We start from the raw sequence: 243793 nt of genomic DNA on the forward strand, positions 1-243793 counted from the left end.
ATGTCAGTCAGACAGAAAGGATTGCTATTCCTGTAAGGCGTATCGACTGCAGTCTATTTCCCAGTTGTTGAGATAAGGCCCGCCCAGCCCGAATAGTTTGGCCTGTGGACAGAATCAGCTGATAGCACAAATGATCTGTCCATCAAATTCTAATACGCCAGTCAAGTCTCTATTAAAACAAAACCAATAAGCCAGACAGACTAAACCCCAGCTGGCTCAAGGACAGGGACGGACTCAGCCTTGCATAGTGTCTTTCCACCTTCCCTCCCTCCCTGCTCCTTTTTTCTTTGTTTTTCAGCATTTTTTATTATCATTCAGACTGGGGTTTCCCGTCTCACGAGGAACATAAAAAGCATAAAAATGATAATCAACAGAAACAAAGACAAGCATCAAACAGCCAGATGGGGACGCAAACAGCGAGTGAGGCCAAGTTAATTTAACACAATTTAAGATGTGCACAGCACAAAACTTGTCCTGGCATCTTCAGAATTGTTTTTAGAATTTGGGTGAATAGAATTTGAAGACTCAGGTTGGCTGTGATGTTGTGTTCTGGAGGATTCTGTTGTGTTCTCGTGCAGTTTATTTCTTGTCTGGCACGCCAAGTTTTCTAAAGAAAATCTCCATGGTGACTGAAATCTCTAGGTGATACTAAAATACCGTACACTAAAGGACGCACAAAGTCAAATACAGTCAAAGTACAATTTTATTAAAGAGGTCCAACTGCAAAAAAGGTAAAAATGTAGACTTTCACATATTTTGAAATAAAATAACCGAAAATATATCAGATTTTCAAAAATGTCCATATGAATTGAAATAAGTGAAAATACTGGACTTACTGAGGAGGACAATCTAGATAGTCTTATCTGTGAGTGGAAAAATAAACATTAAGTAACTTTGTAAATGAAAACGGATGAATGTGTGGGCATCCTCTTGTATTTACGTTTTTTTTTTTTTTTAAGTCTTTTCAAGGTCTGATCTTCACACTAAGTTTAAACACCCACAAAAAAAGTAAGATTTCTAAGGCATTGTTTTTATTTTATTCACTAACACTGTGAATGCTGTGAAGGCAAGCTTACAGAACTGTGATGCCTATATGCACACCCACACAACTGACACCACATTCAAGATCCTTTTTGTTGTAGTCACTATCCAGCTCACATATTATTCCATTCAGTTTAGTTCAATTCAGCTGTATTTATAGAGCGCCAAGTCCCCCCAAGGTTGCTTCATGGTACTTTATATTGTAAGGTAAAGACCCGACGATAATACAGAGAAAACCCCATCAATCAGACAACCTGCTTTGAACAAGTCTTGGCGACAGTGGGAAGGAAAAACTCCCTTTAAAAGCAAGAAACCTCTGACAGGACCAGGCAGCCATCTACCACCACCGGTTAGAGGTGGGGGAATAACTATCAGCTGGTGGTCTCACTTTATAAGAGACAGCCTGACTAGACCTCTATTCCATGTGGGAAGATCAATGTCCATCTCTGTGGTTCAGTGTTTGTTACTGGGCAAAAACCAGTTTGGACCAAGGAGATGGTGCCAGTATTTCAACCATGTTTGCTGGATAGATGCATATTAGACAGTTGCTTTGATTTAGTTAATTTGGTTAAACTGCTTGAACACACTGGTTGAAATGCATTAATGACATTTTGTCTTGGAGTTAGTTGTCTACTGCTCCAGTTCTTCCTGGCTAGACAAGAAGAGACTGGCTGCTGCTTGTTCTGCAGTGAATCTTTATAGAGCCTAAAATGTGACCTGTGTAAGTGACCGTAGTGTGCATTCAGCTTTTGCTGGTGCATTGTGTTGATTACCTTGTGGTTGTTTCCTGGTGTTTTATCTGTGTTGCCAGCCATGACAGAAACAGAGCAAAATGTTCACAGAGGCGAACATTTTTTTCCATTTTCGACAATTTTGCCTCAATCTCCCCCTGTGATTTTGCTGACACCTTATATTTGAGGCTATGTTTATTATTCTCTTACTGAATTATTCAAAAGCTTTGATCAAAAAGTAACAAGAAAAGAAAGCATGGGAGATAGCCACTGCAGCTAACCGGCCAATCACAGTAGCTGTAAGCTGTGTCAACGCGACGTGTACATTCTACGGAAGGTACAAGTATGGGCGTAAGATTTCAGAGGGGTTTTCAATTACAATGGTAGGTTTTAGCCTGGCGGGGCGAAGGAAACTGTCTCAGCTGAACTCTGGACACACACACACACACACACACACACACTGATATGCACACACTCATCCCCCCTCCCTTTCCAAACGCCTTCGATGCTTGTGCCCTACCAGGGAAGATGGCGGTCGACTGGACCAGCGCAGACATGCTGCAGGACCGGATGTGCTGTCTACACCGGCTCTCTCTTACCCTTTACCCGCCCCTGTTGCTTGTCTTGTGTTTCTATGGTGTATTGATAGTCATGTGCTTTGTGTGCTGAGGTGTTTTTTTTTCTGTTATCAAACTGTTCTCCCACTAGGAGCTCAGTCTGAGTGGAGGTTTTTTTTCTCCTCCTCTTACCTCATGTTATGTATTTTCGTTGTTTTTTTCCTATCAGCCTACCTCTCTGACATGTCTCCCCAATGTGATGTTTGTGTAAAGTTGGTCAGAAGGTTCCTTTGTAAGTATGCATGCGCCATTAGCGTGCTGCCTGCTGTAACCCTAATTTCCTTCGGGATTAATAAAGTATTCTGATTCGGATTCTGATTAACACAGAAGTATAAATATAACAAAGGGACCATCTACTAGGAAAGCATGTGGAGAATGGGGTTGTTTTTAACTGACCTTATTTATTGTTCCTGTTTATAATGGTTTGCTCTACTAGTATATAGGTTGAGTTTTTTCTCATTTGGTGAAGTCGCTTTTTTAAGTTCTTAGAATAGAAAAACAAACAAATCGCGAACACAAGGAAACAAAACCTTTAACAGAATGCAGGAATATACTGAAAACGAAAGGAAATCACAACTCAAAACTCTGAGTCAACAACCGAGGGGCCATGATAGCAATCATCGAGATGCAGTAAGAATGCCTCCATAGATTGCTGAACTTTTTGCGCCACATATTTTTCATGCATTATGTCGCTTTAAGTTGTATTTTCAACTGGGCAAAGCTGAAAGATGATTCTGGCAAACAGAATTTAAAAAAAGTTTTCTGAGAATTACCTGCTGTCCAAGAAACCCAAGAAACAAGTAGTTCTTTTGTTGTGTTTGGGTTTCCTTCACTATGTGATCATTTCATTGCTCTCTGGCAAAATCTGCATAGCTTGTTACTTTCCAGTGACTTACAATTTTCCCTGTTGGGTGAAGTGAAGGAGAAAAAAATGGTAAGGCACTACCCTGCACTTGACCCACAACCCCAGCCTTCCCTGCTTTCTTCACAGCCATTACATTAAGACTTTGAAAAGAACCTGTCCTGAAGTGCTGATTAGTGAAAATTGGAGACAATAAAAATGTGGTTAAATATGTGAAACGAGGGAGATGGGATAACTCCTAGAAAAAGGTGATAGTTTTTTTTAGATCACAAAGGAACCAAGTGTAACTCTTAAACCACAATGGGTAATACTCAAGAGCCTACTGTCAGAACAGGGTGTACATGAAAGGACTACCAGGAGCAACACTTTCCTATAAGAACTGAGCAACAAGCAATAAGGCTGCAGGAACAATGATTTGAGGGTCGATGAGCTCAAAATAGCACATTTTGGTTTATATAAAAAGCATGATCATTGGAGAAAGAGAACACTGCATTATCACATCTTATATCCTCTATCTGTGGAACATGATGGCAGCAGTCATAGTCTTGGCTCTTTTTGTACATCTGGGCCAGAATAGCATGTCGTTTTTGAAGCTCTAGGAACAGGTTGAACACAAGTTCTCCTACTAAAGAAAGACTAAAGAGAATTCTAAATTCTAAAACCTTTTGTCAAACTATATTTTTTCGCACAGTTAGGCGAAAATGTTGTTTGCAATGTGTTATTGTTAGAAAACAAGACGAATAACTCTCCATTGCACATTAATATGATGACATAGCCAACACAGAATCAGCTGAGCTAAGCGTAGATTAGGATGGAGGTAGGGAAACATCGCTATGTCCCAAGGTAACAAAATCCTCAGACTAGCACCTCTGTGACTCACTAATTAACACATTGTATTTCAGTTTATTCTGCACAAAAACTGGAGAGGGGAAAACAGCATACGACAAATATTTTCACTCCCCTTATTTTATCTGAGCATACATACCAGGACCCAATCTTTAAATGTATAGCTATAAATCAATGCCACTTTCACTGTCTGATGAATGTGAAGCTGGAACCTGGAGCATATAGTTTAGTAACTGAGTATTTATAGGAATATACTCCCTGTAGAAACAATTTGACGTCGTGACGTCGAGAAGAAACCAACAAAAGGTACCACATGTTAATTATAGAGCTTTAAGCCTGCAGTGCAGAAACTTTGTGCACCATTCTGGGAGTAACAACAATTACACAAACACTGTCGATGCATGCATCTGCCTCCATCCAATCAAAAAACAAACTAATCCAATGCCAATTTGTCACTTGATTGCTTTTTATTAAGGTTGTAATTCTTCCTCTGAAACCAAATTTCTTTGGTTTTAAATCTGGAACACACAGAAAGTTTCTTGGACACTGTTGTCGCTGGTGTGCTAGTCTGCTCCTAGTTTCTGCAGTCTACTTCATGTCCATCCCGAGGGCTGCTCCTCTCTTCAGCTCCGGCACACCAACTGGTTACCAGTTGATGTATAATATATCATTACAAGCACACCAAGAGCCTGGCATAATTCAAAATTCTGATAACTTTTTCTGTATTGGCAAGGGCTTTAATGGAAAAAGTATTCTAGTTCACAAACCACTGCAGGGTTTTTCCTGATTCTGGGTTAGGGTGACTAAGCTTGTAGGAATGATTGGTCTGCATATATGTTACTTTATTTAACAGCAGTCTGGTTGTTTTAGGTGATTTTCCGTTTAGGGGAACACCAAAATTTTTCTATGCAGAAAAAAATGTGTTCTTTAAAGAGCCCAGCTGTTAACCACTGCTAAATCTGATGAGCTAAATCAAGGCAAATCACGATCTATTCATTTGTGTTCATGGATGCAAGTTTTGGTACATACAGTGAAGCAAATGAAACACAATCTAACTGTAATATATATATATTTTTTCCATAATCACAAGATTTCTGACCCTCCTTGGTGCTGTGTGGCAGTACAAAGTATTTCAGCATCTATGTACACAAGAAAAGGATAATTAATGCCAATAAACAGGAATAAAAAGATCAAATTCCATCACTGTTTCAAACAGCCATGAAAGTTTCCTGTTTCCTTTTTCAGCTTAACCATCTAAACCTCATTTAACTGCCCCCTGAACCAATTTTGACTGCTTCTCATCCACATGGAAACAGAAGGTTAACATTAACGTTGCTTGTTTGTCCTCCTCTGCTGTGCGCAGGGCTCATTAGCTTCTCCTAAAGCTGCCTGCCCATAGTTGCCATGGAAGCTAGCGGGGACAGAGACAGAATGATGCGTACGGGAGCCACAGGTAAAACAAGCTGAGATGAAATCACAATATTTCAGTGTTAGTGCATACCTCAGTATGACTCTGTACTGCAGCCCTCACTTTGCTTCAGGAAAGGATGGATGTTGACTCTTAGTCACGCTCACAGATGGTGAAGACTGCTTTAAACGGGGAGGAGGAGGCAGGTGGAGAAGTCAGGCCTTGAGAGGTGAATAAATCTTTTATCGTCTCCACTCCCGTCACGTCATTTTGACTCAGCCAAAAAATAAAAAACTAAATAATGCACAGGAATCTACGGCCAACGCACTTTATTGCTAAATGAAACTTTTTCACTTCCATTCCAGCTTTTCCAAATCACTACATGCTTATCCCTGAGGTCATCAGGAATGTCAATAGCCTCAGCAGATAGGAATCTTTCATTAACCTTTCATTTCATCGCAGCCTTAAAGAATATTCAACAGAATGCAGAAGTCTGGCGTTCGAGACGTCCTTCAGCTGCAAGGCGGGATGGAAACAAATAATGGTATCGTGTTCCTTTAGCTGACTTTGAGTTCGAGACAGCATTAATGCTTTATTTAAAGGCAGCGCAGTCTGTTCGGTTGGACCTGCAGGTCCTCGGTGTGGGCAAACAGAGTCGATGAATCACGCTGTTGCAGAGAGTACAACAAAGTGGTGCATCTACTACTGATGTGCTGTAGCGCCCGTGTTTATTAGCAGGGCCAGAGCGAGACAAGAGATTTCACAAAATCAACACAACATCATAAAATGCCAATATGAGGTATATTTTATTCACTAGCACTGTGAATGCTACAGGACACGAGCTTCTGTTTTGTTACAGAGAAGAGAGGAAGAGTGGGAGTGCATTGGTATTCCCCAAAATGACTGTACGGATGAGATTTACAGTAACACGGAAAACATGCTGGCAGATGTGATTTGCTGCTTCAGACTCGGCTGATTTCCACTGAGTTTTGACCCAGACTCTGAAATAATCTTGGCGCAGTTTCTCCACGCGGGTCATGAAATATTCACTTCATATCAAATGAATAATATATCCAGTATTACTTTTTTACTCAAATGCTGCTCCGCTACTTTGACTCCCTCTCAGTCTATTGTCACAACAGGACGAGAAATGAAGCGCATCTAATAACGTACACCGCTGACACAAGAGTCACATAAGCAATAACTCTGTGCAGGGGTGGACGGCTCTTTTTCTTTATAAATAGTGCCGTCTCTTATAAATGATGCTGATTTATTCTGACGTGGCTGCGTGTATTCCTACCTTGTTCTGTGTGAAAGATACATCACCTATTTTGCTGTATTTGAATGTTTAAATCGTTTGAATTGTGTGTCTCAATTGGATACCCTTCATGAAGGACATACAATTGTTTGCCTCAAAACACCTTATTGACTCCCTTTGCTTTCCCTTCCCTCTAACACAACCTGCCAGTCATCTGTCAGTCACCCCAGCGAGCAGCATTTTATTCTCACCTCATTGCTTCGCTCGTTCAACAGTGGGATCCATGCAGGTGCCATTGATTTAGAGAGAGCGGTGGTAGGAGACTCACGGAAGGGAATTTGACCTTGGCTTTACCTGACAGAAAGAATTACCACAAATGTGGTGATGAGCCATCTCACAGTAGCAGTTTTGTTATCTCCAGGTGTAGCAGGTGCATAGTAAGGCTTGTGTGGTCAAAGGAAATTACCATTATGAGTGGATTGGTGTGCACAGCCATGTGAAAGAACACAGTTTTCACAGGATTGCACAGAGTGCAGCAAAAACAAGAAGTAAATGTTTAAAAAAAATCAGTCATTTGAACAGTTTCCATGTAACCTATAGAGATGATGTTGACAGCACTGGCATTGGCTACTGTTTAGCTTTACAACTAAGCTTTCATGTAAGATAGATACGGCCATGCAGTGTTGGTCAAGTTACTTGAAAAAAAGTAATTACTTACTAATTACTGACTACTTCTCCAAGAAAGTAATCCTGTTACTGTACTGATTACTTATTTTTGAAAGTAATTACTTACCTTAGTCCTTTGTTACTTAGTTACTTTTTTAAAAAAACGATACACAGGTTAGCAATAGACCCTTTTCAATAGATCTAATTCTATTTTTTCTGCATCATAATCCCGTTACTTTACTGATTACTTATTTTCAAAAGTAATTAATTACTTAGTTACTTAGTTACTTAGTTACTTTTTAAAAACACGATTTACAACCTGAATAGGTGATAAAGCGATAGATCTTTTAGCCCAATTCTACTTTTTCTGCATAACCCATCATACAAAATGTAATCAAATGAAAAAGTCTCTTTTTAAAACTTGTTTTATTAGTTTTAATCTTTTAACTTTATGCATCAAGCAAAATTTAATTATATGCAACATTCTCTGACTGGAAGAAATTTGTTCAATATTTAAACCTATTTTCTGCACATTCCAGCACATAAAATAATTTTTTTTGTGTGTGTTTACACTCAGTCTTTCACATAGATGCAAGTAAAACACAGCAGAAAATAAATAAAGTCAAAGACTAGCGGTCCTTTTGCTCTATTTTCACCTGTAAAGCAGGAGTGGGGTAGGCGGAGGTTTACCCTGGTGCAGGTGTGCCGCAGCGGTCAGTGGAAGAATCCGCGAGTTTCTCTGTGAGTTTCCCATTATGTCGTAGCTACTCGGTGCTTGCTTGGAAGTTTAGGGTTTTTTCGCTGTAAAAATAAGTTTTCTTCCCACGCACAACGGACACTAATGTTTTTGTCACTTTTTATGGAATCAAACTCAAAGTAAGGTCAGTACTTCCACGCTTTAAACGCTGCACGCTCATACTCTCTCCCGCACTCGATATGTTATCCATTGTTGATCTGCACACAGCTGTTGTCACAAACGTCGCACTTGTTTACGTCACTGTCATGAGACATTGTCGCAAAAAAATCACGGTTTTAGTAACACAGTAACGCAGCGTTCCTATGGGAAAGTAACAGTAATCTAATTACCGTCTTTGCAATAGTAATCCCTTACTTTACTCGTTACTTGAAAAAAGTAATCGGATTACAGTCCATCTCTGGTGAGGAATGACAAATGACTAAAGAAACCTAAACTGGGAAAACTAAATAACAAACCTGAGAACATACAAAACGGGATGCAGGGCAGAGCGACGCAGAGAGAGGAACAAAACACTCACCACTGAAGCACAAACATCTTGGACTGACTATCAAAGAGTAGAGCAAGCTATTGTGTTGTCCATAAAAACTGCATTTTCTAAAAAGGCACCAATTCAATTTCAATTCAGTCAGTCCAGTGCATTTCTATAGGACCAAATCACAGCAACCGCTGCCTTAAGGTGCTTAACAGAGTAGGGTGAAGACCCAGCAATGATACAGAGAAAAACAGCAGAAGAACAGTCAACGTCCAGTTTGATGATTCCTATTAGCATAGGTGAGGCATCACAGCCCAGTGTTATTAAGATATTTCACCCCCTGAAGTTATTAAGTGAAAACTGGCAGTGTTTAAAAAGGGTATAAGACTGTTTTTTGAAGCTGGAAGGCTGAACATTTGGGTCTGTTGGGACTAAATGACCATTAGAGGAACTGCAATGAGATCAACACAAAATTCCCCTTCTTTGCTATGACTGTTCATTGTTTTCATTGTTAGTTTTTGGTATTACCCTCAAATCCCTGGATATTTTTTTCTTTTGTGTGTGTGTGTGTGTGTGGGGGGGGGGCTCTTTTGGTTTACTTGTGTTTTTATTTTAAAGTTTAGTTCCTCGTGTGGTTTTCTATGCTTTTACTTCCCACCTTTGTTCTACGATAATCATTTATTCTGTTTCTGCCCTTTTCAGTGTCTAATTGAGTTTTGACAGAGTTATTGTTATTACTCTCCCTGGTGTGTACTTATAGTCTCTAATCCTCGTCACATTTCTGAGTTCTCGACTCTGTTTGCTTGTGGCTCACTACTTTCGGTTACTCTGGTTGTCTTTTGAATTTGGTTTAGCCTGCTGCGTTTCCTGCCGCCTCGCTGCAGCTCTTTCTATTAAAACGTGTGAAAATAAAAAGAAATATCCACCAGCTTTCAGTCCTGTGGTGTCAGCTCAAGAGCTTTTCCCTGTATTGTCACAGTTTAAAATTTTACAAGGTGACCAGATGAACATATTCTGTTAACAGCTGGGAGGGAGGAGCGCCTATTTCGAGCACCCTCCTTAAGATGTAGGTGGTAACCCTGTTCACACCTCTTTAATTTGGTCTCTGCTTCCCATTGCTGCAGAGGACAGATTTACTTGCTTACACTTCTCTCCATCTGTGAGACATCACACTCATATTTGTGACATCAGCAATGTGTTTTTGATGCTCCTGTTGTGCAGCGAAACTTTGTTATTCTTATTGCACCGTGTCTGCAGTCAAATATATAGAGCTATATTTATCCAAGCAGATAGATCCAGCAGGTCCAAAGAAAGCAAAAGTCTAAAGGTTGCTTGGAGAACAAAGCATTCAAAGTTTGTGTTTACATTATGTTTGTCAAAATCTATTTTTGGAATAATTAACCTCATTCATTCTTTCTGCATTCAAAGCAAATTATTAACAAAAAAAGGCAATAAAAAAGAGAAGAATGTGAACCCTGGGTGAAAGAAAGAAAAAATCCTCCTGCTCACGTTTTAATTTTCCATTCTTTCCCAGAGAGTTAATTTCCTTTGTTTTTATGAGCAGTTCTGAGTGTACAATAGTCCTGACATCTTGACAGTGCTGAGGTATGCAGAAAGAAAAGGTTAAGATGTTGGGGTTTGGGGGGGTGGGATCTGGTTACCCTGCCGAATATGAAATGCTATCAAATTACCATGCTTCACATGCCTTGAATTAGCATACATCAGATCAAACAGCCTGGGACTCCTCAGTGATTATGCATCCAGACACATGTTCAGTTTCAACCCTATTTTACTCCCAATTATCATATCATTATCATAGCATTGCTCCTTGGCTGCTGTGTAGTCGGTTTAGTCTACACTGCACTCTGAGGAGTGTTAGACATGGTTTTAACCTGTTTTTCACCTTTTTTTCTTCTTCTTTGGGTCACTTTGACCCCGGAGCATTCACAACTGCTCTGCTCACACAACTGAGAGGACACAAGGGCACAAGAGGACACGATGTGCAAAAACCTGCAAAACAATCAAAGCCTGGGCTACACCTGAAAAAAAGCGCTCCAAAATGAAAAGCATTTTGCGGTTAACAGCTTTAACAAACTGAAACCGGGGACTGAGTGGCCATAAAACTGCATCTCAGAATGAACTTGCTTCTTTTTGGCAAATTAAACAGAAAGGAGGTTGCGAATTATTTCCGATTAAGCTGCTGGGAGGAAAATGCTCGCACCGTCCTTGACTGTCAAAAGCCTCTCAATCTGTCAGAATAAGGCCACGGCATCTGTACCCACTTTGATGCACAGCATTAATAGAAGTGAACAAAGAGAGTCTGAAAGCACACCCTTGGAGGAGAAGAAAAGAATGGTTTAATAAAAAGACCGACAGGGGGAGGAAATGGTGGGCTGGTGAGAGCCGTGTTCCTTAGAGACGCTGATTAACATTTGATTGGTTGTCATACGGTTAACTCCTTCTGTGCTGTCGGGGTCCTGGGAGGAATTAAAATCTGTAATTGTTTAGAAAATAAGACAAGAAAAGGAAATATACCGATGGGAGTTATAACAAAGGGAGTAGAAAGTGGGAAAAGGAGGAGTGAGAACAAATACCAGTGAAGTATTATAACTCTTCGCAGGCTCTCTAGAGTCCTGCCAAGCTCTCAACCAGCCCTCATTGTCCCTGATTATACTACATGATGCAAGAGCTGCGCAGACCTGAGTAGATAGAGAAAGGGAGGCAGACTGAGCCAAGGAAGAGAACATTGAAAGAGACAGGACAGGAACGGCAGGGACAGGGAACAAGGTGACATGGGACAACACAGCAGAGGACAAGACAGTTATATAACCCATCCAGGACCCAAGGGGATCCTTTACTGTTGTAGGCACAGACATGCAGATGGGCACCGATACAGATAAAACAGCAAGAGAAGCGTTTTTCCTTAATGTAATGGTTTAGTTTGGCTTTCTCAACCTAGAGACATTCATCCGTCCAGTTTATGGTATCTGTACTGTATTAACTGAATTTCTGGCCTGTTAACAGAATATGTTCAGGTCCCACACAGTGATGCTGTTCAGAACCTGGAATTTTGACTCATCCAGAGCAAAATATCCAAGAAACACACTTCTTCTGGTGGCAAAAAGTAGATTTAGCTAATTAATATATCTAGTATGAGTGTGAATGGCTGGCCAGCTCTAGCAGAGTAACTGAAATGTGCAAAATACAGGTTCGTCTAGTGTGGACAGAAACAAGGGCCTGTGGAGAATCACAGCCAAGGTGTCCATTGGTTCATTGATATATTGAGCAAACTCCATAATGGCATCAATGAACATCAAGAGCTCTGGAGCATGTTCCCTATCACACACAGTGTAATCTGGAAACCCACTGGTCAGCAGTGTTGGGAAGGTTACTTTTAAAATGTATTCCACTACAGATTACAGATTACATGCCCCAAAATCTATTTTGTAACGTATTCCGTTATGTTATTCAATGAGAGTAACGTATTATCATGCTGTTTACAACTACATGAATGTACTATTGCTGTGATTTATTACTGTTACTGAAGGTCCGCGGCTCCAAACCGTAGTAAAGGGACCTCTGGCTAATACGTCGGGTTCCCTGTCGGGCTTGTAGCCGAAAACTAGCTTTACTTTGTTGTCTGGGTCAAGTTTGCTAGCGAGAGACGGAGAGAGGCGTTGAACGGCTGCTCCAACAGAACTTATTATTTCGGAGGAAAACACGAACACGGTGTACAGTCGAGTCTTAACAGCTTACTTACAACTGGGCTCGTCAGGCACTCTTCTTCGCTGCAGTGGTTATTATTATATTTACATGCTTCCAGCTCCCATTTCTGCTCGATGACAACTCGTACTTTTCCACTCTCCTTTTTCTCCCTCCTCTTGCTCACAGACACATAACGGTATGGCAGTCCATTCTCCCTGCAGCACAGACTACACTGCCTATGATGCTACATTCTTTAGAGCTATGCTTGTAGCATTCTGCCTATTAGCTTAGCACAACAACAACAACAAAAAGGCTTCTCTCACCCAGGAAACACACAGTTGCAGAGAGCGCGCATCACCCTGTAAACATGGCAACCATAACGCTGCCGCCTGGAACACCAGAACACAAACAAAAACAAAACAAACAAAACCCAAACAGTCCTGACCTGCGACAATATGAAACAGGGAAGTACCGCTGTGTAATCCATTTATTTCAACAAAGTAACTGTATTCTAAATACCACCTTTTTAAACAGTAGCTGTAACGGAATACAGTTACTCATATTTTGTATTTTAAATACGGTACATGTACTCCGTTACTCCCCAACACTGCTGGTCAGTCTGCTAGTTAGTCTCTCTATATAAAGAAAAGAAGTTTAGGGCTTCTGATGTAACCAGCAGTTATGTCAGTTATGTTCAGTCTGACAATGATTGTGAGTTTAAAACGTCAACAGTTTGCTCATCACATAGACTGCTTACATCCTTGCAACCACAGCTGTGATTGAGCTGTAGAAATTAGACTAAAAATTTTCAAATAAGCAAAGGAGCTTCAGGTATCCAAAGTTTTCCCACATTTCTAGAGGTTCTTCTTATTCCTGTGGACACATGTGTTTTACAGACTGGAAATATGGGAAGCAAGGCCGCGTACTAAATCAAAGTTTTGCACAGAACTCTTTCTCTCTTCCATATATATTTTTGTCCTGGTTCCCTCCCCTGACCCCCTATCGGTTACGACGGATCTCTGACCGTCCCTGAGTCTGGTTCTGCTCGTAGGTGGTTGTCTCCTTTTCGGTGTTTTCTCTCTATTATTTTAGGGTCTTTAGCTTACAATATAAAGCACCTTAAGGTGACAGCTGTTGTGATTTGGCGCTATATAAATTGAATTGATGTTTTGCTGCACAGCTAAACGTGTGCCTGAGGAAGACTGGGATCAGCTTTAGCTGCCACTTTGATGATGGACAGAGGATGAAAGCCAAAAACAAAGTGGAGGAGGTCACGGTATAAACAACCACAGACCATTATGAAATGTTTCTCCTTATTTTACAGCAACTTCTGCCTATAGGCATTTTTATAAAAGTGAGAAAATTAGATAAACCTGAGCCTGTGATAGACTGGTGACCTGTATCCGACCTCTCACCCTGTGACAGCTGGGATGGACCAGCTTGCTCCTGCTGCCTGCCTGAGCCTACCATCTTTGTAAAAGAACAAAAGGTTACATCTGTGGTCATGTTGGCTTAATTTGCTGCATCAGGATTGTCAAGTCCACTGCAGTGTGTGCGTGTGTGTGTGTGTGGTTTCAATAAGGAAAATGACCTACAAAAAGCAGGACATACAGCTAATACCTGCCTACTGTAGCTGTGACTACTACAAATGGAACTACTGTGTGTTTACGCACAGTTTTTATCAGCAGGAGAACATCACAACCAACAGAACAGATTAACAAGCTATAAACAGATTAGAAGACTAAACAACACTACTTCTATGAAAAACATAAATGAGCCTGTTTTTGAGCCAATTTAGGATTTAACCTTAAAATATCAATAGATGACATGACATTGTAAGAGGGATTTTTTTTGTTGTTTCTTCTGCTGTGTCATCCTCAGCTGTTGCCAAATAAGGGGAGAATCACCAGCGACTCACCAGGCCGAATAAAATCCATTACATAAGAGGCGCCCAGGGCAGGACTGTTCCAGAGCACAGACAGGTCACTTTAACCTTTCCCTGACTGGACACGAGCAGCTAGATTATGGAATTATTCATGGGGTTGGACTGTATGTTCTCTGTTTTGTAAAGGAAAACCTAATTAACCCATCCTAGAGTTTCACTGCCTCCATTTAGGGGAATAAAGTCACAGAACGTTGCTTGACTTGGAAAAAATAAGATCTTGCCTCCTAAAAACCCTCCATTAACGAATCCATCATGGGAATAAAAAGATTAGCCTCATTCAAAGATCTGGAAATGTGTGTGAGTGTGTGTGTTTAAGCCACTTATTAGGAGCTATTCTTGTCTGTGCCGACTATAGCGCCCAGGTGATTACACAAGCTTAAGGAGGTGAACTGCTGAGTGACCATAACATTGAGTGTGTGTAAGTGCATACGTGTCAGACTAACCTCACACTGTGACACTCAAACAGAGCAGAAGGTGAGATGACGTTCCTGTTATGAACTCCTTCTTCGTCATCTGTACATGCTCCGCGCAGTCTGACTCCACTGCCTTCAATCCGTGGCCCCCTCTGCCTCTGTCATACATGCATCATCGCACATATGTGCTGCATGCATATGTTCATGCGGCGGAAGGGAAGAGTGTGTGTGTGTGTGTTTAAAGGTCTGTTCTGCTTATAGAGTGTGAATATGGATTAATTAACACATACAGCAGGCATGTGCACACAAGCTCGTCAGTCAGTATGCAAATTAGCGCACAAACACATTGGCAAAGGTGGTATGGCAGCCATATTCACACACACGGTAATCATGGAGAATTCATAGTTAAATAAAAGCATGTGTATCATGTATTGAATGCACAGACCATATATAAGTGTTCGGATTTAGTGATCAGTCAGTTGTAGCAAGCTTGGTTTGTGAGCTGCAAATGTACATCCTGTGTCAGCACCAAGCAGTCAACTTTAGGCTTTAACATAATCCAAAATGGGAGCTATAACAAAATTTATTCTGGACAGATCTGCATGAAGGGGGATATTAAATGTAGACACGATATTTTATTATCGTGTATTTTCCTAGACTGTAAACATGCAATCATACAAATATCTTGGGACTTGTTGTGAAATCAGTTTTACCCCGGTTCTTTTATTCGTCGAGGCATCCAGAGACGGCACAGGAATTCAGTAGTTATTTCACAAAACCTTTATTCCTCTTTATTCATCTTCATTTAAGCATGAAGACGAGGCCGATGTCCCTCTGCAAAATATTCACCTCTTTGTTAGTTACAGCCAGCTTTATAGAAGCGACCCCATCATAAAACCCCCATGGTGTGCTGCAAACTCTGTGTGTCTGTGTGTGTATGCACGAGCACGTGAGTGCCTGTGTGTGCGCGTACCCGTATGCCTATGTGAGTGCACGTGAGTGACTGAGTGTATGCGCGTACCTGTGTGTATGTGTGAGTGCACGTGACTCCCTGCCGGTCATAAAAGTCCATCTCCCTTCCAGACCACAGTTATCCAGTTACAAATGTTGAGACCCCCACCCAGGTATCCACTCAGCATTAACTCCTCTTTGTCTTACTTTCACAGTTCAACTGGGGGAGGGTCTCCTACAATCTACTCCTAAGTTCATGACAAAGTCAGGCCTTTATTTATATCCAGGGCAGTGTCAGTGTCTCACAATTCTATATCATATCTAACACATTCCTAAACTCTAAAATAAGCTAAACATTGCTACAGACTATAATCAAGTCAGTTTGTAAAAAGGGTCGCCAGCACCTTTACTGCCTCGGGAAGCTTGCTCATTTCAACATTGACCAAAAAATTTTAACTTTGTTTTATTGTTCTTTTATTGAGTCTGTTTTATCCTTTTGTTTGGTGGCATGGTTCAGTCAGACCTCAGTCACAGAGAAAAACTCACTGAATCAGACAGTGAGACGGTCCAGTCGTCTGATAGGTGAGCCACAGTGTTGTTTAGCCTCCCTGTACTCTAAACAGGTACAGAGGATGGCTTTATCAGTCCTTAAAAATGGTTCCCCTCCTCTACCGGGTGAATTTCAGCTTCTTTCCTCAAGACGGAGGTTTCTATTTCCAAGATGCAGGACAAAGCGTTATAAAAACAGCTTTGTCCCTGTTGCTCGCACTGAATTAAATAAGAACTATTTTTGTTTTTGATTCGAAACATTAAATTACTATATATGTGCTACAGTGAGGTTTATATTTTTATTAGGTATGTGTGTTTTTCAAGGGATGCCAAATGCTATCATTTTTCTGTAAAGCAAATTTACCTTGCCTGTGGGTATAAATAAAGTTACCTTGAACCTTGATGTTTTTTAGGCTGTTTTTTCAGGTAAGCAAAAAAACAAAACAATATATCAAATAGATAATATGGACACTATCATCAAAATGCCCAAGTGGAGGATATACCTGCTGCGTTAGCTTAGGAAGTTCAACCTGCTTCAGGTGGTGTTGCTCCATTTCTACTCTGCAATAATCCATTCTGTTCTCTGCTTATTCATCAATGTATGGTTTGGATAACAAGACAAGAAAAGACTACAACGGACCATGAGAAACGCAGAAAAAATATCATCGGTGTCGACTTGCCCTTTGATTCAGGATTCGTACAAATCCAGTAACTAATTATCTATGTCTCATTTAGTCCATAATTTATATCTTTGCATATTTGCATCATAAATGTTCTATTCATGTTGTTTTTGTTTGTGTCATATTATCACTTTTGTTTGTCTACTTTGTTGGAGTAGACAGCTCCTGCTGGAGCCCAGTTCCTTTGCATGGTCTCCCCAATGTCTGCACTGGTTCTTTCCAAAGACATGTTAGTGGAGCGCAGTTAGTGCAGTTGTTACGGTAGCTAGACTTAGCAAAAGTACAGACATCCTGTACTTAAGTAGAAGTACAGATACTAGTGTTAAAATACACCAGTAAAAGTTGAAGTACTGATTTACTCAAGTGAAAAAAGCACTGGCACTGAAATGTACTCAAAGTCAGAAAGTAAAAGTAGCTCTATGGATGTGTCTACCAGCTATTTTTATGTGAAGCTAACTGAACCTTGTCCTATATTAATGTAATAATAAAATAGTATGACTAGATAGTACAAACTTTATTTTAGTCTGAATGTTAACATTAATAAAATGATTTAGCTTGAATCTGTTAAGCAGAACATCAGCAGAGAAAAAGAAGGAGCATTTTAAAAAACACTTTTCTGCTGCCATCATAGACGATGACTTTGCCTCTAAACAGGAAAATAAGCAGGGGAAAGGGAACCCTAAAATCAGCCGTAATGGCTCAGTGTGGAGCAAAGAATCACAAATCACAAGATTTTCTTAGTCACATTATTGTCTCCCCAAAAACACTTTAGTTGTACTTTGTGAGATTTTGAGTTTTTCCTACCTCTGCTGTGTTTTATTTAACATCCGACATGCTTTGTGTGCTTCTTCAGCATTTATTTATATGCTAGTGTTTTCCTAAGGTGCAGCCTGTTTGATAGCTCGGAGCCTCCAAAGGTAAATTATAGGTTAATTCAATTTCAATTCAATTTTATTTATATAGCGCCAAATCACAACAAAAGTCGCCTCAAGGCGCTTCATAGATACAGAGAAAAACCCAACAATCATATGACCCCCTATGAGCAAGCACTTTGGCAACAGTGGGAAGGAAAAACTCCCTTTTAACAGGAAGAAACCTCCGGCAGAACCAGGCTCAGGGAGGGGCGGCCATCTGCTGCGACCGGTTGGGGTGAGAGAAGGAAGACAGGATAAAAGACATGCTGTGGAAGAGAGACAGGGGTTAATAACAGATATGATTCAATACAGAGGTCTGTTAATACATAGTGAGCGAGAAGGGTGACTGGAAAGGAAAAACTCAATGCATCATGGGAATCCCCCGGCAGCCTACATCTATTGCAGCATAACTAAGGGAGGATTCAGGGTCACCTGGTCCAGCCCTAACTATATGCTTTAGCAAAAAGGAAAGTTTTAAGCCTAATCTTAAAAGTAGAGATAGTGTCTGTCTCCCGAATCCAAACTGGAAGCTGGTTCCACAGAAGAGGGGCCTGAAAACTGAAGGCTCTGCCTCCCATTCTACTTTTAAATACTCTAGGAACAACAAGTAGGCCTGCAGAGCGGGAGCGAAGTGCTCTAATAGGGTGATATGGTACTACAAGGTCATTAAGATAAGATGGGGCCTGATTATTTAAGACCTTGTATGTGAGGAGCAGGATTTTGAATTCAATTCTGGATTTAACAGGAAGCCAATGAAGGGAAGCCAAAACAGGAGAAATATGCTCTCTCTTTCTAGTCCCTGTCAGTACTCTTGCTGCAGCATTTTGGATTAACTGAAGGCTTTTCAGTGAGTTTTTTGGACATCCTGATAATAATAATAATTGGTAATAAACGTGAATGTTAAGGTGAATGCTTTCTGTCTCTCTGTGTTAGCCCTACAGTAGATTGAAACTGAGTTTGACAGTTCAATATTGCATAAACCTACTAAGGATCCTATATCTGACTATGTTGCCACACACTGTTGATTACTTTTCAGTTTCAGATTAAAGATACGGGCCTTTAATAAAATCTGCCGTTATCTTATTGCACGCATTACCTGGATTTGAGGCATTGTTGCGCTCATGCTGCTGAAATGTTGATGTTACATGAAAGCAAATTACATCAGCTGTAGCCCAAAGGTAAGAGAAATCTGTTCGGCCCGTTTAAGAGCTACAGGTTCGGTGCCTCGGTGTAAAACACCAGCCTTCATCTTTCTCCGGGGCAGCATGGAGCCTGCTAATGTGAAAAAGGATGGCAGTGAATTTGAAGCAGGCTGCTGGAAAGCAGTGCACATCCTCATTATCTCTCTCTGGAGAGTTGTCTATCAATGCTCTCAAATCTCATTTTCACAACAACAACACTGACATGCTGCTCCTTACAATTAGCACAACTCCCCCACCAAGGCCAGCACTGGGAATGCTAGTGAGACTAATGCTAAGATGAGGTAAACAGGGTTTCGCTTGATCAATAAAGATTAGCCTAGTTTTCAACAAACCAGAATGAAGCCATGGCCCAGACACGCCTTCACCCAGTTAGCGTGGACTTCTGCTATTCCAGGGAGCTCAATGATGTATTTCCAACACGGGATGACTTTTTCTCGCTATTCATGACATCACCGTCTAATCCATTTTCATCCTGCTCTATTCCTGTCAGGGCAACGACGTGCCGTATAGGATGACCTCTGTGTAAAGACTTGCCAGCGGTCCTTTTTTTAGACGCAGACCTCAACGTCCAGCACGTCATTGTGTTTGCTGGGATTTTCTGTGAACCACCAACTCAGGTCAAAGCTATTTCCAGTTGCTGCTTTCATCACCTGAGAATCTGATATTTTGTTGGAGGATTTATTTGTTTTTTTACATTATGATGAGAAACAGAGGCCAACAGATCAAAGATGGAGCTGCAGCAGCCAGCGGTGTCAGATTAAAGGATCACTTTTAATAAAAGGAATCGGGCTCTGAATAAATTTTATTTTGCGAGCGATGAATATTTATAATAAGATATTTGTGCAAAGCTCTGTTGTGCCTGTGTGTGTGTGTGTGTGTGTGTTATGGGAGAAAGGATTACAGTAGTCTCGACTCTAAAGAAGGCAGAGAGGCTGATATGAATGAGGTGTAGGAAAAAAACAATAAAACAAAAGGAACATCCGTAGAAAATCACCTGTGTTTAACACGAGGTCTTCATACTCTATTCGATCAGGAGCAGTAAAACCTACAAACCTGGGGAGATTTATTGCCTTAAATAAGCTCATGGACATGGATAAGAACGGCTGAAGACACACTTACCGTGGCTCTGCTCCGGCTTTTTCATTGTGTGAAAGCATGAGGAGGGAGAAAGTGGGTTACGGGGAAAGGAAGATGAAGGCAGAGGGTCTGAAAAATTTAATGCAAAGCTGTTAGGTCTTTGGGAAGAGATTAGTCCATATTCCCCGCACGCTCGCACATGAGCTCGGTTTAAGTCAAAGACATTGCATGAAAATTATTAAAAGGATGAATATATTATTGCACAAACACTTCACATCTTTTTGCCCCTTTTGCCTCAGGGTCCTATCTTTTGTTTTTAGCATACCAGCTTTGGTTTTTGTAATTTACTTTTATATGCTGGTTGTGTGGAGCATTTTCTAGTTTTCCCCTCATCCCAGCCCCTAAAGGGGCACACCAAAGATCTGGTTTCTCTTTTCATAAAGCTGAAAGACCCAGAAGGGGGAAGTTAGAAGAATATACCAGCCACGCGGTAGCTCTTTGAGGCTGCGCTGTGATTTTTGAGCTAAAAGCCAAAGTCGCATTAACATGGTCACAATGACAATGCCAGCATGATTACTTTAAGCAGGTAATGTTTGTGAGCGTCACCTTTCCAGTGTAGCAGCTTTTTGACCGTGCTGCCAGCTGACAATTCCCTAGTGTCAGCAGGGATAGCCAGGTTTGAATAAGCAGGTAAGAAAATGATTATGGTGTCAACGCATAACGGCAAAATAACTTCCTGTCAATTTATCACAAAGATAAAGGGTTTTCTCTGTTTTCTATCTTTTCTCACTCTTTCTCTCTCTCTCCTGAGAACCTGCAGCTCATCACCCTCATCTTAAAGATCGGTTGTTGCAGCGTTTCAATAATAATATATGATATATATCATTATGTGAAAAACAGAGAGGGTGAGAGACGCGACAGTCAGGTGGAGAGTGCGTCTGTCCTCTCAGTAAGTGAGTGAGACAGTAGACAGCCATGAGGAGGGCTGTGCGAGTGCATCGCAAATACACATAAATATGCCCGACACCCGTAAATGAAGCAGCATCTGGCTGCAGTTTAAAGACTTTTTGTCTCGGTCTCGTCTCAACTTTGTCTTGGTCTTGACTTGGTCTGTCTTGGGCTTGTCTTGGTCTTGATTTAGGCGATCTTGACTACAAGTCTACCAACTGCAAGTAGCTCAGGTGACCATGTGGAAGGCAACCTGGCTCTAAACAATCAGAATTACCGACACCTTTGCAGTCAGTCTGAGGCAGCCTGAGCTGATGACACAGTAGGGCTCGACTCGGCTGGTTGCCAATCGTTGCATTCTGGCAATGTCCCTATATAAAAGCAAGGTTGCCAAGCGTCTCTGTCATTTTGCAGTTAAATTGGCATCCTGCATCAACTATGTTAATATTTGTGGAAGAAATTTTTAATTTCATTTTAAAGTCTATGATGTTCTGGCTGGACTCTGAATGGAAGAAGTTAAGTTGAATTTCTATTTGTGAGTTTCTGTGAATGTAGAGAGTGACAGGGTTGCAGTTTTTGCTCTTTTATGACTGTTAACTGCTGCAATTGTTTTCCTTAGTGTGACTGTAGCTTTAGTTTTAGAAACATGTTGCCACTCTAAATGTAATGCTTTACAAATTTTGTGTTACACAGCTGTTTTCTAGAGCAGGGGTGTCAAACATAAGCACCAGCGACCAGAATCGGCCCGCCAAAGGCTCTGGAAAATTTGAAGGAGTACACCAGGAGCTACACCAAAGTAAATTTAATGACAGAAAGTTCCTGTTTTTTCATTTTTCACTATATGAATTTAGTTTCGTTTGGGGTTGTTTTTTTTTACAGTGGGTGCACAGAAAAAAAGCACATTTTCTTTCAGTTAAAAAACTAAGTTAAAAAACTTTATATGTTGTATTTATAGGGCAGTCTGTAATTAAACCAGAACGTTTTTTGTAATTTTACACATATATAATTAGGGATGGGTACCGGTATCCGGTGCCATGATGGCACTGGTTCTGACATAAATGGTAGTAACAGTAAAAGCAGCGCACATTTCGGTGCTTTATTTTTCCTGAGATGTGACACACTTTGAATTCTAGCCAATCATTTTACGTTTCCGAGGATAGTAGGCGGGTCCAGGTGCGTACGTTCTTTTAGAGCAGAGCTACAGACCACGTTATTACATTAATGCATGTAAGGTGAACTAGCAAACACCGTCATAGTTACATGAGACTGTCTTCTTGTTTGATGGCAGATAAAAAAGGCTAAAATGACCAAAGAAAAAGTGGAAAACAGTTAAACATGAGAGGTTTTTGGACAAAGTTTGTTTTTTCCATTGTTTAAGCACTGCTTCCAGCCAAGAGTGATACCATATATGCCCTATAGCTGCAGAAAAGGCTAACATTGTTATCTTTTTACAAAAAAACAGCTGAACATGAGAGGTTTTTGGACCAATTTTGTGTTCTCCATTCTTTAAGCACCGGTTTGAGCACCGTTTAAGCACCGGCACCGTTTCAAAAGTACCGGTTTGGTACTGGTATCGGATCAAACCTAAACGATACCCATCCCTATATATAATGTAGTTTCACCGGTCAGGCCCACTTAAGATCAAAACAGTATGTCGCCAACACTGTAAAATGAGTTTGACATACCAGTTCTAGAGGCTAACTATCAATCAACTTACCTTTATGCTTCAAAAGCAGGTGAATTCTCTTTTCTCCCTTGGAGTAAAATTTAATGAGCATGTTTTTGATGGGGGGGGGGGGGGGGGTTCTTTAAAATCTGCTTCACCCACAGGGACCTACCTTACACCACCTCATTGCTCACCTTTCTCTGCTCGTGCCCCCTCTGGAGACAAAGAGCTGATGTTGGAGGAAAGTCAGCAGTCGGCTGTAAATATGGCCAACTCACGACCGCGCACTTGAATGTAACCCCCTCCTCTCCGTCCCCACGCCCACCTACCTCGTTGTACTGTGAGACTCAAGAGACCGAAGCCCGAGCAACCAGGCAATTATAAATTTCCTCACCGTGTAATTTTGTCACACAGGTAGACCTGGCAGTCAGAGCTGCAGCGACGTGCACACACACAGTCACACACAAGCCTAATCTCTCATTTTAATGCACTGAGGTGACTGGTGTGCAGCAGCCATGTGAGGCAGCATCGAGGCCTACTTTCATCCTTGTCTAAAAGGATTGTTTCAGGCATGAATCATGACCGTGAACAGGTGTTGCTCCTTCTCTCTGCTGCTTTGCTAATTCACAGTCATCACTTTCTCCAGGCAGCACGGAAACGCTCTCAAAGCCACTGCCATACATTCAGGAAGCAGGAATAATTTATACCCATTTAACCATTTCCAATCTGCAGCCCTGCGTGTGTGTAACTTATTTACGAAACCGAGTGAATCCGCTCTCTGCAGAGTGTTTGGATTTGGGCCTAAAATGTGAAAATGGTGCAACTAACATGAAATAATCTTAAATATTCGATGACCCTTTCTTCAATGCCTTTTCTCAGGTCCAACTGAGTTTGGCTGTATTTCACCTCGGAGCTCACAGAGGTTCCTTCGCATCACAAATCTTAATTCCAGATTAACTTGTCCACCCGCTCAACACTACCATAACACACGAATTATGACTCTAAATGCGTCTGCTCCAAAAACACTGGTCTCCCAGCTGTGAGGCTGAGAGAAAGGCTACACCCAGCCCTGTGATGTGGTGTTATGTAACTCCCCGCCAGTGTCGCCAATGATGGTCTGACAGTCAGGACAAGCCAATAAGCTGCTTGCCCTACGAACACAAGTTAACTGGTCTAAATTCGACAGGCTTAGCTGATACGCTGACTGAAAGCAGTGTCTGGGGGCTGACTGGAGACTGTGTGTTTTACTCTGGGCGTAGGTTCACTCGGGCTTCAGCCACAGTGTAAGAGTGCACCGAGGGGGGTTGGATAACAGCAGGTGTGGAGGGCGATGTGCATCCGCCGTGAAGGTAACACGCAGCAGGATTTAGGTGTTTGTTGGCACCTGAGTCTGTTGGGCATCTCCGGTGATGCTATTATGTGACATGGTGACAGCAGCGGTGTTACCTCCCTAAGCTGCTGCATTTCTGAATGTCTTGGTTTGATTCCAGACTAAGCTCTTCTTGGTGTTGTCCTCCCAAAAAACATTGTATTTCTGCATCAATCTGCACTCTACACAGCTACTAAAAACAACTCAGTGCTCAAATAGGAATTAATGCTTTGATTGTATTTGCAAGGAACGAGATATTTAAAGAACAAATGTACTGCAGAGTGTGTCAGAAATCAGCAGGAGGGAGAACTAAGAGGTCCCACTAAAGAATAACTAAGTCCAGAAAATTTGAGAAAAAGACTGGTAATACCATGCTGGACCCCCTTTTCCTTTAGAAATGCCTTAGTTCTTTGTGGCATGGATTCAACAAGGTGCTGGACTCGTGCTTTCATGGTGTTTACGCCAAATTCTAACCCAATTCAATTTTTGGTGAGCCCACATGAACTGCAACCTCAATTTCCTGAGAGAAATGGCACCCGGTGTGGTTTTCTGCTGCTGTAGCCCATCTGCTTCAAGGTTCAATATGATGTGCCTCTTCTGCATACCATGATTGAAATGAGCTGTTATTTGTCTTTGATATTTGAGATCAAAGACAACACACAAACCCAGTACCATGACAATAATTTCCCCAAATTCTAGAAACCAATGTTATCTGTCAGATTTTTTATTTGAATAATTAAATTTTACATATTGCAGTCGACAAATCAACTTCAAATTAGTAACACTGAAAAAAGTATTAAAGCAATCAGTCTGGATCACTTGAAGACTTGTTACATGTTACTTAATATGGTTACATTTAAGTGAAAAGCCGACACCGGTTAAGGTGAATTGTGGTTATTAAGCAGTTCAAAATACAGAATCCGGTGAAGAGGAAGCAAACTGGATCGAACTGTCAGGAAACACACGGGTAATACAACATGTCGCAACAAGAACAAAGGGAATACTGGAGCTATATTTACACAAACACAGGCGGGGGAGGGGGCATCAGGGGAAGTGGAAACAGCCGAGGAACAAGACACAGGTGAACAGAATCAGGAAATCAGACATCAGTGGAAACGAGAACCAGACTGAAGACACAGGAGGCAGCTACTGCCTAAATAAGACATAACTAACAGAGACCAGACACACAGATACATCCAGTATCTTTTTAAAAAAGTGACTTCTTAGACAATAAAAATGTTTTTTGAAAGAAATGTGACTCTTAATCATTTAACCCTTACCTACTTGAGCCTAGCCTAGCAGTGGGATTGAGGAGAGGTTCATAATGAAAACAGAGCTGTATTGGAGTGCTAGATCGATTAGTTTTATGAAGTGTTTTGGTGTGGTTAATCATACCGTGCAATAGGGTGAAGCATCTGAAAAGTGAATCCGGATGTCGATGTCCAGTGACAAACAAACAAAACAAAATCTACTGTTTTAAATAAGTCTGTGGGGAAACGATTATTTGGTTCACTTGATCCCAGTGACCTTATGATTTACATTCAAGCGTTAGTGGAAAAAAAAACATGTTTGTTTTGTAAATTACTATTTAAACAAAGATGATAAAGTAGGTGATATTTTAAGCGTGGGATCATGAAACTAATGTGTTAGTGTCCCTCAGTTTGTCAGTCAGTTCCACCTCTTGCATGTCTCATTTCAAAACAGCTGAAGGCTTCACAGCAGGACTCCGCTTACCAGTCTGTGATATCACGATGGCTATGTTCATCCTTTATATATAGTCTATGCGGTTAGTACAACGCAGATGAAGCTAGAAGTGTGTCATTCAATCACTGTGTGAAGAGAAAAAAAGTAAAATGAAGAGGCAGAGAGTAAGAGTGGGAGATCGAGAGGAAGGATGGGGGACGATTATGATTCCTATCTCCATTCACTGCTATGGATTAAGTCAAGTGGAGGTAGTAGGTGGGTCCAGGCAGTGTGGGTTTGACTCATCTGCGAGGTGGCGTGTAATGTGTGGGCACCAAACACTCTGACTTTATCAAATAGCTCACGTAATTGTAGAAACCAGAGAAAGGGCCTTCAACCAGCTTTGAAAACAATGTGTGAGTGTGTTGTTACGAAACGAGGAGTGTGTATATGTGTGTGTGTTGTGTGTGAGCAGAATCAATGGGTGGTGATAGCTGCCACTGCTGTTTTATGATACCAGTGTCACATACTGTAATAGACCCCCAACTAGGCTTTGAATTAGACCAACGTGAGGATCCTACCCCGTCCCAAGAGGCACACAAGAGCTCCGCGGAGTTCACACTCTGCTTCACACTTACATTCTTTAGCCCACGACGGGATCAGACTACCGACAAGTGGCTGTGCTTGCAAATATGAACATATATACACACGGACGCACTGAGGAGGTATGCAGAAAAAAATGCATAAATGCAAAACAATCTTGCCGGGTAAGAACACACACCCGTCACAGACATTGATTAATGAGCTTTTGTTGTTGCTGTGTTGCTGTTTAACACAACATCTGCTGCCGCGGGGACTTCGGCACAAGACGAAAACAATATAGACTATTTGGCTCATTACACAGTGACCAGTCATATTAAAGCACACACGCTCATACACTTCTGCCCTTATTATGCTAGTGGCAACCTCAGTTTGTCCTCAAACCACCTCCCTTTCTACACACACACTGACACCTGAGCCCTGCCGTAACGCACACCCACCCCCTCCCCCAAATGATTGTACTGTAGTGTAGAATGACAACATCACTTTTTGGTTTTGACCTAAACTTTGGTTTCAGCTGAACTTATCTCAGCTCATTACAATCTTATAAAGAGCTAAAGGTTAAATACAGTGAATGCTAATCCTGGTGTCAGTGCACTTTCTTCTGGATTTTTGTTTATTTATTTGTTTTTTGGAAACAGCTCTGCTCTCTTCCTGTCTTTAAATTCCTTTCTCTTCACCTCTCTGGATGTACAGGGTGGACTGGCTCATAGTCAGCTGTGCGTGGGTGAAAGTTTGTCTGATGTGCATGTGCCCAGGTCACATGTGTTTGTGGAGTACGTTAGCGTACAGAGGAAGGGGTCACCCTGCTTGGAATTCATTTATGTGATGACCTCAGTGGGGGTCACATCAGAAGACCGGAGTCGAAGCCAAATGCTAAAACAAAGGCGGGGCGTGGCTGCGAGTTTTATGGCGCCTGGCATATGTGTGTGTGTGTGTCCACAGGGATGATAGACACACCCTGAGGACAGCAGAGGTTATGTGTAGCAGCTGACTACAGGAGAAATTATTCAAGAAACAAATTAACATTTCACTCGACCACTTGGGACGCTTCCTGTTAACCTCGCACAGCCGTCATAAAAATATTTTCCTCACAGTATATTGTTTCTGTGTTACATACTGTTATAATGCAGCTGCGTTTCATCCGGATTTTCTAAAATGCTTCATCTTCACTGCTCACAAAAAACAGTGATTGCTGTTTCCTGCCCTGCTGGCCGCACATTTACTGATATATCTTTGATTTCGGGGAGTGCTAAAAGCAGCCACGCAGTTATAAGAAAGACACTAGCAACTCCACCAATGACATATATAATGTATTATCGATTGTTCATGGCTGATGGTGTCCATCAGCAGCTGTACTATGAGACAGCTGTCACATAAATGGGAATGAAGATGGTCTCCCTATAGACCAGGAGTGTATTATTCAGCATAGGCTACGTTCACTCTGGTCTGAAGTGGGCAGGACCAGCAAAACTGTCCCTTTCTGGGAGCGTAAAGGTGTTTAACTGCATATTTAATCCCATTTAAAATCATAAAGAAGAAACGTAATTTCTACAGTACATGTCAGTTTAACTACATGATATAGAAATGCTGCTGTAGTAAATAAAACAAATCTTTCAGCTCACATAAATACAAAGTTCTGGTGACTCACTGTGATTCACATAAAATGTCCTTTTCTACAGTAGATAATGGAAAAAAAGGAACTTTTCTCTGTTTTAATTGTTATTGTTTATCTTTTACATAATCACTTTGCTGCATATATATAAATGGTCCTTATCAGCAGGAAAAGCTGTAAGACAGCTTCTAGAGAAGGGGTGTTAAAGGTCCCCAGACTGTATAAAGTTATGGCAGTACAACTTGGAGTGGTTGTATGTTGGGAGGGACAAAAAGCAGATCCATGGCTGAGGACTGCAGGGTCTGAGACTGGGTGTATGGGTGAAAGAAGTCAGACAGATGGGAGGGATTTGGGATTTGTAAGTGAGAAGAAGGATGTTGTAAGTAAATTAGTCATATGTAATGCTGGAGGGTCTAAACCTAACTAGAGAGACAGCGTAACACAAGTCAGGGTTCCAAGATCCACAGTTTTAGGATCCCCAGATCAAGCCCAAAGGCTGGGGAGCGAAATATAGGACGGGCGTGTCCTCCATGTATCGTCAGGGCCTGTGAACTCAGGAGCAAGTCAAAACCTAAATGCACGCACAGCACAAGAAAACAACAGCAGTGCTAGTGATCCATAACAGAAGGAAAAACGATGTGTTGAAGATGTAAGCAGGCCGTGGGATGTCATTATTTTCTTATTACTGAGCAAACATCTCTGCGCCATCAGCTGGAAGCAGATGAAAAATTAACTTATTGGACAGCATGTATTAAACCTGCACGTCGGACTGAATTGCTCATTAACTGAAGGTGCTGGAACATAATTCCAGATTGTTCTGGGGCACTTTAGCCCTTGCCTGGTAGTTTTTGTTTAGATTAAAATGGATCAAATAACATTTTTGTGGTTCGTTTAGCTTGTTGTAGCACACAGGACCGGGCGCACATGGCGTTGCAGTGATGTTTATTTGTACTGTCCGTGCACAGCTTTGCAGCTGCCTTATGTTGCTCACTGCATCATACACAGCACTCTCCGCCGGGCTGCTGAAACAGGCAAGGCGTAGTTAGTGTGATGGATAACAGCTGTGCCCACCAGCCTCCCCTGGCACTGTCCATTGAACCCACTGCTCCACCCCTCCCCTGCAGATGAGCCACAAACCACACCCCACCACAACTCTATAGCCACAGGTGAATATAACCATTATTATATACATACATAGCATCAATTCAAGTGCTGTAATAGGATACCACTATTACAACAAGGTAATTTATAATAAGTCAGTCAAGACAGTGGAAGCATGTACACAGCAACTCAGCCACACAGCGACAGACTGGGTGAAATTACAGAGCCCAGTCACCATGTGTTGAGGCACGTAACGCGGCTGGAAGCTTCATGGTATGGTTTTCATGGCCAAACAGCTCCTGTGTAATGTGTCAATGGCCCAGTACTTGACCCATATAGTCTAAATGTCACTATAATGTCAATCACAAGAAAGCCCAACAATAATCATACCCCACTTTATTGTCTATTTTTCTTTACGTGGTACCTTAATTTACTAAATGAACTCCATCCTCAGCTAAAGAAGACTCAAAACTTGTACTCAAGATGATAAACCCATGAGAGAAATGGTTACCAAAGTCATAGACCAGAAGACCAAAGGAAACTTCCGCTGCTGCAATTAAAAACTTTTCCATGGAAGCTTCAAAATGTTAAAAAAAAAAGACTTACTAACGCAAAATATTTATTTAATACATTGAAATATTAGAGTTAACTCTGCCAATCAGGAAGCTCCGAGGAACGTTATTTCCTTCTTACCCAGAATCAGATGTTGAAGACACATGTGACACATTCGTTGTTACCTTCTTTGTTACCTTCTTTGTTACCTTCTTTGTTGCCTTCTTTGTTGCCTTCTTTGTTGCCTTCTTTGTTGCCTTCTTGGCTCTCGCAGCAGGTTTCTTCTTGGTAGACAGGGTCCGCTCTCGGATCAGGTCTTCTCTTCCGATGTCCACCATGTGGTCCTCCCACGACTTTATCTCATTCTTGTAGCGAATCTTGTCATCCTCAGCGAGCTGCGTGTAGACCTGTTTCTGATGGCTGAAGAGATTCAAAGACTCAAAATCGCTTTGCGATCGCATCAATGAGTTCCCAAGGTTTAGCAAACGTGATCAAATGGGCACCAGGTTCTCCAGCTTTGACCATCTTCTATCATAAAGGTAGAAGGATCATCTTGAAGCTGATTCTGTCTGATACCCAGGTGTTTATGGCTAGTCTGTGCTTTTCATCACTTCCACTTTCCCACACTGTCAAGTTCATTGCTAACATCACTGCTCTAGTCCAAGCTAATCCAATTATCTTTCTGCCCACCAATCTTCAGGCCAATCAGCTTTCACTCCACAGTACTGTCACTGCTCGTCTGTCATTCTCCTTTGCAGACTCCCTCAAGCAGCCCATCTCCACCTCTTTCACATTCAGCCGTGATGGGCCATCAAAGTCCAATCACCAAATAACTTGGCTGAATTCTGTTTATCAATTAACCCATCCATCCATCCTAACAATCTCTCCTTATTGAACTTTTATCTTCTAGTTAACGATAACTGCATAAAAGGTATTGAATCATATAAAACTGTTGGACAGCTGATGCTTTCCACCTTCTGTCTCTGCGTAACAAAGAAATGGCGTTCCTTCACAGAGCTTCCTGTATGGAAGCGCTAGCTCAAAATATCGAGTTATTTTCTCAAAATTTCAAAAGATGGATCGAGACTTTCCAGACCTGCACAACTGGTCATCAATCAGAAATCATCTCTGAAGCCTTTTCACAGCAAAAATGTAAAAACTGTAACGTCACAGAAGGAGCACAGGTGCATTTGGGTTAGCCATTTCAAAGATCCTGGCGTGCCGTGCTCCGGCTAACTGGAACATTTAATTGGACTGTGCCCTCGCTGATGTCTTTACCTACAGCTGTGCTGCTTCAAGAGCCAAAGTGTCTGCTGTAAGAAAAGGTAAGCTCTATCAATTTAATGCAGCCACCCCTTTGCAAAACACACAGTTTATGATAAACAGAACCTTCAGAGCTTTTCCTCAACATCCTGAAAATTCACAGCCCGAGGCTAAAACGGCCTCTGGCAATGGTCATCATCGCGACGGTGTGAGAATCTCCACAGAAAGTCTTCCCATGCCGTGTTTGAACAGAGAGAACAGTTTTAGATGCTCCACTCATACGATAAACGGTGCACGGGGGTGGGGAGGGGTTCTCACACAAGTGGATTGTAAATCTGAACCATGAATATGATGCTCACTGAGTTGAGTAATCACACGCTGACAGCAGGTGATGAAACTGATTGATTTGCTCTTTTCAGAGTGTAATGAGCAACATTTAAACATTACAGTGGGATGACACTTATTCCCTCTCTGCACTGCTGCCATGCCCGGCGGATTGTTGTGTGCCACACACACAGGGAAATGAAAAGTCGCTCGCACACACATGCATCTTACACACACGCTGCTCGTATTTTCACCTCTAACATTTAACAGCAGGGGAGAAAGAGTGTGTGTGTGTGTGTGTTGGGGGGGGGGGGGGGGTGTTAGCTCAGATAATTAAACCAGAGGGAAATTCTATCTTCTCTCCTTCCCTCTCTTCTCTCTTGCTCTTTTGTCCACTTCTTATTCCTTGCTAACAAATCAACCTGGCCACAATTTCTTTTGAGAAAAGAAAAAAACCTTAATGTACACACAGAAGCAATTGGGACACAAAATGAGTGAAAAATGAAAGGTTCTCCATCCATTCAGTTCCATCTTTAATAGCATAATAATTCAATGAGTGACAGTGTCATGCAGCACACATCACTGGGTAACTTTATGGATTTCATTTGGTGTCTTTACAGCCCCATAATTGAACACATGCGCACACACACATGTGCACATTCAAGCAGACACTAGCAGCCCCTGAGTGTGGCTGCCGGTGCTCATGCCACTATGAGCAATAGCTCAATCTCTGTAGATTCTCAGTAGTCGTGTTCCTCTGCAGCCTTTGTTTGCTGCGTCTCATTACAATCTAAAACACAATGAGGCCTCGCTCACCTCCTCGACTTGACTCACACTCTGTATTTGTGTGCGTGTATTTGTGTGTCTGCGTGGAGTTAAGAGATGTTCGTAAAGCGGTATGGAGGAGCGTGGCTGTCCCGCTGTGTTTGGCAGTTCATATCTGAGCTCTGGAGGACTTTGGCATGAATCAGCCACGATGACAAAAGGCTTATTACCCCCAGCACAAGTACGCATTTTTAACATTTAGCATACAGCGCTGGCGCACGCTTCGCAAAGGCCATTGTCCAGGGAGAAGAGGGGCACAGGGTGGGTGATGGCAAATGGGAGGGGTGTTTCCATGGTGACCAGGGCGACAGAAGGAAGAGGGGATCCGCCTCCTGACCCTCGGTGAGAGGTGAATGTCTCTAAGCTGAGGCAAGACAGGCAGCGATCACAATAGCAGCGAGAAGAGTGAGGGAGAGGGCGATCAACAGCCATGTAAGCCCATCGTGGCCATGGGACGTGTAAGCTTCGTCGCTCAGTCCGAGGCACTTAGCATTAGCATCAGAAAGACATTATGCTAATAGCATCAAAGGCAGCAGCCTCCGCCTTTGTGTTTTCTGCACCAACTCAAGGGCACGGGAGGATTTTACATTTCAACTGCCTTCCCAGCCCTGAACACACAAAGCAAAAGAGAAAAATGTGACACATTACAGAAATGATGCAGCACAACCAAGCCTCTGCAGGCCTCAACAGTCAACAGGTACAAGGAGAAAGGGCTGCACAACAGATGCTAAATGTTCTACAGAAGAAGACGGATAAGTGTTTCGAATTAAGATGAAGAAATGGAAAATTTTAAAGTCTCTAAAATTTCAACTTGCACATGGTCACTTGATTCTTTTCTTTTTCAGCCATTCTGATTGGCTGTTTGGGATCATTGTCTTGTTTAATGATCCAGTTCTGGTTAAGGTTTAGTTGTTGGACAGATAGCCCCATATTTGACTCTAAAGTACTTTGCCACATATAGGAGTTCATGGTAACCTCAACGACTGCAAGGTTCCCAAGTCATCACCCTCCACCGCTGTGAGGTCTTTCCTCCTTGATTTGATTATGTAAACGGACACAAGAATGCTCCAAGCCTGCAAACAAAGCTTCAGTTTTTAGCAGTTTTTAGAGTTCCTCACACTTGCTGATAATGAGTTAACCGAGTGGATTTGATGAGCAATACATGGCTCCTCTTAATTTCTTTTGGATTGATTTTTGTTAAAACAAATAATGACAACGGTGTCATGTTCTGCAGTTCATTTAAAATTCTATTCATGTAATTTGAAGATCTGCTGAAGCTCAGATGAGTGTTTATTGTTTCCTGATAAGACAAAATTCTCTGCATCACTTTGTTTTTGTCTATTTATGATTCAGATACTTAAAAATGTGACGTCATCCAAACAATTTGCTTAGGTTAAACAATCTGGTATTCCACAATAAAGATGGATTTAAAAGCCAAAAAGCACATTTCCTGTGTTGATGACACTTTATAAGAGTTGATTAGTGATTGGTTGAAAAGTTGACTTAAACAAGATGACCATAAGTTCACCATTTTTATTTTTGTGGGGCCACTGCAAAACAACTGTCACCTCAGGGCGTTTTATTTTAAACCCTACCACCCAACAGTCCCACAACCCCTATGAGCAAAGACTTGGTGTGGTGATAGTGGGAAGGAAAAACTCCCTTTTAACAGGCTCAGCCTGGCTGCAGTACTGTGGCGGCTCCTACTTTCTTTCATTCTCCCACATTACTGATTGTTCTGTGTATTTTTGACGCTCCCCCTTGTAACATTAACATATAGTACATCTCCAAAGACAAGACACTACCATGTGGTACCTTAACTCTGTATGTGTTTCATCTGTGCAGCAGTTGGTTAACTGCAACAGTAAGCTAATAGTGAACTTCTTTGTAACTTGGTCCGCCCCCATCCATGTAATTTGACCAGACCTCTCATCCTCAGGACCTGTTTCCACAGATTAGATGTGACAATAATGGCTAGAAGTATTATAATAATAATAATAATGGATTGCATTTATATAGCGCTTTTCGGGAACCCTCAAAGCGCTTTACAATTCCACTATTCATTCACTCTCACATTCACACACTGGTGAAGGCAGCTACAGTTGTAGCCACAGCTGCCCTGGGGCAGACTGACAGAGGCGAGGCTGCCATATCGCACCATCAGCCGCCCTGGCCATCACCAGTAGGCGGTAGGCAACCTTCCGATTACAAAACAAACACCCAACTCTTGAGCCACGATCGCCCTACTCTACTAGGTAAGAGTGTAATAGATCAAGAAGTGTGTGTCACTGTTTCATACTAAATACTAATAATACTTTCAGTGAATAAAACTGTAGTGTGAATATTTTGGATGGACTGTTGTTCAAAGGGTACTAACACCACTAACACAGTGAAGAGCTCCGCATCAGTGACCTGCGCTAATCGAGATGACTGTACAACATCCACCTTTAATGGCCTTTAATGGCTTAAAAAAACATGAATTGGGTCAGTTTGGATTCATTTTAGATTTTCTCTCATTTACACAGTAATGAAATGAGAACGTTCTTCTTCTTATATCTTCACTGGGTTCCTTGGACTTACCTGTTGTTCTGAGTATTGGTTAATCCAGTTAGTGCTGTCAAACAAATCCAAGTTTTTCATGCTTACAGAGAGAAACTGCCAGTCGTAGTCAATCACGATCCCCTTGACCTATGATAGCCTTGACCTTGTCAAGTAAAGATAATGAAAGACTCTCAGCACCACTTACTCTCAGTGTATGTATATAGCTGAGCCTGTATAGTTTGACCCTGTGTGGATTATAGAAAATCTTAAATAAATTAAATCTTGTGCACCAAATTCTTCTTTTTTAAAGTCATTAAAGATGTATGTTGTACAATCACTCTTCAAATAGATTATTAAAGGCTCTAAATTACTATGATATTCATGCCCATGATGAGTGCATATAAGCCTCCGAACACAGCTGCAGACTTTAAGAAATTGTTGCTTTATCTTGTGATGGTCACCGACTCTGCGTCATTATTTAACACCTTACTTTGACCAATATTCAGGTTTATAAGGAACCAAATTAAGTATTTACAGACTGCAAAGGCCACAGAGAATGTGATATGCCAAACACCCTAACAATGCAATACTTGCAGGACTAAATCAAAGGCACGGGGCACTGACCGCTTAGCTTTTCGAAGGCAGTTTGTTGAGCATCCTATTTACACCATGAAATTGGAGGGCTGAGGGCTCTTCCAGGAGACAAAATAAAATAGCACAGGCTCTGGCAATTACACTATTTACTCCACCCAGAGTGCTACATGAGCAATGTCCTCAGTGTTAAAGTACCATTTCAGGCTGTGAGATGACACATGGTAACGGGGGAAGAGGAGCCACCTCCACATGAATCATTTCAATAAACCCCTGTCATATTCTTAAGACACACAGCTGCTCCTCTGCTAATTCAGAAAGTCAAGCCATCAAAAATACAAAAACTAATGTCCGCTGAAAAAGAGGGAAGACAATTTGCAGGAGAAGACCTTGATGCAAGAAAAGGGAGAAAAAGTCAATTCCAGTGAGTCATCCAACACACATCAGTATTTCACAGAGACATATTTACAGCACAATAATCTCTGCCTCTGCTTTTCCCCTTCTCTGGTTAGTCAAGCATCACGACACGCATACGCTCACACAGTGTCACCCAATGAAAGAGATGTCAAGGTGCACAGACACAAACACAAACTGGATTTTTTTAAAAACCATTTAATTTAGTTTCTCGTCTCTCCAAACTGCCTCGTTATTGGATTGAAAAGGTGCCCTTGACCGCAGCCTCTGCGGTGAGGATGTTCGTCATCTGTGCACACAGAGAGCGGGGCGAGAAAAAGAAAAGAAGAAGCCTGAAACAAAGAGCGGAGGAACACAGGCAGCTCAGTGATGATCAGCGTGCTTTGAGTGACACCGTTTGAACGTCATTAACCTGAGGTTGTTGCACTTGACAGATAGAGTTATGGCTTTTCTGTCTGCTCTAGTGACTTTGAGCATAAATAGAATTAATCAATAAACACTATATAATTAGTGCTCCGATTGCCTTTATGAATTCTTAATTTGATTTGATTTGATTTATTGATTTATTGATTAGCATTGAAATATCTCAGTGAATACAGAATAAAGATTACCACAAAGCAAGAAAGCACGAGACAAGGCTAATCAAAAGGTATTGGCTGAAGCATTTGCTTATTATGCTTTAACAAAAGATCTTTTAGCATGCAGCTCCTGTACACAGGGCTCAAAGCAAAGCATAAAGCAAAGCAAAGCAAAAACAAACAAACAAACAAACAAACAAACAAAGATAAGTAACTACATCAAAGCAAAACAATCAAGAGTTTCAGTATTATTACTTTTGCTCTTTTCATTCTTGATTTATATATTTTTCTAATACTCTATTTTTAAACATGTTTTTAAACAAGGAAAATGAACTCCACCTTTTTAAATCACGGTCAGAACTATTCCACAGGTTAACTCCATGCAAGGCCACCTGGGTTGGCTGGAAGTCTGTTTACTTAGCCTGGCAGGGCGAAGGACACCGTCTCAGCTGCAGTGAGGATGTTCGTCATTTTTCAAGTTATGGACACGCACACACATACATATATTGATACTGATAAGCACTCACCGACGCATCACCCTCCCTATCCAACGCCACCTCCAACGCTTACCTCACCTCTGATGTGGACATCGGGTCAGTTGGAGGTGCAGTCGAAAGATTGCAGCGGTCCCAGATCAGATGTACACACTGGAAGTCTTTCCCATGTTGCTGTCTGTGTTTATTGTGCTACGGTGTGTTGATATCTGTGCATTCCTGTATTATCCTTTTGTGTTACACATTTCAATGTTTTTTTTTTCCTCGCTACCTAGCCTGACCTGTCTCCCCAATGTGATGTTTGTGTATTTTATGTACGGTCGGCAAGGTCTGTCATCTCGGTTGTGGGCAAAAGACCTGCAACTGACAAATAAAGGCTATCTCTCTCTCTCTCCTCTAACAGAAACACATCTCTGCTTTATGTTTGTCCTTATCTTGTTTTTTTTTAAAGATATCTGTTCCCCTTAAGTCACATTGACTCTCTCTGACTTTAAACAGCTTCTGAGTACTGCGGCAAAGCAAGTTATTTTGTGCTTTATAATTATCTGTGCCATTTTATATTCAACTAAATCATAAAATTTCAGGGTATTCAGATTAATAAACAAAATGTTAGTTGGTTCTATATAGTTTGATTGATTTATAATTCTTATAGCTCTTTTTTGTAACTTGAAAATAGGAAGAGTATTTGTTTTATATGCATTAGCCCACATCTCCAGACAGTAAGTCATATATGGAAGCAACAGAGAACAATAAAGTGTGTATAATGATTTCTTGTTCAGGACATGCTTTGTTTTGTAGAGAATATCCTTTTTTTTTTTTTTGACATTTTTGTTTTCACATGGTTTATATGAGACTTCCAACTCAGCTTATCATCAATCATCACTCCAAGAAATTAATTTTTGTACACTCTTTCAATTTCAATTCCATTAACCCTCATTTTAGGTACATTTTTCATTTGTCTAGTGCCAAAAATAATCAATTTTGTTTTCTTTATATTTAACGATAACTTATTTATATCAAACCAGTTTTTTAATATATTTAATTCCTTTTCCACTGCAGTCAGAAGCTGATCTAGGTTTTTACCTGAGCAATACAGAGTGGTGTCATCAGCAAACAATACACATTTTAACAGTTTGGAAACACTACATATGACATTTATATATAATATGAATAATTTAGGACCCAGCACAGAGCCCCGAGGAACACCATAAGTTACCAACTGCTTAGATTTTACATTATTGATTTCGACATATTGACATCTGTCATCCAGGTAACTTTTCATCCACTTGTCTGCTATCCCTCTCATGCCATATCTCTCTAGCTTATTCATTAATATAGAATGATCAATTGTATCAAACGCCTTTTTTAAGTCTATAAAAACACCAACAGTATATTCCTTATTATCTATTGCAGTAGATATCCCTTCTACAAATTCCATCACTGCCATTGAACTGGACCTTTTCGCTCTAAAGCCATATTGGTTATCACTTAGGAGATTATGCTTCTCGATATATTTATCAAGTCTATTAACAAATATCTTGATGCATTCTCAATCATCCAGGAAAATAAATCTCCAAAAGTTGATTCTGTTCATCTGGACGTAGCGTTTTCTGGGAGAAAGAGGTTGTTTGGTTTCCCCGATGTATAAATCCTGGCAATCCTCCTGGCACTTAACAGCATACACTATGTTACTCTGTTTGTGTCGGGGCACCCGATCCTTGGGGTGGACCAATTTTTGGCGCAGCGTGTTTTGGGGTTTAACAGCCACAGAGACCCGGTGTTTAGAAAAAATGCGTCTCAACTGTTCCGATACTCCTGACACATATGGGATCACTACAGGTTTTCGCTTGGGCAGCGGTTGTCCTTCTTTCACCATCTTACAATGCTGTGATTGCAGCCATTCCCCAACTCTCTGTGAATGGTACTCATGGCCATTGATCAGTGGTCTTTGATCAGTGGGTTTTGGTCAGTGGTTGTTGATCAATGGTCATGAGAATTTGCATAATTATGATTAAGGAACTGACCTCACAGCCCATTGTTCCTTCAGTGGGCTGGTTTCAGTCATTATGCAAATGTACTGTTTATAAGATTGAAACCTGCAGTCAGCTGAGACTGAAGAAAACACTTGGATGAGTGACGAAACGTTTCTCCCAGAATACGCTACGTCCAGATGAACAGTATTAACAAATAACTTTTCTAAAATTTTGGGAGCAGTGATATTGGCCTGTAATTGGTAAACTGACATCTCTCTGTTTTTATGGATTGGAATAACTTTTGCTATTTTCATTTGTGAGGGAAACACACCAGTTCGAAAGGACAGATTACAAATGTGTGCGAAAGGTTGCACTATATATTCTATAATACTTTTAACTAATATCATGTCAATACCAAAACAGTCAGTGGACTTTTTATTTTTAAATGTTTTCACAATGTTGATTATTTATCTATGAGTTAAACCACCAAACATGGAGGACACAATCTGAGTAATACGTTTATTTAGGTCGTTATTATTTCTTGACTCTGGAATTTCTTTTGCTAAATTAAAGCCAACATTTACAAAGAAATCATTAAATTCATTTGCAATGTCTTTAGTTTTATCAAGCACAATATCTTTGTCTTTTTTTGAAATAGTCTGGATAATTCTTATTTTTTGAGCCCTTTTTGATTATACTATTTAATATCCTCCATGTTTCTTGTGTGTCACGTCTGCTTTGCTCCAATAATGTGTTAATATTCTTTCTTACTTGTTCTTATAATATTTACTAATCTATTTTTATATAACTTGTACTTTATTTCAGCATCTTTTGTCCTCTGTTTTATGAATCTCTTATATAGATTATTTTTCTTTTTCCATGCATCTTCTATCCCCTTTGTGGCTTCTTTGATCTGTGATGCTTTCTAGTGATTTTCATTAAAGGACAATGTTTTTCATATAGCGAAATTACAGTTGATAGGAATACATCATATGCACTATTTGAATCTTCATTTGCAAAAACCTCATTCCAAATGTGTTCCTTTAAGTCCACCTGGAGAGCAGCAACGGCTCTTGTTGTTCTAAGTCGTATCATATCAAATATTTGATTCTTTTGTTTAGTTTTGATCCCAGTCACCCTACTATTTCATAGTAAATTTTATTTGTGAATATATTATCTATCAATGTAGCTGTATCAATTGTTATTCTACTTGGTTTTATAATTACAGGGAAAAGGGAGTTACTATACATCTGTTGTTTTCTGATGTCCATTTGGGTTACTGAGAGAAAGCCTGGGGGATAAGCCAGGTTTGGGCCAAATTTCATTTTGTCTTATCTTAAAGAAATGCAGTTTATGAATAAGGTCTCTGTTATGAGGAAGCAGTGCATGATGTGCAGGAGTGACAGGAGTGTGTGACTCGTATTTCACCACAAGTGGTTACTGGTGCAAAGGGCTTACACAGCCTTTTCCTAATCAAGTAGTTATTGGTGCTAAAACCTCAGGAGAGAATGAAAGCCGAACTGAAAAGCAAGTGAAAATGAAACAAAGCAGCAGGTTGGGGGGAAAGTGAAAGCAAACAGAAGTGACCCAGCCAGGACCATCTGACAAAACTGCATTATGTGACATCCGGGGATGAGAAGGTGTTGCCTCGTTAGGATAGACTGGGTCCTAGGACTTGCTTACAGCATATCTCATAATATGAGAACAAGCTGTGATCATGTGGTGAGAAATATTCATTATTGGGAAGAAGACTGTGAACTGTGGGGAGGGACACGTTTCAGCTGTTTGGGTCTTTGGCTGCTCGCTGATTCAAGTGGACTGTGTTTTGAATCTGGGCCTGTTTGGATAAACTCAGTGGATCTGCTTTTAGATGAAACATCAGTAACACTTTATAATACGACCCCGGGTGTAATTCCCTTATAATCAAATCAAATTTCACTGATTTTATTTTAAATTAAAATTTAACTATATTTACCTACAAAAGTACAGTAGTAGTACAGTAGAATAAGGAGGTAACACTTCAGGTTTTTACAAGAAACAAAAATAAAATTATGCTATAAGTACATTTAAGTAAATTTACTTACTAAATGGGTACTATAAAGTAGTAACGAATACCATTAAAGTAACGAATGTTAAATAATGATGTAAATGTGCGAGATTCATCCACTCTATATTGCAGCATACTTACCAGGTAAGATGGGGAAATATTGTTTGTTTTTTCTGCAAAAATAGAAGAAATCAAGAATTTGTGTCTCCTTTCCTGTTAAATATCTTAAGTTATGCAAAACGTACTACTTATGCATGTATAGTTACTTAGACATTACTTAAAATTTTAACTAAAATTAGTGATATGGCTGAGAGCGACCGACCCGCGGCATTTTGCTGCATGTCTTCCCCTTTCTCTCTCTGCCCCTGCTTTCCTGTCCTCTCTCCACTGTATCTATCAAATAAAGTTGACAAAGGTCAAAAAGGTATTAAAAAAAAAAAGCATGTGTAGGTGAATGTAATTATACTTAAATTGCAAATAAAATGCCTTAAAATTCCATTTAATTACATGGGAATTAAGCCCTTAGCCACATTTTTTCTTTTATTTAAATGTAAAAAGTAAAAAAATAAAAGACCTGTAATAACAGTTTCTAACCTTGGACACATCCATATCAATTATAAGTGGATCTGTTTAACAACACAGTTTACTGTGTTATCATCCGTCTACTGTTGTGTTAATACTGGCTAAACAAGGCATAAAGTGACTAATGCTTTCCTTTGTATTCTCGTCGTATGTTACTGTTTTTACATTATCCTCAGCAAACACGTGTGACATTTCTTCCTGTTAAAAGGGAGTTTTTCCTTCCTACTGTTGCCAAGTGTTATATCACAGAGTTGTTGTGCTTTGGTGTTATATAAATAAAGCTGAACGGAACTGAATTAACAATGATTATTTGCGATGAGAAAATTGCATTTTGCATAGTCATTCTTACAGTAAATACAACAATCTTAAGCTGAGAAACCAAACAGAAATGGGTTCTCAGCATAACAATACTGTCTGCCCTGAAAAAGTGGAGGCTGAGTCCTCAGTAAATGAGACACGTGTTGAGAAATCTGCAGGGATGGCTGGCGAAGAAAGAGGGCTGGCAGTATTACCCTGCAGCATATATCACAAACCAATAACCGAGCTCATTTCCCTCCTTCAGCCTCAGAGTATTGGCCTCCAGGGGCACAAGGGCGTGAAGCTGTGGTTAAGCCCCAGCAGGAGGAGGCGTGTCGGGCTGCGACCTGCCGCATGACACACCCCGTCTGTTTCTACAGCATGTCTACGTGAGTCAGACACTCCTATCCAGGCTGTGTAGTTGCATAAGATGCTCTGGAAGTGATACTTGATATGACTCCAAAGACGTCACTGATACTTTAACAGGTGCACACACGTGTCCCACTGACATAATTGCTCACATTTTAGTACTTTATTGCAGTCCCAGGATTTTAAGTCAAATTCCACACAGCTGATTGATTACAGATTAATGAGAAAATTTCACTTAAAAAAAAAAATGTATTCATGACACTTAAATTTATCAATAAAGATGACTTTATTTCAAAGATAAAAACATAATTTGCTCCAACATTTTCTGAAAAAATTATAACCCAAAATGTCTCGAACTAACAAAACAGACAAAAGACGAAAAATCCAAAAGGATCATTTATTTACAAATGTTATTATACAAAGTTACAAATACAGAGCAGACTCATTTCTGACCATCCAAGTGATCAGGCATAGAATTACCTTGCATTTGCATTCCGTTATCACGGCCAGTAGAAACCTGAGCTTAATACAAATCATCATGAACTGTGTGTGGTACAAAGAGATGTTGAACAATGTTTAGGATGCTTGTAAAACATAGAGAGTTGGAGTATAAATAGACTGTATGTACATCTGATGGGATAAATTCCCTAAAGCAGAGTCAGGCAGGAGGTTTGGAAGTGTGTTTATTTTTCCTGGAAAAATATTAGGCTTGAGAATAAATGTGTACCTTTGCAGCAACTGATTCTTTTCCCCTTGCCTTTGATTTGTAACGTGAAGTTTAAATGTAAGGAAAGGACGGGGAATGGCTGAATCAAGGTGCCGAGCAAAAATTACACCCTCTCCTTCGAGATCGGTGACAGCATCACATCATACATAAAGTAACAATTAGCATTCATGCGGGCAGCCACATCCTGCATGGCAAATCTTCACTCCGGCTTTTCATCTCAACAGTCACAGGTCGGAGGTCGGAGGAGGGGGTTGGCATGGTACAGTAGTCACTAGGAGGGGGCATCTTCTCCATGTATAGCCTTATACTTGGCCATCTCCTCTGGAAAAACTTTGCTGAGCTCGGAAACCAAAAGACTCTTGAACTTCTGTAATAAAACAGAAATATGACAGTGGAAGTTGCTTTAGTGTTGATGTATAAATACTTTATGTATAAAGAATAACTAGTGAGTTACGATCCAACAAGTACTGTCCAAAGTAAATCTGTCTCGTGTGTTTTTATGTGAACAAATAACTGGGACAGAGTTTTTACTGAAGCAGAAAAAAAAAACCTTTTAAGCACTTTGTCCAAGGATACTATTTTATCACGATCAACAAGGCTGCCTTAACAGACAGCAGTATAACAAGTACAGGGTTGTTTGTACAATGAAATGGGACCTTTATCTTTAAAACACTCTAAACACACTTGTTTAATCAGTGAAACGTGCTGATGGCTCTGCTTATTCTTGAAAAGTCATTGGCCGAGAAATCTCACTGCCCCTGGAACTATCTCTTACCGTCAAAGTGTCTATCTTCCCTTTGACCTGCTCGTTCCTCGCCAAGGCTCTCTCCAGACACTCCTTTGTGTACAGCTGAGGGTTCCGACCTTGGTCAATGTATCTGCAAATACAAATACAATATATCAGCCTTCTTTGATAAAACTCCAGGAACTTGCCAAATAAATGTGATAAATTTTTAATGACGCAATGAGATGTTTTTGTTTTTGTTTATGTATTTACTTTAGTAATCAAAAATTCCTCGTTATTAGAGCGGCATTAAAACAAATGCATAGAACTTAAACGCTATAAGGACAAAGGTACTGGCCCACCTACACATTACACCTACAGGAGCTTTTATGACATCTCATTCTAAATCCACAGGTATTAATATGGAGGTGGTGCCCCTTTGCAGCTATGGATGCTTCCATTCCTCTGGGAAGGCTTCCATCAGGATTTTGGAGTGTGTCAGATTTGGATATTAGATGAGAGGGCCTGGCTTTGTGCACTGGGGCACAGACATGCTGGAACAGAAAAGGGACTTCTCCAAAAAAAATTCACAAAGCTGGAAATGGAGAATTGTCCACAATATGCTGGTAAACTGAAGCACTTTGATTTCCTGTCACTTGAGCTAAGGGGTGCAGGCCGATCCAAGAAAAACAACCACACAATCTTATCCCTCCTCCACTACACTTTACAATTGGCACGAAATAATCAGGCTGGTTATTGTTTTTCCGGCATTGCCCAAAATCAGGATGCCTATACGACTGCAAGAAAGAAGCATGATTTGTTCCACAGAACATGTTTCCACTGCTACAGTGGAGTCCAGTGGCTAAGTGCTGTACACCACTTCACCTGATGTTTGTTATTGTGTTTGCTGAGTAAGGCCTGCATGCACCTGCTTGACCACGGAGATGTTTAATCTATCTATTGAGAATGACAAATTTGTTCACAAATGTTTGTAAAGGCAGATTGCACAGCTGGGTGCTTGAATTTATACACCTGTGGCAATGGGTCTGAAAAGATAATTAATTTAAAGATTATGCCGAATGTAAAAGGGGATCTCATCAATAACGAATTACTCATATGAAGCATGTAAGGCAAACAAAAATACAACCAACGGATTACATTTTAAAAATCAAGGACTTTTTAAATAGGGTTTGGCCCAGTTCCAAAAACGGCGATATTAAAGCTCGGTGGTCGGCACCTAGTATGCACTGCACCGTAAGTAAAATAAACATAACAAAAATACAGATATTTAAGTAACAGAAGGTGACATACACAATAGTATAGGCACACATTGTACTTACTCAAAGACCTCCAGGGGTACGTTGATCTCATGAAGCTGCTGACGGCACTTCTCGATGTCCTGGAGCCCAGATATCATGAAATTTCTGCAGAGAAAAACGACCGGACACGTAAACACGGGGCTTATTTGCGAAATCTTAGCGGTGGAAGCAGCAAAGTGAAACATATCTCACAGTTTTTGGTTGAGTCCTGCCTGGCTGCTAGGCTGAAAGTCGCTCACGATGATTCCCAGCTGTCGAATATTCTCGATAAACTTCTCCAGGTGTTCTTCGAGGTTATCGAACTTTTCCGCCATTGTATTAATCGTTACCGAACCACCAAAACGTCACATAAAATGCCTCCGCTTAAATTACTGTCTTTATTAGATAATCTCTGTTTACTGTTAGCTACAACTCTACAACATCCTCAACGCTGAAGTGCTTTACGGCTGTATTTCAGCCAATCGCTGCGGCTATTGCTCCGTTACCTAGGTAACAACCAATGGCAGACTGTCGTTTAAAGACGCTCAAAGCGTCAAAGTGTCGCGAGACTAGCTTCTTTGTCGAGGAAAACCAGATGAATTATCTTAGTGGAGTTTAAACAGTTTATACACTACTAGGTAAACACAACATTTACTCGGTGCATGTAGTGCTGTGTATTTTGTGATGTTTAATGTCCTCTGTTCATACTGTACCTTCCCAGCTCAGTTTATACTGAAATTGCTGTAAATTTTCTCAAATAATCAGGTGTACTTTTGCTGTGTCATATCATTCTGGTACTGAAAGTAACAAAAAAGATGCACCTTTTTTAAAACAACAATAGCTGACCTAAAGTACTTTATATTCAGGCAAACATATCAAAATCCCAGGTATCCAAAAATACAAGGTAAATAAATAATAATAATCAAATCAATCTACATATATAAGACTTAGTATTCACAGCACAGGCTGGAAAAAGCATTTTAGCTCACTACTTTAATAACAGAGAACCGTCTTTAGGAACAACAAACTCTTAAAACATTTCCTGTTACTGCATAGGAGAGTTCCTTAATGGTAAGAAGGACTCACACTCAATTTTGTGCATTCTATTCCACTGTAAAATAGCCTGACACAGCAGTTAGCAGTGCTGCTTCACAGCAAGCCTTTCCTGGAGTCAGCTGGGGCCTTTCTGTGTGGAGTTTTCTGTCCCTGTGAATGCATGTGTTCCCCTGGGTACTCCAGCTTGCTTCCAAAAACATGCTTGTTAGTGATTCGAACTTTGCTGTAGGTGTGAATAGTTATCTGTGTCTTTGTGTTAGCCCCATAATAAGCATTTAAAAAATGGCTATTACTTCTTGCAGATCTTCCTGAGGTGGCAAAGCAGTTCAAATCACAATGCTACCTCTGCTATGCGTCACAGTGGTGATGAGGTTTTGGGGTAGTTGTTTTTTTTCCATGCAAACAAAGGGCTGTGCATTTTTTTCCAAACAAATAAAAACAAACTTTTGTCTCATCTGTAAACAGAATATTGTCACAGAAATTCTGTGGTTTGAGCCGATTTTCCAGTAGCAGTCTTTTAATGTCTTCATTTATGATGCACCTATAAAATTCATACTTCTGACTCCTCACAGTGATCCCAGTAGTGGAACTAACAAAATAGACAGGAGGCCGAGCTGGGGATAATAGGGGATAATTTTCTTTAGAAAACTGACATGGTTTTGTCATGTGCAGAGGAAGGATTGTGGATATACTGGAGAAAACATGTTGAATATGGAGCTGCCAGGCAACAGGAAAAGAGGAAAACCACAGAGGAGGTTCATGGATTCAGTGAAGGAGCACATGCAGAGGGGTGGTGTGACAAAAAAAAAGATGCTTGGGATGAGGAGAGATGGAGCCACATGATCCTCTGTGGTGACACCTAAAGGGAGCAGCCAAAAGAAGAAGAAGACAGTGATCCCAACACCATTAACACCATTGAAAACAGCTCTGTTCTGTTTCACTGTAATAGTCTTTAATTTCATTTTACACCTGAGCTTCTCAAAAAAGCTCATCTCATCTTTCTAACTGGAACACCTGAGTTCAAGTTGCCTTTGGAGAAATCATTAGCACAGAGGTTCACTATTTTTTTCCAGAATCAGCTGTCACTGATCACTCAGGCTGTTTGTCTAAAATTAACCCTTACATAAAGATCTGACCACATTCAACAGATCGATGCAGAATCTGTGGTCCTAAAACTTTTGCGAAAGAACAAGAATCTTCTTGACCTCACTATGACCTCATGATCCAGATATTCCACACACACACACAAAAAGAAGACAGCGAAAGAAAGCTGTTTAAAAACTCTCGTCTTCTCTGATTACACTCAGAAATAATGCTGAGCTCCGCTTAGGGCAACTTTACCCAGAGTAAAAATACACTGGCGCTGACTTAGCTGGGGACAAAAGGCATCCATAAAGTGAAAGTAAAGGCCAGTGACGCAGGCGTTACACCATCCCGGCATCTTCTTCTCCTTAACCTCTCCTCTCTCAGAACACCAAGTTAGCCAGAATAAACCAGGAAGTAATCGATTTTCCATCAAAATAGAAGCAATGTTGTGATAACAAATACGGCGCATTGCATAACAGTGGCTAAATTTGGAATATAATAATAAAAATGTGAATATTTAGTAACTTGAAAACTGTCCTCAAACCCGACCCTATATTTTTGTAATGGATTGCCACACACACACACACGCACGCACGCACACACACATACACACCTTATTCCCTTGCTTTTGAATTCACCATGAAAAGCAGATAAGCTGGACTATAAGAAATCGAGGTTGTTCGTCGGATTTCTTGTGTTGCACCTGGCACTCGTCAGCTGGAACACGGTGCCTTTACCCCTTCATACATGATCACGCACGGTTTGCTTCAAGCTGGGCTTTTATTTTGAAATGTAACGTCGCCGGTGCAGAGCAGACCGGCTGAAGAAGGATTACCGGGGGCTGGCTCGTCCTCGGCTGCATTAAAGCCGAAGCTACCGCAGCTGCACACACACATACACACACACACATCAAAGGCTCTCCTTCTCCTCCTCGCTGCAGCTCTCACAGACAGCGGATCAGCTGGATGGTATAACCCTATCTCCTTTTTTTTGGTATTTTTGTTTCTTCCGTTTTTTTACGCACACAGAGCGGGACATTAAACGGAAATTTCAGCAGACCACGGTAAGAACAGGCTGAATTTGTGTGTGTGTGTGTGTGTGTGCAGTGTCGGGTTTGTCTGTGGGCAGGAGTACACATAAAGGAAAATTCGTTTTATTATGCACAGTGCGGGACTTCAAGTGTGCCCAGGTTCGGCTTCATGGAGACCTGTATCTGGTTGACATGGTAATTAGCCTGAGGGGTAACATATTCCACAGTGTTTATACCAGCTTGTGTGTCCTTATAGCGAAATGTTACGTCAACATATTTACATATATATATATGTGTGTGTGTTTGTGTGTGTTGATCCTCTCACAGTCGCTATTCTATATCATGTCCTGTCGGGATCCAGTGTGTCCATTACATCAGGTTATAGCAACCTTGAAATGCAATGGCGTGTTTTTTCTTTCTACCTCTGCTCTCTGCGGCTTTTTGATTTCCTCATACAGCCTCTTGTTTTTGACATGGTATTATGGATACTATGCAGCTTTCTCTTAAAATATCCCACACGATCACATCTGTGCTTCTGCGTAACGCATCGTCCTATCACCGAACAACTGCAGTCACAGACGTGATGTCCGTCCACTTGTGGGAAACATGACTGGATTCCTCTGGTCTGTGTGAGGAAAGCGGTTTTATTCGATTGTCCATCTGGACTCATTTGTTGTTTCTCTGTTTTTCTTTGCTTTTAGTCGAAGATGAAGCACTGAGGAGAGAACTGCACAGGCTCCCCCCGGTTGTGTTCATCCTGAGGCTGCAGTGAACGGAGGAGGGGGGATTGCGGTATAAGAAGGTTAATAATCGGCATCAATAAAGGTCGTCTCTTTTTGCCCGGAACACAATCGAAAGGGTGAATCTCGCCCCTGTGCGGGGGGATCGGTGGAGCAACGTGAGTGTGTAAAAAAAATTATGGCCACCCTACTGCGAAAGATCGGTCTGATCCGTCTGCACGACCGAGACACCGAGGACCCAAAGCACCACCAGGGCTCGTTAAAGGGGAGCAAAGGAAACCAGAAAAACAACACCAGCAAACACTGTCAGACCGCCAACGAGACCAACATCCTGAGCACTCCGGAGATTAAAGCGAGGAAGCTGGACCAGCACGGCAAGGACAAGCCGTCCGGCAAGGATAAGCAGGTCAAGGATGCGAAGGAAAAGCAGCAGACGGGAGGAGGTGGTGGCGGCGGTGGAGGAGGAGGAGGAGGAGGCGTAGGAGGAGGCGGCAGTAAAGCTACCAGTGCCTCCTCGATACCACCGCTGCCGCCTCATCGGCAACACTGCACCCAGGTCCGGACGCGACGGCTGATGAAGGAGCTGCAGGAGATCAGGAGGTTAGGAGACAACTTCATCACGGTGGAGCTGGTGGAGGACAACCTGTACGACTGGAACGTCAAGCTGCACCAGGTGGACAAGGACTCGGCGCTGTGGCAGGACATGAAGGAGACCAGCACAGAGTTCATACTGCTCAACGTCACCTTTCCCGATAATTTCCCCTTCTCGCCGCCGTTCATGCGGGTCCTGACGCCCCGGTTGGAGAACGGCTACGTGCTGGACGGCGGGGCCATATGCATGGAGCTGTTGACCCCCCGCGGATGGTCCAGTGCCTACACGGTGGAGGCCGTCATGAGACAGTTTGCTGCCAGCCTCGTAAAAGGACAGGTGAGGAGAAGCAGGGGCTGCTGGGTGAGGGTCCTTGTTTGGAATATCATCAACCATCTGTAGCAGATCTATTACTATTACGCTGATGCTGATGTTTCGTGCGTAATTGTGGCACTTTTACGCTCAGGTGCAGCAGCTTTTAGACTTAGAGAGAGTTTAAAATCTGTGTTCTTGGCCATTCTTTGTTTTCTAACGTAAAACAGCCTCCGCTTAAGCTTCTCGAGGCATGTTTGTCACAAAGATTGCTGAATTAGCACATTTCTCTTTTAATTGCGTCGTGGAACTACACCCCACGGAACTACAATATAATTCTATTTAAAAAATAGTGTTCATTCTCTACATCCGGCCTATTTATAGCATGTTCTGTCATTTTCTGTCAATGCATGGCTGTGATGTCTTAGATCCTCACACCCCTCCTCTCTGCTGTGAGCAAACCCCTCATCGTCAATATTATTCATCTTTATGTGACTTTCCTGCGGCCATTTCACGCAGTCTCTCCTTTATGCATCAGCTCTCCGTCTGCAGTTGCGCCGTGCTCTCCCTTTTTCCTTTTCCTTTTTTTATCACCTCCGTGATAGCACCCTTTGACAACAAAGAACCGCTCCCGTGCGATGGAAAAGTCTCTTTGCATGCTCTAACGCGGTCTAACTCAACTCTGCAGTCCTGTTAGGCTTTTCTAATCTATCGTTCGCGATGGTGGGCAGGAAGATAAGTGGATGAACAAAACAGAGGCGGCAGGTTGCCTGCCTAGTAGACCTGAGTGACTTAGAGTGTCTGGATTATGTAATCCTGTCAAATCTGAGGGTTTTTTTAACATCCTCAGTGCACCGCAGCAGCAGCAGCTCTTCAATTCCAGCGGAAATGGCTGCTTCACTAAACGCATCTGCCTGCTCTAACCGTTCAGTTTGAGTAGGTATTCTGTTCTCCGCCCAGATAAGATTCGGTTTTTTCTTTAATGCGTTTCAGCTCTTTCATCTGTACGCTCTACCCCCCCCCCCCCCCCTTCTCGCTGACTCGGGCTCTTTTGGAATCAGCAGTGGGACATTGCTGATGTATTAAACCTTATGTAAACTGTCACTGCATTGGCCAGCCCTAACCCCCTTTTTTTGCCTTTGATGACATAACAAAACGTCATTCCTGAGTCATTTGTGGTCATTTAGAATCTGTCATGAAGAGAGGTCCTGAGGTCAAAAATAGGCCTGTAGTGTGTGTGTGTGTGTGTGTGTGTGTGTGTGTACATCTTGATTTACTGCTTGATGAGAGGAAGTTGCAGCTCTGCAGTGTCTCCTAATTATGGTGCAGCGTCTTCCTTATCCGGCTTGCTAATGGAAACAATATTGATTAATTATTCCTGTGTGTGTGTGTGTGTGTGTGTGTGTGTGTGTGTGTGTGTGTGTGTGTGTGTGTGGCTCTTCTCCTCTTTTGTACATCTCCACAGGCACTCGTATGTACCCCGTCCTAGTTTTCAGAGAGGTGTAATGGTCTCTTACTCATGACAGACAGAACAAACGCACGCGTGTCTATAAATAACTAAACACACAGGATATATTTATTTGTCCTTGGCCACCGGTTCCCTGTAACAACAGTGATGAGGCCAGTTTAGAAGCTTCCTCCCTATTTTTAGTGTTAGAGGATACACAAATGACACGGCGCTGAGCTGAGAGTCAACAGAGATACATGTGTCTCCACCTGCAGACGTGAGGAAGCACAGACACACACGCACCATCACACCAGCTGGGATGGGGGGAAATCGAGCTTAATATAGGTGTTTTTGTAATGACATCCAATTGTGTAAATGATATGTTGCTGTTTGTGTATTAGAGTTCGGGCAGTATACCGATGGTACTATAATCCATCCTCTTGCAAGTTCTCAAAGCAGACGTGCCTTTACTCTTACTTTGCAAGCAAATCTACAGTTCCACCAAATTTTCTCTTTCTCTGGGTCACTGTGCAAAATGTAAAGAAAAACCAAATGCACACACAAAAATAAAAAGAGAAATTTGACTTTGTTTTTTTTTAAAAAATATGCCTTTTTTTAAAGCAAGCAGTGACTTTTGAAAAAGTTGTTGCATCGTGTCTTCTTTTAAAGCTGTGTAAGTGTCTTGTTTTCCCATTCTTAGTTAAAGTGAAGATTTCAGCTCCTCTGCAGTTCATGGCCTCCTTATTTTTTTGTTGTATAATAAGCCTTGTCCTTTCAGCTGCTCCTTTATTTCCCAAGTGGTCCCTACAGCGGATGGATTTGCATGTTTGATTTAACACAGTTTTTATGGCAAATGCATTTCCCGATGAAACCCTGCCATTTATCAAGACTTGGGACTGGGGCGAGTACACTAACCTGTGACCTCTTGGGTGTTTCCTCCCATTATTTAAAAAGGGGGCCTTTTACGTGGAAGGCAAATGTGTTAACCAACTACACCTACAGGTGTGGATTGGAGGCATGTTTAACCTTTCCTGAAAAATGATGTAATCTGGATAACAACACATATGCTCCAACACCTGATTTTGTTCCATTGTCTATCCAGGTATACTTTTACTGCACTGGCAGTGTGTTTGGGCCATTGTCATGCTGAAAACTGAAGTCACTGCCAATCAGATGAAAGCCTGGCCACTGCAAGCCAAATCAAAATCTCATTTGACTTTTCCACATTCATAATTCCACCAATTTTGACAAGATTCCCAACACACACTGACTGAAATGCAGCCCCCAAACCACAACAGAGCCTCCACAATGGTTTACACATGGCTGTAGACTCATTGTTGTACATCTCTCCTGACCTCTGTACATGTTGATGATGATTTGAACCAACATAGGACCTGCTCTCACTGATTTTCAGAACTGTTTTTGTGTATCATTTTAAAAACCTCAAGACAGCCTAAACCTTCCACTTGGATCATTTCTGACCAGGATTCAGTGAAGAGCAGATGGATGAATTGAATCCTCATGTCCTGTGTCAGGTCTTTGCTGGATTTTTTTCCAGTTTATAAGGACATGACTTTCAGATACAGTTCATCTGCTGTAGATAGTGTTTTAGGCCCGTCACTTCTTCTTTTGTCCTCTACTTACGCAGTTTTCACAAGTTTTTTTTAAGGACAATACAAACTTTGCCAAGTTTTCAGCTAATAGATCTTTGGGAATCACCTTGTTGGTACAAAAATAGCATTTTATGCCTCTCAATCTGTGCTACCATTGGTATTTTTTAATAGCATTAACTAAAAAATTGGTACAAATTGCTGTGTTTTTGCTAGCAGCAAAGTGCCTAAGGACACTATTTAAAACTGGTTCTAGACACTACGACGGTGCATTTATATCGGCCAGTGTTGGATGTCTTAACAAACAAAAAACAAACATTCCTCTGAAAATGGTCGGATATAAGAAGTGGACTGAAATAAGTGAAAAAGCAGCCAATGTTCAAAGAAAAGCTTTAAACGAACTTCAGAAATCCTAGAGAACTATTGCTCAACAGCTCTTTAAAAACGTATAAGAAATTCTGGCTCGTTGGAAACAAAATAAAAAGGAACAACGGGAACAAGGGGTGTCACAGCACTGGTCATACATACTGGATACATTTTTAAAAATTTAGAGAATTTCTTTGTTATTTTTCACCCTGTTTTTTCAATTGAATGAAGGATTTACCTTTACACACTTTCCATGCTCTTCAAAAGAGGATTGTGTATTATGCTGTCAAATTTAGTTTTAACCTGCATTATTTTAACTAAATCAGTCAAGGTTGGACAATTAATTAATTGGATTGAAGCATAATTGATAATTGATAAGAGTCTTCACTTGCAGACCTTGATTAAAGGACTATTCCAACAGTTTCACTGTTAATGTCATTTTACTAGAGATGTGGGAACCACAGGATTTTACAAAAAATATATAATTTATGAAAAAGAACTCTCCAAGCAAGAGATATTTTACTCCACTGTCCGTGTTTATTATTAGTCCTTTATTTATCCAGGTAAAAAATCTCATTGAGATTTAGGCTTAGACAACCCTCAGATAGCACAGGTGACATCACCAGGTTGTTTGTTTAGCCCTCTGGAATCTGAAAATGCTGTTTTCACAGAATCCGTCATCATCCACGTGAAGAGAAAGCGAAACTTTGTGTGTAAAATCAGGGGAATTCCCCTTTAAAACATCCCGTGTTCTTACACTGCTGCCTGCATTACGTAGTGTGGGATTCTGTGCAGATTGAGGAACCCAGCCTGGTGAAACTAGCAATCATTTACCCTTTACTGACCTCGCCATCAGTCCCACTGGGCTCCCCTTTGAGGATGATGTTGATGCCACTGATCCCCGTTTGTTTATCCCAACACTTTTTAGCACATGTCTGTGTTATGTAATCCCCCCCAGGCCTCAAAGCTGCTTCCCAACATCACTGGGGCCTTCCCTGGTCTGCCCATTGACTGATCTCTATTACGCGGCAGCCACTCTGCACAAGTGTGTCTCTCTCAATGAGCGAGTGCTTAGCTGAAATAGATAAACACTGACATGGCGCTGCATAGGCCCGGGGCACTCACCCAGACAGGCACACACCCATTTGATTGCCCACTGGTTCTCTCACGAGCAGACTTTTCTTTACTTCCTCTCTCCGTCCATCGTTGCCTGTGTCACACTGTGACTTTCTCCCAGATGACTGCAAGCACAATAGAGGTAATTGATACTCAATTTCCCTGTTTCATACTGGAGTCAAAAACCTTTAATACAGGCTTGTGCACCAGTGTACATTTCACAGTCTCCCATTCACACACTTCCTCTTTGCGCTTTGAGTATTTCGGGCTGGCGGCTGCAGGCTTTCTTTATTTCGTCTCGCGCAGACACACAAAAGCAGCTCATTTGCTCACAAATTCTTCCACATAACATCCAAACCAATCAGTTCACTTTGGGATAGCTTCTGCTCTGCCATCGATCTCCATGGTAATCTCACCTCTTTAACAATAGCCGGTTTCCTTTAACATATCCATCCGAGGAAGTAACCCGCCATTTTGATGTGGTGACAGCAACTATATGGCGGGACCATGGATAATGAGTCTGCATGTGATTTCAAAAGAGAATAACACCTCCCACCTCCCTGACAGAAGCCAACCGGAACATTATTTGTGCTTGTCAGCCTGGTTAATCTGTATTCAGGCCTCTGGCAGCAGAGGGAAGCTGAGCAGGTGAAACCCTGTCGGTTTGTTTTACATTTTAAAGGATGTGTTGATCCATTGTCTGAGAAAAGAAGAGAATGTCCTTTAAAGTGGGTTTTTTAGTAAAAGAGAAACAGAAACAAATCCCAAGGCAACATTGCGTATAATATCTCATCTGAGTGAGTCACCCGGTGAGTCATGCATTCAGTTCTTCAAAACAAGTGGAATGAAAAAAAAGATTCACCGTGATGGTAAAGTTTCTTCTACCAAAGCACTAATCAGCTTTAAAAATCACAATTGTCTTCAATGTTCAGATGAGATCAGCCGCATTCTCCTTGGTTCCAGCTGTCTGACTTCATTTCAAGTGTTTCAATATGAGATTAAATGACTTGTCATAATGGACATTTCTAATTGGGATCGATGTCAAGACTGATGAAAGTAATCGGACAAGGTTTTTTTAAACATGTCTGCTGGAGAGACAGAGTGACAAACGTAGAGGCAGAGTGAGTGTCGCTAAGCCTCGCAGTGAAATGAGGCCACTGTTGCTACATGAATGGAAACTCTAACCCTAATCTCCAGATCATTCAGCATTACCACCTCACACTTTAGCTATTCTTTATTGACCCAGAATAGCCGAGCAAGTATGCATGGCGCACGGTTACGGTTCACCAGATGTCAGGGGCGCTGAGAATTAATGTCCTAAATTCAGCATCTTGTTTAAGGACATGACCGTTTTCACAGGTTCCAAAGGTCCATTAGGTCCCCTTTAAATTTAAATGCTGGTGATGAGGCAGAAAAAGTAGCACGACCTGATATCTTTTGGCTCCTTGAGTAAGACGGTGCTACATGGGAACACGACGTCGAATGCAAGCTCCAAAAATGAATGCTTTTCTTTCTCGATGTTTTTTGCTAACACACAAGTTAAAAAAGGACCACAAGTACGAATTATGTAACTCATATTAACTGAAGCAACTCATAGAGGGTTTGTGTGTGTAGGTAAATTACTAAGAAGTGTTGGCATAGTATGGGTATAGCAAGAGTCCTGCTGGAGGTTTCTTCCTGTTAAAAGGGAGTTTTTCCTTCCCACTGTCGCCAAAATGCTTGCTCATAGGGGGTCATATGATTGTTGGGTTTTTTCTGTATCTATGAAGCGCCTTGAGGCGACTTTTGTTGTGATTTGGCGCTATAATAAAATTGAATTGAATTGAATTAACAAAAATGACTGTTAATTGCAAGTACTAACTTCTAACTTCTGGTAATTTATTGCTCAGACTGTCTTGTAGTTATTATATTCACATTTATAATATATTTTTATTGTTTATCTGTAGTGTAGTATGACTGGCAACGGGGTTGGGTGGGCAAGAAAATACAATTTCAAAAATCTATGCACGTCACATTTTCTTAAGCTGTCCACTGGGCTGGATTGGAGTGCTCTCCAGGCTGATTCTGCCTCCGGGCTTTATGTTTGACACCCCTGCTATTAATGTTTTGTACCAATTAAAAGGAAGATAATTGGTGAGTTTCTGAGGTCTTAAAGAAGCATGTTAGCATGTTTTAGCATTTGTGCTAAGCTAAACTAGCTAGCCACTAGCTGTTGCTTCACAAACTGTATGCAGAGAAGTATTAATCTTCTTTTTTTACTTTTGGAAAGAACTCAAACGAGCCCAATTCCCAAAACTATTCAATTAAGCAGCAGACTGAAAATGAATACTGAAAAAAAAAGATAACGGCCACTTTGTTCAGGCTCTCGGATGTCACGTTCCTACAACAATGACAACCGTCCTTAACTGCAGAAAACTGACTCCACAGAAGCGTAGTATACCTGACGGATTAATGTTCCGGCTATGGGTGTATAATTTTTCTGCACTGCACTGCAGCATGCAGAGGCACTTACCAAGTGAGGGAATTGTGTTAGTATTGGTTTCAGTGGAAAGCCTCGGTGCCTCCCTGCCAAGAACAATGCTACGGGTAAAGGGAAGTGGTGCAGTGTGTCATAGTGTGTAGAGTAGCCGGTATTTTCCTGTGAATAACCACAAAATTTAACTTACAGTTTGACCAGTGTACGTAGAGCCACTGTGCAGTCAAATTTGTGGCTCTCCCGTGTTTCTCAGGTGATTGTATTACATTAAAAAAAAAGCTAGTGACACTGGTATGAGTCACACCTTTGTCCAGGCTGTGGTGTCATGGCATTGAATGTCTCCCTATATATTTGTTTTTCAGCATTAAGTGAGTTGTTTCTTTTCCATTCATCCTCCTACACAGCTTTCTTCAGGGAAGACTTACTGTCAGTAACAGAAAAGACAGCTTTATCATTTCAGTTGACGCCTACTCTTCTTTCCTCCATATCCCCCCTTCCACACACACACACACACATACATTTATTATTAGCCGTGTGAAGGAGGAAGGGCCTCAGCAGCATGGTGCCTGGTGAAAATCCTTAAGTCAGATATCACAGTGCTTTTCATTATGCACAAGGCAGTTGGCTCTTTGTGTATATTTTCTGTCGTATATACACACATTTTCATCATTTAGTGCCATAGGTGCTTCTACTCCTCACTTATCTCCTCATTTCTCCGAGTACCAGAGGGTGTATTTTTACTTCTGATTGAACCTGACGTCTTAAAAGCTTTTTTTTTTGCACGCTTTTAAACATTGATCTGTTGTTGGTCAACTGCTTTCAGACTATCTGTCTTGTCAACATCCCTCCTGCGGCTGTGCATTCACCATCAGCTTCATCCATGTGCATGAGTGGGCTGCGTTTCTGTCTTTCTGTGTATGGTTTGGAAAGATTTCAAAAAACTGTTTTCATAAAACGTTTGACAAGATTGCTGACAATTATGAACCTTTTGATCTGACGTTGTATATCCAAAGTATTGATATGTGCTTCCTTTTGAAGTTTTTCAAAATTATATTCTGCTTTTTAAAAATCAAAATGAATGTGCACAGGCAAAAATTATACCATAAATCAAGGATTTCTTTCATCTGCAATGAATTGGACTTGCGATAATGCCACAAACAGCTGGAGGGAAATAAGCTGAAAGGTTTACGTCAGTTTTCACAGAGATTTTTGTTGATATTTCTAAAAGTCCTTTTTTTCCTATGTGTATTATTTATTAGATGTTGAGTTTAGTTTGCTGACATATTAAACTGTTGCATTCTGCTAATCGCGGCTTTTTAAAATTTTCTGTCATCATAAACTGAAACTCTTCTAGCTTTAAATCGTTTTTTTCTTTTAACTTTGTCAAAAAAAATATGTAAATGTCTATTATGTTACAACAATCTTCTGAATTTTATCGTCAATGTCATCAAGGCTGATTTTGTGGCACTACACATGGCTTGCGCATGCTTATTAAAAATGTAATGTAGAACTTTTGTCATAAAAAAAGAACATGAAAATATTTTATTTAAAAAAATAGCAGCATTCAAAATACATTGAAAGAAGAAAGCCTCTGTCTCCGTAAGTTTTATACTGCGGAAAAAAAATAGATTTGCCACCTAATGGCAAAGATCCTAGATTTAGATCATGGCTGACATCTAATCAATAGCTTTATAGCTCTGGATCTATCCAATTTAGTAAAAAGGAATTCATAATTTGGGTGTTTCCTCTAGACAGCGAGCCAGTCAAACAAATGTACTGCATGAAAGTAGTGTCTTTGGCAGAGGCTGCACTTTAGCCATCAGAAAGTGAATACGTGAGTGCAACCTTTGCCAGCAGCTTGTAAATTGATATCGCTATTTAAAAAAATCACCACACTGCCAAATTTATAATTTCTTTATATTTGAAGACACACCTTTTTAATAGTCTACATTTACGACAAAATAATATCAGAAGCACATCTTGGCAGGTACCAATAAATAGTTACTTTTTGGCATTGAGTGTGAAACGGGACACAAAATAACACGAACACGTTAAATACAGTGTGAGGCTGCAGCTTAGTTTAATATAAAATATCAAACAAAACAGCAGCAAGCCTGTTTCTGTTCACAATTATGGCTAAAATATGGCTCATATATCTTGTATATTAATGTTCTCATTCTGTGGCAGGAAATACTGCTGCTGGCATCACAGAGATACACAGTAGTTTTCTTTTAAAGAGCGCCAAAGGCAGAGTTACACGGAAGAGGATTAGGGCCATGGGGAAAAAAAAAAAAGTTGCCATGTCTTTTTTTCTTCTTTTCCAGAATTCTGAGAAAAAAGTCAGAATTCAGAATTTGACCTTTTTTTCTGAGATTAAACTCAGAATTCTGAGAAAAAAAGTCAGAATTCTGACTTTAATCTCAGAATTCTGACTTTAATCTCAGAATTCTGACTTTAATCTCAGAATTCTGGAAAAGAAAAAAAAGATGTGCCCACTTTTGGGGAAAAAAACAAAGTTGGCATGTTTTTTTTTCTTCTTTTCCAGAATTCTGAGAAAAAAGTCAGAATTCAGAATTTGACCTTTTTTTCCGATATTAAACTCAGAATTCTGAGAAAAAAGTCAGAATTCTGAGAAAAAAAAAGTCAGAATTCTGACTTTTTTCTCAGAATTAATCTCAGAATTCTGGAAAAGAAAAAAAAAAGATGTGCCCACTTTTCTTTTTTTTTCCCAGTGGCCCAAATCCTCTTCCGTTGAGTTACTTTAATTAGAGGAATGGTGAAGTCACAACTTTGCCTTCATTTATTGATTAAATTAGGTTTCACATGTTGGTAACATGTAGGCATAAAAAACTGCTTGATTAGATTTAGGAAAATGTTGTGATTTGGGTTCAAAATATGTAGTTGTTTTAATATCTGTTTTGTCCAATAAGTTATTTGAGTTTTTTGATATAAAAATGCGATAGACATGCATACCAACACTGTCAGTAAAACATATCAAATGTTTCCATAAATTGTTGAAAATCACATCTGTTGCTGTCTACATGTGTAACCGGTGTGATTCTGCGTTGAGTCTGATAAAAAAGGTAAAAAAAAGAAAGACCTCCAAGTAAATAATTTGCCCACTCCAGCTCCTCTCCCACAGGGGAATTGTAGAAAAGGGTGGCATTTATTTTTACATTAAACATAAAGTATGCATTTACACGTAACATATTTGACATAAGATAAAACAAAAACAACAACATGAAATCCGACATACCTGATAAAAAAGGTAAAAGAAAGAAAGACCTCCAAGTAAATAATTTGCCCACTCCAGCTCCTACGACCAAATACAAACAGTGGGGAAGAGGGTTAGCTCAACCCACCACAACTTCCAAGCTAGCAAGGAGTATATATTCATGCTAGCATTTATGGCGCCTAAAACACATTTATGATACACACATACTACACACTTGTAACATCTAACAAAAACAGGCTTAATAATGACAATAATTGAACTAAAATCGCAATCAGAAATATCCAGGTGGCTAAATATGCATTATATGTGTGTTTTAAAGTGTTGGAAAGAAATGACACCCACCTCTCCCACAGGGGAATTGTAGAAAAGGGGAGAGGCAAAAGGGGTACACTGTATTTATAGGATTGCACCAAAGAAGAAGAAGAAAAGAATGAGGAGGGGCTCTAACTGATAATGAACATAACTACAGGCTTGGAGGTCCTAAAAGTCAGGTATAAAAGGAACAGTTTGGGGGTTTAGAACACATTTTGGGTAATTATAACAATGTGATTTATGACCCTGTTACACATGGACTTGTTACGTTTGCACTGAACAACCATCTGTTCTATAGGAATATAGACAGAATACAATGAGTAACAGCTACTCAAGTCCCCTCGGTTGTGCTTATTGACAAAGACTCATTCAGACTGATGGCAACATGTTTGCTATCTCTGCATTTGAAAATCAGACAGCAATTATTTGCAAACCGTTGACAGTCTCTCAGAGGGTAATTGCAGTCACTCCAAGTCAACTGATTGCAGAATGGTTGTTTCCAATCAGATGACCTCTGCAATCGCCCGAGATCACAAGTGGTCATAAGTGTGCAACACCCTCAAGCTCTAGGCAACCATTTACTTGAAGCTGCAACTGATACCAAAATGTGAAAATGTTCAATAAAATCACCAGTAGCCACAGGTTTGCTATTTTTGGTTTTTGTTTGGTTTGTTTTTTTCAATAATGTTGCTTTCCTGTTTTACTTGTGTGACTGACCAATTAGCTCTAAACTAGGAGGTAATGTTTAAGCTAAGTGTGTCCAGTTTGGATGCTTTTTCGGTTAATTTTATTTAAATTTGGTGCATGACATGAGCCCTTGTTAGTAGTGTTCCCAGCATATTTTCATTTATTTATTAAAATGTCGATATTTGGTGTCTCAGTATACAAAATAGCCACACAAAATACTGTGTTATTATGCTATATCAAGTTTTTTTCCTCCAGCTCTAATACCAAGACAATTTAAAGTTTTGCTACACCACTATCATTGTGTCGCTCATTGAAATTAAATTACACAACACTAATGTCTGTGTCCATCATGCCTGAAACGACAAACGTCATGTGATCAGACTCCTCATTAGTCGGCTGTTTAATTGCTTCTGTATTTTACTAATCTTTTACACATGGAGCTAACCTTGTCCCCCCCCCCCCCCCCCACCTTTTCCTTTCCCCTTGTTTCTTTATCTGTCGCAGGGCCGTATATGTAGGAAAGCCGGAAAATCTAAGAAAGCTTTCAGCCGCAAGGAAGCCGAGGCTACCTTCAAATCCCTGGTGAAGACCCACGAGAAGTACGGCTGGGTGTCTCCGCCCGTCTCTGACGGCTGAATGCTCCGGCACCGTCCCTCCGACCCCCGCGCTAGCCGGACAAACTCAGCTAGCCTCGACACGCAAAACGACACACCACGCTAACTCAACAATCTCTCATTTTCACCTTTTGCTGTTTCACTCAAGATTTTATTTTATTTTTCTGGTTTTATGTGTTATTTAATTATTTTTGTTATTTTGGATTTTGATCACCATCTCCAGAAGAGCTGACATCCAGTCATCACCGTCACTCCACCTACACCTAGAAAACAACTTTTGCTTCACCTCCCTCTCACCCAGGGATTCTTTCCCCTGTTTAGGAAAGACCTGAGAGGGCAGTGTTTGCTTGCGAGTGTGTGGGTGGGTAGGTGGGTGTGTGTATGTGTATGTCGCTGCATTGGACATCCGCTGGGAGTGTGTGCACGTGCATCGGAGTGTGCTCTACTGTGGGTGGATTTTTTGTTCTTTTTTGAAATGCACACGCATGCATGTGCAGTGGGACAAATCGGACAGTGTGGACTTTTCCACCCATGTGAAAGACTACTGAATGAAGGAGACTCATCTCCCTCTCCTGTCCATGCAATCCCGCCCCCATTCTCCCCTCCCTTTTCCATCCCTCATTCCTTTCTTCTCTTGAACTGGCATTACGTCCCGCCATCTCTCTCTCTGTAGCTGTCGGGTCATTTACATATAAATGAAGCTGTTAATGTTTTATAGAAGGGCAGCGCACTGACGTTTAAACCCACTCATTCGCACCTTCATTTCCCCTTTCTTTTGACTGTGCCGTTGCTCACAGTTCAACGCAACATGAAGATTGTAATTTACATGGAGCTGTGCTCTCTTTCTCTCTCGCTCTCTCTATCTGTTTCTTTCTTTAGCTCGCTTTGTTTCCTTCTCTCCATCTCTTGTGGCTAAATTTAGAGCTCACTGTTGCGTAGATGGATATTGATTTTTAATGGAGAAAAAGAGTCACATGCTGCTTTATGCAGTAACTACTGTATGTATGATAAATAGAATGACACTCAGTCACCTCTCTCTCTCATGTTCTTGTTAGTGTGTGTGTGTGTGTGTGTGTGTGTGTGTAGGAGAGGAATGAAGACTATAATTCTCGCGATTTAGATACCAGATGGTACAGCTGAAGGCTAGGCCTCAGTGCGTGTGTATGTGTGCGCGTGTGAGTAAGGGAGACAACACTTAACAGAGAAAAATATGATTTACTGTGAATGACACTAAGACTTGAAGGGAGTGCTGGCTTTTTGCTAGATTACCTGCCTTCTTGTCCCGCCGTCGATGTCAGCTCCCGATTGTTATTAGCCTAAAACACGCGTGTAGCTGTGACCAAATATCTGCGCGCACACAGCCTCGTCTCTCTATTGGATGCACGCGATGGAGAAAAGGTCGGCAGAAAATACGCTTTGCCTCGCCCAGACGTTTTGCACAGCTCACACACTTGGAGCGTACACCTGCGGCCTTCGGCGGTAACACCTAGAAATGAAGACAGACGGGATGGCGTGCTGGGGTGGTGCTTTAAATTGAGTGCGCTTCCGGGCCGGATTGATGTCTGCTGAAAGCAAGAGACCGAAGGCAGGAGAACAGAGGGGTGGGAGGCAATCGCGAGAGCTTTGATCACCGCCGCCTGCTTCTTGGAAATGTCAGGTGGATTGAAAATGTCCGAAGACCGCCGTGATTACTTAAGAGGCATAGAGCTCCAACCTTTTTAAAAGGACTTAGTATATATCTGCTGTTAACTGTTCGGCTGCAACAGCATCGGTCTCAATCAGCCGAGGGGGCCCGCTAGCCGCAGACTAGCTATCTCTCCATTCTGTCCAGTGAGCTCTGTTTGTTTTGCTTGCCGCCAGTTAAATGTCAGAGGGAAGGCTGCTAATTGGTCTGACATTTCAGCAGAGCGTCATTAGAGGAGACCGCGAGCGCACATGGATGGACGATGTCAGAGCTCCCGCTCGGCTCTGACATTTTGTCACTTTCTTCTCCTGCCTTAATTTTTGGAGGGATGAGGGTTTGGCAAGGTGAAGGCAGGCAGGCAGGTGAGGGGTACTGGAGCCAGCTCCCAGCTCAGCGGTCCTCGACCGTGGGATTTTCAAAAATCGCAGAGCCAGCGTGCCGCATTCGGATCAGGTCATATCTCGTCCCGACGCTCCCTTCGAGTCGCGGTCGACAGCAAGTCTGGGTTTGAGTGCACGTGTGAGCACATATGTGTGTCACACTCCCATCATGAAAAAAATAAAAATAAAGAAACAGAAACATCACCATGTGGTATGTGATCATGTACGAAAGCGCGTTAGTCCTCTTTTGAATTTGGCTAGTCATTTCAGGGTCGGTCGTATAGTGATCTCTCGGCTTTGTCAGCAGAGAAAACTGTAAACTGAATTATTATGACAAAATATCTCAAACAGCTGAGTGTTTGCTGGTTTCAAGAGAATACTTTTGTGATATAGTTTAGATCGGTAGTTTGCAGACACTAACTGGGTGAACTGATTATGTTGTAATATATCTGCATGTGATGTGATTGGTAGCTAGCTACTGTATCTCTTTTTTTTTTTCAAGAAAAGTGAGAAAAATATGGGGAAAAAAAACAAAAAAATGCAAATGCTTCTCTTTTCTTGGTATATATTTTCTCTCTCTTTTTGGTTCTGTACTGTATGTATTTTTCTTTTCTTTCTAAGCGTCCTAAAAATGTCACATTGTGTTATATGAATGTTTGTGTTTTAATTTATTTGTGGTTTGCCAAAATGAAGATTTGAAGCATGTTGCAGGTACTGTCACAAGAAAACGAGAAGAAAAAAAACCCCTACTAAGAATGATAGCCTATGTATTTGTGTGATCAGAGATTTGGGGAGGGGGCTGGGGTGGAGGGCGGGTACAGGCAGCAAAGAAGGACAGAGGGCAGTGAAGCCTCGAGATTATAAAGGGAGTATTTTTGGGAGTGTGTCAAAGTGGAGTCAAGAAAGTGACATGGTGCTCCCTTGAATACTTTCTGGTGCCCTCCATGATGTCACTACTGTCCCTTTCCCCATTGATCCTGCTCTCTAAACAGCGATTTGGTTTGTGGGTAATGCAGTCAACACAAACATCTGAAGTCCCACGAGTCACAGATCGGCGCTCAGTGTGACCTCCCTATGCTTCAAATCAAACTTCTTAAGGGAATCTAACCTGTGATGAGTTACCCTGGGTCACTTCGTCCCACTTCTGACTTGAGTGTTTAGTCCAGACTGAGGTCTTACAAGTTCAAAAAGGTGAAAGGTCATTGCAAGACCAAACAGGAATGTGCAATAAAAGTTACAGCTTATTCAACCTCTGCTGATTTGTTGGTTTGTTTTTCGAGCTAATGTCACATCTGGGAGTTTTCTTAATGTCCCTGCTATGCTCTCAAACATCCTAAAGACACACTTCCATCTGCTGTGTCCTCAACCTGGCCCCTGCATTGGCCTACTTTCATTTACTGCAGCTGACATTCATGGTAAGGACAGACTGTAATCACCCATCCTTGTCTCCTCGGCTAGTTCCTAGACACAGTGTTCCCTCTGTATGGCCAAGTGTGGTTACCCAAATATGGCGGGTAGTGGACATCTGTAGATGGATGTGATAAAGACAGTGCAAAGTTTGTTTAAGGTGAGATGGTTAAATGATACACACTGTAGAAAAGAATAACATAAAAAAAATCCTTTTATTTATTTACTTTTTACACTGGATCTCATTCCTGATCATTAGCTGTGATAATGATCAGAAATTGCACTTCTGGGCTTATGACAGTAAGACCATAAAGCAGAAGTGTTAGCCAACTTCAAATTAACCGTAAAATCAGACCTAATTCGCTTATCATTACAATTTTGCTGCCTGGGTTTGACCTCTTGTACTCTACCTATCGTAGCTGTGCAGACACGTTTTCTTAGCAGTGATAAAATAATAGCATTCCTATCTTTGGTGTGTTCACATTTACTTTCACTTACAAAGAACGTAGAAAGCACAGCTAAGCACAGCAAAGATGTTAATTAAAAAGAGAGACTTAAAACTCCATGAAAAACAGCTGATCTATCGCAATAATCTATAACTAATACAGCACAACTAGTTCAAACAAACAGGAAAATTTACTCATTTTAGCTGATTTCAACTGTTTTTCAAAATATTTATTCCACAAATTTATATAAATATTCATGATGTATTTCAATTCAGATACTTATTTCAGTAGATTTTTTATGTACTACACCATGTATGGTGTATTTTGACTATGTAGAGCTTCAAATCAAACATAGCAAATTTTGCAATTGACCCTGTGCACGAGAAAATGTTAACTTCCTGGTTTGAGACCGGATGTGGGGTTGTACATTTCCAGTAGCTTTACTTTGCGGTCAATCGCTACTGCAAAGATATACTCCAAAATCATGTCCAAAACTCGAAAACGGAAAGATCGCGTTAAGTCACAAAGAGCAGAAGGTGGGAACACTCACCACTGTTGTGTCATAAAAAATCTAATGATCAATTTTGACGTTTAAAGAGTTTAGATGATCAGTTGTTTACATCACTCAACACAAGCAGAACTGCATCACTGCAGCAGAAGACACATCGTCCACATTCAGAAGCACATCTCTGTATAGTGACTGGTCTCATGATTTAAACAGGCAAATGTTCAGCATTCAAACAACAGGTGAACAATAGTCAAACCAGGTGTTTCCCCCATTATGTCGATATCAGCTAGTCAAGTACACACCTACACAGCATGTTAACAAACCGTGAAAAAAGCCACACAAAAAATGAATGATTGCTGGTAAGGGTTTCTACACATTAGTATTTACGAAGGGTATGTTGTGACTTACCTTAAAAATTACAGCGGTCCCTCGCTAATAACGCGGTTCACCTTTCACCTGGCTGTGAGATTTTTTCGTGCAAGTTTGCATGCTTATTTTTTTACATCACATTGTCCTGCGTCCTGATCGCTGCAGACGATCTCCTCCGTGACGTCTCTCCTGTACAATACAGAATCTCTGCATCGATCGCTAGCAGTGTGACTCTGAAGTGCTGTATGTCCACAATGTCCAAGACACGTTTTGCACCGTCAAAAAATAAAATTGGCTAATTGATTTCACCTATCACTGGTTATTTTTAGAACATAACACCAGCGATAAACGAGGGACAGCTGAGAAATATAACATTTGAATCCATTTTCTCTTTTGCCCTGAGGCGCAGGGGAAAATATCAACAAGTTGATGAACATTATTTACAGATATATTGGGTAAATGCCCAAGACATCTATAGAAGTGTAAATCGCCGCTTGATTCATTCATTTGCTTAACTTGTTTTGGACCGTAAACCAGGCGCGAATAGGACACCGGAAACAAAGCTCCCCACAGGAGTTTCCGCACCGGAAGTAGCATATGCTAACGTGCACATAGTCAATAACCGGAACTTTGACTGTCATGCTAGTTAGTTGATTTTCAGGAAAATTTGCAACTTGCCATGCCTTTAACTGCACATGATGCTCACTTTGTCCATAATGAAGATGATAATTTTAATACAAAAACACCCAACCCAGTGTAATGTGTGGTTGTACCTTCAATAACAGAAAAAAGGCTTGTCACTGTTAGCTTGCTAGATAGCTTCGGTACCAGATGCAACAGGAAGATGTTTCTTTCTGCTGCATCTGAAAATTGGTTGGCGGTCTCTCTATTTCCTCTACGTAGACAAGATAGTAACAGCTGAGGTTACCATTAAAAGTGCATAGCCTTTCACACTTGGCTTTTTTACTGCGTATTGTAGTAATCATACAGAGAGTAGCCATAGTCGTTAGCGTTTATACATTTAGAAATATTAGCTTAACTATGGAAGTATGTGAGTTCACACAGCCAACTAAACAAGGTGACTTTCTTTTGATGTAGCTGCACTAACTTTTCTCATGACAGACCAGAGAATGCACAGGTGTAAAATGTATGATTGTTGAATTCAAATTAGCTTTTTGAGTTTGAGGATTCTGGATTCTTATGATAGATATAAGTGGAATCAGTCATACCAGCCAGTTATTTATTCCATATTTAGCAGTGAGTCGAACAAAACTTTGTCATGTCATTAAGTTACGTGTGAGCTATTTACGTCAAATGACATGTGAAACAAATGCTGTGAACTAAACATAGCATTTGCAGAGGGATGATGAAATTAATGAAACATATGAAAATCAAAACAATTGTGATTTATGAAATGAAAAGACTGATATTTAATTTTCCTGAAACTATCTTTTTTCATGCGTATCTATATGTTTTTGTGTACAAGAAAAAGAACAGAGAGGTATCTGAGGAAATGAGAAGTAAGGTCAAGCTGAAGTATAAAAGGCCATTTCACGGATCTTAGTGAACCTGGATATATCCATAAAATTAAACTGACCCCAGACTGAGCAGGGTGAGAATTTGATTGGTGGAAAAAGAAAAAAACAAAAGATACAAAATAACTTCCAAGATCATGTTACAAATGCTTTCCCAATAAAAGTGGACAGCATAGAGGAAAAATGCACATTGACAAACAATGATGCTTCCAGAAACCACAATGCATTGTTGTGCATTGAACACGGTGCCCTGAATAACTGCAGAGCACACTAAAATTTGTAGATTATCAAGGTGATCTGTAGTGAAATACCCTAGATCTGTCTCAGCTGCAGGCCAATTCTCCGTCAACAGAATAATGACCTGAATTTATAAAAACGCAACATTAGATTTCAAATCCTGATTTGTCCTGATCCTGGGGCGATCGTGGCTCAAGAGTTAGGAGTTCGCCATGTAATTGGAAGGTTGCCGGTTTGAGCCCCGGCTCAGACAGTCTCGGTCGTTGTGTCCTTGGGCAAGACGCTTCACCTACTGCCTACTGGTGTTGGCCAGAAGGGCCGATGGCAGCCTCGCTTCTGTCAGTCTGCCCCAGGGCAGCTGTGGCTACAACTGTAGCTGCCTCCACCAGTGTGTGAATATGTGTGTGAATGGGTGGATGACTGGACTGTAAAGTGCTTTGGAGTCCCTAGGGGGACTAGTAAAAGCGCTGTACAAATACAGGCCATTTACTGATTTTAATCGTACCAAACGTGTATGAAAAAAACTGAAACGTTATTATTTTTTTCCTGTTTTTAGTTGAAGCTTAGAGGTTAGCTCCAAAACCAAATTAGACCCCATAGCTCCCTTTTTAAAATGCCCAAATTTACAATATTACAAAACATGTTTAGAAGCCTGACACAAGCAAGATTTCAGTTTTTATAATGTCTAATTTCACCCTTTGTAACAACTGCATATGGGTGCATTTCATTAAAACTCAGTATAGTGTGTCTGGATCTTGATAAGGCTTATATTTAGGGCCACTTTGATTGGCACCCTTGCCAAACAGCTGTCTGCCGGGTCTCACCTCAGCTCATTGAAGTCAGTAAAGTGGACCACTTGGTACCTTCTGAAGCATTTTAATGCAAGGTAATATTGCCTTCAGACCGTTCTAGACATTTTCAAAGAATTCTGGTAGTACTTTGATGCTAAACACTAATTAGCATAGATGTTTGTCTGTGTGATCTTCTCATCCAATCATGGCCATTCCTGGCTCCAAAACATCAACATAAATCCAGACATACAGGAAACCAACAATCCACTGCTTGACCTGCCAACACGGGTTTGCATTACACAACCCAAAGTGTCAAATTGTCACATGATGTGCAAGAGCACAAAAAATTAAATCACACCTGCTGATTTATGCAAATTGACAACTAAATGAGCACATATACGCCTTATACTCACACACTGCTATCATCATTACTGACATATACTGGTTAATTGATCCCTCAGCACTCTTGTTTTTGTCTGGTTGATATTTCCCCACTGCTCATTAGTCTGAGGGAAACACGGTGGAGCGCACAGATCAGAGAGAGCTCGCACAATATTGATGACACCATGCTGAGTACTCTGAGGACACAGAGGCGAGCAAAGGAGCTTAATTTTCTGATTAGTTAACACCGCAAACGTCCAAAATGTACGTGTATGTGTTTGAGCGCACTCCTGCTTGAGTGACAAAAACAAAAAGACAAAAACATTCATTATTCAGCCGCGAGACAAGAAGACTGAATTCCCTGAAGGTTACCTTGACACAGAAAACATTCAAAACAACCTCAGCCAAGCTCGGAGACAAAACAAAAAGGAGAAAGAGAGAGAGGGGCGGGGGGGTGTTTGTGTTATTTGTAAAGGCAGCGTGCAACAAGCTAAAGTAGCACCATGAAAATCTGGACGCTGCAGCTGTTTTCATGGTTTAACTCGTCTGAATGAGATTTTAATAGGAGGAAGGACACAGTGATAAGCTGTTTTATATGGGTGGTGTCACAGCTTTGTTTAGGCTTATGGGTGCAGTGTGTAGTACACAGTGTGCAGTGACGGTAACACCGCTGAAACAGTCCAGCCACTAGTTTGCCTTGCTTTTCTGTGGGAACATAAATCTTTATGATAAAGTGGGAGAAGAGAATATATCGCTGCAATAAGGATAGTGGAATATAGTTATGTTAGAAAAAAAATAGTTTGTTTCTCAGTATAAAGTAGTCTTTTATCTGTTTTATTTAAAGCTCTTTTACAGATTATAAAATATAAGAGTTTGACATCCTTCATGTATAAGTGTAACCTAAATATATACACGAAATCAATTTTCAGGCCAGTATGGGAATAGAAGTAGCAGCTATGCAAACTAAGCACAAAAAGTAAGGAAATTTGTGTTTGGTTGATGTTTTCTGCGTTGCAAAAATGCTTCTTGGAAATAAATCTTAAATAGAACTACAATTATGATCTGCTGTATCAGTTGAGGGTTATGAATTATATGACTAATTTGAGAGAAAGAAAAAAGAAAGAAGATTAAGATTAATCTGATAATCAAAGGAGCTTGCAACGAAAAGCATCTGGTTGCTTGAAGACGTTTCACCTCTCATCCAAGAAGCTGCCTTTCCTGGACTGCGCTGTGCGCATTGAAGAGAACGGCAACCTCAACATCGAAGTTTACCGGAAGCCCACACACACGGACCAGTACCTCCTCTTTGACTCTCATCACCCTCTGGAACACAAACTTGGAGTAATTAGGACCCTACACCACCGGGCAGAACATGTTCCCTTTAAGCCTGAAGGAAAAAGGAAGGAACACACACATGTAAAGGAAGCACTCAAAACGTGCGGCTATCCTAAATGGGCGTTCTTAAAGTCAGCAAAGAGGCACAGAAAAGAAGATCAGACACCAGCGAGGGAGGATAAGAAGGACAGATGCAACAACATTGTCATCCCCTATGTAGCCGGTGTATCAGAAAAACTCAGGAGAGTTTTCTCCAAGCATGACATCCCGGTGTACTTCAGACCCAGCAACACACTCAGTCAAAAACTGGTTCACCCGAAAGACAAAACGCCAAAACACAGACTTAACAATGTGGTGTATGCCGTACAATGCAGCAAGGAATGCCCAGACCTCTACATTGGAGAGACCAAACAGCCACTTCACAAGTGCATGGCACAACACAGAAGAGCCACCTCCACAGGACAAGACTCAGCTGTCCTTCTGCATCTAAAGGTCAAAGGTCACTCTTTCGAGGATGCCAATGTTCACATTTTGGACAGAGAGGACAGATGGTTTGAAAGAGGAGTGAAAGAAGCATCTATGTCCACTGTGAGCGACCATCTTTGAACAGAGGCGGTGGTTTACGACACCAACTCTCTGCCATCTATAATCCAGTTTTGAGTTCCCTCCCCAGACACCTTAACGCCCACTCACATCCTGGGCCATCTGACCTCAGGAATTCACATGATAAGGTGGGGCCAGGTTTCACAATGAACTCACCCAAAACCCTGGCTGATTGGGACCCACACCCAGTTTCACACCTTGGCTCAGGCGATTAGAGGATCATCAGGGGGTCCTTTTGTCCCTCTGTGGGGGGAAACTCCCACTAGGTTTAAATCTGGGACTCCCCACCATTTGACCTTAGAACTGAAGAAGCTTCTCGGATGAGAGGTGAAACGTCTTCAAGTAACTTAAAGAAGTCCAGACGCTTTTTTTTGCAAGCTCCTTTGACTACGATGACCTGGATGACTGAGAACCTTCACAGACATTAATCTGATAACTTTGCTCCCATTAGTACCAGTAGACACTCCTGATGGTGTAACTGAAGAGGCTGTGTATACTCAGTAAACTGCACTTTCCTCGACCTCACACGGTCCTGACTTAGCCATCCCATCTGGAACTCTATATTATGCTTGGGGTTAGCATCTTGCCCAAGAATATTTGGCATGCAGACTATATCAAACCACCAACCTTCCCATTAGCAGATGACCTGCTCTATCTTTTTAAGATACTGTTCACTGCTGTAGATAGTTTTTTTAGGCCTGCTACTCGTTCTTCTTCTTTAGTCCGTCTGGCTGTAGTTCAGGAGATATAACAGGTCATCTACTAAGTGCATGGTTGGTTGTGTGATCCCTGCCTCTCCAGTCTGCCTGCCAAAGTATCCTTAAGCAAGACAAACCTATGTTTGAACCCTATGTTGCTCTCAGATGTGTCCATGGGACTGTGAATGCTAGATAGAAAGCACATAGGTGTAGAAAAAATGTATTGTATGACTATGGGTGAATGAGGCATGTCAAGTGTATAAAGTGCTTTGAGTGCTTGAGTAGAAGAGCGTTACATAAGAACCAGTCCATTTACCATTTACTGTCCAATTTCCCCAAATTTTTAACAGACACACTGCACACCATATTTCAAGTTTTCAGCTAATAGATTTTTGGGAATCATCCTGCTGGCACAAGAATACCTGTTATGTTTTGCATTTTTCAAAGATTCAACTAAAGAAAAGGAAATGATTCAACAAACAAACAAAAATATTCCCCTGGAAATGATCAGGTACAAGGACTGGACTGAAAATGGGCGAAGAAGCAGCCCATGTCCAAAGAAATTCTTCAGACCTTCAAGTCTTCAAAAAGACCGGAAAACCATTGTTAAAGACTGTTTGGAAGTTGAATATAAAAAAATGAGGGTAGATTCAGGACTTTTGCAGAGTATTGGTCTGCAACTAACCTGATACCACATATTAAATTATTTAAATTACACTCATATGAAGTATCTGGATCATCTATTAAAAGTTTTTTACTCACCAATGTACTTTGATCAAAGCGTGTTTGCCTCTAACTTTAACAACTTGATGACTCGTGTACTATGGTTTTGTTTTTTGGTTCTTGATGATTTTCCAAGTTGTTCTGACTTGAGGGAAGCCAATATATTTATTTCAATTTTTTTTTTGACAAATACTCCTGTTAACAAACCATTAAAATTGTTGATTCTGTTCATCTGTTCAGGTTGATTCTGTTCATCTGGACGAAGCATTTTGTGGGAGAAACGTTTCGTCACTCATCCAAGTGACTTCTTCAGTCTCAGCTGACTGCAGGTTTCCCCAACATTATAAACAGTACATTTGCATAATGACTGAAACCAGCCCACTGAGGAACAATGGGCTGGGAGGTCACCTTCATCATAATTATGCAAATTCTCATGACCATTGATCAACAACCACCGATCAAAGACCACTAATCAATGGCCATGAGTACCATTCACAGAGAGTTGGGGGATGGCTGCAATCACAGCATTGTACGATGGTGACAGATGTACCCTTAGGCCCCCTCCTCGATTCAGGGACGGTCTTTCCCTTTTCACGTAAACCATTAAAACATCCCCCTTTGTATAATCTGTGAATCTCTCTGATCTATAATTAAAACAGGGATAAAAGCCGACTGATAGCACGCTTATCTCTTTATCCCAAGTGTGGCAGCAGCCTCACAAAGTGACGGGTTACAAAAGTCAAGAGGTGCACGACCTGCAGAGTTTGCAAAGTACCACACAGGGTTTATATAATGGCACTAAGCTCACACTTCAGCCTCTACCTGCACCAAGTCTCTGCCTCGGGCAAACTTTTATAGTATTTTTCCAAATTATTCAGTGGTGGAGTCAAGCTAAGAACTGGGTTAAAGGTCAACTTTAATTCATGGTCCAATAAAATAAACAGACATGAAAACATTTTTTCTTTAACTAGACACACTGATTTTAGACTGGTCCCTACTATAGATGGTATAAAAGATAGGCCTGGCTTCTGGGTCTGAGTAATGAAGCCCACACATTTGTTTTCATGCCCACTAGGGGGGCGATCGCTGCGGTTGCAAAAAGACTTCCAGTTATTTAGAAGTCTATGGGGACGGCCCTCATGCTTGACCTCTGTGAACACTTTTCTGATGAGTTTATGGACTCAGTCACTCATTTTGGGTTACGCTAAATAAAACACTAACTTTATTTTGTATATTTTGATTATTCAAAGTAACAGAAAAGAGGATTATCCAGGGCAAATGACATAATGACATGACATGATTTAAAAAGGGGGGGCTTGCAAACAAGAAAGGAAGTAAAACATCCCGATATAAGAGAAGATGGGATGGCTATGCTGTCCAACTACACCTACACTAATTCTTACAATCAGTCGCCGCAGTCCCTAAGGCTGATCCGATCTAGCTAAGCAGTGATCCAAGGGCACCCAGCCAGGAGTGTAGGGGTTTGGCTTCTCATCTCTATCTCAATTATATTAGCATCATTAGATGAAATATGATTTGTGCCTCTTCCACTTCCTCTGTTCCATCCTCAGACGCACAGTACTGAGTAAATTTCCCAGAATGTGAGAGAGAACACAAATACAAATACACCCTATTAGGCACATGGGCAGTACATCAAACTCTATCAGCGTGCACAAAAACACTAGCTGTTGAAGTAGTGATGGCATTATTGTCAAGAGGATCCAGAGAGGCAGGGAAGGGCCTGAAATTAGAAGAATGAAAAGAGAAGAAGAGGAGCAGAAATCTGCGGAGAGATGCCATCAAAAAGCCTGTTTTGAATTATAGATCGCCTCTGCCTCAACATACGTGAGTCAATCCATGATTTCAAAAAGTATGAACTATTGGAAGTGCATCAATGATTTACAGATCAAACATTATATATTATCTGTTGAACATGTTTCCCACAGGGTGTAATGAGATCTTGGGGAAAAAAAATCTGATTTTGGAAGATGAAGAAGGCGTCCTTCACAGCAGGAGGAAAAATAGCAGGAGGTACAGCAAGATTCAGTGATGCTCAGCTCTATCGATGAAGCTTTACAGTGCCGACACTCTGGAGATCGGATTTTATTTGATGCAGGCTGCACACATTATCCTTCCATGTCCAACACACTGGTGTTTCACTTGGTAATGTGGTGTTAAATAATGGATTTGTTTCCCCTGTCAGTGTATCAGATGTATGGATAGGATGGTATGTATGCACAGGGAAGGATTTGCTCATAGATCATGCATGCATTTTTGGATGTGTACAAATAACTGAGGCCATCAAAAATTGATTTTGTTCCATCTGGCAGATAAGTTAAAGAAGGATACTTGAAGCAGTCTGAAGAGTGGAAACTCTGTCTACATCCTTTATCACCACAGCACGTTGGAGCTCATTTATATCACTGTATGTCACTTATTAAGCTAGGTAACTGCTTTCTTTAAATTAGCAGTTAACATTAACACTTTTCTTTTATCATTAAAGTAGTGGATGCTCATAATAAACAAGCTCAGGTTTAAGTGCTGAGTGTGTGTAGACAGTTTTTGTACGCACTTTTGCACACACAAGCCCCACTCATTTGCTGTTCATGCTAATTTGTGTGTGAGGGGCAGCCAATCAGAAGAGAGCTGGCTTAAAGGGAGTTTTAAAAAAAAGACTTAGGTTGAACTGGGGTTGGGGGTAGGGCTGGGCTATATCATACCGTTCACGGTAATACCGGTGTAATTTTGGGCAACGATAGGAAAATGAAAAATCGCGATAGAATATGGGTAAAACACGCATGCGCACTGCCTGTGTTTACGTACGCACATGGCGGCGACGCAGAATGAGAAGAGCGAAAGCGGATCGTTAAATGAAAGGATGAACCAGAACTGGTTTGTTGAAATGCTGCAACTTCAGTGGTGTGGAACTGGTTTAGCTTTCGTCCGTCAGATACACAACAAAGCACTATTTTTGGTAGAGCATGCTAGCGGGCCGTCGTTATTACCGTGTTGTTTGGAAAATACGGCCCACTTAAAATCAATCCATTGATTTTTCTGAAAATTGACAGTTCCTCTTATAATCCCGTGTGTCTTATGTATGAATTCTGGTTGTGTTTACTGACCTCGAAACAATTTTATGTACATGGCGCTTGAAAATCTGTCAGATATTTTAGTACGACTTTGCTAAGCTACGAAGCCGCACCGCTTGATGGATTGTCGGAGCCGTACGTATCACCTCGCGGAGTGATACATACTGTGCTTCAACATAATATTACGGTATTGTGTGTGTATAACCTCTTTTTAAGTTTTGTGGATATTATACATCATAGGTGTCAAACTCTGGCCCGCGAAGCCATACCAAATTATTATTAGAGCTGGCCTACTGGTATTATACAGCTAATATATATATTGTTTAGTATTAAGCTTTGCTTGTTCCATATTCAGTTTTTCAGTAAAACTTGTTTGAGTCCATAAGAAAAGATTCATTCTTATATCTGGAGGAAGATTTTTTTTTTCAATAAATATTAACGTTAGCCCGCGACCTTGTTCCAGTTTTGAATTTTGGCCCACTGTGTATTTGAGTTTGACACCCCTGTTATACATGGTTATGCTGAGGATATGTCGACCAGTTTCCACTGGAAATGCCTTTTGGTTAAACTGTCAGCAAGGAATTTGCATTTGCGCTGTTAAACTTTTATATAACTTTAATGCACATAAAAAACAGCTGCTTGTTTAAGTGAAAATACATTGATGGGGTTTTTTGCACTAATAAAGTTGTGGAGTTGTAAAGTATTTTGTCTAGTGTCAATTATATCGTCAGTTATATCGTTATCACAAATTTTCAAATGTATATCGTGATAAATATTTTTGGTCATATCACCCTGCTCTAGTTAGGGGTGCTGCATCAAGAGCCATTACAAAATAAACAAGGATTTATTTTGAACTGTAAACCATACAAAACAACTAAAGTCCAAGATTAATAATATGGAGCTGTCCCCCTTAAACCATTTAAACCATTTTTCTTAAATCACTGTTATTCTGTACGCAAACCAGTGTGTATTAAAATTTGTAGTTTTTACATTTTAAAATATGAGAATACTTTCTTTGTGCATCGGTATGTTTTTTTTAAATAACTTTTTATTCCATTTTATCACAGTTAGCACTGTAATGTCACAAAAACAAGGCTCTGGGTTCCAGTCTGCTGAACCTTTCTGTGTGGAGTTTGGATGTTCAGTCCAAAGACATGCCTGTTATAAAAGTACAGGGCCACCTACACGTTACACCAACAGGAGCTGCTTAGCCATGGAAACCCATGAAGCTCCCACTGATGTTGATGGCAGTTTGTTGCTCTGCAGTTACTGAGACAGCAGAATGTTGGAGACTTTTACTCAATGTATGTCTCCGAACTCTGCAAATCTGCTGTAACATGGTGTGACACTTTATGTCTGAGGAGCTGTGGTTCCTAAACACCTGAATTCGGAGATTAAGAGGTGCAGCTCAATGCTCCACATAGTGTAGGTTAATTGGTGATACTAAACTGGTTGTGAGGTGTGAATGTACAACATGTTCTCACTTCCAAAGCGTAATATTTTACGCTAGGTGACAAATCATCAACATGTTACGCGTCCGGGCACCCAATACATCCCTAAATGACGAGTTTGGAAAAACGAGGAAACATGGGAATCGTTTGGAATCAATCTACACATGTCCGTTCATTTTACTTAAATCGCTTTGGAAAACACTATTTAACGTCTCCAAAAGTTAATTCTGCTCATCTGGACGTAGCGTTTTGTGGGAGAAATGTTTCGTCACTCATCCAAGTGACTTCTTCAGTCTCAGCTGACTGCAGGTTTCCCCAATCTTATAAACAGTACATTTGCATGGGTCACTGACCTCCCAGCCCATTGTTCCTTCAGTGGGCTGGTTTTGGTCATTATGCAAATGTACTTAATTAACTTTTGGAGATTTACTTTCCTGGATGATTGAGAATGCATCAAGACTATTTAATGTCATTAAAGTGCTGGTTAAGGTTGGGGATAAGGTTAGGGTTAGGGCTGGAATACATGGCTAGAACATGTATTACCGCGAGACCGTCATTCTAATGGATTTCACCCCTAACCCGGGGCGTAGCATAAGAACACGGAAGGTCACCTTTCGCCTTCCTCAGGAGCGCCGCGGGACGTAACAAATGGGATGTTACGCCTCAGGTTGGAATATAAGCATGAATGGTCAAGTCTCTGTGTGAGCATTGTGATGGCTTCACTTTTCCCCATGATAATGAAATGCAAAAGTTATGAAATGTAGCAGATTAATATTTTTGTATTTGCATGCAAAATCCTCACTCTGTAAATTCACAACATAACTTTTATTTATTAAAAAAAGTACACACACACACTCTTAGTCATGGCATAAATGTTGTCCAAACTGAGACCATCTGCACAGACTGACATTGACAAGTGCAGGAGACAGCCGATATCAGTGTCAATTGTTTTACATAATTATGGCCGAGTATGAGAAGGACATTAGCAGAGATTGGATTGTTCTGAACTGACATCTGAAAGACACTTTTAGTCATTGATTCAGCTATTTTTGGCTCTTTGAAGCAGAAAGTCTCGACTTCTTCATGTTGTGCTTGTTTGTTTGTTCTGAAATAATTCAATACTTTTTAATGGAGAAAAGGGTTTTCTACTGTAAAGCTTTCTAGCTGCATACTGGTCTGTTATTTTAAATGAATTCCAGCATGTCAGGTTTCTGACGAGTAATCTTTCATGAGGCATGGGAGCCCATTATTGTCCAGACAATAGACACACTTAAGTAGATTGGTGTAAATCATCATGTAATTTTGTAGTGTTCTACCTTTCCTACCTTTGATTACAGTTAAATATTATAATTTCACATGCATTTAACAGTAACAATTTGTACAATTTTATTAAATGAAATAGAACCTGAGGAGCACAAATTATACAGTTTTGTCCTGGTGAGCATTCTAAACAGTGTAAATGTTTCATGTTTAAATAACTAATTTAGTAGCTGAGGCTGGTTCACTGTGAGAGGCAAAGCATGTTGTGTACTAATCAGAAGGTCAGTATTTCGATCCACATCATGCCAAAGTGTTCTTGGGCAAGTTTGGAGAAAACCAAACACATCAGCTGTCAAGCGCAGCGGTGGTGGAGTGATGATTTCAGCTTGCTTTGTAGCTTGGATCCAGGTGGATCTTACAACTAGACATCGATCTCAAGCACAGCGGCAAATCTACAAAAGAAATACTGAAAAAGAATCGAGGTGCTACGACATAGCAGTCAACGTCAGATTGGAATGCTGTGAAAGGACAACTGTGCACAAACTAACGCCCACAAACCTCGACGAACTGAAGCAATGTCGTAAAGAAGAGTGGGCTAGAATTCCTCCACAATGATGTGAGAGACTGATACAAATGAAAACTCAAGATGAGCTGTGCATCATTGAATGTCTGTAAATAGAAAATCATTTCTATTGTTGAGTTCTTGCTGTTAAAGGTGATTCTGCAAGTTATTGAAACATAGTTTGTGCATCATCATTTTGACAGATACAGACTTAGTAAATGAATACCTTTTAAAGTATTTTTACGTATTATTTACAGTATTTTACTCTGAATACTGCATTTGCATTTCAGTGTAAGAGCAGCATATTCTGCAGTGCAGGGCTACAAGCTAGGATCTGGATTTGATGTTATCCATATGTAGAAATGTAAATAATGTAGTAATAACAAAGTCCAAGTTATGATTTTGGATGCTTCTCATACACGTTTCTCTTCCCTTGTTATATTTGGCCTTGGGTGACGAATTACACCCACATACTGTAAGCTTGGCAAAATCAGGACGTGCATAGTAGAGTATAAAAAGGGATCTGACAAGAATAGATTCCTGTAGAAACAGACACTAGAATCAGTCCTCTGCCTTCCTGTCTGTCTTTTTCAGTCACTCTCTGTTTAAACAAGTGCGTGTGTGTGTGTGTGTGTGTGTGTGTGTGTGTGTGTGTGTGTGTGTGTGTTAAACACAGATAGAGAGGGTAAAGCCTCTACTCCTCTCTTTCAAACTGCAGTTAGCTCTTATGTAAGCTCTGGCGCCGAGATGGAAGCTACAGCGAGCTTTGGCAGCTCCTCCCTCTCTTTCTGTGTAGCATCTCTGCCATACTTAGCAGACTAGGACTCACTATAAATATTTTATATGGCACAGTGCATGTGGGAAATATTTATTTTTAGCCTCTTTCAGCGTATTCACAAGAAGCCAGCTTTCTGTGGAGCCAGACGGCTTTTTGGTGTGGATTCGTTTGATTCTGCACGCGTACGTGTATTTGCATCAAGGTCGAGCCTTGATGAATTCAATCAATCCTGACTGCTTTCCACTGGCGGTGGCTACATTGATTCTCAATGATGTCTTTTAGGGCGGGATGTGCCTGTGTGAGCTTTAAAGGCCATAAAGTTTGCGTTTTAAGGAGCTGTGTTTCAACACTTCGGGGATTTAACACAGGATCATGCCTCTGTCTTCAAGAGGACAATCAGAAAGAAGGAGAAATGATAGCACACTGTGCATTTTGCACATGTCTGCAGTGAGCGGTGGGATGTTAAAATGCAAAGCACACTCTTCCCCTGCCACCAAGACATGCATGCATGAACATGAGCAGCAGACGGCAGTCAGACAGTCATAGAGGATGTAGCCTTTCGCTACATCTGAAAGACTGAAGTAATATTTAAAAATTAAGAAAAAGGATATTTTCATTAGTAGTCCAGACATTAGACTTATCCCTGGATCATTAAGCACATCACGGCTGCAATTTGTGTGTTTCTGAGCGTGATTTTTCAATTTAGACATAATCAGGAAACTTCTTTCAGATATGTGGCCACATTTCTGTGTGTGTGTGTGTGTGTGTGTGTGTGTGTAGGTGTGTGTGTGTGTGTGTGTGTGTGTACATTAAACACATTATACCTGATCAGCTTCGATTACAAGGCTACAGGTAGCTAGACTGGTCAAACCCTGATAAATAATTTGAAAGAGACATGATTGGATGGAAGATCCAACTGCACATTGATCAGTCTACTGAGCTGCTTTCCTCGCTCGTTTTATTAGGTCTCCAGTACCGTGCAGAATATAAAACAGACTCATTAAGACACATCGTGCTGGATAGATATGACAAGTGTTTGAACTGAAGAACACCCATCTGAAACGCTCTTTCAAACAGCAAAATGAGGAACAGAGCAACAAATGCTATGGCAACAACCTTGATGAATGTGTGTGTGTGTGTCTGTGTGTGTGTGTGTGTGTGTGTGTGTGTTACACTGCATTTTCTTTCCTCTCTGTCTGTTTCTCCTTAATTCTCTCCTCCTGCCTCTCCTTGCCCTCCTTTCCTCGTCTTCTTTCGTGACAGGAGGACAGCAGCCATCCTGACTGCTAATGAGGGATAGGGCTTTTGCTGTGACAGTGTCTAAGGGAGAAAAACACATACACACAGAGAGCGACTGTGTGTCTTTGTTTGTGTGCGTGCCTGTGTTGGGGTTTTGGAAGAGACTAAGGCCAGGAGCAGAAACAGAAAGAATGAAGAAGATAAAGGGAGGTGTGCTCTCCAGCTCTTCCCTCGATCTGTTTCCTCTCTGTTACTAGGCAACACCTGCAGGCATGCACTAAATAAAGCCTTGTACCCCCCTCCACTATTCACCCCCCTCCACCCCCATCCACCCACCACCCACCCCCCTGCCTCCAACTCTCACTCTGTCTCTCTCTTCATCAACCTCATCCATCTTGCCTTCTCTCATTTATCCCTTAACTCACCAGAACCTCTAACTTTCATCCCATCATCTCAGCGCCGATATATTTCAGCCCTTCTTGCACATTGCCCTTCTTTCTTATGTCATCCTCTTCCTCCTACATCACCTCCTGACTGTACTGGAGTTTGGGCTTTTTTCACCCTCTCACTCTCTCTCTGTCTTTGTCCTTTTTATTTCGACATTGAGCAGGAACAACAGTATTCCATGTTTCAAAGAAAATGAATAAATAAAAAAAGGTTAAGGACACAGATTGCAAGGGAATTATATGACTGGTGCTGGTGCTAGATTTTAAGAAATCCTCTTTCAGTGTTGAAATTAAGTTACTCATTCTTCAGCTGGTGGTTAATCAAGAAGAACAAAATAAGTCACTTTGTAAAAAATGCTTCTAAGATAAAGTTTGCATTTACTTATTAAGGATCATTAAGGACCTGTCCTGTCTTCCTTCTCTCACCCCAACCGGTCACAGCAGATGGCCCCGCCCCTCCCTGAGCCTGGTTCTGCTGGAGGTTTCTTCCTGTTAAAAGGGAGTTTTTCCTTCCCACTGTCGCCAAAGTGCTTGCTCATAGGGGGTCATATGATTGTTGGGTTTTTCTCTGTATGTATTATTGTAGGCTCTACCTTACAATATAAAGCGCCTAGATTCGACTGCTGTTGCTATATAAATAAAATTGAATTGATCAATTAAACAGTCAAGGATTAATGATCATTGTTGTTTTTCAAGAGCAATCTCACAATAATGGCAAAAAAAACCCAAACCCTGCAGTTCCTTCAATGCCCACTGGAGGCTGGCTTGAAAAGTGACTTGTTAAAATGGCCAATTTCACTGATAAAATAAACATGTTTACAGCCTTATGCAAAAATTAATTTTGGTCTCTATAGCTAGTGTCACACCATTGTAGCTATATACGAATGGATGATTTAGTCAATAGTCACCTTGTTGGATTTTGTTTAGTTTTAAAGCAGGGGGTGTGGCCCCTTTGATTGGCATGTGTGCTAGCACAGAAGGCTACAGGCAGCAGTTGCCTGCTAGGCCTCAACTCCACCACTGGCTACAAAACACTAGTGTTAAGGCTTCACAGGTGTCAAACTCCAGTCCTCGTGGGCCTGCATCCTGCTTGTTTTTGAGATATCCCTGCCCTACCTGCTACTGATTACTTGGATCAGGTGTGCTTTGCCAATAAGAAGCTACAAGGGCAGGTTAGTTGGTAAACAAGCAGGACAGCCTGGAGTCTGACACCTGTGAGATCAGTCCTTGCTATGTTGTAGCTAGCAGTAGCACCATGTGCACCAATTAAACATATTGGCTACATTTGCTAAGAAAAAACAGTTTAATTTAAGTTAATCTTTTATAAAATATATATATATATATTGTGAAAGGTTTGTCACTTGGTCATTTAGCAAAATATCACAGTTTAATAACCTGGGGTGTGCTGTAACATTATGAAATATTGGATCTTTTCACATCACTTTTCAATCACAAACATTCATATTTAATTTCTTTGAGTCTTCATTTTAAACGGTCTTGTTGGCATTCACTGGATATTGTATAAATCCTCCTGGTTATAAGTAGGCCACGTTTGAACATGGAAAAATGCAACTGGTGCCAGGTCGATCGGTTCTAATCAGTTCTGATAATAATAGACATGGAACCTCCATGAAGACTTAATGAAAATCCCACAGTCTGTGACTCAGATACGCACATTTAGATTGCCTCTGAGACGCTGCAGGAAGTGCTTCAGTGCACTTTTAAAGAAAAGCCATGAAATGCTTTATTGAATGGCCCGCACCAAAGAAAAACGATAGTGGCTGCGGTCGCAGAGAAGCCAACTATGAGGAAACGAGTGCTGAGGTGGGCTGATTTTGAATTAAAGCCTACAAGTTGATCATTTGTAACACAGTGGAGGCTTTTTCTTTTTTTTTCTTGAATGCATATTATTTGCATACAAAGTGCGTCCGACTCTGCAATACACTCCCTCCACTGACATCAACAGAAATGCTCTCGAGCTTTCTCTCTTTTAGCTATATATAGAGCTTTTCATGCATTCTTAAAGGATTAAGTGATGGCAAAAGGCTGTATGTGCCTCTTTTTGCAAAGTTAAGAGTAGAAAAGTTAAGCTGTACCTGTTAGGAAAGATTAATCTGAATGGAGGCGTTTCTGCTAATTTAATTCTGGAGGATCCCATGAGGATGCAGGGATTAAAAAGCATGCAGTTCACAGGTTCCCTGACCCTCACCTGCATTTTAATTCACTTTAACTCAGGGGTGGGCAGTTAATTTTACCAAGAGACCACACGAAAAACTGGGACTGTTGTGGAGGGCTGTGTCAATAAGCTTATAAAGAGATGTGCAGCCCTTCACACTAGTCCCAGTTTCTCATATGGTCCCCTTGGTAAAATTAACTGCCCACCCGTGTTCTAAGTTGAGATTATGAGCAGTTGTCTTTTGGCGATTTATCAGCAGAGACGGGATGACAGCTCTGGGGCTCTGGAGATGAAGCAGGCTCACTTCAGGGGGTACCGACAGGTAAAAATTAACCCCAAACTGTCATCTTGACGTACTACCCCACTTTTCTCGCTGTACTGCTGAGAAGGATAAATCTTGGCACCATGTATAAGATCAGTCAACCTGGCAGGCTTGGAAAAGATTTTGTAAGAAACGACCCCTGTTCGATTGACTCTTGGTTAGTTTTAGGAGAAGACTGTGCAAAGTGTAAAGTATACAACGTGGCGTCACTTATTGAATTTGGATAAGCATTCGGAAACTTTGACAACCACGGAAAAACATGAATAAATATATAAATAAAAACGTATGTAAAAGTATGTAAAAAGTGTAATATAATGTGCAGATAACATACGTATGATATCAACAACTTACACGTATTGTAACATGCATAATATAATGTAACATATGCATAACGTCAAACGCATACATGTAACACAACCTACTTAATATATCTAACATATATGTAAGGTAACGTACACGTAACATCAGCGACGTAGACGTGATTGTGCTGTTTGAGATCAGCTTCTAAACATAATTACATTTATATGTTTTAAGGATTTGAATGTTATAAAATAAAAAATAATCGATGTTAATAATCCTGGTACCCTAGTTTATATATGTTTCATACATACTGATCAACACGTTTTGGGGAACTTAGGGAACAGACATTTGATTTACATAACATTTGGTAATCATCAACAAACACAAAACATGATATAGAAAATGTTAAATGCAAAGTCAACAGATTTTTATTTTTATTTTCTCTCATCGATGAAACATTATAAACTACATAAACCAATATATAATTCATAAGAATATTTAAAGCCACAAACTAATGACATAACATGCATAATAATTATCGATTATTAGTGCATGTTATTATCAATATATACTGCTGAAAAAACACTTAAACAACACAATGTAACTCCAAGTGTTCCCTTTATTTTTTTGAGCAGTATATTTCTGATTATTATAACATGATATTTTCTAACATTTGATGTTTTTGTTGCTACTTTTAGGAGCCTTGTATAGTGTTAGAAACATTGTGTGTGGGCTCTATTTAGCTGCTGGTTCCAGTAATTGTGGGGAGGATTTAAGATTTCCTGCTACCCTGTGCAATGTGGATTTAGGTGAGATGAATTTAAGGCGATGCAGGGTTTAAACTGATATGGCAGCATTAATCGTGCCATATCAGAAATGTGCATACAAGGACATGCCTGCATGCATGTATGGGACAGAAACAGTGGATGAGGGAAGAAAAATATGAAAGGATTAAAACCTGTGAAAGCTGCAGCGTCATGCACTGAAGAACAGAGTGTGTATCAGAGATAGAAAGAAAATAGCACGGGACGGGCTCTGCCTCGTGTGCATGTGTGGAGTGGGAAGAGAGCCTGCTGTGAAATTGTTGTATTTTGAGTGTGCACGTGCACACATGGACACAGTCACACTCCGGCTTTGCACAATAGCACTATCAGGCAGAGCCAACAGCCATAACCAGAGATTTACCAGCGGATTTTAAAAGGGCGAGCAGTTGTGTGTGCATGTGTGTGTGAGTTTGTGAGCTGAGTGGGATTTGGTTAAGCCAAACATGAAACTATATTCCCTCAACACACCAGCCCTCCTCCTCCTCCACCTCCTCCTTCTCCTCCTCTCTGTCATTCTCTCTCCTTCTAAGTGTGTGTGTGTGTGTGTGTGTTTGCCTCCCTCAGTCCCTTTTAGTGTTGCATAACAGCTTGATTATATAATCCCAAACATATATGCATGGCCACAAGGCTGAGCGCTAGAGGGCACGAAGCATGCAAGAGCATCGAAATGAAGTGAGGGTGACATGCAGGAGGAGGTGGAGGAGGAAAGACAGAAAAGAAAGAGGTGAAGGAGGGACACTGTGAGCGTACTTCCCATCTGGATTAGATTCCGACACCATCCCACATTTACTCCTGTAAATCCCTTCATGTTGATGTAAGCTGTCACTACATGTTGGCAGAGGAGCCGCCATGTTTTAAATCATTCATTTCTTTAATTAGTACAAGGTGACATGCAAAGGATTGTGTAACGGCCAAATGATGCAATAACCTGTTACAGCATCCTTCAAAATAAAACCCTTCAATCATTGACCGTGTTCGTGGGACAGATATAGGATTTATTTGTCCAATACCGATATTTGTTGATTTAAAAATATGATATTTTGATAGATCAGTCGATATTTTATTATATCCCTCAGATGTAGTTTGATTAAATCATAACTAATTTTCTTTTTTTTATATTTTCATATATCAGCTGTTATAAATGATACCATTTATTGACTCATAACATCAGCTGGGCTCTAGTTTCAAGTGATTCATTTTTCAGTGTCGGGTGTAATGTTACTGTAATCACATTGCATTCAATTCAATTCAATTTTATTTATATAGCGCCAAATCACAACAAAAGTCGCCTCAAGGCGCTTCATAGATACAGAGAAAAACCCAACAATCATATGACCCCCTATGAGCAAGCACTTTGGCGACAGTGGGAAGGAAAAACTCCCTTTTAACAGGAAGAAACCTCCAGCAGAACCAGGCTCAGGGAGGGGCGGGGCCATCTGCTGCGACCGGTTGGGGTGAGAGAAGGAAGACAGGATAAAGACATGCTGTGGAAGAGAGACAGAGGTTAATAACAGATATGATTCAATGCAGAGAAGTCTATTAATACATGGCTACATTGCATTTTTTTCAGTTGCACAGTAATGTGTTAAATACATTACAGTTATGTTGTTACTTGTGTTACAAAGTTTCTTCGGTTATCTGTGCAGCTCAAATTTTTTTTTTTTTTTTTTTTTTTTTTGGGGGGGGGGGGGGGGGGGGGCTTATTTGGACATTTTACAGAGTGGCCATCTTTTGATCTGCTGAGCAACTGAGATGCAGGAGCGAATGTGGCGCAGTTGAAATCCTGTGTGAGCAGTTAGTGGGGTAGCATTCCTGACACATTCAGATACCATCAGATTATTAGAGAGGGGTGAGTAAGATGGCCCAGTATGCCCATGTGTCCTGGAGACAGGATCTATAGCAACACACATTATAATTTGAGGACTTGCGTTACTGGTAGAGTAGCCAAAAATTAGACTCAAGTAACAGTAGCACTACCTCAACTCAGTTTTACTCAAGCAAAAGTAAAAAGTAGCCAAGAAATTACTCGAATAGGAAAGTATTTAGTAAAAAATGCTACTTGAGTACTGAGTAACTGATCATAACGTCTGATTTAATGTTAAAAAATGAGATAATCAGACAGACAAAAACAAAGTTTAGCGCCAATTTTGGTATTTTAAAGACTGAAAAACAAAAACAAAACCATGATTACAAAATAATAAATCTAACCACATCATTATTAAACTAATATTTTGAGTACGTATACATTACCTACCAGTTCTACTCTACATCTCCAAATGGCACAACAGGTTCAGTGGCTAGAATAACATGAAAACAACAAACCTCATGTACAAACAAGAAGTCTCACTTTAAGATGAACTGTAGGTTTGTGTCTGTGTCTCATGCAGTTTTGGTTAAAACATGTTTTTTATTCATTCCCTGAAGTTACTCACACTGAGTAGAGTATCCAGAATTTTTTCTCAAGTAAGAGTAGCGATACTTTTTTCTAAAAGGTTAGTCGGGTGATTGTAACTGATTACATGTAATTAGTTACTACCCACCTCTGCTGGCCACTCACAGAAAGCCAAAGTTTAATATTCAAACTTCTTGTTACCTCTGATAAAAACTGAAACAGAACAATGTCTCTGTAGCTGCTACAACTTTTCACATCCGATGCACTGCTGGTGCAGTTTTTCCACCACTTATCCTGCTTTTTGTGTGGTTAAGAAATGACGAACATCATTAATAAAGGATGAAGGGTTTCTTTATTCCTATGAGGACATTTTACTAAACCTTTTAATCTGCACCACAGTGCAGGAAGGGTTCACAGATACCAACTATTCTAAACTAAAATGCTCCCTGAAAATACAAAAACTGTGGAGGACGAGAAACATCAGTCAGACAATTATTTCAAACCTGAAACCATCGACCTCTCTGACACAGAAACATGAGACAAAAGGGAGAGACTGGCAGAAAACAAGCACAGAACTCGAGTGTTGGGTTACATTAAAGTCATCGCACTGCTAGAAAATCTCAGTGAATCACACAAAAAAACAACAAAGCACAACAGCGCTCCAGTAAAATTGGCGTTCTCAGGGAAAACCAAGAGCAGCAGCTTAAACTGAGTTGACAGTATGAGAACATTTTAGAGTGTGAGCTTTTGGGAGGCCGGGAGTGTTTTTGCAAAGCTCCTCTGAGGGAGAAGATAATCAAAATGGAAAGACATGGTTAGTGTTATGAATAAGGTTTGAGACAAGAACTAAATGGAAATTTAACTGCAAAGTAAAAGGCAAATAGGGAACAGTGGGGAGCTACGGTAGGAGAGGAAGGAAAAGACGATATAAAGTTAATGTGTGTCCCTGAGCACAGCTGATGTTATTACCAGCATTATTAAGCTGGCAGTAAACGTCACAGCTAAAAGGCAAAAGGCATCACTCAAGCTGCCAAAACGCACACACAGGACTGAGAATCAGTAACGACTTTTGCCTCATCTTCAAACCTTTCGCTATCGCTCCGATTCAATTTATTCGTCACCACCTTTTCTCTAAACCTCCATCCACGCTCCCATCTCTCGTCATCCTCTCAAGGCTGTTATCATTTCCAAACTCTTTCCAATTTAACGTGCAATCCTGCCTCGGCCTGAAAAAAATTAAGCATTTTTCCTTCCCATCTTTCATCCTTGACTGATAGCATTTTAATGAATACAAACCTTTAACGCATTAAATTGAATGTCAGTACTTTAACCACACACACTGTTAATACTGTAGATCTGTGTCTGTGAAACTACCATAAGACATTTCATGTCCAACAGACTGTATATAAAGGATGGAAGTGCAACTAATGCGACACTTGCTGATTTCTACACTCTCCATTGTGAAGACAGTGTTAGCGATTTGGTTGCTGCAATTCTGGCTCTTTGGAAGCAGAAGTGACCATATTTAGATAAGGTGGTGATGTGCTCGATTTTCAGCTACCAAGCTAGCTAGCATTACTGGCTAACAATCCCAATGGTCGTGTCCAAATTCATGGGCTGCATCCTCCTGAGGCCGCATTTGTAGACCAATTACGTAACAGCGACGCGCCAAAGGCTGTCCAAATTCGTAGACTCCTCCGAATGCAGCCGACAAATGCGTCCTCCTTTTCCCCGAATTTGAAGGATGAGTCGGGTGTGTCCTTCGTGGCCCACCATATCCCAGAATTCATAGCGCGGCCCAGCCAAACTCCAGTTTCCAACAATGGCGGCCAAAATAATCTTTTTGGGTCACAAAATAAACTTTTAACATATTTTCAGGCGAGAAAGTAACTGTGTAAACATCAAATATCTGCTCGGTTTATCAAGATATCGCATATTTGCAAAAGTGCTTCGACGTTTTCGGAGACGTCCGCTACCCACCAGCTCGACAGCTAGCCGGGAGCTCGAGGGTTACTGATATGGCCGAGAACGCCACAACTCCCGGCACATCATTTTCAGATCACCGCGGACTTTCGCTGCTCGGGTTAAACGTAATATACAAGTCAACCTTAGACAACCTAAAAATGTTATTGTTGGGTTTTTTTCAGTGTTTTGTTTGTTCGTGAGTAAATTGGTTTGGCTGAGATTAAAGTTATTAGATTAGATTAGATAAAATAAAACTTTATTAATCCCCCGGGTGGGTTCCTCCTTGGTTTTCACACAGCTGAATAAACGTCAAACAGAAAACTGATTAAACAGAAGTGTGAGACAGTCGAGAATTTACGCCAGTGTCCTGTTATATTTTAGATAGCAAGGAGCAGACGGCTGAGTTTATTAAACTCCACCGAGACAGCGGTGACGCTAATCAGAAGGCTAGACCGTCCACTTTCCCCAGCCGTTTACTTCCGGCCTACCCGACCTTCTGAGGACCCGGCCCACGTAGACCGCGAAGGCCGGGTCCTCAGGAGGATGCAGCCGATGAATTTGGACACGACCAATATGTGTTATTGTCGGTGGCCATTTTGTTTATTATTATTATTCCTCCGCTAATTAGTTTCACACCAGTTACCATTCGTGCACTGCGTGCTTTTCTTCAGATTTGTGAAATTTTGTAGTTCCTGAAATATTCTACTGTTTCTGTCGGTAGGTTGACATTGACTTTGAATAGAGAAACCAGCCTCTCTCAATTTTCTGCTGTGGGGGGAAATTGGGCCGATGTTCTCCCACACTGCTTACCCTACAGAGACCGATGTCACACATCTTTTTTTCACTGTACTTTCTACTTTTTCTGTTATTTTTACTCAAATCTACAACCATTATTTTAGCCTCAAAATGTAGCTACAGTTGCCTTCTTTCACACAAACCCTTCCTCAGAAATATAATATAATAAAACTTTTTGAACAGAGCCATTTGTTTCAGAGGAATACCGTCCAGCGCTCCCATTCACTCCCTGTTTAATTTTTCCAACCAGTTTTGGAGAGAAAGAAAATAAACTCAGTTTTGAAGTTGCTCTCCTGACCTCAAATGAAGCACTAAAGACACACCAAAATCCACAGATGTGTAGAGCATCTTGTCAGGATGCTCACACCTTTTAAAACCCACCAGAATCACGTTCTGTTTGTAATAGGAGTGGAAAGCGCTTTTCTCATATACAAGTATTATTTGTGGATTGGTCGGCCTGTGTCTGGCCATAGTCCTGCTTCCTCCCCATAAGCGGCACACCTTCCACGGACTGATATGTGTTTTGTCAAGAACTCTGTGTCTCATAACAAACATAACAAACATTTCAAACAACTTATGACGAAGAGCATCTGCGACTGCATATATTGAAGCTTAAAGCAGATGAGCTACAGCAGCAGAAGAGCATACCGAATACCACCAGACCCAAATTTACTAAGCCTCGCCAAAATTGCACAACAGAAAGCTGGAAAACCATTTCCTGGTCTGATGAGTCTCAATTTCTGGTGCAACATTTGAAAGAATTTGGCGTAAACAACATGGTCCGACACGTGCAATCCTTTAGGACCACAATGTGCCAGATAACCAGTACAAGGCTAAACATGTCTATCACTGATGTTCGGTGATGTCTGTGGGGACTGTTTCGCTTTGGCTGCCAATCTCAGGAACGTGAGTGCGTCAGTGTTTAGTTCTTAACATCTAACACCAGCTCCTATCCCATACCTGTCCCCTTTTACCACTGCAAACACTGTTATTACATACCCACAGCTTTAGGAAGTGACATGAAAGCTGCTTTCCTGAAAGGTAATACCCAGCGCTCTGCACTTCAGAGGTCACGGATGAAAAAGGGAAGAACGGATTAAGGACAGTTTGGAGCAGAAAACAAGAAAAGCGGAGGAGTGCAGGATGCTCTCTGTGGTCCCTCTGTTCACCAGACAGAGGTAAGGGGGCTGGTTGTCATGCCAGCTGTTGTCATGGCAGCTGGACTGAGTAATAAACATAAGGAGGAAATGTCCAGCCAGCCAGTGAAGTGAAGGCGCCGTGGCAACCGCTGCCGGAAATGTGGTTTGATTTTGTGTTTGACCTTCGCTTTAAGAAGTGTACTTGTTGAAACTCAGCATTGTGATGCATCAGTGTTTAAATACTTTTCTCAAATAATATTGACACATCTACAGGAGGCTTTTTGGTCATGTCAATCACACACTTTTGGTTTTTTTTAACTTTAACTTTGGACCAGAGTGAAATCCCACCCCCGCCTAACTTTTAATCTTATATAACCTTTATATAGGGAGATTATTTTCTCCACTCCATAAAATAAATGAATGTGTGTAGCTATCACCAAGCTTGCCAGCATCAGATTTAATCTGGCACATCAGCCTCTAATCCAAATGTGGCTCCTTAAAACCGACAAGGTGGATGTGGCCATCTTTTATTTACAGTCTATGCCCAGCCTCTGTGCCCGCTGTTCTGCAACCATAGCTGGAAACTTGTTACTTCTTCATTTTTATGGTCTTTGATAGCTGGAAACCACAAGCATGTCACTGAAAGTAACTTACCTGCAAGAGTTTATTTAATATCCAACATTCACCATCTACTTCTAATCAATCCCTGCTCAAGCACCCTTGTATAGATCAGCAGAGCCGCATTAATCTTAAAGTGAAATCACTTGACTAGTGACACAGTGAATCTTTTAAGCATTTAATCAGCTTCGTACTTCTGCTTAATTACAGGTGTAAAAAATAAAACAGCAATTAATAGAAACCTGAATGTGAGCAATTGAATGAAATGGATCTGTTCCACTCATCGGTGGAATATATTTGTTAAAATGCAAAAAGAAAAAAAGTTTATAAAATAATATAAGCCATTTAACTAAAATGCTGACTCCTAGAGAGGCTCCAATAAATGAAAAATCCCACGGGAGTGCATCTCTGGGAGGGAATCCTTGTGCACTGGCAGTGTGGTGAGCAGAGGAACCCGTAGCGGTGCGTTACCCTCCTGTACCACGGCGTGTGGTTGTGGACCTGGTCAACAGCTCTTAAAGCTCCGATACGTCAGTCAGTCCTTTCTTACAATCGCCTTCACGCTCTCAGCTACTCGTCTCTTTGTCACCACAGTCGGTCTTTGATTCTGATGATCCATTTTCATTGCCGTTCTCCAAATCCACCTCTTTGTCTGCTGCTCTTTCCTCTTCCTGCTCTTCGTCCTTCTCTGCCGCATCCTCTGCTTCCTCCTTTCCGTCCTTTTCTCCATCACTCTGTTTCTGCCCGAGGCCCTGTTTGTCTCTGAAGACCTCCACACCTAACATTCGGAGGTAATGAAACCTCTCGTTGCGGGGGACGAATGCTCGGATGGACGTCTTTCCCCTCCAGCCACACAGCTGGATGGGACACTGAGGTTCCCCTGGGTTACTGAAAAATAAAGGACGATGGTGGGTCGCACAGTTTAACCAAACAAAAAACAGGCTGTCACTTCAAAATGCAAACATCAGAAACACTAAAAACATGCTACAAGCTTACTTTGGGTTTGGGATGTACTTCAGCACAATGCTTCCCATTCCTGTGGAGAGAAAACTAAAGTTTTACAGGAAGTAGAAAGTGATACAACCTACTGTGACGTTAAGTTATACGGCAGGAAAACGTACATAAAATATGACCACTGACGGGTGACATGAATAACACTGTGGGTGGGTGGGTGGGATATATTAGAGTGGAAGTGGGAATTTGTAAAAATATTTTTTGATGAGAATTACAGATTCCATTTTCACTTTCATTTGCCATAAATGTATATTTAAGGCAACTTAAAGACCAGTGTGCACCCTGGATATATTTTCCCCAAACACACACAGTTTGAGAGCATATCTATGTTTGACTGTACCAATTTTCTGGGCCTGTGCATGCGCTTCATCCTCCAGCTTGCTGAGGTAGGGGTTCTCCTGGGTCAGCAGCACTTTGATGTCCTCCACACTCACCCTGATGATCCTGGAGTGTATATATGGCTGCAGAGTGTAAATACCCTGGTAGGACACAAAGTACATGTGGCTGACAATCGGCACAAAGAAACTCTTTCCAGTTACACGCAGCATATAAAATGAATTCATTATCAACTCGTTTGAGTGTGAAATCGACCGTCTGGCTCACTTGTTATTCGGCTACAGCTCTGCGTTGGCCACAGTAAAGACAGCAGGAAGGATTTCTTGCATGTTTGAACATTAAATTAAATGTATTATAACCTCAAAGTATATTTAAGTTGATAAAATAATAGAACTATTAAGTTTTTGTGCATCGCGTCACTGATGAATGACTGATCAGTCTCCAAATCATTCAGCTTTTAGTCAAGATGACAGCCAAAGAACAAATGGAAACACAGAAATATATACAGGACTGAACTGTGTGACTGCCTGAAAACTGTGTGTGTGTGTGTGTGTGTGTGTGTGTGTGTGTGTGTGTGTGTGTGTGTGTGTGTGTGTGTGTGTGTGTGTGTGTTACCTCCTGAGCCAGTCTAAAGGCACAGCCAAACTCCTCCCCTTCACTATTGCGAGACCACACCTTCACCCCTGTGTTTATGACCTGAGAGACAAAAAACAAAGCGTAATGAACCACGTCCATATAAAAACACCACACTGAAATAAACAGAAAAAAGAGACAGGTTATTTAAATTCCAATCAGTGACTAATTATGTTTCTTGTAGCTTTCATGGTGATGCAATTGTAATTACACTGAACTCTCTTCCTCCAGGCAACGACTGTACAAGACATCGGCACACAGCCAGCCGGTCTCTGGTGTCCCAGCAGGTGTGGGAGCAACTGTGTCAGTGATTTGCATAGTAAAAACTTTATCACACACATGCTGTTCTTTTTATAAGGGAACTAAAGTCAATTTAATGAGACTACTGAGCTAAAGGTGATCCGCAAGGCTTCAATCATCAGGCCTAGAGACTGGTCGGCAACCCCTTGGCAACTGATTGACGAGTGGTTGCTGGAGGTTGCAAAGGTGCTGGTGCACCAAAAACCTCATAGTCACCTTTAGTTTGCATGGAAGACGCCAACTTGTATGCAAACACTCATGTTTTATTCTCAGAGCTGACGTGAAACGTGAACAAAATCAAACTGGAAACAGAAAATGTTCTAAAAATCTACTGGCAACCTCCTACCAACCAAAGCAATCACAGTGTGGTTTCCGGTGCACCGAATGCACTTTTCCCTAGTTCCGGTGGTTGCCATTTGCTAGGCTTGTTTCACCAAGGTGCAATCAGCGCTCAGGTTTTCCTGTGGTGCTGTTTACATGTCAGGATTATTTTGGTGTGAGCTGAACGTTATTGGAGATGCCTGCTGTAGAAATGTTTGCCTTCTCTTGAACATAATGGAGCCAGAGGCCTGTATAGTAAAGCGAGGCTGTGAAGGTGATTCACCTCTTAGCAGGATATATCACGACCGTAACTTTATGTTCCAGATAAGAGGGCTGCAAGTACAAAATAACCATCTACTCCCTAATCGGTCCTCTAGAAAATAGTCCCCTCATTCCTGGAAGACTCAGACGTCTGTGTACAGTGAGCCTAAAATGGTAAATGGACTGAATGGACTGATTCTTATATAGCGCTTTTCTACTCTCCCGGAGTACTCAAAGCGCTCTATACAACACGCCACATTCACCCAGTCACACCCATTCTCACAAGCACTATCTCTATACTGAGTGCTTTCTAACTACACTCACACACATTCATACTCCAATGGATGCATCGGAGAGCAACTTGGGGTTAGTATCTTGCCCAAGGATACTTGGCATGCAGACTGGAGGAGCCTGGGATCGAACCTCCAACCTTCCGATCAGTAGGTGACCTGCTCTACCTCCTGAGCTAGCTAAGCCTTAGTCTAAAGACCCGATGCCAACACAGGTCCTACTTACCAATTAGAAACATGTTCTGATGTTTATTTTTTAATTTCTCAGACCATTTAGCGCCCGCTGAAAGAATGAGGCTGAATTTCACCATTACAATGCACTGAGCATCTCATTAACTCAGTGAAACACACAGCTGTAATTTTAGTCAGATACTTTGTGTCTTAATGATGGTGCTCTGAAATCTTTACATACACTTTTTCTTTTGTTGCCAGATTTAAACAGATACTTTATAATCATGCTTTTCTAGTTTTACTGACCACTCAAAGCCTTAAGTATACAAACACTAATACATGCTTTGAAAATGAAATAGGCCTACAGATTATACATGTTTTTTGTATGTGTTTACCACACATACACAAATGGCCTGGTATTTATACAGTGCTTTTTTCTTTTCTTTTTTTAAATCTTCCATCACTACACTGTAGGGCTGCCACAAACGATTATTTTGACAGTCGACTAGTCGCAGATTATTTTTGCGATTAGTCGACTAATCAGATCATCATCCATTGGACGTAAAACGTACAGCTTATTGCACCAGCAGCATCTGCTCTTATATAACTATCATTAGCTTACAGCTTTAAGTGTTTAAGGTATGTGCTAACTAAAAATAAAGACAAGATGAGAGTTTATTAAATTTCAATGAAATTTGCAGATTGTTTCGGTGAAGTTTAATAAACTCCTTGCTATCTAAAATATAACAGGACACCGGAGTATATTCTCGAGCATCTCACACTTCTGATAATCAGCTGTCTGCTTGACGTTTATTCAGCTGTGTAAAAACTTTAATCTCAGCCAAACCGATTTACTCAGGAACAAATAAAATACTAAAAAAAAGCCAAACAATAACATTTTTAAGTTATCTAAGTGACTTATATATATTTAACCTGAGTAGTGAAAGATGGCGGTGGGTTTGAAAACGATTTGCCGGGAGTCCGGTGTTCTCACGGCTCTAGTTAGCCTAGCCCTCAGCTAGCTATCGAGCTAGTGGCTAACAGACGTCTCCGAAAACGTCGGAGCGCTTTTGAAAATATGTGGTGTCTTGATAAACTGAGCAGATATTTGAGGTTTACACAGCTACATTCTCGCCTGAAAATATGTTAAACGTTTATTTTGTGACCCAGAAAGAATAATAAGAGTAATATTAAAACTAACTAGCTGCCGCCATTGCTGGAAACTGAGCTGGGCTGCGCTATGAATTCTGGGACACAGCTTCTTCTTCTTCAAGGTTTAACGGCAGCTGGCATCCTTGTACATGCAGTGCTGCCATCTTCTGTTTCAGTCCGTCATTACACTCTTAAATCCTACTACTTATTCCTGCGTCTTTTGTGATCTTACAAAGCTTCAAACGACGCGTCGACTATTAAATCAGTCGTCGACGATTTTGATAGTCGACTAATCGTCGCAGCCCTACTACACTGTTGACCATATTCATCCATTTTTATCCATCACATACAGACCAACACACCTGGATATCTGAATGACAGCAATCTGGGTTTCAGCATCTTGTCCAACAACATCTAACCCGGCCTTCACGAGACAATCAACAGACACCCTCCGCATTTTTCACTGGTCATATACTGCACTACATGACAGGTTAGGTGAAGGCACTCCACACCACACACGTTTACTCCCACTATGTTAATGAGAAAGTAGACGTTTCTGCACACGATCGCTCCAGAACTGAGCAACTCGTAACGCATTTAAATGGATAAACAGGACAACAAACCAGAGGAAAAATATGAAAATTAAGATCTTGAGCTTTCCTGTTCCTTTAAGACAAAGTGACTAAAAATTGAGAAACAACAAACACCGGGGAGAACAAACAGCCCGAGTCCCCACATTGCCACCTGTGCAGGTCCTGCAGGGTGGAGGACCAGAGGGATTTGGGAAAGGAGAGGCTCCCATCTGTTTAAGCTGCTTCCCTCACACAGAGACAAACACACAAAGAAAGGAAAAATAACAACAACACAACCAACCAAACAGATGAATCAATGTAAAGCCCATAAATCAGCACTTAGGTAAACATAATGCTTCTTCCTCCAGAGGATCGATACTCGATACAATGTCTCCAGGACATAACTGATTATAGATTGGCTGTATCAATTTTCAAAAACACAGAAATGTTTCATCTTCATTATCAAACGTGTGCCTACCTTCATGCGTTCGCTGTTATTGAGCAGGACATTACGGAGCTCTTTGGACACCATGTACAGGTTCCTCTTCTTGCCCTCATGGGTCCGAGTCAGGACGTTGAGTTTGGGGAAGTCGGGAGACAGATCATAGAAAGACCTAGAGGAAAACAGGAAACAGGCATTTATGCTGCAGAAAAATGTTGAAAACACCTATTTTACATTGAAGACAAGGGTGCACTTACTGTATGGTGGTGAAGACAGGGTCATCATCACTTAAGAACACAAAGGGGTCTTCTTTATATCCAAACAGCCTCATCTTCTTTGAGGGTGGAGGCCTGAAAAAGGACAGATACAAAATGTTTACTTACATTTTAAAGGGCTTGTTTGTGGGTCCAAAACTGCTTTTTTTAAAATCTGTATTTATAACCAGTTAATAGTCATAAGTTTCCATTTATTAGTTCATGAGCTCAGTGCGACTCACCCACACATCCCCTCTGGTTTAGCACCGGCATCCTGACCCACAGAAGCTCCTTCGGGCGTCTCATCTGCCTCCTTGTCCACTTTTTCCTCTTGGCTGTTCCCCTCCACCTTCTCAGTGGGACCTTCAGGGGGGAGATGTGGAGTGTCTCCTGGTGACGGAGCCTCCTTGGAGCTGCCGGTTTGGGCAGCTGAGCTCGACAGCTTGGAGTCTTTCCTCAGCTGGAGATGGAAGAGGAGGAGAGTGAACGGACAAAGAAAAAACAGAGGAAGCTCCAGGTGTGGTTAATAACCCGACCAGGTGGGCGAGGTTAGGTGAGGCGAGGCACGTGGGGTGGGGGGCAGAAGGGGGGCATCGTGTGTGAGTGTTTAAGATGAAGTACCTTAGGATATCTTTTGTTCCAAGGCATCGGGGCTTTCTTCACCAGCACAGCCACAAAGAAACCTCCAGTGTTCTGGTGATGTGGCAGAATCCTCATACTGCCATAAAACACACACGCAGAGAAAAATTAATAAAAATAAATAAATAAATCACAGCTTGGGGTTTGATAGAGCCCCCTGCTGTGAAGACAGCCTTAATCAACATGTGACAACAGCTCCCTCTGCTGCCAATATCAAGTCATTGTGAGCACTGACGCTTAAACATGACATCATCCTCCGTAATGCGAGGGTGGCAGGTGCGCCTGCATCTACTGCACACTGGATGCGAGTTCAAAAAGCAGTTTACGGTGGTGAGAGGTGACGGTGTAGGATGCGCTCTACTGTACTCCCTGATTTCACAATTCTGTAAAATGAAATTCTGTATTTTAACGATTCTTGAAAGAAATCAGCCAAAACAAAGCAGGCTAACAAACGTTTTAAGATTGAACACTTTAATAAGCTATTTCACACTATTTTTAAGAGAACACCTTCGATTCTAAAACGCATTTGCATGGACCTGCATCTGTTTGTCTGGGACTGCTCACTTACCATCTCTCCAGATGAAAGCTTGCCAGTTTCTCTGGGTCTTTTTGCGGGAACATGGTAGGTCGGATCTGCGTATGACGACTACTCGGGACCTCGGACCAGACCGTGTACCACTGGCCTTCTTTAGTCATCAGCTACAAAGAAACAGAAATAGTCTGGATACAGATCTACAATTCAAAAGTAACGACTGGCATTAAAAAAAATAATTACCGTAATTGTCGGGCTATAAGCCGCTACTTTTTGCACAAGCTTTGAACCCTGCGGCTTTTAGTCAGGTGCGGCTTTTCTATGGATTGTCCATGATTTTTGTGATATGGTAAGACGATTTGTTTTGTTTGTTCCGCTGTTGTACGGCACTACGTTGCCTGGCGGAAGGGCATGTGATCAGACACACAGTATCGGGGTTCAAGAGTGGTATGTTGGTCACATGTCCATCCGCCAGGCAACGTAGTGCCGTACGAAGTAGCGCGAAAAACAAACTTCAAAGTAGCACTACGTGTTCAGCGGGAGGCGTGGATGACGAGCGGCGATAAACTTGCGAAAAGCAAGTTATGCCCAACTCCACCGGTGGAATCTGACAGCGTGGAAAAGTGTGAAAACATCCATGATCACCAATGGATTTCGAAGGGCTGGACTGCTGCATGATGGAGAGGAGGACACCGCCACGGCCCTTCAGAGGGTGTTTGACTCTGACACTGACAACTAGGATTTGTTTGGTTTTGAAAGTGACAACAAAGAAAAGAAGCTGAGAGTGGATGACGAAGCCATCCTGAGCCTGTTCGTATCCGACACTGGAGAAGAGGACTTTGGTGGTTTTAGTGCGCAGGAAGATGAGAAAGATGGTGGTGAATGACTGACTTTTCTTCTTGTTAAAGCCGTGTCACTGCACCTGAGCCTAAAAGGTAGTCCGAATCTATTTTTCTGGTCTGCTGTAGGTTATTGTTATGTTGTTGTGTCTCCAAACAGCCATGTCTTTGCTGACAATTCCCTTTGTGCATATTATCTTACATATGATAAGTCAACATTGAAACACCTGCGGCTTTTAGTCAGTTGCGGCTAATGTATGTACAAAACAGGATTTTCCCCTGATTTTAGCTTGTGCGGCTAATATTCAGGTGCGCTTTGTAGTCCGGGAAATACGGTAATTAAATAACATCCAGTACCTTCCAGGAAGTGACCCCAGGCATCCACTTCAGCCCCGGCAGGTCAGCTGAGCAGTCAGCCAGCTCCAACGCTCCTGGTAACATGAAGCAAGAGAGCAGCCAGTCTTTATAAGATATGACATTTACACATAACTTTCATAAAACACAAAGTGAAATATTTAGTCTGTTGAAAATTGACGAGCTGAGGTGTAGCTGCTGACATCTCCTTGGATGGAGATGATCTGACTATGAGTTGCTCTTACAGTAGCAACCACAGATGCCACCAGAACTGATATCTCGAACAGCCTCTTGTCAATAACAAGGTAAATATAGTCTAAATGATCTCCTGCTCTTAATCTAATTTTGTCAAACTCAAAGTAAACTTTCTCCTCTCTGCTATATACAGTACAGTATATACAGTACAGTATATACAGTACAGTATATACAGTACAGTATATAGAGAGCCGAGACGACAAGGCTTCAGCGCCATTCAGTGGAAAAGATCAATAAATGGAGAAACTAATCAGGAAGGCTGGCTCTGTGGTCGGCATGAAGCTGGACACTCTGGTGACAGTGGCAGAGAAAAGGACCTTAAAGAAACTGATGGACATTATGAACAATGCCGGGCATCCTCTGCACACGGTCGTAAACAATCAGAGGAGCCTGTTCAGCAACAGGCTGCTTCTCCCAAAGTCAAAAACCAACAGACTTAAAAACTCCTTTGTCCCACACGCCATCAAACTGTTTAACTCCTCACTGGAGGGGAGAGGGAGGAGAAACACGGGGACAGGGGAGGGTGGGAACAACTGAGCTGTAGGTGCTTTTCTACACTGTGCAATATTTGTTTTTTGTTTTTCTTTTGTCTTTTTTTTTCTTATATTCGACTGTGCAATAATCACTGTGCAATATACTCACTCAAATGAGCAATCCTATTTATCCATATTGTATATTCTGTATCTATATATGTGTATATATGGTGTATTTATGCTTATATCCTTACTCTCATTCCCCTTAATGTATCTGTAACATGCAACTTCTTTCGGTGCTTTGCTACTGGAAACTGAATTTCCCGGAGGAACCCACCCGAGGGATTAATAAAGTTTCATCTAATCTAATCTAATCTAAATATAGGAAGAGTAAGAATAAACATACACTTTAGGACTAAGATAAGGAGAGTAAATATACACTTTGAGGTAAAAAGGCTTAATAACAGTCTAAAATTTACAACTGAAATTTAAAGTGACCTTGAAGTGGTTTAAAATGACCAACATAGCAGCTTTACAGTTTACAGTATGAATAAATAAAAGAATTCCTCGGTCGGGAAACCAAACAAAACAACATCTACGCCGTAGAAAAACAAACAAACTGTATTTTGCTGGAGCGCTATCAGCCGCTGCCTGCTCATGGCACCGCCGGAAATACCATTTGACTTTAATTTACAAGATTCAGTTTAGAAAAGGAAATTAAAAAAAAAAAAAAAAAAAAAAAAAAAGGGGGGGCACACTGGATTTACAGAAATGAAAAATGTGCCACCTTAAACTTGGTCAAAATTGTCAATGCTTTCTAATATTTAAGGAAATCTTAGACATAACTTTGCAAGAGGGACTGTAGTCTAAATCTGACATCTGTATGTGAGCGGCTGACTTTCAGTGTCTAAACACAATTTACGATGAATATTTGTCAATTTTCTGTCACAAACCTAAGTACAAGTCATTGAGCTTCATTTACTAAAAGTGTGTAAACAAATGTCTGCATCCACCCAATTTATATCATCACCAATTTCTCTTCTTCACCTGGATGTAAACGTGTTTCCTCAGTATGCAAATTGTATGAAGATCCACAAGGTTGTTGTTTCATATCGATTCAGATTTTGTGCACGAACTCATTTTTTGTCCACAGTAAGAACGATTCCACACAAATATTAGTAAACGAGGCCATTGTTTTATTATCAAACCCTCCACAGCGAAGCAGAGTGTATGAAACAGCTAACACATTAATATGAATGCTGACCTCTTACTGTGTGACCCAGAACGTGTGTTTGTTACCTTCACTTTTCTCCAGCAGTGCCGCTATGACAGCCTCGTCCTCTATGGGGTTGAGTGAACAGGTGGAGTAGACCATCCTCCCTCCCACAGCCAGCTGTTCCACACCACGCACAGCGATACGCAGCTGGAGCCTGGTGAAAACACACGTGTGCGCTCTGTAATCCTGCCAACGTTTTAAATTAAGACCAAAAGCGACACGCTCCATTCCCTTGCTGTTTAGTCAATTTGCTGTACCACACGACTGCATTCCTGTGTTGTAGCTTAGGCGTGAGCGCGCGCTCTCCTCCACTCACCCGTGGAGATGCAGGCTGTTGCTGGTCGTCCACTTCTTCCACACGTCTATGTTCTTCCTCATGGTGCCATCCCCACTGCAGAGCACAGAGCAGCAACAGTCAGAACACCCACCTCGTCTTGGCCCGAGGCGACGAAACCTCCACGGAGCCTTTTTTCAACTTGTCATGAGGCAAATAAAATGTCTGCGAAGCACAAACTGTCTGCTTCTGTCTTCATTACTGCTTTTCCTCCCCCCCACGCCTCTCCCCTCCCTATGTTGTCTTTGGCAGAAGACTCCTGGCTTCAGCACTACGGCTGCCCAAACTCAGGCAGCATTTGCAAACCGAGGCAGTTCTGCTTTGGCCACAAAATGATGCTAAATTTCAAGAGATGAAAGATGTGGACAAATGTTTTGCCACCCTACTGAAACCTGAAGGTCGCAAAGACACTAACAGCAACGTATGAGGACGGTGCGTTTGATGGAGAGTGTGGTACGTCGTCTACATCTGCCTCATACAATCTGCTTTCCTGTCAAACACCCACACATGAATCAGAGCTTACTAATCATATTTTCACTGTTTTAGCAGCTTCGTAACCCCAACTCTCTGCATGAGCGATGCAGACATGTAAGCGGATACGTCTGCTGACCTGCAGGGCACATCACACAGGATGCGGTCATAGAAGAGGACGTCCTTCTTGCCATTGGAGTTGATCTCCAGGGTGGGAATGCAGGAGGCGTCGTGGTTCACCACCATGATACAGGGGCTGTTGAGCCGCTTGGCTTGGTGCACGAGCAAGTAGCACCGCTTATTGTCCACGTCATTTGCAATGACAAAGCCCTCTGAAAGGTGGAGATCAGGTTTGAACTTATATACACTATTAATGCAAGAGAATCTTGAGGGTTTTTTGCAATTTAAAGAAACAAAACATGGATTTCTTCCAGTTTTCCTACCTGGAAACGGCACATCCATGTCAGCATGAAGCATCTCGATCAGCTGGGCTGTCTTCGACCCTGGAGCTGCACACATGTCCAGGATCTGCATAGAAACGATCTTTTTAAACTTTTTTGTTACCAACACAGACTCCTGTGGGAGGACAATACGTTCACGGTCGCTGAAGGACATTTGGCAGAGTGTAGTCTCTGCTAATCAGTTGTTCCTGTCCTGTGTTTTCCCATCTGACTGGCTCCCTAGCAAAACTGCTTTTGTGGCAGAACTCAACACAGACTTCAGCTGCCTCGTCCCACAGAGTTGTCTTGCTTTTCTGCTGGTAACAGTCAGCCTTCTACTCTGGAGATCCTCTGTGAGCAAGAGGACCAATGTAACCAGAACCCGGAGTGGGTGGAGAACTGGTTCGTGTGCCGACACACTGAGCTAATCGAGACTGTGGAACAAGGACAGAACAGCTAGATCTGACTGAGGATGAGAAATAGCTAACTATATTGCTCAGTTATCGTAACACAAATTAACTGGGATATAAAATATTTGTCGGGTTTAAACTCTGTCCTTCATCTCAGGACTTCACACCTCTCAGCTCCCAGCCATCACACCCACCCCCGGCTTCTGTGGACTCCAACGTACACCCCCCTCCCCCAAAATCCACTCTTTCTATCTCAGCACTTCAAGTGAGGAACGAGCTTCGCATGATCAAGGTGTGGAAAGCTGCAGGTCCAGATGACATCAGCTCCAGGTTCCTGAGATGCTGCGCAGAAGAACTGTGTGGCATCCTAGGTTATCTGTTCAACCTGAGCCTGTCACTGGGGAAAGTACCACAGCTGTGGAAGACCTCCTGTGTGGTACCAAAGACCTCCCATCTCAAGGACCTCAGCAGCTACAGGCCGGTAGCCCTGACATCGCATCTGATGAAGACCCTCGAGAGGTTGGTTCTAAACCATCTGCGCCCTCTGGTGAGGTCTTCATTGGATCCGCTGCAGTTTGCTTACCAGCCTGGCATCGGGGTGGAGGACGCCATCATCTACCTCCTGCACCGAGCTCTGACTCACCTGGAGAAGCCTGGAAGCACTGTGAGGATCATGTTCTTTGATTTCTCCAGTGCTTTCAACACCATCCAGCCACGACTTCTGAGAGACAAGCTGGAGCTATCGGGAGTGGACCACCACATGTCCCAGTGGATACTGGACTACCTCACAGAACGCCCACAGTATGTGAGGTCACAGGGCTGTGTCGCTGGTCTGCAGTACGGGGGCCCCACAGGGAACTGTGCTGGCACTGTTCCTCTTCACCCTCTACACTGCAGACTTCTCCATCAACTCCCCACGCTGCCACCTACAGAAGTTCTCTGACGACTCTGCCATAGTCGGCCTCATCACAGGTGAGGACGACTCAGAGTACAGACAGTGGACTCTGGACTTTGTTGACTGGTGTCAGCAGAACCACCTGCTGAACGCCGGGAAAACGAAGGAGTTGGTGGTGGACTTCCGGAGACGCAGACCCACCACACTGACACCGGTGAAGATCCAGGGAGTGGACATTGAGATAGTGGACTCTTATAGGTACCTGGGTGTTCACCTGAATAATAAACTGGACTGGAGCCACAACACTGATGCTCTTTACAGGAAGGGTCAAAGCAGACTCTACCTGCTGAGGCGGCTGAGGTCATTTGAAGTCCAGGGAGCGCTTTTAAAGACCTTCTATGACTCTGTGGTGGCATCTGTCATTTTTTTACAGTGTTGTATGTTGGAGCAGCAGTTTATCGGCAGCTGAGAGGAAGAGGTTGGATAAACTCATCAGGAAGGCCAGCTCTGTTCTGGGATGCACCCTGGACCCAGTGCAGGTGGTGGGAGACAGAAGGACTCTGGCCAAAATAACATCTCTGATGGACAGAGTCTCCCACCCCATGCATGTAGATGTTGCTGAACTGCAGAGCTCCTTCAGTGAGAGACTGCTGCATCCTCGATGCATGAAGGAGCGTTTCTGCAGGTCCTTCCTCCCTGCAGCCGTCAGACTGTACAATCAGAACTGCTCCCAACAAACATAGATGTTTACATCTGCGCTGTAACTGCAATAAGTTAATTAACCGATTCGCACTACAACCTGCTTTGCCTCTTATCTGTAGTTATTTTTATTTAATTTAATAACTGTACAGTGCTCTCTGTATATAGTAACCACTGTCCTTAATGTAAATATGTAAGAAAAGTTGTGTATGTTTCTGTCCTGTGTACTGTTTGTTTGGATATGTGTCTTTTTGGCTGCTGTTACAACCAAATTTCCCCTTGTGGGACAATTAAAGGATTATTCTAAACTCATAAGGGCCTAAGATTTTATTTATGAAACCATGTTCATATGATTTATGCACACACCCCTCACCAGCACAGAGGGTAAATTTGCACACGAGTTTAAAACAGAGAAAAAGTTCAATTGCATTAAGTATAATAAAACTGCTTTTACCTTGTGATGGGGCTCAATCTTCAGAAGTAGAGGAGGGATCATGCTGACAGCTTCTTGTCGGCTGATGTTGCCCTGCGAGGACAAACAAAAGGAATGTCAGTCTCTCCACTTCTTCACCAACGTCCTGACATGTTTTGGGTTTTTTTTAACCCCCTTCCACTGGTAACACAAATGTGATCTTTGGGATTGTGACTGACTCACCGACTCGGTCTCGCTGACCAAAAACTGGTGGAACTTCTCCAGCAGGGGAGACTTCCTTATGATCTTCCTGCTCATGTTGGTGTGCCAGGCCTGCTCATCAGGGTACCTGAGGACAGTCCACAATCTGGTTTTAATTTGAATCGGTGCATCTTTTTAGTCTTGGGGAAAACATGATATATTACCAGCTGAGAGGCTGCGGAGCTTCGATCTTCTGACCATCGATTTCCAGCTCCTGAATATCCTTGAAATATTTTTCCTTCAGACAATGAAGGATCTCCTTGGCATGGCTGGAAAAGGAAATTAGTAGCATTTACATTAGGGATCTAATATTTCTCCTTATAAATGTAATTAATGATTAAGCATTTTCCCCTTGTAATTAAAAGTGGAATTTCCATGAAAAAGTTCAGAACAATCTAGAAGGGGCACATACGTTCCAATGACAACCTCCTACATGGCGTTAAGCATGAGCCCAAGTTGTAGATCTGTCCAGCTCACCTCTTGTATCCAGTGATGCGGATGGTTGCTGGCAGAGGTTCCCTCATTGCTTCCATGAACTGTTCAAACTCCCCCTCAGGTACCAGACCTAGCTCCTTATAGTAGTTCTCAAACAGCTTGTTCTCCTTGATAATGTCAGCATACCCAGCTCCCCAACCCTGGGACAAACAAATATGTTCATGCAAACTAACAGGAGACAAAATTGCTACACTGAATGTTGTTTGATAAAATCAAATTTAAACTTTACTTGCTTATAATTTTGAGTAACAGCCTGAACAACATAGCATACGATCTGTTACATTTAACTGTGGTGTCGTGCTGAATTTGGCCTATAGTACAACAAGCTGTTCACATATATAAAGATATGCAGATCTTTGTTCAAAAGGGGGAGAAAAAGGAAAATGGTGGTCACACATGGCTTTGAAAACAGCACGGTAACCAGCATCAGTTTATATCTGCTACTTTCAGTAAAGGTAACAGATATAAATTATCCCTGCAGTCGCTTCCTTTCTGCAGTTACTTTATTTAAACGTTCATGTGCGGCGTGGCTAAACACAAACACTAGCTAGTTTGTCTGGAGCAGGAGTTTTACTTACAGCGGTGTCTCTGTTGTCCCTGCCAGCATTCTGGTTTTTCTGCCGCTGTCTGCTTCTTTTCCCCATGTTGGAATAGCAGACAACTCTGGAGAAAAGTCTGCGGAACAACGTGGTGAGTGGACGCGAGCAAAACAGAGCTGTTGCTCAGCTAAAGTGTAAACGTGCAAGGCGCCTGATGATGGACAGGCTGTGTATCCACGGAACGTGCTGCTCTGACGCACGTGAATGAGGACCCCTTGAGGTGGCCGCAAAATCTGCCTGAAAGAAAGCAGAAACGCTTCAACGAGCCGGGTGCACTTTTCTGAAATATTATTTTTACAAAAATAAAGTTTAAATTGTTTACGTGAAACTTTGCAACCATAAAAATTGAATTATATAAAAGACATTGTTCTAATTTCTTGTTTACTATATTACTACATTCCAGCTTGAATGACGATGACCGAATTTGTATAAATGTATGTTTTTCTAAATTAATGCCATTAAAGTAAGTTATGCAAATTAAATAACTAATATTTATTGTCGAAACTACAAACTTCACTTTTTTACACATTATTTAAAAATTGTCCCAACTCGGTTTTGTTTGTTTTTTTTGTTTTTTTAATATAATCGTAATATGTGCCATTGTGGGATTTTATGCAAATAATTGTCTATGAAAATAACAAAGACTCCCTTAACATACACGTGTTCGTTATTTGGCCCTGAATGTTATATTAATCCTACTTCATCAAATTTCTGTTTTTAAAAATTAAATAAATAAATAAATAAATAAATAAATAAATAAATAAATAAATAAATAAATAATAATAATAATCAGTGATCCTACACGATCAGGAGTTGATCAACCAAACGGGCCCCTTAAAGGTCCTATATTATGAATCATCATACTGCCTAGTAACCACCCAACAACCCGTTAAATTGACCTATTTTAGCAATTATGCACTTTTTGCGCCTTAAAATGTTGCATCTTTTTTATTTCATCACAGCAATTTTATACACACAAAACACTAGTTAAACATATTATCTTCACGTTGCATGGCAACCAGCAAGCAAAGAGGTAAAATGATCTGTTTTTCTTTTCTTTTTTTTATCCACCAACAACCCCCTATGAAAGCATCCTATTCTTTTATTTCCATAACAATAACATGTAATTTATATGGAGAAACGCTGTATTAAACATAATATCATTGCCTAGCAACCACCTAGCAATGACCCATTTTTTGCATTAAGCCACCTACATCTTATGAAAGCATTGTTTCATTATAACTTCATGGCCGACAGCATGAAGCACTATACAAGCAGTTTGCCAAACATATATTAGGAATTCTTTTTGGCCTATAGGGGGCTGCATAATATACTTTAACCGCTGACATCTTATCATCTTAGATGTGCAGACACATAACAGACACAAATCTGTAACTATTATTGTTATGATATCGTTTGGTCCTTTGGCCTTTCTTCTCTCACACTTTCCATAATCTTCGCCTGCTGGTTGGTGAAGATGATGGCCATGTCCCCAAGTTTAACACTTCATGTTAATTTTAAAATGTAGTAAGTGTGTAAACATGAGTGAAAACACAGCCACTCTTTGTGAAAAATATTGATGAACTGAAAATGCTTGTATTCTATATGAAACATTCTTTGTCTCTTTTTGTGTGTTTATATGTTAACAGCAATGAAAAGTAAAAACAATGTTTTATATAACAGTATTAAAGTGACCGTACAAGTTGCTTTTTTCCACATTACTCCACATTATAGTTCAATTTTGAGAAAGAGTCATTAAGAAAGATAGACTAACCATTTGTCATTAAAACTGAACAGTAGTGGCAGCCTGGAAAGAAGAAAGCTATAAAACTGTAGCATAACCCTGGCTTGAAGTAAATAACACAACGTCACATTAACCCAGCAGAAAGTTATTACCCAAGAGATGGGTTAAATAGGAAACCTCATCTGAGAATTGCTGTGATTACAACAATAAACTGCAGCAACAATTTGCGTATGTTAAACCGAGAGATGTTTAGCTGAGTTTTGCACAACAGTCGATATAAATTTTAATGTATAAATTTGGCAAGTAGGGGATGAAGGTTAAATGACTTTTCCCCGATTGGACTTTTTATAAACATTTTCATACACCAACAGCCGGCTCTCCGGCTGCGTTATGACCTCGCGAGAGTTTAGTCTGTCGACTTTATGAACTCAGAAACCTATCACAGCAGGAGTCTCCACCGGATCCAATCTAACTTGCTGATGCAAAGACCGAGCGTTTTCATTGGCTGAAAGGATCGGTTGCGTAATCGTCCAAGAACTCTTAATTGGTCCGAATCGGTCGCGAGCGTATGCGCTGTGCAGGCTCTTGTCTGAGTTCTGGACTGCAAGCTAGGGAATAACCGGTATGTATAGTTAGCTAATTGTGAACGTTTTAGTTTTAAATATTAGCCCTCAGGTCGAAATGGATGCTCTCCTCTCCCTGCTCTTCTCCTCGGAGGAAGAGGAGCTGTACATATTGGACCGCATGGCTTACTTCATGTTTTTAATGGCAGCCTGCACTTTTATTACTTTGCTGTTTGAAAATGTTCCTTACGGGCGGTATGCTACAAGCAAGTATGGATTTCCAGTTAACGCCAGGTTCGCCTGGTTCGTCCAGGAGCTGCCAGCCTTACTGCTCCCTTTGTGTCTGCTACTCTGGACATCTTCTTCCAAGACGTCTTTACTACCTAATCAGCTCCTCATTGGCATGTATTTCATTCACTATGTCCAGAGGTAAGCAACCGTGGGCAGTCACGTTTATTTATTTATACAGTGTTATAAGCAGGCTTGCGCAAGGAGCATTGCTTAAGTACCCCTTCAACTGGGCAAAGAAACGCCTGATTGATTATGCAACTCAGATACAGGAGATGTCAAAATGTGCACAGATGAATACATTTCAGTATAAACATGCCATTACTCAAAATAATATGTTCTTGTTGTGTTTTTTCTTCTTCTTCTTCTGCAGAGCCTGCATTTATCCATTTTTAATCAGAGGAGGGAAACCGACACCGTTCGCTTCATTCGCTCTGGCCTTTGTGTTCTGCTGCTATAATGGCTTCATGCAGATCAGGTACCTGAGCCATTATGCTGAGTACCCAGCATACTGGGTTACACATCCATGCTTCCTCATTGGTAGGTGTCCTGTTCCCTGAGTGTTTGCAACAGGAATGTGAATTATTTTGTTGTGTGCAGAAGTTCAAATGTTGTACTGAGTGTAATTAGCATTTTATAAGTGTACATAGGGATGGGAATTGATAAGAATTGAGCTAATATCCATATCACTTATCAATTCCATCCCTTATTCATTCTCTTACCGATTCTCACTGGATCTTCCTTGAGAATCACCCCCATCGCTAAGCAGCATATCAAAGACATTAAATTCATGCAAATTAATTGCATGTTGTCTGGTCAAATGTTTGTCCATGTTGGAGGTATTTCCCCCTCTTTGTTGTGATCAGTGTTGGGGTCGTTACTCAAAAAAAGTAATTATCACACATATTACAAATAAAACATTTATTAAAAGTAATGCAGTACGTTGATTAATTACTCCCAGGATTCAGTAATTTGTCTGAAGCAGAATCAGAATACTTGATTAATCCCCAAGGAAAATTCTGTATTTATTTAAGTAAAAAGTAAAGGACATAGAAATGAATAAGAAAAAAAGTTAAACTAAAGAGAAAAGACAGGAGTAACTGTAACAGGCTGCATGCATGGTTGACGCATGTGCACTCAGGATGATTTGTTATCCTACTTGTTACATTACTTTCATGTTACTCTGTAAAATGACCCATGACACATTGTTTCATAATTAACAATATAAACCTGTAAGCTATAGTTTCACATACCAACAAAAACCCCTGTCCTAATGAGGACGTGTCTTTCTCTTGGTATTGCACAAAACAAAAATAAAAACCAACACAGCGACTTCAAAGCGATCTCCACTGTGATTTTACTGTACAAACAGAGACTGCAGCCTGACTGCTCATCAGTTTGTTACCGGTTGAAGTTCAAGGTCTGGTTGATGGGCTGGCGTCGGCATTCACTCAGCTTTCACTGTGGTTCTTGGCTAGCCAAGCATCCTGGATGTAGTTTCCACTTTACAATTGCACTCTCATCCTCTTGTGCAATTAAAAATAACCACGCTGTAGACTGCATCAGTTGGATTACATAGTATCAGTTTTAAGTAGGGGAAGGCCAGGCTCTGCTGATTGCATAGTCCTCTACATGCACTGTGCTGTGCTGAAAACTGTCCAGCAGTTTTCAAAAACCCATATAAAGCAACATATACACATGTGGCAGTATATCTGGGATAAGTCCAGCCATGTATCTATCCACCCATTTTCTGCTGTTTATCTGGGTCATGGAGGCAGCAGCCTAAGCAGACGAGCTAAGACCTCACTCACCCCTTCCTCCAGCTCATCTGGGAAGACTGGAGGCATTACTGAGCCAAAAAAAAAATCTGTGTTATCTAGTAGAATGGTTACGAGCTGTTCTGTTTCGGTATACACTGGAAGCCCAGATGTTCTAGTTTTACATGTTGAATGCCCATGTGGGCATTCTATGTGATCTGTGGGTATCAGGTGATTCGTCCACATGTATTTGAGTTTTTCTAAGTGAGTGAGAAAGATGTTATGTATAGTTTTTGATGTTTGTACACACATAAAGGTTTTTGAAAGGTAAAATGATCAGATTTGTCAGTGGGGTGGCTGCATGCCAAATAACCCCAGGTTCAGTCATCAACTCATCAACGAGACTCAGAGATACAAGATAACAAAGGTACAATTTGCCTACATCTTTCTGTCTGAGAACCACAGCCGGAGTGTGAGCTATTTTTGAAAAGTCAGGAAATGATAGATGTGGGTGAATATTTGGAGAGCTGTACCTCACAGATGACAGTGATTACACAGAGTTTAATACGTTCGCCAGTTTGTGCACATTGTCTAAAGCATCATGTATGTATATATGTATTTTATTTATAACAACAGTTTCTCAACGCAGTTTTTCTTTTCTTCTTTTAAAACCTTCCCTTTTGTCCTATTACAGCTGGGAAAATATCAAGTCTGTATGTGAGCCTAAGTTGGATTAGCAGGAAAATTTAAAATATGATATTTTAAGGTTGCTTTCGGAAGGAAACCAGGAGTATTAATCAAAATGTGGAAATGCTAAAAGAAAAAGAAACGCAAAGTTTTGCTCTCTGGCTTTTTGTCAGTACAGTCACTTGCTGAAACAGCTTTTGCTTTTGTCTCCAGGCTCGGTACTGTGGTTCGTCGGCTGGTTTATAAATGTACAATCTGACCACATCCTTAGGAACCTGAGAAAGCCCGGAGAGACTGGTTACAAGGTTCCCAAAGGTAAGAGATTCAGTCAGACTCTGACATTTTATTTAGACTTGGGATTTTAAACTCATTTTAATCTCCAGTGGGTCAAACCAGTGAAACTCTTTCTGTCAGCGTAAAGGAGTTTAGATACACATTTTGTCCCTGAGATAACTTCATAAGAAAAAGTGGTGTCGTTTCAAGGTTGTCTCAGTTCTTCTACCTGTTCTAGAAATGCTGCTGTGTTGAAGAAATAATCTGTCAGCACTACTCAAGCTCAGCTTAAGCTGTAAGACATAAATGTTTAAAATTACATAAAGTTTATCACCCAGACTGTCCTGTAATTGTACAGCAGAAAGTTTTGTTAATTCACAATAAAATAGCCTTTTAAAAATTGTGGACTTGTTGTTAAAAAACAACCAAAAAACTGTAGCGTCTGTGTTGAGGGGAAAAAAAATATGAAAATACAGTTCAAAATGTGTGCACTCCTTCATATTATCCAAAACTGTCCATTGGGCCTAATTGGAGTCTGTGCCGGGTTGATTCTGGGCCCCAGGCCTAATGTTTGACACCTTTGATTTAGACTATTTAATTTTCTGTTCAGATGAAATTCAACAGCAGGTGTCCAGTAATTAAGGATAAATCATTTCTGTAACTGTAGTCTTCTTTAGGTTTTTGCATACTCAACCTAAAGTAAGCAATGCAACATTTTTGTTAGTAATTTGATCATTAAACGATGAAAGAAAACAATATATAATGAAATCATTTCATTAGGTTTTCATTGTACTCTATAAAGTAAGCTATAAAGAATGGGGCAATGAACTGTACATTGATTGTGCTGGTAAACATTATTTATTTATTTATTTAAGAGCTTAACTCAGAACACTGTCACATCAAGTTTACCTTTTATACGTTGTGTATGCATGTAAAAACTGGCATATGCATACAGAATGTAGAGGGGAAACTGATCAAATCGATTACGTATTTGTGAAACGGCTAGTTTCAGGCAGAGGAGTAACTATTTATTATAAAATAAATAAGCATGGTTTCCAATAAAGTTATTCTAGCAAATTCCAAAAATAAAAGTATACAGGTCGAAATAAGCATAAAATACTTTCATGAAATTCTGAGACAGGGCCTTCTTCAATTTTAGGATACAGTCCTCCCTTGTAAACGATGCCGTTTTTACATTGTGGCGCTACTTATTCTTAGGTTTAGACTCTGAATGTTTTTGTTGCAGCACACGTGATGAGTGAGAAGGAAGTCACAAAACCTGCAATCACATAATGGCCCTCGACTCTGCGGTCTCTGCGTGCTAGATGCTAATTTTCCAGTGTGGTCTTATGATTATACAGATCACACGAAGCAGAATCACAGGTTGTCACTAGCTGTCTTTGCCTGCGCCTCTGTGAGCCCTTACATTACTGTATAAACAGCTCTTGCTGCACATCCTCTAATACGGTCCAACTTGTAGGACTTTTAGTGTGTTTGCTTTCACTGACACAAACATGGAAATCTTTTAAACCACAGAGTTGACAGTAATTGTTAGACAGTTAGCCAGGCGTACAGTGGAAGGTGTGCATTATGTGTGTAAATGTGAAACCCTCACTTATTCAGTATTCAGGCTGTGTACATAATTCATCTTTACGAAATGTTCATGTTATTTGAGACTAATGTGCTTTCAGATTGATGTATTTATAGTATTTGTTTACATTTTTAACATTGGAATGTTTTAAGCACAGAAGGGTCAGTTTACAACACTACATAAGCAAAACAAAAAAAATCACATTTCACACGGGATTTCTGAAACAAGCTGTTGGTGCTTTCACTTATTACTTTCAAGTCTCATTGAATATAACATGTTCATTTTGTAAACAACTGCCCCAGTTGGTTAGAAGGGAGGCTTAAATGCAGAGCATGCCTCAGGCTGGGTCAACCATGTGACTGAAAAGTCCCTAATGTAAGAACATATGATGACCTTTGGTTTCTCCGTCAGAGTTGCCTCTTGATCTGTGACAGACCAAGTTGCCAACAGCCAAAATATTCTGCACGGCTCTTCACTAACCACGATGAAGAGGCTGCATTCACTCTGGAGCCCGTCACCTCAATCAGCTCCTCAGTCCTGATTCAGCTACTCTGATCTGGATTTCACTCTTTACTTTTACAGCAGGGGTCGGCAACCTCTCTGATGACGAGTGCCATTTAAAATTTCCTCACAGGTTAGTGTGCCATATGATTGCATTAGCAATAAATTTAATAACGCTCTATATGAACAGTTACACACTATATAGAACCACTTTATAGAATTATATTTGTTCGCCGATGTTGGCAGCTGTCAGCGAATAGTTATCAGCTATTTTGAAACGGAGATACTTTTTATCCGTAACAGCAAATGAACTGTACAACAGAAAACACAAATGCTATCTATGGCCTCCTCACAACAATGATAAGAAAAATAAACTGGGCCAATATGGCATGTTTGTTAATACAGAGACACACATGTTAATGTGATCTCTGGTCTCCCACTCAGAGACACAGGTCTCAGAGTGTCCAGCATTCCGACCGGAGGACGCTCATGTGAGAGAAAATCTGCTCACACAGACATGTAGAGCCAAATACTGTCAATAAGGCCTCTGCAATGTTCTGAAGACAGTTAAACTTGTTAGGTAGTGACGTCCAGCAGGTGAAAATGCAGCTCCATGAACACGCACAGCTGTTGATTCCAGCTGCTTCGATGTTGCATTAACTGGCATTAACTCAGTTAATGTGAGACAAATCCAGCTGCTCATTAAAGATTTCTGGTTTGATCAGAAAATAAAACATTGGTCCAAACACCTGAAAGTCCCAAAAATGCAATGTGTCTCGAGTCTACGGATGTATCCGTGTATTTCCGTGGTGCTGATGCTGTGCTGAGCGGAAAGCTCCTGAAGCTTTTGAAGTGTCAGAATATGGAAAGTTAATAACGTCCCTCTCACCAGTAGGCTAAGTTATTTTTATCCAATTAAAAGTTGAATCTGGTTGTTAGGTTTGTTAGCTAAGATACCGTCATTAAGAAGCGGCACAACTAATGTGTCTATGCGAGCTAATCTGCGATGTGCACCGCTGGCGCGGCCATTTATTTTTTGATGCACCTTCTCAGATTAATTCACTGCGTGTCGTGCCCAGGGCTGGACAGGGACAAAAAATCGACCCGGGCATTTTGACTAGAGACCGGCCCCCCAGGTATTAAAGCCATAAAGCCTTTGAATGAAAACAAATGCTGTTGTGACAGTGATGTACAGTGTTGTTGGTATATGTATGATTTCTATACATTTTACGTCAGATAAAAACTTTGGTTGTAAGCTTCAGATAATTATTTAATAACAGCTAGACATTTTAAATGAGAATAAGAAAGTATTTCTTTGTGCCCCCCTCTCCCTGTTAATGCCCTACCTGGCCCCTGGCAAAACTTTGCTAGATCCGCCCCTGCACAGCTACCAGCTGTCAGCTACTTAGAAAAGGATCCTGGTGTTATTTCTCAGAAACAGTTCAGAACTTCCCTTCAACTCATTCATGTCCTAAAAGGTAAACCTGTTTCTCCATCACCTGTTCAGCTCTGATGATTCAGTAAGGACATCTCCTGGTTTCATCTTCATGTTTCCCTCTCACCACATATCCAAACCGACATCATGACCAGCAGCTTTTACAGCTGTGGCTCCAACAAACATCAGCTGATACTAGAAAGTAATATTAAATAAATTCTAACAACAGCTGATCAAGCTTAAACGTGCTGCTGTTGTTTAGTGCAACATCCGGCGGTTTCCTCTTTCTGGCGCATATTTTCTCTGAATGCGGGACGATTCCGTCTTTTTACGGGATGGTTGGCAACTCTACTAACTAACCTTATGAATAAAATAAAGTTCACTATCAGTAACATCATAGCACCCAGCTGTATAGAAACTCCATCATGCTAGCTAGTACACAGTACGAGTTATTGTAACTGACTGTAAAAAGTCAGCACAATGAAAATAAACTCTACCTAAACTTGGTTTATATCTGACCCAGATAGACTGCAGGTCATAACTTCTTACCTGAAGCTCAGTTCACCTGACACTCGGACTGGCGGCTGCCTCGGGTCTCTCCTCCTCCTGCCTCCCCTCTCCCTCATCCACCTGCTGGCCTCCACCACTTGTTAATTTTCCTGAATCTGTGGAAGCTCCGGGATGCCACCACCAAACAACTGAGTTATTTTTACACACCGACCAGCATCCGGCCAATCCACCACCTCTCATTGTTTATACCGTTCCAAAAACAAAAAAAAAATCATCGGCCCATCGAGCAAATGCCCGGTATGCCCGTCCAGCTATGGTGCCATCAGTTAACCCTGCCTAGGGTTGCCGACCCCTGTTCTACAGACTCGACTCTGTTTAGTTCAGCTATGGTTCCCTTGCTGCTCTACACAGGCAGCAACTCGTCTAATTCTCCACACATCTGTTATCCAACACCCTGGATCAGAATTCCATCCCAGATCCATTCAAACCCTGTGATAATTACTAATCCTTTTTCTAACGACAGTGCCTTATATATTTAGCTATCTAGCTAGATCTGGGTCATGCTATACAGCCTTCATGTTGTTAGGCAGTCAGGACTGCAGCATTTAACACTGAGGGTCAAAATGATGGTTGGTGGTTCTCGGTACAAATGGTCGATAAATGTTTTGTTTTTTTTGGGAGGGGAATGCAACACATCAACATTCTCTGATCTTTAAACCCATTTTAGGAAGAGTTCACTGTGCAGCCCACTCCAGCTTGTCTAAAACAGACCTAACAACTGAAACATGAGTGGATTTATGGTTTGGTTTTGTTTTTTTTAAGTGTGTGTGACCTTTTACTGCATTTAACTGGCTGAGCACTGTATAAGATGTGACATGTAAGGAGGGGGTTGGGTAAACGAGGCATGGGCTCACGTCCAAATTCCTTTTGCTAAACAGGCTGTACGGTGGGTACATGGACTGTTTTCTCTGAAAAATCCAAACCATAAGTTGGCTTCTACCTCTGTTAAATAAATCTGTAATCATAACGGGTTCACACAGTGAGCGGCTCCCCTGACTGGGAGCGTAGTCACAACAAAAGCACCTTGAGCCTGAACTTGCACGGAACCTGTTGAAACAATCCTTAAAGAAAATAAAGCAGAGAAGGCGAGGTGTGAGGAAGCTGTGAGCTTTGTTGCTCCAGATCAACCTACAGGCACGTCTGGAATCCCCTCAGCCAAGAATCTGCTATTTTCACATAAAGGGTAGCAGCACTGCTGAGCACATAGCCTGCAGTCACATACTGAGTGCTCAGCCATGTATGTGTGGTATGAAGCCAGCTCTGTGAATGCCCTTTGCATTTTGTAACTGCATGTTGCCTCCAAATAAGATTCACAGGCAGTGGAAATGTCACCACTTCTTCAGCTTAGTATCAAATCGTATTCTGCAAAAAGTCACTGGATTTTATTTCCCTCAACATTAAAATGTTTGGGTTAATTTTGCATTAGTGAGCACATCAAAGGAGAAACCCACCTGCTCTAATGTCGCCGTCTTCCACCCACAGGCGGCATGTTCGAGTACGTGTCTGGGGCCAACTTCTTGGGCGAGATAACAGAGTGGGCTGGCTTCACTCTGGCTGGTCACTCTGTTCACAGTGCAGCCTTCGCCATCTTTACCGCAGTGGTCCTCGCTAGCAGAGCTGTGGCCCACCACAAGTAAGAACAAAAACAGGCAGCATTCTCACACTCAGAGCAATTTTCCTGGAGTGTGCACACTGTACATTTTAAACTAAATTAGCACAGGAAAATTTCTTGTTCCTTTGTTCTGCAGATGGTACCTTGCCAAGTTTGAGGACTACCCTAAAAGCAGGAAGGTGTTGATTCCCTTTCTGTTCTAGAAAACTGGACACCTCGAAAGGTAATGTGTTCTCCTGCAACGGCGAAGAACATTCCCGTGATCATTTGCCTAATTTAGAAATTCTCTAATGTTGCAACAAACCTTGAACACAGCTTATTTTTTTTGCACTGAAAACAAGCTCACTCTAGGTGTGAAGAAGCACTAGTTAAAAGTCACCATCTCAGAAAGGTTTTTATCATTTCTGTTATGTTGGTAATAACATCACAAAGCACCAAGGAACATCAACAAACATGGACTGAATGTGCTGGAAGTGTTGCGTTTGCAGGAGAGGCGGCATTCAGCTCTCCTCCAGAGGAAATAAAGGTTGTGAATGGAGTAGCTCCATGGTAATATACGGGATTTATGACAGTCTACATCAGCAGTAAACAGCTTTAAGACTCTCCTCCTGCTCTGCATATTCTCCCAGTTGGAACATAAAGTTGGAAATGCAAAGCAGACATTTAAAATGGTCATTTTATCCTCAAGATTCCACATTTGTAAATCTTTTTAACGTCGATTCGCATCAACTAGACGAGTTCTGAATTATGTAGAACGTGTTTTCTACTGGATTTTGCTCTGGGTGTCATCTACTGACCTCGTCATCTCAAAGTCCTGAAAGAGAAGCAACTTTGTGAATGTAACTGCATATCTGGGCTTAAATAAGACTGGTCTGCAAAATTTGAATAGGAATGAATTATATATGAAACAAAAGTGGGAATCTGAATTATGTCAGAGGATGACTGGCGATCCGTTTGTCTCTCACAGCATAATTCTACCAGCTCTAGACGATGGAGAGAATATGGCTGGAAAAATGTGATTAGGTTCTTTATTACTCCTTATATCAAAAGCAAGCAGCTGAAAACACCCAACGATGCTGGAGATTATGTGGAGACTGGGACGCCAATCATTCTCATGTGTTTTGGAAGTGTAAAAATATCAAACCTTACTGGGAAAGCATTGCGGTAACAATGAAGAAAGTGCTGGGGTATGACGTGCCGTGTGAGGCACGAGTGATGTATTTTGGAATATGGGAAAATGTAAGAAAGGAGGACCATTACTTGTTTAAAATTATGTTGTTGTCAAGCAAAAAGATAATAACAAAAAACTGGCTGAAGAGTGACCCTAAAAAAAATAATTTTTTTTCTTCTTAATTCAAATAGCTGTTGGTTCTTGGTCCTTTGAGGCATAGGCGGACGGCCGGGCCCTGAGAGAATGGGGTCCTGCTACTACCCGCTCCAGGTTCAAATATGTTATGATTGTGAATGGAACTGGACCTGTCGGGGAGAGGACCAGACTTCGGGCCCTGTTTGGCAGCCTTCATATGGATGTAAGGGGCTGGGTGGATGGTGTTTTTGGGACGGGATTGATAAGACAGTACTTTGGGTATTCCCTGGCCCCCTCTCTATACATATGTGTATAATTATTCTTTGTTTTCTTCACCCCACAGATTAGGTGCGCTTTATTCCTTTTAGTTTGTTTCTTTTGTGTTCCTTTTTCGTATTTTTTGTTTGCATGTACTACAAAGTTGGAAAAATGTACAAAATAAAAAGTAAAAAAAAAAAAAAAAGACTGAGACTTGCATCAGGCCTGTCACCCACTCATGGACTGCGGGGACAGAATGGAGATCAAGCACAGGCATCAATAAGTCACCCATGCCTGAAATTAGAAAATAAGTTGCCCCAAAACATGCTCCATGCTGGGAGTTTCTCAGAGAGACGGTGAAGAAGTGGAGAAAAATATTGGCCAGGTGAAAGCAGGAGGACAACGCGTGCTGAATGAATAAAGCTGTGCGAGATGTGTTTTTGAAGGGACGGAGGAAAAACTGGAAGTAAAGACAGGAACAGGAAATATTGGACTTGTCTCTTTCGCTCCATTACGGTTTCATTTTTGTTACAGTGAGTCATAATCTTGTCAGTGTAAGTTAAGACTTTTCTTAAGTCATGTCATGGTTTGTTGGTACTCAGGTGCTCTTTTTAGGGTGGGTTTTAAAAATGACTTTTTATTCAAAAGAAGTGCCGTTATCTTTAAAGTTTGCTCACTCATTTCCTGATGAAGTCCTTTTCCTGTCACAGCTGAGGTCATGTCTTTAGGAATTTGAAAAAGGGATTTTTACACTTTGTCACCAATAAATACTTTGACTGCTGCATCTGAGTGTGATGATAAATGATGGCTGCTTTGCAGAGTGACGTCCTTCATGCCCCCACCTTCTCTCTCTTTTTTCCAAGGTAGTTTTTTTTCTAGTTGTGCATCCTCTGTCTGGGCTCCTTGTAATTGCATCACTATATTACACAGACACTATTTACAACTGAGCGTGCCATTTGCCTGTAATACCATTCATCTTCATGCACTGTGTAATGGCTTGTTGGTCCCAAACTTAGACACACAGGCTCTGGATACAAGTAATATTTAATATACGCATGCTATATAATTTAATGTAATGTGGAAAAGCAACAACTAAGCAGCATTAACAACCTTCAGCCTTTAAGACTGCTGCATGCTGTGGTAGAAAAGTAAAATAACAAGCCACTGCTGCATGTTCTGCCTGTCTTGCAAGCCATAGACTGTATATAAAGGATGGACACAGCTTTCCGATGTGAAAAGTACAGCCAGCCTGGAAATCTACTTTCAAGATTTATTGAAAACAATAAGATGTTCATTTTGTAAACTGTGGATCCAATAAGAGGGAAATAAGGATAAAGCATGACATGTTTATGACTGGATCAACCTTGTGATTGACGAGTCACTATTGTCGCCTCTGTCAGTGCGCCCCAGGGTGGCTGTGGCTACAATGTAGCTTGCCATCACCAGTGTGTGAATGGGTGGATGACTGAACGTGTAAAGCGCTATACAAATACAGGCCATTTATTGTATGAGTGGCCATTGGAAGCAACAGTGAAAATGACAAAGGGTTCAAAACAGTCAAGTCCAGCTGATAAGTTAGCGATCTTCTTCAAATATGGCCACTGCTGGCTATAAAAGGGGGAAAACCAACATGGCAACATGGAGTCCTAAGCCAGCTGGTAATGTGATAGCTGCTTTGGTTATTTATTTGTTTATTTATGGCTCCAGTCTTGCCTCCCATGGATAGGACTAGACTTTGTACAAAAAATTATCTTAAAAAGTCTGAAAATAAAGGAAACGTGAAGTCTTAGTCTTAGAGTTCGTGTAAAATTTCTGTATAACAGTGCAGGTGAACTTTATAATATATAAAGTTTCTGTTTTATGTCAAATTGTTTAACATTGTAACTTTAACAGAAACATCCAGTTTATTGTCATGCGTGAAGAAAAACAGCATACTTGGTGTTGCACTGATTTCTGCCCTGTCATAACTAGCAGTATGATATCTTGGTCCTCCTTTGTGTTTACTGAGGTCTTAAAATCCCTTGGTTATGATTTTGTAAATGGTGCAGGATCCCTCCTTTGCACCCAGAATGCAGGCGATGGACAACAGTTTGAAGATGTTCTCTTTACCTGTAGATGGTGCATATTAACACACTTACACCTCCTAGGTTTAAACTCTTTTAACCCCCCCATCTTGCATTCAGGTGGTACAGTTTGGACTGTAGGTTCAGACCACAGGCTGCATATAAAGTCGATGGCCCAGATTTGCAGTTTTGAACCTGCTCTGCGGTTAGATGATAATCAGTGGGTTCATTCTAGTGATGTCCTTGTTATTACTGTACCTAACTGCACAGTGGGGGCAACGCACCACAGGCAATATGCTCACATGGAGAAACAGTGTAATGGCTGCTGACATTGTAAGCGCAGCTTCCCACTAATGTGGGTTAAATATCTGGAACATACTGCAGCCTCATTACTATTCAAGCCACATGCAGCCTCAGACAACTGCCTGCTTCCTTAATATTATCTCCTATTACTGTTATGCCTGTGAGCATATTAGTGGCTTCTCCAGCTGCTCCTGTGTTGTTTCTGTGCGTGTGTTCGTGTGCATCTTTTAGGCGCCTGTCAGCTACGGTCCAGTTGTCACCAATGTTGTAATCCCATAAAAGCTGACAATGAGGCAAACCAGCCTTGAAACGACACGCACGCTGAGACATAGTCGGTGTCGGCGCTCGGCTCGAGCTGAGTCCGTGACATGAGAGATGAGAGGAATAACCTATTCAGTGTACTTTGTCAGTGCCCGTGTTTCATGCAGTGTAAAATGGAAAAGATAGGAAGAAGAGATTGGATTTCTGCAGGCGTACAGTGGGAGTAAGCATCTGTGCGTGTGCCCGAGTGTGTTTTATGGCGAGCTGCATATCCTAGCCGACACATAGTTTGCTCTAGAGGGATTTTCTTTGGCTATGTCACATGCTGCACGTGAGTAGCAGAGGTTGGGGGCAGGCATTATGCAAGATACTCTTTAAAAAGAAATACATACACATCCCAGAAGGTGCCACTCCTTCATCGTAGTGTTTAATGGCTTGGGAAATTGCTGTTACCGGTGGGGCCTGGGCAGTATTGAGATACTGGGATGATGAACACCACCTGCTGTGCTTCACTTCAAAATGAACATTTGGAATCCAGGTCCGCAGTGTGCATCTGAAATAATAAACGGGGGAAAAGGAGGCCCTTTGAAGCTTAGACGGGGGGGACCATGTTACTGTGTTGTTGTACTTAGATCGTATGAAAAGCCTCTATATCCTTATATACAGTCTGTGTTTGCACTGCAGTGTAGGCTTACTGCTGTGTGTATGTGAGCAGCATTTCAAGGGCCAGACTTTGTGGCCTCGAGCAACTGTTTGGGATGCCGACAGTCTCATGGCCCGATCTTCTTTTGAAGTAAATTATACTTTCCTTAAAAGTTACATAGTTCCAGTTTTTGTCTTTCAGAGGAAGCTGTGGATCCATAGCTAGATCACCCACGGAAAAAGTCAGGTATTCTGCAGGGCCAAATCTGTTAATGTCCCCAACTCTAGTCTAATGAGTATATAACATATAAATTGGGGAAATCTATATATCTGATTTCTCTTTAATGCGTGAATATTTCAAGACATGCATTCGTGTCCAGGACGTTAATAGTCAATCATTTGTGCAACAATAAGCTTCTGTCCGGCCTCGTGTTGATGGGGATCCCCTATGAACCCACCCATCCATTCCTCCACCCACTGGTGAAAGCGGGGAAGTTGAAACTGAGCGCACAAGGATCTGCGGACTGCCAGGCCCTGCTTTATTTAAAAAAATAAAAAATAAATAGAAAGACCCCAGGTCATTTTATTCATTATCGACGTTTACCGTGTACCTCATTTGTTTGTCCAGTGAATTATTTATCAAATGAAAATTCTAATATTTATTCCCTGCAAATCATCAGTCTCCCGACCGAGGAGCGATAAAGGAGTGGGCGGATTGGGGGTGGGGGGGCGCAGTCATCATTTAAGAAATCCCTGGTAGGACGCATGCGTGTGGATTTTGAAGAGCATACGCCATATTGAATTCCCGTAGGAATCAGCTAGCGAATTTTCCAGCTAGCGGTGTGAAAGGGGGCCACTTTATCAATGGTCCTAATTCGGTTTAATGTTCAAACGCGTCTGTTCTCGTAACCCCGGACAGCGTAACGATCTTTGAAAGGTCCGAGAAGCGGCGCAGGTTCATCACGGGCTCGGAAGTGTTAGTTAGGGACTTGTCGGGGGGGGGTTACCAGAGAAAGAAGTTGAATGGATCCGAGGGTAGCTTGGATTCAGCCCGAACAGAAAGGACCTGCGAACGCCTTATGGATGCACGTCTGGGAGACCTCTCAGGGAGTACGGACTCTCTCCGCTCAGCAGCAGCTCCACAATCAAAACCACAACCAGTGTGTGAGTTACGCGGTTTTAAAAAATGTGGCGACCGCCGTGGCTTCGAGCAAGAGCATCTGCAGCAGCAACGGTAACGTTACAGGAAGCCTGAGCAACGGCAGCAGCCATCGTAGCATCACGAACGGCGCTGCACACAGTAGTAGCGGTAACGGCAATGCGATTCCTCCGCTGGGGAGAGCACTGTCCAACAGGAACGTACACAACTCTTTAACCCCGTCGAACATCAGCGAGCCAGGTGAGGGGAAAACTGCGTCCCATAAAACGGGATCTGCCTCGTCGTCTTCGCAGGAATCCGGGACGGACAGTCCCCCCTCCAGCTGCTCACTCGAGAGGACTATGGATAGAAATGTTACGGGGAGCATTAATAATAACGTCGGGGGTGCCAACCTGCTCTTCAACTTAAGAGACAGCATGGACAATAATGTCAACCTTTACCATCACCGTCACCCGCAGGAGCACCAGGCTTTCAAGTTACAGCAGATTTGCGTGAACCAGCATCAGGTTCACCCCTCTGTACCTATTAATCAACCACACAGTCACCACCCGGGCCGAAGGAAAAGTGACAACAAGGCGAGCACTTATGGGATGAATTATTCGATTTCTAACTGCACTAATGGCAATTATGCGAGCACTTGCACGCCCTGGAAGACGAGGGAGTACAGCCCAGGGGTACTCGGGTGAGTGACTTAACCGCATCGCTGATTTGTGGTGAAATAAGCTGTAATAAGTTGACAAACGTCTCCTGACGCTGTCGTCTGTTTGGCAATATAAACAGTATAGTTATATATTATACTCTTGTTTTGCAATGCAGTTGGATTATGGCGGTACACTGAGTACTGGAGAGTAAGCTGGACATTTTTCTTCTTGCCGTTGGCTGATTAGCTAACCGTTATAGCTGCGTAAAGGCAGCCGCAGACGGCCAGAAAAAGACCGGAAGTGCCGTGATTTGGTATTCAGAAGGTTAAACTGGTCCGTTATCGAACACGATAATTCCAGCAAGCTGTCGAGCCCAACTATTAAGTAAAGCAATAAAATTTATTCTGAAGTGTTGAATAATGTGTTGGCGTGGAGCGAGTTTGAGTATATTTTCTTAATGGTTTATTTATTTAGAAGGTGCCGACCGGATACGCTGCTTTTAAATGTAGTCCGTTAGTTAGCCTAAACGAGGAGCCTAAAGCTAATTTACCCAACGGCTTCCTATGCAGGCTGGACTTAACGGGAAAAACTGTTTAAAAACAGAATTACAACCTTTTTATTCCTCCAGTGAAATGTAATTACACAGAACTAGAAATTAAATATGATAATCTGTTTACAACATTTCAAAATTCAACATTTTTTTGTTGACGAGGTTGAAACCAGCTCAATTTGAACGATATGGACAACTGCACTTAACCTGTTAGCAATCTGCTGTGGTGAATCCGAAAAGTAATCTGGCAATCTGACAGTGAGCGTGGGAGGTGAAACCTGCGAGATTAATTCTCAGTATTGACTGTTTTAAACATAATTCGATACAACTTGTGGGGGAAAGGACTAGTTATGTGCAAGGTACGTGCTTTAGTTCAGTTAATTTGGGTGCACTCCCTATTTGCAGGTTATTCTTTGTAGAGGTCTGCCAATATGACATAACATACAGGGTGGATCCCAGAGTACTGAAGTATGATTAAAATCAGTTTCCAGGAACTCGCTTTAGCAACAGATTAGCTATATTTTCTTAGTATTGAGTTCACCTAATATTTAATGTCTATAAATGGTAAATAAGGGTTGTTTAAATTTGCGATATCTGCATTGTTGGTGTAATAAAAACTAACTGAATAGCTTTTGATTTTCAAGTATAACTGAGCACTAACAGAAGCCCTCCTGAAACAAATGAGCGAAGAATTTCTGAATGTGTTGCAGGAATTTGTGATATTTGTAATGGCTGCTTGCACCCATCTGGGAATCTTCTGTAACAACGAAACAGTGTTTGTCACGAAAGCAGTTCCACATGCGTGATGCAGAGTTTCCCAATTGCAGTGAAATCTAAGCGAGCTGAGAAGTTTGAAGTTGTTAATGAATGTTTTCTTCTGAAACCACAGTGAATTTCATCTTGTAATTCGTGGTTCTACAAGTTTTCTGACACAAGTTTCAGCTTGTGTGCCGACTAGTGTTGCTTTGGTTTGCCTTCAGGGGTGCCCTTTAAAGTTCTGCACAGAGAGGGAGTTTCACTTCAAACTGGAACAGTGTGAACATAAAAATACTTGTATGTTGTGGTGGAGTAAACTTGTAAGCTTTGAGTGTTTACTGTAAGATTGCTTGTCAGGGATGGCTCTGGTTATAGCTATTATTCTAACTGTGGGCTGTGTGGAGTGTAATCGTTGGGCGGTTAGCATGGATACACGCTGGACTGACTGGTTTGCTGACAGTTTTCACCAAGGAGTGGGCCCATGGGGCTGAGTGCATTTTCTTCAGGGCTCTGGTAATTGATTGTGACAGTCCCTCCCTGTTCTGTATTTCACACTGGCATCGTGGCATGCATTCCTAGGGAAAAAAATGAATGGGTCAAACAGACTTCCTCTGTTCGAAGGCATTTAACTGGTCAGAAATCTGTACATTATATGTGCCCCGCTGTCAAACACAAAACCATATCAACAACGGCCCTGGGAGACTTCCAGGCCTACTCTGGCCCTCCAGTGTTTTACTTAAACCTTGGTCACATTCCACTCAAAACCTCAGGTGTGTGTTGTGCCGTTGTCTTTCCGCAAGCCAAATGTATTCAGTGAAGATGAGTATTCTGCAAAGCATAGCTCCTCTGCACGTTGACCACTTTAGTTCAGGCTTATTTTTGGCCTGGTGATTAAAATATGGGGCAGGGCTACAGATGGCCGAATCTAGGATGGTTAAATTGGTACTGATCTAAGAGACTTCTCATAAAGGCATAGAAAAACTTATGTTTTGTCTTTTTTTTTTTTTTTTTTTTTAAAAAAACCAAATATATCAAATTATTTCAGTTTGACTGTTACTGAAGCAGGCAGGTTTAGTAACGTGGTTTTACAAAGTTGCAATTCCAAAATATATTTATGCATTTTCAGACTTACAATTAGACCAGATTTCCTAATTGAGTTTTCCATTATCACAGTATTGGGAATCCTCCAGTCAAATCCAATATTTATCTCCATTTTCCCAAGAAATCTGTTTGATATGCTGAAATAACAGCTGTAGCTTCTTGATCAAAAGAGGGCACCAGTTCAAAATAAGGTTGTTTGAAGTTTGTTATTACTATGATCTGAAACAGGGATGCAATGATTCAGAAATAACAACAGATCAATAAAATAACAAAGTAACATCTACGCAGCTTTTTTTAAAAAAAATTTTTTTTAGTTTTTTTAATTAAAAGAAAGAATCTTAAAATTTTTGCGACACAGCCAATTACAGGTGGGTAGATCAGTCTAAATAACCCAACCCCAACACTGGTATTGGATTGATACTAGCGCAATAGGATTGATAGTTTGTATTCTCCGAGTTCAGCATGTAGCCCACTGAACTGTGTTAACGTTTTACTTTTGGGTGAAATGTAAGAAACCCCCTCAAAAATCTCAAACATCTATGAAAAATTAAAATGTTCAGTTTACAAATTATTGATAATTAATCTCATAAGTCATGACCCTGCGTTCTCCACTGCATAAGCCGTTTGATGCACTAAACGTATCAGTGTCTGCAATATGGCTGCATTTACTCTGTATTGGATCAATAACAAAATTTGCAGTATCGCACAGCACCACAGCTGACGCATATGGGCCAGCGACACTGGTTAATGGCATTTTATTTTCCAGTATGTTGATATCAGTCAACAGGGTCACTGCTAGCTAATGGATTCCTAATTTAAAGTGGGCCCATGCTAGTCTAACGTGGCGTCAGCGGTTTCAAATCAAATTTGCCTAGATGTCCAAAGAACATAATATGCAACTGTTAAATGTAACTCTTACTCCACTGGAATATTACCCATTTTAATCACTTTAACAATATAATATAAAACTTACTGTCTGAAAACACTTGGAGACCTAAAATTCTTTTCTCATTGTCTCACATATGTAATGCTTCAATGATAGAAATGTTAAACAAAGTTTGAGGTCAGTTTATGTACCTCTGTGACCTGAAAGCTTGGGCTCAGATGGTTTTAAACACACTATTTTTTTTTTTTCTACTCCTGGCTCTCTATGATGTCAGTGAGAGCAGATATCCCCAATATGGTCATCTCCCGCCCCTCCCACCTGCTGTTCAAACCTTCTGTTCACCCTTCAGACAGAGCATGAACTGGGGACCAGAGTAAGATGATTAAGGATTATATTGATGTGTGAAATGTGAAAAGCTAATTTGGAGTCTGAGAGTAAGAATACGAAGCTGGAACTGAGTATAAGTCCCCTTACATGGCAGCTTATTTGGGATAATGCGCTTTCTCAAATGACACTGTGGTGCAGAGAAGAAGCATTACTCGTGATCTGGTTTTACCGGGATGTTACAGAGTGATGCTTTTTTGGGGGTGGGGGCTGTCATCAATCACTTGTAGAGTTGAGGTTCATTAGCAACAGCTGATACAATCCGCCACCTGCCACATTTGTCATATTAAACACTGAACATGACGATCGGTACCTGCTAAAATGAGAAGCCACTTCCTGAAGGTTTTGAACCCTGTGACACTCTTGCAAGTCGAAGTTCATTTTCATTAGGGAAGCTTTCATTAGTGCTGTAACACTACCAGGCTGAGGTGCATATTCATTACACCTTGAGATCTGCTTGTGGCATCGATTATGTTTTAATAAGCTGTTGCAGTGTTTCTCAGTTTGCAGTGTCCATATAATCATGAGCTTTGTTAGTACATGTATACATCGGCAGTAGCAGTGACCACGTAGTTGGATTATTTTTAGTTCATTCTTGTACTTAACCCTTATTTGTCCTTTTGTCCAGACTCCACGAAGAGGTGATGGATTTCTACAAATACATATCTCCTCGGCCGGAGGAGGCAGCTATGAGGAAGGAGGTGGTGAACCGGATAGAGGTGGTCATCAAGGAGCTGTGGCCTACTGTTGATGTATGTTACGCATGCACACGCACACATGTTTGTTTGGATCAGCATAAATCAGAGACTTCACTGATATCCTGTCAGTGTTCCTAAATCATAGCTGAAACTATCAAATGTTTCAATTAGAGATGGACCGATCCGATATTACGTATCGGTATCGGTCCGATACTGACCCAAATTACTGGATCGGATATCGGCGAGAAATAAAAAATGTAATCCGATCCATTAAATATCAAAAAAGCTCCTCACAAAACTTGCTACACAGCGTAACTCGGCTCATAACCGTAGCACGTCGCCGCAGTGTGCATCACGTGATAGAGCGGCTGTGTGTATTTGTAGCCTAGCTAGCAAACCAGCATTTCATCTCCGAGGAAGTTTTCCCAGAGAGAAGTAAAGCAAGAGTGTAAGTTCATCTCTGAATGTCTGTAAACCATTCCCACGTTAAGCTTAACAACCGATATATGGAGCGACTGCCTCTCTCTCACTCTCTCTCTCTCTCTTTCCTGCTGCTACTTCAATCGTGAAACTGCTTAATGATCAGCTGATCGGCTTTTCTGTCGCGAGTCCGTCTCTCTTCTTAGTTTTTGGCCCACTTCTCACCAGAAAGAGGAAACCAGCGGCTGAACAACAGCAGCACTATTAAGCTTGATAAGCTGTTGTTAGAATTTATTTAATATTACTTTCTAGACCAGGATCTTTTTCTACGTAGCTGACGGCTGGTAACTGTGCAGGGGTGGATCTAGCAAAGTATAGCCAGGGGGGCCGATAGGGCATGAACAGGGAAAAGGGGGCACAAAGACATACTTTTCTTTCTTATTCTCATTTAAAATGTCTAGCTTTTAAAAATAATTGTCTGACTCTTACACCCAAAGTTTTAATCTGATGTAAAATATATAGAAGTCCATTACTGTATATAGTAACTGTTAAGTCTAATATACCCTAGTAAGCTATAGTACTTTTTCCTTTGGGAAGGTACCATCTGTGCAGTCTGCAATTCTGTTGAAGAAAGATGTTGAATCTATTTAATTATTCTTGAAAAATAATTTATTTTTGTGCATTTCCCCCCTGCATCAAATTAAATTTGATTACATCAATTAAGCATCATGAGGTGGAGGGTGGTTCCCTATTTTTTTTGCTGGGAGTTTGCAACCCTATTAGTTAGGTTGCTTAATATTTCTGCTAAGTACTCTTTAAAATACCAGAATAGGGAGGATGGTGCAGGTTTAAGTTTATTAGATTGATCAGTGTTGCTGAACTATGAAATATTTTCGGCGCAGTGTATTTTTTACATACAGGTATAACAGAATAGCTTTAGTGTTGTTATTTATTTAAACTTGAGTATGAAATTATACAAAATGCAGCAAGATATTAAAAAAAACGTTTTATTGATTAAAAAAACACACTATATCGGATTCATATCGGTATCGGCAGATATCCAAATTTATGATATCGGTATCGGTATCGGACATAAAAAAGTGGTATCGTGCCATCTCTAGTTTCAATACAGTACAGTGTCCCCCCCCCCTCTTTTTTTTTTTTTAAATAATTATTATTTTATTTTTTCTTTGTCTGTCTGGGAAAAAGACGCTACCTTTGATCTTTTGGGCCGTAGCTGTCAGTCTTTGAAACTAACCTGGATCCACAGCAGGTGGAGCACCAACTGTTTGTTATTTAACTGTGCACATCTATGCATACCAGCCTTGCTCTCACCACTCTCTCCTTTAACAGCTGTACATTTTAATTCAATGATTTTATTATTTAAAGGAACATGCTTAAATTTTGAAAATTCGACTAGTGCTTTTTAAAAACTATTTATTTTTGACTGAATAATTTCATTTGGCTACAACCCTTAAAAATGAGCTTAAATTAGGCACAAAAATTTCAAAAACTGTAAAGACAAAATGTATTAATATGACATTTGAAATATCACTGGACAAGAGATGACATCCGTTATTGCGATCAGGAAGTGTGATTGGGCGTGAGAGATTAGTCAGCTCGGATGTTTTTTGGCCAGGTTTAGTGACTTAATCACCTGGCAGCGTCACAGGACCGTAGGTGTGCCCGTCCAAGTTTCAGTCTGGCACATGTCACCCCTCCCCCTGTTAAACCGCAAGCTAACAAACAGACTCCTAGTTTTAATTTTCTAAATAACAGACAGACGTGAGATTGGCATCGATCTCTTACTCACACTTTTGACCAAACTGTTCCTCTTTAACTATGTGACAGACCCAACAAAAACTGACCTCATACTACCGCTGTTTTGTAGTTTCCTTAGAAGGAATGAGAACATAATTAACTAACTGGAAAGCAGTTATGAGACACTCTTTAAAACAGAAAAATTAGTGTTTGTACTCGCACTTGAGAGGTGTAGAAATGGTGATGGAGGATCTTGCAGCTGGTTGAGAAGAGTACAGCGAGGCGCGGTTGATGCACTGCCTCTCTCGTTGCTTAATCATGTAAAACACGCGCAGCAGTGATTTGTTGGCTGCCAGTCTTCACCAATTCTGCTGTGAGCCACATTGTCAGGTAAATGGATCAAGCCTCAGATTGTCCCAGCCTCCCTTTTCATTTCCATGTATTTACCCTGGCCTGTCGTGGTGCTTTTGCGTTGACGGAAAAGGAAATGACTCCGCTTCCTTTGGAGAGCATTCACTTGCAGCCCTCAAGCACAGCATTTTTGTTCTTTGCTATTGTGTACTTAATTTGGCAGCGTACTTAACTTGGCAGTGTTTACAGTCTCTGAAGTAGGGAGCCGGAAATGCCGAAGTCCTGGTCGTTTGCAAACATTTGAACTGGATATATACAGCACCACCGCTAGTCGAATTTTCAAAATTTAAGCATGTTCCTTTAAATAATAAAATCATTGAATTAAAATGTACAGCTGTTAAAGGAGAGAGTGGTGAGAGCAAGGCTGGTATGCATAGATGTGCACAGTTAAATAACAAACAGTTGGTGCTCCACCTGCTGTGGATCCAGGTTAGTTTCAATGAGCTAGAAGTGTAGTTGTTGCAAGTTGCCAAGCCCTTTATGGTTAGAATGTGATGTGAAGAGCTGTAACACGTCAGCTTGTATGCCATGAATGACAGTGATTTTGGTCATTTTCACACTTCTGTAACCATGTTTTACCAGGTCCAAATATATGGCAGCTTCAGCACAGGGCTGTACCTTCCAACAAGGTAAGAGCCGGATTTAAATGTATTCAGTTTTTAAATAGCCAACTTAATTTTGTTCCTGATTTGTTTTGCTGCGAGGTCATTTTAATTTTAGGACTAATTAATGTTTGTTTAAATTAGTTCATGTATGTTTTTTTTGCCCTTAGTGATATTGACCTGATGGTGACTGGGAAGTGGGAGCGCCCGCCACTGCAAGAGCTTGAACAAGCTCTTCGCAAGCATGAAGTTGCCGACCCTAACTCCATTAAAGTGCTGGACAAGGCTACAGTAAGTAGAGACAAGCAGGTCGTGCTTCTCCACTCTGTGCCTGTGTGCACCTATAGCATGTCATTGCATTTGGGCCATCACACTGGAGCACAGCTGATTTATTGGTGGGACAATACTATCGGCCAATATTGGCTATTTTCTGCATTCATAGCAGCCAGCAACTGATCCTTTATTGCAGCTGGTTGAGAAGAGTTTAATGAGTTATTGGCTGGTATTTATTTAAAAAAAACAAAACAAAGAAAAACTAACACTTGATGGTGAAAAATGCTTTCTAATATATTAGTCCAAACTATTAGTTAGATACCTGTTAGCTAGTCGAGCCGCACTGATTTATTGTTGGACCATAGGTTGGCGACTTGCAAATCGAACTGTATTGCCATTCACAATGGCTGCTAAATGAAAAGCGTGGTTTGTTGACACGATATCTGCAATTTCCTGGTTAGCAACAGAGTCCGGAGTAGCATAAAAGAGTATTTGAAGAAAATGGAAAACATAAATGAAACCCATAATAAACTTGATGGAAATCTGTTTGTTTTGTGGGCCTCAAAAAAAAAAAATCAGTTGTCAAATACGTCACATTGTTAAATCACCTGCTGTATCAGCTGAGCTCTACATGACATCTGTATCGTTATAGCTCAGTATTTTCTACAAAAGAAACTTGTGAAACGTTTCTACAGAAACAGACGGATTAATAAAGACAATTCAGAAAATTAACATAAATGTCAAAATTAAAAACTGCTTATTTCTCAATAAGGAACTAGATGATAAATTTCCACCCTGTGTATAAAATAGTAATTGATTGCTTTGGCCTAATGATAAGATGATAGTTCTTCACACTAACTAATAAATGCTTGTAGCTCCAGTAAAGAGAAATCAAGAGGAGAGCTGGAAGAAATCCAGGCAAACAAAATTTACCACCAAAAAGCTCTTGTGCACTTCCAGAGCCCAGAAGTATAAAGCTTTGACTTATTCCCTTTAATGTCCACTTTAACCTGTGAGACACCGTCAGTGTTGTCCATCTGTTTGCCTCACAGGTGACACATTTCCTGAGTTGTGGTCGACTTTCTGTCCATTTCTTTCTTGATTAATAGTCTGCTGTTTTTTGGAAACCACTGATGCGAATGCTGAAGTGCGTACTTTGTCTGCTCTTGTTCACCCAAAATGAAAACTTGCCATCATCTGTTCAGCCGAGGTCGGTCATACTTTACTTACCGACTCATTTCGGTTCCACAGCAACTTCCCTTCTTTGTGTCAAAGCCATCACTCTGCAGCTCGGGCTAATGTGTGCACCTACTTCGGAGGTGTTTATAGCTCCTATCCTGCAGGGATACATTTGAAAACAGCAACTCAGTGGCCCGCACAGTCATCGTGTGGGCTGTGCACACAACCAGGCAAGCGACCACAGGCTTCAGTGCCTTCTTGACAGACATGATAATAAGTAGTTAATGGCTGAGTTTTCATTTTTGGATTAGCTTTTATTTCTAAAAGCTTGTCATTTGGGACAGTTGTTCCTTTTTTTTCTCCTTCCCTTTTTCCTCTTTGTGTTCCAGGACACAGTGAGCATGTTTTTACAGAAAGACACGACTGTAGTGTTTGTTGATCCATGTAACTTCATCTTTCAGGTGCCAATCATCAAGCTGACCGACCAGAGGACTGATGTCAAGGTGGACATCAGCTTTAACGTAGAGACTGGAGTCAAGGCTGCAAGCTTCATTAAAGGCTACATGAAGGTGAGAGGTGCCCTCAGCGCTGGAGATTTTACATGGTTGGCATACAGACGGGGTATTACTTCATATATCTGTTTGTGTGTCAGAAAGATTACACACACAAAACTAAGCCGGTTTTCATAAAATTTGACGGAGAGCTGGACAAAGCATGAAGTTAGAACCCATGACATCACTGTTCCTAAAATTGCAAATTAGATCAACGGCTTTGGTTGAAGATGCATTTGTAATTTGCGGACAGAGCTGGGATTTTGAAGCAAAAACACATGAAAGTCACTGGAAACTGTTTGACCTTTCTTTGATGATCACCCCTCCATCTTAAAGCACTCTCACGGGGCTTCGCTGGCTGCTGGCTGTGGATGTTTCTCCTATTTTTGCAGTAGCACAAATAACTACCCCACTCACACACTGCACCAGTCTGCTGCCTGGTAGTGGGCGGTGGCTTTATGGAGCTAGGAGTGACCATGTTTGGTGTAGTGATGGACTGACAAGTTAGCTAAATGAATTAGCTCACAGCAAGGCATATTATTTGCTGTTTTTAACATGGGGACTTGCATTCCAGGCACAGAGGGGGAGACTTAGTTATTTCCTATAATTTGTTGTCTAAAGTCAAACTTCATGGCCATGTGTAGTTCTGGTACTGCTTTCTTTGTTGACTTAGACCAGAAGGCAACAGTGCACAGTAGGAGGAATACACTCAGATGGAGGAAGAGAGCAGGAAAAGGTCATGTTTTCATATTTGAATTAAAAAAAAAAATACTGGAGGAGTCACATAATTGCTGTCTTGCACTGAGGTGGAACTTGGAAATTGGAAATTCCCTCTTTGAATATAGCCTAGCCAGCAGTTTAAACCATTACTCTTTACTTCACTCCAATCTTGTACCGGCTCATCTCATGTCCAAAGTGAAGCTGGAACAGAACCAGCAACATCGCTCCGTCAAGCCCCCATTTAACTCCGTTAGTCTGTGTCCTGCTGAAGCTCTTGTTGCTAAATCTGCACAGCAGAGGTGAGTTTCACACAGAAATTCCTGCTCGAGTTGGATCCATGCCCACTTTAGTCACGGTTTTAGGAACTAATGCGAGAAAGGAATTCCAGGTGCCGCTGCTGCCGCGAGCTGTCAGATTTTGTTGGGGCTTTTGTTCGCTGCCGTGGTTGCATGTTGGAACGGCGATCGCTGGGAATGCACGTCACAGCGTGAAAGCCTGCTGTTGACAACCACAAACTACACCAACCCAGAGAGCTGATGTTGTGAACGTGTGGGCGTGACAGACTCGGTGCAGTCTTGTCATTGAAAGGTCACCTCAGAGTTGATTTTCACATGGTGGCCAGGTGCCTCAGTGCATCCCGCAGTCTTGTTCTTACTCCTTAAAAGGATATTTGAGAAGTTGACAGCGCTCTGCTGCTCCACTGGCACAGATACACACATTCTGCCAGGAGCTTGTCTTTTCAATTGGAAAATCAAAAAACAGGTCCCTCTGGATTATCACACGCACCTCATATTGATAGCTTTTTAGAAAGTTTGGCCCAATTGGCAGCTTGACAGTTGGAAGTCGGGGTTGTAACAATTCGTACATTGAACGACTTAAAGTTTTTGTATTTAGCTTCGTTGACTTGCTAAAAAAAAAAACATTTCTCTGTGTGCCTGCAGTGACCGTATAAGGATATCTGCTATTCTCAAATCAAATCACTTGGATCACTCAAATCATACAAAGCCAAGAACAAAAAAAAGGAAATAAAAAATTCCCATCCATCCATTCATTCGCTTCCGCTTATCCTTTTCAGGGTCGTGGGGGGCGCTGGAGCCTATCCCAGCTGTCATAGGGCGAGAGGCGGGTTGCACCCTGGACAGGTCGCCAGTCTGTCGCACGGCAACACACAGGGACAGACAACCATTCGCACTCACATTCACTCGCACATTCACACCTAGTGGCAATTTGGATTATCCAATTAACCTATCCCCACAAGCTGCATGTCTTTGGACGGTGGGAGGAAGCCGGAGTACCCGGAGAGAACCCACGCAAACACGGGGAGAACATGCAAACTCCACACAGAAAGACCCCGGCCTGATGTTGGAATTGAACTCAGGACCTTCTTGCTGTGCGGCAACAGTGCTAACCACCGTGCTGCCTGAAATAAAAAAAAAATTGACCATCCAAATTTTTAACAATATTTATGATGAATATAAGGAAAAGCATTATATAAGACGGTTCTTATTGAAAGTTGACTTATTGATTTGTTGGATTCATTTGGGCTTGTGTTCTAAGTGTTTTTTGGGGTGTGGTTTCTGAATCGAGTTAGTTTACAAGATTAAACTGCGTCACGTTCAAAGTTGTTCACCGTCGCTTTGGATCAAAGCACCAGCCTGTCCCTGAGTCATGAATTAGGCTGTTCTTTAGACAAAGATTCACACCCTTAGTGAGATAATGATTGACGTGCTATCAGCCGCATCATTTCATCTCTTTACTTATAATGTAGTCTAGTCTCGTTTCTGACTCACAGTTCTACATATATCTCATTAGACACCCTCTTTCTCCTGAGTGATTTATGTAGCTGGTGCCCGAGTCAATTTGTTTTTATCTGCGTTTACTCTTAAGATTCTGTGCTGCGCTCTGGTGTTTTCTTACATAATCTATAGTTTGAATCAGGCATTTTCATTCCACATCTGTACCTGCATTTTGCTTTCAGAAGTATCCAGTGCTGCCTTACCTGATCTTTGTGCTGAAGCAGTTTCTGCTGCAGAGGGATCTAAACGAAGTCTTCACCGGGGGCATCAGCTCCTACAGTCTCATCCTCATGGTCATCAGTTTCCTACAGGTACAGGGATGTCATGTCACAACAGTTGAAGCGGCTTATGTTGTAGTAGTGCTGCTTGATAATATCGTGTGCGTATGTATTTATAGTGGCAAAAGTAGTTTATTAGCTGTTGTAGGACAACTTAAAATTTGAGTCTTTATTAGTGAAGCAGTTGTCTCAAATACACCCTAATCCAGTCTCTTTCCTTTCTCTTCAGCTCCATCCTCGTATCGATCCCACCAACCCCAGTGAGAACCTGGGAGTGTTACTGATCGAGTTCTTTGAGTTGTACGGCCGTAATTTCAACTACTTGAAAACAGGGATTCGCATTAAAAACGGAGGCGCATACATAGCCAAAGAGGAGATTATGAAGGGCATGACAAATGGATACAGGCCATCCATGCTCTACATAGAGGACCCTCTACTTCCAGGTGTGTGTGAAATACCACCTGTCTCTAAACAAATAAGACTTTAAGCTACATTTTCAGGTTGGCATTTATGATCCAAAGAGAGGTCATCAGTGTGTCATACTATGTTTGATTTTAATTTTAAGTATCCTCTGGTGTTCGTCTTAAGACTGGCACAGCAGCTAAATATGTTTAAACCAATTACTGTAAAAGTTTAAACCTGGATTGATTTGTTTAAAACAATAAAATAATTTCTAAAGATGCTGTATATATGTAAAACGGACATGTGTATTAACTGGCCTTATGTTACTAAGCTGGATAGCTCACAGTGTTGGAGCTTACAGCTTATATCTGTGTTAGAAGGCAAGCTAGCATTAGCCAGAACAGAGCTAGCTTATAGTCTAATTATATTCTCCAAATGAAATGAAAGTCAGTCAAGAAAATACCCTGCTGATGTTATCCCAAGTTTGGCCTTGTCTTGAATCATCTACGCATTTGGCCAGGAGGTTTTTTTTTGTTTTGTTTTTGTTTGTTTTCTGGTTAGCATTGGCTAACAGTATACTACTTGCTAATTTAGACAATTCGCTAAATACCCACTAAAGCAGCTAGCTAGTGTGGACTCTTTGGGGAGAGTGCCATCTATTTTTGGTTTTGTCTTGTCAAGACACTTCACCCGTTGCCTACTGTTGGTGGTCAGAGGGCCCGGTGGCGCCAGTGTCCGGCAGCCTCGCCTCTGTCAGTGCGCCCCAGGGCGGCTGTGGCTACACTGTAGCTTGCCATCACCAGTGTGTGAATGGGTGGATGATTGTGTATAGTGTAAAGCGCTTTGGGGTCCTTAGGACCAAGTAAAGCGCTATACAAATACAGACCATTTACCATTTGTGTTGAGAGCTGATATTTGCTGGTTTTAGTGATTAGTGTTCTCCTTTGGCTAACGTTAGCTTATTGGGGTGCAGGGAAGCTGAAGAAAAGTGAGGCATTTAGTGTAGAGCCCAAATATCCCATTTTGCATTTCACTCACTGACGGTTTATTTTTTTCTAAAGCTTGTATTATACAAAATGCTGCATAGTGCACTTTAATCACATGTATTTTTATATAGCTCACTCCAATACTCCAATAGCATACAGTCATGCTTTGCACATTTTGCAATTAAGTAACAAGTAATCTAACAGCCACTAACAATTTTAGAAAATGTAAAACTTGGTTAAAACCGGTTAAATTGGTCTTTTTAAAATTTTTCCTCTTGTTTCCCCTCCACCTTGTAGGTAATGACGTGGGAAGGGGTTCCTACGGTGCCATGCAAGTCAAGGAGGTGTTTAATTATGCCTTCATTGTCCTGAGTCATGCTGTCTCCCCGCTTGCACAGTCATATCCCAACAAAGACTATGAAAGGTTAGAATCCAAGCTATTTAAAAGTAATACTGACACCTTAGATAAGAGTAGAGCTGTTTTATTTAAATGTTTCTATCTTGTCCCTGCAGCACATTGGGGAGGATAATCAGGTTGACCAAGGAAGTGATCGACTACAGGGAATGGATCGTTAAGAAGTGGGGGGGCAGAGATTTGGTGCGACCGGACAACAGAGGTACAAATCATCGGGTTACAAAACAAAATAGATGCAGTTTTGCCATTGATGCTAATCGATGCTATTAAATTGTCTCATTAAGCATCAGCTTTTTTTTTTTTAAAGCCTGATATATATTCTTACCATTAATCCTATTTCTTTAGTGTCGCCTCCCAAAAAGCCGGTGTCGGAGCAAGAGAACTGTGTGCTGGGAGGTGGTGTTGGGTCAGATGAGCAGCAAAGGGATTCGGTGTCACCCCACAGCGCGGACTCTCCCATGTCCATCTCCAGCCCCCAGCAGCACTCGTCCGCCTCATCAGTGTCCTCACTGTCTGGGTCTGATAACGTAAGAAACCCCATGCAGGACGAGTAACAATACACATGCTGCTTGTATTTCTGATGTAGTTCTTGAAAAATACCAAACAGTTTCTTCTGATTATGCACTTGACATCCAGCATAAAAGGATAATGTTGCCACACACATGACATAACTACATGCCTCTTATCCTTCTGATGGTAGTACAGCTTAATTTACTGTCATTTTATTCTAGTATTCAGATGGAAATCTAGTTTTTTAACAATGTCCTCTGCTTTGATCCATCAGGACTCTGATTCAGCGTTGCCATGTCCCCTCCCTCCACCAACCCTGCCAGCTTACCCGCCTTTCCCACCCCTTGGCCTAGCTTTAACTCCAGGCCTCAACATGAGCACCGGCAAACCTGGCATGGGAGGACACCATCTGCTCATGCCTCCAGGTTCCCAGGTAGGCATGCAGCCGTGGCTACAAGCAGCAGTGATTGCCTGAATTAGCCTGAATTTTACATGTAAAATGGGATTATATAGTGGTTAAAATTTGGACACTAAATGAAGCATATTAAGTCAGTAGGGTAGAGAACAAGACATAAAATGTGCAGGTTTTTGCAGATTTTTATTGCAGTATTCGATTAAAAAACGAAACTACTAGATTTCCAATTTAAATTCTGCCTCTCTTTCCCCAGGCTCGCGTCTCACTGCCCGGTGGTCTAGCAATGCACTCCATGCCTGGCAGACAGGTGTGTATAGACACCGGGCTCCCCCCCTTCTTCCACATGCACCCCCCAGCCCATGCTCATGCCCCTGCCCCTTCCAGCCCCCAGCCTCCGCCCAGTCCCCACTCCAGCCACACACATAAGGTAGGCGCTGGATGCCACAAACACACTCAAATGCACTACCGAGACAACCTTGTCTCCCACACAGGGTTTCCACTCTGTCATTTCATTTCATTTCTTGTCTCTCTTCAGCGTCTTCATCCTATGTCACATGTTTGTTATTTCTCATTTTATTCTCTCATTATTCTGTACAGGTTACATAAAAAATTCAATTGCTATTTGCGTTCCAATAACTAATGACATTGCTGCAGCTGTGATAGTGCTTAAAAACTGGTGACTTTCTTGTGCCCCGCCTTTATGCTAAACCAAGCTAGCTTTCACCCATATGCACCGCATTGGTCGCTGCTGTTTATTGTAATGATTGGTCAATGTGGCCGCTGCATTGCCCAGAGGGAGCCACGCCTCCTAATGCATGCACCATGAAGAGGTTTGGTTTTGATACAAATGCCAGACATCTATTTATGGAAATTAGACAAATGAAAAATAGTTTTCCATACCACATGCATAATATATCTAAAGGGGAATATGACAAAATCTGCAGCTGGCTTTTCGTGTGTTTTGGTGACGTTTAAAAAGTGGTGAGTGCTTTTAAAAAACTGACTGCAAAATGTAAAAACTGAAGAGTTTACTTAAGCATTGAAATGACTCGTCTGTCCAGTCCTGTGAGTCTTTATTGTTTGGAAACGTTCAATCAAACAAGAGCACAAATAATACTGTGCGCTTTTTTTTGTTCGTTTGTTTATTTTGTTTTGGGTGTTTGTTTTTTTTGTTGTTTTTTTTCCCCATATTTGTCACACTTAAATGTTTCAGATCATCAAAGACATTTTAATATTACACAAAGATAACTGGAGTAAAAACAAACAGTCCCTTTTTATTAAGGGGGAAAAACCTATCCAAACCTACCTAACATTATGTGGAAAATGAATTTAGTTTCACTTGCCACACTCAGGTCTGATTACTGCACGACCTGATGAATCAAGATATCACTTAAAACATATCCTGTGTAACAAAGTGAAGTAGGCTAAAAGATCTTAACAGGCAACATATCATCATGCTGTGACCTAAAGAAACTCAAAGGATGAAACGTGGAGTCGTTGCCATCTATTAGTTTGGGAAAGGTCACAAAGACATTTCCACAGCTTTGTGAATCCAGCCAATCAACTGTCCACAAATGAAGAGAACTTGAAACACTGATGAACTTTTCCAGAATTGGCTGGTCTGCCAAAAAATAGTCTAAGAGCCTCAAGAACTCATCTAGGATGTCTCAAAAGAACCCAGAACAACAAATACAGAACTGCTGGCCTTACTTGCCTCAGTAAGAGTTCCTTTGGGAAAACAAACGCTGCCAACTTAAAAAAAAAAAAAAAAGTTTGTCCCACATTTTTGAAAATATTCTGTGGACTGACGAGACAAAAGTTTAACTTTTTGTAATGTTTGAGCCAATCAAACACCAGCTGTGGAACTAACACAGACTGTTATAGAAAAGATCATCATTGCAACAGTCAAAACATGATGGTGCTGATGGTGTGATGGTCTGCGGCTGCTTTACAGCTTCAGGACCTGGATGACTTGTTTTAACTGAGCACCATGAACTCTAGAAAATCCAGAAAAATGTCCAACCATCAGTTTGTCTTCTGAAGCTTAAACACACTGGGGTTATAACCAGTAATTATTTTTTTAATGGTTTTGGAGTGGACTAGTCTAAGTCCAGACTTCAGTCTGATTGAGATGCTTTAGCATGTCCTTAAACAGGCCAGTCATGGTGGAAAACCCTCCAATATGTCTGAATTTAATCCTGGAAAGAAGAGTGGGCCAAATATTATGTTTCTGTCTAATATAAAAATGTATTTGATCTGAATCATGTGCATGTGACAAATATGCAAAACAAAAGAAACCAAGAAGGGGGCAAAGACTTCTTCACAGCAGTGGCAGCTTGTTCCTGCCTTCTAGCTCCAGCGTGCATTTATTTCTGTGTTGTTTTTGCTCATGTTTAAACACAGAGCAACCACAAAGACAAGTCCGCACACAAATGTGTTGGGATCACAGCTTTGATCCTTTTCCCTCCGTCTTCTCCTCGTCTCCATCTCTCTTCAGAACGGAGCCAAGTTCAACGGGAAGGGCTTCCACAACCCGCCACTGGTCAACAACGCTGTTCTGGCTAACCGTGGATACACGCAGCATCACCGCAACACTTGGCGACGCAGGAAGAGGGACAGCCTGCCGGTTAGCCTGAGCAGATAGAAACCTCTCCTCGCCGTTTCCTCCGTCTCCTCTCCGACTGCATGCCGTGGCTCTTCGTTCGTCTTGAAGGAGGATGGACAAGCAGACAAGAGGACCAGAGACCAGCAGTTTTTACTCCGAGGGCTCCTCAACATGGAACAGCAGCCCTCAGCTCTGCATCTTCCTCCTCTCTGTACCTTCCCTCCCCTTTTTCTTTTCTTTTCTTTTTTTTTTTTGCATGACTTTAATTCCAATTTTTTTCAGTATTGTGTCTTCCTTCTCTGCGTTCAGGTCGGTTTACTTTTTTTGGAACTTAGCGTTGACAGTATTGCTAAGCTCACTTGACCTCATCTCGACCCTTGCAGCCAAGCTGCCCACGGTTTCCTTTTTACAGTTAATACACTTAAAAACAAACGGTTTTTTTCTCCATTTTGTGCAATAATGTTATTTTTCTTTTTGAAACTAAAGTAAGAGCTTATTTAATTTCGTGTGTGTGTGTGTGTGTGTGTGTGTGTGTGTGTGTGTGTGTAAAGGCATTTTTATACTGTTATTTTATTTTTGTAGACTTTTAAATTTTGTTTACGAAACCTTTCCCCAGGCAGCATCTCTAAAGTGTGTGTGTGCGTGTGTGCGCATCTCTCCATCAGGTTGAGATGGACCCAGGTTGAAATGACCCCTCCCCCCTCTTCTTTTCTCCTCTCTTTAAATGTGGTCTGCTTAAGGGAAGCCGTATGAGAAAAGCATCATCTTGGCATTTCTGATCATTTCTCTTCACATGTTTTCTGAAAATGGGCGAGGTGGGCAACAAAAGGGAAAAAAAAATCCCTATGGAAGTTTTGTTCCTCGCTCCAGTTTTTCTAAGGCATGCTGAGGGGAAGTTGAGGGAATGAAACTCTGCCCTGGGATATCCTTGAAGCACAGGGAGAGGCTCAAGTTTTGTTGCCACCTGAGTATTGTGTGAATGCGCGTATCTGTTTGCGTCTCTTACGGGAATGTGTCGTTGTCTCATTTTGTCGTTTGGGGAGAGAAGGCTGGCAAAAGAAGGCTGGCCTGATAGCTTTGTCTGGGCCATATCTCTCTGCACCCGGAGGATTTTCAGCCTGTTTTGTTTAGGCTTTGTTAATTTTTTCTTTTAAAGTTGTTGTTGTTGTTGTTATTATTTTTTGTAGGAGCATTGGGGCCACGAAGGCAACAGCTTATCTGACTTGAATTAGAAGATCAAGAATGGCGGGCAGAAAGTCACTGAGCCGTGTCAGAGGGGGCGTGGCTGTGGAAAATCTGATCCCAGGGCTGAGGTCAGCTCTCGCCCGCAGCTGTAAATTAGCGCAGACCAACACTTTAGATGCTCAGCGATAAGGTTTCTCTCCTTTTTTTGTGGTCCTGGACAAAGGAGGAGGGAGCGAGGGTGGGGGGGGGGGGGTTTTCTTCCTGAACCAAGGACCCTGAGTGAAGGGAATTATATTTTGATTCCATTAAGGAATCTTGTGTGTATTCGATTGCCAGGTACTTCCGCTAATTGTTTGCAATGCCTTTCTTTGTGTTTACTCGGGGTGTGTATGTGTGTGTGTACCACGTTTCCTGCGAGCACACCGCGCCACACAAATACACACGCTCACAGAGGGGACTGTCGAAGGCTGTGACTCGCCCAGAAACACTACACACGCCGGTGTTATTACTATGCAAGTGGATTCTTCTAATTATTGTGTCAATTCTTGTATTTTATTTTTGGGGTTCTTTTTTCCCATTGACAAAAAAAGCAAAAAAAAAAATGTATCCAAAAAAAAAACCACTCACTGCTTGTTGGACTAGAGTGATGTTACTGACTGTCAGACTTCTCAAGCCAACACATGTAAACTCTAGCCCCCATCCCCTGACCCCCACCCGTGCCACAACTCCCTTGTGTTTGTATGAAGGCCATGATGTGTTTAAGACCCAGTATTTCTGCATCTTGTCAGTCAAATGTAAGGAACAAGGGGGATGTTAATGTCAGTGGTCGGGTCTGAGTCTGTGTAGTGTGTGACATAGTGAACTGTGTGTGAGAAAGACTCGTGACTCGCCACCACAGTTGAATTTTTCTTTTTCTTTGGTAATCGTACGCCCGACCGTTCACGAACGAGCGCCACCCACAGAGCGACTTGCTCTCTGCAGGTGCTCTTCGCAAAGGGCCAAAGTGTCCAACAATTTCTGACTTTTTCTTACTTGCACGCATTCACTGCTGTTGCACTGTTTTTTGTTGTTTGTTTTTTTTGTTGTTGTTTTGTTTTGAACCATGGCAGCTCGGATCTGTCGGTCAGAACTGCACAGCAGGTTTGCTGTTTTGGCCGATGGGTCACGGGGCAGAGCTGATTAAGAGCTAATCATAACCTCCAGCTTACAAATTCCTTTCATACTTAATAAATTTGACCAGAAAAATCAAAATCATTGACCAATAGAAAGGGTGAGAAGTTCTTGATGTCTTCTGGCGTATACACTCTCACCCTATTATTCCCTATTACATTTTTTTTTATACATAATTTTCCGTCTGTAGGGTAATAATCAGAATTGAACATTCAGCACCGACTTTCATGCAGTTGTAGGCCAATAGTAATTTGATAACAAGAGGAATGAAGTTACCCTTTCAAACTGAGATTCTTACAGCCGCGTTTTGCTTCTAGAGCTCAGAACCAGCAATGATTTGAGACAAAAAAAAATTAATTGGGGATGGAAAGCTGTTGGCTCGGTTAGAGTTGCCTGCAATCTTAACAGCAAAGACTGACGTGCAGTATCCAAGGAAGTCTGTATGGAATAAAGAATTGTGCATCTCAGCGGTCCGGTGTAGCCAACTCACCGTGTCTACTTTCCTTTGTTCCTTTTTCCTCACCAGAAGGTCAAAACAATTAGGTCAAAGCTTCAGTCGCGCTCTTCCACTTTGTCCTGACTTCTCCCGATGGTTTTAAAAGTGAGGCGGAAAAGGAAGCGAGGAGAGTTGGATACTTGGCTTGGACCGCTGAGATTTTGGCATACACATGTACATGTAGATGCAATGTAATATTAACACCCCCCTCTTCATTGCAATACAATGAGGGATTTTAAACTGGTGGCTGCTGTTCAGAGAAAGATGGCAGCCCCTCAGTGTCCTGGCTGATTCATGTGAGCAGTGACCCTCGAAATGGACACCAGTGGCCAGAGGGACCCACTGCCCAGCTTTTCTTTTTTTTTCTTTTTGTTCTTTTTGACATTTTTATGTAAATATTTTTTTTCTATTTTATTTTTTAATAAACATTTTAAAACTGCCAGTCTGTGTGTGGGTTTGTCTATTTGATTTAAGTGTGAGTGACGAGTCACACAAGCCTAGGCACCGGTTGGCAACCACCAGTTGCTAAGAAAACATGAATATTCCTCAATTTCTGCGAGTTTTCGAGTGGTTGCTGGGAGAAATTGGTTGAAAAGGTCACGCCTGGATTGAGTGGAAGATGTCTGCAAACACTAAATAATTGCAAAGTGGTAGTGAACCTGAAAAGTGCTACGTACACAGACTATAGTGACCATTTGCCTTCCGAGTAAAAGTTGCCCCTTTTGAAACTGGTTTCTGCTCTAAGGCATAATTTGATTTTGAAGTCAAAATAAAAGTTTCCTGTTTTGTACTTTAAGTTTCTCTCCCTCTTCGTTAGTGAGTATATGCAGACAGGTCATCATTTTCCATGCAAACTGCAAGCGCCTCAATTTGCTATTGACTAAAGCAGTCACAAGGTTTTTGGTGTAGCATCCTCTTTGTAACAGATTTCAGTGACAGCCAGCAACCAGTCTCCAACTGGTGGAGAAAGGGGATCTTTCCAGGACCTTCCCATGGTGTTCCTGACACATCTATTGACCTGTGCAACTGAGGCCTAAGGTGATGGTGTAAAGAGATTACTCCATGTTTCACAAGGTGGTAGGAGTTATTTACAAAGTAACCCATTTGTAGCACCGTGGGAAGTTGGAAAGCCAATTTCCCATAAACTTGTACAGGACCGGAGGTTTTTTAGCAACCATAGATCTCCATCTGGCGCCCTTTAGGTAGAATGCAGGTTTAACGTATTTCTGGATTAATTTCTTTAACCCAGAACATACAGTTAAGGCCAAAAGTTGATATACACCCCTCATGGGCATCAGAGTGAAAGTAATTTAGAGCTTTTAACAATTTCCGTGATCAGTTCTTTTTCCAGAGTGGAACAATTATACAGCATACATCTTTTCTCATTTTAAAAATTAAGACTTGGGTCCACAAATTTGACTTTATTTTGATTTTCTCTAATCCACACGAGGTCCCGGCTCAAACGCCGCAAAATAAATATGGAGACGAACACCAGAATTTCAACGCCAAGGTGTTTTATCTTAAATTACATAGCAAATGGGCTGAAATACCTGGTGCACCAAGGCAAAGACTAGCGAGCCTCTCTGAAAGCCTGTCTCAGGTGTGCCTTTACCCACACCTGACTAGGTGTGGTCAGTTAGCAACAGCTGAACACTCTTGCACTGCCGCTGCAGAGGGGCGTAACACCTCCACCCTTCAAAGGGTTCCGCTAGGACCCCTGAATGAATTGAAAGCCCCTCTGAAGCCTTCTGGTTCTTGATCCCCCCCAAACCTGAAAGTACAGTAAAAGCTAGCAGAAGCAGAGTGTGTCCAATTTGAAGGTAGTCGGCCTCCTTCATTATTTCATCCCCTTTGTTTGATGTACCTGTACCACTCGCAGCAAAACAGACCCAGAGCATGGTACTGCCACCACCATGCTTGACAGCTGATAGTGTTCTTCGATTCGAACTCCTCACCTTAGTCCTCCATGGATTCTGAGGCCAGATAGAACTTTTACTTGCATACAGTTATTTGATCTGATAATCTTACTCTGTAGTTGTTTAAAAATGTCTGAAACAGACCCTCTAAACCTGTTTAAATCTCTAATTCTCCTCCTTAGTTCCTCCCTAAGCTACTGTTCTCAGTATTAATCCAGTTAGAGCCGTCAGATCCTTTTCACAGAGGCAAAGAGAATTTACCATTTGTAGTAAGAAGTTAATAGTTCTGGCCTTTTCAAGTTCACAGTCATTGTCGAACCTTATTAAAAGATTTACATGAGTGTGTGTATTTATAAATGTGTATGTATAAATTTCACTTTGTGTGGATTAAAGAAAATCAAAATAAATTCAAACTTGTGCACCTAGTTCTTGTCTTTTTAAAGTTATAAAAGATCTATGCTGAGCAATCGTTCCACACTTCAACCAATCATTAAAAGCCCAAGTTACCGTGGCATTCATGCCCATGATGAGTGGGTTTAAACTTCTAACCACAGCTGTAAATTTGTGGTTCTGAGGGAGAAATGTCAGCTAGCTGCTGCTTGGGCTGAAGAAGTAGAGTGTTTTTAAAAGCCTCTGGTGCTCATACAACACTGATGAGACTGGGTCGGTTGACCTTACATGTGACCCTTTGTTGATATAAAAACAGATTAGTGCACCTTATCGTGTATCTCTTCACTTGCAGTTCCTTTCATCAACACTGGGTGGAGCACACTTACTGTTGTTTTTCAGAACTGGATTAAGCGAAGGTCTCTGAGGCATGGCTGCTTTGTGCCTCAGCTCCCAGGAGTCTTCAACATGCTTAAACCCCAAACCAAAGGAAGGAGTGTTGATGCCGTATTATCAGCTTTTGTCAGCTTCACAGGTCCTTCAATAGAAAAGTGTGTTTTTGCTCTGGATTAGGTGTCCTGTCTGTATCCACAGCAGTGCTCCCAGAAACAGAAAATAAGCCCAGGCAAATCTGAAATGCCTGCCGAGGAATGTTTATGACATTTTCCTTAACCTCCTCCATATGACCTCGATGTAGTAATAAAGCTGAACATAAGAGGACGCTTGAAAATAATTGACTTTTGAGCTCTGGTTGAAGAAGGTGAAAGGGGTCAAAATGTAGGAGCATTTCAATTGTAAAGAGAGGAGGTGAGACACTGGATTTAGTGTTCAAAAGCCGTGAACAGCACAGACGAGGCTCAACAGACAAAAAAAGAAGAGGAGAGGAGGTTAGGACAGAGCGCCCTTAAAACGACAAAGAAAGAATATGTCTATGCAGCCTAGAAAGGGCTGCATTCTCACAGGAAATAAACAGAAAACATTCAGAAATAACTCGGGTTGCTGGATGTGGTATGTTCATTGCCAGCCAGACAGAAGCCAAGGGTCTGTCCTCAGCCAGAGCTGAATTAAAACACTTTGAGTGGAAAAGCTTCTTTCATAGCTGAATGAACAAGTCTTTCACAAGTCAGTGATTAGCTGCTTCCACACTTAGCCTGATTTTTTTTTCCTTTTTGGACAGAAATAGCAGGATAGAGAGAGAGGCTGGAGCATAAATTCACGATAAAGTTTCTTTCCTGGCTGTAAAAAAGTGTTTATTTGTAGGAAAAAATACCATAAGTTTTTTTTATTTTTTAATTATCCTGTAGACTAAATCTTTTAGAATATTGCTCAAAACAAAGCATGTCTACATGTAGCCCACATCTTAACCTATGAGAGCTCAACGCTGCTATTATCAGTATTTATTACACTGGATCAAATGTTTTCCTCAAGTATAAGGAGCATTACAGCATCTTTACAGTTATCATGTTAATTTGAAGGCCCTAATTTTTGCACTTCTCTTTCCAGCTTTGTTAAAAGCAGCGTAATATGGCTGCTTTTCAACCCGACTGCACTATGACCTAGCACTGCTAGCAGAGGGTGAGCAATGCTAGCTCCGAGCACAGTTAGCTGCTAGCTTGTGTACATGTTGGAGCCATTAGCTGGTTACGAGTCAAGTATCTTTGTAGGACAATTTGGCTGGCATAAAACATCCATCTGTAAAAAGATGGATGTTGCTTCTGGGTCTGAAAAGTGCAGAAAGTGCAGAAGCTAGCCTGCTGAGTGTTAACCTGCTGCTAGCTTGATCTGTGGCCTCAGCGTACACTTTTCTGGCGGGTTCATGGTCTTACTTGCTATTCTCAAGTTTTGCTCAATCATTTTGTAAATCACAGTCCCCATTAGAGTCAAAGGTGATAGTAAAATGGGATATGCTTTATGAATGATAAGTTCAGACTGTATTTCTGAGTCGGAGCTATTTAACCTTTTTTACCTTTTTCAGATTACTCAGATCATTTTGGGCGGCCAAAATGCTCAGCTCAAGGTTTCAAAACACGATTGGGGAATGACGTGGTGGTCTGTCTTTTGTATACAGCCTATGTACACTGGTCACATGTCCATTTAAATTTCAAAAATCAGTCCATTCACATGAATCTAGGTCAGACTTTGTCCCCACTATTCATATCAGGAACATAACAACAGTGACTTCAGTTGGATTTTAATGGAATATCAGCAAGCTCTTGTTTATCTTACCTCCTCAGCTAACTTTCACTCCATGATTTCCCCCCCTGCAGTGGCTCTGTGGGACACTGTGGGAAGTGTCCACAGACTGAGGGACTGGTGGTCTAAAACTGGTGGTAGATGAGTGGTTTATCTGTTCTTTCTGTGTTAACCTGTTGATGAACTGGTCACCTATGCAGGGTGTAGGACACCTCTCGCCCTAGAATAGGGTCCAACCCTATTCAGAACCCTGATTTTTAAAAGAAGTTGAAGATATTTTATGTGTATATGTGATATTTTATTTTAATACTGGCTCCTAAATCCCTGGCTGGGAAGGCAAATTGAAACATAATTAGCGCAAATTGTACACAGCTTGATAACCTGTTAAATTATATCACATATGCAGTTGAATATGGGGGTTTTTTTTGTTTATTGGAGGCTTTCTGATTAACGTTGTGCTGTTTTGCATTGTGATGGTTTTCAAACATAAGAGTGAAGCTTACACACATTGTATTTACTGTTAACTGTTTCCTACAGAGAGATCCCCGCCTATAGCATTTAATGAAGCTTCTGTATTTAAAGACTCCTGGGAGTCTTTAAACTCCAAAATTACTCCACTTCTCTACATTCTCTACAGCGGGAAACTGAGCCAAACTGCATTTTAACAAGCCTCGTAAGAAACCCCAGAACAATAGCAATCAAATGCAATTAAAAGCCTGATTAGTTTAATATTTTGCCAATTCCCAGAAATGCCGTGCGCCTCTCAGGGAAAAAAAAGCCATTTTTGTCAAGGGGATCAAATGCAAAACAGACTGTACAGGGTGCTTTAAATTACCGTGTTTGATTGAGGAAAGACTTTGATTGAGAAAATTGCATACGTGTGTACTTAATGAAGCCCACGGTCGTCTATTCTCCCTCCCTCACTCCCCATCACTCTTCTTCCCCGCCACCTTCCTGACTTGATTGCTGCTTATCTAGGTCATCTCAGTGTGTTTTAATCACCGCTGGGTTGAGCTAGACCCAGTTAGGTGATGAAGCCCACTTTTTCTTTTCATCAAGGTGGGAAACTTGGTTTATTTCTAGCGCAACATCATTGTTTGTGCTGAGCTCAATCTGGGATGACATCCAGTTTTATCAATAATTCAACATCCATGGCCTAGATTGTTTTTTTGCCTTTGATACTTTCAGATGCTTTACAGGAGATACACGAGCGGATTCTGTTTTGAGCCCTTTATGAATATGTGCTTCAGTCCACATGACAGGATTGACCTCTATCACTGTTGATTTCCCATGTGTGACTCCATGCAAGAACAAGTCACATCTATGAATGCATGTGTGCTTTTGCTGCTCTGCTGGTCTGCTTACAGTAGTGCTGTTCTCCAATAAAATAATTAATTTATGGCAACTTATTTAGGGCTACATACTGAACTTATATAGACAGAAAAAAGTATTGATCCAATACTAATACCAACATGGGTATCTTTATTATGGATATTTGGATTGATCTGTCCACCTCTAGTTTACAGCTGTTACACACATATCCTCTTTGTTCTTCCTGAGGTCACACTGCTCTCAGTTTCTAGAAAGTGACGTGCTTCAGATTTCTCTCGGCAGGCACACTGTCTTCACGCATCCTAATTTTTCATTTGATTGTGAAAGATAAGCTAAAAAGGAAGACAGAGGATGTGGCTCCAAACCACAATAAGGCACGAGACACTGGATACAAAATTAGCCAGAGTATGGTCACATGTTGAGCCCGCCTTGGTTTTGGATCCCCAAGAACCCCCCCTCCCCAAAATAAATCTACCCTATCATTAATGCTGCACCGAGGAGAATCACTTGTTGGCTGAGGAGTGGTGTGTGCTCCATCACAGCCGCACAGCGTAAACACAGACAGCGCCACAGGGGGGAATGGAACGACAAACCACGGGAGTGCGAAACTGATCAGGAACAAAGTGCTGCTTTCAAAAAGCAGCATAAATTGATATTTAACAGTGACATCTGACATATGAGTAATAGAATGAGGGTTTTTTGTTTTTTTAACACTTTCTCTTTATTGATTTTCATCTTATTTTACATACAGAACTAAAGAGGGCAAGGGAAACAAACACATTCACATATGTTCACATATTCCAAAATACACAACGGTTTTTGTTCAACCAATAAAATTTATATTGACCAGGACTTAACCCCAGCAGTTTCTCTTTAAAAGAATATTTTTATTACTGTTTATTTATTTAAATAAATACAAGATAACAAAGATCAGGGTGTCTCACATTAAACATGGGAACAAACATATAAAACCTGTACAGTAAAAAGAATAAATGGGTTGTATGTACCAGTCACAATGTCTTAGCATCTTGTCACATTTTTGTTATATGTACATGGCAGGTAGGATAAGAGGAATCCGCTATGGATGTAACATGTAACACCTTTTTTTTTGGAATGGGGTCAAATTGTTCTTTAAAGGTTGATTAAATAGACAAATATTAAACATGCAAACCTACCATCTCTGAACAGCTGACAATGAGCCGACTAAACAACAGCAACAGCTGGTTATAAGCTAAGGTCATGCCAACTAATGTTAGGCTCAAATGTCCTAGAAATTCACATTCCCTTTGATAAACAGTTGTGAGAAACATCATGTGAGAGTTTATCACAAAGTATCTAAGTCCTACAACATTAGATCCACTTCAAAGAAAGTTTCACCAATGCTAGCAAACAGCAGCTAACAGCAGCTAATAGTAGCTAACAGAGGCTAACAGCAGGTAACTGTAGCTAACAGAGACAAACAGCAGCTAACAGAAGCTAATAGTAGCTAACAGAGGCTAACAGCAGGTAACTGTAGCTAACAGAGACAAACAGCAGCTAACAGTGGAGAACTGCACCTCACAGAGACGAACAGCAGCTAACAGAGGCTAATAGTAGCTAACAGAGGCTAACAGCAGCTAACTGCACCCCACAGAGACGAACAGCAGCTAACAGAGGCTAATAGTAGCTAACAGAGGCTAACAGCAGCTAACTGCACCTCACAGAGACGAACAGCAGCTAATAGAGGCTAACAGTGCTTACTGACAGTTCAGCTTATCCTCAACAACTCACCGCAGTATCGCTGTCACCAGTCAGATGTGAGATTCTATGAATTATTGACCTGTATTGAATCCTTTTCCAGAGTAAACACAGTTGGATGCTTGTCACCTGGTACTGACATCTGAGGTAAGAAGTGGACTGACAGCCTTCCACAGACAGGGAGAAACTTCAGACCCAGTCCAAACAGTAGTAGAAACACGCTGGCTGTCTACAACTATCATGGGCACGCGCTACATTTAATTTTTTTGATCTCTCTTGGATGACTAAGACATGCTGATCCTACGTCAGCCATCATAGCTAGGATTATGCACTTGAATTGGAAGGGGTAAAAAAACAGAGCTCAGTGGATTGCAATTTTCAATCTACTGACAAATACAGGTGATTTAGCATCATGTTTTAGCAAATTGAGCCACTGATTTATTGATAATTAATCATTTATTGATAATTTATTTATTCTATTTATCCCTTTTGTATACTCTGTATTTATATATGTGTATATATGGTATATTTCTGCTCACATTCTGTAACTTCTATCGGTGCTGTGCTATTGGAAACTGAATTTCCCGGAGTTTTATCTAATCTAGTCTAATCTAAGTAGAGGCGATGGTCTGGTCCTCACACATGCCAACATGGTCCAAAGTTCCCAAAGAAACTTCACAAGTCAATTGTTTGTCAGGTGTTGTGTTATGACCCTGTTCCCATGCAACTTAAAAAAGATCATCTTTAATGCTATCTCTTTTGTCACCATTTAACGCCAATTGCGTTAAACAAGGCCTTCGGACTTTAACGCGAGCCTCTCGGTGAGACTACTAGACGTACACGCTCATCTCATAGTGGCAATATCTCCCACAGCACATGAAGGCAGCCGAGCCCTTTCGTCCTTTCTCCATCTGCTTGTGTTGCCTCGTCTTCTGTCCTGCCGCTGTGCCTTTGTCTGTATGTGGGAGGGTGTTGATGCAGAATTAGTGCGTTAAGGCCACTCTTCCTCAGTGTGCTCTCATTCTGTCAATGCCTTTGACGCTTGATGAGTGCGTGTATGTGTGCATGCCTATGTTTGTGTGGAGTGGGTAGCAGGTGGTGAGCACAGCCACACCTGTTGTTAATGTGATGGGGAATAAAACCTTATATAGAAGACTCCATTTATAGCACAACAAACACACATGTGGATCATGATTGGGAAGCAGTTTTATGACACAGGAAAATCAAGGATCATAGTAACGTCTGTGAGGTGGCTTACACTCATAACTGCTCTGTGCGTGTGTGTGTGTGTGTGTGTGCATGTGTGCTTGACTTCATGTGTGCTGTTGTTTCCTTACATTTCTCCTCTTCCTGTCACACTTCACAGTTTAGTTCCTCTGTGTGCTCTTGGTGGCCGGGAAAATAAATGCGAATCCCTTATTTGAGTAACTTGCTTAAGGGCACACATGGAAAAGAAAAAAGCAAAAAACACAAAGTTCAAGTTTGATAAAAGAAAATAACACACAGTTCAAGCTGTCTCTCACTTGCACAACTGCACACGCACTCCCAAACTGTCATGGGGGTTGCGTGCGCATCAGCGTGCGTGAAGCTCAGCTCAGCTCATTAATCTTGTCTTTGTTGTGCCAAGGAAGACCTAATTAGATTACATTACACAGCTTATTATAAGGGAGCTGAACAGGAAGTCTATCATATGTTGCAATATGGCATGTGCACGCACAACACACACACACACACGGGGATAAAACAGATATGTAGCAGAGCAGAGAACAACTACTTCACACGTTTTCCAAATCCTTCTGTTTCCACCAGACGGGAGAGTTCATGTGACAATGAAACACAGATTCACACCAATTTCTCCAGAGTCAAAAAGGACTTCAGGACAGAAACAGTCAGAGGAGGCAGGATGAGCAACGCTGAACGGCTGCAAATGCATCACACTTCATGTCATAGAGATATTGGCTTGTCAGGGGAAATCTGGGTTATTGCAGTGCTTGAGTGCTGGAGACTCTTACTAAAATAAATATTTGGGTTTGTACCGCTGCAGAAGAAGGCCCGATCTTCTGCAGCCGCAGTAGCGCTCTGTTTTCGGGAGGTTACTGACACAGAGAGCCTGATCCGCTTCATCCGGTCATTCGCCGGAGCACCTGACCTTAATAAAGTCAATTTGCCCAATTCTGTCATTTCTCAGACCTGGGGTTGAAGTTGAACTGCGGTGCACATTTTGGAGTTGGACTTCTCTTCTTTATCTTGTACTGATGCTATAAGTGTTCTTGAGTTGAATCTTCATGCTTTGACTGAATTTGCTAATCCAGCCATCTTCAAATGCCGATATTGTCAAAAGTATTCTTCATTATTCTTAATCCAGAGGGTTAAAGCAGTGGTGTCCAAACCCAGGCCTCGAGGGCCGCTGTCCTGCAGGTTTTAGATGTGTCCTTGATCCATCACAGCTGATTCAAATGGCTAAATTACCTCCTCGACATGTCTTGAAGTTCTCCGGAGGCCTGGTAATGAACTAATTTTTTGATTCAGGTGTGTTGAAACAGGGTGAGATCTAAAACCTGCAGGACACGAGGCCTGGAGTTGGCCAAGCCTGGTTTAAGGTGATGTCAACCCACCTTTTCAGCTATAACAGCTTAACTCCTCTGGGAAGTTTTCCACAAGGTTTAGGAGTTTGTTTACCATACCATCATTTATTTATATAGCACTTTTAAAACAACAAATGGCCGACCAAAGTGCTGTACAGCAGAAATATCAAAAGTACAATAAGAATAACAAATACCATAAATAAATAACAGTGTCAGTTACCCACTGAGAACAAGGCCAGCGAATAAAAATGAGTTTTTAACCTGGATTTAAAGACCACCACTGAAGTAGGTTGCCTACTGTGAAGAGGAAGATCATTCCAAAGCTTCGGGCCACAAAAGAGACTGTTCGGTCTCCTCTAAGTTTCAGATTTAGGGTCTGAGAGCAGCAGCTGCTCAGATGACCCGAGTGAACGAGGGGGCACATAGGGTTTCAGCAGATCGGACAAACATTCAGGCACCAGACCATTTAAGGATTTAAAAACCAGTAAAAGGATTTTAAAATAGAGCCTAAATCAATTGGAAGCCAGTGTGGGAGGCCAGAATCTCCTTACACTGATTGTGGGAATCACAATAATAAACAACGCAGCACTTTAATCATGGTTAATCAAAAATACCTCACAGCTCTGCATGCACTAAAAGAATCAGTTTATCTCTGATCTCTGCGATCCGTTGTATGTGGTACTGGCTATTTGACAGTCAGACAACTGCAGTCTCTTCTTCAGAGCTCTGTCAGCTTTGCCTGACTTATCTGTGTGAACAAGCTGGATATTTGAGGCTTATGTGCAGAAGGACATGTTAGCTCGGGTATCATTGTCGCTGTCATTACCATCAATGCCAAAGTGGATAGCAATTTTCTATAAATTTCCCCCATGTTGCTTTCTCCAGAGTGATTGATTTCCTCGCTCCACACCCCCTGCTGAAAATTGCTATAAAAATATGTCTTTCCTTTTTCTTTCTTTTTCTTCCTGCAGCGCTGAAGACGTCCTGCATCATCCTCTGCTTTGTTTGAGACGATGCTATCGATGCTACAGGCTCTGCAGACTCCCGGACCAAGAAGCTACAAAGAGTCTCCAGAATCATTCGTGTGCTTGTTTTTTTTTTCTGTTCCAGATTTCAAAGACTTTGTTAATCAGATTTAGAGAGAGCAACACTTCTCATAGTCACATAGCTGCATTTCAGGATTTTCAAAGTGCTTCCACCGGGTGAAACTGATTTTTGGGGTAATCTGAATAGCATGAACCTGTTTGTTAATCATTCATTTCGTACATGTACTGACCAAGTGTGCCATCAGTCAAAACAGGACAACAAACACTGTAGGGAGATTCCAAAAGCATCTTGAGAATATAAAAATATCTCTTAGGTCCCATTCTGGTGCCCTTCGTTTTGAAATCTCAAAATCTTCTGCAGCGCATCCAAGTCTTTAATCACAGCTCTGATTATCAGAAAAGCCTGAGATGAAGCATTTCCTCCTTTTTTTGATCTCCAGACAATTTTCTTGTTGAGGCTGATTTTCCATCAGTAGCTTGATTATCAAACAGCTTTTTGCTGCTATAGTGATGAAGTATAAGACAAATTCAGGATCAAAAATAGATCTGAAAACATAGAACTTTCTTGTAACACACTTGCAGTGCCTTCAAGATCCACCAGGGGGCTTCAGCTCACACACTGGGAGTTGCTGATCTATGTAAATAGGACTACATTTACCTATGTACTGTAAATTGGACTAATGGCTTAAGAGTAATGATTTGTCTTTTTCACCAACATCTGAGGACTGATTGTTATGCAGTGCAACACTGGGGCCATTTCAGTGGTGGGCATAATATACAGGCAGCATCTGCCAATCACTGATGAATGTCCTGTAGCCCCTCCCATAGAGGACAGGTGTGTGTGTGAAGTAGGTTTCAGATCAGGCAGCAGCACTGCATCAGTAGAAGTAGGGCACTGCTGATTAAAGTGAACTGTGCTGTATATTAAAGATGTTTTGAACGTGGGACAGCTGAGTTGCATTTGGAACAAAGTGATAGTTTTGTGTTCACATTAATAAACACATTTAAAAACTGTTTATATTTCATTTCAGTCTTTATTAATTGTTGAGTGCACCACAGGACGTTTGTCCTTACATTGCATTGAAGCTGGTAGCGCGTCCAGAGGGGAGGCATGGTGTGGCACTGCACCCAACACGCCCCACCCAATAATTTATATCAAATGATACAAATCCAGTTCCAAAAAAGTTCAAATGTAAATTGAATGCAGTGATTTACTACGGAGCCCCGCAGGGGACATGGGAGAAAAAAAAATTAAGACGGACTTTTGCAAGATCTCGCAAAACAAACTCGGGATCTTGCAAAACAAACTCGGGATCTTGCAAAACTTTTGCGAGATCTCGCAAAACTTTTAGCCGCATTCTTCAGAGGCCGCCAGCTCGAAGCCGACCGGGAGGTCGAGGCACGATGTGCCGGGAAAGCGGTGTTCCTCCTGGCTGTCTCGACCTCCCGTTAGCTTCGAGCTAGTGGGTGTCAGATCTCCGAAAACGTCGGAGCACTTTTGCAAATATGTGATGTCTTGTAAACTGAGCCGGTATCTGACGTTTACACACAACTACATTCACGCCTCAAAATATCTTAAAAGTGTATTTTGTGACCCAGAGGGAGTAATATTACAACTAAGTAGCTGCCGCCACTGTTGGAATTCAAACTTTTGCGAGATCCCAAGTTAGTTTTGCGAGATCTCGCAAAAGTCCGTCTTAATTTTTTTTTCTCCCATGTCCCCTGCGGGGTTCCGTAATTTACAAACTTCATAAACTCATACTTTATTCACAATGCAATATATAAAAACATATCATATGTTTAAACTGAGACACTTGGCTCATTTTCTATTTATGCCAGCAATATGTCTCAGAAAAGCTGGAACAGGGGAACAAAACACTGAAAAAGTAAGCAGTACTAAACAAGAAATATGATTGCAGCTAATTAGATTAACTAATTAGCAACAAGTCAGTAGCATGACTCGGTATAAAAAGAGCAACTTAGAGAGTTTCTCAGAAGTAAAGATGGGCAAGGGCTTGAGAATCTGTAAAATATGGCATCAAATTTTGGAAGAATTTCACAATAATTTTCCCCAGAGTCAAACTGCAAAGACTTTGAACACCTCATCACCTACATTGGATGGCAAAGTTCCTAAATATACTGCTTTTCTCCTCTACTCAAGCTTAAACCATCCACTCATGCAAGCACTTTGTTCTACATCTAAGAGCTATCAAACATTCACATGCAGATAAATGCATCAGTGGCAACGCTTCGCCATGCAGACTGGAGCAGCGGGGACTAACCTTCCAGTTAGTAGATGACCCGTTCTACCTTCCGATGCACAGCCATCCCATCGGTACATAATTTAATCAAACCGAGAATCTGGAGAAATCTGTGCACAACGGACAAGCTGAAAATGAATAATACATGCCGATGATTTTCATGCCCTCAGACTGCACTGCATTGAAAAGAAGCACGGCTCTGTCTTGGAAATCCCTGCATAGGCTCAGAATCCAGAAATCACCGTCTGTGAACACAGTTCAACAATAAATGCAGGTTAAAGCTCCATCAAATCAAATCAAAGTTACCTTGCATATACTGATAGACAGCCTATCAGCTCAGTCTAGCCAAGCTGCGTTCAGGACTGTGCAGCCTGTTCAGGTTGAATAAGTTGTTACCAGGTTTCCACTGGGTGGGTTTATAGTGGATGATTTATTTGTTTCTTTTGGGTTTCTTTTTTCCTTCTGTTACTTTTGCTTTTTTTATGATTTCTAAAAATAGCCCTGAGTTCTGTTGGGCTATTTTTAGAAATAAAATGCTGGGCTCGTGTTATTATCAGAATCTGCTTACACATGCTCTTTCTGTCTCTCTGGAAGCTGTGGGTTTGACACATTGAAAAAAACGGCATTTTTCTCACCTCGCGGAGCATCGCATGAGGCTCGGAGAAGAGAGTAAGAGAGAGGAGAGGAGAGGAGAGGAGAGGAGAGGAGAGGAGAATATTGGGATTTTGGCTCGTCACATCTCAATTTTACTCCCACTGACACTCGCCCCTCTCAAAACTTTCACTCATTACCAGCCCTCCTACCCCTCCCTCCCATTTGAAGCACTGATCCCTCTCTCTCTTCCTCCCACACTCTCTCTGTCTCATGAGGTTTTTCCTTCCTGACTTTGTTTCTTCTTCCTGTTCCTCCCCCATTCTTTCCCCCCTCCGAGTGTTTGTCTTGCCTGTCCTTTTTATCTCTGTCACTGGCTGCTGGATGGTATTTTGTGCTTGTTCTCTCAACACTCCGGTCTCCTTGGTTTTGCACAGCTGTTACAACCCTTCTCACTTTCTCTCTCTCTCTCTCTCTCTCTCTCTCTCTCACACACACACACACACACACACACACACACACACACACACACACACACGCAGACACACTGTTTTTCTTCTTCTGCCAACTTCACAGTGTCTTCTTTTTTTCCTCTTATGTAAATGTCTTAAGTCTCTTTCCTTTTCTGTACCTTGTAAACAAAGACACACACACACACACACACACACACACACACAGTCTTGAGTCATATACCACTTCCCTCCACATTATCTAATCTCACACATCACTATTCTCACACTGCTCTGGTAGGTGCAGCACACACACTTTTAGCTCTCTCTCTATCACACGAGTTGGAACACCCTCTCTCTCTCTCTCTCTCTCTCTCTCTCCCTCCCAGTTACACCCCCCTCTCTCTCTCTCAGTTCCCATCCGCACCTCAGCAGAGTAACATGCTGCTTCGTCACAACTACATCTCTAAGCAGTGAGAAGAGACTGCTGCCAGCTCCCCATCAGACTGACCAGACACAAAGAGCAAAGCCCGGAGGAGAGGCAAGAGGTGAGAACCTACCTCCCCTCGAGTCTTCCCTCTCCGGAGCCTCTGACGGGAGGAGGAGGGATAGAGGAGAGCGCTCGGCTTTCTCACTGTCCTGACTCAGTTTGGCACCTCGGGGCTGAAGGAGCGGCAGAGGATGCAGAGGAAGCTGCAGGAGCTGGAAAGTTGGCTCTGCTTCACTCGGCAGTCAATCTGTCACTCTGCAGCTTAGCAAACTTTAAAATAAATAAATAAATAAAGCAGAAAAGGAGGTGGACGCTGGAGAGTGAGGAGGAGGAGGGAGAGAGAAAGAGAGGAAGAAAGCACCCTTTTCCTTGCGCACGTGTTTTTTGGCAACGAGGAGGCATCACTATCCATCCAGAGGAGGCTACCCATGTGGCAGGACGCTCTGTGGACCCGCGGACGCTACCTGCTGGAGAAGAGCGATGGAGGCGAGGGGCCCGAGGGGCCCGAGAGCCTGGGGGACGGGTGCCCGGGGTTCCAGGGTGAGGTGTGCGCGGAGGGCGAGAAGCCCCAGGACTGGCTGTACGAGTCGTACTACCGAATGAGCCAGCAGCACCCGCTGATCGTGTTCCTGCTGCTGATCGTCATGGGAACCTGCCTCGCACTGCTGGCGGTGTTCTTCGCTTCGGGACTGGTGAGAGTGTGTGTGCATGTGCCTGTGAGCGTGTGTGTGTTAACAGGCTTTCTATGTGTGTGTGCTGGGGAAGTGTTTTGACAGGATTTTAGAGGTGCGGTGAACAATCCACACAGCAGTCCGCGGTCAGTTTGAGTCTAAAAATAAACGCTTACAGAGCGAAAATGTTGTCATTGTTGTGTTTGAACAATAGAAACACGAGCACGTGCTCTGTGTTATCGGAACAAGTTCCTGCTTTTGAGGGTTTTTTAGTCGCCACAAGGACAGATTGCTTATTAACGGAGTAATTTCAGCCTTTAGCCTTCTTTTTCATAATGAAATGAGAAGATCCAAACCACTCTTGCACACTTGCCGCTTTTTATTTCTGCCATGTGGGAAAATGTTTCTCATGTCAAGTGAAAGACTGTTTCAATCAGCCATGGTGGCGATAAGAGTCATTCAGCGTGTTAGTAAAACAAGCAGCAGCAGCAGAGGGTCAACAAAAAAGAGACAGGACAGACCGGAGGGTCCTCCCTGTCTGAGTAAAGTTGCGTAGAGCAGTTTTATTTCAGCATTTCCCTTTTGTTTCTCTCTCTCTTTTTTGCATTAGTGCGTTATTTCGATGGTAGAGTGGTGTTTGAATCCACCGGCTGAGCGGGAATTTTGTGTGTGGAGTGTATGTTCTTCCCGAGCGGAAAGGGCTCTCTCCAGGTAACCAAGCATCCTCCAAAGGACATTCTTGTTAGGTTATCTGGCTTCTAAGTTAGAAGTAACTATGGACGGCTGTTTCTGTGTGTTAGCCTTGCAGCAGACCGGTGAAGTGTGTGGTGTCTGCCACACTTTTAGCCCCATGAGAGCTCACAGCAGCCCCACTGTCAGTCTGAAGTGGATGAGCAGAAGAAGATTAATGGATGATTCGATGTTTTTTGCCTTTATTAGACATGACAGTACAGAGTAGACGGATAGATCGAAGTATCGATAGTATCAATACCAATGTTGATATTGGATCAATACTTGATGATGATGATGATGACTCGTCTCATAAATCATGACAAACCACTCTTCCCCTAGTAATGGTATCTGCATTCCACAATACTGTAATTACTTAGTATTCGATCGATACCAGATAAGGTCAGTGTCACACAGCATGAGGAAATCAGGAAACTGTTTTGAGACCGACTCGCACTCGGGCTCATTCACTACCCCTCTCAAAGTGTGTCACCTGCTCAACCAGTGAGGTGCCCTTCCAAACCCAGTTTTGCTGCTGACTTCTTCACGTTTTCTTTCAAAATCTTCACACATCTTTCTTCCTTCATGTCTGTGAAGGTTCTCAGTCATCCAGGTCATCGTAGTCAAAGGAGCTTGCAAAGAAAAGCGTCTGGACTTCTTTAAGTTACTTGAAGATGTTTCACCTCTCATCCGAGAAGCTTCTTCAGTTCTTCAGTTGAGCTCACCCGACACTCTGGCTGATTGGGACCCACACCCAGTTTCACACCTTGGCTCAGGCGATTAGAGGATCATCAGGGGGTCCTTTTGTCCCTCTGTGGGGGGAAACTCCCACTAGGTTTATATCTGGGACTCTCCACCATTTGACCTTAGAACTGAAGAAGCTTCTCGGTTGAGAGGTGAAACGTCTTCAAGTAACTTAAAGAAGTCCAGACGCTTTTCTTTGCAAGCTCCTTTGACTTCTTCCTTCATGATTCCTTCCACAGGTCCAGACGCACTGAAGCGTCCCCACAGCAGAATACTTCCACCACCGTGTTTCACTGAGGGTACGGAGTTCTTTAGGTTATACACCTTCTTTACGCAAATATAAGCAGCATCTCTGTGGCTAAATAGTTCTATTTTCATCTCATCTGACCAAAGGACGCACTTCCAGTGTTTCCACTGTCGCATAATCGTTCTCCAGGTTGTATTTAGCTCACTTCAGTCTGGCTTGAAGGCGTCTCTTCTGCAGAAGTGAAGTTTTTCTTGTTCTGCAGCCTCGCAGTCCATTCCCGTCTTCTTCGAGATTACAATTCCCAACTTGCTTAAGTTGTTCACTCGTGTCTTGCCAGTTGTTCTGGGTTTTTAGGCAAATCTCTCACTAGTTTTGAGTCTTTGAAATCCTTCACTTCCTGCCTCTGCCAGGTTTGTCCTGCACATCATGGCTTTCTTTGAATTTCTTGATGTTACAGTTGGATATCCAGCTCCTGCTTTGTCAGCATCAATTATTGTTTTTCTCAAGTCCAAACTGATTTCTTTTGTTTTTAGCATGATGCTTTCACAAGTGACAGCTCAGACCCTCGCTAAAGTATTTATACTGTTTGTTAATTGGAAGATAACCCTTTCTTTTCAATTTATTTTATACGGAGCCCCGCAGGGGACATGGGAGAAAAAAAAATTAAGACGGACTTTTGCAAGATCTCGCAAAACAAACTCGGGATCTCGCAAACCTTTTGCGAGATCTCGCAAAACAAACTCGGGATCTCGCAAAAGTTTTGCAAGATCTCGCAAACGTTTTAGCCGCATTCTTCGGACGCTGGCTCGAAGCCGACCGGGAGGTCGAGGCACGATGTGCCGGGAAAGCGGTTTTCCTCCCGGCTGTAGTAGGTCGAGACCTCCCGTTAGCTTAGAGCTAATGGGAAGAATGCGGCTAAAACTTTTGCGAGATCTCGCAAAACTTTTGCGAGATCCCGAGTTTGTTTTGCGAGATCCCGAGTTTGTTTTGCGGGATCTCGCAAAAGTCCGTCTTAATTTTTTTTTTCTCCCATGTCCCCTGCGGGGCTCCGTAATTTTACAAGTTTTCAGGATTACAAAGTTAAAGCACATCAAAGCACAACAGTGCTTTGTGCTATGGGTCAATAAAAAGATCGGATTTTCAGAGAGGGTAATGATAGTAAAACAAGTGGTAGCTTTTGTTTTTTCTTAAATAATTCTGTTGTTGTGTGCAAACAGAAATATTTTATCATGACTCTTGGTTTATTTGCACATAAGCTGACATTGTTATTTTAAACTTTAACCATGTTTAATATGGTCACCTACCACTGTAACAGTACATATACACATAGGGGAAAAACGTAGGAAACACATAAAAGGTCCCATTTAGGTGTGAAATTCATAGAATTTTAACATAAATTCAACTGAAAAACTCAAATGTAGCTCGAGCTAAAGCTGCCACAAAAAAAACACATCAGTCCTGTTCTTCCTCTCCTCGCCCCCAACTGATTGTGGCTGAGCCTGGTTCTGCTGGAGGTTTCTTCCTGTTAAAAGGGAGTTTTTCCTTCCCACTTTCAAGTGCTCACAGGGGCTCATTTGATTGTTGGGCTTTTCTCTACATTACTGTAGAGTCTTTACCTTATAATACAAAGCACCTTAAACAGACTGTTGTTGGGACTTGGCGCTGTATAAATAAAACTGCTGTATTTATAGAACAAGACACATCATTTCATCTTAATTATCTTGATATCATAATTGTTGAAATCAGAATGAAAATGCTATCACATTCCAAGTTCTATGTAATTTATAATAAGAATAAAGAGTACAGTGGACTTTGGATTTCATTAATTCATTATGTTTCTCATTATCAAGAATCAGAAAGAAGCTTTATTCTCGAGATCATCGAAGAGCGCTGTGATCAGAAGAAGAGTTTTAGTTTTGGGATGAAACTGAATGAGTCTGAGGTGGGGAGCCGTGTGTGTTTGTGTGTGTGTGTATGATTACGTGTGACAGCATAAGAGGCCGTGAAGCGGCACTTTAAATCTCAACGCCGGGTTTGCAGAGCGGATCAAGAGCACGATGACAGTTTAGTTCGCGGCTGCGTGGGTGTTGGTGCTTTTGTCAAGTGAAAAGTGTTGTTTTGGCCACAAACACTCAACCATAAACACAAGCTATTGTTTCGCCAGCGCTGCCTTTGTGTTTCATGGAATAGCCGTACAAAAGCAAGCCCACTCATTGCTATTGTTGTTGTTGTTTGATAAAGATTGTTTTGCTCTCATATGCCCAGGACGGTCTTTAGACATTTGTTTTGCTCTCTAAGTAGCACCTCGACTCAATAATTGTGGGGGTCATTCTCAGTAGCACCTCCACCTTTATTGATGCCTTCTATTTAAGACAAATCAATAGAATTTATTGCCCTCCCCGCTGGTCGATCTAATCCTCCAAGTTTCCTTTACTTCTTAGGCTCTGTGCTTCACTGGTTAAATTACAATCCCGCAGGTAATTTCCCATCATTCTCAATGCAAATTGAAATCATTCATTTCTTTCCCCCCAAGTTTGCTCCTATTAAATAACATCCAAGCCTGTCTATAGTGATGAAGCGGTTGCTCAGCCAGGCGTGTGTATTTATTACTGCTGGGCCAAGAAGAATGGCAGGAATAAATAGAGGCTGGGTCTGAAGCTAGGAGGCCGGGCAGCAGAGAGAGGGGAGGATGTTGTTGTAAGTGCCGTGGCTTTATCAGTGAGCCGACAGAAACCCAACCAAAGCAGCGTTAATGCTCCCAAAATTGCTGCCCACTTTTATCTGTCGCCACACATCATGGCTGGAGTGGCTCAAAGTGCTGTTTTAAGAAGCCGGCCCCTCCACCCAGTTTGCGCAGTACGTGTGTGTGTGTGCTGGTATGTGCATATCAGCGATTGTGCTGTGTGGGTGTGTTTGTCTGAGGAAGTCTTTTTTAATTTCTGTCTGAGTAATTTTGAGAGGAAAATCATTCTTGTTCTTTCTGCCTTGAGGTTGTATTTTCTGTGGCGTGTGTCCTCCGTGTTAAACTAAGGCCATTCAAAACATAATTTGACAGTTTAATCGAAATCAATATTCCGTCTGATTATAGAAGATTGGTAATCTGTGAACTGTAACCGCTCTCTCATTGCTGCCTTGGTGCTCATCACTGATTCCAGCACTGTTTCGGCCGGCTCGTGAGCAGTCTGTTGATATTTTAAGTAAAGCAAAAACACAGATTTAGTTTTCTTCTCGTTGACAGTTTGATCGATGGGAGGCAGTGAGGGAAGGGTGTTTTTGTAATGATGGATCACCAGCTGTTACTGGGAGAGAAGTGAGGTGACCGAGTGGGATGAAATAGATGTTGTGACGTCACTGACTAGGTGTGGTTGGAGCTACACAGGGTAAAAATAATCCACTAGACACGGAGACCTCAAGCAACAATGCTGCGAAAAATTGACCTTTTTTAAACTATATTGAATTGCTTGTATATTCTTGATTAAAGGGCCTTAAAAAAGATATAATTACACAGTCATGGTAAAAAAAAAGAAGAAGGAAAACATGCCCCGCAGTCAGTTCTAAGGTTTTAAGTACCAAGACATCATAAAAATAATCTGGTCTTCAAATTAGGGAAATTAGATCTCCCAACAAAGTGATGAGTTCACATAAACTTATAATAAATCTGGTTTGTAGAAGCCACCATGTTCCCAGGCTATCTTGAATACAGTGACCGAGATAGATATCGCCGTTCTGACTAATCATGTTTTATGTGTGTGGTTAGAGACCAGCTAAGTATGTAGCATGCCGAAGGTGGAAGAGAAGAGAACTCATAAGCAATTGCATGGTGTTGTGTGTGCACTATCAGGCGCTGATCATACCTATCCTTTATCTTCTCCTTTATCTTACCTTCACCAAAGAAGTAAAGACAAGAAGGAAAGAGACAATGTGCCCAACATCTGGATAAAATATCATCCTCTTCCTCCTCACTTTAAGCCGAATCTCCTGAGCTGAAGTCAGGGCTCTAATACACGAAAATATGCTTATTTATTTCAGATATTTTCGCAGTTACTTCCTGTCAGCAGATTAGACATGGAGGTCTTAGCTGTGAGAAGACCCCCCCATCTTCCAGCGGCTGGTCGCAAACTGGCTGTAGCTGGTTATAAGCTAATATTATACCAGCTAATGTTAGGCTCAAGTATTCTAAAAATCGCACTTTCCCTCTGATAAAGTTTGATTACATTCTCACATCGTATTAGAGTTTGTTGAGTGTCTGAGTCTAACAATGTTAGATCTGCAGGGGATAACAATAGCCAACACTAGCTAACCTTAGCTAACAGTAGCTAACAGAGGCTAACAGAGGCTAACAATATCTAACGGTGTGTTCACACCGAACGTGATAGACGCGACCAGAGTGTCAGGTTTACATGTAAAGTCAATGGAGGAGCGCGATGAAGCGCGACTGAGGATCCTGCAAAAATTCAGACGCAGATTTGCGCCACGAAAACACGAAAATGCCTCAGTCACGCGTTTGAAGCACCAATAGAAATATGCGCCGCAGTTTGTGTGGTGCATTTTGTACATTCGCGTGTCTACCGCTCGAGTTGGAAAAATCTGAACTCAGCGTCAAGTCGCGTCGCGACAACCAATCAGGAGCCTGGTGACGTGATGCTCTGGCCTAGTTCAAAGGGGCAGGTCCAGGCAAAGCCCTTCATTCTTCATTCAATATGGAGGAAAGGCTCATCAACGCCGTAGCAAACCACCCGGAGCTGTACAACACCAGCTGCTTTCTCTACCAAGAATTTTAATATTATTTTAAATAAATTTTTGTAATGACTAATGTCTCAGTTCTACTACACAGCAAATATTGGCACACAACGTGACACATGTAGAATTTATTTCATATTATACCAATGAAAAAATATACTACTATATAGGAACATAGTGAAGCCCAATTATTTAAGAGAGGTTAGTTTATTTTGGAGGCAAGCTCCATTTTTCATCCAGACGCAGCTCCTGGAGCAAGTGGTGAAACTCACCAAACTGCTCACGCTTCTGGAGGACCTGATGGACCCAGGTACGGCGAGGTTGTCCTTTACGCCGCTGCTCTGCTCTCCACAGTAAATAGAAAAAGGAGACTCTCTCTTCAAACATTAGCTCGACAGCTGCCATCTAGCAAACATACCATCTGGCACTACTTCCTCCCACATTTCCACTTCACACGCGTGAAAATTGCATATTTTGAAGTGCGACCAATTCGCGTTGAGGTGCGAATGTGCACGTGACCAGCTAGGGGCGTCTGGCGCCTTTTGGTCGCGTCTATCGCGTTCGGTGTGAACGCACCGTAAGAGAGGGCAGCAGTAGCTAACAGAGGCTAACCACAGCTAGGAAGGACAAAAAAAGAAGCGATACTGATAGAAAAGTTCAGGATATCCCCAACAGCTCACCTCAGTATCACAGTCATTGGAAAGAAGAGTCTTTACAGTTTTACAGCTTCTACAAGAGTAAATAGACGCTGGTGCATGCTGACAGCTGAGATAAACAAGAGACTGACAGCCTACACTCACTACAGACGAACTACAGCCAGAGTTGTTTGTCTTACAGCAACTACTGTAGCTAGGATTATGCACTTGAATTGGAAGGAAAGAAAATTCAGTTGACTAGGATATGCAGTCTCCTGATATCTAGTGGTGAGATTTTTGATGCTGTACCCTTAACAAAAAAGTCAAAATGCAGAAGCACAGTGTAAAAACCAACTAAACTATTAATGCTTGAGTGTGGGAAATATTCAAGACAGCTGCTATTATTCCTAGGAGAAGACAAAAGTGAATGAATTCCCATAGACTTCCTCATCTAACTCGAGTTACTGACTGACTGAACCTCTCCCCTGTGTTGTAGTGTGTGTAGTGTGTAGTCTGATGCGACTTGCCGTGTAGCACAGATCATCCAGAAGGGTATTAGGCTATTACTAAGCACTGATTAGCAAGTATGTGTGTCTGTGTGTTGTTTATGGATGTAGGTTGTTGGTGTTAGCTGACAGTGCTCCATCTTCAACTCTTGCTACTTCTGTCTCAAAATGACATCCACCCGACATGTCTCCCTTGTGATTGTGATAAATAAAGGAGTAATTCAGTTTGAGATACGATCTAGTCCTCATTAGCCCCTTGAGCCTTTAAACTAACATTAAATTTATCAGATTTCTTTGAAATTCATAGTTCATTTTCACCAAGATTACCATTTCTTCATGGCTCATCTTTAAATAAGTGATCTTTTTTTACTCAGCTGCTGGGACTCTTTGAATCTGCAGAAGCATTTCAAACTGGTTTGATCCACTGAGCAGCACCGTCTCCCTGCTGTGGGCATCAGGCTTCTTTTTATTCTGCTGGCAAAATGACCATTTCTTCACTCGCCTCCGATGAATTCCTTCACCGTGGCGCTGTGATGAACGGATGTAAGATCACACAGTTGAAGTAACGCAATCTCTCAAGATGAAATGAAAACAGTCATGACAGTTAAACACAACAAAAGCCGCTAAAGCGCCCATAAAACATCATTGCAGTGAGTTAGTGTCCTTTTCGTGATGGTAGGTCCTCCATTAAAGTGACTGTGACTTCACTCCAAACCAGCTTTAATAACGTGAGCCATAAACTTTTAGGTTCAGCGCTGGATGTTCTGCAACCTTTGACCTGTTTGTGGAGAGCGCGCTAGCATTTCTCTGTGCCGCAGATGGGCCTTCAAGGGAAAGGGTTGTTGATTATTGATGAATTTCATTACCAGGCTGAGAGCAAATTGAAGGAATATGCCACCAGTGCTGCTTCATCAGACAGTATAAATATTCAGCAGGCACAAGCACGTGGAAAGAACATACGCTGCCGCGATCGCAACACACCCTCTCTGGCCCCCATTTCTCCTCAGTTTCTTTATTTGGTGCATTTTTGTCATTTTGCTGCTGAATAATTAGATTTTTGAATCTCTTTCTGCCACTGTTATGTCTCCCCATACCCCTCCCCAGCTTTTTTCCCCCTCCCAGTATAATAGCTGGATGAGACAGACTGGGTTAAAAAAGGAAATTATTGTTCTGGGTGACAATGCTGCACAATATAGCAGGCAGACACACCCCACTCCCTCTGTGCTATGTCAAGGGAAAATGCTTTAACCAGTTTCAAAGGGGTTTTAACAGGATTAGATGGCCTACGATCAGAAATGTGCAAAGTGCAGATGCTTCTTTCTGTCGATGTGAACAGCTGCTCCACTCCAAATGCACATGTAGCGAGAAAGCAGGTCCCTTTTCTTTCTCTGTATGTCTCTGACATGTGTGTGCATGTGTGTTTTGCGTGTGTTTCTAACGCTAAAAGAACCTCTGCTGTTGTAAGAGTTTGCAGTCTTGCTTACATTCTCATTAGGATTCAATCTGTGCTCCGGGCTGACTGTATAGCTGCCGTGGCGTCAGCAGCCGGATCCCATGGGATCCCTTCACCAGACCCTGACTCATGCTACCGCTGCTGCACCATGTTGCCACATTAATGCTGCTATCTTGGATTTGTTCTGACCGAATAGCTTCTGCTGTATTTTAACAAGCAGCTCGAGTCAATAAACTGTCAAAACATCCCGTTACTGAAGGTTGAGCCTGTGACATCTTGTTTTTTCCTTCTCTCACAGAAATTGAATTGGACGTGGAGAGGATCCAATGCGTTTCTTTGCCCACACCGACGTGCCTTTTACTGTAAAATGGCTGACAAGTAATCACAGAGAGTCTCGCTCAATTATCATGCCGGACCTGTCAGTGTAATCATGACTCGACTAGAATAAGTTTAAATGGTTTATGTGGGCACCGGCTTTAGGATGGAGCCTGTGAGGTGTTTCACATCCTGCTCTTTGGGTGAATGATGGTTATTTTGTTGCCTGTTTTCCCCTCAGAGTGTATAAATTCTGAAACGATGTTTCGGAGTGCTTTATTTGCACATTAGTTGCAGAGTGCACAGGCGGATTAGTAGAATGAGCTCTAGGAGGCTATGCACTCCTCCTGACTTTCACTCAGCACAATCAGACCTGCTGCAAACACTACTGTCATTATTTCTTGGTGCAGAGGCTCAGCAGCTAATCAGATCATAAGTGGCAAGTGAAATTTTTAGCGAAATATTAACTTAATTAGGCATACCTCTTCTGTAGGTCCAGGCCAAATTAGCCAGTGAATTTTTACAGCTAGAAATCCGTAATACATCCAGCAGGGAAAAGGGACAACAATCTAACAACTGTCTCTTGGCTGTCATCAGTCTTTAATTAGCATGACTGTGGAATTGGTATTAAAGTGGGCCATACACTTAGTCAAATAATGAATTAAGTGTATGTGCAAGTAATCTCTATGAGCCAAAAGCACAGGCTCTGTATGATGTCAAAGAGAGGGGGAAACCTAAATATGGTCATCTCATCCATACAGCGCCAACTATTAGCAATTCAATTTAAGCCTTCTGTTTGTGAGAGACAGCCAATCAGAAACATCCATCCATCAATTTCCAGATCACGGAGGCTGCAGCCTAAGCAGAGAAGCCCAGACCTCCATCTCCCTGGCCACTTCCTCCAGCTTGTCCAGGGGAAAACCAAAGCATTCCCTGGCCACCTGAGATATAATTCCTCCAGCGTGTTCTGGGTCTGCCCTGGGGCCTTGTTCTGGTGGGACATGCCCAGGTGGGACATGCCCAACACCTCACCCAGGAGGTCTCCAGCAGGCATCCTTGTCAGATGCCCAAACCACCTCAACTGGCTCCTGTCGATGTGGAGGAGTAGAGGCTCTAATCTGAGCCCCTCCTGGTTGGCCGAACTCCTCACCCTAGCCTATCTCTATAGGAGATGCCAGCCACCCTTCAGACAAATATAACTTCTACCACTTGTATCCGTGATCTCGTTCTTTCTTCACCCAAAGCTTGTGACCATAGGTGAGGGTAGGGATGTAGATCGACCGGTCAATCGAGAGCTTTGCTTATACAGCACCAATTCGTCTGTTGATCTCCCACTCTGCTACCTCCCACTAACCAGAAACATAATGATATAAAAGGAGGGTGACTTTAAAGGAACTTTATATCATGCAAAGTTACTGTAGTTCAAGTCTAGTCCTCTAGAGCAGCGGTCCACAACCCCCGGGCCTCGGACCGGTACCGGTCCGTGAGTCGTTTGGTACCGGGCCGCGAGAGTTGAGGCTCAGGTGTGAAATGTATAGTTTTCAGGGTTTTTATCGGTTTTCAGCGTTATTTTGTTATCGTTTTTATCGTTTACTCGGTTTTCCTGGGTCTTTTCACCTGTGTTATGAATACATTTTCTTTTTTTGGTACCGGTACTAGTTTTATTTTGTTGTATTTATCCGCGACACCTTAAAGGCCGGTCCATGAAAATATTGTCGGGCATAAACCGGTCCGTGGCGCAAAAAAGGTTGGGGACCGCTGCTCTAGAGGCGATATTCTTTCATATCCATGTCCATTGCAGTAAAGTTCGGAGCTGGACCACTGCTGTGTCACTGAGGACTTCTTAAAAGATGATAAAATGCAGGAAGTGGGCTCTGGCAGGTTGGCAGTGGATGGTGCAGCCAGTTACTATGTGGAGCTGGATGAGTGGGTTGTGGATGTAGCAGCTGGAGGGTCAAGGGAGGCTAGTTCGTCATCCTCTAGTTGTGGTTGTTGGCCAGGTAGGTAGCAGGATCAAGTGACTGGAAATTGGATGAAGCAGATGGAGTTAAGGAGACTCAGATACTACTCAGATACCCCCCTCAGGGGGTTGGGAAGCGTATCTGTAACCGGAAGGTCGCCGGTTCGATCCCCGGGCTCTCTGTCCTGGTCGTTGTGTCCTTGGGCAAGACACTTTACCCTACCGCCTACTGGTGTTGGCCAGAGAGGTCGATGGCGCAATATGGCAGCCTCGCTTCTGTCAGTCTGCCCCAGGGCAGCTGTGGCTACAACCGTAGCTTGCTTCCACCAGTGTGTGAATGTGAGAGTGAATGAATAGTGGCACTGTAAAGCGCTTTGGGTGCCTTGAAAAGCGCTATATAAATCCAATCCATTATTACTACTCACATCTGAGCAACTGCAGTCATCTTTCCGCTTTGCAGTTATTGGGAAAACTGTCTGAATTGTGGGAGACTGAAGGAATTGTGGATGTTTGTTGATTCTTCTTTTTGTGGCAGAAGCTCCCACTCACAGGGTTTTAATGTTTGTGGATCGAAGAATCCAGGTGGAAATCTTACAGCTCCACACAAACTCATCTTTAAGCTCCCCAGAAAGTACATCAACGTCGGCTGGGTCCATCATTCTGTCATGTTTGAGGGAAATGTGGACCCAAAAGCAGACCTTTGAGGCAATTAAAAACAAACAAACAAACAAAAGTCCATAGAGGTAAACAGGTAAACACTCTGGGAGATAAAGAGTAAGACGTGACAAGGTACTAAGGCAAGTTGCAGCTTTAAATACACTAAAGGCTAATTAGAAACACAAGAAATGACTGAAACAAGGCACAAGTGAAACTAATCACTGAGAATGAGACAGGAGATTAAAAGTAAGAAAGTCTGAGAATATAACATGAAAAAACAAGCAGGAGGTATCTTGATTTTCTGTATAAGTGGGTGCTGGGACCATGACATCACTATCTTGCTGCAGGATTCAAACCCAGGATGTTCATGCTGTGAGAAGACAGAGCTGACCACCAGGCTGGCCCTTCTAGAGTGCAAGGGAAAAAATATGGAGCAGGAAAATGAGGAAAATGAGTTCATCATCATGTTCATCACGTATTATTCTCCAAATAATGAATATTGTTGCAAGAAAAGTGCACTTTTTCCCCCTGAACTCGTATGTAGAAGCCTGCAGACTCTTTCCATTACAGTTTTTGTTGGATTTGTTCTAGTCTGCTCATGTTAACAATTAAAAAATGATAAATAAGACGATTATGAATCTACCTTGAATCCCATAACTGCATTTGTTTTTTTTGAGTCTCCATGCTGAGAACATTTGACCAGAAAGGTAAAGATTGGAATAAAGAATAAGCAAAAGCTGCATAAGCTTTAATGAGTCTGATATGAAGCCATTTTTCTTGAACCGGTTGTATATATCTGGCAGTTACAGTGGGGCAAAAAAGTATTTAGTCAGCCACCGATTGTGCAAGTTCCCCCACTTAAAATGATGACAGAGGTCAGTAATTTGCACCAGAGGTACACTTCAACTGTGAGAGACAGAATGTGAAAAAAAAAATCCATGAATTCACATGGTAGGATTTGTAAAGAATTTATTCGTAAATCAGGGTGGAAAATAAGTATTTGGTCAATAACAAAAATACAACTCAATATTTTGTAACATAACCTTTGTTGGCAATAACAGAGGTCAAACGTTTACTATAGGTCTTTACCAGGTTTGCACACACAGTAGCTGGTATTTTGGCCCATTCCTCCATGCAGATCTTCTCAAGAGCAGTGGTGTTTTGGGGCTGTTGCCGAGCAACACGGACTTTCAACTCCCGCCACAGATTTTCTATGGGGTTGAGGTCTGGAGACTGGCTAGGCCACTCCAGGACTTTCAAATGCTTCTTACGGAGCCACTCCTTTGTTGCCCGGGCGGTGTGTTTTGGATCATTGTCATGTTGGAAGACCCAGCCTCGTTTCATCTTCAAAGTTCTCACTGATGGAAGGAGGTTTTGGCTCAAAATCTCACGATACTTGGCCCCATTCATTCTGTCCTTAACACGGATCAGTCGTCCTGTCCCCTTGGCAGAAAAACAGCCCCATAGCATGATGTTTCCACCCCCATGCTTCACAGTAGGTATGGTGTTCTTGGGATGCAACTCAGTATTCTTCTTCCTCCAAACACGACGAGTTGAGTTTATACCAAAAAGTTCTACTTTGGTTTCATCTGACCACATGACATTCTCCCAATCCTCTGCTGTATCATCCATGTGCTCTCTGGCAAACTTCAGACGGGCCTGGACATGCACTGGCTTCAGCAGCGGAACACGTCTGGCACTGCGGGATTTGATTCCCTGCCGTTGTAGTGTGTTACTGATGGTGACCTTTGTTACTTTGGTCCCAGCTCTCTGCAGGTCATTCACCAGGTCCCCCCGTGTGGTTCTGGGATCTTTGCTCACCGTTCTCATGATCATTTTGACCCCACGGGATGAGATCTTGCGTGGAGCCCCAGATCGAGGGAGATTATCAGTGGTCTTGTATGTCTTCCATTTTCTGATGATTGCTCCCACAGTTGATTTTTTCACACCAAGCTGCTTGCCTATTGTAGATTCACTCTTCCCAGTCTGGTGCAGGTCTACAATTCTTTTCCTGGTGTCCTTCGAAAGCTCTTTGGTCTTGGCCATGGCGGAGTTTGGAGTCTGACTGGTTGAGGCTGTGGACAGGTGTCTTTTATACAGATGATGAGGTCAAACAGGTGCCATTCATACAGGTAACGAGTGGGGGACAGAAAAGCTTCTTACAGAAGACGTTACAGGTCTGTGAGAGCCAGGGATTTTCCTTGTTTGAGGTGACCAAATACTTATTTTCCACCCTGATTTACGAATAAATTCTTTACAAATCCTACCATGTGAATTCATGGATTTTTTTTTCACATTCTGTCTCTCACAGTTGAAGTGTACCTCTGGTGCAAATTACTGACCTCTGTCATCATTTTAAGTGGGGGAACTTGCACAATCGGTGGCTGACTAAATACTTTTTTGCCCCACTGTATATGAGCTCATTTGCACTTTATTTCACAAGTTTCTACAAAGAAGAATCAATATATTAATAAGGCAGGTAATTGCACAAAGCTATATGAGAGAAAAAAGCTGAACCACTGTATGGGGGAGAAACAAAATAAATTACGACTTGACGGGATGGACAGTTTTTGTTGCCTTTAACGTCTTGACCTGCATATATGCCAAATGAGGACGAGAGAGTGTTCTGTCTGTGTGGTGACAGCTTCTAAATGCTGACTTTGATAGTGTGAGCGTGGAAGTGATGCTGTAGCACATTCCCCGGGCTCAGACTGTCTGCCTGCCGATCTGTGCCGTCTGCTCGTCTGTTTGTGCGTGCACGCTGTGTAGTACCGCCATCCTTTTGAGGACCTAACATCCTCACTAGCAAACAAAAAAAATGAGCAAACATTTTGTCAATTTGGAGTTAAGGTTGAAGCTTTTAGACATAAGTGTCTAAATCAATATCAGAACTCATCTGTGTGTCTCTGGTAGGTGCTTCTTTGGCTTCAGGCTGTGCTCTGGTTAAGGGACATGAATTGAGAGGATGCCCCAATTTAGAACTGGTGCAAAGTGGTTTCAGCCTCGAAGGTGAATTATTCCTTTTTCAGTACTGGCCGTTTTCAAGTATGTTTTTGGGTGGCTCATATTTTTTTGTGCGTTCCCACAGCAGGGACCTCCCATGTGAGACAGATCAACCATGAGCCCATTTTTGTTTTCTGAGGTTAGGCAGGACAATGTTTGCAGATGATCTCTGTACCGAGATAGGGACCAGGTGGAAGAGAGCGTGGAGAGGTGGAGGTACGCATTGGCGAGAAGAGAAATGAAGCTCAGTTGAAAGTGTGAATGAGAGGGAGGCTGATGGACAAGTGAAAATGCAAAGAGCAGAGTTAGCGAAGACAGATGAGTTTAAATACCTGTAGTCAACCATCCAAAGCAACGGACAGTTTTAAAGAGAGGTGAAGAAGACATTGTAGGTATTATGGGGTGAGCATCAGGGATTAGGAAGAAGCTGAAAATTAGATTCAGTAACATTTTCTTAAATCAAAATCCGTCCATAATTGTGCTTACACATTAGTCAGAGTGCATGGTTTTGACCTATAGAAGAAGCAAACGCACCGACATCTGGTCATCAGGTCCCCTTCTCTTTAACGGAAGTGGTACCTCCTTAGCATCATTTTCCGATGCGCAGATATAATCCTATATTAAGAATCAGGTGGGGAGATGATGTCAGATGAGTCACAGTACAATCAAGAGTTTGCCTCCTTAATCTTACTTTTGTTTCCTACCCTGCCTTATCTCTCTGTGTTTAATTTCGGGCGTTGGTTTGGTGTAGAGAGAAAGAACCACTCTTTGCACATGTAAATCTCCCGCATTTTATCTGCATTGAGAACGGGGTTAGGTGAGATACTGACAGAAGTGGTCACATTCTGACGCCACGGGACAGCCAATTAGAGGTGTCCACTCGTGATTGGTTAACCCAGGGCCAAAGCATAAATGTGTTCAATTTCACCAAACTCACCTCCAACCATCTCTGTCTCTCTCCAGAATACAGAGGACCACTTGACGTTCTTGATCACAGTGCCCACTGCGCTCTTCCTCTTCTTGTCCATCTTCATCCTCGTCTGCATCGAATCCGTCTTCAAGCGGATGCTTCGCCTGTTCTCACTGCTAATATGGGCCTGTCTGGTCACCATGGGTTACCTCTTCATGTTCTCTGGAGGGAGACTCAGCCCCTGGGACCAGGTAGATCGTTTTCTTTATTTTCTGTGTGAGTGTTCGGGTTGATCAGCAAGAGTTCAGCAGATGGCTTTTAAATGTTTACAGCTGTCCAATTTGGAATTGAGAATCTTGTAAAAGTGACTTGAAGGGGACCCTATGATGCTCAACTTTATTTTGTATTGTGACTGTATTTTGTGATTTGTGATGATGATAATGCCTGAAATTGTAACTTGACTACTGAAATTAATACAGTAATACACTACATTACTGCATTTATGAAAAATGTAATGCGATTACAGTAAAGTGTTGTTTTGTAATGCATTACACCCAGCACTGGTTGACAGTCACAACAATGGTGGAACAATCATTATACTGGTAAAAATCATGAAAGGAAAGATAATAACACAACCAGGTGTTTGAGCCCTGCAAAGAAAATGCATCAGCTTGAAGTCATATTCAGCAGATACGTTTTCATACTTTTATAAAGCTGAAGGATTTAGACTTTAGATTAAAACTTCAATATGAAATGGAAGCAGCAAAGCTTTTCTGCAGACTCTGAAAGACATAATCAGATGCTACCTTCCTGTGAAGTAAACTAACTGGATATAAAAGATGGACATAGCTTGTGCACTTAAAGAAAGTTTAAGCCCAAAATTCACACTTTAGCTCATTTAACTACATGTAGATTTTTCATGTAGATTAGTCACATAAGTACCATGAAAAGGTGTAAATTTAATGGAATCTGATAAAATGTAAATGAAATGTACTTTATTGATTAGTTTACACCAAGCACATTTTCTTTAATGATTAATCAGTTGATTCAGTTTAAAGTTGATCGTATATTTTTCAATTTATTATTATTTTTATCCAGTCTTTAAGCCGTTTCGGGTCCAAATTTCACTTCTGGCCCCAAATTCAAAGGAACACTGCGGCATCACTGAAAGTTAAAAACTGTCTAAATTCTTTAATCTTTAATAAAATCATCCGTGTGCCTGCTCTACCAGGTGTAACAATTAAGTTTAACATCCAGGCATCCATGAAAACAGAATTTATTAAATTTAACGGAGTTAGACGTTAGCGGGGAGTTAAATAAATAAAGAGTTAATAAACAATTTCCATGGGAGTCAAAAAGGAGGATAATACAGGGCGCGCTTGTGATTGACAAGACTTTTGTCTACAGTCTACAAAAACAAACAATTAATAAATATGTGACTTAAGCTGTTTAGTCACACATTCTTTCTAGCCCAGATGCTCCGGTTTAAGTGAGCCTGCTGCCTTAAAATAGCGTGCAGGAGACAGGACGCAGGATGACCACTCGCTGCAGCAGACTTTTATCTCCACTGATTCCACACTGATGCAAATCAGTGCCACAGGACATCACACAGACTTTGTAGTAGGGAGCTGGCAGGTTAAAGGCCATTTAATGCCAAGCCAACTGTGTCAGAGATTTGCATGCGTCTCCCACTGTTACACGCAGAAACGTTCAGCGCTGCAGTACGTGCGTGAAAATGGCTTACGATTACCCAAACCTGATAATTTGGCCTTTCGACACGTAGCCGTGCATTCAAGAGTCTTCTCAGGATTTCATGTGAGAAAGAATTTGCTTCCGCACACACACCTGTCATTTAGTTTAAATGTGTATTTTTTGAATGCATACATGGCTGTGTGTGTGTGACTGTGTGCGTTTGAGGCTGTGTGTGAGCGCAGAATTAATTTGACGTGTTAATGAGCCCTGATGAGAGCTGGAGGTGAGCAGATCAGCAGACAGACACATTAGTTTTCAGCGCCAGGCTCCTTCTTTCTCCATTTCAGGACTCCTATTTTCTCATGCTAGCACCCTGTCTCCATCTATTCATCAAATCCCATTTTTCTCTCCTTGGTTTCTCCACCTGCCTCCTTTTAACCTCCACCCACGACCCACTCCCCACCTCTCTTTCTCCGTATTACCTTCGTTTTACTTCTTCGATTCCACGGTGGGGTTAGAGATATTTTTAACATCGGCCACCTGTGAGAGCATAATCATTCTGCATTATTAATTATGCTATTCTGCTCCCATGACTCTTCATCTATCTATCTATCTATCTATCTATCTATCTATCTATCTATCTATCTATCTATCTATCTATCTATCTATCTATCTATCTATCTATCTATCTATCTATCTAGAATGAAAAACAGAAAGACAGAAATAAATAAGTTAACAAAAGAAGGACAGAAGAAAGAGAAAGAAATATGTAAAAAAAGAAAGAAGGAGAAAAAAGAAGAAAAAGGAAAGCGGAAAGAAAAAAGGAGAAAAATAGGAAGAGAAATTAAAAAAATAAAGGAGGAAGGCAAGAAGAAAAAGGCAAAAAGGAAAGAAAGAAAGATAGAAGGAAGCAGGAAAGAATTAGGTAAGGAAAGAAACACTTAATCAACGAAGGAAAATGAAAAAGAAGGAAAAAGGTGGGAAATAAAAGCATTAGGAAAGAAAGCAACAAGAAAGGAAAACAAGGAAAGAAAGGAGGATGGCGAAAAGAAAAAAATGAGAAAATGAAGGCAGGAAAGGAGTGAGAAAAGGAAAAAAGGTAATAACAAACAGGGTAAAGAAAGAAAGAAAGAAAGAAAGAAAGAAAGAAAGAAAGAAAGAAAGAAAGAAAGATGCAGGGAAAGAAATCCTGTGAGAGGAGAACAGTTGGAGCTGCTGCCTGCTCTCGGTGGGCTGGATTGATTATGATTACTGAGAGAACAGCATGTCTGATGGAGCACACGGAGCTAATAACAGTAAGGGTCTGACAGAAAGAGAAAAAAAGGCCACAAAGACAGAGGCCGGGAGAAGCTGCTTCTCTCTTCAGCCATTCACTTTGGACCCCCTCTCTCCCACTCCCACCCTCCACCACTCTCAACCACCCCATTCTGAGCTGGCTCACCTGCTTTTGTTGTAAACACATGCGCACACAGAAATACATCTTTAGCCACGTGTGCCACTATCTAGCCGCAGTAGCCTGTTAGTCTGCTCTTTATTTAATTTCTCTGAAGGCCACGGCTCTTTCCAGAAGGCAGATGGAACATAACTGTCACACCTGGTGCCAAATAATCAAGATATAGTCACTTTTACCTGTGCGTGTTAGTACGTACCTGCACAAAAAAACAAACAAACAAAAAAAACAGGGTGTTGTTTCTTAGGAGGGGAGAGCAAAACCTTTTTAAATGGGAGCATTCATGCATCTGTGCATCTGTCTGTGTTTGCATTAGGAGGCGGGTGAGCATGCATCGCTTATGCTTGAAGCACACAGAGCAGGGCAGAGGGAGAAAAAGTCATGGCAGGCGCTGAAGTGATATGATGGCTGCAGGACTCATGTTGGAGTGTTTGAGGCTGTATTAGGATTCAGGATAGAAAGCCGTGGATACGGTGTCTGCCTGCCTGCCTGCACACAGAAGCAGGTGACGCACCTGAAATTGGACCGCCATTCTCAATTCCACGCAGCCACCTGAACACACCCAGTGTCACACACTCCGACTAACCACATACCCCTTTAGTCACCCCCTCCCCAATGCCGAGGTGAGAGTTCAGGGTAAGGAGTTGAAGGTTATGGCAAAAATATACACGGCCTTCAAAACGCTACATCTGCTCCGACGTCAGCATCCTTCCCTTTGTTGGTTCCCTTAGTAACAGAAGGTCTAAGCCTACACAAAAACACCTCAGTGTGTGTGTGCGCGCTCGCTGCATTCAGGTCAACCAAACAATTACTTATATCCAATGTTCTAGCTGTGATTTGGCTTGATAAAACACTGCATGCTAGCGAGAGAAGAAATCTCTGTAACCCGTTGCTGCAAATTATGTCCGCAGCGTTGATTTTGACTATCTGTTATTTTCTCAAGCGGAACAGAGCGCAGGGTTTCTACAGCTCTCACAAAGTTGAACTGAGTCACTCTAAAGATGGATTTTTTAGCCCAAGACATCTGTGGTACACATAAGAATATATAGTCACACTAAAGCCATGTCCTGTGCTAAAAACTCTGACAAATTTTAAAGCCAGGGTTTTCAAAGTGCAACTAAATTAAATTAGAAATGATTGTAAATTTCAATCAATTGTTGACTTCACTGCAGGAAAGCAGAACAAAGTTAATTTACACTTCCAGTGAGAATTTCATAGACAGGAAGTTAGGGACCCACCCAACAAAAAGACCTTAAAAGATATTAAGAATGACGTTGCCAAACAAGGACACTCCTCTTGTTATGAGGAGATATGTTGTAAAAAGCTGAGGGTTCGAGTAGATGACATAAGAACCAGCCCATTTACTGTTTTTGGACTATTTAGTTTTTATCTAGAAATCTATTTTACTTTGACTTTTTAAGCAATTTGAACCCAATTTTAGCATTTAGCATTGGAGGGTATGTACCGATTAAACATATTTTAGACATCCAATCAAGAAAAAATTACTCAGCAGCTAAACATTAATTCAAAATTTAATTAGAGTTTTGCTAATCCTCTGAAAAGTTGCCTTATCACCTTGGCTCAGAAAACAACTTCCATGGACATCTGGTGCTTGGAAGAAGAAATCTAAATGGATTTAGCTGTTTTTATTGTGATGGATGTTTAATAATTTAGTTTCATGTGAGGTTTCATGCTGTTTCAACCAACTCTTCAAATCTGACTGCTAAAATGGTTGTATGTTATGCTTCATTAAATTCTGAAATGCATTGTGCCGGCTAAAATTTGTATATAAAAATTTAAAGTCAGTTAAGTGAATTCAGTTAAAAAAATATATACATTTTGTACAAGTTTTGACAGTTCTGAAATACTGTGTGGTTGTGTGTTGTTTTTTATGACACAGGGTCTACTAAAACAAATCCATATTTTTCTTCAGCCCGGACTCAAGAAAGACTTTCTCAACTATAATGATCAGTCCATTATTACTGGATCATAAAAAAGATAAACTCTATTATTTTGATGCTTTTCCAGTTTCATTAATTACCTGAACATTCTTGAAGTGCTGTAGCTTTCACCAGATTAGCGCGCTTTAGCCACTGACAGCTCTACATGGCTAACTAGCATAAGTGGTATACAGAAAAAGTGGGCATTTTCCATTTTCAAACCATCACACTCGAAGCGAACACGTACAGGTAGTGTGCATATGATGGTATATATGAGTGAAAGTGCTGTAAGTGACTGACAGGCCTCGTACTAGCACAGTTTCAAAATTGGCTATTAGCTTAGCTAGCTTAAACAAATGAGACGTGTAATGTTAGCCTACTTGAAAATTTCCAACAGTTGCTCACCATTTAAATGACTCCATCATTTACTGAAGCGTCACTGAGGATTTGGTCCTCATTTGAACCCTGATTTATATTTTTAAAGCCAATGTTTCTTAAAACAGCAACCTCCTGGCATGCTGTCATGTCCCACCCACTGTTCCATTAGAAAGCACCGCTCATACTTTAACCACACATTTACAGACCGTGTGTTAAGTGAGGCTCAAAGAGAAATGTTTTCCCAAAAGCAAGCTTTTCATTTAGTTTTATTTAAAAAGCTAATAAATTTCTAGCAGCTTCAAACACTTTATCCAAAACCCTCAAAGGATTTCCAAGCATCCATATAAACCCTGAAATAACTGAGAAATGCAGGCCATAGTGTATTTAAAGCTTAAAGTTTACATGCATAATAAAGTAAGACACAAATCGAGGTCTAGGAATTATCGGTTTCTTTTCAGGAGAAACCATCCACTCAGAGCTGTCACCCGTAGTGAATTCCTGTTTGCAGTCTGACTTTCTGAACCTGATAGGCACAGGAAATAAACAGACAGGCAGGAAAGTCAAAGTTGATCTGGTGTCCTAGTTGAAGCTGTGACCTCATCATGCTGGTTGCCACCACAGCCACCATAACAGGAAGAGGTGGAGTGAGAGCAGGGGAAGTGCACAGAGACGAAGTGGGAGGTTAAGGCATGAGGTATCAGAGAAAAATACACTGATGCGCATGCACAGCACACAGAAACATGCATGCGCACATCCACAGCAGGAGCTGAGCAGTCATTTAATAACTTGTGATGCTCTGATTTGTTGTATTCTTGTTTTCTGGACAATTGAGCAGAGGATTTTTGTGAAAACTAAGTGAGCAGCCCACTCATCTCTAATGATTTATCACAGGATCAGCAGTTTATCGTTGGATCTCTTAGCAAAGAAGCACTGGCAGCCCACTCAGCTGTGTTCTGTATTTAGGCAAACAGCAGACAAAGTGGGAACACGTACAGCAGAGATCTCTGCTGGGATTCAGCCGCAAGCATATTTCTACATTTGGGAACTTCTTGTCAAAGCTTATTTGTATTAATGCGTGTGGTTTAATTTAGACAAATTTGCACCTTCACCTGCTCTTGCTTTCCCGTTTCCAGGTCTCCTTCTTCCTCTTTATTGTGTTTGTTGTCTACACCATGCTTCCCTTCTCCATGAGAGGGGCCATTATCGCCAGCGGAATCACCTGCTTCTCACACACTATCACTCTCAGTGTCTGTCTGACCACCCGCGACACAGACCTGGAGGATCCTTTAGTCTGGCAGGTAAACCTGAACACACAGCCACGCTGTTGGAATCTGCCGATATATTTTCCATGACTTCCTGCTTGTGCTGCATATGTAATTTCTTCTCCATATTAGCTGCAGCATGAAAACTTGTTCTCTAATGTTTTTCCAAGCATGATTAAAAATGATGAGGTGCAGCGTCGGGGTTGTAAAACAGTGAACCTATCCTGTATAATCGAGCACATTCAGCAGGGCCTCCAGAGTAATGTGAAGGGCCTTTTACCGCACTCAGGGAACAGCCCTTCAAAACTGGCTCTAACTGAATGGACTGTTGATACAGTAAAACAAAGAGAGTCTCGCCACAGAGAAAAAGATTATCCATAAACGTCAATAAGCGTGCAGAAACATGAAGTGAAGTAGAATTGATTTGGCATCAGATCCATTTCTTCTGCTGCTGACACAAACACACACACACTCCAATCAACCATCAGAGTAAAAACACTGTAATCACAACAGCCTTCAATAGCTTTCTTCGCTCTCACACACTCACACATGCAGAGTGGAAAAGTACTCTAACAATAAACCAGTGTTCATTGGATACGGCACCAAGGACAACTTATTCATATGCAGGTCCACACTGTAAAGAGCTTGTGGTTGACACGGTGGTGGAAAGCACTGCAAAAGTGTGTTCTCGCCTGGTTTTACAAGGTAATAACAGAGGCTTAAGTGGAAAGGTCGTATAGTGGAAAAATGACTGGTACAATCATATTTGCAATATAGGTCAGCTCTTAATTGCTTATTTCTTCCATGTTTGTGTGCCTGTGTGTGGCAGATCTTAGCCAATGTGATAATCTTCACCTGTGGAAACTTGGCTGGGGCATATCACAAGCATCTGATGGACCTGGCACTCAAACAGACCTATCAGGACACCTGCAACTGCATCAAGTCTCCCATCAAGCTGGAGTTTGAAAAGCACCAACAGGTACACACTTTGAGAGCCATACTTTAGTTCTTGAAGTTACTTCTTGGTTATTATCCTGCTATCCTATTATCCTTTTGCTTCTTCTGTCCACTAGTTTGACTGTCTGCATATCCAACAGTCATGCTCACTCTACTCTGGGGCTCAAACTGTGTACTGGGGGCTGGCTAATGTTTGTCAGCTTTAGTTTTGTTGCTAACTCGGATAATTCATTAGCTACCCAAAATAGCAGCTATGGGGCTAACTTGCTAACTAGCTTGATTCCTTCCCAACGTTCCAGCCACTTTCCATCATTTTGTTCCATCGCTAACAAAATACTATCTGAAACTACAACAGCTTTTGGTTCTCAAGCAGAGTTTGTGTTGAAACTTTGTGTATGACAAGCGTCATGTCCTATGTATTTTTGCCAAGAATCCATCATCCACGGTTCCCTTAGAAATTACTCCACAAGCTGTTAAGAGTTGGAGAAGTTCCCATTTTGAAGTTACAAAACAAGCCTGTCAAATTTTGGCACTAAAAAAAACATTAAATACATTCAAAAATAGCTATGCTAATTGGATGGATTGCAGTGAATCTGGTAGAGAGTCATTATCTTTGACTTCTTTTCTTGCTCCATTCATCCACTCATTAGTAAACCTATCAATCCATTGACCACATATCTGATTCAGGGATTTCTTTCAGGTGTCCTGAGATTAGTTACACTCACCCACTGACATCAACTAATGGTACCCAACTAATCTTCATTAGTTACACCTTGCTAGGACTGAGTTGGTCTCCCTTTTTCCTTCAGACCTGCTTTAATTCTTCATGGCATGGATTCAACAAGGTGCTGGAAACATTGCTCAGAGATTTTGGTCCATGTTGACATGAAAACATCACCCAATTGCTGCAGATTTTGTCGGCTACACATCAATCATCTGAATCTCGAGTTCCACCACATCCCAACGGTGCTCTACTGGACTGAGATCTGGTGACTGCAGAAGCCATTTGAGTACAGTGAACTCACTGTTTTGTTCAAAAAACAGTTTGAGATTTGTGATATAGTCCGAAATGTCACTGCCATTATGTCCATTTAAATGATATTCAACTACTAAGGGGCCCAAACTGTGCCAAGAAAATATCCTCTCACACCATTACATCACCATCTCCAGCCTGAACCGCCGATACAAAGCAGGATGGATCCATGCTTTCATGCTGTTTATACCAAATTCTGATGAATTCTTGAGACTCATCAAATCAGGCAACCGTTTTCCAATCTTATATTGTCCAATTTAGGCAAGCTAGTGCGAATTATGGTCTCAGATTCCTGTTCTTAGCTCACAGAGTGTCTTTTGCTGCTGTAAATGATCTGCTGCAAAGATCAAAATGTTGTTGGTGCAGAGATGGTTTTTCTGCATACCTTGGTTGTAATGGGGCGACCGTGGCTCAGGGGGGTTGGAAAGCGCATTTGTAACCGGAAGGTTGCCGGTTCGATCCCCGGGCTCTCTGTCCTGGTCGTTGTGTCCTTGGGCAAGACACTTTACCCTACTGCCTACTGGTGTTGGCCAGAGGGGCCGACGGTGCGATATGGCACCCTTGCTTCTGTCAGTCTGCCCCAGGGCAGCTGTGGCTACAACTGTAGCTGCCTCCACCAGTGTGTGAATGTGAGAGTGAAAGAATAATGGCATTGTAAAGCGCTTTGGGTGCCTTGAAAAGCGCTATATAAATCCAATCCATTATTATTATTATTATTATTAATGACTGGATATTTGAGTGAATATATCTCTGTAAACCCTAAAGATGGTCCTGGGTTAGATGGATTCTAATCCAGGATTTGATGTCTTGCGTGATCTCTACCTAGCACCGTAATCAATCAAAATGTATTACCTTTACAAACACACTGATGTAATATTTCTATTTAGCCTTGACTATACTTTGTGTTTACTGCTAAGTGGCAAAGGCAAGCATCCTATTTGCATGCTGATTTTTATAATTAGCTCAAGGCCTTGCTGGCCACACAATTTAGTGCCCACATTAAATTCAAACCGCCTCTGTTTTAATTGCCAAAATATTTCACTTCTTAGTTTTGTCAGGGACGAGGAGTTGGTAAGTCCGTCATGTCTAAGTGGCATTATGCGGTGACATTTGCTTGACATTAGCGTCTTTGCCCTGACATTAGCCATTCTTTCCAACCAGGGAAATGACATATGAACGTGCACACTAATAACCTGTAGTGTACGCACTTGGCATTGACTATGAGTTTTTAAATCATTTTTTAAATTGCTAAGTTTGTAAAAAGTTGCTTACTTACTACAGGAATCTTTTTTGTAAAAACGCTGGATTTAGGTGTAGTTACCATTTGTTGTTATTTGTTGTTAAGTTATTTACATGTTTTATTTGTGAACATAGATCAGCAGAGTCTATCTGTTGATCTATGTTTTATAACTAAGCTGGCATTTGTTCCTCAGCACCAGTATCTGCATCACTGTGTGAGGACGCACACAAATGCCAGTGCATAAAACAAATCTCATTCAGCGACTGAACACACAACTTTAGTTGATTAATCAAACACATGATTAATAGCACTACATCTCCCCAGGCTATTATACCTATTGTGCATGCTCACAGTCGAGTGTTCATATTGCTCCGGCGCTGAATAAGTAAATAAGAGCAAGTGTTGCTATTGGTTTCTATTTTTAGAGCCCCTGGTACCTCTCTCGACTTAATTTGCTGCTGTGTTTTAGGAAATGAGCCCGTGGTGTGTGAACAATGTAATGACCCTCTCTGCTGTGAGCTGCATTTATGAGTCACACCCCCTCAGGCAGCTATTCACTCTCTCTAACATGCACACACACCCACACACATGCCCACACGCTTGCACATGCACGCCAAAATCACCCTCTATGCAAGTGTGTATGGTGCTAAATTAAAGCAAAAACTTCTGGTTACACAACAGCGAGGGGTGATGGATCTTGCATCTCTGGTTCTGCGTTTTTCTCCTCACTGTATAATGACATGACTTTTCCAAAGCGTAGGTAAACTTTCTAAAAAATCACCAGCAGCTGTCAAAGTCGTTTGTATAGTCGTATTTGTGCAACAATAATGTAGCCTTCAAAAATCAGACGAGAGATGAATCCTCGGAAGAAAAATGTGATAAACAGACCCAGATCACTGCCAACAGCCACCTGTGTGCTTTTGTTGCCTTCAGCCACGAGGCATTTCAGTTTCTGAGATATTCCAGCAAATGCAGCTGCACAGCAGTGTTCATAAGATGCTTAAGATGCTTTTTGGGAAATGTAGAAAAACCTACAAAATGAGAACGAAATCAATGATTTGGACTAGGGACTATAATAGGTCAAATAAATTTTACATCACTGCAAAGGTACATCTACATTTTCATTATGACTGTATATAAAAAATGGATGAACATGATTCAGTTTCACAGTTTGGATCATTCTCTTATTTTCATTCTTTGTAGTAGTTTTAGTTCCCCATGTGTTTCCCCGTCTGTTCCGTCCTCTGTCTCATCTTTATCTTTTGCCTGTTCCCCTGTCTGCCATTCATCTTTAGCATGGACCTTCTCGCTGCATTTTTTATTTTGCATTTCATGAACTTTCTGTACAACTTTGAAGGTTACCTATTGTAGTTTTACTTCATGTCTGTCTCCCATCAATTCTCTGATTGTTTCCACCTCCCTTTGGACTTGGTTCATATTTGACTTGTGATCAGCTAGCTAACATGCATTTCGGTCCTCATCAATCCTCATTGTGACAACTGGCGCATCATACAGATGCAAGTAGCGCCTAAGTGCCTACATATACGTACTGAAATAAAATAATATAAAACTTGAGCTCATTTTTTGTTTGGACTGTTAATACAATAATAAACCTCTCAGTAAGTCATCAGTTGTCACCCCAAAACACACTCAGGGATCCAGTTCACTGACTAAAAACCGGCTTGAGGTGATGTTTAGCAGATAGCTAGCTGTTACAGTAATAGAACAACAGGTGTTGGCATATACCTGTCACCCATTAGGAATAGGACTACCATTTGGTTGTATTTTAGCCTTATGCTAAAGAATCACATTTTTCAGAAACTAAAGTTTCAACAGTGCATTTTGCTATGCAGCTCTTCTTTCATTAGCATTTCCATTTAGTTATGCACAACAACCCAAAATTTTGATAAAAACAGATGGATCCTAAGGGAGTAGACAGGTGATTTGGATGTTAAATGGGTAATACAATTTAAATGGGTGGTTACAAAAAAAATTCCCAGTGGGGCTATTTAACTATTTGTTAATGGTGGAAGCTCACATAGTCAACAACGTCAAGCTCACCTTTCAATTCAATTCAATTCAATTTTATTTATATAGCGCCAAATCACAACAAAAGTTGCCTCAAGGCGCTTCATAGATACAGAGAAAAACCCAACAATTATATGACCCCCTATGAGCAAGCACTTTGGCGACAGTGGGAAGGAAAAACTCCCTTTTAACAGGAAGAAACCTCCGGCAGAACCAGGCTCAGGGAGGGGAGGGGCCATCTGCTGCAACCGGTTGGGGTGAGAGAAGGAAGACAGGATAAAAGACATGCTGTGGAAGAGAGACAGAGGTTAATAACAGATATGATTCAATACAGAGAAGTCTATTAATACATAGTGAGTGAGTCAGCTGCAATCCCAGCAAATCTCCTGATTTCAATGCTGACAAAAAAGCTGACAGCCAAAACTCATATGCCTGGTTCAGTCTCAAGAGAAAACACAAATGCCTTTGGGATCATGGCAGGTAGGGTTTCTCCTACAAAAATCTACCAAATCAAGCATGCAGAGCTACCTGCTTCGAGGACCCCATGTAAATAAGAGAGTGGCTGAAAGCAGCTTAAAAAAATGTCTGCAAGCCACTTTGCAACCCACCTCGACCGCATCTTATGCTTTCTTGCTCTTTCTGAATTAGTGCCAGCTCTGTTGTCACTGATAACTTCTCTGTTCTCTGCCGATCTTTTCAGCAGTGGCTGTTAGCGCCCAAGCAGCGCCACAACTCCAAATATAAATTACTGTTATTATCTATAGTACCGCTGCAATTTTTGCACTTCCACATTAATTTTGACACCACTGGAGGTTACCAAGTGCATTTACCTTAATGTTCCACTCCATCACTCATTTAACCGGCAGCCTAAAAATGCGCAGAACCTGGTTTCCCATGACACACTGCACATTTGAAAATGTGCCTCGAGAGATTTTCAGTGCTTGACTTTGGCTTCCTGTGCTCAGTGCTTGAAAAATTAGCCCCAATGAGCCATCATTAAGGGATGTAAAAATAGGTTAAATATTAGCTGTGGATGACAACAGAAGAGAATAGAGTAGAACAGACTTAATTATGCACTACTCCTTGTCAGAGACTACATGTGAGCCTTTAGGTCTCCTAGAAAAGCAGCTCAGCTTTCAGTTTCAGGGAGCAAATTATTTAAACCAGTTTGAATGTGAATTAAGATTTTTGTACTCGTGGAGCCATTCTGTTTGATTGGTGGAAACAAAACCTGGTTATTTCCATATCATAGTATATCAGAAAGACAAAGTCTCTTTATCGACCTGCCATTGTTATTCACTGTTAACATTTAAACTACGTTAACCGCCTGCCTTGCATTCCTTCCCCCACATCTCCCTCTCTGTAGGAGCGCTTGCTGTTATCCCTACTGCCTGCTCACATAGCCAGAGTGATGAAAGCTGAGATCATCCAGAGGCTTCAGGGACCGAACTTCGGTCGAACCGAGAGCACCAACAACTTCCACAACCTCTACGTGCAGCGGCACACCAATGTCAGGTAAGTGTCCCTCTCCTTTCTCTGTGCCGCCACATGATAAAGATGATTACTTTCTGCTCTCATCTTAGCTCCTGATTGCTCGTATGCTATCCTGTCCTCCTGCTCACCCTCCACCAGCTCTTATAGGTGGATCTCTCCTACTGTATATTACTGCAAGCTTCACATCTTCTGTCATGTCCTGTAATTTCATTTCTTTTCCTCAAACCACTTTTTTGGGGCCATCGTCTTTACATCCCATTTTCTTCTTTCCTTTCATGACTGAATTCACCTCAGAGTTAATCCACCTCTATTGTCCTCTGAGGTCACTTTGCGAAATGAGCAGGAGCCTTGTTTCCCGATGACATCTTCCTCTGGACTGAGGGGGTTCATAGTAACAGAGTACACAAACCCAGGCTTACTATGAGAGCCTCTTCACCAAATGCCCTCTAAAAATCAGTTTTTACCCTCATCATGGAGCTTCACAGGAGAAATAGCAGCACCGTGCCTCATTTAAGCAGGGCTCAGGTGTGTGTGTGTGGATGAATGTGTGTGTCCTCATGTTGATCTGCCTATTATCTCTCCAATAATTACAAAATCTCACATGCTCCAGCTCACAGTGATGGCCGAGACAAGGGAAATCTTTCCAGAACAAAGAACAGGTACAGGTGGAAATGCAGTTTTGCTGGGATCCTCTTAAATGAGTCAGCTAGCAGAGAGCCAAACAGGTACTACCCCCATTATCAGTTCTCCAGCTGCAGTAATAGGCTTGGCTGAAGATCATAGCATTCTTTCTCTTTCGGGAGATGGTCACATACTAAACGCTGGCACATTGTGAGATAGATAGCTGGAAATGTAACGTGTGAATATGGTTGCTTTAAAGTGCACACACTTTCCTGTTTTTTAAAAAAATACATTTTAACCATTAAAAATTGTATACAAGTATAGAACATGCAGTTTATGCTGCTATATAAGAGTTACAATGATGAGAAACTACAGCCTCCAAAAGTTGAATCAGCAGCACAGGTGTTAGAGAGCTGTTGTCATTGTAGAGTTACATAAAGGCTGATGCAGCAACCGTTACGTCACTTATTGGTTTGTGAACTCTGGACTCCAATCCCACGAGTTCTCCAGCATCTTGTATCAACTTACCAACGTTATTCGCTGCTAATATGTAAATCATATTATTGCCTGGGTATCCTAGTTTCCACTGTAAAGCCTCAGTGGCGGCTGCAATGCTCATTTTTTGAAGCTATATTTGAACCAGATGGTGGAGCGCTAAAGTTATAAGCTCATCTTTATCTCTAAACTTTACAGACGCCATGCACACTCACAGATACCTGCTGGCTTAGCGATAGATTAATAAAATCCTTGAATTTCATCCAACAAAACTGAAACACAACTTCTTGGATTTCTTGGCCCACAGAAGCTTCATTATTTGTCTGATAATTCCATTAAAAATGCTCCCAGACAGCACAGAAAAACACAGTTGGCACAATTCAGTATATACAAGTCAATATTTGGTATGGCCACCTTTTTCTTCATAACAGTCTGAACTGTTAGACAGTTTTCTCATCATTTCAAGTAGTCTTCAAGCATAATTCTCCAGGCTTCCTAAAGGACATTCAAAGCTCTTCTTTGGATGTTTGCTGTCAACATGATCCCAAATTGCTTAAGTATATAAGGTAAAAACAAAATTTGAACAGTTCTAATGGCTTTCCTTCTTCAACACAGCCTGAACTCCAAAGGAAGGTTTTCATGTAATTTCTTTAAGGAGTCCTTAGCAGTAGTACTCCAGGCTTCTTAAAGGACATTCACAGCTCTTCTTTGGATGTGGACTGCCTTTTGATCTACTCTTTGTCACGATGACCCCACACTGCTTCAATAACGTTGAGTTCTGGGTTTTGGGGAGGCCAATCCATGACTTATTGTTTTCCAATCCAGATGTGCTTTTACTGCACTAGGAGTGTTTGGGATGATTGTCATTGTGAAAAATTAAACCATTCAGATACTTCCTAGGTGGTATTTAGTAGTAGCTCAAAATTTAATGGTGGTTTTCTGTGTTCTTAACTCTTATCAATGAATAAAATTGTCACGGTCTGTATGGCAGACTGTGGGGAGGTGGGGAAGGAGGACCCAAAATGCAGGACTCTTCAGTGACAGCAGTGCATTTATTTACAGTGCAGTAAATAATCACACACAAATAAATCCCTGCGCGCCCCAGACTCCGGTGCCATGTCTTCCTCCCAGTGTCCGTGCTCTGTGTCCTCGCTTCCAAGTGTCCACACACCCCATGTTTGTTGCCCTCTCATTTCCACGCTCCTCCTGGGAAATAACAGAGGCAGACGTTCGACACTTTCAGACTGCGGCAGGCTTACTCTCACTGAGAAAGCTCCACCACACTCCTAAGTAGCTCCTCCGACGAGGCTTGATCAGCTCCAAGTGTGTGATCATTTCCTGTGGTCAGTAGTGTTGGTCAAGTTACTTGAAAAAAGTAATCAGTAACTAATTACTGATTACCAAAAAAGTAATCCCGTTACTTTACTGATTACTTATTTTCAAAAGTAATTAATTACTTAGTTACTTAGTTACTTTTTAAAAACACGATTTACAACCTGAATAGGTGATAAAGCGATAGATCTTTCAGCCCAATTCTACTTTTTCTGCATAATCCATCATACAAAATGTAATCAAATGGAAAAGTCTCTTTTTAAAACTTGTTTTATTAGTTTTAATCTTTTAACTTTATGCATCAAGCAAAAATTTAATTATATGCAACATTCTCTGACTGGAAGAAATTTGTTTAATATTTAAACCTATTTTCTGCACATTCCAGCACATAAAATAAAATATTTTTTTGTGTGTTTACACTCAGTCTTTCAAATAGATGCAAGTAAAACACAGCAGAAAATAAATAAAGTCACAGACTAGCGGTCCTGTTGCTCTATTTTCACCTGTAAAGCAGGAGTGGGGTAGGCGGAGGTTTACCCTGGTGCAGGTGTGCCGCAGCGGTCAGCGGAAGAATCCGCGAGTTTCTCTGTGAGTTTCCCATTATGTCGTAGCTACTCGGTGCTTGCTCGGAAGTTTAGGGGGTTTTTTTCTCTGTAAAAAGAAGTTTTCTTCCCACACACAACGGACACTAATGTTTTTGTCACTTTTTATGGAATCAAACTCAAAGTAAGGTCAGTACTTCCACGCTTTAAACGCTGCAGCTCATACTCTCTCCCGCACTCGATATATGATCCATTGTTGATCTGCACACAGCTGTTGTCACGAACGTCGCACTCGCTTACGTCACTGTCATGAGACATTCTCGCAAAAAAATCACGGTTTTAGTAACGCAGTAACGCAGCGTTCCTACGGGAAAGTAATGGTAATCTAATTACCGTTTTTGCAATAGTAATCCCTTACTTTACTGGTTACTTGAAAAAAGTAATCGGATTACTTGTAACGCGTTACTGCCCATCTCTGGTGGCCAGCTACCTGGCAGGGACACACCCACCAGACCTGAAGGTGGGTGTGTCCCTGCCAGGTACAGCCACACACACACACCTGCGAGCAGGGAAACAGGGACAGCAGCATAATAAACACACACATCAACAACAAGTAAACAAGTCCACTGACTGCTCATGAACCTTGGGGTCCCACAGACCCAGGTCCTGACAAAAAGTTTGGTGTCGGCATTTTTGCATCTTGCTGCTGATAACAAAGTACTTAAAGATGTCATTTAAAATGGATCCTTAGTCAGGTACAAGGACTGGACTGAAAATGAGTGAAAGAGCAACAAATGACTGAAGAAAAACTTTGAAATTGCTTCAAAAAGTCTGGAAAACTGCTGCTCGAGACCACTTTAAAAGTACATGGAAGCAAAATATAAAGAAGGACGTTTGCACTGTACTACATTACACAATGGTTTTCCTTTTAACAGTGTTCTTTATCTTTGTTTTTACAGCATTCTCTACGCAGACATTGTGGGCTTCACCAGGCTGGCCAGTGACTGCTCCCCAGGCGAGCTCGTGCACATGCTGAACGAACTCTTCGGCAAGTTTGACCAGATCGCGAAGGTAAACCGAAAAGACACTCTCAACTGAATTTACTGTACGTATACCCACTCTGTATGATTGAAATACACACAGTCATATGCATCATGCAGTAAGAGCCTCCATAAATCAAAGCAGCAAATGGCATTTTAATCAGAAATTCATTTGAATTCAATGAGGAAATAATGGAAGACATAAAACAGTTGGTCTTGGTTCGCATGTAGTGCTTTCAGGGTAATGTCATCTGAACTAAATTAGAACGGCTTAATTAGAAAGTAACCAAGATGAGAGAACGAGGTCTGTCTGGTGTTGTCTACCAGATGAAACGTGGCCTCGAAATACATTTTTTCTCGGTCCTGCGGCCTCTGTCAGCCTTCCTGCCGCACTTTCCCGGAGCGCCCTGCCTTCGTGCGTGGGCTGGTCAGAGTGTATCTCGCGGTCTCCGGGGTTCGCAGCTACGTGGGTCTCAACAGTTTAGTCAGGCTCTCTTTGCTTTGTGTCCAGCAGCTCTGTCCTCCCGTCTGACAAAGCTGCTGTTACATAAACCCAGTCCAACGATGAGCTGTTACACTTCCCACATGTGGAATAAGAGCTAATATGCTTTACGTGTGGGTGTATGATTTTGGGCTTGATGGATATGACTCTGTGCATGAGGGTTAGATGGAGGTAAGGAAGGAATAAAATAGCTGAGGATTAATAAAGATGGTAATAATTTTGGACAGATTTGGATATGAAAGAGTTTGATAATGGCAGCAATTCGCTTCCTTCTCCCTTTCTGCTTTTTAAAGGAAAATGAGTGCATGCGAATCAAGATCCTGGGAGACTGTTACTACTGTGTGTCTGGCCTGCCCGAATCGCTGCCTGACCACGCCAGGAACTGCGTGAAGATGGGCCTGGATATGTGTGAGGCCATCAAGTAAAACACCAGATCTTTCCCTCTCTTTTCACCCATATTTTTTTTCGCTCTTACACAAAGGGAAACGCAAACACACACAAACACTCAGCTGTCAAACAGATTGAGCAGAAGGAATGCCAGACTCGATTCCAGCTCTGTTTGAACTCTGGAGTAAACACAGTGTGAACGCGATACGATAAGCCTCCAGAATGGACAAATAAATGAAATATATTAGCCCGGTTTCTCCCTCTTCTGCTATCTGTCTGTGTGTCTCCATTCACGCATGAACACACGCACATTCGTTTCATAGGCTAATATATTAGCTTTTCAACACTGACCTTTAATCACAATCAGATTAAAGATGGCCACCTGTGACATGCTGAGACAGCGTGTGGTTGGTTGGTCAGACACTTTCAATTCAGTTTTATTTATCTAGCACGAAATCACAATAACAGTCACCTCAAGGTTCTTTATTTATAATGTAAAGACCCTATAATAATACAGGAAAAACTCAACAATTTTCTTGTTTTCTGATTCTAAATGCAGCCATAATTTGCAAAATAAACTAGTGCTGTCAAAATGAACGCGTTAACGCAGATTAATCCGCCATCACGGTCAACACGATTAAAATTTTTGACGCAATTAACACATCTGGAGTGCAGAATTACGGAGCCCCGCAGGGGACATGGGAGAAAAAAAAATTAAGACAGACTTTTGTGAGATCTCGCAAAACAAACTCGGGATCTCGCAAACGTTTTAGCCGCATTCTTCGGAGGCCGCCAGCTCGAAGCCGACCGGGAGGTCGCGGCACGATGTGCTGGGAAAGCGGTGTTCCTTCCGGCCGTAGGAGGTCTCGACCTCCCGTTAGCTTCGAGCTAGTGGGTGTCAGATCTCCGAAAACGTCGGAGCACTTTTGCAAATATGTGATGACTTGTAAACTGAGCAGGTATCTGACGTTTACACAGCTACATTCACGCCTCAAAATATCTTAAAAGTGTATTTTGTGACCCAGAAAGAGTAATATTACAACTAAGTAGCTGCCGCCATTGTTGGAATTCAACTTTTGCGAGATCTCGCAAAAGTTTTGCGAGATCCCAAGTTTGTTTTGCGAGATCTCGCAAAAGTCCGTCTTAATTTTTTTTTTCTCCCATGTCCCCTGCGGGGCTCCGTACAGAATGACTCAAAATCGCTGAAATGTTTCCATCAACGTATTTCGGGCAGTTTGTCCAAGTAGACTTACCGTCGCACATGTGCAAATGGGCAGTTGATCTGGTAGTGACGGGCAGCTAAACCAATCAGCTCAATATGGAAGATGATAAACGCAGATTGTCCCCTCGATGGGAAATTTGAGTATTAAAAGACCAACCAGACGGAACAGCCGACCGACATAAAGTATTTTGCACATTGTGCAAGAAGAAATTCTCTTTTCACCGAAGCACTTCCAGCTTAAAATGTCACATTAACGCGAAGCACACGTGAGTCGGGGATGCTGCTAGCACTTTGGCTAACGTGTCACCCAGCTTGCGACAAACCACTCACGGAGCATCGGGGCCTCAGTAAGTCGACCTCGGACACATCGACTGACACAGAGAACACGAGCTTTACATAGATTTGGTTCCTCGTTTCAAAGACATGAAGTGCCTCCCCAAGAGTGACAGAGAGAGAGGAGAAATGTTTACAGAGTTTTTTGAACATCTTGAACATTCATGTTAAGTGCGTATACTTTCCCTTTTTCTCAAGTCTGTTTGCTCACGCAAAATGAAAAGCGATTAATGTAGAATAAAAATTTATGATATTTAATTGTGATTAATCAAAATTAATCCACAGTAACCCTGTGATGAAGCTGATTAAACATTTTAATTGTTTTAGAGCACTAATATATATTATATATTAGTGAATACTTACAACTTTTTAAAAAACTATATACTCATAGGTATTTCACAGGAGTGAACCTGTGTTAAAAGATTGAAGAAAACTATTCAAATTCTCTTTGAATTTAAGCACACATCCTCTGTGTTTTTTCTGCATTTACTTCATTATATGCATAAATGTTACAAGCTTAAATATAAAGTTGAAAAAATGTAACTGCAACCAGGCTATTGATCAAGTAATGGCAATTAATCGTGATTAAGTACAGAAAATTGTGCGATTAATGTGTTAATTTTTTTAATCTATTGACAGCACTAAAATAAACAATGTTTGCAATCAATGTGACTTGAACCTGTAAATTCATCAGGGATGCTTTTACTGTGGTCACACAGTTTTCTGTATAACTGGAAGTCTTCTGGCAACCAGAATAGTTGCCCTCTGGTCGTTGTTTCTCTCATAAAGATGACGACCTCCTCTGTACCCTTAATGATTTTTGAGTTTTGACTCCATGCATACCAATAAAAGACATGATTTGACAACCATTTGAACAGTTTCTAGGTTTTTCCAAGGGCAGAAACCACCCTCACTAGCTTCTGATGCACACCCAGTCATTTTGTTCTATAGGCAGGTCTGAAATATGACAGAAACTGCTCAGCTTGAAGGATTACTGCTGGTAGGCTTTCAAGGGGGTAAAGAGTTAAAGCACTTACACATTGTTGATAGCAGATATGAAGATATACCCGTCTTTTATATAGTCTGCGGTTCATAGCTTTTCACCCCCTGATTTAACCAGGCTAAAATTTCCTTTTACTCCCAGACTTATGCTAAAGGTTAACCGCAACATTGCTACACTTTAAACATGTTATGCTTTTCCTTATTTTCTTTCATTTATGTGCTTTTAATAATGGTGGGTGTTTTTAATGCGGATGGATGGAAATGCTTTATGCTGTGAGCCAAAATCTCAGATTTCAGGCTAATTTTTTTCTATGCTTGGATTTGAACAATGCCAGTGATAGCTGGTATCCCTAATGTCATCACAGCCACACAGCTCCACCCACCCACTGTTCAAATTTTGTTTGCAAAGGATAGCCAATAAGACCAAATCGGGGTGTGAACCATGCAAAGCTATTCCACAGTCCTGGAATAAAAGCTGAATTTGGCGTAACAAGTCCCCGTTAAGCTTTTGATCTTGTTTACAGAAAGTGAGCACAATACATCAGGGCGTTTCTGTACTGTCCACAGGAAGGTCAGAGACGCCACTGGAGTCGACATCAACATGCGTGTTGGCGTTCATTCTGGAAATGTCCTCTGTGGCGTGATTGGCCTCCGGAAGTGGCAATATGATGTGTGGTCACATGATGTAACGCTAGCAAATCACATGGAGGCTGGAGGTGTGCCTGGGTAAGATTAATGAACCGAAGAATGCTTTATTCATCTCACTGCTGGTGCAAAGCTACTTTGCAATTAGTGTTTGACTTCCCTGCTCCATTGTTGAGATGTTTTACATCATAATAATGGTAACATTTTGAGACATTTTTGGACAGGGGATCCGTCTTCTCTAATTCTACCTGTTATGAGCATTTTTGTCAATTATAGCTACTTCATTTGACAAGCAGCTCTGCATTTGTTCTGTGGCCATTAGGGCTGCCATCCCAGCGCTGTAGCAAGCTCCAGAAAATTGGCCGGTGGTTATGTGTATGCTACTCTGAAAATAAGCTCTCCAATGCCACAGTGTTGTCTCACTGGGCTGCTAATAGTTTGTCTCCTGTTATGCCTGCTGAAAGCTATCTGAAAAATATGCCAGATGAAAAAAAAAAAACATATTTCCATCTCTGTTTGAAGGGCAACCGAGCTGAAAAGCAGAATTACAGGGCAGTGTAGTTACAAAGCTCGAGCATAAAATAAAGTTTAATTGAGCCGTCGGTGGTGCAGTGACGCAAGCTCTTCAGTCTTCAACTGATTTCGTCTATCCACTTACTCTTTTCCAGGAGGGTCCATATCTCTTCAGTAACACTGGAGCATTTGAAAGGCTCATACAAGGTAGAGCCTGGAGATGGACAGACCAGAGATTCCTACCTAAAAGAACATAACGTGGTCACCTTCCTGGTCATCAACCCCAAGGTCAGACACCATGACAGCTCTTATAGTCTCAGTCAGAAAGCAGCAGAGGAGTTTTTCTTGTTAGCTAAAATTTACAGATGTGCCCTAGACGCATCACATGGTAGTTATAAAGTTACTGTCTTGAAAAGAGGACAGCTGTAAGGATATGCTCACTGAATGTTTTTGTGTGTCCATGTGTGTGTGATACTGAGTTAAGATAAAGCATGTCCATGTATCTTTATGATGATCCGTTCTAGTTTTGGACAATCAGAGTTATTACATTTTACAAACGTCATTTTTTTCACAACCTTCCAACAGCCTGTTGTAAAGACTCGAGTTTAGGGTTAAAGTTAGAAAGAGGTTTAGGTTATAGTTAGTTCTGAAGGCTAAACTTACTGCTGGGAATGCATTAATGTAAGTGGGTGACAGCCAAACGAGCATGCCTGTGCGTGCCCCTCTCCCCCTACATACGGAGTGGAGCAGGCAGCAGTCACTGCAGCAGAAACTTTTAGCCTAAATATGCGTGGTCAGCTATAGCATAGTAGCATGCTAGCATGTATATTTGCTAATAATAAACACAAATGAGGCTGACGGAGAATGCTTTTAGTTTTGCTGATTTAATTTGTGTGAAAAGTGGTTCGAACAGGAACACAAACTCAAATGATAAGTTTTCAAAGTTTATTAAATGGTTGAAGGTTCAAGTTATACACGGCATCATGGACCTCCCTCTGTCCAAGAGCCTAGGGTGTAGTGATGGGTCGGTCGCGAACGAAATGGCTCTTAGAGCCGGCTCTTTGACGTGAACGATGAGAGCCGGCTCCTTATCGTGAGCCGTGTTTTTTTTCTTTTCTTTCTCTCAGCCTCTCTCTCGCACTTTTTTTTCCGCTTCACTCCACACGCGAGCCTTGTGCATTACGCTGGGCAGAGGGGGGAGGGGCGGTAGTTACACTCAGTAGCACAGGAACAGAGCGGGAGGGAGAGAGAGAGAGAGAAAGAGAGCCAGGGACAACAACGTCACATTAGAAAGGTATAGTAATCATCCACAACTATTTTCAGTTGCGGATGATAAAGGATTCAGAAAGTTTATTCATGCAGGTCCATATGACAGAGAATGTGCATCTTTTTGTTTTCATATTTTAACTTATATTTTATTGTGTTATGGTTTGCAGTGTTTTGTGTTGTTTAAATTTGTAAAAGGAAAAAGCTGAAAATTTAAATAGTTAAAGTTGAAATGTGAATAGTTGATTTTTGTATTATATGATTTATTTATTACATTTTATGTGGAGTGAATAAATAAAAGTATATTTACGGTGGCCCCTACAGACAAAGCACGTACAAACTCCAAAACACGTAAAAACACGTAAAAACTCCAAAACCCGTAAAAACACATACAAAATCCGAAGCACGTACAAACTCCAAAACACGTAAAAACTCAGAAGCACATAAAAACTCAAAACACGTACAAAAGACAACAGAAGTGCTTTAGGATGCTAGGGGAAGTGTTGAACTTTTGTTACCTAGTGGCTACACAAGCCAGCAAGTACCAACGACTGGATTTGGTGTGTGGTAATAACAGGTAAATGAACTTTTTTTTTTTAAATTATTTGACTATATATGAATGCTTGTGTATAAATACACAAACAATACACATATGCTTTCATGCTTTCAATTGTGTAATTTAAGTGATCTAGTAGCTCTGTTTTGGAAGTTCAGTTAACGCTAGAAATTTGTTTTGGAGTTTGTACGTGTTTTGTCTCTAGGGGCCACCGCATATATTTATATATAAACATATATAAATAAAACCACTTTTTCTTTTTACATTAGTAATTCCTTTTGTGCATAATTTTATATTATTGTTAATAGTACATTAATTAAAGCAACAAAACAATCCGAAGAGTCGGTTCGGAGCCGAAAGAGCCGGATCTTTTTAGTGAGCCGAACCGAAAGAACCGGTTCTCTAAAAAGAGCCGGAAATCCCATCACTACTAGGGTGCCAAATTTTTATATTATGGTACAAACAAGACATGAATGTGATTGGTTAAAAAAAATGGGGAGGAGCCATTTAGACTTGGCTCTCCCTTATTGATTTTCAGTCATGTTTCACATCTGCTCCAATCAGACAACTTCTTGTAAACAATAATAATAATAATAATAATAATAATAATACATTTTATTTATAGGCACCTTTAAAGACCCTCAAGGTCACCTTACAATAGTACAAAAAATATATAAATAAAAACATAAGGTAATAAAAAATAAGCATGAAGTATACAAGCTAAACAAGGTAAAAATAGACTAAGACAGAATCATGATGAAGGGTATGCAATTTTAAATAGATGGGTTCTGTAGTTTGTAGTCTTGGGGCAGAACAGCTAAAGACTCTGAGTCCCATGGAAGTCAGGCGAGCAGGTGGAACAAACAGAAGGGAAGCTGAAGAAGAGCAAAGTGTACGAGGGGGTGAGTACGTACGGAGAAGATCAGATATATATGGGCGAGCGAGGTTATGAAGCGCTTTGAAAGTAAGAAGCAGGATCTTGAAATTGACACGGAGGTGAACTGGAAGCCAGTGGAGCTGTTTAAGAACAGGTGCTATATGTTCAGTTGATCTAATTCGGAATAAAATACGAGCAGCTGTATTTTGAACTAACTGCAATTTATGGAGAGATTTATGAGGTCTCCAACCTTTTTTTGTGCCACGGACTGGTTTATGTCCGCCAATATTTTCATGGCCGCCTTTAAGGTGTCGTGAATAAATACAAGAAAATAAAACCAGTACCGGTACCAAAAAAAAAAGAAGATTTATTCATAACACACGGGAAAAGACCCAGGGAAACTGATTTAATGATAAATACAGTTAAACAAATTACAATAAAAACCCTGAAAACCATAAATTTTACACCCACCTCAACTCTCACGGCCTGGTGGGTGGGGACCGCTGAGGTAGACCATAGAGAAGAGAAATACAGTAATCTAAACGAGATGTGACAAAAGCATTGACAAGTATGACGGTGCTGTATGGAGTGAGTGCAGGACAAAGGGATTTAAACATTTAAAGCTGCTGGGGCAGAATATGGCTCACAAGTCCCCAAAAATCCCAGTTTCTCTTCATATCATTGTTTTTCGTCCATGAATAAAAACAACACTTTTGTCCTGCAGTACAACTGACTGCCCAGTAATGCTTTGACTACTAGGGTAGTGAGAAAACTATATAGCCACTACTAGAGCCAGCTGATCAGTCATAGGGAAACTGCTAAATGGCCAAAGACAGTGTACCTGTTTCATATCAAGCTCGGCTTGGGTGCATCTTCTGCTGCTGGCAGACAGCTGGAGCAACGAAGCTGTGACAGGATACGTCTGTAACTACAATAATAGCCTAATTATATTGTACTGTGACAGCTCTGATATAGTGCTGTTAGGTCTCTATTAAGTTGGGGTAAAAAATAAAAAAACAAATAATTTATTAAAAAAAATCCACCAAAAAGGAGATTTATCTAGGAAAGCCACTGACTCCTTGATTTCTAAAATAATCTCTTTTATTGATCAAACCCATCAAACCTTGACCACAGTATCGACTTACATTTTATATATTTTGGGTAATGACTTAAGCTTTTATGTAACTTCTTCTAGATGTAAAGAGGCAGTCCACAAACACATGGGAAATCTATTTTCAACACCATGGACAATGCCGCTGCTTCATAATCATTTGGATGCTGGTCAGGCTGACACGAAAAATGCACTGAAAAACATCATCCCCTCTCCATCACGCTAAAGCGAGCAGCTAGTCAATACTGACAATGTCAAGAAGAGGAAAATAATGTAGTGCGCCCACAGTTTGTTCTCAAATGACAACATCTTAGTACGAGCCGGGTTAGTCTGGAAGCTCGAGGCATTGCGAGTGGTTTGTGACACCGCACGGCTCCTCCTGTCCACACAGGGCATGGAGGACTGATTAAGGGCATTTAAGAGATCGGCCTCCTCTGTGAACTGTGTTGAGACTATTTCTGTATAGAATATGCTGCTGGCATTCAGACTGGGCTCAGAGTTTTTAGCTTGGCAAATGAAAACCCATGCTTAACAGTCCTCTTCCTTCCTAATCCCCCCCATAACTTGGCTACATCACACCCACTCCCCAAAATATTCCTCTTCCTACTCCAGGCATCTTCTGCTCACTGTCTGCACCGGGCTCAGTTCTCGGTGCAACGCCGGCATGTGCTATCAAAAGAAATTCAGGTTTTTGTGTTTCTCCCCACATCTTTTCAAATCAAATATGCTTGTGTGTTTTCTTCTTCTATTTAGAGCTTTACCAAGAATCTTTAGCTTTATTTTTCCTGCACGACACTGACACTCACTCCAGTAAATTCAAAGAACGTTTCGCCAAACCCTGAGAGCATGCTTTCAATGGTTTCATCTTTATCTGCTGGCGTCTGCAGCTCAATAAAAATCTGGCAAATTTGCATGCAAGATCATAGATTTTCAGTTTGGATTGAAGCCGGTGCAATCTGGAATCTCGACTGCTGAAGTTTCATTAATGGAGCAATGCACTCCGCCTGTCGGTATTTATACACGGTGCTCAAGAGCAGTGTTGCCAACTCCTTAGTAAGGAAAATCGCTATTGGCTGTCCTAAAAGTCGCTAGAAGTCGCCAGATGACGTCATCACCTAATTTGCATAATTTGTCATGCTAATGTAATTGTAACCTACGTTGTTGGAGAGAGAAATAACATCGTGGAAGAGACATAAAGTGAGTAAAAAACGTCCTAAATGCAGTTAGAATTTATTTAGAACTACAAATTAAATTTCTTTTAGCAATTATTGTTTTTTAATGTCACAATTCCAACCCTGCTCCTTTATCTGGGCCTGGAACGGCAAAAGTGACCCGAAATTGGCACTCTAGTGGAGTTAATTTGTGTGTGAGAGTGTGTGTTTAAGTAGTTTTAAACCTTGTGGTCCACAAAACAGCATAACAGTAAAGAAAGAACTGACTGCATTACAGTCAATGTGGGAGCAGAGGCTTCGCTCATGCGCGATTCATTTGCCGTTTGGACGCACAGGTGTGAACGTCTCCTGCCCTGATAGCAGCTGGGGAAGGACTATCCTCTCCCTGGGAGCGCTTTGGCACGGGTGAGGCGCCCACGGCAGCACCGCTGCTTGTTGAGAGTAAGAGCGATATGCGTGTTCACGTCAAAAAGTCGTCATAAATAAGTCTCCAATAATACCAGAAAAAGTCGCCAGATTTGTCGCTAGTCGCTTTTTAGAAAAAAAGTCGCTAAGGGGGTCTGAAAACTCGCTAAATATAGCGACAAAGTCGCTAAGTTGGCAACACTGCTCAAGAGGCTCCCGATGGTCATGCCGAGCAGCAGAGAGTAAAAGTCTCCACTTAAATTCCTGAAGCATTTCTCTTCATCATTAACTGGTCACACTTCAGTAACTCAGCTCTGAACTAATCTGAGCTGCCTGACCAAGACTAACGTCAAACTCGGTCAGGCTTTTTGCAGCCATTAGCTGCTGGAACGGCATTCAGATGTCTGATGACTTGGTCTGCAAACCTGAGAAAAAAAAAAAACTTGGAGAGTTTTTGTGCTTAAAATAAGAAATAATAATTCAGTATAAAATGCTGGATTGTATTTTACATTACAAATACCCGTATGGGATTACAGCAGCACATGTCTCTATTTTTATGTACAGGACACTGTTAGCAAGTTTGCTTGGCAAGCAAAAGGTCGATTGGTTCACTTCCAGCCAGAGACACAAATACCCTGAAGGGTGTTAGTGTGTAAAAACATCCCCCCCCCCCCCCCCCCTAAATTCAGACTTCATGTTATGCTCACTTCATGCTGAATTCTAACATTTCTTACACTTTAATTTGTTGCCCCCAAAGCTGCGTCTAAACGGGGCCCAATTCACTCGTCATGCACGACTTTGAAGGTAGTTCACTGGTGAACTTTCCACGCTCATGTGGAAAACATTTTTAAACCTTTTGAGCTACACATTTCTCAAACAGGAAGTGAGGAGCCCTGGTCCTTCCTCATGTTTTCCTACCAGCTGAGTTGCTGTTGAGGTCGCTGTTATGATCATCTTTTCCATCATTCAGCCGTTTGAGTCTTTCATTCCACCTAAGTAGGGACGGCTCAACTTCACTGATGGAGCCACTAACTTTTAAATTACACCAGCGAACTCTAAAGCGCAAAATCAGAACATCGATTTGTGAACTGAAAGCACTGCACATTTTATACTGTGCTTTACTATTGCCCTATATGAGCTACTGTGTAGAGGTCTGGGGAAACACATACAAAAGTAACACACAAACAATAACTATAATACAGAAAAGGGCCCTTAGATTAATAAATAATGTGGGGTACAGGACCATACAAATGCACTCTTTGTCAAAATGCAAGCTATTAAATTCCAAGACTTGGTGAAGCTTAAAGCGCAAATAATGTTTAAAGTAAGAAATAAAATGCTTCCAAAAGAAATCTATAAAATTGTTTATAGAAAGAGAAGGTGGGTACAACTTAAGAGGGAAATGGAATTTAAAAATACAAAGTGCTAGAACAACTTTAAGAACTATGTCTATCTCAATTGCAGGAGTTAAATTATGGAACAGTCTAACAGAAGAAATAAAAGAAAAAACATAAAACAGTTTAAAGTAAAATATAAAAACCTAATTTTAAATAAGTATAAGAATGAAGAAAACGGGGTTAACCCAGGACGGTAATGTTGCTGGTAATGGTGTTGTGGTTCTTTTTTGGTTTTTTTTGGTTTGGTTTGTTTGTTTTTCCATAACTTGTGTATCTGCAAATATACACATTCTGTATTTTTCATATGAAAGAAACTATACTGTGGCGGGGCTTGCTAATTTCTTGATTTTGATTTATGTTTTGTTTTGTTTTGCTTTACTTTTGTTTCATATGTTGTTTGTTTAATTTAAGACTAAAAGAAAATTAAATGAATTAAATGAAGTAAAACTTGAGGGGGTAGGGACAAATAAGTAAATACTTCTGCCTGCTCCTTTTCAAACAAATAATGGAATGATATTTTGAAATGATTGTGAAGGCACACGTTTGAAATGTTTGAAATAAAAATGAACTGAACTGAATCCCAGCAGAAACCAGCTCATGCAGCTCGTGAGCGGGACACACGCCGGCCCACCAAAGAAAGTTAATGTTTTGGAACGGCTGAGTCAAACTTCTGACCATGAACCTATAAAAATAATGAAAGGACCTGAAGGTTCGCGCAGAGCTTGCGTGAGGAAATCCACCAATTTTCCAGCTGAATGTAGAAATCAATACCTATTAACTACTTCTACAAAAGTTTCTATAAGAAGCACAACACCATTCCCTTCAAAATAAACACTACCAGAGAGTGAGCTGCCTTGGTGGAGGATTGTGCTCTCCTGCCTCTCTCGTGCTACTTGTTCAGCCTGTGTCCAGTCTTTAGGCTTGTATTCAGGGTTCAGAGTTCATGTTATATTCATGCAAAAAGCGTAAATGTTCACCACCACCCTCTATTCTCTCCAGTAGATTGGTACATTTTATGGGAGATTAGATTTTTTATGAAAGTTCTTTTTATTATTTTCCCCTAGTATCCTATTTATAAATGCAGAGTGACACTTGAGTAGAGAGACCTAAATTACTTTTGCTGAATGCAGCGCTGCAGTAATTACAAAAACAGCAGTTTTAGACCTAACCCACGTCTCTGGGTGTTTAAACTGTGATACTTACCTTCTTACAAAATACAGTAGTGTTATGATCTTACACAAGTGTCTCTCAAGATGCCACTCTGTAGCCCTTATTATTTATCAGAGCTGGCTTTTTGATTTCCTATCAGATATTGTGAAAAGGCTGCAGGTCTCTGTCATGTTCAAGGAGCCTTAAAATGGATCAAGGCTGAACGTGGAGCATCGATCACGAGAGGTGTCATCTCTGCCTTCGCTGTCATTGATTGTCACTGTCAGAGCTGTTTGGGTACACCCTCAGGAAATGAACACAGTCATCGTGGACGTGTGTGTGTGTGTGTGTGTGTGTGTGTGTGTGTGCGGTCGTCACAAGCATGTGTGCGCATGTTTAGTCCCTCGCAATACCTTTTATACCTCTTTGTGAGTAATTAAAATAAACCACCAGAGATGTGGCATTTGTCATCCTCCCAGATTGTCAGCGTTTTGGGCGGTGCTAAAGTGGTGGGTTTTTCTGTCAGGGAAAAAGCACTCATCACAAAATTTGGATTAAAAAAAACAGACAGAGAGAGATAGAGATGCATTATTCTTGACTGAAAGTGTTTAAGTAGCTCAAACCGATTGACGGGCAGGTCGGACACACCAAGAGCTGTCAAATGACCACAGTTCTCAAAGCAGCCGGTCCTTTTCACTTCACACCCACTCGGTTTGAGCACATTTTATGTGTCAAAGTCTGGATTACACAGGCACAACTGATGGATCACAGTCAGCTGTCCTTTCGCGTGCTAGCTTTTTACTATTATGGGGTTTGAATGTCCTCTTTTACCATTTTGAACACTTCACCATCGCAGTAAGAGTACAACAAGGAGGTTTTTACTCTGGACCTGATGCCAATATTGGATATTTGCAGTAAAATATCCACAGCAGCCTTGGCTGTTGACATGCATAACCAATCAAAGTGACGAGGACTACCCTGCTGGCCCCGCTCTAGCGTCCACTCATTCTGAGGTCTGTTTTTCTCTGTTCCCGATGCTTTTCCCAGACTGACAGGCACAGCCCGCTGCTCGGCGTACGCTCTCGTCCCTCTCTGGACAGCGGGAAGATGAGAGCATCAGTCAGGATGACCCGATACCTGGAGTCCTGGGGAGCTGCCAAACCTTTCGCCAATCTCCACCATCGAGACAGCATGACCACAGACAACGGCAAAATCAACACCAGAGTGAGTGCTGCTCTTTCTCAGATGCGAACACAAAGGTTCAGATACGACTTACTCATGGTCCGATTCTTCTTTCAGGACGTTCCGATGGGCCAGTACCACTTCCAGATGAGACGAGAAAGGTTAGCAAGCGGCATATTTATGACACGTGATCGCTCCGCCCTCAGGACAGTTTATTCAAGCAGTTACACAGAACCACTTTTATCCTGCTTATGTATCAGTTCTTTCTGTCCCTCACTTTAAACCCAGGTCCAAATCCCAGAGGAGGAGGTTTGAAGAAGAACTCAATGAACGGATGATTCGCACCATTGACGGCATTAACTCACAAAAGTAAGTAAGCGCTGTGTCCGCTGCATTATCTAGTTCTGCTTCACATTTCTGAAGTCAGAAAGTCAGTCTGCAGTCAAAGAACGTCATCGGATTCAGGGCCGCAGTGACAGATGCAGATGAAGGTCTGTTTATTTAGTCATGTTTTATGATTTAAATATGATGAAGCAGTCTTTAATGCACTGATGAATCATTTTAAGTAATATATGATGAATTCAATTCAATTCAATCCAATTTTATTTATATAGCGCCAAATCACAACAAAAGTCGCCTCAAGGCGCTTCATAGATACAGAGAAAAACCCAACAATCATATGACCCCCTATGAGCAAGCACTTTGGCGACAGTGGGAAGGAAAAACTCCCTTTTAACAGGAAGAAACCTCCGGCAGAACCAGGCTCAGGGAGGGGCGGCCATCTGCTGCGACCGGTTGGGGTGAGAGAAAAAGGGGAAAAAATGAAGGAAAAAGGGGACGATTACAGCACTAAGCAGATAAATCTAAAGTAAAGCACTGCATTTATAAGAAAAAGCACCTTTGGGATATTGTTTCAAACAAGTAAAAAGACCCTCCCATGAGAGGTATAACAATAGAAATACTGTATAATACAGTGCAGTGAAAAAGTATTTTCCTTTTCCCAATTTCTTTGTTTTTGCTCAAAGATAACCCGAGTAAATACAAACATTTATTTTTAATTTTTCTTCTTGAAGGGAAAACAAAGCTATCCAAATGTACTTTGCTCCGTGTGGAAAAAAATACCCTTTGTTTATGTGATCAGGCTCGAGAAGTGGAGTGGGTGTCCTCAGAGAGTCATTCTCAAAAATGAACCCTGTCTTCAGCATGTTCTCCAGCGCTGTATAAATGTGTGTGCAGCTGGTGAAAGTGGCTCTGGTGTATCACAGGGATAGAAAAGCTCTTTATAAATGGAGTTCTTTTCCCATAGTAGTACACAATTGTGTAGTTGTCACTACATTCACCGTACAGGTGAAAGATCGTCAGTTCAAGACTCAGAGGAGACACAAATCCGGCCTCAGGGGAGTCATGGCTGGTGTACTCTTAGCGCTGGTCATACCTCGCCCAGGAGGGCTGAATCAGGAAGGACATCCAGCGTAAAACTGCCAAATCAAACATCCACTGCGCCCACCCCTTGGGAAATAAAGGAAGTGGGCTGCACCCCTAACTTCTCAATTCAATTCAATTCAATTTTATTTATATAGCGCCAAATCACAACAAATGTCGCCTCAAGGCGCTTCATAGATACAGAGAAAAGCCCAACAATCATATGACCCCCTATGAGCAAGCACTTTGGCGACAGTGGGAAGGAAAAACTCCCTTTTAACAGGAAGAAACCTCCGGCAGAACCAGGCTCAGGGAGGGGCGGGGCCATCTGCTGCGACCAGTTGGGGTGAGAGAAGGAAGACAGGATAAAGACATGCTGTGGAAGAGAGACAGAGATTAATAACAGATATGATTCAATACAGAGAGGTCTATTAATACATAGTGAGTGAGAAAGGTGACTGGAAAGGAAAAACTCAATGCATCATGGGAATCCCCCGGCAGCCTACATCTATTGCAGCATAACTAAGGGAGGATTCAGGGTCACCTGGTCCAGCCCTAACTATATGCTTTAGCAAAAAGGAAGGTTTTAAGCCTAATCTTAAAAGTAGAGATAGTGTCTGTCTCCTGAATCCAAACTGGAAGCTGGTTCCACAGAAGAGGGGCCTGAAAACTGAAGGCTCTCCCTCCCATTCTACTTTTAAATACTCTAGGAACAACAAGTAGGCCTGCAGAGCGAGAGCGAAGTGCTCTAATAGGGTGATATGGTACTACAAGGTCATTAAGATAAGATGGGGCCTGATTATTTAAGACCTTGAGCAACTTCTGACCTCAGCAATATCAAAATGGATGAGTTATAAAACCAAAGCTCACACACTCTTCAGCTGTTATGTGGTTGGGACGTGCATGATTGGTCTATACACAGCCGTTGGTACATTGTGACGTGCAATATTGTTTTTCCGCGCCAGCTGATTTTATCTCTCACTGAGGATACAGCGACCATTAGTCATCCGGGGAATGACTTCTGGACTTTGTCTCACTTGTTGTCTCCAGACAGTGGCTGAAGTCTGAAGACATCCAGAGGATCTCATTGTTCTTTCACAACAAAGCCCTGGAGAAAGAGGTAGGCGAATGCATACAGAACAGCAGCCGGCATCGCTCGCTGGGAGAAACAAATTAATGCAACTGTGTGGGTATCGGTGGAAAAGAAGTTGTTATGCAGGCTATATAAGGCTTATAGAACACAGGGGTGTCCACTAAATATTCTATACTACACCTCTGACTTCAAATTTCCATGCTCGTCTCATCATTTGGAGATTACCACTATACACTATAGCTAGATTGTCCTTTCCATTAGGACTGATTGTTGTTACTTCTTTTGTTTTACGCTACCTAAATTTAGAGTATCATTAGAAACCAGTATAAACTTGTAGGTGCTGAAAGTTAAACCCTGAATTCACAGCAATTACATGGTAAATGTTAAGCACTATCATTTTTTCCACACATGATCAATTCTAACTTGTTTGCAATGCATGTTTAGTGCTCGTTCTGACTCTGATTTCTGCACTCATGGTCTCTATCTTCTCTCTGCAGTACAGATCCACCACGTTACCTGCCTTCAAGTACTACGTCACCTGCGCCTGCCTCATATTCTCCTGTATATTCATAGTGCAGGTCCTCGTCTTGCCCAAGTAAGTCTGTGCCAGTCTTACAAGGTTTACGCGAACTCCAGCTGTGACAGCAGGGCTGATGTGAAAAAGCCATTTGACGCCAGCTGTCTCATCAACGGGCACCGCGCTGAAATGAAAGAGGCAGGGGAGCAAGAGGCGGGATGTTAAAAAAGGCGATGGAGATGAAAGGGCAGCGTGTCTGCTAGTGATTATAGATCAGGTGAATCAAAGTGTGGCGTCTCTTTAATAGCGAGGAGAGAGAGATTCGCGGTCATGCTAATTTACTGCTTCTGGGAGCCAAAAGTGTAATTCAGCATCTGAGAGGCCATTGATTTTCTAATTCAGCCGTCTCACCCTCTTTATCTTTGCTCTGTTTGCTGCAGCATCGCGTCGCACATTTTAGACGTGACATCATCAGTTTTATGGCAGGCGTCCTTAAATCAGCTGTTACCGTGTTACTCCACAGGAAAACTGAAACATGAGCAAACCTGTTTTTGAGCCGTACGATCCATGTTATGCTGCCCTAGCGTAAACGAACTGCAGCTCTGAGGTAGAATACATTAAAAGTTCTGTGATATTTATTGGCCTGGATGGCACTTTAGAAGGCTGAGAGGTGCCAAGAGACTAAAGTGTAATGTGTATGTGTCTGTGTGTGTGTTGCAGAACTGCTGTGCTCGGGATCTCCTTTGGGATGGCATTCCTGTTACTGGCTTTGATCCTGCTCCTTTGCTTCGCTGGTCACATTCTGGTAGGTTCAAATACACACAGAAAAGCATGTGCAGACTCAGAGAAACCCCAGTTTTAATAAACATATGCACAACGTAACCCTAAGATGGCCTTTTTAATAAGTCTGTGCCCTGGTTTTGATGAGTTAACTTCTAGTATGTCATTAGTCTGTTACTTAGCACTAATTAGCCGGTATCGCTGTCTGTATATGGCACCAATACAGCTTAGGGATGGGTCTTATTAACCTAGTTTGCTAGTGGTACCTGATAACGCTCCACCAGAATCACAGACTGTATGTAAATGATGAACACAGTGGTTTTACCATTGGTTTTTCAACCCTACAACTTGAAGCTACTATTCATATTTTTGTGGAGCCAGAAATACCCATTTTCAGATGACAGTTGGGTGGTGTGGTGGGTTATTAGCAAGCTGGGTTAAAATGCTTCATTCTTAAACTATAAATGCAACATGCCTTCTAAAAAGTGCTCAATAACACTAATAAATACTAGACTTGTTTTTAGTGTACGGAAAACTTCTTGGACAGGCTGTACCTCAGAACATGTTCGGTTTAAATGTTCCAATAGGGACCAATCAGACTGTGAACTTGTTAATTTCATAGCTAAAGTTGTGGTGAGAGTGTGTGGGTATGAGCTCACTTTTACAGTTAGCCCCAAGTGGCCATTTAAGGAATTGCAGCTTTTGGGATCTCAACATTGGCCAGAGGTTGATGTTTGGTATAAAGCTCTAACTATGCTATATAGATTTACGAGCCAACTTTGATTAGGTACCTCAGTTCAGCTTCTCATTAACACAAATCCTTAATATGTCAATCAAATGGCAGCAACTCAGTGCGCTTAGGCTTGTAGACATGGTCAAGACGGCCTGCTGAACTTTAAAAGTGAGCAGCAGTTCTTGGGGCCAAAATGATTTGCTTGTGCCAGAGGTCAGAGGAAAGAAATAGTAACTCAAATAACCACTCATTACAACCAAGATATGCAGAAGAGTATCTCTGAATACACAAGATATCAAACCTTGAAGCCCGTCTGGTCTGAAGAGTCTCGATTTCTGCTGTGAGATTCAGATAGTAGAGTCAAATTTGTTATAAACAACATGATAGCTTGGATCCATCCGACCTTGTATCAGTGGTTCAGGCTGGTGCTAGTATAGTGGTGTGGGGTGTTTTCTTGGCACACTGAGCATTGACTGGGTATTGTTACCTCCCAGCAGAGTAACGCACCATGTCTCAAAGCTCATATCATCTCAAACTGGTTTCTTCAACATGGCAATAAGTGCATTGTACTCAAACGGTCTTTCAGTTTAACAGATTCCTTTGGGAATTAGTGGAAAAGGACATTCTGCTCATGAATGTACAGCCGACAAATCTGCAGCAGCTGTGTGATGCTATCATGTCAATATGGGCTAAACTCTCAGAGGAATGTTTCCAGCAACTGATTGAATTAGTGCCACGAGGAATTAACCAGCCTGGTACTACGCACACGTAACTATGTTTTATATATACAGTAAAACGACGATGTTTTTTGCACTTACTACCTCCTACATAAAATGCATCTCTATAAATAACAGTGTAATTAGATCCTTTATACTTGAGAGATGGTTGATTATCAGAAAAGATTAACAGATGTTCAGCAGAGGAACAGCTGCTATCATTACATGTGAGGAGTATCTACTCTTTTGTTCTCCTTCATAAATTAGCGCATGCATGAATTCCCTGCTACAGCTAGCTTTCTAACATAAGTATTGGTTTGGGTATTGTTTTCAGTCAGCCACGAGAACCTGACACAGGATTTATGGACAATCAATAATGGTTTCTCCTTTAAGAACCCATTTCCTTGTCCTCCTTTCTCTAGAGAGTATTATCACACAATTGGGTCACTTCTAGTTAGTGGGGAGATATTAATAACCGTGGGTCTCTCCTGACCTAGGTATTCAAAAAGGAAAAAAAAGGAGAGCTTAAGTTTGATGAGTTTGCACTAACCATGATTTTAACAGTCAATATGTTCCCAGTTAAAGCTGCAGTGGTCACGCGTGTGACTAATGAGAAACCTTGCATGCTCTGTGTGCTTTGGTTCCGTGCGCCCGGTTGGGTTTGTGTAAGTCATTATTAATGGGGCATATAATAGCTAAAGGACATGTTCCATTCATCTGTGAAAGAGTGCATTACATGGTTATTGTGATCAAACACATTTGTTGGAAAATGTCTTTTCAACTCAGATGAGCTTACCTCACCATTTCAGCCAGAGTAGGTGTTTTTTTTGTTTGTTTGTCTTCGTTCGTCTCGGAAAACACTGCTGTAGTGTCGCAAAATACAAGGACACAAAACAAAGCATGTGTGAACATACCGTCCAGAAGGGTGACAAATCAGAAACTAGCCGGCAAGCTAAGATACACTAATATAACTTACTTTAGATCATATATCTGCCTGAGGTAAATTCATCCTGTCTCAGTGGAGACACAGGAGCTGACAAATTTCTTTTATTTGTCAGCTTAAATGTATCATTTCATATATGCTGAAAGTGTCCTGAGGACACGGAACTATAGTAGTGTGGTTAAATTAAGCGCAGAAAAAGCACAAAATGCTCTTTCTCTGACAAAAGCTACAATTTGAAAAGACCTGAGAAGTTGTTGGTTTTTTTTTTCTTAAGAGGAGACCATAATTGTGTTGGATTTATTCTAGCATAAGCATCACTGCTTTGTCAAACAGATGCCCCTTTGTCAAAATCCCCCTCCCTCCTCCTGGTATTGAATCCTCCATCTGAACAGGCCTCAGAGAAATCAATGTTACTCTGTATGGGAGCCAGGGAGGACAATGTTCTTGAGTGGCCCCGTAGCTTTCTTTTTTCCCTGCCAGGCTTGTTGAGAAGTTCAAATTATTATGTTATTATCCACATCAGTCTTGATTTTTCTTGGGTCTATAGGGCAAAGAATAGACTTAATAGTATCCTACCTGGGTTAAATAATTCCATATCTAGCCACGCTGATTAAGGATCATTATTAATCCTCTTAACTATTTAATAAAACTGTGTGGCCAGGGAAAAGCTAGACCTCTCTCTTTTTGTAGCTTATCCTTTTATTAATGCTAGTTTCTGCTTGTTCTAAAGAAATAAACCGACTGATTGGTTTTCTGCTCTTGTTACTAATCAGGTTTGGGGTTGCCATTTGAAAATGAAGCCTTAGTAGAGCTTTCGTTGGATGTAAAATCAAGCCCAACGTAGCCAATGGCAGCATTATTCCCTGTGTATGTACATGGGGATGACAGTTGGTCATTAGTGGGCACTCCAGGCTCTGCTTGCATAACCCTCTAATGTACTGTGTGCCAGAGCAGAGTGGATAGAAGTCTTTCAAAGGCCTTAACTGCATCTAAACTTATTATTAGACATGCACTGATCAATAAGCCGGTGATTGGAACAGACTGGTGTCCAGTCGGCCTCTAATTTACACATGTCTGTTCCAAAACTGCCACAGTTTGAAATGCACCAACCCAGAAGGTGATAGTGTTAGAACCGCATGAATGAGTACGTGTGAAGGCAACACTGGCCTCAGTGAGGGATCTGGCAAAGGGAGCCCTTATCAGAGGAATCATAACACATCTCCAGATAAGGTCTGTCTCTCTCCCCCATCCCCAACTGTTCGTGGTAGATGTGTGCGTCTGCCTGAGCCTGCTTGTGCCAGAGGTTTCTTATTGTTTAAAGGGAGTTTTTCTTTCCACTGTCACCAAGTTCTTGCTCTTGGGTTTGTCTGATTGTTGGGATTTCTCTGTATTATTGTAATGTCTTTACCAGACAGTATTATGCACCTTGAGGTGACCGTTGTTGTGATATGGTGCTATACAGATAGAACTGAATTGACCAATAAGTTCTGACTATTGGATCTATTGCTGTTTATCAGTTAGCTCAGGTCACTGCTAAAACTCATTATTAATACCATTTAGTTGTTTTTGCATGCATTAAGATATCTGAGTCTTTCATCCTGTTTACTTGTCTCATAATATATTTACATTGTATATTACCATAAAGTATTACTGTACTCTACTGCAGCGGTGCCCAACCCCTGGGCCTTGGACCAGTACCGGTCCGTGAGTCATTTGGTACCGGGCCGCGATAGTTGAGGCTTGGCCATGAAATTTATGGTTTTCAGGATTTCATCGTGATTTTTTATCGTTTTTATCGTTAACTCTGTTTCCAGTGTGTTATGAATAAATCTTTTTTTTTTTGGGTACCGGTACTGGTTTTATTTTGTTGTATTTATTCGCGACACCTTAAAGACCGGTCCTTGAAAATACTGTTGGACATAAACCGGTCCGTGGCGCAAAAAAGGTTGGGGACCACTGCTCTACTGTATATTACATTCAAGCACATATGCAAATTTAATACACTGCTCAGCCTTCTAAGTAAAAGAGAGTCCAAAGATGGTCGTGCTGCCAGCATTACCTTCATATTAACAACAGATGGATGTGTAGCATGCATCTTTTCCAGTTCAGAGATCTTTCTGTTTTCTTTGAATTCCGCACACTAATTATTCCTATATCACAAGACACCACATGGGAATGAATGACCTTCTTGAACTTGTGCATTTACTTGCTGTAGCTATACCTTTATGCCTTAGGAATCATCTGCCCTGGACTGTATATAAATAAGATAAATGTGATGTTTTAAATATACTGTTTTCCAGCTTACAGTATCATTTTTAATTAATCCCCAGAGGAAAGCAGTGTTTCTCTTTAGCACTCCCACTCCCTGTTTCCTCACCTTCAAGTCATTCCCTCTGTTTCTCTGTATCCACAGCAGGGAAGGAAGGGGTCCTTCTGCTCTCTTACATGGTTTCCGACTTCTTCTCGCATCATCGTCACCAATAACCCCTGGCTGCGATTGGTCCTCACCATGACGACCACTGCTCTCGTGCTGGTCATGGCTGTCTTTAACATGGTGAGAAGCCAGTTTTAAATGTTGTGAATGCGGTTTGACTGCTGGTTCTTGGAAGTGCTGCTGAAGCGTCAGATCACTGTGTGATAAAAGCTGCAGTAGCACTGTGGATATTTCTGATGATTTATATGATTTGGTTTGAATAGACGGCACCAATACTGGCTTAAACTTTAACATTTTTTTTATAATGCTGTTTATTCTCACAATTGGTTACATTGATAAGTGTACAAATCAGTGAGCAGCAAACGGAAGCAGACACATCCATCAGTGGGAAATGGATAGTGTGTGTGTGTGTGTGTGTGTGCGTTGTTTATGTGCAAGACTGACAAGAAATGCAAGGAGTCCACTGCTGCTACAATCTTCCTCCTCACCCTCCGGTCAGCGGTTCAGAGGACTCCCAGCTCTCGGTACACTGTACAAGGTGAAGATATAACCCATAACCTGCTGTGTTCTGCAAAGCGGAGCTTGTTGTAAATGGTAAATGGTAAATGGACTGATTCTTATATAGCGCTTTTCTACTCTCTCGGAGCACTCAAAGCGCTCTATACAACATGCCACATTCACCCAATCACACCCATTCTCACAAGCACTTTATCTATACTTAGTGCTATTTAACTACATTCACACACATTCATACTCCGATGGATGCATCGGAGAGCAACTTGGGGTTAGTATCTTGCCCAAGGATACTTGACATGCAGACTGGAGGAGCCAAGGATCGAACCACCAACCTTCCGATCAGTAGGTGACCTGCTCTACCTCCTGAGCTACAGCCACCCCACAAGTGTGGGGGTGTAGCGTTGTGACTTAACCGGGGACTGAGACGATGACAGTCATGAGACTTTACTTGCCCCAACTAATAAAAATCAGTATATACCTTTTATAAAATAGAATAAATAAAATAAAAAATATTTCTGTTCAATACATACAGTCTCTCTCTCTCTCTCAACCACCCCAGAGCATGCAAGGCTTTTCATGACTTTCCATTTCTCCAGATCAAAAGAATGCATAGATAACTGCTAAGTTAAATTCAGCATCAACTTAACTGCCAACTGTGAGCGCTTCCGATCGCCTCCGTGTTCATTATTTGCTCTCGTATTTTTCTTTATCTACAATGTATATCAGTATTTTACACTTTGGCCATTTGGTGAATTTTCAAAAAAATAGAAAAGAAAAAAAAAGGCATTTCATTAGAGGAAAATAACAGGCAAAAAAATACTTTTAAAAAAAGAAAAACATAGCTTATAACGATGATTAATGCCAAATGTTACATGAAATTGGTATTATGTACACAAAGTTTTTGTCATCTCGTTCACATTTCAGCATCCTTGTGACAAAAGAAGAAATCACCTCTGTTACTAAAATTGTTAGGTCCCCCCGTGGAGCCAACAGACGAAGTGCAAGACAACATGCTGACCGTTAGCTAAGGCCCCCCCCCCCTCAAGTTACTGCCTCAGCCCCTGTCAAGCAAACAAAAACAGGCAAAGACGAGTCAAGGAAAATACCGGTGACTTCAACTCAGCCTCCTAGTAGATGTACCTAGTTTGAAACTCCTATGTCGCCTCGTTCTCAAGTTATCGCATTTATAAGATTTTCTGAAAACAACAACAAAAAAAACAACAACAAAATGTTAACCTCTGACCTTGAGGTCAGAGGTTAACATTTTGTTGTTGTTTTTTGTGCACTGCAGACTATGTCAAGTTGAAATAAATCAGTGCTGCAGACAGAACAGCAGAAAAACAGTTGTCACAGGGTTGCAATCAAACCTTCTTAATAGTAACAATAATTTTAACCACTTGCTACAACTGAAGTTTACCAGTGTGTGTTTTTATAAATGAAGTTTTTGGGGAACTTTATAACTACATTGAATTTTCTTCAGTAATCCAGATACAAGTCTTGTCTCAAAATCAAAGGTCAGAAAAATGTAGTTACACCCTAAAAAGCAAGTAGATCAATGGAAGTTTAAAACTTATAAGTGGGAGAAACAGGAATATTTCTCTAAGAGCAATCAGAGGTTTTGAAATGATGACTTAGAAAAGGTTAATGCCCTTCCTGTGGAAAGGTGTTTTAAGGAAACTGGTAAACCTGATCATGTGGTCGACATAATGGATTCTATGAATACCCAGATTGTTTCGAAGAGGGAAATGGTGCCACAGAGCATAAACTGAACCTTAATGGTCATTCCTGAAAGACAATCGTGCGTAACATAAACATAAGCTAACCCAAAGTCATCCCCCACCAAGGTCTTCAAGGTCAACTTAATGATTTAGTGGTTGAAAATTGAACCATTGATCAACGTATCTAAAGTATCTTATAATATGGTATCTTAAATATCATGTCACATTTGATCACTAACCTCTTCTTCAAGGTCAATAGATTGATCCAAAGGTCAGAGTGATAATAATACGATACAGAGCTATTTAAAACGATGTTTCTTACTGCCTTTGTTTGTATTGACAACATATAGGGAATGTGAATATGTGGGGATTCTAAATATCACATTACTTTGAACCTTTGACCTCATCTTCAAGATCAAATAAGGCCAAACTTTGATAAAAATGCCTTTCATTTTTAAAACTCTTCTGCCTTTGTTTGTGTTGGCAACATTTAGGATACGATACTCATGTATGGGAATTATTACATTGAAGTAATGCATTAAAGTCTGCATCCAAATATCATGTCACGTTTGACCTCTGACCTCACTTTTACATGTCACACCAGCCATTCTTTCAAGTTGACCCAAAAATGTGTTTTTACTGCACTACAAATGTCTTAAAATATGCTTAGAAAGGACAACGAAAACAAAATGAGTATGTACAAAAGGCAGCACTGTGCCCTTAAAAGTAAATACTGCCCAGAGCGTGGCTGAGGTTGGCACTCTCTGAGGTTTCCTTCCAAGGAGCAAGACTTTATTGTAAATCTCTGACATTTTTCTTTGAACACTGGATGCTTTTTCACTCCCTTTCAGTCCAGTCCTTGTATGTCCTCGTGTTTTCCCCGTCTTATTGTTAAGTCTCCGTCTGTGTTAGGTGTTCTCATGTTTGGTCATTTCCTGTGTTATTTTGGTACTCTCTGTCTCATGTGGCTGTTCAGTTTTCTTTCCCCGACTCTTGTTTCCCCCGTTTGTCTGCACCTGTGTGTTCCCTACAGCTGCCTCTAGTTCCCATTATTCCCTACTGTGTGTGCATACGAGCCCAATCAGGCCTTTCTCTTTTATCAGTAAATCTCTTTACCCCTCGCAGGGTGTGTCCAGTCTGCCTTAGATCCTGTTTTTTACACTTGTAATATTTTCAGTCACTTTTAGTTTGGTTTTCCCTTCTTAAGCATTTTCAGTTAGTTCTGTTCCTGCTCTCCTTTCTTCCCCCAAATGTGTTACCCTTTCCTTTTAGACTGTTTCAGCTGCCATTCAATAAAGGTATGCTTTAATTTCCATAATAAGCTTGTTAGACTTGTCTAAACTATAACCTGTATTTCAATAACAGAGAGATCACTTGGAAGAATTTGACATGATGTATTGAGATAGAAATTAATGTATTTAGTAATTAGACTCCAACCCATCATGTTAGAACAGAATCCCAACGGTGATAGGATTTAGGACAGGACGTCCCAGAGTCTAGACCAGGGGTCTGCAACCTTTAACACCCAAAGAGCCACTTGGACCCGGTTTCCATGCAAAAGAAAACACTGGGAGCCGCAAATACTTTTTGAAATCTAAAATGAAGATAACACTATATATTGTTTTTTACTTTAATGCTTTGTGTGAACAACTAAATTAAGTAAGTAAAGTTTATTTATTAAGCGCTTTTCACAGACAGGCAGTCACAAAGCGCTGTACACAAATATTAAAATAAACAATACAATCAATAGACATTATACACAATGTAAAAGATCAAATGTAAATAATGTAAAGAATATAAAATATGAAGATCAACAAAAGGCTTGTTTGAACAGAAAAGTTTTTAACTGCTTTTTAAAAGAATCCACAGAGCAACTAAGGTGTGTTGCTTAATCCATGAAGTGCTACAGAGAAAATTACATTTTATTTATGTAATTAACACATTTTGAAATATAACAAAAGACACACAGCTGAACTAAAATGATCCAGCAAACAAAAACTGTTGTGAGTCGCCCCCCTTATATCGCCTTTGGGCTTTTGGAGCCTTGACCTAACTTTTAAAAAGTAATTGGAAAAAAAAGCACTATGCTGCTAAAAAAGGAAAAATAGATATTTGCAAAATTCTGCCTAAATATGTATTTTACCTGGTAAATGTGTGTGGCGGGGCGTGGTCTGCAGCGCCGCTGGGAGGTGGACGCACCTGAGCGGCACCCGCAATCACGCCTCGCTGCCTTAAAGTCTGTGCTCTCTCTGCTGTTGTGTTGGTGTGTGTCGGGCTGTGAGCTGAAAAGCTACAGCCGGCTGTATGCGTACAGCAACCGTGTGTGAAAAGTGGTCAATAAAGAGAAGCTGAAAAGCGTGTTCATGCAAACATCGTCGGGTCTGCCGTGATATGTTTACAATAAGACTTATGGTCCTGAACCTCTGCACACAGCATCTGCAAATCGGGGCTTTCATCTTTACGCAGGACTGTAAGCTGTCGTCTGTGAGGCGTGAGCGGTGTTTGTTTTAACATAGTTCACGGTGGAGCCGATAGGCTCAAAGTAGGCAGGCGAGAAGATGATTGGAATAGAGTAATGATGTCATTATTTAGATTGACAGCGTGGGAACGCCGTACATAATGTCAACAGAAAAGCAGCCGAAGACCAATGAAAGCAGGCAGATGACTGATCACAGATCTTCCTTATTGAACTTACGCATAAGCTTAATTTCTATGTATGTTTACACATTTCTCAATAAATTTTCCTAACAAAACATTAAGAAAGAAAGTTTCACAAGACTTTTTCACATCACTGTACACAAACATTAAAATGTGAGTACACAAATATATATACACGTGAGCCTTTCACACTGTTACGATGGCCCAAAACAACCCACACAGGAGTAATGCACAAAGAAATAAAAATAACATAAAACAAAGTCTGTGAAGAATAGCTTTTTCTCCCCCAAATTACACCTGAAACCTTCAACTCCTGGCAGCTAAATGTCATGTAGCTGCAGGCAATATGAGTAATTAGAGAGCAAGAGTACAGTTCCCGTGGCACACACAAAAAACTTGCTGTTTTATATCACTGGTGCACACTTTCTGCAAAAAAAAGGACCGTCATTAAAATCTGGGTTTGTACTGTTCCACACAAAACTGTACTATTTCAGGATTTTCCCTTTAGTTAGTGCATTTAGCCTGTGTCAGTCAGCTGCTGTTCCTTTGAAAATTGTAGAAGAAATACACAGGATCAAAAATACATAATCATTATTTACTGTTTCTATTCTATTTTTACCCACTTGATTACACCACAGCAGCTGTGGAGGTCAATTGTACCACTGCTGAGGTTTTTCTCCCAAAAGTGATGGTTGTATTTTTTTTAGCGTTGTGGTTTTCCATACAATATGTTGTCCAGGTCAAGCATGAGAGTCCCTGCTTATGGACTTGTTCTTATATAGCGCTTTTCTACTCTGTCTGAGCACTCAAAGCGCTTTATACAACTAATTCATTCACCCAATCACACCCATTCACACAAGCACTTTTTTCTGACCTAAGTGCTAAGTAGTCTACCATTCATACACATTCACACTCCGATGGTTGCATCGGAGAGCAACGCGGGGTTAGTATCTTGCCCAAGGATATTTGGCATGCAGACTGGAGCAGCCTGGGATTGAACCACCGACCTTCTGGTTAGTGGCTGACCTGCTCTGCCACCTGAGCTACAGCCACCCTCTAAATGGTGATTATGGTGATTATGGTGATGGTGATTAAATGGGGGATTTCTTTCAAATGTTAAATAGACACGCTGTCAGTGTGACCAGCATCATTTGACATGCAGCAGGAAACAGGCGTGAAATGTGTCACAGAATATGCGCATTACACATGTATGTTATACAATAATGATAAAGGTGAAATCTTTAAAGAATTTTGCTGCCAAAGTGTAAAAGAATATTTCAAATGCTTTAAATGTTTCTCTTAGAATGACTTCTGTTAAATGATGGAAACAGGAAATTCACTCCCAAGGCTACAATGTTTCACTGAATTAGAGATTAACTCTTGGAACTGATCCAGATTCACGCCTATAACAAAGAATGTTTCAGAATGTGATTCTCATACATCAGATATGTTCACATTTACTTATAAAACTGGAGGCTTTGCCTTTATTTTCTAAAGGAACTGTCATAAACTAATAGATCGTCTTATTTTTGTGCATCTCGACCAGTGTTGGTCAAGTTACTTGAAAAAAGTAATCAGTAACTAATTACTGATTACTTCCCCCAAAAAGTAATCCCGTTACTTTACTGATTACTTATTTTCAAAAGTAATTCATTACTTAGTTACTTTTTAAAAACACGATTTACAACCTGAATAGGTGATAAAGTGATAGATCTTTCAGCCCAATTCTACTTTTTATACATAATCCATCATACAAAATGTAATCAAATGGAAAAGTCTCTTTTTAAAACTTGTTTTATTAGTTTTAATCTTTTAACTTTATGCATCAAGCAAAAATTTTATTATCTGCAACATTCTCTGACTGGAAGAAATTTGTTTAATATTTAAACCTATTTTCTGCACATTCAAGCACATAATTTTTTTTGTGTGTTTACACTCACTCTTTCAAATAGATGCAAGTAAAACACAGCAGAAAATAAATAAAGTCAAAGACTAGCGGTCCTGTTGCTCTATTTTCACTTGTAAAGCAGGAGTGGGGTAGGCGGAGGTTTACCCTGGTGCAGGTGTGCCGCAGCGGTCAGTGGAAGAATCCGCGAGTTTTTCTGTGAGTTTCCCATTACGTCGTTGCGCACTCGGTGCTTGCTCGGAAGTTTAGGGGTTTTTTTGCTGTAAAAAGAAGTTTTCTTCACAACGGACACTAATGTTTTTGTCACTTTTTATGGAATCAAACTCAAAGTAAGGTCAGTACTTCACGCTTTAAACGCTGCAGCTCATACTCTCTCCCCACTCGATATATTATCCACTGTTGATCTGCACACAGCTGTTGTCACGAACGTCGCACTCGCTTAGGTCACTGTCATGAGACATTCTCGCAAAAAATCACGGTTTTAGTAACGCAGTAACGCAGCGTTCCTACAGGAAAGTAACGGTAATCTAATTGCCATTTTTGCAATAGTAATCCCTTACTTTACTGGTTACTTGAAAAAAGTAATCGGATTACAGTAACGCGTTACAAGTAACGCGTTACTGCCCATCTCTGATCTTGACTCGTGCATGATGTTGAGGTATGCAGGTGTCATACCATAGCAAAGTATTACACAGATCTTTGGTTAAAAATGGAGCTTACTTCAAGTTACTGTAATCTAATCCATTTCTACTCATAATCAGGTTTGTGGGCTTGGTTCTATTTCTCATGATAAGAGAGTTTCTTTAAAAATGAATAGCTTCAAATTGCAATCAAAGTTGTTATCCAGTAGCTCTTTGGGAATCAACTTTTTCGTGGTAAAATGCTATTTTATTCCTGTCAAAATGTGTGTAACCTTTGGTATTGCCATATTCATAGATTCAGCTAAAGTAATGGGAACAAATTATGTGTTTTTGTGACAGGCTGCTAAAAACATAGTGCCTAAAGATACTAATTAAATTGGTTCTTTGCTCAGTTGTCTGTTATGTGTCGAGAAAATAGAGCTTCATTTCTTGAGTTTGGCACCGTTTTATGCTTGAGTGAGTCACTGGTCAGTGTTAAGTGCTCAAACACATCCCTTTGAAAATGGTCTGGCACCGGACTGGAGTGAAAAAGCAGCCAGTGACCAAAGAAAACCTTGGAAAGAGCTTTAGAAAGGCTAGTCATGTGATGAGACTGACAGAAAATAATTCAGAAAAAAATTTATGTATTTGTTGATTGATATTTTTATATGGATTTCTATTGACATTGACACTGAAGAAATGTCAACGTCTGTCATGTTTTACTTTCTGTGTATTCTGCTTGGACCTCTTTTGGTTTTGTTAGTTTTTCGTGGAGGATCCTGGAGGACCTGTGGATGACATCCTGCCAACTGTGAATCTAACCAATAACAGCCAGCTGGACTACATGGTGGACAACACAGGCAAAAACAAGTTTTACCTGCCAGTAAGTACAGCAGTGAGAGGTCAGCAACATGACCTGCAGAGAAAGTACTGCGGCCATCTAAAATGACATCTAAACAAGCAAAATGAGACATCTGTGTCTCTGTGTTGTGTTCGTGTCCAGCTCTGTATCTTTTCTTGGACTCTAGTAGAACAGGTGAGCCTTGGTGCAGCCCCTCAGTTCATTGTCTATCAGAAACAAGCTGTTTTAGCTGTGCTTCCTTTAAGGCAGCATTTGGGGCCTCACAAAACTAAACGTATCCCACATTTTTATCAAAGTATGCAGTAAGTCACACACCGCAGCACATGCCATATTGGGTCATCTGTTGTTGATGTTCCTTTACTCTCTTTCAGTACTTTATCTACTGCTGTATACTGGGCTTGGTGTCATGCTCCGTGTTCTTGAGGATCAACTACGAGCTGAAGATGGTGGTGATGCTGGTCGCCGTGGTAATCTACAACATCATCATCCTGCAGACACATGCAACTCTACTGGATGGATTTAACAAAGCCTTATACCGCACAGATAAACCAGACAGGTACCTGCATGCACTCGTTCTCCCTTCTTCCTCCACACATCCTTTCTGCTTCATTATTTAGGAAATGATTAAATCATTCTTAGGCCAACTTTAGGTTAATATTATCTGTTTGAAACCCTCCGTCACGCTGACCCTGCAGCCTGCTCACATCAGTAGAAAAGAGCTTATTAAAATGACTAATGAGACTGGACCACGGGGGAAGACTGATGCTGAGGCAGCGATATCCCATGTGACTGTCGATCAAGTGTAACCCCTGGAGATTGGGATGATGAATGGCAGCAGTTTGTGTTGATGGAGCTCAATTCACTTTTGACTGACAGCTAGAGTCTCACTGCTGACAAAATCCCATTATGCAAAAAGTTTCCAGGGCATCTAGAGAGACTGCGGAAAGAAAAAGTTTTTTTCTCAAGCTCATATTTCTCCTTTTGTTTGTCTTCTTCACTTCGGCTTTTATTAGCATGAAGACAATACTGCTTTTGCCAGAGCACGGAGGCAAGTAAATAAGAATAGCAATGAAGTGGAAAAACAAAAAAGAAACAGACCAGGGCTGACAAATAATAATTTCCACTTTAGTATCTTGAAGGAGAACTTTAGGTGTACTGGCTGTGTTATAACAGGCACAGGATTACATATCCACAGTCTGTTGAGCTATAAGCTACAGCTACTAATCATTTAAGTAAGTTGATAAATTTATAGTTGAGGTATTAAAAATATAGAGGAGTGGGTGCAGGCTTTCTGGTGTTTTTAAATACAGTGGCCAGGAAGGATATCTCCCTTCTGACCAAATAGATTTTAATTATATGACTACACACCAGCCACATACACAGTATGCTAGGAGAAGAGAGGGGAGGAGAAGGGAAGCTTTAGGCCTTGGCGTGCTGTGGAGGCACATTTCAATTCATGCCTGCCCTTTTAAACTGCAGACATGAAATATTATACCTATATTTTATCATCGGAGAAAGGGAAAGAGACAAGCAGTATTGATAAAATGTCATCTTGTTCCTAACCTCAAGCCTGACCTCCTGAACCAAAGTCAAGGCTCTAACACATGAACATTTGCACAAACATGCTCATTTATTCCCCAAATTGTCACAGTTACCTATTGTCAACAGATTAGACATCCATGCATCCTTCTATCCATCCATCTCTACTGCTTATCTTTGTCAGGGTCGCAGGAGAGTGGAGCCTATCCCAGCTGTTTTAGGGTGAGAGACAGATTAGACATGTGACCCTCATATCTCTGGACAGATGACGGTGAGCTGGCTAGACAGCAAAAGCTGCTTTTCAGATAAGATTTTGCCAGCTAATGTTAGACTTGAAAGTCCCTTAAATCAGCGGTCCCCAAACCCCGGGCCTCGGACCGGTACCGGTCCGTGAGTCGTTTGGTACCGGGCCGCGAGAGTTGAGGCTCAGGTGTGAAATGTATAGTTTTCAGGGTTTTTATCGGTTTTCAGCGTTATTTTGTTATCGGTTTTATCGTTTACTCGGTTTTCCTTGGTCTTTTCACGTGTGTTATGAATAAATTTTCTTTTTTCGGTACCGGTACTAGTTTTATTTTGTTGTATTTATCCGCGACACCTTAAAGGCCGGTCCATGAAAATATTGTCGGTCCATGGCGCAAAAAAGGTTGGGGACCGCTGCCTTAAATCACCCTTTCCCTCTGATAAACTGTCTGATTACATTCTTACATCATATGAGAGTTTATTCACGAAGCATCAGAGTCCAACAGTGTCCCACAGACTTATTTAAGTTAAATGTAAGTTAATGCTGGCTAGATCAGTGCCTAACAGCAGCTAAGAGAGGGTAACAGCAGCTAACAAAAGCAAAAACAGCAGTAGTTATGAATAGAAAAGATCGGGATATCCTCAACAACTCAGTCAAAAGTGAGCTTCACTGACTCATCAACTCGTTCGTTTCAGAGTCCCTTCACAAAGTTTTAGAGCTTCCTCCAGAATATAAAAAGTGGACGTTTCTCACCCAACACTGACAGCTGACTCAATAGGGAAAAACTTCAAGAGTCACTTTGCTGTCTGAGTACACTTACTACAGATGAACCACAGCCAGGGTCTTTGAGTTAACTCAGGGGTCCAAATATAAAACACTGCATAATGTTTAATTGACCTCATCTGTTTTCTGGACCCCATAGCCATGACTGCTATGGGTTTCAGTCTAACCTGAATGTTTTTTCTCTCTTTTGGCTAACTAACATGTGTTTGTCCTTTAGCATCTACCATTACTAGGATTATGAACTTAAATTAGGAGGGGCAGTAAAAACAGAATTAGGCTGACCACAATCTACTGGTGAAATTTTACACAAGGCTCAAATGGGATAATAAGGGAAGCTTTCAAATGAATAGATACAAAAGAGAAGAATCTAGAAGTGCTTGTTCATAGTTATGCCAATTTATAAAAACTGTGGACACTGATTTTTTTGGGGCTAATTGTTTCCCTTTTCTGTTTCTTCAAAACTAGACAGAGTCTTAAAAAAAAACTAAAACTCAATCGGATTACTGTTTCTTAACTAAAACAAAAAGCTTATCAACTCAAGTAATATCAAGTATTCTAGAGACAAAGGTAAGACCATCTTACTGACAGCTGAAGCTTAGCCCAAACTGAGTGATGCAGGACAATTATCTTAAGACAAGCAGCAAAAAGAAAAGAATCACAGTGCTGCGATGGCCCAATCAGTCCAGACCTCAACCTGACTGAAGTAGTAAGTAGTAAGATCTTAAGAGAGCTGTGCATAAACGAATGCCTGCAGATTTTAATGAAATAAAGCAACACTGTAAAGAAGAGTGGACTAAAATCCCTCCACATCGATGTGAGAGAAGCCGTACAGCAAACAGTTACAAAGAAAAGGCCAAACCTCGCAGTCAGTCAGTCCTCTCTCAGACATACAGTCCTTGACAGCATCTGAATGTGTCAGCTTCGTGACTTAAGCACCCTGTGCACTTTCCTGTGAAAGATCTGCAAATGTCTGATCAGCTTTTATTATTTCCAGTAAGATTTGCACATTCATCTAACAACTAGGCAGCTGCAGCAGCACCTTAGCACCCAGCGACACACAAACACACTCACTTTGCCACTTTACTTAGTGACAATAGCAGAGAAAACTACACGCTGAAAAGTGTGGTTACACGTAACTAGAGCTGATGCTGAGAATACTCATTTCCACAAGTGTGACAAGTGTTTTCTCTCTCTCTGTCTCTGCTGTTGGTACGTTTGAATGAAGCTGTGAGGAACATTAACATACAGATGCATGTTGTATCATAGACACAGATGAAGCAATGTCACAAACCCTGTGTCTAGGCCAATATTGCCAAAGGTATTCACTCACCACCCATCTAAATCACTTCTATGGCCACAATTATATAAAATCAAGAAAAAAACTGCTCCTGCAAACATCTGTGAAAGAATGTGTTGCCAGTGTGGTACATTGATAAGATGCCACCTAAGCAGTCGTGAAATTTCCGCACTACTAAGTATTCCACAGTCAACTGTTAGTGGGATTATAACAAAGTGGAAGTGAGTGGGAACAACAGCAACTCAGCTATGAAGTGATAGGCCACGTAAAATCAGATTCAGGTCAATAGATGCTGAGGTGCATAGTCCAGAGAAGTCCCCAACTTCCTGCAGAGCCAATTGCTACAGACCTCCAAATGAGCCTTCAGATTTGATCAAGAACAGTGCATAGAGAGTTTCAAGGAATAGGCTTCCATGGCCGAGCAGCTGCATCCAAGCCTTACATCTCCAAGTGCAATGCAAAGTGTCGGATGCAGTGGTGTAAAGCACACTGCCACGGGGCTCCAGAGCAGTAAAGACATGTTCTCCAGATTGACGAATCACACTTCTTCATCTGAATATCCAGTGGGTTTGGCGGTTGCCAGGAAAACAGCATGAAGCGTAAAGTTTGCTGGAAAAGGGATTATGGTGGGGGTTTGTTTTTCAGGAGTTGGACTGGGACCCTTAGTTCTATGAAAGAAACTCTTGAAACGGTTTGGAGCTGGCCGCTTCCTGTTACAACACAACAGGGATGAGCGAGTTTGTTGTGGATGTACTTGACCGGCCTGCACAGAGCCCTGACCTCAACCTGACAGAACATCTTTGGGTAGAATTAGAGCCAGAGTCTATGAGCCAGGACCAAGGTCCAATATCAGCGTCTGACCTCACAAATGCACTTCAGGAAGTGGTCAGAAAATCCCATAAACACACTCCTAAACCTTTAGGAAAGCATTCCGAAAAGAGTGGAAACCATTAAAGCTACAAGGGTGGGCTGACATCATCTTAAACTATGAATGAAGAATGGGATGTCATTCAAGTTCATATGAAGGCAGATAACTTAGTACATTTGGCAATATACTGTTTATGTATATATGTTAAAACTTATCTATTTATGGCCTTAGTTTAAAAGGGGCTCAGTGATTTCTAAAATAACAGTCGGTATCCATACTTTTACCAAATGTTACTGAAGCAGGAGGAAAAATTGCATTTTATGGGCTTTCGTGTGGATTCATGCACAAACCTGGTTTACCAGTAGCTGTTTCCAGCAGTAGGATGGAGTGTATGTGTGATGGAATAATGTAAACCACAGTTTGCGTGTGAGAGCATTAAGCTTTTGAATTTTCAGAATAAAATGCTGAATGTTGTTATAGCATTTTCCTCTCCTTACAGACCGGGAGTCCTGAAGGATCTAAAGACCATGGGTTCTGTATCTCTGTTCATCTTCTTCATTACCCTACTGGTCTTAGCCAGGCAGGTGAGCAGCTTCCTCAATGTGGTCTCGTGTAATTTTTTAATTCTTTTCAGGTCATTCAGCACAATCGCAGAATCAGCGACTGACTCAGTGGAGCAGAGATGTTTTTGGGAAATTTAGCCCCGGTCGATCTGGAACGACTTTTATGACTTTGTAGAAATTATTCTGGAACAGATGAAAGACAGTTAAACAGTGTTGGAGGACTTGGCTCATTATAAAGAAAGATCAAAATATCTTTGGAGCATTAGATCTGCCAGTTTGGCCCACTGCCTCCATCTCCTCTGTGCCCACCATCCTCACTTCATAAGACCCAAACTCATCTGACACACATTGGGTGTTTGTGTTTTATCTTTTTTTTTTGTGAGGTATACCATCCATCATCTCTGACCTCAAAGCTGATGTTCGGGACAGAAGGACAGCCACAAGAGCTTTAGTACCCAAACTGGGGCTCCTCTGAGAGGCACAGTTGGTCCAAACTAGCTCCCTGTGTTGTTCTCATTCTGGGTCACTCTCAGCAGAAAAGAGGGGGGACTTTGTTATGGAAACACAACTTTGCTGAGTGAAACTCTTTGTCACGTACAGATCATGAGGTAATTGGGTTTATTTTTTTCTAACAATGCTTTTGGGTTATTGAGAAATATCATTTCTAAAACAGGTCAAAAGGTCTTTCGAGTGGTATTGCCCACATTTTCCACTGGAGTTGGCTGTGTATGCTTTAGGCTGCTATTAAGAAATTTGCCTTACAAATTCTTCATCTTTAGCTCTAATGAGGCTTTTCCCAGGCATTTAGTCAAAGAGAGGGGAAAGCAGGTTACCGTAAACAAGGCAGCTGTAATTCATCCCTGAAGAACAGCTGCGCAATGGAGCAAAACTCATTTATAGACTTTTTAGCTGGTTTCTAAACAGCATCTGATATGAGCTCTACTTCTTTCGGCCTACTTTTTCAACCTAAAAGAGGTACTGGAATTTATTGTGCCACAAAACTGTACATACTCATACCGTGCATAGGCACACACAAGTGGTTCAGACATGCTGTCCTCAGAGGGCAAGAAGCTCCTCCGTATTTGCATTTCAGCCTCAGCCTATCAACACAATAGCGCAAGATCTCAGCGCAGAGCTGTATAGGCCCTCACTGTTAGTCTTCTAAATTGGCACCATACTTTAATCTCAGGGGAAACTTATTCAGTGCACACATACATCATCCAGACTGCGAACCACACACATGAAGTACATCTCGAAGGACACTGAAAATGCTCCCACGCACACGCAAACACACACCGTAGGGGCCAGCCCACAAGAAGCCTGCAGCGTTCACATACATGAGAGCATAATGATGGTGCGTTCAGGGGATGCTACCTGATGCACACACACAGACTCCTGGGATGTTTTGACCTCCCTATATGAATCTTCCTGACATATTTAGATGGTTCAAAACTACCTCAAGCATGAATAAGCAAAGAGCAGAAAAAACAAAAAAAGCAGTGGCTATCTTTTATGCAAAACAGCCCTGTCTGTTCTCGATTTCCTTGAGCCATCATAGCGGAGCTTCACGCATTGTTTCATTGTTGTATTATTGGAACTTTAATTTTCTATGAATACCAAGCATGCCCTTTAGTTTCAGTCGGTTAGGTTGCTCGAGATAGCCTATGAAGTTTCCGTTCAGTGGCGATGATTAGAATGGGATACGCTGAGAAATGCTCCCATATCATGGACGAATATATGGAAGATGTTTTTACAGCATCCTGTCTGTGATTAGATTTGTGTTATAAAAAATGAACATTTGCATTTAACTCTAATTTAAAATTCGCTTTCTTCTCTGTGTATTAGTTGTTTTTTTCCCCTGTTTTTGGTTCAAGTTTCTACTGAGAGAGTGCTGGGTGTGAATGACGCTGGTGTCTCTTTACTCTGTGTCCTCCTGTAACAGAATGAATATTACTGTAGGTTAGACTTCCTGTGGAGGGATAAGTTCAAGAGGGAGTGTGAGGAGATCGAAACCATGGAGAACCTCAACCGGGTTCTGCTGGAGAACGTCCTACCAGCTCACGTGGCCGAACACTTCCTGGGACGAAACTGGAAAAATGAGGTAGAGTGTTGTATTGTCATGCATTCCTGTTCAAGTGTACCCATAGCTAGCACTGGTACTATAGAAGTACAGCCTTCCCCGTTTTTTTTTAGCAGATTTATGGACATTTAAATACAATAACCAGCAGTGGACCTAAAATTAGGATACACATCACTGTGTGCTGAGACTGGACTGAGTTATGACTCAATAAATGAGAATGAGCTTTAATGCACCCATCTTTTCACCTCGGGTAACATCCCTGCGTCATTTGTTTCCCCTTTTCAACTTTCCCGAACCTTTTTTCAGGAGGTGAAAGGCTTTAATCAAAAAAAAAAAAAAAAAAGAGTAAAGAATAGCACATTGTGAGTTATGTTCTGAAATCAGCAGTTTCCCCAGGAAATTACTCAGTTGGGCCAAAAAACACTGGCTTCCCAGAAATACTAAGTACTGAAATGAGATTTAGTACTTAGAAAAGAACCTGTTTCCCGCTGTTTTAAATCTTCTTGCTTAAGCTAATATAGTTGTTTTTTTATTATGCAGAAAAATACAAAATATCAAACTAATTGTGTAAAGAGGTAGTTCAAGTCGGCCACAAAGCCGAGCTTAGCCGTTATCCCAGAAGATACGTTGATCCTGATGTCAGCCCCATCAACATAGATACAGCTGATACCCTTCTAAAGACCCAATGAGCAAATTTCACATAGGCCCCCGTCACACAGGCCTAGAGACCAGTCACTGACTGTTTGGGAAACACTTGTTGCTAGGGAAAACTAAGTATTGCCCAGTCGGTTGGTGGGTAGTTGTGGAAGGTTTCTGGCTGTCGCTATGTGAAACTGGCCACGGCTAATATATGGAAATGGGAACCGTTCACCTAAACCTTGCAGCAGTAAGATGCAACTTTTACTCTGAAGGTGAACATTCCTTGTTCCCATTTTGCATTCCACTTTTTTAAGTTTCAGTAGTTTTTTTGCAAACAAGTTGGCATCTTCCATACAAGCTATAGGTGACCATGGCAATCTGCTGGCAACAGAAGTCATCGTAAAGTCCCCTCATCTGGGACTCTCCTCGGCTCTTTCTGGGACAGTGGCGCGGCTGCTCCTCTGTTGGTCTTCCTTGGTCTCTTGTGTTCTGGGGGCCTCTGGATGTCTGGAGTTTTGATCTCCTCCATACCTGCTTCATGCCCTGGAGGACGGGGCAGTGGCCCCCCACACCCTCTAGCAGATCATTACATGAGGGAACCTTTTAAGAAAACAAGCGCGTCCATGCTCACAGGTGTACACACGGGTGATCACACACACAAACTACACCCTTTTTGGCTCCTACCTCAATGCACACTGTGCTGTCGATCTTACGTGCTGCACAATAATGTTTAATATTTAGTAGTTACTGTCATATTCCCATATATCATTGTGATGTGGTTTATTGTATTACTCTCGTTTTCTTCTGCTTGTTTTCTTTTTTCTTTCTCAACAGGTGATCCAGGTGATCGATATATGTATTTATTTTTTTATTTATTTATTTTTTTTTCTTCTGCTTATTCTGTTGGTTTTTGTTTTTTGCCCTTCTCCCCCGTCCCTCTTCTCAACTGTCTTTCTTTCCCTCTTTCTTTCTCCCTTTTCTTTCCCCCAGTCAAATCTGTCCCGTATTCAGCAAGTGAAAATAAAATAAAGAATAAAAGGTGAATCAAATGGACCATTACGGCAAAGCTGGGATGGTCAATTTGGTAAAGAAAAACCGTTGGGCATCTTTCTTCGCCTTTAGACAATAATTCTGATGGCAAAAGAGCCAAACGGGACAGGCAAAAAAAAAAAAAAAAAAAAAAAAAAAAAAAAAAGAAGTCATCGTAAGGAGGTTTTCAGTGCAGCACTACATTGTGACCGATTTCAACCTGTGACAGCCAGCAACCACTTGCCAACTGGTCAGCAAGGTTATATTTTCTCCCAGCAACCAGTAGTTGGTCTCTAATCCTCTGTGAATGAGGTCTACGCTGTCATAGTCTTCCTACCAATGCTGTGCACCTGCAAGCCACTTTGCAACCCACCTCCACCTGATTACCCACCTCCACCTGGGACAAACATAAAGCAGAGATGTGTTTCTGTTAGGGGAGTTAACTTGTGGAATAGTTATGACCGTGATTTAAAAAGGTGGAGTTCATTTTCCTTGTTTAAAAACAAGTTTAAAAATAAAAAAAATATATTAGAAAAATATATAAATCAAGAATGAAAAGAGGAAAACTAATAATACTGAAACTCTTGGTTGTTTTGCTTTGATGTAGTTACTTATCTAAGGTGGAAAGTTTTTGTTTGTTTGTTTGTTTGTTTTTGCTTTGCTTTGTTTTAAGCTTTGCTTCGAGCCCTGTGTACAGGAGCTGCATGCTAAAAGATCTTTTGTTAAAGCGTAATAAGCAAATGCTTCAGCCAATACCTTTTGATTAGCCTTGTCTCGTGCTTTCTTGCTTTGTGGTAATCTTTATTCTGTATTCACTGAGATATTTGAATGCTAATCAATAAATCAAAAAAATATCAAAAATAAAATAAAATTACCTCCTAATGCTATATTTGACTTAATTAGGGTCGTATCTGTCGTCACTAATGTTTCCTCTGTTTCGTGGTTGGCATCTTCATGATAATCTACTAGAATAGCACACACCACCAAGCATAAATCAGTGCAGATGAAAATAATCTTCTTTTGACTATTGTGGTACTGACTGAAAAATACATGATAAAAACTGCATATTTTATATGTGCTGTTAACACATATCCTTTATAATGATATTCCTTATCTGTCACATATCGTTCAAATCATTTTCTTTCCCAGTGGAGTTTAATAAACACATTCCCTTTTGATTTCTGTTATTTCACTCTTTCCACAGACGCTGTATTAGACGTGGCCTACTTGCTTAACATACTTTCCGTTCCCGTGCTTCACCTCAGTTGCTCTGCTCTTACTTCTGTCTGTCTTGTAATGAACGCTGTTACTATTTTGCTCCTGCAAACACCCAGAGTCCCCCCGCAGACATGATTAAAGCTTCTTCGTATTTATTTAAAGAGTCGGTGTCATTGTTCAGCACGAGCTATTCAGCTCATAGATTTCCTTCACCTGTGCCAGATCAATACAACCCATAGAGCCGTTATCTTCTTCTCGCTCGTTACCAGGACCTTTATCATCAGTCGTACGAGTCGGTGTGTGTGATGTTCGCCTCCATCCCAGACTTCAAAGAGTTTTATACTGAGTCTGATGTCAATAAGGAGGGACTGGAGTGTCTCCGTCTTCTCAACGAGATCATAGCAGACTTTGATGAGGTAAACTCCTCTCATATTGATAATCCTGGCTGTCTCAGTCACAATGGAAAAAGGAAAAAGGAAAAAGAAAAAAATAACCTTCCCCTGCTGCTTTTTTTTGAGAAGCAATCACACTTGGTTATTATGCTCTAAAGTAGCAGGGAAAGCAGAAGAAAATGCCAGCGTTTGGCTGAAAGCCACCGCTATTTCCTGCTTCTCGTAGATGTAATATAATGGGCTCTTTTCCTCCTGCGCCCGCAGCTGCTGTCCAAGCCAAAATTCAGCGGAGTGGAGAAGATTAAGACCATCGGTTCTACCTACATGGCTGCGACTGGACTCAACGTGACGCCAGGACCAGAGTGTGCACAGGCAAGTTTCTACACATGTCTGCATTCACAAAGAGCCACACAGTGTTTACTGCTGCTCCAGACAATCTGCATATCATTCAAGCACCAGTGATTCATTACTGCACTTTGAATACATCAGTGTAAGCAAATTAGATCATCGTTCAGAAATGTGGCAGCACTGTGCTTTGTTTAAAAGAAAAAAAAGCTTCCTGATTGGTGGAAATGTGCTTAATTGACATTTGCAAAGCCCCCACCAGCCACCCAAACCCCCAGTCGCTGTTGCTGCACCTGCATCTTCTAGCAGAGCACATAATGTAGTCTGCAGGGATAAGAGCGCTCTGCACTCAGAATCCTTGGTAATTTTTATAACAATGCGTAGCTGATTTCACACAGGGGCAGACAGAAGCAGGCGTCTCTTTGATGGCTGATTTGCTGGACTGCTGCAGGCTGATTGTATCAGCCGTTGCCAACTTTGTCACTTTTTAATGTTTCCAGCTCGCTGATTTCAGATAAAGAAGCATGTAAAGCTAAAAAAAAACAACACTTGATTGCACAATACTGTACATGACATCAGTAAATAACATGGGGGGATTAGCTTTGTTTTGAATCAAGTGTTTTTGTTCCAGTATTTTAAATGAAAATGGAATGAGAGCAATTTAGATCAGTCACAGCCCTGGCTGTTCATTTGTTCTGTGTAGAGAACCAGGATTTATCTTCTTTAAACACTTTGCCTTACATCTGGGCATGAAAAGGTTTTGAGGATTTTAGCATTAACTCATTAAGCAGCAAGTTTGGGAAACTAGCTTACTCCTAACCCCTTTTTGTGGTGTTACTTAGACAAGAATTCCCCAGATACTAGGGATGTGCGTAGTTATTAAATTAAACAATTAAATTAAAAGCCTTAACCCTTGCGAGGCAGAAATATTACTCAGTTAAGCTATGCGACAACAAATAAGGGGAACATCTTGTAAGAGCATTGAGATTTGGAAGTATTTTCATGTAGGAAATGCTGGCTTGGTGTAATAAACTATAAATTTAACATTTTATTATGGCCCAACCGTAACAGTGTCATTATACAAGCAAATCCATCCACGGCTTGGCAACCTGTTTCTGTTGCTATGCAGCTGTGCTGCTGTAAACTTCATCTCCAAAGCGTTTACTGCCCAGTGTAAAACCAAGCTACTATCACTTTCAAAACATAAACAGTCACAATCTCGCACTAGTGTCCCCTGTGACTGATTTCTCTTCATTACCCTCAGGAACACGACAGACAGTACATGCACATTGGCACAATGGTGGAGTTTGCATTTGCTCTCGTTGGGAAGCTGGATGTCATCAACAAGCACTCTTTTAATGACTTCAGACTGCGGATCGGTGAGAGCTCTTCCTCGGCACAGATTTCACTTTACATAAAGGTGTGTAATCATTCTGAAACGTTAACTGCTTTGTCTATTTGTAAGGCATCAACCATGGGCCAGTGATTGCAGGAGTAATTGGGGCCCAGAAGCCTCAGTATGACATCTGGGGAAACAGTGTGAATGTGGCCAGTAGGATGGAAACCACTGGGTTGCTGGGAAAAATACAGGTGGGATGTCTTCCAAAGCACTCTTGTATTTCTTGTCAAATTTTATTGAATTATTATTATTTTAATCACATCTCGTCCTTCTGTGCAGGTAACAGAGGAGACACGTGAAATCTTAACAAAATTAGGGTACATGTGTTCGTGTCGCGGCATCATCAATGTGAAGGGTAAAGGAGAGCTGAAGACCTACTTTGTTCACACAGAGATGACCAGATCTCTGTCACAAGGGACCGTGATGCCTTGAGCACGCCACGCTAACCGAACAAATAGACTTGACGACACAATTGCGCACACAAAGTGGCCGTAGAAGTGATTTGTCATTCTCTGTTAAGTAAAACCCATTACCAGAAGCCAGCAGCACGACGGATAGATGATTGTAAAGAACCACTTTTGTCCTTAGCAGCACAGTGTAAGCTGGAGCCAAGGTGCACCGCCGCAGTCCTTCAAGGCTGCACTTAAGATGGTTTTCACATCTCAAGCGTAACAAGGACTTCACTCTGAGGGGTCACTTGACTGTCTAAAGGAGTGCCTGACTCAAAGGGAGGTTTGCTAAATTAGTGCAGCTCTCAAGGACCGCAGTCACCCGTCTGTACAATAGTAGCGGTGTGGAGCTAATTACCCATGCCAGTGTTGCTGTGCTTCAGAGCCTTACACTCGAGCAAACTGAGCCGCCTGCCGAGCTGTGGTTTTTTGTTTTTTCCCTATCTAAGCTTGGTTGGCAATGTGAGCCGGTTTGTTCCATTTTATTGCAAATGGATGTTACAATAGTTTATTGTCATATAGAGCTATTGTTGCCAACAAAATGCCAGCGTGATGGTTAGTTTGCCAGAACCTGTGATTTGTATTTATAACTACAGAGCCGCGTTTGTGTCCCACTCAAGCAGGTGGACTCAGGCGCGGACTCAAAAGTAGAGGTTTCTTTTTTATAATCCATCTGGAACCAAACCAACCGCATGTGTGTAAATGTCCACTGCCATTCTTTTGTTATTCATTAAACATTTGTATATAAACTGACGTCCTTTGTCTGTCTTTGGTTTAGTGCTCTAAACAGAAGCGCATGATAAAAGATCTGTCACACTGTAAACACACGAAGTATTCACTGGAGTCAGTAGCTCATTAGTTTCATTAGCTTTAAAGTTGTGATGCTCATTTCCAGTTCTGTATCTTTAGTTTTACGCTGCTTGAATCACAGTTCAAAATAACCCTTAGAGTGTTTACCTGCTCAGAGCTATGGTGAAGCTCAGTATTTCACTCTGCCATCCACCTTCCTTTAAAATAGCTTTCTCTTGATTGGCTGCCCCTCATAAACAGAAGGTTTCAACTTACATATATTAGGAACTTTTTACCTCTTTGACATGGCACAGAGCCAAGAGTCAAAACCCTGATAACCAACAGCTAATCTCAATGTCAGTACAAGCTTGATATTGATTATTTGAACATCTGTTCATGTTTATTTTGAGCATCTTTTGCTATAAATATATGTACTATATATATATACAGGTTCATAAAAAGGTAACCGTTCATATATTCTATATTAATTGCTCACGATTGCAAAGATTTTAAATCTTTCAGAAAATATCATTGTGGTTTATGGCTCCTGAGATTTAGAAATTCAATACACAATATATAGTAGATGAAAATCAAAACTCCTTTACAATATAGAAATGACCAACTTCTGAAAAATATAAATATATCTACACTCAGTGCTTGGTTGAGGCTCGTTTATCATTAATTCCAGGATCAATGCAGCGCTCTTACGGCTTATGGCACAGCTAAAATGTTCTTGATCATAGCCTTCACCTCGTCTGTTTCCTGTATTCCTTTTGTAGTAGTTTAATAATACACCACAATGTGAGGTATCAGGTGAGTTGACTGGTCAATCATGTACAGTAATAACATGGACAGTAAAACCATTCGGTAGTACTCTAAGTGCTGTGGGCAGGTGTGCTGAGTGCTGCTGGAAAAGGAAGTGAGCATGTCCATAAAGACTGTCAACAGATGAAAGCATGAAGTTCATTTTAATTCATTCCAATTTAATTGTATTTATACTGCATTAAATCACAACATGAACAAGCACTTGGTGACAGTGGGAAGGAAAAACTTCCTTTTAACGGGAAGAAACATGCGGCAGAACCAGGCTCAGAAAGGGGCAGCTATGGACTGTTTGAGGTTGGGGGAGACAGACAGAACAAAAGACATAATGCGGACAAGAGCCTGGTAGAGTTGTGGTAGATGGCTAATAGACTTTAGACTTCATAAATTGGACTAACACCAGGAAATATTATGGGGCGGGGTATTTCTTGTCACTGTAACCTTGAAACATCAACTCCTCTAACAGCTCCCTAACATCACTGCAGTTCTAGCACCACATATATTTAAATCTTGTCAAGTTTCTGAGAATAAGAGCTCTATTTCAGCCACAGTACAAAGGCAGAAGCAAATGAGAGCTGTCTGCACTCAAAAAAAATCTTATTGTGTAGGAGGCTGATCTCTGTTGCGTGGGTTGAGTATTTATACACAAAAAGAATCTGAGAACTTAGTGAACCGAGGAGGTTAGTGAGCTAAAAAAAATGTATTTATGTAAGGCGGGGTGAACTAAAAAAAACAGTAAGAAAAAAACAGATCAAATGTAGAGAGTGCAGCGCACACTGATGTAGAAGCTAATTTAAAAAGAATGGGTTGTTCAAATGATCAGTACCTGAGAGAAACTGGCCAGCTACTCCAACACTGGCTTCAACCTCTCAAATTTGCTCCATACAAAATCCCATTACAAAAATACACATTATTCCTGACACTCAGAGTGTAAAAACAAACATCACACAAGAAGGCAGTCAGAAAACAAAATCTAATCTTTGAGCCATACAGAGAATTCACCTACTAAATCTGGGAAATACGTTATGAGTCACTTCAGTCTCGACTGAAACATTCATGCTGATTGAAGAAGAAAATGTAGGTGAGCTTTCGTAGAAAACAAAGGTCTTTTCTAGTCATTAAGAATAAAAATCTGTCTTGCTACTATAGTCAACAGTTATGTCAGTGGGTTAAATGTTTACACTTGCATTCTTTTACTAAACAATCTACAGAGCACAACATTTTTTATTATTAAAGTTTCCACAGTGAGAAAAAAACACCTTCATGCACTGATACGTCAGACTTTTAAGAAGGTCTCACTGATCCGTATCCTTCTTCCACACTCCATAAGATCCCATTTTTCATGTAGATTTCAGATTTAATGCAGGCTACACGCGCATACTGCCTCTCTGTGAAGTAGAGTGTGGGAGCGGGACGACGGCCGTACTCTGACGAGGACAACACCGGCACAGTTCTGGACCTCTCCTGGAAGGGAGCAGCATGGCCACACGGAAGAAGTGTTAAAGCTGCGCTAGCTGTGATGCATGTGTTGGACTTCTCTTTCCACAAAGTTGCATATTTTAAAAAGAGGACGTTTAGGGAAACATGAAGCAGGAGGTTTCCACAGCAATTATGTTCATATGACGAAGTTACATTGAGGTAATGTCACACACACATATGTATATATATATATATATATACACATATAAAATAACCCCATCACTGATATCACTGATAGGATTGCATATTTTATTTTTATACTTATGTTTAGCAAGAGGAAGCTTTACCAAGCTCTTACTTTTTAGTCTCTTTGCATAATGACATTTGCTAAATTGGCACTAAACAAAAGAGACAGCTGAGGGAAAAAGGTTGTACAGTTTCTACCAAACATTGAAATCCCTTCAATATTGGTTACGCCAAAAATAAAACAACCAGGATCATCAGAATCATTTGGATCATTTAGATTTAGTTTTTTTTTTTCTGGCACCATGGCAGCCTTTTTTTAAACAACATTATCTCCTGCTGAAGTTGATTTTTTTTTCCTTGCTTGTTACTTATATAGCTGGTTTTGTGTCTTAAATTTCATAAGGACCACAGTGTAACTGTACCTGATTTTCAGGTGAACAGAGACATTAATTTGAGCGGTAAAAAGAAATGCGGAGGCGTTGCACAGAAGAAATGTGTCTGTGGCATGAATACTGAACTGCTAGCTGTTGGAACGTGTCCGTATTACTTGCTGAAAGGATTCATCATTCCTGTTGCTGTTTAAATCAGCACGCCACAGCTGTTACAGATGTAGCTAATGGATTCCTCCATCAGCTGCTGCAGACACAGTTTATGGATTTCTCCATCAGTTAAGACAGAATTCATTGGAGAAAAAAATGGCTGTGGCTGTGGTTAGTGACCACACATTTCACCACTCACTGGACATACAGCTGAACACCTTGTATAACATATTTCTGAGCTGCTGCTACCAGGACAGCTTTATCACCTCAATATAACTATTACCTATAATACAGCTATATTTCCACCTTTTATTACAAGATGCAAATTAAGTAAAATTGTGGCTCTTTGCTATTAAAAACATCACATCTAGGGTGTGTCCATTAGACAACAATGCTATAACGACAACTAACTGTTAACTGTTTAAACCCCAAAACCAGACCAGTGAATCTGTTGCTTTGAAGTGTACAGCTTCCGGTCGATAACTAAACCTGCTACTGTTCTGATCAGTAAGACGGTTGAAGTAAAAGTATTTTTGCACTTAATGAAACTATCGCGGTTTGCTCCTCTGATTAGATTCGATTTAGTCTCTTTCTTATTGCTACGTCCCACACTGACAGAAATGAAAGCTGCCCTCCAAAATTGTATGAGCTATCCCCTGTTGTCTTTGGGAAAACTGAAATACACATGCTCATTATTATCGACGACACTAAGGTGTCTCTGGCTTTTTCTAGCTCTGTTAACACCAGGAACCTCTGACTTCAGAAAGGTCAGGCAGTATGTGCTTCTGGCTCTGGTAGGTCTATATTTTTACAATTACATTCAGTGGAAACAGCAGAAGAAAAATAGAACACTGTCATCATGCTCTAATGAGAAAAAAATGAAACATTTTTAAATTCTAATTATTATTCTCATTTTTAACTCCATATTTTTTGTCCTTGGAGTCTGCGGCAGTTGTTTAATGCAATTAATGTTTGTTAAATGTCCTGTATTTCTGCGGCAGTAAGAGGTGTATGCACTACATTACGTGACCATTACCTCTTTATTTATGTCAAGTCCTCTTCCTTTCCAGTGTTTTCTGTCATCCCGGGGGAGCCTCATATCATAACCCTCAACATGGTTGTGTAATCGGTCATACATGGACACATCTGAGACCTAAATGTGGAGAAGAAAGAGTTCAGCATTCAAAGTATTTCCTGTTGTGGAAGGAGATGCTTTTTTTGTCACTTTGGGCAATGAGAAGTAGGTGTTAATAGTAAAGGGGAACGCAAGAGTGCTAGCAAATACATAATACATGTATAAATATACAAAGGGTGAGTGGTGAACCGTTTTATATAATTAATTCAAAAGGAGTTCAAAAGCACCAACGCAACTTTATTAAGAAAGGAGTTTTAAGTAGGTACAATATAATGTATTAACCCGCGTTAATATTCCCAATTTTGTTTACTGGAGATTTTGTTAATTGTTAATTGAAAATATAACTGTATCTATACTAGATACAAACTATAACTATAACTGAGCGTTATCCTAAATAACACTCAGAAATAAATATAACTGGCTAGGTTCTGTTAGCTAACCAGTGTTACCTTCGCTTCGTTGTTAAAGTAGGACATTTGTTTGGGCTCATTTCTTCGCGGTGTGACGTAGCTGAAGGCTGACAGTGCAGCCAGCGGGTTGGTTTTTGCCTCGAGTGAAACGTCCATCGTTCTAGTTCAAAACCTGTCTCAAAACCCCAGAAAAGTCCAGTCTTAGGACGCAGGCGTCTGGGGTTGCTAAGATACCAACCTAGCAACTTGATGTGCTGCCTTCACATGCTTTTGGAGTTTCGTGTACTTCCGAGTCTCTTGCTGCTGAAGGTTTTAAATCAAGTGTTTTCAAATCAGGTGTGTTAAACCTAAAAATCAGGTTAGAGACTCCAATCTCGCCCACTGGACTTCCATGGAAAATATGAAGGAGGGCATACATTTTGGAATTCTAACTGTGTTTTCATAACGTTTACAGCTTTTCCTAATGAGAAATACCTCTGCAACATTCTTCACAGTACACCAAAGTAATAGATAAACATTAAATGACAGAAAAGTTTGGGTTTTTTTCACTATCTATGTCACGATCCTGGGTCTTTTGACCCAGCATTTTGAGTTTTAGTTTATTTTGATGTTCATGGTATGTTTAAGTTCATTAGGCTATCTAAGTTCATTTGCTTATTAGTTTCCCCTTGTGTTTTTAACCCCTGTTAAGTCTCCCTTGCCCTTCATGTGTTTCATGTTTGTGTGCCTTGTGTTGTCAAGTTCATGTTCTCATG

At 41.4% G+C, this 243793-nt stretch overlaps 7 protein-coding genes and 2 long non-coding RNA genes across 12 annotated transcripts; 4 read left to right on the forward strand and 5 right to left on the reverse strand.

Moving 5' to 3' along the window:
- Positions 1-2465: 2465 nt before the first annotated feature.
- LOC146493746 (uncharacterized) lies at positions 2466-7648 on the reverse strand. Its single transcript, XR_014871964.1, has 2 exons — positions 7230-7648; positions 2466-7117 (listed from the first exon to the last, which is right to left on the reverse strand). It is a non-coding gene; the product is annotated as an uncharacterized LOC146493746 (long non-coding RNA).
- A 34656-nt stretch (positions 7649-42304) lies between these two features.
- On the reverse strand, positions 42305-45171 carry med10 (mediator complex subunit 10). Its single transcript, XM_085148592.1, has 4 exons — positions 44889-45171; positions 44718-44801; positions 43429-43531; positions 42305-43020 (listed from the first exon to the last, which is right to left on the reverse strand). The coding sequence occupies exons 1-4, from the start codon at positions 45008-45010 to the stop codon at positions 42925-42927; spliced, it is 405 nt and encodes a 134-aa protein (XP_085004718.1). The 5' UTR covers positions 45011-45171; the 3' UTR covers positions 42305-42924.
- A 2482-nt stretch (positions 45172-47653) lies between these two features.
- ube2ql1 (ubiquitin conjugating enzyme E2 QL1) lies at positions 47654-64664 on the forward strand. Its single transcript, XM_085148591.1, has 3 exons — positions 47654-47880; positions 48549-49515; positions 61242-64664. Exons 2-3 carry the CDS (start codon positions 48766-48768, stop codon positions 61371-61373), a joined length of 882 nt encoding a protein of 293 aa, XP_085004717.1. The 5' UTR covers positions 47654-47880; positions 48549-48765; the 3' UTR covers positions 61374-64664.
- A 27304-nt stretch (positions 64665-91968) lies between these two features.
- Positions 91969-107150, reverse strand: nsun2 (NOP2/Sun RNA methyltransferase 2). The gene is made up of 19 exons (XM_085147677.1): positions 106914-107150; positions 106318-106475; positions 106005-106109; positions 105823-105928; positions 105622-105693; positions 103167-103251; positions 102863-103055; positions 102235-102309; positions 101942-102072; positions 99918-99991; positions 98758-98888; positions 98172-98268; positions 97793-98010; positions 97554-97646; positions 97333-97468; positions 93770-93850; positions 93159-93297; positions 92801-92840; positions 91969-92692 (listed from the first exon to the last, which is right to left on the reverse strand). Exons 1-19 carry the CDS (start codon positions 106977-106979, stop codon positions 92371-92373), a joined length of 2322 nt encoding a protein of 773 aa, XP_085003803.1. The 5' UTR covers positions 106980-107150; the 3' UTR covers positions 91969-92370.
- LOC146493750 (uncharacterized) lies at positions 94845-97325 on the reverse strand. The gene is made up of 2 exons (XR_014871802.1): positions 96603-97325; positions 94845-95606 (listed from the first exon to the last, which is right to left on the reverse strand). It is a non-coding gene; the product is annotated as an uncharacterized LOC146493750 (long non-coding RNA).
- Positions 107151-109209: 2059 nt separating the features above from the next.
- srd5a1 (steroid-5-alpha-reductase, alpha polypeptide 1 (3-oxo-5 alpha-steroid delta 4-dehydrogenase alpha 1)) lies at positions 109210-120301 on the forward strand. Of its 2 annotated transcripts, XM_085147703.1 has the most exons (6): positions 109210-109670; positions 109903-110069; positions 112187-112288; positions 117826-117976; positions 118092-118178; positions 119318-120301. In XM_085147703.1, exons 1-5 carry the CDS (start codon positions 109360-109362, stop codon positions 118156-118158), a joined length of 798 nt encoding a protein of 265 aa, XP_085003829.1. In that variant the 5' UTR covers positions 109210-109359; the 3' UTR covers positions 118159-118178; positions 119318-120301. The 2 variants fall into 2 exon arrangements, with proteins under 2 accessions (XP_085003829.1, XP_085003828.1); XM_085147702.1 differs by lacking the exon at positions 119318-120301 and having other exon boundaries at positions 109211-109670; positions 118092-119075.
- Positions 120302-123522: 3221 nt separating this feature from the next.
- tent4a (terminal nucleotidyltransferase 4A) lies at positions 123523-144921 on the forward strand. Of its 2 annotated transcripts, none has more exons than XM_085147672.1 (13): positions 123523-124629; positions 128894-129017; positions 132138-132184; positions 132328-132448; positions 134071-134178; positions 136859-136987; positions 137184-137397; positions 138640-138766; positions 138856-138959; positions 139103-139284; positions 139542-139700; positions 139936-140109; positions 142180-144921. In XM_085147672.1, exons 1-13 carry the CDS (start codon positions 123812-123814, stop codon positions 142324-142326), a joined length of 2454 nt encoding a protein of 817 aa, XP_085003798.1. In that variant the 5' UTR covers positions 123523-123811; the 3' UTR covers positions 142327-144921. The 2 variants fall into 2 exon arrangements, with proteins under 2 accessions (XP_085003798.1, XP_085003799.1); XM_085147673.1 differs by having other exon boundaries at positions 123524-124629; positions 139936-139989.
- Positions 144922-159561: 14640 nt separating this feature from the next.
- adcy2b (adenylate cyclase 2b (brain)) lies at positions 159562-242646 on the forward strand. 2 transcript variants are annotated; one of them, XM_085147664.1, is made up of 25 exons: positions 159562-160817; positions 176749-176946; positions 183289-183453; positions 184247-184396; positions 190042-190190; positions 194119-194230; positions 194995-195122; positions 198213-198371; positions 198959-199091; positions 207784-207960; positions 208036-208079; positions 208207-208287; positions 210391-210460; positions 210931-211028; positions 211671-211755; positions 216539-216676; positions 224738-224857; positions 225208-225392; positions 230064-230148; positions 232070-232228; positions 235363-235509; positions 235750-235857; positions 237095-237209; positions 237296-237420; positions 237509-242646. In XM_085147664.1, exons 1-25 carry the CDS (start codon positions 160554-160556, stop codon positions 237659-237661), a joined length of 3348 nt encoding a protein of 1115 aa, XP_085003790.1. In that variant the 5' UTR covers positions 159562-160553; the 3' UTR covers positions 237662-242646. The 2 variants fall into 2 exon arrangements, with proteins under 2 accessions (XP_085003790.1, XP_085003789.1); XM_085147663.1 differs by having other exon boundaries at positions 159565-160817; positions 216536-216676.
- On the reverse strand, positions 234503-243195 carry cfap90 (cilia and flagella associated protein 90). The gene is made up of 3 exons (XM_085147714.1): positions 243078-243195; positions 242530-242646; positions 234503-240753 (listed from the first exon to the last, which is right to left on the reverse strand). Exons 1-3 carry the CDS (start codon positions 243192-243194, stop codon positions 240574-240576), a joined length of 414 nt encoding a protein of 137 aa, XP_085003840.1. The 5' UTR covers position 243195; the 3' UTR covers positions 234503-240573.
- Between the last annotated feature and the right edge of the window lie 598 nt (positions 243196-243793).

This window comes from Neolamprologus multifasciatus, chromosome 22 (genome assembly GCF_963576455.1).
Source record: "Neolamprologus multifasciatus chromosome 22, fNeoMul1.2, whole genome shotgun sequence".
Classification (NCBI taxonomy): Eukaryota; Metazoa; Chordata; class Actinopteri; order Cichliformes; family Cichlidae; genus Neolamprologus; species Neolamprologus multifasciatus.

Bases quoted from the DNA above. Each gene is read 5' to 3' on its own strand.
- srd5a1 (XM_085147703.1), top strand. From the start codon at position 109,360: ATGGATGCTCTCCTCTCCCTGCTCTTCTCCTCGGAGGAAGAGGAGCTG. The intron at 110,070-112,186 runs GTAGGTGTCCTG...TTTTGTCTCCAG, and splicing joins ACATCCATGCTTCCTCATTG to GCTCGGTACTGTGGTTCGTC. The intron at 117,977-118,091 runs GTAAGAACAAAA...TTTGTTCTGCAG, and splicing joins AGAGCTGTGGCCCACCACAA to ATGGTACCTTGCCAAGTTTG.
- cfap90 (XM_085147714.1), bottom strand. From the start codon at position 243,194: ATGGACGTTTCACTCGAGGCAAAAACCAACCCGCTGGCTGCACTGTCA. The intron at 242,647-243,077 runs GTAACACTGGTT...CTCCACATTTAG, and splicing joins ACTTTAACAACGAAGCGAAG to GTCTCAGATGTGTCCATGTA. The intron at 240,754-242,529 runs GTAATGGTCACG...GCTCCCTTCCAG, and splicing joins GACTTGACATAAATAAAGAG to GAGAGGTCCAGAACTGTGCC.
- nsun2 (XM_085147677.1), bottom strand. From the start codon at position 106,979: ATGGGGAAAAGAAGCAGACAGCGGCAGAAAAACCAGAATGCTGGCAGG. The intron at 103,252-105,621 runs GTAAAAGCAGTT...GTTTCTATGCAG, and splicing joins AGATTGAGCCCCATCACAAG to ATCCTGGACATGTGTGCAGC. The intron at 92,841-93,158 runs GTACAGTCAAAC...TTCTCTCCACAG, and splicing joins TGCACAGGCCCAGAAAATTG to GAATGGGAAGCATTGTGCTG.
- med10 (XM_085148592.1), bottom strand. From the start codon at position 45,010: ATGGCGGAAAAGTTCGATAACCTCGAAGAACACCTGGAGAAGTTTATC. The intron at 43,532-44,717 runs GTAAGTACAATG...TTGTATTTGCAG, and splicing joins GTACCCCTGGAGGTCTTTGA to ATACATTGACCAAGGTCGGA. The intron at 43,021-43,428 runs GTAAGAGATAGT...GTTTTATTACAG, and splicing joins GGAAGATAGACACTTTGACG to AAGTTCAAGAGTCTTTTGGT.
- adcy2b (XM_085147663.1), top strand. From the start codon at position 160,554: ATGTGGCAGGACGCTCTGTGGACCCGCGGACGCTACCTGCTGGAGAAG. The intron at 195,123-198,212 runs GTAAAACACCAG...TACTGTCCACAG, and splicing joins GATATGTGTGAGGCCATCAA to GAAGGTCAGAGACGCCACTG. The intron at 198,372-198,958 runs GTAAGATTAATG...ACTCTTTTCCAG, and splicing joins GAGGCTGGAGGTGTGCCTGG to GAGGGTCCATATCTCTTCAG.
- ube2ql1 (XM_085148591.1), top strand. From the start codon at position 48,766: ATGGCCACCCTACTGCGAAAGATCGGTCTGATCCGTCTGCACGACCGA. The intron at 49,516-61,241 runs GTGAGGAGAAGC...TATCTGTCGCAG, and splicing joins CCAGCCTCGTAAAAGGACAG to GGCCGTATATGTAGGAAAGC.
- tent4a (XM_085147672.1), top strand. From the start codon at position 123,812: ATGGATCCGAGGGTAGCTTGGATTCAGCCCGAACAGAAAGGACCTGCG. The intron at 129,018-132,137 runs GTATGTTACGCA...ATGTTTTACCAG, and splicing joins AGCTGTGGCCTACTGTTGAT to GTCCAAATATATGGCAGCTT. The intron at 140,110-142,179 runs GTAGGCGCTGGA...ATCTCTCTTCAG, and splicing joins ACTCCAGCCACACACATAAG to AACGGAGCCAAGTTCAACGG.